This window comes from Caloenas nicobarica, chromosome 2 (assembly GCF_036013445.1).
Source record: "Caloenas nicobarica isolate bCalNic1 chromosome 2, bCalNic1.hap1, whole genome shotgun sequence".
Classification (NCBI taxonomy): domain Eukaryota; kingdom Metazoa; phylum Chordata; class Aves; order Columbiformes; family Columbidae; genus Caloenas; species Caloenas nicobarica.
This window is the reverse complement of record NC_088246.1, coordinates 29270406-29558763: the sequence shown is the minus strand read 5'-3', so window position 1 is coordinate 29558763 and position 288358 is coordinate 29270406. Positions and strand designations below refer to the sequence as shown.

The following is a 288358-nucleotide window of genomic DNA, read 5'->3' as shown; positions in this document are numbered from 1 at the left end:
TTTAATAAAATCTATTCCATTCCATTCCATTCTAATCTAATCTAATCTACATGGACTAAACCTGATTTTAATAATGAAAACCAACAATGTTATTTGCGGCCTACATTAGGTAATTATCATATTATCTTTACCTGTCATAAAGGGCTGAGCTTTCAAATATTTTTAAAATCAATAAACAATAAAAGGTTATATTAAAAAAAAGTTCTTATAAGGCTCTTGAGCACAATTTTAATGCTGTTGTTTACATCCTTAAATATGCTGTCAGAAAATGCATGGGGTGCAATATAGCTATGTTAATACTGCTGCTAGAAAAGCTGATTATAGCCATGATTCCGCCATGATTCTTATTTATGTAGCATGAATACTGATATGACTTCAACTCTGAGCCTTCTCTGGTTGAATGTATTTCTAGACAAGGCAAGAGAGACCCTCTCCACATCAAACGTACACCCAGTTTTAGCTTATCTTCACTTCCCCACCTCCCTCCCCTTATACACTGCCTTGTTTGGGCTTGGTTTTGGTTTTGTTTTGTTTTGTTTTCCTTTAGAAGCCCCTGAAAATACACTGGAAATGGCTGGAAAGCCATCTAAAAAGGAATGAACAGTCATTTTGGTAAAAACATGTAACTTCTTTACACTCTTAAACCACCTGGAGCTCCAAGGACAAAGAAGCCATTCTGATGGCTGGCTTGTCAGCTCCTATCCATCCTGGGAATAAATAGCACTTCAGGAAACTATTCCTTTGGCACCGGCTTAGCCTCTCTCTAAAGAGGAGACATAATAGAATATCGTAAAAACGCCCTCTCCCAATCTCTTCTGAAATATTGTACACTCAAAATCTACTCTCTTTTCCTTTGTAACTCTCACTCTATTTCACAGGACTCACAAAAGCATGCTGATTATGACTTGATTCTTTAGACTCCCTCTTTTCAACAGAGAATATCCTGTCTACAAGCAAGAGAATACAAGGCTTGGCTACACAGAGAAGCTGGTATGCAGGGAGCTGGAGGCTGTGTTTATAGCACATTAACCATTGCAGTAATTCCTCATGGAACCACACTTTGCACTAAAAATCCCCCTAGGACCTTACTTATCCCCTTTGAAAATGGGCTGTACTCCTCCAAGGGTTAGAGTGGACCAAATGTCTAAACTCCTACTCCAACTTACTGAACAGGGCTTACTTGGCAAGAGTGAACTCAGCCTCCTTAAAACTGTCTGTGTGGTTTTAATGATGGGGATGCTTTTACATAACTTACCCTCAAAATCGTTGGTGCTTACAGGGATAAGTACTTGCATTAAGGAGAATTGTTTCCTCAGCAGAGGTAGGAGCAAGAATTTATATCAGGGGAATGAAGTGTTTCTCTCCAGTCGAGCGTTTTGCTGTGTATGTGCTATATCAATGAACTCAAGTAGCCTTTCCCAAAACAAATTGAGTATAAAGTTTGCAGTAGAAATTCTCAGGGTGAGTCAGAAGGGGGAAATTTTGTCTGTAGCCTGTATATTCCCTTAGGATCTTGCTGGATAAAATATGCTGTAAAATAAGTAACGTGTAGGGCACGTTCAGGCACAAATAGATCTATCTGAAGTTTTCCAGGTAAATAAGGTAATAAAATTTCTCTGCCTCTCTGTCCCTCAATTGCAAATAACATTTCTGACCACATCTGACAGAAAGACAATGGCCTCAAATACTTGTAATGAAAATGGATGGCAATGTAGAGTAACTGCTGCGTAAACTGAAACACACATATTCTTAAGCAAGCAGAGAATCTCATCCACATGTCCTCAGGAAACCACGCATCAGAAGTTCTCCTGCTTGTGAAGCTCTTTGCTTCCTAGGGGGTCAGTAAGGAAGGCTCTGTCACTGGGCCACCTCCGTTCTTTGACTGGACAGTGATATATTTTGCAATATTACTCTAAAAATTTTACTTAGCACTCAGTTTCATAATACATGAGAAAAGATTTTAGAATCCATCATTTAGACAACACACCCCTTATACACAAACATCAGGCAGACGAATACCCAAGTTTTCATTCCCTTTTTTAAACCACTTATATTCTTATTGAGACTAATTAAAAGAGTGAACCACAGCAAACTACAGATGTATTTCAATGTCACCTGAAGAGAGGAAAAGGCAATTTTCCAATACAAATAAACATATTTTTTTTGCAAAAGAGCATGAATCTAATTCCAAAAGCAGCACAGACAGCTATGTCAACAATGGATGCTGACTGTCAAAGACAAAAATAGAACGAAGTATGTTAGCAGGAAAGATTGGAATTTATATCGCAGAGTTTGAAAAAAGTGCTACATCATATGCACTAAATCTCCTTTAGTAATATTCAGTGGAACAAAGTAATACCATCAGAAAGTCAAGGACAACTTTAACAAGTGCTGGCAACTACCTTACAAGTTCCACAAGAGAGCAGTATATACTTGGGTTTGAGAAAGAAATTACAGAAACCTGCTCTTTTCTCATCCTTTTCCCTCTGATTATCATTCCACTGTGAAAAGGTAATGAATGCAAACGCGTCCAGGTAGTTGGAAAAACAGTAGTTCCTGAATGCTGGGAGGCTTGCTATGTTGCTCCAAGGTGACAAAGTAGAATGTGATCACATGAAATACATGGTAACTATTAAGATCAGCTATATTAAAAATGATGAAATATATTTCACCATGTAGCTACTTAAGGACATATTCACTTGCAGGAAAGGGATATATTTTTATTAATGTATCACAGATATATTATGGAACACTCAAATCCATGTTTAGGCATATGTATATGTGAAAATATTTTGAGGTGGAATAATTTGGTAATTATTTCAAGAGCACTGGAAAAGCTAAGCATGAGTAGGAAAAATATTTATTTTTATGTTCAGTTCATACAGAAAGATGGTTTTGCCATTTTACTGTGCTACGAGTTTTGCATTAGTAGCACACAAAACCATGAGGATTTCTGTAGGCTTGTATTCCTAAAGGAAAAGGGATTTTAAACCTCTTGGATGTCAGACTTTTTTTCTGAAAATTCTGGGAAAAAAAACCCCAAACAGTTTTATAGATGCCTTTAGCTGTATGCCTTCTACGCTTCCATAGATCCTGTAATTCAAGTGAGAACATTGCTGGCCTGTACAGAAACAGTCATAACTTCTCCAACACCAAGTAGAACTGCAGAAGTTCAGCTGAGCCACTCTTGAAAAAGGGAGAACAAAGTCGTCCATGATAATGCAGACAAAAAAATCCACACCCTAATACTTGCAATAGAATTGAGAAAACAAGCAAACAAACAAAAACACGTGTTTAGGAGGACATCTTTCTTTCTTTAGGTCGAAAGGTCCAATTAAAGCCCCCTCACTGAGAGAAGCTTGTGTCCAACACAGATACTTTGGTTTGGCTGATCCTGTTGAAGAGGCCTTGGTGAGCATTAGGCTGAAATTCTTTCAATTTATAACTGAAGCAGCCGAAATGCCTGACTGCTCCCATTAGCATTTCTTGCTAATGAACTGCTGTGCTGAATGCTGGTTTTCTCCACTATCATGTTGTGTGGAAGACAGGCCCAGTTCAGCAGAGATTTAGAAAGATGCTGGGAGGCCAAAAGAACAGAAAAAGAAAACCCCAGGCAAATATTTAAATACTAGCAATGCTTGGTGAACTAGGAGATTTGTTCCATTTTGAAAGAGATTTGGAAAAGAGTTAGCTATTATGGATGTCAATTAACATCAAATCAGTTGTAAAACATCTGCACATGACACACGGGCTCTTTCTTCACTTCAGCACATTTGGAAATCACAGCATTTATCATTATTTGGGCATGATGCTTGCACTCCCCTCCCTCCTGCCCTGCATCTGTGGAGACAAACCTTCTGTTATATGTGTCTTTCAGATTCTCTCTTTGATATTAATTTCCACAATAATGAAAAGAACTACCAAGGGAGAACCATACAGGAAACAAAACAGGGATTTCTGATCTTTTTTTTTTTTTCCAAAAGCAGCAGAGGAATTATGCTACAAGAGGTGGGTCATCAATAAAGAAGAAGCCATCTGGATGGCTCTAGCTGTTTGACTAGCTTTTTGTCTTTCTGAGGCTGTCTCAGAGCCTCCGAGACAACCCCATCAAAATTTGGGGCAAGATTAATACTCCAGCAGAAAGTCTGTCACATATAATCTTTTTAAAGAAACCAGTGATGCAAACAACTGCAATTTGCATCTTCCAGTCTCAAGATGGCATTTAACTGTGCCAGAGCAGCCTTATAAATGGACAGATAAATACTTTTACATATGGTATTGCTTTCTTGCTATATGCTACACATTTTGTACTCAAGACTCTCCTAAATGTTGAAACTGCATCAGTCCAGAATCACTAAAGTCATCTGGAGGATACATGTTAGTCCTCAGCTCTACGGGTGATTAGGCCACATGGGTCTACCAAAGATAAGCAGTAGAAAAAAACAAAACCAAAAAAACTCCAACACATTTACCAATGGGGCCTTTGTATACAATTTGGTCAGAAACTGAGATTTTTTTTTTTTTTCTGTATAATTGCAGGATATTTAAAACAACAATGATAAGGATATAGCAATTATTCATGTAATGCCTCTTCCCATTCCTTAAATTAATTTAAACATGCAAAATTCAGATGTTTTTCCTGTGCGAAACAATAGGATCCCAGGGATTTTTTTTTCTCTTCAGTTACTCTTTATAAATGTAGTTTTCTAAATATCTGATAAAGAAGTTTCATGTTTTATCAGCATCATTTCAATGTCTCTTTGTGCTAGAATGATTTATCTGTAAAAGTGATCTACTGCTTTTAGAGATTTATGATTGGTGAGGGTCTCTGCTCTTGTAATCCTTCTTTTTTACTGAAAAAAAAAAAGCGCTCCATAACATATCCTAAGGAACTTTATAGTATGAATTATCATGGTTTTGCAGTCATTAGTAGTTTATCTCACTACGCTATTACTTGTTACAGGCTGCAAGCATTTGCAAAAGACATGAGTGCAAGAGAACTTTGTTACTTGGGAGATATATTGAGCTAGTAGGTAGACACTAATTTCAGAGCAATCTATGAGCTGGCCAGAGTATTGTAGGATAGTTGTGTGTGTTTGACACTTAAAAAATTGCATTGTAGGTAATGATACACTTCACACCTGGCTACTATCTATTTTCCAATCAATTCCAATCTGCTTCCCAGGACAGTAAAATGGTTTGTTTCTGTTTAACATATACCTTCTTGGTTAACGACATCTTCCTTCCTTTGTTGCACATAATAGGCTGAATACATATTAGTAGCCATAATTTAACTGTAGCTGTGACCCAGTATATTTTTTTCTTAAAAAAAATCTCCACTACTCACAGATTCTTATCATACTGTATAGAAAAAAAATTTATTGTGACATTATATGGGGAAATAAAAAAGCATCAGAATTAATTATTCTCTGGACCAAACACATATAGGAACATACACTCACAAACAGAAAATTTTTGTGACTGGCTATTACATTTATTAGTTTCATCTTACCATGAGACTCAAGTAATAGCTTTTAAAATAATAGAAATATCACTACTCTATATAACACAGAGATACTGCATCAAACTGTTTCCAAGTGGGTCTCAGCTGAGCCATTTATTTTTGGGGCACTTTTGAAAGATAGGGATTTGATGACACTAATTTTACTTCTTTTATATTTTACACATTTTATCCATTCTTCCAGAGGAGATGAAAGAAATGTGCCAGGCTGTGTAACAAAGCATGGTATATTCCCTCGTTTGGACAGAAATGACATGGCATATTTTACTTTCTGTTCATGCATCATTTGCTTTATTTTGAGAAACTCTGTCCTTTCCCTTGGTATAGCATAGCTATGTTATATGAACTGTAAAAGGAAACTTTAGTTATCATTCAAATACACTTGCTGTCTTACCAAGTGGGGAACGTTCTCTCTCTCAGATATTTTGGCTTCTGAAGGTTAAGGTCCTGGGGATTCTGCCAGAAGGCAGACGCTGTGCTTGCAGACAGCATATACTTTCAGTCATGGGGGTGTTGTCCTTCAGTTCTTCTGAAAGAAAAATCTTTTGAATAGGTGTAAACTAAACTCTTTTAACTTGCCTTTTTCTACTGAACAACATAGATGTCCTGTAAGAGGCCCATGGTTCTTTTGGGATCCATTCGCCTCCTCCCTGCCCCCAAGGATGCTCACAATCTTATGTCCATCAGCTACTTTTATTTTTCTTATTTATGAGGAATAGCAACAGCAATATGCTAGGTTCTTACTTCATTCCTTTGACAAAGCAAAGTATTCTCCCATTTGATCTAATACACTACATGTTTATGTGTTTCCATGTTACATTCCTGACCCATACATCTAATCTCTAATCCTAGCCAAGGGCAAACAAGGGTATCTGTCAGAAACTGGATTAGCAACAGGGCTCAGAACTTAGTTTATGAGGACAGGCTGCCTAGCTGCTCTTTTCAGTTTCCTTGTCCTATTTATTTTTCCAGTGTGAGACACGAGAACAAGAAAAGATGTGTGAAGAATTGGAAGATATAACACAAAAATCATGGTGTTCCCTAAAAAGAAAAATGATATGAAGAGACTGATTTAAAAATATTTCAAAATAGCAGGAAACCACTTTTTTTCCTCTGCCAGTTGAATTTTGATAACTTTTTTTCAATCTTACATGTCTGCTAGGATCCTGGGGACAGAAGACTACTGCAAGGCAGGGCAATACAAGACTCTTACTGAAGTTCCAACTAGTCCATGCTGTTTCCTTTATCAGGGATTTTATTTACCCTCATGGTGTTATATATGACAGAGGGAAAAGAGTTTCCCACCAAAAGACTTTCAACTGGAACTGTTTCTACTTGCAAAAATGTATGTTTTTAAAGTGGGTCTTTGATTTTCCCATTACATCCACTATTTGAGTTCAACAACTCGTGTCCTCTATAACTAGACTTCTTGTTAGTATGGCAAGTAGCCTGAGAACAATTTCTGTCTCTTTCCCAGTATCTGCTCTCACCTCACTGATTTCTGCTTAAGGCCATAGACCTATCTGAGCTGTTAAAAGACAGATGCTCAAATAATCACATACCTAACCAGTTACACAAACTAATTTCAGCTATAAGCAAGCATGATTTCCATCTCCTTTCTCAGAAACAAGAGGAAAAACATATTTTCAAAATGAAAAAGAAATTGCCTAACCATGTGCATTTCATTTTTCAAAAGCAATTATTAAACTGCTTAATTCTGCCAATTTAAAACCTCCTGCTGTGGGAAACAGGTATAGAAAAAAAGCATAATGAGGAAGTCAGCTCTCTTCTCAATACCTATAAGGGCTGTCTGGAATCACGATTTGACTACAAAAGCCTGCTAAGCCTCAAGTCATGGTAGATGTGAGGCTATATCTCCCTGATGCCAATTTGGCTACAGCTGGTACAATTTGTATTCTCCAGAGGTGCCAATGGCGAGGGACTGTGGTTTTGAGAGGAACAGCACATAGAAGAAGCAAAACCCTTTGCTTCCTCGTCACTAGTTGCTTAGAGAGAGGCTGCTGAAGGGTAAAAAAAAAAAAAAAAAAAAAAAAAAAAGGCTTATATCTAGAGTTATATCTAGAATAAGAGTGGTTTCTACATCTTGAAAGAAAAGAAGTCTGGATATCAGAACTTCCCTTTTTACAAGCACATTGTAAAAACAAATTCTTACATATAATACAATTGAAAACTTAGTAGATGGACCATCAATCTCTCTGTGATGATATAATTATCACTTATTAACAACAAGAGAGGACACTGTTCAATTATAATATGTTCCGAGAGTTTGCAGGCACTTCTTTCACAATCCCCCAAAGACAGCAGCATATTATCTTACTTAAGGGTTGGAAGTCCGAGGTAACAAAGACTAAATGTCTTGCCTTGGGAGACAGGAGATTGTCCATAAGAAAAGACTACAGCTTTCCTGCTGTCTCTGAGATTTTTTCATAAGGTAATTTTCACCTCTTCATGTTGTGGTCTTTTTCAGCAAGTCTAATTAGCATCCTTTTGGCAATCATTATATTGAGCCAAATGAAAATGAAATTAGATTGGAACTAATATTTTTTTTTACTTTTTTTTCCACACTAAAAATGAAATTAGTAAGATATAAAAACTGAAAATACAGAACAGAATGAGTAGCATGCATTTCTTTATACTTCAGAAGAGAAAGAACATAAGATATCAAAGAAATGCTTTCTTTTATTTTACAGAATATGTTTTGTAAGTATACTTTTATCAGATTTAACTTTCAAACACAAAGTTTAGTATGTTTGCAATATTCCCTTCTGATTTTCACAGGGCAGTAAGAATTACAGCTCATACATTGGCCACTTCCTGTTCAAAGGTTCTTTGTGAATAATAAATCAGGTGAATAGCTTATAAAAACCAGCCTTCCTTTGGAAGCATTTGTACACTATAATTTCTTTCAGAGAAAAATTATTTTTCCCTTTGTGAACCTGGTAAAATAAATAATAAATCTACCTGGACTTGTACAAAGCATTTGACCCTGGCTCACACAACATCTTTGTCTCTAAATTAGAGATACATGGATTTGACAAATGCATCACTCAGTGAATAAGGAATTGGCTGGATGGTCACACTCAAAGAGTTGCAGTGAACAGCTCAATGTCCAAGTGAAGACCAGTGACAAGCGGTGTTCCTTGGGGAGTCAGTATTGGGACCAGCACTGTTTAACATCTTTATTGGTGACATGGACAGTGGGATGGAATGCACCCTCAGCAAGTTTGTCGACACCAAGCCGTGTGGTGCAGTCAGCATGCTAGAGGGAAGAGATGCCATCTAGAAAGACCTTGACAGGCTTGAGAGATGGGCCCATGCAAACCTCACAAAGTTCAACACAGTCAAGTGCAAGGTCCTGCACATGGTTTGAGGCAATCCCAAGTAGAAACACAGGCTGGGCAGAGAATAGCCCTGAGGAAAAGGACTTGGGGTTGTTGGCAGATGAGAAGGTCAACATGACCCAGCGATGAGTGCTTGCAGACCAGAAAGCCAACCGTACCCTAGGCTGTACCAAAAGAAGCGTGACCAGCAGGTCGAGAGAGGTGATTCTCTTCCTCTACTCTGCTCTCATGACACCCCACCTGGAGTACTGTGTTCAGCTCTGGGGCCTACAGCATAAGGACGACATGGACCTGATGGAGCAAGTCCAGAGGAGGGCCACGAAGATGATCAGAGGGATGGCACAACTCTCCTATGAAAGCAAGCTGAGAGAGTTGGGGTTCTTCAGCCTGGAGAAGGCTCTGGCTAGACCTTATAGCAACCTTACAGTACCTCTAGGGAACCGACAAGAAGGCTGGAGATTGAGTTTTTGTAAGGGCATGTAGTGATACAACAAGGGGTAATGGCTTTAAATTGAAAGAAGCTAGATTTAGATCAGATATAAGGAAGAAATTCTTCACCATGAGGGTGCTGAGCCACTGGAACAGGCTGCCCAGAGAAGTTGTGGATGCCACATCCTTGGAAGTGTTCAAGGCCAGGTTGGATGGGGCTTTGAGCAACCTGGTCTTGTGGACAGTGTCCCTGCCCATGGCAGGGGGCTTGAAACTAAATGATCTTTAAGGTCCCTTCCAACCCAAGCCATTCTATGATTCTGAAAATAGTTAATATTTTTCCCCCTCCCCACATATTTTGAGGTTACTTGTTTTAATATTAATCTTGGATCACTGAAAATACTTTAACGGAAAACAGCTTCTTATTTTACGAGAATCATTTTGAAGATAAGCAAATCAGAACATTCTGCTGTAATCACAATGGTGATAACTATACACAATTGGTTTTAAAATTGTTATTAAAGTGGAATTCAAGGAATAGCAGTGATCTCCCAGGTATTTTCTTGAGAAAACACCACTATATATAGTCAATACAGTATATATTTACTCAATATACAGTGGAGTAGCAGGAAGAAGGTAAAAAGCAATCCAGATGTTACGATCAAAGTTGGAAGGAGGAAGAGCATATATATAGATGAAGACATATATATTCATATTAAAAATGTAGCTATATAATGCGTATTTTTACTGTAATATATTTCTTTTGTATACACTTAAAATTTTATATATATATTTTATATAACAAAATGTTATATTTTAAAATTTATGCATAAACTAAATATTTAGAGTTGAAAATTTCAAAGCAAAAGCTGAAGCTTTTAAATACTAAAAATAAATATGTAAGCCTCATTCAGCATCCAGACAAAACTATTATTTGAATTAAACACAAATTCATAGCCAGATACCTGAGGTGAGAGCTTTAAAACCAAAAATTATTCATCCAGCTTTTGTAACATTCAGAGCCATGCTGAAGAGCTATATGGCATTTATTTTTCTAAATAGGAGCCTTGTTCTAGAGCACTGCATGGAGGGATGTGCACTGCATTGTGCGAAGAACTACAAAAGATGATAAAACAATAGAAACATGGAAAATCTCACCTAAATGCAACTGAAAACCTTGATTGTTTATAACAGAAAATGAAAATTAAGAGGTACTATCACACTGGACTCCAGGAACACCAAGGGCATAAGCTTATGTTATGCCGCCATGGAAGAACAGTTCGTTGCTAAAGTTGCCATCAGTATTAGTGAAGCATCATATATGATTTCTACAGGAAGTTATTAAGAAAGAAATCAAAAATTTCACAAAACTTATTTATAACTGACATTTATAATATTTAAATATTATATATTAAATAAATATATAAATTAAATAAATATTATTATATTTATCATATTTAAAATGAGGGTGCAAGCAGCCCTACAAAAAGGTTGAAAATTCAAATTGTTGGAGAAACAGTTGGCTGTCTATCTGATTAGCTGCATGACAGAGCTGGGAAGTCAACTATAAATACCCAGTTGATCTGGCTCCAAGACTAAGTCACCAAGCACATTCATGTCTTGAAAAGACAGTGTAGATGTGAAATGTAATTCATCAATGTTGCCTGTTTCTTTGAACAAGAAACAGGAATCCAGGCTGGTAGAAAGTAGGGAAAGCAGGCATGAGGACAAGCCCTGGGGACTTTCATGAGAAGCTAAGCAACTGGGCAGCTGGAATTGTTTTCTGTTTGCCTCTTTGGAACCTTCCCTTTCCAAACTTGTAATTTCCAAACTTAGACCTACAAAACTTAGACATACTAAACTAATTTTTGCTTCACAATTAAGTCTGCCTGGTGTTGGAGGCAGTGGAGATAAGTAGGAAACCTGCAAACTTGCAGTGTCTCATACAGACTGGGTGTTTGAAGCCGCTCAAGAAGGAATTTGGACTCTGCAGAATGTTTTCTTTCCAATTGCGAAGAAACAGCTTAGGGACCTGGCATGATGATTAGGAACAAGTGCACTCCAGCAAGCATAAACCAACCCCTCCCTCTGCCATGATCAGAGAGCTGAGACAAATCCCATCACTCACAGGAAACCCTCGACCCTCACAGCAACAGGGACAGCCAAGATGATAATGAGTGGCGTAAAGAATGGAAAATGGCAGATCCTCATTAACAGAAGAGCAGGGGGATAGTCAACAAAAATGAAGTATGACAAAAATGAAATCTGAAAAATATTTTTGTTTTTTTCACATGGCATGTTGTTAGGCAGACCTGTAGTTGTGGAAAACTCATGTGACTGATTTCTGGCATTAAAAGTGGAAAGGATTGACTTAGAGTAATCACGGTAGATCATACTGTAGTCACAGCAATAAGTTAATAGTGGGAAAAAAAATTGAAAACTTATGCAGTGTCCCGTTTCATGGTTTCAACAATTTTTTTCTGGTATGAATGATGATGATATGTTTAGGGAGGGTAGGTTGTCATCTTCTTTCTCTTTCCTCTGAGAATCTGTACCAATTGATTTGTCAATTACTTTCCAGGTTTTCTGCTGTTTCCACTAATGTCAGACTATAACTTAAGCCTTGTATTTTAGAACTTTCTGTCACTCAAGCAAATGATGTACTGTCAATCTACTGAAGGAACTCATCTCAGGATTTGTTCCCTTTAAAATTGTCATAGAGGTGCAATATATGAGTGAGAAAAATAATTAGGATTGCTATATATGTATCCTTCTTTTATTAATTTGCTTTGATCTTTTGCTATGGAATTATACTCATCTATATAAATGAATGTGTAGTTTCGTCCAAAACTCTTCTGACTGTTATTAAATAGATTGCTTTTTGTCTTCCATGTGTTTTTACATTAAGACCATAGTTTTACAAAGACATATGTCTTAAAAATATATTCTATAGGTTGTCATTCATCAATAGACCTACCCTACTAAAATGTAAAGTAAAAGAATAAGCCTTTGCATATCATCCATACTAGCTACAAATAACAAACGAGGTAACATAATCATAAAAATCACATAGATTAATGATCATAGCAGTAAAAAAATGAAAAAAAAAGTATTTTCATTTTTAATACTATTAGCTTAAATAAAAATGAGAGTTCTGATATGGAAGATGGATTTCTTAATAATGAAGTAGAAAAGTAAATACTAAGTCAAAACTGTTAGGTTTCTTAATCCATATTTAAATTCCTGTTAAGAAATAGTTTAACTTTAGTAGTCAGTAGTAGTCATACTTGAATAGTTTGACCAAACTAACTTTTGGTTATGCAAATAACCTGAGAGTTTGGTATTACTACTATTTTTTATTAAAAACGTAAATAAGTGACTTTAATGAAAATGTGTCATAACTCCGTTGTAAGACACTGAACAGGGACAGAAAGGACTGGGCCTCAAAATTTCCACCAGTGTTCCCAACATTACCTGTATTTACAAGAATAACACTATTGAAGAGTATATCTTTCCATCTTTACAAGATTAAATTTTTTGTTAGAAAATGTCTGACAACTTCTGAAGGACTCTTATAAAAAATACAATCATTTTTGTTCAAAAGTAGAATATATTGGATACTTTGTAAATGATATTTAAGATATAGAAATAAGCTTCTCAGTTAGTGACCCTAACCAGTTCTCAGTTATCACAAGACGAAAGCAGGAACATGGAAGCCCCAAGTGTGTAATGGGACCAGAGGCCATTGCCACAGATGCTTAGAAAGATATATAGTAAAAAATCTACAAGATAACAATAAAATTTGGAAGCACATTTTGTTTACCTTCATTTGTGGCTCCTAGGCTCTTGAAAACAGGAGGTGTGATAGAATTTGAGTTGCGTTTTATGTGAAGGTTGACAAATTTTTGGCTCTTTACACTTGTAAGATGATGTTCTGAAATAAAAGAAAATAATTAATACCATGTACATAGAATCAAAATTTGTATTAATAATGATATTTGATTTAACTCATACTGATTACTTGAAATAAGAAAACAGAATTTTGCGAAGAAGAAAGTATTAAAACAAGCTGTGTGAGCACATGTAGTTGTGATTCTTCAGAGAGAAAATATGTTAAAAGGATGAAAGCAGTTAAGTCTACGAAAATACTTAAATACAGAAAGATTTGCTGAATAATGCTTCTATTACACAGGAAAGAAAAAAAAATATAAATACACAGGAAAAAGAATTTCCTTCATGACACATAGCCAGTGAACTAAATTACTTCCAATAAAGGAGTAATACACTTAAACAATACACAGTCCTGGACAATGAGGAACAAAAAGTCCCATGGAATAAATGAAGAAAAGGTACTTGGTGAACTAGAGCATCCTAAATACCAAAAGAGAGAAAGACACTTCTAGACAGACACTTCTACAAGAGTGCCAGGAAAGATGGAAAAAATATAGAATTCAAGTAAAATTATATGAAAATGCCTTAGTTCTCTCAGATTTTGAAAAATCAATTTTAGAATTAAAACTGGAACAACAATCTACAGAAGACTGGAAGATGTTTACAAAAATTAAATATTCCTTGGATATTTGTGAACTTGTAGAACTTCCTGGCAAAAGACTTATAATTGAAAGGAAATCAGAAGCTGTCCCAAGTTTAAAAAGCTTAAGAAACGGAAGCTTTAAAAGATGTGTAGATATGGTGCTTAGGGACATGGTTTAGTGCTGGATTTGGCAGTGCTACGTTAATGGTTAGACTTGATGGTCTTAAGGGTCTTTTCTCACCTAAATTATTCTATGTCATTTCTGCTTTTCACTGTCACTAGCTATCATGATATCAGGCAAAAAAGAACCACCTGGGTTTGATTATAAGAAGTTGAGAGGAACAGTTCCTCTTTTGGATAGATTTTAAATAAAGATTAAAGCCTATTCATTGGTGTTTCCTCTATGTTTGTAGGGGTTTTTTTGTTTGTTAATGTTGTTTGTTTGTGGTTTGTTGTTTTGTTTTTGTTTTAAGAACATGAGGAGGATCCTACCTTATAAAACAACTATACACTGAGGATCTTAAGTGTACAGAAGCACTCTGTGAGCATTCCTAAGTTCAGCTCTGGGTTTCATAGGGATGAGCAGGAATTCAGTCAGATACTCCCTTTCCTCTCCTTGCAACCTCTCTTGTTTGTTCATTTTAGGATGGCAGTTCCCATTTCAACTCCCATTCCCATTCCTAACCCGTCTCAGGCATCCAGCTCAGTCTGGATTCTGCTCTAGGCCATGTACCAACTCATTATGCATCCAAGGTGTAGGCATTGATTTGGTCTACTATATCTAGTGCTTGTTTCTCTGTATGTTATTTCCCTGTTCCTAAAGTAAGAGCTCACAGATACGGAATGAGAAAAGGCTGGTTAAAAGGCATTAATTTGGTAATGAAGTCTAAACATACGTATAGGTGCAGCTGAGGCAAATTTATGGCAAGTTAGTACCCTCCTCATTGCTTTCCTTGATAATGCAAACTTTGACTGTTACACAAAAAGTTTGAAATCTAAAATGAATTGATTTATTGACACTAAAGCTTAATATACAAGGGTAAAGTAACCAGGAGGATTAAAATTGCAGTTATATCCCATGCACATACATGAAACATCTCGTATTATTTTTCTGAAGTTAAAGAGCTATTATTAGAAATGCAGCTCTTTGTGGGTAAGTGTAGCAGATGGTGCATAGGAGTGAGTGGTGAGCAATTTACAGTAAACAAATTCTTTATCTCTGACGGGTCATGGGGAGAACTAACATGGTCCCCAATTCAATCAGGGAGTCGTCTGGAAAACAGTGGCATTCAAATGTACTAATCACAGTGAAACACATTTAAAAGAAAAACAAAACCAACACAAAGCCTTTAGATTATCAAATTGAGAAACACTTTTTCTATAGAAATTTTAAGGACGTGCCTTCTGAGGCACGATGCAATTTGTGAAGGTGCTCCAGTGTGCGTGGCATCTACTATTGAAAACACTGTTACAGGCTAAGCACCACTGAAGCAGTCACATTTAGTCCAGATGTTTACTGACACACCACGGATCTTGTTAGTAGCCTTTATACATGGGCTATTATGTGCAAATAAGCCTTTATAACTATGTTAACCATGTGTCTCACACGACAAAACACAGTGCATATCTGGGAATGTTCAGCAGGTTTTCCTCATCTTTTGAGGAGATTGCAGTCTGTGTAAAACTCAGATTAATCGCTTGGAATAAAGCAACCCTAACTAAACGTATGGGAGGGATTTTTTTCATACACTGTCCAGACACAATATATTCACAAGAAATTTAGTTCTGCTAATGTTAGTAAGGCCTATCTGCAGTAGTACTATGAACTAATAGTGGCAGAAGAATAGTTTCCAAATACATTTTCTCTACTTTTTAAATTCAGATTCAAACAGCAGCCTGTGTCTAGCAGATAACTACCACCAGCAGGTATAGGTGGATTATGTATTTGCTTTCTCATGTGGATGATAGGCTTGCCTGGTTACAGATATTCTGCACTGGTGTCTGTCCCTTTAAATTAGACCTAAATTAACTTTGAAAGGAATTTTTTTTTTTTTTTTTTTTTTAAATCTGGTTAGATGTAATCACTCTGGGAATTGTTTTAGTTTGAAAGAAATTGGTAATTAAGCCAGTTATCTTCTCTATAATTCTATTTATCTATATGAACGTATAAATTCTCACATTGTTTGCACAGAGAGTAACAAACTACCAAGTACTATTTTTCTTATTGTAGCACCATAATCCTACCAGACTGCAGCTTTCATCTGAAGCCTCTATCTCCCTCTTCAGTAACTTCCTTTGTCTCTTTACCACATGCAAATAACCCCAAGATATCATGGGCATGTGGAAAGGAACCTTGACATAGATATTGCTTCCCAAAATATTTTACAGAAGCACAGTGGTCCCTGAATCTCGATATTTTCCATGTTATTGTTTACTTTTCTAAGCTTAACTGACCCATTTTCTCTAACTTATAGCTCATAAACCCTCCAACTTCTGCACATATCATTTTTCCTTCTTTAACAAGGGAATAGATCTCTTCTCTGAACCTTTCATATTCCTTGTGATTTAGACATCATTCCTGAAACCTGCCGTATATATCACATTCGTGCATTACAGCAAAAGCCTCTGCAGACCTACCTAAGAGTACTGTTGCTTATGTCAAGTAACTAGCATTTGCCTATGGAGACAGAAAAATGGAGAGGTTGGAGATGATTTCCTGAGAACAATGACTTGAAAGAATATATAGTAATAAATCAGTTTTTAAAAAAATAAAATAAAGCTCTGAACACATTATTTCTCAGTTTCTTATCTCAGACACTTTCGAAAGCTTCAAATCTTCCTTTGCTTGGCACTAAAAGAACCGTTAAAGCTTTCACAGAACCTAGTTAGTCATTTCACCAGGGAAATTGCAGTGCCTATCACTGACATCAAGACTAATAAAATTACTTCTGTTAGCTCCCCACCACCTTCAACAATGAAAATATGACAAAGGGTTTTAAGTAAATAAATGTTTCTGGCCAGTACTCGAGATCTGAACATGGAAAGAAGTGCTATCATCACTAATTTTCACTATGTACAACAGTATCAGAAAGGAGAATTCAGCAACAGGAATGAATAATCTTTTTTATTTTTATTTTTTTTTAATCCTTTCCTTTTCCAAATAAGATGTTATAAATATATTGATTAAACATTTCTCACTTATAACAGAGATTTTTGAGTTGTGCTTTTGTGTACAATTTCAGCCTGAACAATCATTTGTCTGTGTTGTTTTGTTTTTTGACATAAAGAAATGTAAGTTCTACATTTCTAACATTCCTTACACATTCTGGATAATCCCACTTAAGCCATTTTTGGCAAATTACGATAAACCTATCCATCTGCATCTGTGCTCAAGATGAAGGCAATCACCATCGTGATCCGTATTTGAGAAAGTGGGCAGACACATAGAGATGTTACCCTATGAACGTGAACATCTCCAGTGGTTGTGGAGTGTTACTGTGAGACGTGCTACTGTGAAGCAGAATCTAAAAGCTGTGGCATGTTACTCATTTAACCTGACTGTTTTTTCTTAATGTATGTGTAGTTCAATGAAAATATTGTCTTCAGAGAGGTCTGATATTCCTATCTTCATGAAAGTTTTATGTTTACTTTACAATGTCTGATTAACACTGTAATGTCTGGAAATCATAGTACAAGCTTTTTTGTTCATTTGGTTTGGTTTTTTGTTTGTTTTGTTTTTATTTGTTTGGTTTTTAAGTAATAACTTCTGCTGAAGAGAGGTGTGGAATGTTTAAGACTTAACAAAATATCATCTCTGTTTTAAGTTAACAGAAATAAATCCAGGGCATCAGGAAGGTTTTAGAATAAATCGTTAAACTTTTAAGTCACCTGCATAAGATAACACAATTCTGTATGTTTTTGGGGGTGTTATTCAATAGTTCTTTATGAAAATTGACTTATGCTGTTTTACGTTTTCTTGGTCTTCTGTCAGGTACCTGTTTTGCTCCTTCTTGATGTTGTGAATTACAAAATAAACAATTTAAAAAACAAAATTAACAATACAGCTAATTTTTACAGTAATAACAGATTGACTGTTAATTGGAAATAATTACCTAATTGCATCCCAGAGAGCTGGAATCTTGGCTAGAAAGTACTAAAAAACTTCAGGCAATTAACTAGAAGACATATAAGATCATTGCTTATTGAGGTTAAAGATGAGAAAAAATATTAGGCTGGGAAATAACAGTGAAGGCCAGTTAGACTATTAACCATTACTGATATACCAGATTCAGTCAATCAGCTACTGTTTGAGCTCATGAAAATTTTAGGAAAGAGATGGAACCTCTTCATATGAACTTTGCCTCCAATAAAATCACATTTATTGTTATGACAGAATATTGTCTACACCAATCCACAGAGCAATATTTTTATACAGAAATGATTGTGTATACACACCTTCAAGAAGATATGTGGACAAACATTTTTTTAATCAGCATTGTTTAAATGTAATATACATCCAGGTCTAATAAGGAGGTACTGTTTGTGAAGTACAAAATATATTTGTTCTATATAAATATATTTATTGTAAGAGCTGTAATTACTGAAACATTATTTCAAATGAGATTTCTGTGTACTTTAACTTCTATAATTTGGGAAAAAAAACCCACTGAACTATATTGCAAGAATTAAAGCAGGTTAGTTCTACTTCAGGTAACAGCCCTGAGTCCACAGATGTTACACACTACGAGGCCTTTTACACAATATTCTGTACAACGTCTGTTAGGCACATCTACACCTCCTTTCTTTAACAGCAAACATGATATAATTGCAGGTTCAAGAATATGAAATTCAACCTCTCTTCCTCTGGATCCTTTTTTTTTTTTTTTTTTTTTTTTTTTTTAATAAGTATTAGCAGTTAAAACTGTGTCAGTCAGATTTTTGGGTACAGCAGCCAGGAACCTCTGACTGTCCCCTTAAGGAACGACCAGAACGGCCAAGGTTTTTCAAAATGTTCCAAATTGGCTGCCACAGAAATGGAAGTATCCAAATTGCTTCTTAAAAACCTTGATTATGACACTTTTCTGTTTTTTATTATGGTGAATCAATTAAATTTTTCGAACGGGTTGTTTACTGAACACCAAATAACTTTAATTAGGTTTAGGTCCCTTTTTTATTCTGTTTTGAAGAGGATGGTCATAACATCCCTATAAGTAAATCTCTTAAAATGAATTCCTGATCCAGTCTTTCCAGTTACGTATTGTAGTTTAGTATGCAAATCAATTCTGCTTCTCTCTCTCTCACACATACTCATAGAAAAAATTCTGCCTCTTTCTCAACCACCAGTGCTCCATGTTATAAAAAGAAAAGGAGAATTCTGAATTGACTTGTTATCAAAAGACATCAGATTATCATATTAGTATTATTTATAATTGCTGCATAGTTGCCTAAGGAGCCAGTTGCCAAGGGAATCATTAAAGTCACTGATTTTGACTTTTGTAGAGGATTTGAGAAAATTGCTTTTAAAAGAAACATCTTTCGTTTTATCCACAAAGTAGAAAAAGGGCTAAACGAGGCAGAACAAATAGAACTTCTTTGAGATGTCTGATAGAAAATTCCCCCGAGTAGAAGCTTCAAATGGGTACAATAAATCTTGATTTTTAGAGGTTTTTTGGTACCATATACTTCAAGAGAAGAAGCGTGAGGGGTTTGAGCAACCATCTTGCAACAATACATCTACAACAGAGTATGAACAATAAACAGAGACATTGTAACTGGCTGTTCAGGAAGAATAATTAAAAATAAACCCCACACCTCAGTGTAAATGTGTTAATTCAGTACTGATATACGAGTGGTCAGAAATATAAAAAATAAAGCACACCGCACCGTCATCCTTTAATGTCCTTCTTACATGCTTGCCTATGCATCTTCTAAGCCGCTCTCTACACACTCCATGTGTACTACACATTTTATTCAGTTACTTTCTGAAGTCTCTCCTAAGGCACACGAACACTGGCCTACATCATGATTAATTTATCTCCGTGTACTAAGCAGCAACACAACAGAACACACTGTTCTGTTAAAATGGCAGTCCAATCTGATACTGCTTTCAGTCACGCTTTTGTCTTCATCCTCCTTTGTATTAAACAACACTCCCGAGTCTTTCCTCAGTTCTATTCTCAGTCCCACCATTGACCCTGAAAGGACACTATCAAGTTGAGATTAGGTAGGAAACTCTCTGGGACTGACTGAATGCCAGTTCCCTTCATATAGTGAAGGCACTCAGTTTTGAAATACTTGCCCATTAGTACTAGGCTATATGGCAAAAGAAGCAAACAAATGGTTTCAACACGGTGCAACATTCAGGTTAGTGTGCAGCTAAAGTCTATCAGCTACTGACTCCAAAGCACCAGCTACTTTGGAAACTGTAAAAGATGAAGCAGAAAGAAAAAAAATTGCCAACATAATCAGTAGTTTGCTGAGGAGGCTGAAGCCAATAATCAATGCATTCAACAACAGAAACAAGCAGAGGAAGGTAACCAATTTTTTACCTTGTATCATTTTTCTATTTTCAGCATTCCCGTCTGACTTCCCGCACTCTTTTCCAGTCTCTGGTTGTCCTCCACTTGAGATCACCTCTCCTGCTTCAGAACTGGACATTCTAATATAAAGAGCATTTTCTTATTTTGGGAGGGTGTTTATTCATAAGCAGATTCAAATTTTATTCTAAATTTTAATTTTAACTTTTCAAGTTCTGACCATGTTATGACCAGTAATTGCCCTTCCTGAAAGGATGTTTCACCTGGCATCACCCAGATATCCACATTCTCAAATGTAAGCAGCCTCTGGGTCTCTACATTGAAACATTTGAATTTTTGCCAAAAAAAATTTCCATTTCCTTTATCTCATGGTTAGATGTAATGACTTGAGGCATAGTTCCAACATCAGGTGTAGCAGTGAATCATTTCCATACAATAAAATAGCAAAATTTCTGTCTGGAAGCTCTTCTCTCACTCTTAAATGCAAACATGCAAAATCAGCCACAAACATATTTTCTTTAAATTATGTACACTACTAAGTGACTAGTAGTACTAACAATAACTGTGCATAATTACTTAAATAGTGTTGTAAGAGTGGATTTGCCAACCTGTAAGTACATCATATTTTAATCATACCAGACAATTATATTATACTTTACTACTATTGTGGTTTAGCCGCAAGTGGCAACTAGGACCACGTGGCTGCTCACTCACTCTTCCTCTCCCCTTTGTGAAGGGGAGGAGAATTGGGGGGAAAAAAAGGTAAAACTCATGGGTTGGGATAAAAACAGTTTAACAGAACCACAAAGGAAAAGATAAACAACAACAATAATAACAATAAAAGAACATACAAAGCGAGGGATACACAGTGCAGTCACCCACCATCTGGAAAACTCATGCCCAGCCTGCGCCCAAGCAGTGATCCCCCAAGCAGAGATTCCCTCCCCTAGACAGGTCCCTCACTTACATACTGAGCTTGACCTCATGTGGTATTGAATATGCCTTTGGCTAGTTTGGATCAGCTGTCCTGGCTGTGTCCCCTCCCAGCTTCCTGTGAAAATCAACTCTAACCCAGCAGAACACAGAACGTTTACCATTGAAACAGGCAAAACCTTCTCAGACAGATTTGCAAATGTAACCTCTCTTCATCCAGTTACTTATTTTTAAAAAGGTGTAAAGATATCATTTTTCTACAGCTGCAGCAGTAAGTGGTGGGAACATGTGAAAACATATTACTCAAGCCAACCCAGTCAAATGCCATGTTACTCCACAAATATCCCATGTCTTATTCTATAACAAGTATCAAAGTTCAGAAAATGCCTGCAGAAGAATTTGGAATCATGGTAGGTTACAGAATATTTTGAAATTATAACAAATTTATGAATTTTTATCTGAAGAATTAATTTAACTCTAAATGCTAAAGAGGTTATGAAAGAAAAATGACATTTCGCTTGCACAGAATATGCAGTATCAACATAGGAGAAAAGAGGATGAGAGTATGCTTGACTGAAAACTTTAAATAATTTCATAAAAACTTATTAGTTAGCAAATGTCAGTGAAACAAACATTGATGTCCTTTGTCCTTTTGGAAATTATCATAGTGTTAAGGATGCATTTATTTGGCTTCTTATCCTTTTCCTTATATAAGCATCTCCAAAACACAATATAAAATCTTTGTTCCATATTATGAAGCATTAAGCAATAAAAGGTTATAAAACTTCTTTGTTCTCTATTTTATAATTTACATAAAGAACATTTGTACCAAAGGATAAGTTCATATTAGTCCTAAGATCGATTGTAACAGGCTAACTGTGCTGAAGCATGGATAAAAAATGTCTATAAAGACCATAGGTAAAGTGTTAGTAGAAAATGATTTCTGAAACCTTCAAGAGTCTGCGGACTTCCTGAAATCAATTTTACTATGTCCTAGCTTAGACTCCTACAATGCAAAATCTTTGTTATTGTTCTGAAATGGCCTCAGCACTTTGCAACATTTAGAAGCTTTTGAGCCTTTAGCTGTAAAAGTATCTTTTGCTCATGTTTTAATGGCAAAATTTGTCCTTGATAGCTAAGAACTTCAAAGAATATCCTTCTGTGTGTGTGCTGAACTTCCTTGTCTCTTATCTATTCAAACTTTCTTTTTTTTTCAAATTTTTGAAGCTGAAACATCATTAAGAAAAGACAATTTACATCCTTCGTAAAGACAAATGTTAAATAATTCTCACTGCTCTCAGAATCTTCTCTCAGCACAGTTATGATCTCTGATAGCTCAAAGCCAGATGTTTCCCAGTTGGATGGGGGTGGGCACAAAGCAGAGTTTTATGTGCTTAATTAATCTTAAACAGAAAATTTCTGGATCTTCCAAGATGCTGAGAACTATTTCACATTTATATTAACAATTTCATCTATCATATACAATTTTTCCTCTGCATCTGGTTCCTCAGTAATACTTTACTCTTTTTTTTAATTTTATTTTTTTCCTATTAACTATTCTTTCGGTTTCGGTAGCATCCCAGTACAGGATAAAAAGCATACCACATCAAAGCAGCACATGAGTTACCTAGGTATGATTTAAGCCACCACATGGGATTTTTTTCCCTACACTGGACTAGAGGGAGTTCCTGGAGATGATTATATGTGTTGCCTGGGAAGTTTTTAATTCAGAATTTCTTCATCTAGTAGAAAATGGTCAAGTCACCTAGACAAAAGTTTCAAAAGAAATACACTGGTTTTGCCTAAGGCTGAGTAGGGAATACTCTCAGAGTGAGCAAAGATTGTATAGTGACAAACAGATGGTTAAGCAGGTTTGGGCTGCTCACAAATTCCCTATTTTTTCTCTGAGTTAGCAGAGAAGGTGTTTAAATCTTTCACAATTCTGGCGGTTGTTCAGATTATTTACTTCTGTTGTTAACGGTTCTGAACAGTGGGTGACTTTCTCCTACCACCACCTGAAAAGGCAATAAAAGTTTCACAGTATTGTGGAACAAAATCAAATAATGAAGACCATATTAGTGACTGTTGAGTTTTTTGAGGAGTTGAAAGTCCTGTTTTCAAGTTGTTCCTAGCAATAATTCCTAATATTAAGTATTAGTAATTTCCTTTTGGCCACTGGAGGAGTGTGCTCGGTGTTTGGTCTTTTTTTTCCAGAACCGTGGACAGGACCTTCTTTGTCAGATTTCTAGAAAATAGCCCAGTGACTCTCATTCTGAGGTACATTTTGTGTAGCCAAGGCAAGTTTTTGTTTTCTGCTTCCATCTGTCTAGAAAGCCTCATGAAATATTCATGTGATAGGAGTTTATTTCAAAGGAAGACTACATGCCTTATTTCTGAGTCACTAATTTTAGCAGGAGCTGGAGTGCTATAAATGAAGCCCTATGTGCATAAAAGCTCTGCTTTAAGAGTATGCCATTTAAGAGTGCCATCTTTGTTGCTACAAAAGGAAAAGCAGTGGCACTCCTTCCAGTTATTACTTTATAAATTGGAATTTCCCATATTGTCTACAATTTCCTTTTTTGTTTTTAGTCCGCAAAGCAGAAAAACAGTATTATAGGTTAGCTGAAATGGCTCTTTGTTAGAAAAATGCATAATCTTGAATAAACAAGAACACCCTCTCTCTTTTTTCTGTCGAGCCTTTCACTGTATGCCAGTGTGAAACCCAGAGGAAAAGCTATGATTTCCCTGTATTTACAGCACACATACCCTTAAAAGAGTTTCATCTGTCACAGACGTTTTATAAAAGTTTAATTCCACCAAATTTCCTGTGTTTATTTCCCATAGAGTGTAATCCAGGTTTGGAAAGAGTACAGATGTTACCTCTTCCATCACTTAATCTCAGTGGGTAAAATGCCAAAACCCAAAAAAGAAAACAGATGGGCGGAAAGCCTTTCAAATCTCAGACTGAACAGGCCTGTTTGTTGGAACCAGCTAAGAGAAAACTGTCTTGACCATTTTTTATTTCAGTTCAGATATTTTAGAGAATGAGTAATGAGGAAACGAAAACACTTGTAAATACTTTAAATTATTGATTTAACAAAACATAAGTAAAATTTACAGTATCTGTATCAAAGACAATCTACAGGCACTTAAATTTTCCAACATTTTTACAAATACATTATATTATTTTATTCTGTCAACATTTCTTTGAATTTTTTCGTGCTTCATCTCTACTCTGAAGAAAAGGGTTTTTCCTGATAAGAACCTAGAGAAACATCCATTCAACTAAGTGAACTTATCAGTGTCTTGTATCTTAAACTTCCTCAATCACAATTAAAACAAATCTGAACATACTTATTTCAGCAAAAATGCAAACCCATCTGCCTCTTGAAATGTATTACTTACTATTTTCATCAAATTAGGTCCAGTAGAGGCTGTTAAAGTAGAGGGGATAACTAATTAGTTATGGTTGCTTGCACAAGGCATTCTATAAACACAGAAAAAATATTAAAAAAAAAATTAACTCATTCTGATGTTACAAGCCACACTAAATTGTTTGATCTGAGCAACACAATGAATAATTTAAACCCACATATTCAGACTCCACAATGTCTGTTTTGCACTTCTCATGTTCAAGAGAACGAGATGTTAACAAAACAAGAAGACACCCTGCAAGCACTTCCATCTAAAATGTGTGGTTTAAACTGTGAGCACATCAAGAAACAACCAATGACTTTGTGTGCACATGTTGTCCAGGATACTGGGCTCTCAAGTTGCTTAGACTCTTCTAATGCCTTCTGACAGCATGATGATCTCCCTGGCAAACACCTTCCTGGGCTGCTTATCCTGCCAGCAGCACTGAAGAGGTGACAGGTTTTCTGTTGCTCCCGTCAGCTTCCAGTTAGTTTGTTGAAAAGTGAGAAGTTCGTTGGCTAATTTGTAGAAACACAACACTCAGCAGCGCTCTGGTTGTGGCGGGAATAGCCATCGGCACAGCTTGTGCTGGTAGGTTCCTGTGTTTTCCAAGGTTCAGAGGAAATCTCTGATGACTTGCTGAGGAAGAAAGCCTATAAAATGGTGAAAACCTTTGCAAATCTTCTTAAACACTGAACAACTTTATTTAGCCCCATTCTATATGGCCTCATTTCCTAACAGGAGACTGCCTATGGGGATAATAGCTTCTTTTTCTCCTGGCCATCATGTGAACTTGTAACTTCTCTTCAGCCTGGGCACTGCAAGTCCTTTTAATATGATTGCTCTTATCTCCCCCACATAGCAGCAGCAAGTTTTTTTATAATATGTACACAAAACTGGTCTTACACAGGGACTTCTTTGAACATCTGACTCCTCCTGGAGGGCCATTGCATTCAAACAAAACACACATACGGAAATTCCTGTTGCTCCAGTTTGAAACCATTGTGATCTTTCTGCATCTGCTAATTCTTTGTGAGATCTCTGAAACAGCACAAATAGCATAGTTCATCAAACTATAGCAGGCATGAAAAAAAACCAAACATGAAGAAAAACAAAAACCAAACCCACTCTAGAGCTCAATTACACTGACCTAAAAAGCCTCCTACTATGTAGTTCTTGCATTAAGATCTAACTTCGCAAAAATCATTCCTGCTGGGTTATAATGTGCTTAATTTTTATTATTATTTTTTAAATATCCCACTTGTCAGGCAAAAAGCTATGATGTGGATGTCGGAACATTATGGAAATGAATTCATAAGCCAAGGCTGTCTGCCAGAGTGTTCTTGCTAAATGCTGAAATGAGTGAGAGACTCAGCATGTGGCCAACCAAAACTGCTTCATGAAAGAAAATAAGAAAAAAAGCACGGGAATGAGGGAGAGAAAACATTTCTGACATCTATTTAATGATCATGCAGTTACATACGTGTAAAACGCCCAGGGCTAAGAAAAGGTCTCTTGATTCAACTGAGTAACCAGTCTGGTAAAGAAAAGATGAAAGCATTAACATCAGTGCCGAGGTTCCCCCACCACACATATCAGATGAGAGCAGGCCCGTGAACCATGGAGCACACAAAGCTGTTCATTTAGTGTGCCCACAGCCAGTGCCCCTGACTGCAACAGCCAGTGCAAAGGTAGGAAAGGTGAGATACAGCCACAGATGTGCTCAGCGTGAGCGAGGACGCAGGTGACCTTACACCGACTCTAAAACCTAAAATCAATCTGCACACTTTTTATATTTCATTTATAGATCTTCTGATGGGTCTGTTGAGTCTCACCTCTGAATTCTCTCCTGTCCAACTTGCCTGGTGTCTGGTGGCAGAGCACTACGTGCAGCTCTCCATCTCTCACCACAGTTCTGGTACTTCTCTTGTAGCATTCCTTGGTAATCTGTTCCCTTTCTGAAATTGTCTATCAAAGCAAATAGTCACTTTTCTTACATCTTCTTACAGTAAAGGCTTTGGCATTATTGTATTATCTCATCTCAGGCAAAATCCTGGTCTTATAGTGACCACAAAGAGCACTCCTCTCTCCATTCTGAAACTTTTCAAAGCATCAAATTGAAGTGTTATTAATTTATCATCTCTTTACCCTCAAACAGTTAAATATCTCTGTCAAACATGACAGCACAATGATAAGTAGACTTTTAAATCAATTTTGTAAAATTAACGATACATTCAGGGGTGAAAATGAGACTAGATTAAAAAATGCTCTGGAGATTGAAACTGGACCAATGAGTTGGCAGAAGTCCAGCATAAAAGCCCATAAGATCAATTTAAAGGACACTGGGATGTGCACGGTAAGATTTATAATGCCTGCAATGTACTGTGGCATAATTAATAAAGTATGCCTGGGGTAAAAATCAGAAGAACTAGTTAAAAGAGTCACTCCCTTGCAATTAGGTTGGAAACAAACTGTGTAATATGCTGGGAACTGCCGAGCACACATCCAAGCACAAATGTGACAAAGATAAGGTGAAAACAAACTTTGCACTGTATTTGATCTCTAAACCTCAGTGAAATTTTAATTAGATGAACCCTGTTCTAAATGTTTTCATTCTGTCTCTGAAGAGCTGTTTAGCATGTTAGTACAGGTTCTCTTTTTCCTAATGTATATGCTTCCTTGTTCATAACCCTCCTTTTCCTATAAAAAGAAAACTGATTGCTGATGTTTTGACCCACAATGTCACAGAACTGGCTATTAGCCATCTTCCTCAATGGTGCAGCACTCCTTACAGACATTACAAGTGTTACCAGTTGCAAAATTGGTCCTTTAAATAATGACAGTCTCACTTTCATTTCCTGAAGACTCTTTGGAAGGAAAGCTGAGAGAGAAACCTAACACTATAATTAGCTGGTTTTTTGTGTAAAACTAGTGAAACTAAACTCACAAGCTAACTATGGTGTTAGTGTGCCATTCCCATAGGTGTTCTAAATAAAAGTAAGAAAACTGGGGTCATGGTCACAGAGAGTAGTACTGGAGATCAGTGCTTTGAACCTAATACAATACATTCAAATTTGAGCTGAGAACAAAGGTCCCACTCTGCAATGACCATGGGCTGCTGACCTTGCACTGCCCAGCGTTTGTTTCAGATTAAGGCAAAGCTAGTACATTTTATGGACATTCTTACTCCAGTTTGTTGCCTGTAGAGAAAAAATTTGATTTTTCTTTCCGAGACTCTTGTTTGTCTAGAAGGAACATGCAATACAGACTGCCTCAGCTAAAAGAAGAAAATCCAGTTCTCAGGCCTGTCAACATTTATATACTGAGTTACACCGTTAACCCATTTCACAGTCTTTTTCAGCTACTAATTTGCAGTATGCTGCTGCAGTCTGTACCTTTTCCTACCTCCCCACGTGCAAGTTACAAGCATTACTGCCATCTACCATCCATCAACCCGCTGTGCGTTAAGCAGGAACACTGGGCATCAAGTGGGAAAGAAACTTCTCTTTCACAGGAGACACTGTGTTAAAAGACACTTAAATACAGACTTATGTTTTCTACTTCTTCCCATCGTATTATTCTACCTGACTCAACTACATGAACACTCAATGTGGTCTTTCATAATAGCTGACATTGTATTTCCACTGACTTTCAAAACTCATTTATGCTCTGTACACACTGATACCAAACACTACAAATGTCTTATTAATGTGTCTTCGAACACTTGCGACACTCCTCTGTCAGCAACTTTTAGAGCAAGAAGACACAGCCTGGTGATCTGTCAGAGAAGAGGCACATTGAAGGAGAACCTTCCCCTCTTTCCTTTCATTGCACAAGGTCAGACTCATCTCCCTGTGCCATTATCGAGAGGTGGACAGTTATCCTGGTTCGTTTGCAGTCACACTCCAGCAAGGCACTCCAATTAATTCTTTCACTAATCAGTTCAGTGACAAGTCAGAGCGTACAAGTATCTCCATCCTCCAGATAACCACCACTAGCTTCTACCACCTCTATGCTGGGACTCCACCAAACTCATGTGGATCATGCCTGGACTGCCTGTCCTGGGTCTCGTGAACTTGATTTTGTGCAACTTGGTATTACAAAATGGGCCAGAATGACCACAAATAATTTTCATTCTGCATTAATAATGTTAATGGTCATCTTGGACTAGGCTTTCAGAGTTCTTTTCATATTTGTCTGTTCAATATAATATGCATTTTATCGACTGGACAGACATTTCATCTTCATATTAATTCTCACCATGATTTCACATATTAAATTATTACTTTCTAAGAAGCAAATTGTCCACTTTTAATTTTTGTTAATGCCTGCTGACATCAATTTTAGTATACATTACTTATGATCAAGTATTCAGAGTTCTTTCATGTAGCCTCAAGCTAACGGCCCTGAGCAGAACTACTTATTCAGAGCATTTTGAACCGAAGGCAGAGACGAGGCCATCAAAGCACCATAAACTAAGCCAAGAACTCAAAAGTGAGATGAAAATGCTTGTGATGACCTTTCACTTTGTACAATAATTTATCTAAAACAAATGTTCCTTTAATTTGCTTTATAATGGTAATCACAGGAAATGACTGGGCAGCTCTCAGATTTTTATCTGCAGTAATTAAGCATTTTCTATGCCAGAATTTCTCCTTCCATTGATGAGGCTAGCTGGAAACGCACTTCTAGAAGGTCAAAAAATAAACTTCTGCCATTTCCTCCACCTTCTATTAAAGATGTAGCAAACTGCCCATGAACATTCATACTGTATATCATTGAACATGAATGGGCTCAATGACCTGTACAGAACAAGGGTATTGAGCAACCTATTAGACATGCTGACAAAAATACAATATTTGGGTCATATTATACAACATAAAAATAATTACTTCAAAGTTACACTAGAAGATGAAGCTTACTTAAAACTACAGACAACTTTTACTCTTCACAAGTCATTTTTCTAATAGAGAAGGATAATTTTTTTTTATTGGGTTACCATTATATTTAAATACAGTCTTGAAGTCTGTCTTATAGCATTGTATAATCACAGATGTATTTAAATCTAAAAATAAGAGTGCAGACAACAAGCCTTGGTCTTGTTTTGTTTAATTTTGCCCTTTTTTCTACTCAAGAAAAATGTCCTGACTGTTTAAACCCTCCAATAGAAAATTTTTTTTTCTTTCATAATGCATTTGCAGATTAAGTCAGGAAAAATCTAGTTTTCTTTATGGCAGAACTTCATCATGGAAAAAAATGACAAAAAAGAAGCCAATAATGTTCTTCATTATAATCAGGTTCAGACAAGGCTTGGGATATGAACAGTCACAACTATACAAAAATTTTGCATGTAAGAAACTCTATTATGCCAAAATATCTCAACCTTTACCAATCTGACTGCTAGAGGACATACTTGAATGAATGAAAGCAAAACAGGAAATCTCATTAAATGTTGCCAGCAGCTTCAAATCATTATGAATTTTCCAATACAGCATCTGATAATTATATTAGTTTTCCAATAATGTAGTCAAATGTCTCTCATTACAACCAATTGAGAAAGTACAACAGATTACCCAATCTCAGTGTTTTATGAAAAGAAAATCATGTCTGGTCAGCTCTGCTAACAGCTGAATCCATCGACATGCACAAAATGTCACCAAAATGTCAGCACTTACATTTCTGTGGGTCAGAATTTCCTTACTGGATACTTCTTCCTATGCAAACTTCCAAAACTGACCGAAAAACAGCGTGAGGCTTTAGATCCACAGTAATTCTTTGACTACAGTCATAAATATTTCATGTCCAAACAGGTTGCAAATTTTGTGTGTCACACTCAGAAACTTTCCTTGTACTCCTGAGACTTAGAAACTGTCTCCAGCCTTCAGGGTCACAGTTCTGGGGACAGCTTCATTAGCTTTATGTGACTGTCTCTGAGATATAACCTGCAGGCAACAGGTCAGGGCAGAACTGGAGCTGCACAGTCTTCACTGCTGGCAACGAAAAGCATGCTGGAGGAAATCCAGATGAAACTTATAGAGCTGGCAATCAGGCTGGTTCCTCCCCAACAGAACAATAAAATCCACATTACTATTGTTACCGTAATTACTACAGTTACCCAACTAGGTAGAGCTCTAGCTGGTAGAGCTCTAGCTAGTAGAGCTCTGTACAGCTAAGTGTGTTCGGCACCCAGGTGCTAAAAGACAGAGCACACAGAACTCACAGAGACAGTTGTGGCAGAATTGCCCTTTGGGCCTGCGCAATGGGCAGCTCTTGGTATCTGCACTGTGAAATCACATCAGAACTATGAAGCCTATTTGGAAGCATAAAATCAATGGTTATTGAATTCTGAACTCTGGTATAGTCCCTGGCAGCTCACTTTTAACAAAATTAAAAAAAAAGCAAAACAAAACATAAACAAACAAATCAAAACAAAAACAAAGCAAACCAAACAAACAAAAATCTGAGGGAACAAAAGAATATCAATTTTTAACATGCCCACAATACCCTTTTACTCAGAGGTTCCAAAGTCATAGATGCCTAAAACAGGATGACCGAGGGAAGATGCAGCAGGAGATTCAATTAGCCATGGCAGCATTTGGAGTCACGAGCATGACACTAAAGGACTGCAACCAGAAACAGTGTGCAATTACTGCTCTGGCTCTGTTTTGTCACCATCTCCTGTATTTCACCCATGTGTTTCAGACACTTCAGGGCTGGAGGCCATAAGGAGCATGTTTTCTGTTGCTTTACACACTTGTGCCTACAGGCTAGAAAGCAGTGTGGTCACTGCGCTCAGCTATTTGGTGCTGAATTCTCACCCTTCATGTCCAGGGCAGCAGAAGCTAGCCATGCTTCAATGCCAGAGAAAAGCTCTTTTGCCCCTGCCCAAAGGAGAAAATACAACTGGTGGTTCAAAAAAATTAATGGGATGACACAGGAACATCTCTGTGCAACTAAGTCCAAGTACCTCTCAGTATTTAACATGCTTGGCGAAAAAACCTGTAGAAACTTTGTGATCTCATGAAATGGGCTCCCATGTAATAAGCAACAAGGCTACAATAGCAGGATGCCTACAGTAATATCAATAACAATAATAATTATATTGATAAAGGAGACAGTTCTATAATAAATATTATGGTGATTAATTTTCCGGAACTTTCAAATGGCCATTTCAGACTGCTGTCTTCATATATTATGAACACTGAATATATGTCATCATTGATTTTTTTCTTTAACTTACAGCTTTTGAAATGTTTATGCCTTGAATCAGCAACAGACACAAAATATGCATGGAAAAGATAGCAGAGAGGACACTTGTGACACATTTGAGAAGTGCTGCATGGAAAGTGAACAATTATTAAAAGAGTGGCAAGACATGAAGATACCACAAAAGTGATCACGCTGTAAAATGAAAAAAAGTATTTTGTGAAAGATCTAAAAGGCTTAATCCTAAATATAAATTCAGCTTTCCTTTCTTCTGCACGCCATTCATTTCTGCCTTGAATAGCAATTTTCCTAATTAGTAAATTTAGAAAGATGGGCAATTAGAATGGATAAGAGAGCACTACAACGAGCCAATAAATTATAGCTGTGTCATGTCTGCCTATTCAGGAACTGCTAGCTGCCATGCTGGCCGCTCCCCTACAAACACTACTTGGTTAATATCAAGGCTAAATTTATCACTCAGCAATAACCTGTCCCCTCCGAAACTTAAACCTGGGGATGGCTTTTCACTGACTGACAGGAAGGATTATTCAAAGTCCTTCTTTTATGTCTGCATCCGACACAAAACACTTTCAAAATGCTTGAGAGAAAGTCGTCATTATTTAAAGGTCAGTTTTGGAAAAAACTAATGCATAAAGTTCAGAGTCTTGAAAACCACCTAAACCAAACCTGAACAGAAAAGATGGACTGTTAGAGCCAAGGTGAGAACACAGTTAAGATCCACTGCTGAATATAAAAACTCACTGGGTCCCTCAGTGGCCATTTTAAATAATTGAAGCCATTTGCAGCCCTTCAAATGACAAAAACCCCCATTCAGTATGAATATGTGTGTGCGTGTGCACGCAAGTGCATGTTTGCATTTCTGAGGGAGGAATAAAGCTTAAAATTGAGATTAATCTATTTTGCTCTCATTTAATTTGGCATTTTTTTAAGTGGGGCAGACAGTGTCCCAGGGGTAGAAAGGAACCTGCAACTCATAAAAATTCATCTAATTCAAAAGAAAACCTAAATTTTCCTTATCATGAAAACAGCAGTGATTTAAATGTCGGCAAACAGAATTATTTATCAACAGTTGCATGGCCTCACAGAATGAAAGCCAGTTCAACACTATTCTCGAAGAAACCATATCCCTTTCTTTAGCGCAAAGATGGGAATGAAAATGAGTACTGTAGTGACTGATAAAGGGGAGCTATTGCTTTCCAGTAAGGTAAATGGCACAAGCCTGATCCCAGAGTAATTTGGCACAAAACTGGTTTTCCTGGTAACATGAAAAGGACATTGTGTATGGAGTCTCTTCCCATTGATTCATCCTCTCTTTTCAGGCTCCGGCACTGCTGGAACAGATTGTCTCCTCTAGCGTAAACCCAAGTGACATCTGATTCACCCACTGGCAGCCATTCAAGCCTATCTGGACAAGCAGGCCTCTGTGAACTGGGGACTTCAGGTTTTTTTCCACAGTGTTTATCAGCGGTTTTCATGCTGTTTAAATGATCTTGGCAGGGCTGCTCACAGTAATCCCTCACCTCTTTGTGCCACCGTGATCTGGAAACACAGCTTTCCTTACTTCTAGGTGTGTTATCTCAAAAGACTTCAGCCTAGGAGAAGCTGCGCAAATGATCAGTTAAATTGGACTCCTCAGACAACTCAGATGATGTGCAAAATAAATGTAAAAACTAATATAATTTTTAAATGCAATTAAGTTAACTAGCTGCCTGTTTAACCTTAGCATTTAAATCCCTCAAGGGCTTGGAGCCTGCAAATGGTAAAACGTCACCTAACTACATTTCCTCTGGGTGCTAGTCATGTCCTCAGGCACCAGGAGCCACTTTGGGGGTTTCATTATCAAACAAAACCTAATATGTTAAATTAATGTAAGTAAGATGAGCCACATGCTTAAACACCCATAGTGTCTATGGAAAAATAACCATTTGTTATATATATGAGGGGAGGAATTTAATTTATCTGTACCTACAATCATACCCAGGAGCTGGATAAAAAAGATACCAAGTGAAACAAATGGTGTTAACGGTGTGCCTCAAAATATCCATGAGTGAATGTCTTACAACTTATTCCCTGAAGGAAGAAAAGGAATCAATCTATACCTATAAATAACTGTCAGCATATGGTACAGTGTTTTGTATCGTGAGTTAGATGTTATCCAATGAAGGCTCCTAAGAATAAAGTGAATTAAAACCAAAACCAGGAACTCTGGGGAGTCCTGGAAATAACTGAGGATGAAAGCACAGCCTATTTTAGGCTTTTATTAAAGCATTTATCTATTTGATACATAAGAATCACTTCTTCAAAGCCAGTCTGGAACACTACAACAACCAGGATCTAAGCAAGTTTAAACAGTACCAAACAAACCAATTCAAAATTACAAAGGCTGGATGAAAAAAAATCGCCATGGGTCAGTGCAATGTCAGAAGCAAAGGAGAGATTTGACATGACTACACTGAAAGATGTCCATGTCAACACACATCAAAAAGTAACTTCACAATTCAGCAGTTTATATGCAAGATGGCCAGAGCCCAAGAACAAAGCCTACTTGAAAAATATTTCTATGGTTGTTCCTGAACTGACACATTACCAACTTTCTGACCACATTAGTAGTGAAGACGCCAAAGGAAAAAAGGTACAGTAAGTCCAGCCTTCAAAGTAGAAACTGCTTACTTGTTAAACAACAGAAAGGCAGTACATACAAAAACTCTCCTTGAAAATAACCCTTAAACTCATTAATATCGTGTGTCATTTAAAGATCAGTGAAACATGCAAAAAGGCAATGGCAATGTTCTAGTCACAGGAGGAATTAAGTAGTAAAATTCTATTTACTTTTCAATAAAGAATAATTTATTGCCAAGATTAAATGATGGAGAGAATATTTATTTTTTTACCTACCAGTACAGTTCTCATAATCATTCAAACATGATATATTGTTATTTAATATGGTAGCATTCCAGGTGCAAAACTCATCAGATTTCTCCTACTATCAGTCATTAAGGGCAGATCAAACCGGTCTTTCCAACCTTTGAGAAAATACAGGAAAAAAACTCCAAACATTTATTTTTTATGTAAAACACACATGATAATATAGACAGAATTTTGGAGATGAATCTGAAAGCTGATGTAATAACACTTTTTATTATTTACTGAATATGACAAAATGTATACCTAAAGGTTACATAAAGATGAATAGCCAATGGGACTGTGCAGCGTAGTGCCATGTCAATAGCATTCTTCGGCAATTGTAACGACACACCACTTACATGCAGTATTTCTGTATTGAAAAGAGAGTCCTTAGATGATGGATAGATTAGGAAAGCATGTTTATTAAACCTTTCATTTTATATACAGACTTACTAGTCCATTCAGCATGGAATCAAAAACTTATTTTTGCTGTAATAGGAACATGTACCCTATTTTCCTCTTAGTAAAAAATTACATTCTTAATCAAAGTCCTTTTTACTTACCATAGTAGTAATTTAAACTGTGAATTAAACCACTCATGTCTTGTCTTTACTCTAGACGTGTTGACTTAAAGAGTGCCTCCGGTCTGAAACCAGGACACATTGTTAAACTTCATCTGCTATACTGTATTTTTCTAACATGTCTGGTCTTTTCTTACGTTACGCAATCTCCTGTTATACTTACCACATTAACCAAAACATGAAAAATTCTGTGATTTTTATAGTATCCAGTATAAAGGAACTTGGGCTATAAGGCACAATCGCAGTCCATATATGATATAATTGAATGCAATATCCCCATTATGCAAATAATTTAATATTATATATTAAACACAGGATCTTATGTAGAAGCCTTCAGAAATTAATCATTAGTCATCTTCACAGTTTAAATTTATGAATGTGAGAAACTTGTTTGGATTTGTTATATGTTATTGATATAAAAGTATATTGCCCTGACATGTATTCGAATCCAAACTTATGTTGCCATCATTTCATATTCAAGATCTGGCTACACACTTTGTATATGCCACTAATGTGGCTCTTCATGCTACATCATTAAACAAACATCCAAGCAGTAAGTAAGTAAATGGGCATCACTAAAATGTGTCACTACTATTGCAATTTCAGGTATAATTACAGTCATGTACATATTTACAGTCATGTACGTATTTACAGGATAACAGGCATTATGAGAATGTGGACTATAATTTACCAGTTTTTAGTGGAAAATGTCCCTTATTTGAGCTTTCCTTTACAGTCAAGCTTTCTACCAGAAACTTAGACATTATTGTAGATAAGCTTCAGGGAAGTGGTACAGTAATTAGCAAGTACGAGAGTTAGTTCCATGGAGAATTCAGAAATAAGAGCTTTCCTGCTGGGATAAATAGTGGCAGTATGGAAATCGAAATGTTTTGTTATAACACTTAATGCTATTAAAATCAGTCTCTGCTGAATTCTTCCACATGGGAATGAAAATTCTTTTGTGTAGTGACTGGCACAATTAAGAAATGTCTAATGCCAAAATAGAAGCTTCAAGTAATTTTTTAGATGAGAACTTAAAAAAAAATCAGAAAGGCATTAAGAAACACACACTGTTTTCCCAGCATTGTAAGCAAACAAAATTCTCACATTTTTGTCTCTCATACTGTGAAATAATGTTCTAAATTAACTGGAAATTTGTAATATGAGGCAAACAACTTGATGTAATTTCTCATTACTGTGGTCCTACTATTCTACAGAGTGCCTACAGACAGGTGTAATAAAAACAGGTAAATTTGTCAGAAAGCCAGTATATTCTGCCCTTAGTCATATGCATCTCTCTGCTTACTCTGTATAATTAGCATACAAAATTAAATTTTTGTCCGGTTTCTTATTCACTTGCTTTGCTATAAATATAAGTTGAATCAACAGGTTGAATTAGGTTTTACACAAGAAATAAAAGCACTGGTCTTTAAATGCAGAAAAATCATTCTGCAGCCCTTCAACTCCCATTACACTCTACCTTGCAACAATCTTGAAAAAGTTGATTTCACAATACAAATTTGCTTTGCATACAAACCATTTCCTTCAATTAGCAAAGTTAAGTTGATAACAGTAAGAGTTTGTAATTCTTTTTATGCCAAATGGAAATAATTGTAATTTGATTAAAGTTCTATCATAGTACAACTTCATTTTATGAGCTAAATGTAATTTGACCACATTCTAAAATATTTTTAATGGGAATACTTGTTGGATAGAATGTCATGAAGTATGCTAGTTTTTATTGCTATGAGAAAACTATATTAGCATCTCTACAAAAGCAGAACGGTGAGACTTTTCCTCAAGATCCTATTTCCCTATGATGAAAGCTATCTTAATAAACTGTTTTTAAGATTTTAAGTGGAAATTAAAATTCCAGCTCCTACTATAAATGAAATCACTCTGTAATATACTTTAACACAAACCAGTATTTCTTGTGGCACACAGTCAAGTAAAAATGAAGCAAATGGTCACATACACACATATTTGTGTGTGTTTCTATGTGTGCAGGCCAATGTGCACATACGTTACTGTGAATCAGATGAAATGATTCATTATTCCATCTTAATCCTTTGTAGACACTTGTGAGCAAACCACTTCCAATTTGGCAGAAATGAAAGCAAGGCTTATCTCTGCTTCAGAGGAATCCAACTCAGAAAAGGCTTTGCAGATTTAGGTTCAGAAGCACGAGCAGGACAGTGTCACTAACACTGCACTGAACTAAAGAAAGGGCTGTCATTGAATAAAGAATTTATGACTTTACATGGCTTTTTGACTAGATCTATAGATACAATTGATTTCCTGAAATATGTGAAGTATTTAGGGAAAGAATGCTGCCTCTGCTGAAACAGAACCAATATGGTTCATCTAAATACTTTTACTTAAAAATAATAAATTAACGGGAGCTGAAAAGTGTTGTCCACAACTGTCACCTCACTGTTCTTCAGAGTGATGGTGAAAACAATATTTCCCTTCAGAAGAACCAGCGGGTCCTGTCAGGAACAGACCCACCTGGAGCAGCAAGAAGAGGCAGAGAGGGCTGAGGGGACTCCAGCAGTGCCCTGCCCTCTCCCCACCTGCTTTAGCATGCTTAACGCAACCCTATAGCATAAACATTGTATTGCTAACTGTATAGCAGGAGCCAGCATGTGGTCTCAGTCATGGTTAATGAGACAGGGTTGAAAGCTGTACCATGCAAGATGGTCTTCATGGTTATGCTTGTTAGGGTAGGGAAAACTACCCGTGAACATGATATTTTCATGCTAAGAGAGGTGAACAGGAGGAGCGGCCAGGATGCTTGGGTTTCCTAATGATGATGTTGCCCTGCAGGTTGTGATAAAGCACTGGTTTGGTAGGCAAAGCCTGCAAGAAGACATACGACCCACAGTTCCTTAGAACCCTTCTGCCATGGTGACGTACTTGCAATATCATAGAAAATCAGCCTTTTTCACAAGACGTGGGTGTAGAATAATTAAGTAGGACAAAACAAGACAGCTTGTACAATAATCTGTCATATGAATGGCTCTGCTGCTTGCCATACTAGCACAGGTTAGCTCAAATGAGTTCTTTGTGCCTTTGATTGTTCCCTTCTTTTTTATCACAGCACCTTTCCTGACAACAAAATGTCCATTGTACTTTACTTCACCCATAGATCTCTTTTCCCCAAAATTCACTGCTTCCATTACCTGCGCCCACATAACTTACCTTGCGTTGGCAGACGGGAAGGAATATACAGCTGCCTCCTCATGAGGTAATCAATAGCACTTCAAAGATAAGCCAGCCAGCAAAGGCTTGTAAATAAGCATCGCTTCTGTCTTGAACAGCCCTCCATATGTGACATTTGCAATGCTTTTAGTCTCAATTGACTTGACATACGGGAAAGATGTCAACAAACCTCTGCTGAATTGGAGCTCCCGAGGTTACTGCTTCACTGAAGAATCACCACCTTATACCACACTTCTTTCATAAACACTAAGCCCTTAAGCTTTATTAAGATTTTATATATTTCATGGATGAACTCTCTAATGAATGATCATCAGAAGATGAACACATCTTTGTTTAAAAGGAAACTATGCAAGACATACTCTAAAGCAGCAACACTGTAGATTACACTTTGGGATGACTGTATTCCTAACAGAAACATTTGGCTTACATAGATGTAAGGAAACACTGACCAGGAATTTCTACAGAAACACACAACAGCGACAGCTACTAAACCAGCTCTGTAACTGGCAGTTTCTACTGGGCCGATGCACAGCATTTCTGTCAGCAGGGTGAGTCAGGCAGGTCCTTCCAGAAAAAAAGCTTATATCCATCCTTCTGAAGAAAGAGTAGGCAAGGGAAATGCTACAGTCAATGCTACCTAGCAGATTAAAACATTGACTTAAAAATTATTTTCTACCTGTAACTCTTTTTTTTTCTTGGTATTTATCAGACTTTTCATCTATGGTGAGATATAAAACAAAGATATGCAAAAAATAATTATCTTGATAAAAGTAAAACAAGAAAAGAATAAAAGAAAAATATACTTTTATCAGTGTTCTCTTGCAAACTCGTTATAAACTCTAAAATATTAAACCCTTCCAAGGTATATCTGCCACCATTTTTAGAAATACCATGTACATATCATCTTGCAAGTTTAAGCTTGTGTGGTTTGTGATAAAGTTCAGATGTCAGTCACTTTCCAAAGATACAGAACTGGTGGTCAGTAGAACAGCACTTGTGCACAAAGGAATGGAAAAAGTTCCTGAAGCTCCGTGTCACTGCCACAGCTTAGTGACATTTAATTGTGCCAGCCTGAGCTCCACAAGCATCACCTAAGTATGTATATCTTCGAGTTGTCGAAAATTTAAGGAGAGGAAAAAGAAAACTATTTTAAAAACCTTCCAAACAAACAACTCAGTTCTATTTCCATTATTACATATTTCTGAAGGGATAAACAATAAATCAATATGCTCAAATTGTTGATGCGCTCTGAAAGGGAATACTAAGACCTGCTATTAATTTTTAGAGGCTAAACAGTTGCACTATGATTCTTATTTTACAAGGCAGCACTGGTCTGAGTGCCAGGAGCTCACCTGGACCCCCAGAGCCCAGGGCAATGTCTGGATTCTGCTCCACGTTGGGAAACTTGCTGCAGAGTAAAGCTCAGGGTCATGCACTGGCAAGTGACATTTCCCTCACACTCTCAGAGGGAAAACAGACACACCTGGAGTGTGGTAAAAGTGGTTTATTACCCTTTCTATTTGCACATACAAGCTGGTAAGTATCTAAACATGAAATAATTATGACAGAATCACAGAATTCAGATGGGAAAGCAGGTCGGGAGGTCTCAGTCAAGCCTCCTGCTCAAAGAAGGGCCAGCTTGAAATCAGACCAGGTTGCTCAGGGCTTTATCTTCTAAGGATGGAGACTACAAAACCTATATATCTATATAATTAAAAGAAATATAAACCAGATTTTTATATATGTGTATATACATATAATACTATATTTAAATGATGTCTAGAGTTAGAAAAGCAGCTGATCACGTTCAAAAAGGTTTGTGTGTCAGGTATTAGGGGATATATACAAGACAGGGCTGTAATCTAAAATTAGAATTCATTGTAAAAGAGGCAAGTAAAGGTCAGGTTTGTTTCCTGGTGCCATAGATAAAACAGTGCTCTTAAAAGCAACTGAAATACAATTCATAAGTGAAATATAATTCACAAATGTTATATTAATTTGACTTCCGATGGAACTACACTCCTGATGAGAAAATAAGTTTGCTTAAAAATCAAGATCTTTGAAATGTAATGGTACAAGCTCAAAGGCACTGATACCAAACCTGCTGCTTAATTGCTGCATTTCTCTAACTCTTCACTGCCAGCTTGGTCAAATATGGCAAATTGACTGTTCCATTTTCAGGGGCCGTGATCATGAGGTGCATGGTATTTCTACTGGTATAATGAATGTTTGGTCTTTCTGGTTTGTTCCTGTGAGATTTCAAAAATAACAAAGCTGCAGTGGCGTTAGAGATCCATACTTCTCTGACTACATGTACTTTATGAATGGTACATACTTTAAATTTGAAAAACACTGTTCTTCTGTTCACTGAACTGAATGTATAGAGTGTAACAAATATACTGAAATACTTGTACATGCAACTTGTTAATGGTGTATCTGATTTTCCTGTTGAAACTACAGGCAGAACCTTGATGTATGTCAACCATTATTCTTCTATTTTTGCCATATGTGGTAGAAACAAGAGTCTACTTTTTCTAAATTAACTATAATGGTTAGAAAATTGCTGCATTTTTCCAATTCAAAAACATTATGTCTGAGATACATTTATTTGTTTTCCTTCGTAGTCCCAGATGACTCCAAAGGTAAACATTCAAACTCTACAGATCTGCTCAACACAGAATAAATGACAGGGAGGTAGCAGTTGCAGAAGACTATCTAGGAATGTGCTAAAAAACATGATCCAAACTATACCTCTTCTTCAGTCTGGGTTTCCATTCTGTTGGCATCTGTAATGGAAACGAATCTCTAGGGAATGGTTTTTTTTTTCCTCTGTCCCCCTGTCTGACTGCTGGCAGCAGCCTCACTCTGTTGGGTCCCATCAAGCTGACATCTCTGAAAGGTGACAGTTCTCCTGGATGGTCTAAAAAGTTTTCATCCACAAGGAAGAAAAGGTAGCCTCAGTTTTGTTTTGACTCCAAATCCCGAAGATGTGAATCAACAATGTGACTCCACAGTGAAATAATGTTCTTAAAATACATACCAAGATTTAGATATGCAAGTGTTTAACAATTAAAGACAATTCCATAACACAAACAACTCGGGTTAAAGAGTGGACTTAGTAATGTCATGTATTGTCTGCACTATACCTGGATACGAAATGCAGCAGGAAACTTTAAGGGAACAAATGAGGGCCAAAAGAGGCATTTTCCACCTAAGTGCTTGGCTTGATGTTTGTAATTAAGAAGGAACATTGCACTTCTTTTAGAGAAAAAACATCTCATAATACTGCAGCTAACATTTGAAAGAGTGGTTGATGTCCGAAGGTATAAAGACATTAAAAAATTCAACTAATTATTAAAATATTTAAGAAAAAAGGTTATTTCATAAGAGATCTTTCATAGCAAGACCTTAAAAATAAAATGTTTAAGGTTGAGTAAAAAAAATTCAGATATTGGTGATTGAAAAAAATCATCCTTAAATACAAAAAAAATTGTATTTCAACAATTAAAACAAAAACATTCCAAAGTCTTTCTTGTGGGTTACGCTACTGTTATGTGCTAGCTTTTATAAATCTCATCTCAGCAGCTAGTTAGTCTTTCTTATTCCACAAAGGTTTTAGCATTTAAAAGGTAGCATTTAAAACCTTCAAAACTTACTGATGATGGAAATTGTTTCTGTGTTTTCTTCTTTCCAGATCATTGTAATTGGTTGGTTTTGACTCATGTCACAGCCCCAACTTTCTGACTACCTCTAGCCAGAACCCCTACAGGTATCACCTCTCATATATAGAAAAGGAAGATCTGCCACTGATCTGGGAAAAATGAGGTTGTTTCTCTCAAACTCTATCCACCTGTTCAGTCACATGGCAGAATAAAAACTGATTTCTCTTAGTATCTCCCTCTACAAATTTCATTTGGTACAAATGGTAACATATTCACTGTAAAACCTGTTGGCAACATTATGCTGTAAAGGGATATACTTTATTTTTCCAATAGAAACTGGCAGAAGCGTGTAGCAGAGTAGTGACATTAATTGCGTTCAGCTGTATTTCCTTCTTTGTGGGACTTCTAATTGCTTGCTAGAATGCTACAGCCTGCAGTGCTTTACTTGAATGAACATAGGCAATGAGGTGCTCTCGGCTTGTTCTGATACACTTCTCTTCTACCATAAGATGGCAGCCATAGTACATAAACTTTCAATAATATACTATACAATTATTGGAGCAATATGTATACAATGTTCACTACTGTCCTTACTTGCATGAACCAGAAAAAAATGGTCTCACTGTACCATTATCTGCTACTGCATTCATGGTATGCTATTAGTTCATCATTGCAGCTCTTTCAAAACAACATGACTTGGCAAGAAAAAAAAAATAATAAAAATTTGGTCAGGCATAAAATGACTGTATTTTTGGTTAAAGTGCAGAACAATAGCAAAATATAGGTATGGTATAGCTTTTGTTTTTATTCAGCTGTTTAATATGCTGTAGGTATAAATGAGAGACTTAAACCAAGCATCAAAACTGAACCTTTCAGACGTTAATGTGATGATAGCTGTGTTATTATGAGCCTAATGATATCTAGTGCACACAAGAATACATAGGTGTCATGCTGGGAAACCAATGATCTGGCTCTCATTCTGACTGCAGGCAAAGAATATCTCATCAAAGCTATAAATTTCATGAGTCTGTTCCCAAATTTAAAACCCTTAAGGAAATGGCTTTCATGGTTCAACAGTTTTAAAGGGTTGCTCTTACTTGGCTTTGTAACAAGGAAATTAATAGTTCTTCCAAAACAAATCAGAATTATGCCATAGCTGCATGCATTTTCATGCTGTTGCCTTCAGCATTTTACTTCCTTCTCCAGATAACATCACTGCAGAATCCACATTGAATTCACCGTGGGGAAACATTTATTACCTGCTATGATTTCACACTATAGCCTTAGATAGGTGATAGAAGTCGTTTACTCATTGCTATGTAAAAATTGTTTTCTTTAGGTCATGTGAAATAGAGTCAGTTTCTAATCAACCTTCACTTTCCACAGACTAAAACCTATCCAGTCTAATGTCAGGGAGAGTTAGTTTCTGTTGTGTGATGCAGAGCAACCAACCAAGAGGCAGACGGCTTATGGGACTGCAATAACAAAGAAGCACTGAAGTGATATACTTCTCTACCAGCATTTTTTTCCCTTTAAAAATTCTGACTGTGCAAATATTGAAGCACTTGAGAAGGAACAACCATGTTTAAATAATTTTCTTAAAGGTATACAAATGCTTTCTAATGAGCAGAAAATGAATGTTGTGTTAGGATTAGCTATTGTATGTCACATTTCATGCATATAATGCTCTACAACTAGTGCTGTTCAGGATAAAAACCATAAATGAGCACCAGTGTAGCAATATATTTCAATGTACTAGAATATGTCCAGTGTAGCAATTTATTTCAATGCATCACTAACAAAATACTGTGAATTTTCATTTAACCAGTGAGAAGTTACACATATACTAGGATTAAAATACCAAGATATATTTCCTTTTGTGCAAGATCCTTATGATTGCACATTTTAGATACAACTATTTCAATGTCTGTGGAGCTACAAATGGGAGGTTAACAGCATCTATGTCAAAAGTAGCTTCGCTTTTTTAGCCCATGCCAATCATTTGGAGTCCTAGCTTCAATGTCAGAATGTAGCATTCAGAATAAGAATCCCTGCGTGAAAACAATTAGGTAATATACCAAGGAAATTCATCTAATAGCAAAATATTGCGCATATATTTATGATATACCTATGATACAACATAAACCATACTCTCATAATGAGAACTCTTACTCTGTGGGTGACTGACAAGAACTTCCACACCCCAAATTGCTGACCCCTGTATGAGGGAGTGGTGCAGGGGCCTAAAAGGGAGTGGAAAGGTCAAACATTATTTTCTAAGAACAAAAATCATATTAATAGACAAATTTGCTCTTCTCTGAGGGTGAAGCAATTGTCTGTAATAGAAAACATCATGTTGGAGTCCACAAAATTCTCAATAGCCCGCTGTTCCACAGGGAGAAAGAGCAAACATGGAGGACTGAACAAAAACACATGGTAATCTATCCTAAACTGCACAAAAGCAGTAAATTTGCTTTAATCTGAGGAAAATCACAGTTTTTCCACAAGCATGGAAAACGTAATTAGCCTCTAAGCCACCCTGAAATAGCTATCACTGGTGCAAGACAGAAAACTGCAATTCCCAGCTGGGGAGCACCGCCATTGTCACACATGAAAGGGATGGAGTGGGAAACAAATAGTTTTACATCTAGATTTTCAGAGCAGCACGTGATTTTTATCATTAAATAATGGCACAGAGGGAGAGAGAATAAAACAAAAATGATATTATAACTAGCTGCTTGGGTACATGTTCATGGGAGTGTTCATTTACATTTATTTATATATTACTCCATAAAAACGGCTGTAATAGTTGAATTAAAGCTGTGTAAAATTTTGCTCATCCCATCTCTAAATTAGCCTTTGAAAATATTCAGACAAGCTTTGAGCCTCATCCTACAAGAGCTGGGATGCTTCCAGTATCCAAGCTGGATTGTGTTTGACTGCAGCATGGACATACCTTTAATAAAAGCCACAACATTCTGCATCAGTTTTTTGACTTCGTTCTGATGAAGAGTTAATACTTGGAAGCATCATGTAATGTAATGTAGGACTGTTGCAGCCATATGCTTAACCCAGTGCATTGTATCCAAAAAAACCCTCTAGACACTGAGACAAAAATATATGGTGAAAATGAAATTCATGCTGGTAGTCTGAAAACTCAAGAATATACAAAAAAATCAATTCATCTGCAAATTTTAATTAGATTACAATCAAGATAAAGGAATTAAAGTCATCTATTTTGTATAGTCTTTATTTGACCTTAAACAGTTAAAAACCCTTCTATTTAGTAAAAAATGTCAACATAAGTCATTATATAGGTCTTCTGCATTTTTCTGGAGGGGATTGCATTTTGATTCAGTCACATTTGTCATCTTAAACCCAGCTGATTATGATAACAATGCTGGTTATTATTATTTTGCAGTGAAAATCTCTAAATTCTGGTGTTTGAATTTTTAATTAAATAACCAAGGCACAGGTTTCTAATTATCAACCCTGACTGTAGACTTCTGGTGACCTACGTTGGTTTTCTGAAAAAGAAGTTACCTAAAAGTACGATTTATGATACAGTTTGTATATCAAATGATATGATTATACTTTGTATATAGTATGATTGTACTTTCACATTTAAGAATTTTGGAAAGATACAGAAATATTCCTTTTAAGCTCATCAGCTTTATGCATTAAATGGAGGCTTCTGTATCTTTCAATGTTGGAACCTTTTTTCTCACTCAGGTGTTTGAGAGCCAAGCAATGTATTTTCACAGAAAACCTGAACACCAAATAACCGCTTTTCTCATGTTATGCACCCATAAAGTTCCAGGCTGTCACAGAGCTTAGACTCACAGCAAAAGGACAAATCCGCTGCCATGAACTGAATGGAAACAGATTATTTTGCACAAATGAGACCCTATCTCCTAATTTCAGACCGGATAATTGGGATGGACAGCAAGTGCACTGGGGGTAGGAGTGGGCAGATAGGCCAAGGCATGGCCGTAATCCATCCCAGCCAGTAACTCCCCCTGCCATTGCCCTGCCTTGGTGTAAGCCCCGTGTAAAACCTCATTCTCTCACCTTTTCTCACAAGTCGCTTGTTCTGTCCTTCAAAATTCAGAGGCCCTTCAGCCCTTTCCAATGGCAAACCTGCTTCTTCTTCAGATCTTGACAAGTACTAAGCTCTGAGAACTGACCTTGGCTTTCTGGGTTAGCCTGAAAAAAAGGAAAAACATTCACTTTGTTCTAGTCTATCCTGTGATCCTACACACCACTGCACAGAGAATGGTCCATAAGGTCCTGCATGGTAAATCTGTGCTTCTCTCTTTCCTAAATGTCTCTTCTACTGCAGTAAAGTCAAAATCATATTCCCCCTCCTTTCTGAGGTGGCTACAGTGGTTGATTGGCACCAAATGGACCAATGCTGAATTTATTTTATATGCTAATTTACATGATAGCTGCATTCGTTAAAATGAGATCTAGTGTTATTAAACTCCTGTAGAGTAATTGTGATTGAAATTCGTCCACGAGCTACACACATTTGAACCTCATGAACCAGAAAAGAATTTATAAAAGATATTGCTTAAGCACAGGCATGTTGTTTTTAAAATATCTGAAACTATAACTTATATAGAAAGGATAAAATTGAGGATGAATACTATTTACAATCTGATTTAACACTCAATATATAGAATAACAGTAAAAATATAGAAGAGTGGGGGAAACAAGTGAACTTTTTCAATTGAGGACGATTCATTTCTCCTAGAGCAAGATAAGCTTCACTCATGACACTTCAGTGAGCGTTGCTCTAATCTTAAAACAGAATCAGTAAGATTTTTGGCTTCTTGCAACCTGTGAAACTATCAGGCTATAAACTTACATCTGAGTTTCTGGTACTAACCTTCCCATTTACTGACCTTAACAGGCTAAAAAGCAGAAGTAAATCAGAAATCAAAATGATGAGTACAGGAAGAAGGGCTTTTTATTTTAGATTTTCACTACTCACTTAAAGGTCTAATGACACAGCAAGAAGTTATCTTATTCTGTTAGAATGGAAAGACTGGCATGAAGGAATTTGACCTGTGAAGGATGGCCTAATCAAGACAAAAGCTTGACATTCATTAAAAGACAATCATCACATGAAGATGGAAAAGGTTTACATGGAAGAAAATGATAATGCAACATGAAGCCAATTAAAAATCACATGAGATACAAACATGTAAAAATAATTACTTACGAAAACATATTGTGCACACCAAAAAATCCTTGCCTCCACCCAGTCCTTGGCAACATTTATTTTATCCACTGATCAGAAGAAACTTCAGAACTCATTTAGTAGAATATACTTTTCTAACATTTAAGAATCAAAGCCCTTGCTCAGAAATACCAAAATATGTCTGAGTTATAACTATCCTTTAGGGATAACACTGCTTTGTAGAGTAAAAAAAGAATTGACCTGTTTGCTTAGCAAATGGTATTAGTGATGAATAGTTTTCTATACCCTGTTCAAAAAGCTTTTAGAATTTTATTGGTATGGTGCTCAGTTCTGATAATTCAGCTTTTAATGCAATCACGAATAACACCAGGAGCTACTTAATTAATTCCCCAGGGCAGCATGAATTTAATTTTCAATGACTTTATTGAGAACTTTTTTGTTAATTTTACAATGAGAAACTATAACCACTGTTACACAACTTGCAAATATTTCAAACAAGACAGCAATCTACTATTTTTTTGATTTTTTCTGTTCCAAATTCAGCTCCTGAGATGGATTTTCTGCCTCAACTTCATTTTCATCTTCCTGTAAAAGAAAACAAAAACCTGAGTATTCATCACCTTATTGAAGAAGTACACTTTTCCTGTTTATGCATCGGTATCGAATTCTGTACAGACTTCTGTCATCTTTTGCCTGACCAATAAGCATAAAAATAAGCAAAAAAGTCATTAATTCTAGCATTTGATTTTGCTTAAGAATTAAAAGAAAAATCATAATAGCAGTAAAATTTTAAATAAGTCTAATCACCCACATTTGTAGTAGAAGAATAATTTGATGAGTAAATATTTCACTGACCCATTTACTGGATGGTTACATGAAGAAATTACTAAACCATACACGGACGACGAGATATTCAAACGTCTGCAGCAGAACAGTATTGCACACCTTTCCTTTGTTCTTGACCCGAGGTTTCCACTAAATTACTTTCAAATGCAAGAACTTTCATCATTGTTCTAAAAATTACTTTTGAAAAGCATCTGCCATTGAAAAATGTTTCATTTTTTTGAGACCAGATACGTTTACTTCACCATTTGGTAAAAGACAATAAATTCAACTCCAGAGACACTTTATGTGCTGCAGCATCGTATTTTTGTCCCATCTAGCATATTTTCTTGACAGGTCTGCCAATTTTCCAATTACTTGTACCACCATATGTTATCTGAAGATCAGTCAGGTCTAAAATAGGAAACACGAGCATGTCAGGCAGCAGCATGCTTACAATATTCTACAGCTTCAGCTCCAAGAGTTGGGCTCATAATTCACTACAGGTTCCTCTGGATCTCACTGAAAAAATGAAGTGACATCATAATGCCCTTTTCCATAGGAATGGATGCTATTTTGTGTTCAGTACAAAAACGCGACCTCCAAAGTATAAATTACAGAAGACTGAGAAAACTATTTTATAAAGCAACTTGCAACCCTTCACATCATGTACAGTCCTTATCACACATTCAAAGTATAGCCAGTTTTCCTGCCTGCATTCCAATTCAATATACAGAGAATCTTCCTTGTTCCAAAAACACAAAGGAGAGCAAATTAATAGACATTTGGGAGCGAAGAAATGTCCTGGCTGCTGTAACACATCACAGGGTGACACTTGAGAGAAAGGAAATGTTAGGGACATTAGGTGGGACCCAGGAAACCAGAGTGCAGTTTCATGCTTTAAAACAGCTCCTTTATTTTTCTACAAAAATAACTTTATCTTTTTGTTTCTTAGTCCTCCTTTCACCATCAAAGAGTGTTTTGTAAGGATAACTATAATAAAGATTTAGAGGTACAAAATATACAGCAAGATCATTTGGACAGCACGAAATAGAACAGCAATGGAAAATCTCATTTTAAAAAATCTGGTCTTGTATTACGTTACACAACAGCAAAATAAAATTGAAAAGCTAGTTGTTCTATGAAAGAAACATAAACTCCAAACCATTCTGCTTCTAAATCCTCCCCTCTTCTGGGGATAGGCTAAGACCTGAGATATATTTACATGACTGACCACTAAAGGCTAAATGCATTTCTTCTTCTTATCTTTCTGGAGTGTCATCTCTTCACATGTAGTGAGCCCTGTGCCTCTTTTAGTTCCAGTGAGGAAACATGTCCATGCATGTGTGTGAAACCAAAGATCGTTGACTGGTTGAAATTACAACTGTAGCATATATTCAAGAGAGTGTAATGTATAGTACACATAGAAAGGTCAAGCTTCTAAAGAAATTAAAGGCAAGGCAGAACGAAAAACAACAACGGAGCAGCATGTAACTAAGCTTAGATATACGGCTTACAGGTGACAAGAATATCTTTGAATAAAAAAAAGCCACTCACAGAAGCTTTAGCTGCTATAGAAAAATTTCCAGGTCCCTTCATGAAGGATTTGTTAATAAAAGAATGGCAAATCTGCATGTTCCTGAAAGCCCTTAACTACTGAAGTCGTATCCCTACTGACCTCAATGCCAACTAATCCACCTTCTTCACACACAACCTACCATTATTCCAACGTCTTGAGGTGTGCTCCCTCATACAGGGAATATAAACCCTACACAATCATTCTTTCCTCAGCACACTTGACATACTGCTTAGGGGTCCCTCTTCTAATAGCGGGAGCATCCTGAAATTTCAGATGCTACAAGAAAAAGACGTGGTCGTACCTTCACTGAGCACTGTATGAGGGTGAAGGGATATTAGGCTAAATACTGAACATCTGCTTCCTGAGTATTTTTTTGTGGACAAAAAGGTTTCATTCAATGAAAGAGGTTTTGTAACAGAATCTTCTGGCTTTGTGTAGACTTGAAATGTTTTAGTTCTGTGCTCATAAGGTCACGCTTGCTCTCTGGCATATTTCCTAGGTTACAGCAATGCCTGCAGTATCCGTGTTTTCTAAGATGCAGAAATTATGGCTGAGTAGCTATGGCAAGTCCAGGATTTGCTCTCTGCCAGTAGCCAAGAGGGAAGCATTGCAGTGCCAAACTCTTTCCTTTGTTCATCTGCTGTTGCTTCAACCAGGTAAAACATATTCAAACAGGTAAAATCCACCAGCAGAGTATAATATTATTTATGTGGGCAGGTTCCCACACACAAGTCATCCAGGTCTCTTTTTGCTATTTTGATATTTTTATGCACAAAAGCTTTCTGAATAGTATTGTATTAAACCATGCTCCACATAACACATCTTAATTTTGTAGAGGCACTTTTACCCCATCCCTATTTTCCAAGAACAGAAACTCACATTTTGAAACAGAAATTTGAGTTTAGTATCTGTGAACATGGGTGACTACTGTGCAAAACTCAGAGTAATGATGGTTCGTCTTTCTCATAGTAGGAATTATCAAGGAGATAAAACTTTTACTTTGTCAGATATGTATTCAGCCAGATCAGTTCCAGACCTGTGTGCTACTATGTGAACAACGCTGCTAGTATGAAAGAGATGGCAGAAAGGATTTATGGGGACACTGGAAAATATGAACCACCAGTTCTGGCACCCATGCAGCTTTCTGCCAGAAAAAGAAGTGGCAGCAATGGCCTGAGAATGGCAAACCTACTAATGACTGAAAATTAGCAGAAAATTTTGAGACAGGAACTCCTATATACTATAAGAAGTGCAATATCACTGCCAATATACTTGGGAAAGATTTGAACTAGCAATTTAGAGCACACATTAATTATACTCCAAGATGAGAAGGCTCATGATTATTTCAGTTTGCTGACATTGCAAAATTGCTATGAAATATTTTCTTCTTTTTTTTTTTTTTAATAGCCCAAGAGGCACCCCAATGATTGCACACAGAATACTGAATTGGTTGGAGTTTCTAATGTCATTAATAATGTTTGAATTTTCAACTAAATAGCCTATATAGCCTAATTATCAAGAAATTATGCCAAACAGACTGCAGATTAAACATATTTAATATATTTGTTTTACTAATTACCACCTATCATTATCATCATTATAATGCTTTTAATTCTGATGGATAGCAAAGGAAAACCTTTTATTTTCATGTTATCTGTTAAAAAACAGTCCATGATGGCAGTGTGTAAAGTTGCTACTACCAGTGGCTACACAGCAGAAATTCAGTTCACATTATTTATATTAATGCCTCGCATCTCTATTTTATGTTATTATTTATTTTGCTCTCAGCTCCCTATGACTCTACTGTCTAGTGCTTTCTGACCCAAAAATTCTAAAAGACAGAACAGTCATTTTGATGTTCAAATGTTCAATGATCAAAGTAGTTTTTGTTAGCAGATGTCACAAATCAAACTTCTCTCCATATCTTTTCTGACTACAGACAACTATAGACTTGAATATTATACAGCGAATTTTGAATACTCACCTAAAAGATGCTTCAACACAGATCTGGTGACTTCTAAGAGGAGCAAAGGGAAGTGAATCCCTCAAGACTGTATTACTACTCCTACTGAAAAAGTGCATTTAACAGCCCAAAGATTATTTTCATATTGAAATAAATGATGCTTACTACTCTGAAATAGTCATTCTTTCAGATTTATAATACAAAATCAATAGCGATAAGGAAAAGGACAAAGGGCTTTATAAATTGTTGTTAAACCCATGATCCTGAATTGAAATGTCAGCTCAGAAGCTCCTTAAGCAACTGATTACTGGACATCTCATCAGCATCCTGATGACACTGATGGATCTTCCACATCATCTTTTTTCCTACATCCTTTCCCCAGGTATCCCTCTTTTTCCCTGATGGAAATGAGGTATTGGATTAAATGGTCCACTACATGATCTACAGATGTCTTCAAGTGTCCTATGGATATCTTTTCCTTCAAACTACTTAGTCTACACTTGGTAGCTGAGCATTTATGGGTCAAGTAACAGAACAGGGCCAAGAATTTAAAACTGAGACCCTATAATCTGCCATCAGTGTTGTGAATTATTAATAAAGTATTGAGCATTCAATTACTTTGATAAAATTAATGGGAATATTTTGATATGTAGATGTCTAAGTGCCAAAAACTAAAGGAAAGAAGCTGACTTTTAAGATCCTATTTCTGAAAATTTTGATCTGACAGTTGAGAGAGACTGTCATATAACTTCATCCCCTTTGAAAGCATGTTTAAGGTCAACTATAAATGGCATTCCAAGCAGAGAATAACAGGTCCCATCTGGAAAGTTAATTTTGTAGTAATTATTCCAGAATATTTCCCTGTAGACAAATCCTGGCATTATAAAAAAAAAAGGCCTAGAAATAGGGTTTTTGGTATCCCTTTCACTCTCTTCCCTCTCCAAACAATTTCATTCAAAACGCTGAGAATTTCTTTTTATTCTATTAGTTAATGATATGAAACTGGAAGATGACAGTTAGACAATTCTTAACTCTGCAAGGAATCCAACACTACTCTGTATGTAGGACAGATCACAGCTGTGCTAGAAGATGCACCAGTTCACAGATTTGTGCATCACACCACACCTGCAATTTCTCAAGTTGCATTACAAAAGTACACTTAATAAAATAAACTTTCCGTTGTGTCCTTTGCAAACTGTACCCTCTATTCTAAACTTAATAAAGAGCCATCTATTACAGTATGATGTAAATGAACACCTGAATAATAAAAAGCATGCAAATATCCTACTATAATGAGGAATGACGAGATCTCTATGCTATCACGTAATGTAGAAATACCATCTCAAAAACATGTAACGCCAAATCCTGATATTATACTTTCAATTTTCATAGTATCTTAACCCAAAAGATCTGTAATATGACTAATCTACTAAGCTCCAGTGAGGGTGTCTAGCTGTTATTTCATCTCCTGCCTCACAGATTCTAGCTAGCAACATACCAGTAGGAAGTAGGTAAAAATACTTTTAATAGTCTTCAAAAATGTATCAGGAAAAAGTACTTTAGAAACTACAAGAACTTTACTTTTTGTATGTTAAAGTCTAGCTTTCTAATTTCACAGTCCAAATTTGGAGGAAAAGGAGTTTCAGGGCTAAAAATGGGGAATTCAGTCAGTCTCTCTTACATCGGCAAAAGGTGAGCATCGCACACTAAAATGTAAAGGTTATTTTTCTTCCAAAGCCTATGCTATCTTCTTCAAACGTATTACTCACAACCCTTACAATGAAGAGCAGTGCAAAAATACAGAGTACTACTGGAACAGTTCTGTACCAATGGATATTAGAAGCAAATATAAATTTCTTGCGATAGATGACAGTTTTCTGTCACCACAGCTCTGCACTGATAAGGCAGCTGTTTGTTTCCCAAGAAAAGGAGACCCTTGCTACATGGATCATTTTCATAGTGACAGCCTTGACAAGTTTGACATTTGCTTCATGAAGTATTCTGAAGCAGCCATCAAGAAAATGCCCCCTCTGGGACCATTGGCAGGCTGACAGTCGTACCTTTTAATGTGTATCTCCATCAGTTCTTACTGTCAAAGGCAACCAAATTCCTTCAACAAAAATCTCTGCTGAGCTGGTACATTAAAAAATGGAGACTATGAATGAACTAACCATTACAATGTAAGTAAACATGACATCAACTAACTGGAAGCAGCTCTCCACCCCATTTTGTTCAGTAAAAAGAGCGACGTTTGACTGTTGGAGGTTTCCTCCACCGATGCAGTACGTGGCATCGTGCTCTAGGTGGCAATGCAAGGCCAGGAGAACTGCTACAGTTTTTACACTAAAGCTCCTCTTCAGAAGTAACAAGCAGCTGCATGTTTATCACAAGTTCTTTCCTTCAACTTGCACTCATACAAGAACTTAAAGTCTTTTTGAAACGTTTGTCAGTGTTCTGTATTTTCTATTTCCTGGTTTCTAATTCTGATTATACAGATAAATGTACCATCGCAAGAGCCCTTACAGTCAAATTTCATTTAACGCTTAGTACAGAAGTGGAATATCATGCCAGATTTCTAATCCTCCATCTGTTTCTCTCGTTTTTAGGAGGCAACCATTCCACTGAGTGGCCCTTTTGGCTGACTGCCACTACAGTCGGGATGCTCTTCAGGGCAGGTGGTGATTGAAACCCAATCATTGTTTTACGAGTTCAGCTGATTCTCCTTGAAGAAAGTAGAGGAAAATGTTTCCTTTTTAACAATTTGAGTCTTTAAGGTTTAGGTTTATAAACTTTAGATTGTATCTATAAATGCTTAGATATCACAAAGTTGAAACATCAACTAAGAAAGAGATGAAAAGCAACTTTCATGGGATGTAATACATCTGTAGGGGATGGGCCTCCGTAACTCCACACTGGTCTGAGACTGCACATTGGGTTAATTTTTAAGCCTTCAAGTCTGACACTGTCCTGATTAAGATCACTTAATTATAATACTTACATTTGTGCATACATAAACATATAAATATATCTCTATATATGGACACCACAATAGCATTTTCAACTTATGTAGAAATGTAATAATTATTTTTATGAATTATAAATTAAAACAGAAAGTTCCACTTTATATATACTCATAATACTACTACAGAATAATATTGCATAGACTAGAAATGCATATTGTAATAAAATCAAGACTATTTTAAATATTCATGGTTATACTCCCACCTTATTTACACTATATATTTACTAAATTCTAAGAAGTAAAACTTCTTCATGTTTGTATTCTTGATACTAGGAAATAAATGGCTTCTTCTTAAAATAGCTATGAGAACAAAAGGCGCTCAGACCAACAATAAGGAATTAATGCCTCCTTTAAACAATCTCATTCCTAAGTACTGTTTAATAAAAACCAAACCAACCAAACAAACAAAAAACCACACACACAAAAAACCAACTGGCTAATTTTTAACTGCTCAGTTGTTAGGCTATATATGTATACTGGTAGCTACTAAATGATGGCTGAAGATTTTTTTTCATATTTTAACTGTTTTCTCAAATAAGTTTAGCTATAGATAGCCTTTTATGAGGAGGTCTGAACGTTGTATCCAAAACGATTAACAACATCAAATAGAAAAGTAGGCACAACTGAGTTATACAAAAATGCTTCTGTAAGCTACAATCAAGAAGTGCTGCTTACAGTCGTCGGCAGATGAAAGACATCACTCTAAACATCACTGAAGCACACATTTTTAACAAAAAAAGATAGCACTACCATATGAAAGGAAGGAAGGAATTTATCTCAATAAGAGAGAAAATCTAGAAAATGTTTTAGGAAAAATGAGTGCGTTGCATGCTCCTGACCAAAATTAATTAGAGTTTTAATGTTTTACATTTCCACCATAATTCTCTAAACGGTGCATTTATTTCATAGTAATAAACACTCGGTTCATTAAGTAAAGTTCAAAATCTGTGTTAGTCGCTACATTTAACAACCTTTGGCCCTCTTCTTCAATATTTCTTGATTCACGTTTCCAAAGCATTGAATAAGCAATTGAGGAACACAATTACATTTCATGACTCTGCATATTGAGGATTCTTATTTCATCTAAGACAAAAGGCAATTAATCTACCATTCTGTACTGAATTCCAACTTCAGTGAGCCATGATAGATACTGAAATGAACATACAGGAAATGCTTAATTAAATTACTGTAAAAAGCATAACCAAAGTTTTTTCTTTCCTTATGACAAAAGAAAATGCACATTTAATGAGAAAAGGTTTACTGCAGTATTATAAATTTAATAACTTGGGAATTCATGAAAATATTGGTATAATGTGACAGCTAACAATTCAGAAAGCTTTTTTTCCTGCTTTCTTTTACATTTCATCAGAACATTACACCTGAGTACAGCCACGAAATTCCATTGAGGCTCAAGGCATAAAAGATGGATCTTTCAATGGCATTAATGTGATGACATAGGAGTCTGAAAAACACAGCAAAGGCCTTTATTTTAGTCACCTATTTTCCAAAATGTGATATAGCTAAATGCTGTAAAAATGGCTTTATATCTGTGGTAATACTGAATGCCTATATTTAGTTACAGTGCACGAAGTTGCAGACAAAACTCATAGAAATGGACAAAGCTGTAGAAGTAGATGGAGGACAGGCTATGACAGCAAATAGAACCTGTGCTGCTGATGAAGAAATCAGAGATGGAAGACGTTTTTGCTTAAAAAAAAAAAAAAAAAAAAGTTCCTTTCAGTAGGTCCCCACAAACGCACACTGACATTTAAATTCGGAATCAAACAACAGTAAGTAGACACATGTTTCAATGATTTCAACATCCATTAAATAAAATCCCCAAAAGAGCATTCTAGGCTAGGACCAGATCAACATCTTCACGCTAACAACCCAGGTACAATCCCTCATGGAAGACCTTCCCTGATGTTATCATTTGTTTAATCTAAATTAACACTAGCACCGCAGACCTACCCAGAAGTCAAAGTCATTCCTTTACAAGTTATATAAACATGCTTTTAATTCAACAATATAACCCAAACATTTGGCTATGGACCTGATATCAAACAAGACAAGAAATCTATGGCTTTAGAAGCTGAAATTCAGTTGGTTTGATGGCAAAGGAAAGCTTGTAGATTTGTTTGGGTTTATATTTTGAATTTATTTTTGTGTTTGAAGGTAGAATTTACTGTTCTGATCCTGTAACGATGCCTGAACACTTTAATTTCGTACAGTAGATCAATTCAGCTGTATTTGAAGCATCAAGGGTGTATTGGTAATAAACACATAGTCAATGCTGAGTCAAAATTGTAAAATTTAATATACCAAGGTTTCATTAGTTTCAAGCTGATCAGCTTCAAAATTAAAAAATGAATGTATTAGGTTTAACATTAGAATGAATTCTTTTCAATCCCCACTTGTCTATGCATTTCCAAGTGAGGTTCTATAGCCAAATGTTATTTAATTCAGTGGGTATACTGAGGAATGTTTTAGTAATTCATCATGAGAGCGATTTTGCTTCACTATAATTTTTTGAAGTCAGAATCTGATGAAACTCTTTCAACTGGAAATATTACAATGCCCAACCATTTAAAGTAACACTATCATCAAAATGAACTTTGCAAAAACCTGCCCTGTAAAAGCAGCATCTGCCTCCAAACACACACTGATACTTTTCCAAAATTTCTTCTCTAACAACATTTGTACACTAAAAAAAAAATACATATAAGCTGCCTTTCAGAAATTTAGAATCAAATTAATTGACAAACCTCACCTCAGTGCAGGTAGTCACCACAACCAGGGTTCCTTACAGGTTTGTGGTGCATTTCTTTCCGATAAATCCAGAAGTTACTGTTTCACTATACTACATCAAACCCATCCTGGGGTTTGTCAACAGCTTGCTTCCCATCTCTCCCTACCCTCCAACAACTCACACATAACTTTGTTAGAAGAGTGGGAGAAAAAAAATACTTTGATGTGATTCAATTATTGAAAAGCTATATTCTAAAAGATTCCCAAAGCTAGGGAAATTTGGCTATAACTAATTAGTGGTTTGCATATTTATGGTAGAAAAGCTCATTACAGAGCTCATATTATAAATCATTATTTATCTATTTTTTGCCTTAAAATACTGAAGCCACTTAATATTTATCAAAACTCCTTTTGAAGCTCGCTAAACTCCATTCCTCAGAAGACTACTCACTCAGAAGGTTTTTTTGTCTCCCATTATGTTACATCACAGTGCTTCCAAGACATAATATTCTTCACAACGATTAAGGGCCACGACTTGCAAACACGTATGCATGCATCATTACACTCAACTCATCGGATCACTGAACTGAACAGTACTATTTACTGGGGTTATGTATGAAATATACCGTAGAAAAGGGCTTCTCTGGAGTGGAATACTGAATTTAAACAGTCCCCAGATCAAGCACGGCATTTAAATTATGGGTATTTAAGAGGAAGTTGAGGCTATTTTCAGATGGCTATTTTTTCCTGAAATCCTAGTGCTGCCAGTCAGCTGCCTCCAAAGAGTTCGTGCCCCGAACCTTACTTAGGGTCGCCGATGCCCTGCAGAGACGTTCGGTAGCTGCTGCTCGCTGCTCTCATACTACAGCTGCTCTAACTGCCAGTGTTAACTACCGATATCTATCACATGCTTACATATTCATTCATTTCACTTCGTTATAATCTGGTTTTTGGTTGTCTGGTTTTATCACTGGATTTTCTCTTTCTGCACATACAGACTTGAAGTGGACTGAAGTATTTTCAATCCATTTAAATTCAAGGAAACCTTTCAGGATGTAAGGTCAAAAAAAAAGGAAAACCTGAAGAATTTCGCTAGCTGTTGCTTCTCCTGTCCATTCAAACCTCCCCAATTGATGCCTTTTAAGACCTGGATACAGAAAGGCTTCTAGCTCCTTTCAAGATTTTGCTGTTCAATTTGATAAATGGTTATATATTGATAAAATATTTAACTATAATATTAATTAATTATCCAAATTTTTGCCAAGCTATATCATGCCACATCCTGTATAAACACATATGGAGAGACTGATCTTGTGGAGTCTAAAATCAGTTATGAAAAAAATGAAAGAAGAGAAGGACAAGAATTAAAACATCATAAAAGCTAAGAGGGTCAGCATGCTGGGCATGTATCTCAATCACATTTTTGTGCCAAGTAGGGCTAATAAATGAAGAATGATTAAAAACTGATTAGCATCAAAATGTATATAAAACTATTTCATGTAGAAATAGTCTACATTTCTTTATAAATCAAATATACTGACTGTATAGGACAGACATAAAAAATCAGACAGTTATTGCAGATATTTTATCAAAACAGTACTGAGCCTTGAGGAGTCAGACTCTAGAGCCTGCTTTTGGGTGGGTAATGGAATTGAGTTCAAGGTGAGAACTCCTCGTATGAAGCATGGTTTGTGGAAAAGCTGAGAAAACTTCTGTATAGTGAGCTGGAAAATGTCATTGGAGGAGAGGAAGAAATGGAGGAATGGTATGTAATGGGATTTCTAATCTAGAGGAGGGTCACTAACAGAAACCAGGACAAAGTTAGTGCATAGTAAGTCCATAGTAAAGCAAGGTCTGAGACTCAGATGAGGAATTTCTCAACTAAAATATCCGACGTTTGTCCCCCTACTATAATACGTATTCAGCCTGGAGGGCGTGGAAATCAGACTTACTGCTACATTAAAGAACTTATCCGTAAAATGTGAATAATAATACTTTCAATGTCAGGATGGAGTTCTACGCATGAAAAGACTCCTATAAGTGCTAAATGCTGTCATTGTTATTACATTCAAAAAGCACAGAAGGCTTTAAAAGCATTAACTTTTCTAGTGCAGAACATCACCTGTTCTTTCTGAAATCAGCAAAAAAGACACAAAATGAGTGCACTTATTGCAAGAAACTGTCTGGTTCTAAATTCTGATGCACATTTTTTGTCTCTGGGAAAAGTAAACAACTGTTAATAGCAGGAATTTTATGACACTCAATAAGGTATAATATGCGGCAAGCTATAAAGTATATGAAAAACGGTTCTACTTCATATAAACTTGTTTTTCATCAGGAAATTATTTAATTGGAAAGATGCTTTGAAATCAAACACTTCAAGAACAGCAATAATTCATTTGCCTTTGCAACACCACATTTTCAGGTATAGTGAGTGTTGCCTCTACATATAACCATTTTTTCCTCTTGAAAATCTTTATTTCATGTGGAAAAATAAAAAGCACAATTTTCTTTCACATATATAAAACTTTAATTACAGGAGGACAGCTATTGGTACTGCCTAACAGGTTAAAAGACTTGCTCTAAACAGAGCTGTCACTAATACAGTATTTACATTTATAAAGTGATTTCTGCATGAATGGGATTGTTCCAGGCCGACAACAACATTTTTAATACCATAAACAAACAAGAGATGAATACACAAAATGAACTGTTTAACAGGGGTTTATGTACCCCCTGTGCATTGTATTTGGAAATGAAGTCCTTAAACTCGGAGGCGGAGGGATTCTCCGTGGATTAGAAGAGACACTCGCAGTCCTTTCAGCAGCATCCTTTTATACAAAATTTGGCACTAACACTCTGTTTGCTTCAGCAAATGACTTCACGCTTTGCCCTTTTAATCCAATTTCCACCTTAACATAGACTAAAGTGTAGAGAAAATACTGAAAGAGGATGCTTGGAAATAAATTGCATTAGAAATGTAATCCAGGTAGTAATCCAAACCCACACAGTCAGCTCCTCATTCACTGAGAAATTTAACCCACAGAAAGCTTCATACAAACCAGCATTCAGCATTGGCTATTACTGGATATAATTCTGACACATCAAAATATTACTCAACAAGGCAGGTAAGAGGCTAAGTCTGCCAAAATTAAAGGAACAGGTACTCTATTGAAAGCCCCAATAATTGATTGTAACCCTTATCCCAACTTTAATAGCTGGGATTTGTAGGTTATTTAAGGTACTTTGCTGGTGCAGCCCATAAGTGTACAAGCTACCTTATTCAGCAAGAGCATCCCCATTAGCAGGTCTTATCTCTTTTGTTCTATAGGCCAAAGCACTCATGTGTACCTTGAACACCCAGCCCACAGCAGACAGCAGTCCATTCAGAAAACACTTATTCATATTTTACTGCCACGGAAAACAATAATTTCCTAGTCAATGAACATTGCTACTGTTGCTATTTCTTTCTTAGACTTATTAACCACAGATGACAGGTCGGACAACATCCTGAAAATGACAGACGCTTGTGGATACTGACGGCTTGATATCTATGTGTCCTGGCAGAAAAGGGCCAGAAAACCAGCATCACCGTGCCTCTCTTGCAGAAGCTCTGGATCTATTGATAACTCAAAGGCAACACAACATTGCTGCTCATTGCTTGTGGGTGTGATGTCAGACTTTCTGTCAGCACAGTGAGACTCAGGTATTAAAATCAAACCCAAAAATTCAACAACTTAACATGATGAAAGCATACAACAAAGAGTTTCCCATCACAATATTCAGTGCCACAACCCTTTTTATCCTAGCCAAACTACTATCTATTCATAGAGGTCTCTCTCTTTAATTCATGCCTTGAGCAGAAGCAGCAGAAAACAAGCAGTGCCTACTCAAATTAAAAGCACATTTCAATAAACTAATGGATTACAGTTCTATAACTCAGAATCTGCAGAAAGCACAGTGCAAGGGCATCAGGAGCCAGAGCTCACTGGCAGCTCACTCTGACGACCTTCAGAACCCAACGGTAGGTGTCCCACTTCCCTTCATTCACAGTGGGAAAACACAACAAATACAAGCCAAGGACAGGTAACTCAAGTTAATTCTGTAGCCTGGGCATCCATACTAAGTTCTCAACTGGCTACTGCTGGCAAAAAGGAAATGGTATTTTCTACCCTTTGTGAAGCAAACATTTTCTTAATGTAGTTTCTTTTGCATAGCCAAGCTTGACAGTTTTAGACACTTCTCCACAGAAAGGCAAATTGTTCCTTAATAATTTCTACAATTTCTGACAAGATATAAGGATTTTGTTTACACAGAGTATTTCAAAGTTAAACTGGTAGAAGTACAAAAGTGCGCAGGAAGGAGGCAGAAGACCCAAGAAAATGGAAAATACATTTCCTGTCAATATTCTTTCCAAGGAGATTTGAACTGCACTTTGCCTGCACTGGCTCTCAGCAATAAGCTAGTATTCTTGCTTGACGAAAAGGATTTCCATTCCTGTCCTATGTAAAAACACAGGCTGTATCTGTGATCCTCCTTTTCCTGTTGTTTTTCTGAGTGACTGAGGTGAGAGCTGAGATTTTTATCTTGTCTGAATAATTTCATTAAATGCAACACAGTGCTCTGCTATTCCTTGGATAAAGTCCCAAATACATTTTTTCATTTTCAAGGTCTTATCCATTGATATAAAGAATAAAAGGAAATTTTCTCCATGCCCATTTGGTTGGTTGTTTTTGAGCTGATAGCTTGAGACAAAAGCAGGTGAAAAGAACATATCGCCTTCCTCCCACAAACTATTTCCTTTAGCTGCCTTCTCAACATGTGTAGAACTTCACACTTTAGTGGATGTTTCACCACCTACAGGCTTGTTTCCTTCAAGCTTTCACATCACATTTCTCATCTTTTTTAACCAGGAAAGTTCCTGGAGATCCTTAGGATAACATTTAAGATCTTTTTGGTATCCTTTCCTTTAGACACAAGTTCTTCTTTCATTGTTGCTGTTCTCTGCCTACTTCCTTAAGAGAACATCTTCTGTTGTCACAAGGATAAGGTAGAAATAACAGCTTACCACTTATAGACGTGTTCAAGGTATGGGAACTGAGATTTTCCTAGAAAGAAAATATCTGGCAATTGTTTTGCCTTTTTTAAAAAAAATTCTGAATTATATTTTTTCCTCTAATTTGACATTTATGGGAATCCAAGAAGAAAAATGGAAAAAGGTGCCAGATTATCTCTCTCTAAAAAATTAGAAACACGTTTGTGGACTGTGGTAATATGTTCCAATCAGAAAAACACCACTTATGGTGTCCATTTTGTACTGTTTGACATAGGCACTGAATATTTCACTGATAAATGTAATTTTCAACTCATTCATCTGTCATAAAGACCTTTTGAGCCAGGAGTCCTGCTTTATAATAGGGAACAGATGAGGCAATATTTAACCTCAGGTTTATTCTGTTGAGCAACATACTTTATCCATCTCATCAGGAATGACTGGGAGTCTTAAAAATTAAAGATTTTCAGATTAAAAGATGTAACACAGAAATTAATTTTCCAACTATGTGTTCAGCTTTTTTTGTTTGTTTGTTTTAAATGACAGTCCCCCTGTCTATTCCATAGCCAATAACAGCACTAGCCAGACTTCAGTCCTTATTTCTCCTTTGGGAAGAGAACTAGTCCATGACTAAATCACTGATCCTAGCTTAGCAGCATCCAGTCATTACTCGTTCCAGTATTTTATTTAATTTTCTTCTGTACATGGAAAACTAATCTTCCAATCTTTTCATGCAAAAGGAATTGTCAAAAACCGAAAAAATTTAGTGGGTTTGGGATGGGGTGGAGCGGAGAACTCAGGTTACATTGTACTGGTCTTTTTGATGGTAAACTGCTATACCAGTGGTTGCCCCTAAATCCTTTTTGGGCTTAGTGATAGATTTCTGTCATCACTTTCATAAGCCAAACTTTTTAATATTTTAGAACTCCTATTACATGAATGTTTCATCACTCTGAAAAAAATATTTAGATTCTAACAGTGATTATAGCAGCCTTTGTCTCAAGTGTTACAGATTTTCTGAGGAATGCAGCATGTTGTGATCATATTTAAATGAACTGAGATAATTTTTCTAACTTTTATAGACAACACCATCCTGCTTTCACCATGCCAGATGCATATTCCCCACTAATCCAAAAATGTTAAATGCATAATTGAATTTCATTTCTTTGGGGCATATGATTTCATAACCCATAGCAGGAAAGGATAAGAAGAGTAAATTGACAACAAAATATCATGCCTGTCCAGACAAACGAAACGCAAATCTCCTCAATAGCTTGGCTTGCGCATCGTTCTCCTGCTTTCTACATTAACGTTTATGAAGCAGTGATCCATCAAGGCCTGCAAAATCAAGCAGTAGATACTCAGCAGTCACTAATTTTTTTCATGCTCTCTGAGAGGCACACTCAAACAAATGTGGTCTAAGAAGTCAGCACTTCAGAAAGCCCTAGGGATATTCTGACCGTCTCCACTGAAATACCACTTCCAAACACAAGATAGGCCGACTTGCTGAAATTTTTAGGCCACGCACTTTTCACAGCTAGCTGGAACACTCTTAGGAAAAAAGCAATATGAGTTTACTTCTGACCAACGGTAGGCTTCCTGAATGAAGTTTTTTGGTGCTGGAAGATGTGGAGCAACCTCCTCAGTGAGCATTGGGAAGATGTGAATTCTGATGCTGAAATTCAGAGGTCACCACCGGTCAATTGAAGTCTACCAGACTATAAGATCCTGCAGTTTGCTTGCCTCAGAAGCATCACGTTATGTTTGAAAAGTATGAAGGAAGTAACAGTCAGTGTGCCTGCTCAAATGTCTTGATTTTGAGTAGAACAACATCTAAAGAAAAGCTTTTAACCTAAAAAGAAAGACATTTACAATCTTACTTGCAGTAGTCAGTGCAAAATGGAACAATTCAAATTATTTCCTGCCTTTATTACTATTAATTTACTGAGATTCTTCATAAGGTAAAGACGACCCAGTGAATCTGCAGGACGAGACCAAATATAAATGGCTGTCTGCTGTCCAGAAAATGTCACTCTTTCCAGTATTATGCTCCTTGTGAATCACATGCGCAGAATTTATAGATACAAATACGATCAATGTCATTGCTTCTCTCTAATAAGCAGCGGAACCTACCAGTTAAAGAAGGTTCTCATCCTGTGTGTAGGCAGCTGTTTGTATTGAAGTACTGTGTTATTTCAAGGCCTCTTGAGGTGACTAACCAAAACTCAGCATACATAAAGAGCATAATCTTGAAAAAGATGTCTAAAAACCTGAATGAAATGTGAATAGATCTGTGAATAGAAAAATCAATTCATTTTTATGTGCTTTGATACAGAACCACTGGTAATTTCAACAACCATGACTTAGATTCATCTTTCCTGCATTTGAGCTCTCTGAAAGTTAGACAGTTTGCTTACACAAGATGCACTCGGTAGACAGGAGAAGGAATGCCCAGAACATAACTCATCACCCCTATCTTCACATTGGTTTTAGGATGGGATAGTGCAACAATTCCCTAATACATATGCTAAAAACATTAAGGCAATGACAGATTGCAAGCAAATAGTGTTATCCTTAACACCGTGCTATTACAGAGTGCCCATCCAAGAGTAAATTCCACTCTGTCTGTAAACAATCACAAAAGGTAAAGATTTGGAGTCTGTAGGAACTGGAAATGCTTACAGAAGGAATTAAAATTGAACTTGCAAGTTTCTTTCAAGCTACTGATCATGCAGTTATAAAAAAGTTTTATTGCCTTATCACAGTAATTAATTTTTGTTTCACATTAATGACATTCTTATCATGCCTAAGATGCTAATGCAATTTGACAACAGCGAACACCATAAGATCACCTAGCTTATTCATGTCACTAGCAGGGAGAAATGCATCATTTTACAATAATGACTTTCCTAACATACTAATTGCTTCCAAAATGAAGGACTGCTTCTGTGTTTTTGTTATGGAAAGGAAGAATTTATCCTCACATTGTCTTTTACTATCTGATTTTGTAAAGAAAACAGTTATCAAGTTTCTAGGGAGCAGTTCTAAACTGAAATGTTTGGTATATCCCATAAAATTATATTTTCATAAGTTTCCTATTAAATATATATTAAATATATAAATACAAAATTTACTACTATTAATGAGTGACAAAGCTAACTTTATGTCAGGAAAAAAACCACTGGGAGTTCAAAGTAAAATTCTCATATAGATCAAAACACCAAGACTTTGTTTCAGCTTTCTACTTATTTGCAAAAAGCTGTTCCAGACAGTGGTGGCTGCTTTGGGTCTTTTGTGGATGGGACCAACTTCAGCAAAGCAGTGTCTCTTCTGAGCCAGTGCCTGGGAGAGCACCTCAGAAGAGTCACGCTCTCCAGCTGCAGCTGGAATTCGGGAGCAAGCGGCTGCAAAGGTGGGAGGTGCTGCTGCTGCAGCTGCTGCAGCATCGGGCGGGGGGAAGGAGCTCTCGCAAAGAAAGTGTCAAACTCAACCACTTGCCCTTGACTGGGAAGCAGGTCCATTTCTCCCCTTGTCAGAGAAAGGTGGCATATGACCCTTTAAAGTACTTCGAATCAAACGGTTTTTAAAAATAATAAAGGGACAGCTATGAATTCTGCAAAACAAGTGCAGGGTTTCCTGCATTTTCTTGTTAAAGAAATTGCAAGCATAGATGAAAATGTGTTAAGATACCAAACCATAGTGTTTGTGTATTAGGTGCTTAATTACAAATATGTTTTGAATTCTAATTATATTGTTACTATCCCAATTACTTTGCTAGATACACATATTTAATTATAATTATATACTGTGTTATGCACCTCTCTTCTATTACATTTACTGCTAAGGCTATTTTAACTAATTTAAGAGTTCATTCAAATATACTCATACCAGTATTTTGTGGGTATTTTGCAAACTATATTACTATTGCACAAAATAGCAAAGTGCTACATATATCTAAGCTTCTATAAGAACAAAATGTGTACCTTGAGATTGATACTAAATAAGCATCATAATTTGTTAATGTGTTGTAAAGAAAATATTTGCAGAATTACTATCAAGTTTACTGCAAGCTTGTTTTAACTTTCACCTGACCTTCACTTTTTTTTAGAAAAAGGTCTTCATATACATACATTCCTGTTGAGGATGGGGTTAAACTTGTCAGAAACATTTTAATAAAATACTGAAGACCTCCTTTAATTTATGGCAGATATATTTTCAAGAAGGAAAATGCTGATATTATCTTGGTTATAAGCTTGCTGCTGAAATGATTTAGATATTCTTTTCCTTTCGCACAGTATCAGTATAAAGCATTTCTTTGCAGGCAATGAATTATAGTTGACACTTCAAACCTATTCTATCACTATCTTCTAGTTCAGAAAAATGAGAAAACATAAATATTTATTCTATATATACAGAAGAGACACAGGACTCTGATAAAAATGATCCATTATGGAATGATGAATAATTGTTACATGTGTCACACTTAGAACAGTAAAGGGCAAAAAAATTTGCCACTTTTTAATATGAGGATTTGAGGTTATTGTGTAAATAAAAATGCAGTCATTTTATCATATTGAGCTGATAAGTATTTAAGCCCAGTGATTTCTGATGACATTCCCTTCGTGTCTACATGCATGATGAAGCTGCTTGATACAGACCCTTGGTTTGGTTTGATAAACTCTATTAATGACGTGCTTTAACAGTGGAAAAATATTTATGCAAATAGACTTCCACTTTCCCAGTTTGCATGTGCAATACTTCTCTAGTTTAAGTTTACCAATTAATAAGACTAGGAATCCATTTGTTCCATTAAGTGAACTGTTCGCTAGCTTTAATCTTTTTTCTCTTACTAACTTAAATTTCTATATTATGCAGAGAAGTAGAGGATATTATAAACTGCTGACTAACGCATTCCATAGGAAAAAAAAACCAGTGAAATTTCCAAATATTTGAAACAATATTACATCAATCTTTCCTTTTTTTAAAAAAAGCAAACCCTTCCTATTAAGTACAAACCTTAGCCAAAATGCAATAAACAGAACTAATACAACTTGATTTATTAAGAAAAGAATTATCCACAACATCTGGTTTTACACTAGAAATACAGCTTTTATGAGGTAAGGATATTTTTTGATTCAGTGCTTTTAACCACATAGCCCTGAATGCAAAATTGGAATGTATTCATAATACCAGTTACGGAGTTAAAAATAAACACTCAAAACTACAAGCTCTTGGGGTAAGATTGCCATGAGCAAAGTATAATATATAATTGAACAGAATTATTTGCTAATTTGTGTTAGGGGAGCTTCACAAACTGTAACATAAAGACCCTTTGCTTATTAAATTCAAATTAAAATGCATATTTATTTAAATTAAAATAAAGTAGCATTAATTCAGTAAATAAAAATTGGGAAGTTCTGAAGTTATAATACTCTGGAAAAATTGGCTAAGCCATCTTTTAAATGTGCTGCATTCGTATTAAACAGTGAAATACAAAGTGCAGGGAAAAAAAAAAAAAAAGGACACCATACCATGTATGCAATATTGCATCTGAAAAGTTTTAATTTTTGATACTATTTCTTGGCTTCACCACTCCACCCAGACACTAGCAGCTTAAATTTTGGTGTAAAGAAACAAGGAGATGCACTGGATAACATCAGATGTTTATCTAGCCCGGTTTCTTGTTGCCTTCAATGGCCACAGGCAGATACTCAGGGAAGATTACAAGATGAAGGCAAGAACAAGCCAAATTTATCCTATTAGTTTCCTAAATTAAATGTTATTACTAAATACAATAACCTTTGAAATAAAGAAATTTCACCTGATATTACCATAAGAGGAATTCAGAAAACTTAAGACTTCAGGAATAGTAGTCTGATATTAAAGAACACTATAAATTCTTCCACTTTTCAATCTCAGATAAAATAATTCAAATAAAAGTTTATTTTTAAGTTTTTTCTAAATGTTCTGTGTTTCTACATGAGATCCTGAAGACAGGATGGAGGGATAAAATGTATTTCCCCCCATGGCATATGGAGAGATTTGGCAGGGTGTCACACTTGCAGCAAAGAAAGAAGTTTCCTCTACTCGATCTTTCTTACAGGAACTGGGGTTGGGTTTGTTTTTTCCTATGTTTTTATGTGCTTCCTCTTTTAGAATAACTAGGTGCCTCTGCAGCCACTGAAAGCTTTCTCAAGTTACAACATGACTTCGAAATCAGGTTATTTTTACTCTGCTGCTAATCAGGCTAAAATAGGAACAATGGTGAATTTTGGATTAGCTACAGGCTCTGAATGACACTGCATCATTTCTGCCTCTATCCTCATTTCAAATATCACTCTTGAATCTATAAAGAGGCTGTTAAAACAAGCAACATTTTGCAGAAACAAACATCGAAAATTTTGCACAGCATGCACACACCCAAATTATAGTCTATGAGTGACTCCATTTTTAAATGCTGACTGAGATCTTTTTCCCAGAGATAACTATATAAATAAGACTGTCAGAAAATGAGAATAAAAGCATCTAAAATGCAGAAAAAAATATCTGCTCCTTTATTTATGTTCTCTTTCTTCGTGCTTCCTACTTTTTCATATTGTCTTGCATTCTGAGTATACCTCCCAGATTCAGAGCTACACTAAAATAAATATGCCCTTATTCTTGACTTTGTGTTTAATTTTCCACACTTCTCTAAGAAGGTATTTTCTAAAGGCCTGTCTTTATCCTCCTAACTATGGATATTTATATTCATAACACCCAACCTGTGTGACCAGCGCTGGATTAACTGAATTTACTTATAGTGAGTGCTTACATGCAAAAAGTCTATTCAAAATTTGGAGAAAACTGGAGTCAAGTGAAATCAAAGGTTTGGAAAACATATAGGGAACAATTCTATCGTCATTCAGTTGCACAGATTTAAGGCAACTTTCTACACTGGCTGATCATTTTTGAATTTCAGTTTTAAATCTATCCCAAATTAGAACCTACTACTTAAATTTACTCTGTTTTTGGAGAGAGCATGCTCAGGTTAGAGTCCTAGATTTGAACACACTCCTCTGTATATTGTTGAATCCAAACCAACAGTGACGGTTTTCCGACAAGCGAGGTGTGGATTCACCTCTGTGCACTAATAGTCTGAAAAATTTATTCAATAAAGATTAAAAAAAAAAAAGTCACAACGATATAAGCACACGCATATCACTTTCTGTGCATTCCAACACCTGCGGTTCTTCTTTCCAAATCACTGTCTAAATTTTGTGTAGCTAATCACCTGTGTGAAAATCTTACAAGTAGTAATCGATCCTAATTTGCAGAAAGAAGATGATTTTCATTAGTTACAACATTAAGCAGTAGCTCTTAATTTTAGTCAATCTCCTGAACAACCCAAATATGACAAGCCTACTGTTGTGGGGTAAACTGAGTGGAGTGTAAAATGAGGAAAAAGTGCTCCTTTTGAATGGATAAATACAGAAGAACTGGCCAATACCCTAAAGCCAGAAGCACTACTGGGTATTTTGAGGGTTGTTTTCATTTGATTTTTCTACAGCACCGAAACTGCAATGTGGTCTCACTGTCAGTCCTGGAGCACTAACTGCAGGCTGCCACTCAAGAGGGAAGTTGTGGCCCACAGCTACGCATTCCTTCCACCCGCCGTGGCCCATGGTTGGCCACATCGGCCCACCCACCCAGCTCGGTCATCCTCAGGTCCAACAAGACCAGCAGGCAGCCTGCGGGAGCAGATCGCCCTTTCAGCAGCAGCGTGGGCCTGGACTGGTGCAAGCTCACTGAGGATTTGCTCTGCAGAGCACCTCCAGGCCCCTGTCTTAGCCAGCAGTGAAACACATTCCCCTCGGTTAAAGCCTAATGTGGATGCCCTGAAAAGCCCTTTGGAAGCATCTTCCGCAGTGAACACTGGCACAATCTATGGAGGTTTAGACAAATAATGTTAGCCAGATAAGCTGTGCAGTAGGCATTTCCCCACCTTTTTTGTGTACATGGAAAATACAGAATAATACAAAAGCAGTCCCTTATGAGAGGACACAGAGTGTGCAAATTTCCCCTGCTGACTTCAACCAATTTAAACAACAGTCTTACCAGAATAAAACACATCAGGACTGAATAACGGACAACTAACTTACCCAAAGATACTACTCCTCATCATAGTCCAAGTCTCTCTGAATTTAACTGTATTTTCAGTAACATTTTCGCAGTTTCTAAATAAAACAAAGCCCATAACCAGAGCACAGAATATGTAGTTGTAGGTATCCCAGGTAATCTAGGGGGTTTGGGAGATTAAGATATCTGATTAGCCACTATTAAAAACCAAAAAATTAATTATAGGAAACCTGTTCACTTAAGAAGGATTTAGCAGGTCAGTGAGTGCTATGAAGGATAATGGTGTATGCTAGTCTACTTCATAGTCTTCAGAAAATTTATACATGGCGTTAACATAAATTTAGTTTTAATTTAATGTTATTTAGGGTAGATTAATGTACATATGACTATCACATTAATAGCAAAAAAAGCTGTTCTAAGACATCACTGATCCAACCGTGCTAAAATATTTAGGTAATATGAACCCTTCTATGTCTAAATATTCTGCTTAACAGTGAGAGAACTTTACAGAAAAAATACTTTGATGAAGCAGCATTGCGACACTATTGGGATTGCACTGCAGTTCAGCGATAACCCTGAAACAACTGGGTAGGAAAAAATCTATATAACCTACGTTATTAATGACTACTGACTGACCTCTGCTTACCTTCACTACCTCAAAGATGACATTGAAATTTTCAACTCTGCTCAAGCTTCATTATCAAAAATCTAGACTACAATAACTTAAAAGGGTTCTGATGATATTTTCAACCTGTCATATTAAAATAAAATGGAAAATTTCTGACATTATATACCACCTAGAAAAAGGATCATTGCTTTGTTCACATAGTGCAATGTGAAGTCCAATATTTACACTGCATACAATGACCACAGAACATATTTGCTTAATTTTTCATTCAAATACTACAAATAAGAAAGAAGATAACCAGTCCCTCAGAAAAGAAAGAAAAAAGAACACTGAGAGTGTGTACCTAATGTATTGAAGAAAGGAGTTACATTTACTTTCCTCTAAGAAAGAATTTCCATTGTGTATCACACATGCCATACAGCAAATGACAACAGTAGCTTACACGATATTGTACCATGCCATGAATACCCCAAAATAATCCAGTCATAGCTGACCAGTGCACACAGGTACATGGAAATCCACTGACCCCAGTACAGCTATCAAAATATACAGCAGGTGGGAAACAGCCTTCAACTTGTACCACTTGCTGCTCTTTTCCTACCTAAAGCTTGCTTAATTCTGATTTGTCATTCCATTTTCCACTGTCTTCCTCTAGCCAAAAAAAAAAATATATATATATATACATATATATGATTTAAAGCATGTTGTTTAAGCCGAAATCAAAGTTGTTCTTCTCAGAATATAACAAGTTGCTTAATGCTTCATAACACTTTAAAGTGGCCAAATATAACAACAAGTTCAATTTACAAAAATTAAAACTTTTTTTTTGGGGGGGTAAGGTGTTAAAGAAAACCCATATGTCTTATTAAATATACAGTAGCTGTAATTTAATTGTTTCTTCTGATCCTACCCATTTTAAAAATGTTTCATTTTTACAACAGAAAGAAACCACAAAATCCTAAAATTGCTAAGGATGCCATCCAGAAAAATCTATATTCCTGGGGAAAAAGAAAAAAAAAAGAGTAGTAGAGAACTAGTAATTGTTCACACAAAAAATTTCAAACTAAAGCCATAGTAAAATCAATGAATCTCACAGATTTATAAACTCCTCATTCGGCAGCATTTATTGTGGCACATTTCTTGCATGTTTGGTCATTTTTCTCTTACTTTGTATTAATTATGGCTACTTGGAATTGATGATCTCCAGGGTACAAATCAGTGCGTATCAAGGTTGATGAACGCTCCCCAGATGTTGGAGTCATGTGGAGCATCTGTCCATGCCCAGGATCTGTGCTGTAACCCTGAATGTTTTCCTGCAGCGGACCTGCAGGCACTCCTGACAAAGAAATGCAGCTGATGGAGGAAATTCCAGAACTGTCTCTCCTTTCCCCTCTATCACTACCCAAGAAAGACTTTCTTATGCTGACGTGCCAGTACGTGTTTTAGACGGGGTACTGCTTGCTGCCCTGTGCTTTCAAACCTTCCCCTTTTCCTCTCCCACAAAGGAGAGTGTGATAACAGATTGTAACACTTATCTAACTTCGATAGTGTGCTTTCCTCTGTAGTCCATGTGTAGACAGTGGTGTCCATTTCCAAATTCAATTATTTGGGCACTGGAAAAAAAACCCCACAACAGTTATTTTCTAAATTTCTAGGGCGCTTTTCTATTGCTTTTAGAAATATGGCTGAATGTCAGGCAATAAGAGAGAATACTGCAGGAATTCTCAGCTTCTGACATTTTTAATTGCCTCTGCTTTGGTTATTACACAATAGATATTTTCAACTTCTAAATATAATGTATCTTTGTAAAATACTTTAAAATATGATTTCAAACTGATGAATGCCATTTTCTATTTGCCTTTAATTTCCTCTGAATAGTAAGTTCATCAGAGTGTAACAATTAATTAACTTAATTAAGCTAACTTAATTATGTTCTTTCATAGGTCAATATGTAGAGCTACTCAGATTAATAGCAGAGCTTGTAAAGTTAATCTTCTTGTATAATGCAAATGATGCCAAGTCATGTATTAAATACCTTCCTGAGTAACAGATGATATAGGACTGAATGTACTTTAAAGAAGGGCAGAGACTGTGAAAAGGTTAAATAAAGAAAAATGTCTTGGATTTGTGGAAATTTTAAACAGACCTAATTCATTTTTAAAATTAATAATGTTCTTCTAAGAGAAGCCCTCATTCCATAAGGCCATTTACAGCTTAAATATACATGAATAAATTTTGACTCCAAAAGCAGAACCACATGACAGCGTTTTCCAGCCATCTTGCGACCTTTATGTTTTGTTATTAAGAAGATTACATAAAACAGTCATGTGAAGAGATTAGACGGAAAAAATGAATTCCTAACTTCAGAGCATTTGCATGCTTATGGTATTTCCCAGTTTATTTTACAGAGGAACCACTTCAGTAGTCAAAGGTATTATGTTCTCTTCTCTATTCATTATTAATTCACTTTTAACACAGACTCTAATGCTTTTTAGGCACGTGGCTTAGCACTTTTGTTACAAAATACTAATGGGAACTATGGTATTCATAATAATTACTTGTAGACGCATAAAAAGTAAAATCAAACAAATCTCCTAAGCGACAAATGATCTGAATAAGTGACTCAACTCTTCTGTTTTGATAAATGAGTCTGATAGTTGGAACACACATTCTGACACAAGGAGTTTGATTATGGGCCAAATCACCACATTTCAGCCAAATAACCAAATTCTGTCTTCTCTAGAAAGAATCTGACTTGGGTCCAGAAAATATTCTAAATGCACAGCAATTCCAGATCTGTAATCTGTTGCAACGAAGAGTTGCAAGACAGAAAAAAAACCACACAAAGAGGAGGGACGCAATAAAGGTAAGGTGCTTTGAACAGGAGTGTAAAGGAAAAAGCTCTGAAAGTGTGAAAACTGCCATTGTTCAGAAGTTTTAAAACCAGAAGAAAGTACTAACAAATGCAACTGAGAGATCAATCCTATGCCTTCTGGAGGATGGATGACACAGCTGGTCTAATATGTTTTCTTCTCTTTGTTAAAGTATGACATACAGTATGTGTGATGTTGCACAGAATGAACATCCCAATCTCAGCGGAGTAGCTGGTTCAGAGTACAGACTGGCTTCTGTTCCAAAATCACAGGCCTACAACTTCTGATATAAAGGGGGATTATTTATCCATGATATAGAATAACTGGTAAATTATCACTTATAATTTTACATCAGGAAACAGATTGTTAGGTCCATATAACATAGAAATCTCCATTGACTTTTCTAAGTGGGAAAGTTCTTTAGAAATTGAACCAAAAAAAATTAGTGTTGAAGAGTATATATGCAGTCCAATACACTTTATGTGGGTAACTGCATTTTTTTTTCAATTTACGGTATGTGAGGAATGCTAACATATTTATAGCAACAACAGTCTGACACAATTCTTCTGTTGAGTTCAAGCTAGCAGCTACGCAGAACAGAGGGAAAATCTTATTATGCCTATGAAATTTAGAACAGAATGCACAGTCTTTTCACAAGCACATGCATAAAAGCTTTGCATTTATACATATGGACAGATATACAAATGTACATTTTCTCTAATATTTTCTTGTGTTCTTTAAGAGTGGAAATCATCTTTTTGCTTCTTGCCAATGCTTATTCTACATGAAAGATGTCAGTTATGGAAATCCAGTTATTCAACAGTCTTCTAAGAACAGCAGATGGAGAAAATACCACATGAGCATTATTACAAGCTTGGCCACACAATTACTTTTTATTTAATTGTTTCAGAACATATGACATACTTTGCTTAAAAGACAAAACCCTCAGTGTAATAAGATAGCGTAAGGATGGATTGCAAGCTCTGCAGATGAAGTTATAGCTTCAGGTTTTAAAAAAATCTTTTTTCATACTCTCAACTTGAAGAGGCAATGGGACTTGTTGGGAAAGGTTTTATCCAGAGATCAAGGAAGGAAGCTAATTCAGGAAACAAAAGACAGTATCAGCTGCCAATTGTTTTCATAAAAATTAAGAAACATTCCCTTTGCTCGTAAATGCAAAATGCAGATTGTTCCCCTAAATTTTCCAAGAATAATATAATGATTTTAACCCTGAATTCTATAATCATTTTAAGCTGCTTGTACCATACTTGGGACTAATGGCAGATGACTTAAGTACGGGACAGATCTTCTCCTATAAAACAAGACACTATACCTAGGCTGTGAGGCTGTGCATTACTAATGGAAAAAAGTCTGTCCTCTATCCAGATAAACTGTAAGCATTGAATGTCTAATAGTTCAGAAACAGATTAATTGGTACCTATCTTAATCTTTCTTTAGCTGAGATTCACAACACTGTGCAGCTTTTATGGTTTTAATACAGCATTCAGAAAGCACCACAGATACAGAAGTTATTAATGTTCATATGTTACCATCACATCATTAATTTTACCTTAAAATGCTCCAGAACATATATACTTTTTTTTTTTTTTCCCCTGGGGTTGGGGCGGGGAGGGTTTTGGCTGGTTGTTTAATTCATTTTTTTTTCCAAGAGAGAGAATGGTACAGCATTTCATCTGTTATCTCCACAGTTCTGGCAATGCAGCCATTTACAAATAACAGCTCTGCTACCCTCTAGGCTTACACTACTAAAACATAATTAATTGATTTGCCACAGGATTGGCAAAGGAAATTAATACACATAACTCAGGTATTTCTATTTTACTTCTCATTAAAGAAGAGGATATGCCTCTTATGAGACTCAGGTTCAAGCGAACTGTCAAAGCCAGCCTCTTCTTCCTTAGACAACCAACCACTGACACCACCATTCCCCATGGATTAAAGTGCTGCTTATGAGAAATGGTATCAAGATACAGCCTACTTGTCTTGCTCTTTAGCCACTATATAAAAAAGGGAAAGCAAAATTCCTTTTAAAACTATGCTTCACTTTCTTCAATGTCAATGTATATTCATCTAAAAATCTGTACAAATATATTTACTAAACATACTGCAACTGCTAGATGCACAAAGTGACCACAGAAAACAGAGTAAGGGTGATGAAACCTAATTCAGTCACCTTTCAACTTCATCAAACCATGACAGTGTTATTCAAGCAAGTGTATTCATACATTTAAAACATTTTAAAAGCTCTGATTCTTAAGTAATCAATATGTCCTGAGAATATTTTTCATCAGTTCATGGTACAGAATGTGTGATACCAGAGATATAATTTAATGTAGTGACTCAGGTCATACTAACAATGGTGCAGTTCTGAATTTTGAAATGGTTGTGGGGACAAAATTCCTATTTTAAGCATTACTGTTGGAGGGAAACCACCAAAACTATATGGTTTAGCATGACATTCTAAGAAAAGCAGTGTTATTCTACAGTTTCCTAAGAAACTAAGAACGTCTAATGAAATGAGACTGAAATTAGGATGGCACATATCTGTCCCCTTTCAAATGCATCAAGAATTTCTTTCAATTCCACTTTTCAATTCCAATTCTTAAAAAAGACAATAATATATACGGTATTAACTCATCAATCACATAGGAAACTTCCTTATTATAGTATGGGTACTAATTAAAATCATTCAAGCATTCAAATCCACACAACTGAGTTTTACTGAGGATTGCATAGCTTTTGGAAACACAGAATAAGGTATCTAACTTTAAACAGTTATTTTATAAGCCTAAATATTTCTGCATCTGAAATACACTGATGAATATGCACACTTTCCTGAATCCTTCACAGGTGCAAAAATTTCAGAGGCGTCTAAATCTGAACAGCCAACAGTAATTATCTCTGCAGTGGCTTTTGTCATAATCCACATAGCTGGACACTGTCCCTACCCCACACAGAGTTAAATCTGATTTTAGAGCATGAAAAGAGGCTGGCAAGAAGGGAGGCAGCAAGATGAGTGGATGGCATCCTGCCCTCCTCTTGAGTAGAACTCAAAATTCAACCATCGTTTCTACCAGGAGGAATGACTGGACACGCAAAGCAAAGCCTCATCTGAGTGATCAAATAACATCCCACAAAGTTAAAACTCATGACACAAGTAATTGAGTGGTAGATTCAGACTAGCCTAAGAGGAAAACAAACCGTAAGCAGGAAAATAACTACGCTTTATGCAAATTTATGTGGCAATTCATGGGTATTTCCTCACTTTCTCCTGCTAGAAATTCTCTCTCCTCACATTTGCAAGTCCAAGACTCTTTTTGAACATCACTTTCCACATCCTTCTCAATTCTCCTACCCCTTCCTGAAGTCCTTAGCCAACAGCCGTTTCACTGCCTTTAAATTTTTCTCCTGTTTCTCTTTTCCATGGCTGCATTTGAGCTTTTCCTTAACAACAGCCTTCTCACCAATACTGATGAGTCGAATTCATGAATTCATAAATTATTACACAAATAATGCCAACAGCTAGCAGCTGTAGTTAATTCCAAATATTAACACATTAAGCAGATGCTGAAAGATTATAAGGGAGTGATATACCAGGAGACTTCAAATCAAATGAGAAATAAAAAGGCATTAGTTGAAGTAAAGTTCTGCAAACACTTTTTGGACCTGTTTTTTAGAGTATAATTCACAAATGTTTGTTTACTGTGCTGACTTACCCATGTGTAACTTAGATGGGTTGTTTCATGGTGTGTTCTGAATTTGGAAATTCAGCAAACTGGTGCTCCCCTTTCAAGGTTCCCTGCAAATCCAACCACAAAACTCTTTCTGACTCACCTCTCTCTGTTTTTATATAAATTGCAGTAAATTGGATAAAGTCTCATTCCTTTATAAAACACATAAAATACTTTATGAAACCACATTCAGCAAAACAGCTTCAACATGAACTATTTAGTAAAATTCAAAAAGTATATTTCCATCTCTTGATTTCTCCCCCCCTGCCCTCAGTTTAGCTGGCTTTTATTCTACAAAGGCAAAAACTATATACCCATCTTCCTCTTGGTTGCCTTTTACTAACCATGTTTCATTCCTCTTTCAGCAGCACTTTTCCTCTTTTTATTTTTAAATATCATCTGTGCTCTCAATTGTAATTTCTCCAGTGGACTGAGACACATTGTCAAAGCTGAGACTTAAGAAGCAGAACCCATGGCCCTCCACAGATTAGAGGTCTCTATTACCCAAGAATATATACAAAAGTATTACTAAAAGCTTATATTAATCCATCCTCAGAACTGTTTAGATGTGATAACCTGACTTTCTATCTTAGAATATGTGGTGATACTCCAAAATAAGTGAAGTACCTATTTGGTCTTAATCCAGAAGACACTCTTTAGAATTCTCCTGGCCCTATACTGCAGACTTCCCTCTTCTTCAGACAAAGTGACAGGACTACCAGAGGAAAGGAGAAATTCAAGAAGGTATTTGATAATTATCTAAAGCTGCACTAAAGAACTAATAAATATCACTGTATTTTCTATGGCTAGTATGTCACACTGTCCTTTACTGGGAAGATTATAGTCAAAAGAAACCCGAGAAAAAAGCAGGAAGGACTAGTCTTTATATTACCTGGTACTGGGAATATCAATAATAACAACCACAACTACTAAACTGTTTGTGGAAGCCACAATTAATGAAGGACTTCCTTCTTACAGGAAGGGTTAATTGAAGGACAATAATGGTTCTCTGAAAGGATGATTGCCACCATAAAATGAAGTTGTGAATCTGAATTCTGCAGACAACCTCTCCTCCAGCTCTGGTGTACTGTGACAGGTACGCATTGCAGGGACAGAAAAAATCCCAAGTCATTGGCTACTTTGTGGAACTACCCTACCAGCTGGCACCTTTTCTTTTAACAACAGGGAGTATGGACTTATGATCATAGTACATCATTAGGATGTAGTATCATCTCGTTGAAAACAAGGGCACAAAAAAAGGCACAGTCTTAGTGAGCTTCTTTCTTTTGCACAACCCATTAATTAGTAGCTGTATTTAAATTTAGTGAAGGAAGACAAAAGCTTTACATCTACCTATATACATATGTACAGATTTTACTTCTGACTCTTTAGTGTCATAAAGTTTAATTTGCCAGGATCTAATGGGACTCCTGTTATTGTCATGCCATGAAAGGCAGGAACAAGAAAAAATATTTTCCCAATAACTGATAATAGGAAACAGTATTAAAAAGTAGTAGACAGAATATACTTGGCTTATAGATACTGTTAATCAAGGTCCTAAGATTTACCTTGGCCTTGCATGTAGTTGGTGTGAGAGGATAAGGTTGAGCTTTAGCTTTATAAGTCTCTGCTCTGAGTAAAACAACACTAGTCACAAAAAACAGAGGCAATTGTGCATCCCCCAACAGTTAATCTTGGAAAAGAATAGACACAGAATGTCCTACCTCTTCTGGATGTTTCTGTGCCACCGATACCAGCTCTTCAGAGCTACTTCTTGAGGTAGAGGGTACCACATTACCTGGGGCCTCTGAGACCACCTCATTTGACGGCTCGGAGTCCTGAGGGCAACAGAGACAAATAGACCCCTCAGCAGCGTGTTGACGTGGCACGCCAAGAAAATGAGACTTTTTAGAGGAACTGTGCTGTAAGCACAGACAAAGAAATGAAAAATACTTGAGGTCTAAAACTCTACTCTTTTTACCCTAGGGAACTTCTTTTACTCTGGAAGCAAAAACATCTGTCACGTATTTTCTCTTAAAATGATAATACTTTCTTCACAAGAGCATTATAAGACTTATTAAATAGCTACATAGCATTTCAGAATTGCAAAGTTCTGAATGAGCATGTTTGTTTTGCCCATTATCTACCCCTGCTCCTGAACTGCAAGGAAGGGAATATTACATTGCATCCCCTTATTCGAGATGGAGGTTTCTGCAAAACTGCTGGGCCCATTCTAGCACAATCCCACACAAATGTATTTTATCAACCGCTGCAAATCAGTATACCACACAACCTGGTAAAGTCAGAAAAGTTAGCAGAGTTGACTGTCTATTAGTAACTTTAACACTACAGTAAAATAAATAAAAATTCTTAAGTAGTTTAGATTCTACTTTCCAAATTACTTTGACTTTGCAATGTGACATGACTAGCTTGGTCAAAACAAAAACCATCTTAATACCTTCGATGCTTTACACAGTGGTTTTGATAACCACATAGATTGAGATATTTTACTACCGAGAAAAAAAAAATCCATTAATCCGTAGTATCTCTACTGTGCTTGTTGTAATACTCATTATAGGAGATATTTTAGATGTCATCGCTTAGCAAGCAGAATATGTGCTTTGATATATCAATTTGCCTCTGCAGTCATTAATTGCAAGGAAATCAAGATTATACGTTTAGAAACTGCAAGCTGCAAAGCTCATTATTAAGTTTTCCAACATAACAACCTCTAAAAAGTAAATGAGAATTTCATTAGGATAATATTCAGCATATGCAGTTCAGCTCAATGTATGTTTTACTGTTGGAAGGGAAAAAGTGAACACAGCGGTCCAACAACCATTACTGAATCACGTCAAGAATCACCAGTAAGATCAAGTATTGTTAAAGAACCAATACATGGAAGGGGTTGTTGAATACTAGAAAGTTGGAAAAATCTCTTTGGGCCTGGGGATGGAATACTTTAATATCTCTATCTCATACACCTTTTCAGTTGCATTCCTTTAAAAGAGCTTCTGAGCTCAAATATTTCAAATAAAGCTTTTTATGCCCTTCTCATTGCACCACTTCTCTGTGACTTAGAAAAAGGATATTCTGGCCCATTCCATGGCCTACCACCTTACAGATAAGATTCAGTATGAGCAAGACATTTTACGAAAAATCAGCTTTCAGTGATGACTAAAGAATACGATTGATTAAAATGTTAGCAATAAGTCCAACTGCCATTTCACTGAACTGTTTCATAAAACTCGCATAAGCACTGGGTCTTTGGAACAAAAGTTAAAATGAGATACCCTGGTAGAGCTACCATCCCAAATAATTCCATGACAGGAATAACAACACACTACTTTTCAGCTTTGTCAGTTCCTCAAAAGAATTTCAACAGCATGGTTAAACACGGTGAACTACAAGAAGAAACATCTCTAGCATTGCGATAATAAAAGTCTGATGCTCTATATGCCACCAAAATAAACTTTGCATCATGTTTATCCTGACATCTTGCTGTTTTCCCTAGCAGATCTGGACTGGCACAAGCAAATGTTCTCTTTCCCAAAGGCCACCTCAGTTTGGTCCTGGTGAGCCATGACAATGACACTATCTCTTTTTGCTGACCCAATTAGCCATGAACTGACTCTGAGTACTGAACAGTACTATTTTGTTTTCTCATTGAGAACTGGAAAGTTAAACCATCGCCATGCAAGTTATCAGCTCAATACGGTTCTAGAAGCTCTTCTGTGCTACTTACAAAACCAAAAAATAACAACCACATATGCTGGAAGAAAACGATGTGCTTGTCTAAATTCTTTGGTTCAGTGATTTCTCTCCTTGAATTCTGCCTGTCTTTTGTGTCTGAACAAACTTTTATTATTTTTCTATTACCTGTGGGCAGATAATCTTAGCAACACTTTCTTTTTTTACTTACGATTTCTTAAAAGTAACAAATGATGTTTTTCAAAGCCAGTCTGAACAACTGCCTTTTGGTAAACATACATCCTTTTCCATTCCTCTTGCCTCAACAGGACAAGCACATCATGGATTCTCTTCCCCCATCAAGTCTCAAATATCTTCTTTCCAAGCAGATTGCTCACCCTTCTCAATAGTTTTCTTAAGAACTAGCTAGCTAATGTAATACTTCCATTTTTAAGGAGATGGATGGAAATCAAATTTACTTTATTATTCAGAAACCAAGCCGAGGAAATGTGTCTCCCTTTCCAATTACACTGGTTTTATTATCTCTTTTCACACTGCTGCCACTTCTCAGGAAACCTGTATATAGCCTCAACATACGTAAGAAAGGCGAATCTACATTGCTCTGAACTAGTTCAGCAACATGTGAAGTACAGCTTTCAGAAAGAAACGTATTCAGTAATTGGAATGAGATCCTTTCATGTAACTTACAACAATAAAAATGCTGCAAGGTACAAGTGAGAACTTTCATAAGGCTTTCCTGTGTTTTATGAGTACATGACCAAGTGAGCAACAGTTCTGGTAACAAATCCTGGTACCTTGGCTTGTACTCAGGCAAATAAAACAACCTGAAAAAGTATTAATATTGTTTACTTTTGCAAAAAAAGGCAAAAAATCTGTCTCTCTGACCTAAAACTACATTTTTATTGAAGAAATGTTAAAAAGAAAAATGTCTTTCAGAAATAATTACAATTAGTTTCTTGTCCTTCCTAATTATTATTTATACCATAACATACTGGAGTGACTTTGAAAAAGTCACTTTCTTCTTTTTTTTCAAGGCCTCGTATCCTGAAAGCCATATCAATGGCACTTCTCATTGACTTGTAAGCCTCAACTGTACCAGTGATGGACATGACTGGTCATGGACATCTAACCTACACAATAGCTAATTTGGTACATATCTTTTCTAGTGCCTAAGCTCTTCCCATTTAATTAAAATATTACTATGTTTTCCAACCTGCATATGAAAGCTCACATACCTGCATTTCCAAGTTGGACTGATCAAGATGTAGCTTTCTAATGGATCACAATATTTAATTATATTAATTAATAAATTACAGGGAAAACCACAATTAAATGGTACTTCCAGATTCCTGAAAATACAGAAATCCTTTGTCAAAATATAAATGCATCAAAACCAAATAAATTTAGAATGCTCAGTAATTACATTTCTCCTGCACACTGCTAATTTTGATCAAAGCTCATCAGAACATGATCCTTCTTGGGACTTACGAAACCTTGAAGAAGAAACATGAAATGTGTAGATATTCCACTATGTTTATGCAAGAAAGACAGCTCTGCTTTCAACTGTGCCTTTCTGTACGACCTACATGTTCATGCAGTTTAAGATACCACAACAGAATTGGATTGAATAAATCACAGTTCTGAAAAAAAAAAAAGTATTTGAATTACATGTTGACACAAATACATAACAAATCGGATATTCTAGTCCTACGACAGAACTTGCCTGCTAGTCTTGGCACCAGCTAGAACCTTGTTGGCAGCAGATACAAAACTGTAGCTGGTTAAATTCGGAGTCTTGGACCTTTAGCTTTTTTGCTGTTTTTTGTTTTTGTTTGCTTGTTTGTTTTTTTAATTCAGATCAGCAGAGATCAAAGGTGACAATGACTGGCAGGAGGTAAGAAATCAAAAGTGCAACTATAGCACCTCCCTAAAGCATTCAGTTCTTGTCTCCCCTTCATACCATTAGGCATATTTGCTATTTTCATCTACTATAATAGAAGGAAACATTGTGCTTTTAGTTTTGTCATTTTCTGTGCAGAAGTATCACTGACAAAGTACGTTGAAAAATCAATAGTGCATACAGAACAGATGTGGATTTTATTTGTGAGCTACATAAAAGTTTTTGGTTTTGGGGGAAAATATTTACATTTTATGCTATGCTGATGTTGTGGCTTAATTTAAGGACTTGACTATTTTTACTTTGTTTTTTAAAAAACAGACCATTAAATATAACATCAATACACATATACAGATATGCATTGTCCATGTAAATATGACACAGATATGTATATACAGACATGTATATCCAGAGGGAATGCTATAGTAACAAAATACTGTAATTGTTTACCAGTCCATGTTACTGTCAGCACAGATGTTGACTCATGAAATAGAAACTCTACACAGCTTCTGATTTTGAAGAAAATGGAGAAATGATGTATGTAAAAAAAATGCATTAAATATTTTGCTAGAAAGTAGAAGTTGTTGCATTTGAAAAAAGATGATGGAAAAACAGTGTCTCACACTGGTATTTATACCAGCCAAGCATCCGCTATTTTTTCTGCCATTGCTACTTTAAACCAAAACTAAACTAAAATAGAATCAAAACAAATCAAGCCACAAAACCACAAACCTTTTATACATGATTTCAAGCTGCCAGGTTTGAATATATTATGTTAACTCTGCAACAGTTTTCATATATCATCCTTTACCTTGGTCCAGTTGAAAATTACACAAGTAATAAATTAGCTTTAAACAAGTTTTGAATCAGCCTGGAACTAGTTTTCAAATTAAAGAGCTGTCAGTATATTACATGGTACTGTCATTTTATTACCCCAATCAATTCTGTGTGGCCTGAGGTAGAAAGAAAATGGATGCTGTCTTCATTTGCAAAGGGTTTATCTCTCACACCAGGCTCTGAAAACATGACTGCAGTAATGAATTGAAAGCCAAAGTTACTAACACAGACTTCTAACAGCAACAAAGTAGAAATATTTGTATCCCTTTAGACTTACAAAAGGGGAGAAAAAAGCCTTTTCTGAAACATGAAGTCAGCTTCTTAAGGCTGAAGGACTATGGGAAGAAATTGGCACATTTCTATAGCGGTGCTGAAGTGCTTGAAGCCTCACAGAGCCTCATTTTCAGCGCTGCACAGGAAAAGTGTCCCTGGGTCAGACGGAAGGTGCCTCTCCAGCCTGGACCACAGGACATCCCTCCATCAGCCGGCCGCCTGCTCCCACCCACCCTCAGTCTCTCTTCCACCCCAGGGGCACACTAGGAAAGTATTCACAACATCTTAGCCAGAATTTGGTAAAATCTAGTGAAGACGAGATATCTGCAAGTTCTCCACTGTTCACAGGAGGCCAAATACAATACCCAGGAGAAACACAGAGTTTATCTCAATCTACTTACACCCGTGAGATCAATCAGTTGGCCGTTTCCAGGATTTTACCCTGCGCTAGTCAATGTGGGGAGAATATGGGCTTTAAACTTCGAAGTTGTGCTCTGTAGCTCTAAAATTTCCCTTCCTCTTTCTATTCTGCCTTTGTCACTCTTCACATGCTGATTTTATTTAACTTCTGACAATCTCCTCTCTTCCTCTGCCCTCTCCAAAGACAGGGAATTACAAATGCAGCCTTTAAGGTACATGTGCTGACCTCCTACACTGTCAGTCACAGAGGCAATGCCATTGTTCTGTCCTTGGCTGTTTTTTCTCTCTCTTGAGAAGGGGACGATGACTTCCATGTTTATACACTGTTAACACAACAGGGTCTCATTCTCAGCTGACTCTGAAACTATCTCAGTTCAGGTAATAAACCTTAAGCTAGCTCTAAACCTCTGCCTTCTTTTAAAGACTGACACAAAAGAAAAACCTTTTATAATTCTACCTTGTTTTTCAGTGGCTTTTTCTGACCCCAAGTCTCTGAGGTATATAAAAAAATCAACTCTTAAAACACTGTTATTAATTAAACCTCATTAGAATGCGAATCCTGGAATTAAACTTCAAAATATAGATTCACCACACTAATCTCATCTCATATAATGCAAAGGAATACACTTTTCCTGTTACTATCTTGGATTACAGTATGTCTTAAACTATTGGCAAAAATTTCTGTACAAACACGAACTTCTCTTTTCATCACCAGAAATTTTTAGAATGTCATCAACAAAGTGAAAATGCCAATATCTATCCTTTTGTGCTAAATCTCCTATGTCTTGCGTAATTTGGTAATTATCTGGTGCACCAGAGCAACATATTTTATACGAATATCAGGATATTAATATACTGGCAAGAGTGCTGTACTAAGCCATTACCACTGCACATTAGAGTAATTCAATACTTTTTCCTTTTTTTGTCCACACCACTTTCTTCCTATATACTGTTCTGCTATTTCTTTGTTATTATGAATCAGGCTACAGACATATACTATAGCCTAGAAAGTAATTTTTGTCCTAATTTTATATTTTATGGAGTTCCAAAAGCTCTTTCAGACAATACACACATAATTTATTACTGCTGGATCAGGATATTTCATATTCCCTGTGCCCAGTTTGTACAACAGTTCTGATCTCTCTGATCCTTTTTTTCCCCCCTCTGTAGGAAAAAAGATCAAAAGTTGCAAAACGATTGTCAAACACATCATGCGCATATATGGCCATAGTAAGTGTAGCGCTTACTGTGTTGCTGTACGTACATTGCATATAACTTGCAGTTGTTGCCTTCAATATATTTACACAACAATAGCAGAACTTTATGCCTTAGAGTTTAAAACAAGGTTTGCTAAACCATGAATGTAAAAAGCACCTGTTATCACTTGTAGAAGGCAGTGCTGCAGCTACAATTGCTCCATTAGGAAATCTACATTTGGATTTGCAGTTGTCTGTTTCCTTAAACAACGGGGTTTTTTTCCTTCAGAAATGATCAGGGGCGGACCGCAGCCATCTATTCATATCGTCTCTCAAAAGTACAGTTTTACTCTGTGTTTCTTTTTCAAATCATGTTTAAATTGCCCCAATCATTCCATGCTCTTGGATTGCTGAGGCAGTGACAACTTGGGAGTAAAATACAACAGCAAACTTACTTCCACCTCTCAGGGTCAAGCTGCACATCCACACAATTTATGATCGAAGTAGTTTCCTTTACTCCACTTCAGCAGCTTGGGAGAAAGCATACACAAAATTCGCTCAGAATACTTGGCTGATACTTAACTTGAATTAGAAGACTGAGCACTTGAGAAGATCTCTGCTCCAAAGAGCAGCTGCTTTATTCTGACAAAAATAGAACGTAGCTCGGAAAAAGCTTTCTTTCAAGCACACAATCTTCAGATATTATGCATCAGCATTCAGAGTGTGTCTGTCAGATGTTGGAACAAAGCGTTAAATTGTACCATCTAACTTAATTCTCAAGACAGGGTCAGCACATTCATAGGGCTGGGTTTTTTTCCCCTTTGAGAAGTCCTTTAAGTAATATTTATTTAGCTCCTTACATTTTCATCAGCACTGATTCTTGCTTTTCCACTCCTTGAAGTCCAGATTTTCCCAATAAAATGCAAAACAGAGCGATATTAAAATGTGTGATCAACAAAAGCATCACAAAATTGTCAAAGGCTACTTATTAAATCAAGACTGGTTTTCATCTCTCCCCACTTCCAGAATTTTTTTTCCAGTAAGAAGATGAAATAAAGAAAGGAATTGCACAGCACACCATATTTTGCAGTCTAAGTTTATTATGCAGGTTTTATAGCTCCCTAAACTTTACTTAATATGGCACCCACTTATCTGCCTATGGTTCAGACATTTTCTATAAACGCTCTATCCTGCTTTGGGGGAAGACTCTCAGTGTGCCCTCCACATTCTTCTCTCCACTTTGCCATAGTCCTTTTTCTTAATTCATACCATTCTTCTATGTAAGGGATTCTGTGTATTTCTCCAACTTGGATTTTCTCATTCTTATGAATGTGTGTGTGCTCACATTTTCCCTTCTATGCCAAGGGCGCTTCCTTCAATCCCATTATTTTTTCCCATACTGCTTTTCTCTCTCTCTTTCTCTTCCTTTCCCTCTCTCTCCTTAAAAAGTACCATTGCTTATTTTCAAATGGTAAAGCAGAAAAATAATACATTAATTTGAAGCCGTAAAAATATTTTAAAAGAGTGAATCTATCTATAGAAAAGCTTTCTATAAACATGTTTGTTATCTGCTTCTTTTCAGATCTCAAATATCTGAATATGCCAAATTAAAAAAATCTCTAAGACATCCTTTCAGAAGCTGCAAACAAATGTTAGGAACTCTATTTTGTGGATGGTCCTGACTTACACATTAACGCTAGTCAACAGAGTAACTAAGGAAAATTTCCATTTAACTTTGTACTACTAAATAGGGATACATACTCTTATCATTAATAATATAAAATAGCCAGCTAAAACAAGGATATCTTATGCTGTCAAACTGAGCTAAATTGACAATGGGCTGTTTACTAAAAAGGGAATGAACAGCCCAGTTGACACAGTTTAAGATGTGACATTAATCAGACATCTTTTGCTGAGCCCACAGGAACTGAAAGGTCACGATTAGTGCTGTTGTTTTAAAACGTCCTTAAAAAGGCCTGGAAATTCCTCATTCTTCCCTAATTAACAATGCTGAAAATGATATATGGAATGATTAAATGTTAACATTATTGTATTGTTTTAGAAGGCATGAATATTTTCCCCGTGTTGTTTTTGTTATTTTTTTTTTAAAGATCACATCTACCAGACAAAATTACTTTATATGTTTATCATCTCATAGTACAAAACACACACCAAGTCCCTTACTCTTAAATATAGTTGCTTAATAACATTGTACATCAGATTCTTTCAGTTAAAAGCGTATGCATACAGTTCTTATACAAACTTACAAACGATAAAATTTAATACCCTAACAGTACATATCTGTGTATCAATTTTTAGGCTTTCAAGCTTGAGACTACTGATGCGTGAATTCCACAAATTGTCTGATCAAAACAGGAATGAAATAACCTGTAGTCAGTTAAAGTAAACTACAAATACAGCTTTGATACAGCAAACATAAGAGTGGTTTCAATAGTCACTTCGTACCAGTAACTACAGTGATGTGAACAGCACGGTGGAGCAAAGCAGCTGGTGCTGAGGATCAGCCAGACGTTGCTGTAGGATTCAAAGAGATGAATACGTTGGTCACAGAGACCGACTGCCCACGAGCAGCCAGAATGCAGCCTCAGCTTTAGTGTCCCTTTAGAGGAACCCCGTCTGCGCACTCTTGAGACCTCTCCATAATGCAAATCAAAGGGTAGCAACTGGGCGATTCCTTCCAAAAATGCAATCCCGATCTTACCCAAAATACTGAGGTAAATACACATTAAAATACCTGAGAGTAAGATCCACGAAAATGAGCACACTGGAGTGTAAGAACCATTTAAGGTAATCCATAGGAAATGTTCAAACAAACGGTATTTTAAACATCAGCTTCATTCAGAATTCAGTAGTGTTACCCTGGATTATCAACAGTTCCCTTCCTCCTCCTGAGATTGACTCTCTGCGGGGGGGTCCTAACAATTCCCCCTCCCTCTTCTATTTCCCCCATCCCACCTCCAAATTAAAAAAAAAAAAAAAAAAGACAGACACACTCGGTGCCTTACTTTTAGTTGATGGTTTGACTGCTGCCCTAAATTACTTGGTGAACACATTCAACCATCACAGGGAAGACCAAATTCACTTCCCTCTTCTTAAGAGGGTTCAAAATCGTATTTCCCAAGGGATTGCTTAAGCCATCTTACTATTTTTTAGCTGAAGCAGGTATCTTTGCATGGAAGAATGAGTCACTGGATAAAATAATTCTTTGTATATCACGGGCCTCTGCCTATGCTGTACCCAGAAAGCATATAAACAACAAGGTCTATAGGTCATTCCAGTGAGAGAATTAATAATATATTAATAAATCATAGCACTAAAATCTTGGAATGTTTTGTATTATATCATAGTTACCTTTTAAATGTAAGATTCCTGAAGCTATCCTTACATGAATAGAGACAGCTTATAATAACCTTCAAGAAGTTCCTTAGCAGCACCAATTAAAAACCTCTGCCTTCTGCAATACTTTCAATCGAAACAAGCAGTGGAGATGTCAGGCATTAGAAGAAAATGGTAGGACAAACTGCATATTTCTTTAATACACAACATACTTGCAAATATAAGTACCTGATATGTATCCTTATTTACTGCATGGGATGGGTTACACATTTAATATTCATTATGTCAATGACTGTATCAATCTGCTGACACCCTTCTATTTCCAAAAATAAATACGTGATGTGATTAACCCACTTTAAGTACACTTGTGTGTACCTTCCATAAATACTGAGTTATCTTGCTATTTCCTTTTTGACTTTTTTTTCGTTGGCTATTTATACCACATCTAAAAGGATACCATCTGCCCTTCAGTCTTCATAAGATTAGTAGCTAGAAGAAATCTTGATATCTACAGATTCCAAGGCTTTCCATATGTGTCATTTTTTTGTACTGTTTGACGCAGCTGAAATACACTTAAGACTTTTCGAACATGCCCAAAGGTGTTTCAAACCACTGAAATAGAAAATCATTTTCAACCATTACCAAAGACACATTTACTAAAAATTCTAAGATAGACTTAATTGCTACCAGAATTTAACAATGCACTATACATTTTAAAGGTTTTGTAAAAATCTTTTCAAAAGCCATCTTAAAATTCCACATAATATTTGTGATTTTTTTTTTTTTTTGGTAGAGCTGATTGTAATGCTCTTCCAGTTATATTCCCACACAAACTATTTGCTGAGCCAATTTTAAGAAGAAGGAACTTTTCTGCTACCGAATGCTAAAATCCAAGTGATGAGACACTCCTTTGCACCGAAGTGGCTGACACAGCACAAATCAGCAATGCCCAGCTGTCTTCTGCAAAATGTGATTAAATGTGGCTGGCACCAAGAGAATCTCTATTTGAGAATCGCTACTAAACCTCACTACCACTATCTAACACTACGACAAAAAGCAAATCTATATTCTGCTAAAATTCATTACTTGCTTAGCACTTCATAAAATGGTACTTTTTTTGTTTCCCCCCTCCCTCCTTTCTCGTGGTTCAATATGATCAGATTTTGCCAAGGCAGCATTAGTAATTTATACTGATGAGTGACACACTACTTGAAGTGACATATATGGTTGCATTTCTTTGAAAGCCTTTAAAATAAAATCAACCTTGAGAGTAAACATGAGCAGGTAATTAGGCAACTATGATAATGTGTTCAGATCCCATCCAGAGGCTAACAACTAAAAATCTAATTCTTCCTATGTCAGATGGAGTATGATTACAGGTGATGTGCTAAGATAATCTGCAGGGTAATAAAGCTGGACTAGTGAGGAATTAAGAGATATACTTCTTCTTTAATTACATACCTTCTAGTTCTATATAAAACATAAGGCAAGAAATGTATTTCCAGGTAAAGAAATCTATCTCAGGAATTCAGTAGCAACAGAACACTACCTTGCAAAATTAGAGTGGAATGGGGTGCCACCAGACTCCAGATAGACCTTTGCACCTCTCAGGACTCCCTTTATGTTGTTGCACTGTACACACCTTTTACTAATTTCTGTTGAGACTTCAATTCTTCACGAATATTCAAATTAGAAAAGATTATGCACAATGGATATGTGTTTTGAATACCGCCCTCCTGGAGCTTGCGTCATCTAAATCAAAAAGTTAAGCAAAGCCCAAGAGGTTAAAAAATTCATAAGTCAGTTACAAGCTTTTCATTCACACTCTTTTCAGACGCTTTCAAAATCAATGCGTGTTCTACTAATTAAGTAAATAACAATCCAAATTTCCAATAGGGTTATTAACAGAAAGTAGTAATGGTCAGTTATAATTTATTGGTAAATTTATGACTCCACTGTCAGCATGAAGACCCTAATTATCAATACTCAGAAGGCTCATTATTTTAGGAACTCTAGAAGTAGGAAGACAAGTGGATTGATGAAGTAGATCTGTATGTGTATCAGTGGTGCAAGCTATGATGCTTTGTCAGCTACAATATGGTGACTTTCACATGCATATATCTTCCTTTTGCGACTTCACTTAAAAAGGAATATAACACAGAGAAAACTTGGGTTAAAACTACTATCCCCATATCTTTTACATTTCAATATAGCATCTTCGATGTGTTACATTCACTGTCACAATGCTGCCCAAGATTGTATTAATAAATATCTAGAAATTGTTTTTCAAAAGCAAGAAAGAGAAAACCTCCTGTTCTGTAAGGAGCAGATATTCCCTCTTTCCCTCCCAGACACCAGCCCTCTACCAGCCTTCTCACACCTTGGAGAGTACGCGTAGCTGCCGACCAAGGAGGAGGTATAAAATCTTCCTGTTGCGGGGTGCTGCTCAGGGCTGAAAAAGTGCTCCATTTTTTCATTCTCTCACGCTGCGTTAGCCTAAAACCAGGTTTAGTAGCTTTGCTTCAAACATGATGCTAGCTGCTTTTTGGATTTTTCTCAATTGCAGACAGGTCCCAGCAGAGATTCCTTGCCACTCAGCACAACAATAGCAGGCAATATAGGCTGTAAATTCATTTTGTCACGGCTTAGGAAGTGTAAGTCACAATTCGGCAGAAAAGCTATTTCCCAGATAAATCGTAATTGTAAGCAGATTTTGTTAGAAGCAAAACCTAAGGAAGGTAAGGAGTGGCAGTGTCATTTCTATAATAACAGCTGCCCACAGTGGGATTTTGCTTCCTTAACCATTACCTTAGAGCAGGTAACAGTTATTCTATCTAAATTAAACCACATCTAAACTAGAGGTTTAGTAATTTAAATACTAGATTGCCTATATTCAGATTAAATGCATTAAAAATGTATCATCACTACACTGTGTTTGTGATTTCATTTTTTTAAGTCTAGCACTTTACTAATCAGGTACCTCTTAAATGTTCCAATGGAAATCAGACATGGGTGTGCATTTTAAACAAAGTGATAATTAATGACCAAGCTTGTTTCTAATTTCAGGCATCTTTGTTTTTACTTCAGTAACATATTTTTAGTTGCAAAAAAGCAAAACTGTCAAGATAACTTATGAAAAGCAGGACTACCTCGGTAATAATTAGATTCATGAGACCTTCACAAAGTCCCTTGAAAAAATAATTTGCTTCAATTTAAAGGTAGTATAAGGTGTGCGTGTATAATGCCATCAGAATGAATCACACTTTTCATTAGTATTCAAAACATTTTTTTCCTCCTGCTTTTGTCATAAAATATTCAGCATTATGAAAGGCATTAAATGATACTACTGCTCTCCCATTAAGGAAAGATCTTGTAACAAAGCGCAAAGTTTCAGCTTTGGAAAAAATCCTGTGTTGTTGAGTTGTTTATGAAAAATGGTGAATGAAGTTAAGTAGCAAGAAATTTCTTCAGTCTCCTGGATAAGAAAAAATACGGGGAAGAAGAAAATGAATCTTGGAAACCAAACAATTTTTGGACCAACCACCATTAAAATGCTCCTTTTTTTGACAAAAATACTCACTTAAAACTGCTGTGAATAGTTTAAATCTTAATTTTCTAAGAATATACCACTGACAAAACAGACTCTTATCAGGTTTATTATAACTGCTGGTTTTCGACAAAGTTGAATGCAAGCAAAAATTAGGCATCTCACTTGGCACTAATTGGTAATTCAGTTTTTAATCTTTTTTTATTAATACTCTTTGATCTATCCCAGTGTTATGCTTCAAAGTCAGAAATCTGTTTTTGCATTTGGAACAACAGTTCCTCAAGAGAAAGATCCCTGTATTCCAGTTTCTCTAAAATTCTGGCTGGTATTAGATGTGCTATCATCTGTGTAACCAGTCAGAAAGAGAGTTGTTCAGACAAGGTTATGGGAAAGACAATGCTGTACTATATTGTCCATTTTTAACTATACTTTTTTGATTATAGCTAAGCTGCACTTAAGCAGAAGAACAAGCACTAGAAGTCCAGGATGAAGATCTGGCAGTCAGTAATATGGGGTACTGAAATTGGTAGAATTGATTTTGATGTGAAGAAGAATTAAAATATTTAAAATAAGCATCTGTTCCAGAAATATTTTACAGTGCTTAACCTTTTTTTTCATTAAAACCTTAGCTTCCCGCTTACGCTATGAGAATGTTCTTCTGCCAGCTAAGTGTATCTGATCTTTTGGATTAATTTGAGGATTCAATACCAACTAACTTTATGCTGAGTTTATCTGCTATTCATAAATCAAGTTCAATCTTAAGTTAATTTCAAGGCTGATTATTTTTGGAACATGTTATGGTATAAATTATTCATTACATAGATCTATTATACCTGTTTGCCAGAAAAAAACAGAGGCTGTGCCAACTATTTTTTTAAAATGATACCTGGGGACCAAATATTAAAATGCAATTGGCGATATTTCAGCCAACTGATAAGAATAACTATATACTGCAATTTCACTTTTTTTTTTAAAAAACTATCTTGACAGTAAAATTCATTTCTGTGCCAAGGTTTGGCATTACTGAAGTCCTTAAAATAGAGCATAAGTAGCGTTAGGACTTGTGTTCACACAGCCTTACAGATTTGAATAATTTTCTCTTGTTCAATTTTAAGGCATTCCAGTGCCAACGTTTATCTGCTTCTCATAAACTTAGGAAGAAAACAGTGATTTCAAAACAACCACATATTTTCCAGATGTTTTATATATATAAATCTTCTGTCACATGTCACAGAAGAAAGCAACATCCTAATCTATGTAGCATAACTCAACTCCACTCAACCAACTTTAAAATATATGAACACACACAAAAATGTTTAACTCTATCATTCTTGATGACCATATAATAAAGTAGGTCATAATACTCACACTTAGTAAAGCTGAAGACAGATTCTACCTTTACAAATGCAGTCAGAGAGTTACACGATGCAATTTGTTACTCTGTAAACCACTTTGAAATACTTTTACCTGCTGGCTGAAAAATGTTGCATAAAAATTGAACTTTTTCTATTGCATTATGCTCTGCTTGTACCAGCCAGCAGATTTATTAGCAGTATTCTTTTATCACTTTTCAGCTGTAATGCTGTTTGCCATGGTGGCAGTACATTTGCTTGTATGTTGTGTCCTAAAATGAAGGTGCTCAGATGCAACAGTCTCTCTGATGTAAGCTGATTAAATTAAGGTCATAGTTTCTTTACTGTTGCAGTAACCCTTTGACAGAATATGCAACTGAAACAAGTTTGAGTTAATACAAAAAACCTTTAAGCATTTTTTGAAAGACATATTTTAAATGTAACTACTTAAAATCACATTGTATTGAATGATAAAATATATATGAAATATATTTAAGACATGATTAAGCACGCATATATACTACCACCATGTGCCAACCTCATCTATTATATTTAAATAAGGTTTCCTCGTATACATAAAATGTTAAAGATATTGGCTATATTGAAAATGTTTTGTTCCGAACGTTTAGTAAATGTCCAGATAAAGTCTGTCCATGCAACACTGATTCAATCATCTTCTGTGTGTACTCAGGCAAGGAGAATCCCACCTAAACTATAACCCTCGCTAATCTAAAGTGGCTGGCTTGGCTCCCTCCTATAGCCAGTGGACAGGAAAAGGCAGCTCCAGAGAACAACGCATCCAAATCTAAGAAAAATGTCTAAAGTAAGGGAGCAGTATTGACATTTTGCAAAACCAAAGGAAGAGTAAGAATTACAATTTCTATTAAATTAGTTGCTGAATTTGCAGTAGTCCGGATCACATCATTATGGAGACTTAGTATAATACTTTCAGAACTCAGCTTACACTATCACCTGCTGCAGTTTCGAGAATTCTGCATTTTTGCATGTTGGGCCAAGGTATTCAAGCTGCGCAATGGCAAACAAGGAGAAAAAAATCAGAAAACATTTGAAAATTTTAATTTGTCTAGCTTTCACAGGGTGAGACAAAGGTAAAATTCAAATTTCTGGTCACAAGTCAACTACTTCAAACATAAGGCCAAGCTTCCTTTTCTTTTTTTCTGTTCCCAATATCATCGCTTCAGCTTTAAGGCCTTGCAAAAGCTAAGGACAGTATTTTCTCCTAATACTCAATCCAAATTAATCCCTGTTAGTGACTCCAGACAGCAAAATGAGAGAAGGCAGTGTTCCTATACCAAAAAAAAAAAAAAATCACAGCATGAAATGATTAAAGGCTGCAAATTCGCGCATAGCCATGAAAGGACTTAAAGTGTTGCAGGTCACCTTAATTTTGATGTTGCCTAAATTTTGAGAGCTTGACATCAGGATTTTTTTGTTTCACTCTTTATTTTTTAACACACTTGTGTGAAACTACATGTGTGAGGAAGTGCTTTGAAGAAATGCTTCCTGAGTTTGAAAAAAAGGCATAATGAAAAAAACTAAATTAGAGAAACCATAATGAGATTGCCACCTGCACAAGGCATGAGTAGATCAGGAACTTCTACACTCCTCATAGGCCTTCTTAACCACTTACTTTATTCTTTACTAGAATAAAATTCCATGGACTGCAGGAATTGAATTGCTCAAATTTATCTGACCAAATTAAGAGATGTGAAATAAACTGTACATTAAAAAAAATTAAAATATTATTTCAAACATTATATTAAATATTTTATTATTACAGTGTCCAATTACATTTGCTTATTCACTATGTGAAAGCTAGATCCACCCAAAGAAATACTTCTACTTGGCTAATAAGCAATATCATACATATTTGCCTTCCAACACAAAAGGTGTACAAATACATACTACTTGCCAGGGTTGGTGTGTCATGTATTTGTAGTTCCAGCAAACATTTCCTGAGGGGTTTAGATGAGAATTCTATGCATATATACTGACAATTTATTTCCACTGAAAAAATGCAATACAGTAAAAAAGATGAAATAAAAGCCAACTAAACAGAAGTCTAGAGACAAGGCAGCTGATCTTGCAGCACTCAAATAATGACCTGACACGTATACTCTGCAGTGTTTTGCAAAATAGATTTTACACAAAGATAAGCAGAGAGAAACCTAACTAGCACCGTCATTCTAACCACCATGATAGATGCTTACGCTCTTTGCAGTCTTGGTCCTTTGCAGAATTTTAAAATTGGAGGAAATACTTTAAACAGTACTTTTTAAATAGAAGGCAACAGAAAGGAATCCACATCTAACATTATAACAAGACCTCATAATGAGACCCTTATCGCACATAATGAACAAATAGACAGGCCACATTTATTCCTACTAAATATTACCACATCATAATACTGAATAATTTGATTTATATTTTATTTCGTTTTTCTTAAATTCAACTAAAATAAGGTTTTATTACATACTCATTCTGAATATAACTATTTGAAATTATTAGCAAATTTATGATTTAGAGTGCTGTTTGGCAATCCTGAAAGCGCACTGTAATCCTTTCCAGGGTAGATGGATAATGTTACAGAAATTGAGAGCTTATAGGTTTACTTCAGCTTTCATGTGATGTAACAAAACACACAATGTTTTTGAGATGAGAGAGCTTGTCAGACCTTAGTAGTGAGCATCACCCATTCCATAAAAGTGACAGCGAGTATTACCAGCAGAGAAGCTGTTGCCCTCATGCCCTACAGCAAAGTCACTGTCTGTCTATTATTTGACAGGCAGGGTAATATGGGAATATGTTACGCTGGTGGAAAAACTGACACAATTGCTGGAGAGTCCTGTGACTGGTATGAGCAAAATGGAAGTAACATGTCCAACATTTGTGATAGATAGCAATTTAAAGCATGTTTATTACTGCTAAATTACACCCCTTGTACTGCTGACATCTGCAAGTGCTTAGCAAAATCTGAAAATAAAATCATATTATTCATTGTCAGCAGTATGCAACTTTTCCTGAACATCTAAAATTGAAATTTATAATTAGAATTAAAAACTAACTGAACCATTCTATCCTACGTGCTATTATCTCTCTCCTCAGGTGTAAGGTTACCTACCAATTGTTTTCAAGGCCCAGTACTGCTGTAGATCATATTGTTGGGGAATTTTAAAAAGTATACTGTAACAGCGATTTAAATTGGATCAAAAAAGATGAACAAAATGGAAGGAACGAAAACTAAACAATAGTCTCCTTGGCCAAAGTTGGAAATTCAATCCCATTTTGTTGCTATAATACATACAATAAACTTCACCATGACACATCAAAAATTGGATTTAGACCGAGAGGTTGAAATTGCTGGTAGCTCAGGCTTGCGATTCATCCACAGGTCAGGCAGACTGCAGCAAACAACACAACCTTCTCTAGGGTTTTCCTCTTCCGAGCTCTAAGTACACATTTGAGAGACTATCCCCTCTAGGGAGGGGTAGAAAAAACCGTTATCGTATCAGCTCCTCCTGGCTGTGACATGCTGTGGAAAATCGTGGATATATAATACACATTCCATACGCTACATTCAATCTGAAAATAACCAAGTAGATAAACAAAGTCCTAATCCTTTTAAAAATACATTCACTTTGAGGCTGCAAGGAGTTTAACTCAACCTCATATTGGTGGAATTTGTTTCACAGTATAGAATAAAATAAAGCTACCAAAAAGAGACTTTTTAAAACATAGAGAGCAACAGAGCTTTTTGAGAGAAATTTCTCTGCATAGCTCTGCGGAAAAGCTTTGGGAAAGTGACTAAACAGAACCACAAGGAGTCCCCATAAGACAATTTTTCAGTATCATTCATATTCATTACATATTCACTTAAATACAATTCAAATTGCCTGTTTTTGAAAGTGCAAAAGACTTTATTTGAATTTACTCATTAAAAATCTTCATGAAGGAAAATGAGACAAAATAACAAGCATTTTTAAAATTTATAATAATGACTAAGATAACACAAAATATACCATCATTCTAACAATAAATTGTGTTTACTCTTCAGAACATCATATTTTTCAACATGCACCTCAAAACTAATACACACCTTGCACTAAGTGAAGCCAATCTTACTTCATATACAGAATAAAGTATTTTAAAAATTTTATCTGGTACACAGTGTGTTAATCTCCTGGAAAACACATTTAGAAATTATAAACCCTGTTCTGTTTGTTTACTCAGAAGCAGCCAAGAATACAGGAGATGGAAGATTTTAACTAACGTTATCAAGAACTCCTTTTAGTTTAAGCAGGTGACAGAAATTCAATAACAATTTTAATTCACTCTTGGAACGTCCATTGCATGTAAGCGGTATTCAAGAAAGATTGCTTGATGTCCAAACCGTAGTGGACAGCTAATTTCCGATGTCTGTCTTCACATGTCCTTACAGGAAAACAATTTGATTAACCCCTCAACATGAAACTGAGTATCATATTTTTCCAGTTGGAAAGGGACACTAGCAAGCCAAAACATCATGAAAGAGTTTAAGTGTCCAATATGCCAACACGTAACTTAAGACAGCATCCCTGCAGAGCTGTGTCCCCGTGTATCCAAATACTGAATCACTGCCTTACTAGTTAAAAAACTCTGCGAAATAGAAAGTGGCAGAGTAGCCTGTAAAATATTAAAGACTTTTAGAATACTCTATTATTTTAACACTGAGGTATCAGGTGCATTTATAAATCCAATTTTGAAAATCATTTGAGAGGTGTCTCTTCAGAGGTTATGGTGATGATAGAAAAGAATGCCAGTACTAAAGAAGCTTCTGTGCAAAAAATCAAAATCTTTATTTTGGAAAAGTCAGAACTACAGAAGCATACTACTACTGTCAATATTGTTAAAGAAAGTTTACCCATGTCAAAAAAATTGTTCTAGTTTTAAAATGCTGTATTTGATCAAGGCATACCAATCAATACACAGTATTAACAACCTTCGTACCATTTTCCAGGAAAAAATAAAAAACAAGTTTAGTAATTCAAATTATGTTCATTTCTTTAGAAAAACATGTATTTTTTATTACTGTCCTTAGAGGTTTGTACTCTGTACTACTTCTGACATATTTTCACTTGTCAATAAAGTTGCCAATCCTGATACAGTATCCACACTCCTTTGTCAGAGAGAACATAATGTGAAAAGAAATAATTTAACTGGGATAATAAAAATTTCTTTATTATTTCCATTTTGCATACATTCTTTTTTTAACCTGTTTTACAGAGAATCTGAAATAATTATTTTATGACCTTCTACTTTTTTTCAGAGCAGACCTATGTGTAGCATTTCAACAACAATTTCAGATGCTAAATAAGACAGCTAAAACCAGAATACTTCAGCTATTTCACAGGATGAGTTAACTTACTTTGGAGGATGTAGAGTCACATTCCTGACAAATCCATCCATAGCCAGTCTGCTTAGGAGACTTTTTCAAGGGAGGGTCAAGGCAGCCGAAATGGTAGCAAAGTCTGCATTCGTCACACCTGCAACAGAAAAAAACAAAATACCTATTTAGATATGGATTGTACTTCTATAATATTTTAGATTGAGCTTCACTGACATTCTCAGCGCAAGTTTTCCTGATCCAGTATCATGACACAGAAAATCCATTTTCTATAAGTGGTATTTTCAAACACAAACACTTCAAGTAGGTTCTGCCGAATTCGGAATATCTGATGCAGACACTCATATATCACCTTTGTCATCATCATCTATATATGACATTATTTAAGAGACTTGCAAATTAAAGAAAAAAATGTAAAACAAACCAGCTCAGTTTTTTAGATATGTCAATGCAATTCAAGGTCATTTATTTTCAGATTTTTGTGAGGTTTTTAGATGGTGACTATATTGATTGTTCATAGTTTTAAGACACCATTTTACACACCTTATTTTTTCAAGGCAAACCCTGAAATGTTCCCTCACATATCCAACCATTCAAGTACAATTTACAGCTATGAATTATATTTTTTACGCTAGAACAGCATGGTCGAAAAATAAAGGCACAAAATATTTTCTTATTTGCTTTGAATTTTCTGGAAAGGGGTGTTAATTTAAAAATATTTCACTGTGATCTTTCAGGTTTAAAAGTGCCCTATGTACAAAAACCAATTTTATGTTATTTTTGTTTTAAATAAACCTCTCCTTAGTATTTTGTACCATGTATGGTCAACATAAAAAGCTCAAAACATGTACTAATAGTGTAGCTATTGTTCACCTATTCTCAATTTACCAGCATTGAAGAAATGCTACAGTATAAGAAGTATAACAAGTGCTTCATGAAAGGATTTTTAAGTCAGTACAGCAATATGCTGAAGATGAGAAAGCTATTTCTAAAAGTAAATAAAAGAGATTTTCCTATATCCTGCTGGACTTTATTTGCATATCTCCTGTATTCTTTTGTATGAAAAAGCAAGCTTTTTTCAAATTTACTTTGCAATATTCTCTTAATTTAATGCCATTAAACTCCAAATTAAAGTGATATAAAAATATAAATTATCCAAAAATAGGAAATAGAGTGACTAAAACACAGATTTTCTAAGAAATTCCCTACACTTTCTTTCTCTGCTTCCCTGGCCACTCATTTTCTCCTCTACAAAACATGCAAACACAAAAATATAAAAAAAAATTTGCAATAGCAGCATGGCACAGGCATCATCAGATCAGAGGGATATAATTTATCAACAGAACACACGGCGAGTCACAGAAAGAGGATTCAACTAACAGAACACACTGCTCTATTAACAGAAGAAAATGTTCATGTGACGTTTCTCCAAGGACTAGTCTCCAAATAAAAAGAAGTAACCGTTTTCTGATTATGATCGTTTAACCTAAGTCAATACTTCTGTCCTTGCTCTCCGCGCTGTGCTTTCCAGGGAAGCCGCCTGTTTTTAGCAGTTATATGTAAGACACGATCATTGGTAAAGGTGTTGCATGTACTATTTTCCACTAAGTAGCTATTAAAAGCAATAATCTACCTATCGACAGTATGCAACATTGGACTGACACGGGTTTTGTATTTTTACAAAGTAGGACCTACCAGATCACAATCTAGATCCTTAGGATTGTTTAGTAATAACTCAATCTAATTCCAGGACAAAGAAAACACTTAAAAAAAAGGAAGCCATTCTCAGTTTTTAAAGACGTAAGAAGTCTAATGTAGAAATATATTACTTACAATTAGGAATATATGTGGTTTTATTTCTTGTGAAAGGTGTATTAAAATAATAAAAAGGTTGAGAGCGGGAGATGAGATTCGTTACACTCCTACATCCCAACAGCCTATTTGACCTTCAGCAAAAGATTAAGCCTCTTTTGACTCTCAGTGTTCTCATCTGTAAATGAATATATTTTTACTAACCTATTTATGTATCTAGAACCTTACTTATGTAAATGCTTGCATTTGAGCAGTCCTTATCAGAACTCCCTTCTTGTAAACTGTTTGGGATCCTCCAACACAAAATAAAGCATCACACTAATTCTGACTCACCTTGTGTATTTTTAGCGCTTAATCCTAAAATCTATATCTGACTTCAAACGGTACTAATTTAGACTTTTTTCTGAAGTGATTGTCTATAAACACAAGTGTTCATATGTTCAAGAGAAAATGTTTCTTCTTTAAAATTACACTTTACCATCTCTTCTTACATCTTTTCCATTTTGTATCTAGAATGTGGTATTTCCTGACTGCACCTTTAGCCACGTTTCAGAAGTAAACTGAGGGAGTTTGCAAGGCTGGGTTGAAATAACCAGAACATTATGAAATCAAATACAGTTCTGAAGGCATCATTCTAAAGCTGAATGTCTTTAATATTTATTGTCATTAATTTTTATCACTTCAAAGTTGTTTAGTTTGGCAGAAGAAAAATTGCATTTTCCTAGAATGAGTTAAAAATATCTATATGAAATTTTCGGATACTAATAGCTTCTATCTGCATCTGCACAGCTGAGAAAATGCAAATAACAAAAGCTTGTTTTCATGTATCATGTATCAAAACAAAAAAAGCTGCATGGTGCTAAAAGCTATTTTTAAACACTTCCTTCATACTGCTTTTTATTGGAATACAACTTCTGTATTGTGGCACACAAATCCACTGATTCTGAAGTTCCCAGAGCATGATGTGGGGAAAATGGCTGAATACACACTGTACTGTGGTTAAAGATGATGCCCTAGCTGTCTAGCAACTCTCTTGTCTGCTGAGACTGAACTGGGACCAAATGTGAAGCTTGCACACATCACATTGGCATTCCTAATTCCTAATTCTGATAGAAAACCTTACACCTAGGTTAAAATTGCACTAGTAAAGTGAGATTAAGCCCTCAAGTGCATACTATTACTTGCGTTCTTTTGTCTAGCTACACAGAAAATCCACTGTCAGAATGAGAAAATAAGAAAGCAACACAAAATAAGCAGTACTTCCAACTTAATTAAAGAATGAAATTGTCGGGTCACAAAAGGTGTCATGCTGACAGTCTCATAGCCTTTCAGTAAATGCACTCACAGATCAATCACAATACAGACATTTAGAGAGCAAAGGAGCTGCACGGCGCTTTCATTTACAAATATCATCCACTTCCAACCTGAAGATGGCTTAATAACACAAGTTAAACTATTGGGCTGGGGGGAGAAAGGAAAAGAAACCACTTCGTCCATTTTACAGGTTCAGTTAAAATTTTTACCCTTGTGAATTCGAGGTCACATCTTCAAAAGAGTCTTCAAGCCAGCAAATATTTTACCTTGCTATTATTTGTGGATAACTTTTTTGTGGTTAAGTACGTGATTTACAAATGTAATTTTGTGCACAGCCATCTTCAGTGGCCTGGCTAGCAGTTGTACTGAAAACTTTGTGAAAATAAAACCAGAGCACCACACAAAGACAAGCTAACCCAATCTCCTAAATTACCTCTAACTGACAGGTAATTGCTTACTATCCATGTTTTAACAAGCCTGAAATTACTTTATGCATCAAAATTAGAAATTGCTGTGGTCCTCATCCCAGCAATTAATGAGGATAGATATACGTCCACTATACACTGAGAAAATGGGGTGTGAGGAAGAAAGGTGAATTCTGAAGGAGTTAGGTTAACAAATTAAAAAATAAGAAAACGTTTTTTACTTATAAAAAGTATAAAATGCAGGTCAGCTGCATCTTCACAGCAAGAAAGCTTGATTAAGCATTTTCATACCTAAAATACATCTGATTTGTTCTTTAATAAAGTGATCTCCATCTGCTCATGCCCTTGGATTGTTTTTATTAGTTTTTTTAGCAGTACAGCTGGCTGTGCTCAAGCCCTACATAACTCTGCATTTTCCTGTTCATAATTAACTAATTATGCTCTAATCAATAGTGTAGATACTGATTTTACAATGTAAATGAGATAAATGAGATAATGGCTGGGGTCAATCTCATTTTATTTACAAAGCCCAGCACACACATCCAATTTCATTACATGGCATCTACCTGCACAGGAGGGAGTCTTATCAGTCGGCCTGCAGAAGTCTTCCTGCGAGCACGGGGGAAAAGGACTTGTGCTTTTACTGAGGAGCAGTGAATGCAAAACCTGCCCATCGCTGGCACATTTGTAAGTCACTGGTTAATATCATCGAAAACCACAAAGAGCTGATTCAGCCAGAGTGAAGAAACCTATTTTGCATTCGCAAGACAGCATCACCCATCTCTAGCTGTAAAAGTAATTACCTACATGTCCCTGAAACACAACATTAATAAGCTAATCTTTAAATACAACTTTCCAAATATGCTTCCGAGACTACAGAAAATCTCTCTTATGTACACACCTTTGCCCATCGTCTGCAGTGTCATGTCAAAAGGTACCACGCTGAACAAAATTGCAAAATATATGTGCTATTCCACATTCATCGCAACAGCTTAGAAAGATTTACTATAATGGAAAAAATACATAAAACTTTGATACACTATTGAGAAAGCATCATCACCATTAAAATTAGAGAATTTGTCATATAAGACTTACTCTGGCAAACTGAGAACTAATTAGAACAAAATGAGAAGTAATCACTCCAAAATTTTTAAACTCTCAAGAGAGCTGCATAGGTGTGCACTCACCCATTACCTGGAGGGATACAACATGATGGCTATTCCAGCACCTCTGAGGACTTAACCATTTAAATGCACCTTTCCTTGGCTTATTCTGGACCCCATTTCTGACTACAGGCTCTTAACACCTGAGGAACAGATGCTTCTCCTCAGGCACTGGTCTCTCTCCTCTTTAACCCCTCGGTCTCAAGCGCTGGGCCCCTCTGAAACCGCGAACAGCGGGAAACACGCATGGGGGTTCATTTTAAATTCCAGCACATTTTGGGGTTCGGATAAACAACTTAAAACCCAGCTATGACAGTTTAAGGCACTGTCATCGTTAGTGTCTGTATGATAGATCAAACGGAAAGGAGGATGTAAACATCCCCACAAAAAAAGAGTAAGCTGATGTAGCTCAGGTGAATTCAAACCCCAGAACCAAGGTGACTGACTGGACTGGGGCAGGTGAGGAGAGCTCCTGTCATACCTTAATTGCAGCCAGACCACAGAACTGATAAGTTCTGGGTGACAGGAACGAACACTGTGGCAGGGGTTCTATCAGCAACTCTTACATGTAATGTACACATTCCTGTACCTTTATGTAAAGAATAAAATTAAAGATCTAACGGTGACATAACTGAATAATCTTATATTTAGTGCATTGTTATTAATGCTGTCCAAAAAGTACATTTATTGCACTTACTGAGGGAGAAGCCCAAAACAATAGTGCTATTTCTTTACGGAATATGTGGAAAACATTCTTCTTTTCAGCTTTTTCTTCTGACAACTCTTGAAACAAAACTTCAATTCAGCCCCACGGATTCCAACACAAATGGCTTTTATTTTGCTGTGACATGTCATAGGCCAAGCATAAACCACAAGTGATGCAGTGCTGTATTTAGACTCTAATTTAAAACATAAGGTCTAGATCCTTAGCAGCTCTTTTGTTTTTAGGCAGAATATTGTCAAAAGAGAAAAACATACTAAGTATAAAATGGAAAACGCTGGTTTTCCTCTTCCCGATTTCTACACTTTTTTCCTTGCCTATAAGTAGCATAACAACTCAAAATGGTCAAGTCACCTTGCTGTTTCTGTTCTAGAGAGCAGTTTTAAGAAACCTTTAGCACCAGGATAATTTAATAGTCTTCTCACACAGGCCAGCCAAGCTTTATGTGACTTCAGCACCAGGAGTGTGACAGATTCTAGCACTAAAATTCTTCCATGACTGCACTTGCATGCAATACTGAATATAAACCAGGATATAGCCTAATTATATGGCCTCTTCAAACACAGGCACTGGTTATCCTGAAAGGCTATCTCCAAAGATGCTCAAAATTCAACTGTATGTAATGCTATGGAACTCGATCTAATTTCAAAGTTAGATCTAACTTTGCAGGCAGTCCTGCTTTGAGTGGGTGGCTGGAACAGACGTCCTATCGAGGCTCTTTCCAACCTACATCTTTCTGGATTCTAGTATTTTCATAATTTTGATTTAAGTAAATGAAATACTCTTTCTGGGAAGGATAATGCTTATGGTATTGTACAAGTAACTAAAAGCCACACTGAATTTTCTGTTTTGAACAATGTAAACATACAAAAAGGAAGTGCCTGACTTCCATAGTTTATGATGTTATATGAGACAGTAGATATTACTTCATTCTGTTATGCCTGGAAGAGGGTGGCATGGATATTGCTGGGAGGTGAGAGAACATACCAGACGCAGGATGATTATTACGTTCTGTTTTTCATATCCACCTACTACTGATGAAGACTGTGTATGGGCACGATGGACATATGGCCTGACAGAGCAGGATGACTTTACTGATCTTTAGCTAACAGTAGTTTCACGATGAATTACTTACACGGTTTTGGATGTGGGACACTGTATAATCTCTAACTTACTCAAAGTTCTGTCCAAACTCAAGGACATTAATAAAATTATTGTTTTTTCTCTTTAGTATAAAATGGTCTGGTGGAAAAGCCTTAATTCACTCAGAGGATCTGTGCTACACTTTTCAGCATCTGCTACATCAACTAATTTTTAAAGAAATCCTGTATTTAGCACTAGTTACAATACATAACGGCATGAATTTCTATGGCTTTGACCTCTAAGCAGTTCTATTTTTAAGCAAAAAAGGTAAAGAAAACATTCTACTTGCAAATTCAAAAGAAAAAAACATTTTATCTAGCTTCTACTCCCCAACTCCACAGATGTTTATCATGACATAAACTAAACATCAAATACTTCATTTTAACAGAACTGAGAAATAGTGTCAGTTATACCACAAATGAGCAAAAGAAAATAAACATTAATCTGGCAGACATTTGTGTAGCTAAATTTATTATGCTAAACTCCAAACTGCCACCCCTCCTGCTTAATTCATGCTTTTTACTATTAAAACAAACAAATAATCCCCGAAATCCAAAAACCTAACACTGATTATTTATGGGTAAGGAAGAATCTAAACTGGCTATTGTTATGTGACATTCCTGTGTAATCCAGATTTTTTCTGAATGGTCAACAAGTCATCTGTTTCATGAAACGTACACAATTTGCATGTACATAATGAATCATAACAACACTATAAAGAAACTTTATTTACTATACCCGCAAGTGAAAAGCTTCCTTTCAGCAAGAAATGCTCTCTTCTCTCTCTCTCTCTCATAGTAATTAAAAACTGTAAAACACACAACTTTGATAAATTATCTTGCAAAATTAAGGGCCCACATATACAAGGGGAGTGTTTACATCAACATGTAAACACTATGTCAAGTGTGTTTGCTTTTGTTATTATACAGCTACAGTATAGAACTTATATTTACAGTATTTTCAAGTTTAAATTAAGTACTTCTGTGAAGACAATGCCTCCAAGACATGTATTAAGATATTGCTACACAAATTAAGAGTCCTCAAAAAAGTTCAAAATATTTTCTTTCTTTGGAAAACCAGGAAATTCTGAAAGAACAAGGATAAACTCCCTTACAAACTGAAGAGTATAAAATTTAAGAAATGTATTAGCAAACGGCTGCATTATTTTTTCTGAAGTACATTCTAGTTGTAATACATGACTGCATCTATAGTGCCATTCTCAGGTATTCAGCCTAGTAACTATACTGAATGGTGTACTGTTTGTGAACTACTAGAGAAGTCCATTATAGTTTTGAATATTGCCACAAAACTTATTTGAAAAGGTGAAATATCAAGTGTTAACATCTATCTTTCCAGAAAAAGAGAGGCAAATGACATAGTAATTCATAGGAATGTGAGAGAGATATTCAAAACTAAACTAATACCTAATGTAAAAAGAAAGTGCCAAAGAAGGAACAAAATCCTACAAAGGAGTTGTACTGGGGAACAACCATAGGAAATACAGAAGGAAATCACCTTGGAATATTAAGCATGCTCGGGAGTATCAATACTCATACAGTTTTTAACACACATTAATCTGTCCTTAAAATCCTCCAACAGCAGAGATTGCTCAAGTTCCCTAACAAACTTCTGTAGTGAAATTATTCTTATTGTTAGAAAAAAAAAAATTCTATTGCCTAACCCAAATCATCTTGCTACAATTTAACTTATTTTTGGTTTGACCAGATTTGAAGAACTCCTTTTTTCCCTTCTTTGCCACAACTTCTCTCATCTTTGTATTAATTTAGGCTGTTTGAAGACAGATTCCCCAGTCTTCTCTAAATTAAAGAAATCCAACCATTTTAAGCTTTTCTAGTCATTTATGTCTCCTGTAGTCTTCTTACCACGTAATTCAGTTACCTTTGGACTTTCTCTATGTATTTCTTGCCAAAGTGGACAGCATATGCTGAGGCTTTTCCAGGGGTGAGACAGTAGTCTTCTGAATATTCAGGAGGAGTACTTTCATGTGTTAAATGTAACACCTCTCTTTGCACATCTCAGGTATGATCAGTTTGATTCATGATCGGTTTGTGATTCAGAGTCCCCCATACCTTCTTTTTTGAAGACGTATCTCCTAACTAGTTACTCTTTGTATCTTAATCATGCAGTAAACAGTGATTTGCCTTTTCCTTTACTGTACTACATGCTCTTTCTGGATGCTTTCTTAAAATTTCATTTTTAATTCTAACACTGTAGTGCATCACATCATTCTGGCATCACTTGCAAACATAACCAAACACTTTATTCCAGCACCTAATACACTAAGGGAAAAAATAACAAAAATATAATACTGAATCCAGGAGAGTCCTGAGTGGAACCCAATGAGTGGAATACCATTCCAGTTCGACAGTGAGTCCATGGTAACTAGTCTATTTTTCTAATCAGCTACGTATTTTATTGCAGCTTAATTAACAGACTATTTCTCTAGCTTCTTTAGCAGAATGTCACACACAAAAGTATTTTTAAAGTCTTACTAAAGCCAAGATACGCTACATTTACCATTCTCTCCTACTCACAATACCTAGACTGTGTTACTAATCATAAATCACAGTAACCATTACTTACTTTTTCTGCGCTCACCACCTAAAGTCAGCATGACATGTGGGCTAACACCTTTTCTGGCACAGCATTTGGATATAACTTTCTACTTCCAGAATTCTGGACAAGTGGTCACCAAATTTTGTCTCGTTCCTAAAAACAGATTCATGGATTCTTAAATAATAGAATCCTGCACTAACGTCTATTTCCTAGTGCAAATTGCTTTATTTTTAAGGTGTCTTTGTGTGCCTTGCCAACAGAGTGGTAAGCATTTCTGATGGTTCAGACAAAAATCTTACTCGGTTATCATCCCACCCCCTTTTTAAAACAAAACGACGTGTTAGACATCAGGTTAATTTTATTTAATATAATATCCAAACACGAAATGCCCTGGTAAGATACGACTTGCAGATAAGGATACACAAATTTGTATATTTCTCCTATTACTTATTACAGCATTTAATTTCTTTCTTACGTTTAAAAAATATTTTCAAATGAAAATGTGCCTTGATAGATGACAAAAACCACCATATCTCAGAAAATTCAAATATTATATGTAATAAAGTTACAAGTGTGATTGAATTTAAGCAGAATTTTTCCGAGCAAGTTCAAGATGAAAACGATGAAGATGCCACCACACTGCTACTGTAGATTTAAGAACTGGATCGGTACCATTTTGTAGATCAACATAATATGTCTGCATCTACCGGGATATATATGGACGAAGATGAAGATCTCAGCTGTCATGCTGTGTGATCAGTTCTTCATTCCTTCCCCAACTTATTATACATAACAATTTCATATTTGTATTGTGAGGAGATAAGCTTGTCCTGAACACTGCCAGAGAAGTAAGCCAAATAAAACAAGAGTCTGCATATATTCGAACTTTTCTTTTTCTTAAAAATATTTCAGAAAGCAATATAGGTATAGTTCTATTCACTTGAATGTCTGAAGTCAGAAACAATTAGTTCACACTAATAAGCATAAAATCAATTTTTCCGTGGCAAATCTGTTCCTTCAGAATAGTGTCAAGTGTTTTACATGTCTCATTATTAGCGAACATTTCTTTTTTTTAAGGAAACAATCCTTTTTACAGTAAGGTCTATGTACAACACGGTGTTCTATATAGAAATGTTCTTATTAAACTGCATATAAGTAGAGCAGCAGGCGGATTGCAAACCGTTGCTCATTTCATTCAGTATCACCATAGAGGAACGCACAATATTTAAGTCCCACAGGCTTCTGTCACTCTTCAGTGAATCCAAGCATTGTATAACATCATTTGCCAACGAAGCACAGGGGAAAAAGACATTACTTAATAGGACAATTCTGACAAGACATTTATCCGGGATTTTTCAACAATGCACATACGAAATGTTCCTGATTAGTGCAAAAAATTGCAGGCAAATTAACTACCTTGTCAGTCCAAATAACAAACCAATCAATTACAGTCTATCCAAGCCTGACAAGCAAACTCAACTTTTTGTCATAATAAGCTTATAGTAGAGACAAGGTAGCTGTTCTCCTTTACTTTAGGTACTCTATTGAGAGCTTTATCCACATCTAAAAATCATATTATAAAAGGCTTCCACGATTGCCTCCGAGGATGAGTTGTGGCAGAGTTGTGTCTCATGAAGGGTATCTACACAGTAAAGTGATAAGAAAAAAATATTAACATTGAAAGATCATAGCAGCTCCGCTCTGTCTTATGAAACATTTTAACATCACACTAAATTCAAGCAAAGTGTATGTTGAGATCCAAATACTTTAAGACCCTCATACCAAACTTCCAAGAGTCTCTAAGCGTTAAAACATTAACCTGAGTTAAGTCTAGCATCCTTCAAACTTTTTCTCAATACAGCTCAAAGAACAAAGGCAGTCCACCAGAAGACAGAGAAGACTTTTTTCCTTTTTAAAAAAAAAAATAAAAAATCATATAAGTAACAATTTAATACCAGTAGGCTTGAATGTGAAGCTAGCATTTTCCTCAGATTTGAAACCCACACAAATGCAGCTATGGGATTGACTACATGACAAGCACAAACAACATGGGTATTGTGCTACAACCTTAAAAAATGCGTGTTTCATAGAACAGCATTTGAGAGAAAAATCTGTCTTAGGATCAGCATTAAGTAAGGGAGGGTTTCTTTCATAATGCAATTTAATAATTTAGTACATAGAAAGCTTTAGTCACTTTTGAAACAATGTATTTATGTCTTTGAGGCAGTAATTCAAAAGTCTTCACAGCTTTTTTTTCCTACTTGTACTTCCTGTCTTTTGACACTCTCATGACATATGTACTTTTCAAGGATGCTTAAAAAAAAAAAAAAAAGCACAACAATTTTAAAGTGCTGATTCTCTACATTTAAACTCTTTAAAAAACTACTTGTAATACAGAAAATCAATGGAATTGTTAGCATTGCGAGATCTTAAGTAGAAAAAATCCATGTTGTTGTTAAGCTGTGCTAACATAACAAACACACATCAGTTTCCAAAGACAGACCTATATAAAGTCTCCACTGCATTTGTTTTGTTTTCTACTTTGAAATGTATTAAAGTAGAATTGTAAATAAAAAGGAATTCTAAACTGCTGTCCTATTTTCATATAACAAAAAAATAACAATCTGATGAACAGGAGCGGTAGTGTTGTTCCAACAACTGGTCTTTGCAAACTAATTTTGACTGTAAGGATTTTGAGTCTAAGAATTAGAGGGACAGCAAGGAAGTAGTACATGTAAATCCATTTCAATTCTCACATCATCTCTTACTCAGGACACGATTAGAATTTTAAATCAGGTGTCCTGAACTGCAATACTACAGTCCAATTTCTAACTTTTTAAGAAAACTGAAGAAAAGCTGAGCTGTAAAATAGAAATACTTTTAATAGTCATCTTATTACAATCCTCTTCCCTTAGTGAGTGCAACTGGTTTTGTTCTGATCAGCTCAGAGCGAGTAAAGTTGACATTGGTGCACATTCGAGCACAGAAACATGAAGGGTGGCATCAGCAAACAATCTGAGACAAGCTCAAGGTCTTTGTGCCACCTCTGTCCTCTCAGCAACATTATGAGTAGCTGCAACTGCACCATCAGAGGCAGCTCATCAGAATGTGACAGGCTGTGCCCCATCTGGGCTTGCAAGGTTTGGACATGAATACAGTGATCCATACTTTTAATGCAAGTTTTTATTTGTGATTCTCAAAATGAGTGTGTACATATATTTACACACACATATATGTATGTATATGCACTCACATATGTGTAAATGTACTTATAATTGTACTTTTACATAAATAAGTTTATATTTAGAAATTATTTTTATGTAAAAATTACATTTATGAAAACATGTTTTTATATATGAAACAAACTTCATAGCTGAACTAATACAATACTAATTTAAAATTTAACAATAGGCTCAGAAATTGAAGTAATAAAAGACAAACAAGGCTCATGGAGGAAAATTGTAACTATAGAGCAAAGCTAAGATCCTAATTTTTTGTAGTACTTTAGGTAAGGCTGTAAGAACACTAGCATCAAGTGGGAAGTGAAAGTAACCTACACCTGCACTAGTGATTCCCATAATATTTCTCTGTATTACATTTTTATTAATAACATATAAAGAAATTTTAAAGAATATTATAATATTTACTGATACATTAAAGTGAATATACTTTTTAAATGGTTGGACAATTTTTCCATTTCTGCTGTTTTTAAAATTTGACTTGAGATTCTGGGACCTCCCACACTGATAACATTTCTCCTGTTTTATTCTTTGCTTTTGCTTTTCTCTCACCCTTATGTACCATTTCCAAACCCTCCCTTGTTCAAAGAACTGCTCCCTTTCCTACCCATCCACTCGAATTTCTACTGACTGCAGTACCCCAAGCTGCCTGTGGTGTCTGAACTTGCATTTTTGGCCTTAGTTGGGAAAGGGATTTACTGAACACAAACATCTGAAAGAAGGATAGTGAGCAAAACTGAACAGCTTTCCTTTCTCACCAGTAGATAGAACAAATAGCAGATAGAAAAAGCATCACACATAATGCCATAATGGATGCTTTCAACAGGGATGTTCTCAACTGCATATTTGGTCTTTTAGAAGAGCTCTTCCCTCCCAGCTCTCCTTCATTCCAATACAAATTTAACAACAAAAGCCCTTTCCTTCAAGTTTTGGCACAAAAAGAGAGAAACACATCAACCTTCTCACTTCTCTTCCCTGTAATCTACTCTTCAGTTAAGTACATATTATGTAATGGGGGAGGTGGGTCTACGAATGTGCGCAAATTTCCTTTTCAAAGGAATCTACAGCACAAGAAACCCCATAAATTATTTCAATACTTTCTACTGGAATTGCCAAAGGCCCTCTTCATTTGTGTAACCGTTACTGGAAAGTGTAAATCGCAGACAAGTGTAATGCTTATGTTAGTAGTTTTGATCCTTGTTCTTTTTTAGCCATTTTAATACTTGCTTTCATCAGATAAATACCCATTGTGAGAACAATGTTTTTGGCTGCTACATGGGAACAAGTAAAATACATTTGCAACCATAAGGTAAGCTCAGTTTATCTTCAAAGGTCTGAAGGTAGGAAACTGCTTCAGCATACCTTACCAATTCTGAAACATGAGGAATCTCTCACCCAGTAAGTCTGTCAAGCCTAAAGAGGTATTTGTGAAAAACTTGAATGAAGTAAGATGGTAATGAAAGAGAGGGAAAATAGAGCTATTTAATTATAGAAGTGCTGACAAAGACCAGTTTTATAAAGCAAGGAACCATATCTGCAGTAAATATCAAACCACCTGTAAGTGATATAAGTAATACGCGTTTTTTAAATTCAGGCTGCTCAAGGTACAATCCCTCATCCCAGAAATTAATGTGTACTCATAACTCCATTAAGTGGATGAGAGCTACAGAGCTCTTTAGTGGAAAAAAATAAAAACCCAGACCCCCAAAACATTGACAAGCAATGTGTCTTCTAGACGCTGTTAATTACTTCAATTCTTCTCAGTACTGATCAAGTAAAAAATATTAATAAATGCTTCCTGAGTGGTTACAGATTTCTATTTGCTAATATACACACTGATTAGTCTGTAAGTAAGTTATCTGCAGGACAAAGGATCACAGAACCTGAGGTACCACTGGAACAGAAAAGCTCTGCTTCCTTCTAGTAACTGGCACACTGGAGTATAACTAGTGACATTTAGAGCTGGTCACTGCATAAATGAGGTAAACAAATCAGACTAATCAGTAGTCCTGATTTACAGAATTCTGTTTTCCAAGTACTACTATGCTCACTTCGAAACAAGAACACATTTTCAAGCCATTTCAAAGCCTAGAAGAAATAAAATATCCTATACAAAAGATTAAATAGAATATTGGTATCACATATGTAAAATGGTTTTATTTGGTAATAAAAGTGTCATTTTCCCTCATTCTGCACTGTCTTTATGAATACAAGCTTCTGAGAACCCATGAAAAACATTTCTCTCAATACACTCAATACTCTACATGAAACCCAGCTTTCTCTTTTAAGAGACTGCATTTACAGACCTTGCCACAACAAGGTCCTTGATGTTATCGAAGCAATTTCAAGATACTTTAATCATTGGCAAAAGTCAGTAACCTGACAAGAGAAATTTGGTCCAGGAAGATTTTGGTAACTTAAAAGGAAGATTATTGACTGATGTAATTTCATTTGGATGTGACTGAATCCAATTGATCTGGCTTTTGCAATGCATATCTCCGCTCTGCAGCTGTTCCTATCTGATTCCGCGTGCAAGTGCAAGGAGTGACTATCCCTTTCCACTTAAAGCAAAACTCTTCCTTCCTCCTGCTATTATTTTGAATGAACACACGAGGAGAGCATTTTCAAGTTTAATCTCTGTACTGACTGTAAGGAAAAATATACTCAACTGAATGCCAACCCACGAATTCAATCCAATCTTGTGGTTGTTAGCCTATTCATTACATAGTTAGAAAAACAAACCATAGAACATATTTCATTATTATTATATTATCCTAAATACTGAGTTAGGGCTTGTATAACACATGGTCATATGACAGCACGAAACTAATTCTCTATCCCAACTGCACAATATAATGTAATCTACACTTTAATAGATTGTATGTATTTTCAGTTGAGTACTTAGATGCATTCGAAAGAAAAAAATGAGCATAATAACTTAAAAACGGGCTATGATATGTATGAAATCATATCTTCCCATACAAGTTCGGTTTACAACAGTTTTAACAAAAGTGTACCAGTATGAACGTCACAATTAAAGTTAAAACAGCATAAATATTAAAGAAATTGTGGTATAGATGGGAAGCTAAAAAAGCCTTGAAGGGAAATGAGCAGGCCACTGTCCATAGATCCTGTTCATGTAGGTTGCTGCTCTGCTAAATATCAGACACCTTGTTTACATTGCATCAGAATTAAGGGGAACACAGGCTGGCACTGACCTGCACCTCAGACTACAAGTGATCTACATGCATCAGTGTATTCTTTAACAAAGACATTTTCTCCAAAATTCAGTACAGATATTACAACTTGAGTCATTTTGTCTCTCATACAGGAAGCCATCTTATTCAGATACTTGGATAACTGAATACTGATGAATAATGTAATCATCATTATATGATCATGAACTATAACTGAATCAGGATGTAGCAACAGATGTTGCCACCAACATATATCTGGCATGTCAGCTTTTTTAAGATTACAAAAGAGAATCTCATGGAGGTGTCTCAGTTTAATTACTAACTAACTGAATTACTAGTAACTGGAATATTCTAAATGTTAGGTCTAACTGCTGCCTGTAAAAAGGTGTTGCTTCAAAAATAAGCCTTTTGTGGAGATTTAAAAAGAAATCAGGGCCTCAGCTTTAATATAAAACATAATTTATGTTTACAAAAATATTTTAACATACTAAACTACTTTATACTCTCCTGTTTAAATGACTATGAGTCATCTTTCTCAACACACTGCGATGCAGGGCAAATTTATCAATGGAACATTAGTACAAATAAGCCAACAGTAACTGTGTCATAAAGTCAGTAAGATAAAATGCAACTGAAATTGACCTGAAATAGTGGAGCACAGTAGCTTAATGCACCATCTCCAACATAATGCTTTTGCCACATGCATACTTTTTCTCAGTTTGTATGCTGTCTTGGTTGTGAAAGTGAACAGATGGGAACTCTTATTAAATGCATATCTACCCTGACAGCGAAGTTACATACTATATTCAATTATTTCACCCAACACGACGGATGTAACATGCAAAAATGTCAAAGCAACAAAAGAAAAAGGGAAAGGCAATGCAAGCACAGAAATTTTAAAAGCTGTTTTATCTACAGAAGTACACACCAATTTAAGGACAGAATTTTTTAATTTTGAATTATGTGAAAGCTGGTCATTTAAATCAAAACTTGGTACTTCTTAAACAACTGAAACATAATTTTCAAAATACTTCTGATCCCCTAAATAAGTATATATACAATCTGAAAAGTAAAACTTTGCTTTACAAGAAAGCCATTTGGCATTTCCTCACACAGACAGGGGTTTATTTCCCCCTTGTTTATTTCACGAAAGTAGAATGAATTGAAACAAAAAAAATTAGGAAAAATTTTCACTGCAGAACTAAATTGGCCTTTTCTCACCCAGCACTAGTCTTAGGCTGTCTGCACACATAAAACATGCTTGACCAACAAAACATGACTAGCTGGCCTTAAGACAAAACAGTGAGCTTTCCCCCTGATTAGCTAGTAATTTTTTTTTAAGTTTTAAGACTTTTGAGGGTCTTATAGCTCCAGGAACATTCAGGCTGCTCTGAAGCAGCGTTGTGTCCCAGACATGCCCATAGAATCCAATCCTCAGCATCAACCACCACTTCACCTGCCTGATCCCCAAGCAGGCTGGAAAGGCTTCAGGTTCTGTTGATGATAATAGTCACAGAGTACCTTTCCAGTAAAATTATCTCTTGCACAAACTGTGTGTAATTAAGACTTAATCTATCACTAAAGTAAGTCAACTGCATAAACTCAATAAAAATGTTTATATTTTATATATTACGCAAATTCTTTTTATTATAAGTACTGTCATTTACTGTAAGAACAGTGTATTCTTCCTTAAGGACTACACAAATATACTACCATACCATTAATCTTTCTGATGATAATCATACTTTAGATTTTATTATTTTTTTGTTTCTTTAAAGAAAAGGAGATGAAGGAATTTTCAGTAGGTTGGCTTTTTATCACTGGGGAGAGATGACTTCTGAAAAGATAATCTAAATTTCATTGTAATGTCTAAATTTTAACACTCGACAGTCACCATCAGGTGAGCCAACTGCAAAGCCACTGGACTGCATGGTTTTCATGACGCTGTTAATGAAAATGCAGGGTTAAGTCACTGAGTTAGCCATCAGCTATTGATGGTGTATTGATAACTGTGAAGCATTTAGAATCTCCTCTGTGACTTCAATATGTTAAAATCTAAGCAAGACTATCAGAGCACCACCAAACAAGCCAAAGTAGGAATCCTGGTTTCCCGCTCAGCTGTTCTTTAAAGCACGTGTCTAACAATAAGGTTAAGCTGTCCCACTGCAGGTAACAGGCTTCGTGTAATTATATTAGTCTGCTCAGTCTAAAGCACAGATTCAGGGCTAACAGGTATTTTTTCTACCTTTTTAAAGTAATTTCTTCTTCAATACATTTATAGGGTTTTTTCCTGCCAAAAACTCCCACTCCTAGAAACAAAACTCTAACAGTTCTGTTGTGAGCCACTCAAATCTCTACAGCATCACGTGGAGCCTCTTTACCAAACTGCTGTATATCATAGCCCAGGTTAAAATCTGTGAGGCACTTGCTGCTATGGCTGAGATACGCAGAAATCAATTAAGATCAGGTTTTATTTATAGTTTACATTGAGAAGATTAATGGCACTACTGAAACTTTATTGCTTATTGGGACATTGTGTCTAGAGAACAAAGGGAGGTGTAAGTGCAGCCTCTTATCACTGCTATGGTTTAAAAATTACAGAAGAATTTACTACTTCTTCACCACAAATGCTACAAAAAGCTGTATCACAGCTTTGGAAGAGGAAACCTTGGCTTATCAAAGAAACTGCTAGGCAAAATCCTGCAGGTGGCTGTCACAAAAGGGAAGGTTAACAAGTGAGAAAGGGATGATTTTTAATAGAAAATTTACTCAGAACTCAGAGAAACACATCATCCCATTGTGCAGAAGACAAGGAAATACAGTAGAAGGTCTGTTTGCTTAGGCAAGAGACTTCTTAATCAACTAGATTAGCAAAATGAGTGGTGGTAACACACAGGATATGGAAACACATAGAAGTTACACAGGAGGAGTATTAAAGGTTGCTTGAGCACCTAGGGACAAAATTCAGAAGGCAACGCCCCAGATGGATCCAATAAGAAACAGAAAGGTGTTCCACAAGAACGTTAGCAGTGAAATGAAGTCCAGAGAACACGTAGATCATATTTCAACTGGTAGCACAGAAGGGGCTGATGTACTTGATGCCTTTGTGCTCAATGCCTCAGTCTGCACAGTGAAACTCTGCTCTCAGACTTCCACGCCAGCCAGCATGATCTGGGGAAAAGGAGGACAGCCAACAGCAGGAAAGTAACGAGTCACGGTCTATTCTGTCTGAATATATTCAAATCCACAGGGATTATCCAATGATTCTGAAAGGGATGCTTGTTGCCTCTGCTGGGCTCCTGTGTAAGATCTAAGAAACGTCATGACAACCAAGGCAAGTCTCTGACAACTGAAACTAAGACATGCCCTTTAATAAAAGGTATTAAGTAGGACCTAGAATATCACAGGTTGGTCAGCCTCAACTCTGCCCTAGGAAAGATCAAGGAGCATGTCCTCTTGGGATCCATTTTCAGACATGTGAAGGGATGAAAATAACCCAGAGCACTCAAAAAAGATTTATCCTGGGTAAACGGGTTGCTTATGTTTGACTAACCTTACTGCCCTCAAAGATGAAATGATTGGCTACATGAATGAGGGAAGAGCAGTCGTGCTAACATACCTAAGCATATTCAGTGTAAGGCTTTTCACACAGTCTCTTACGGTATTTCATTACTAAGTACAAGGCTAGATGAATGGGTTGAATGCCAGCTGGACTGCTGGGCTCAAAGAGCAGCATCAACAGTTTGAGATCTCGATGATATTCAATAGCAGACAAAATACCACAAGGGGTGATTTTGGGGCTAATATAGTTCATTAAAAAAATCATCATATGAGACAAAATTCACCCTCTGCAACTTTAAGAACGACACCAAGTTATGAAGGGTGGACTGGCAAATTGAACAGTAAAGCCTCAATCCAAAATTTGCTTGAGAAACTTGAAGACTAGACCAGCAGATAATTGTGAAGCTCATCAAGAAACAGAATGAAATTTTGCATGGAGGGGGGATAACTCCATGCATCAGTGCAGATCAAGAAGCAACCGAGTTGCTCTCGGCCCTGCTAAAAGGACCTGGAGTGTCAGCCTCGGTATGATTAAATGAACGTGGGACCAGAAAATCAAGGAGATCTTCTACTCAGAACTAATGAGACTATGCTTAAAGTGCCATAACCAGTTTCAGGACACTCAATTCAAGAGAGATGAGAAAACATAGTCCACTCAACAGCTACCAAGATGACAGGGCCTGCATGGAGAGGCTGAGGGAGCTGGCCTCATTTAGATGGTGAAAGAGGACATTAAGGGGCAAGGTGGGGGGATCAAGCTGCAACCCACAAACACCTGAAGAGCAGTTACACAGACAGTACAGCCAAATTCTCCTCATTCATGACCAATGACATCATGTGGGTTCACAGCAACAACCTGCAGTTTGGGAGGCTCAGAGCGGATATCAGCAGCAGTTTTTCCATCATGAGGAGCAGTGCAGCAAATTCTGAGGGTACGCAGGGCTCCTGGGTATGGGAACAGTCAAGCAAGAAATCATGAAAATTTGTTCTTGGTATTCTAAAAGCCTTCATTTCAGGTATTAGAAGAGTAATCCCTACATCAGCCATTATTTTTAAGTATTGCTGATTCCTATGATCAGGATGGGAAGTAGCTACATTGAAAAAAAAAACCCTGTGATGCTCAGTGTCTGCGTCAGTGGGGAACTTCTGTCAGTTACAGGGAATAAGAAGAAATTTGCTTACCAGCCCTCTTATAGACAGCATTTGACTGTCCACATACCAACACAAGATCTCTAAGAGGTGTCCAAGACTGATTTATAATCAGTCTAGTTGTATACGAGTAGTAAAATGTTGTGCCCTGATGCCACCCTAAAATTCAATAGTAGTTGTCATAATAAAGGCCCTTTTCTTTGATTAAAAGGTGTTTTTATATTCTGCTGAAACCTAGATAACATAAACTTCTCCCCAAGAAAAAGCTGAGAAAAGTTATGCTGCTTTTTAACTGTGAGCACATCTAAAGCACATCTGTAGCCATCAAAATAAAAACCTCAAGAAAACTAGTATTATTCATGTATATTTACGACTCCAAAATAAAAGACTTTTGACATGAAATGGCCTAAGTAAAAAGTTCCCAGATGCATTTACAAACAAAATATAAAGTAAGTCAGAAAAGTATAGAAAACGTAATGCATTCACTTGCACAGTACATACGCATCCCTGTATTTTAAAATACACATCTTAATAGTGGAGCAATTTTTTGAGAGGCCAGAAAGTTTTTCAAACTGCTTGAAAGATACAGAAGAGCTGGAAAGCTCTGTTTCAAAATGTATTTGCTTAATTTACAAGGCAAACATTTTATATATTCCATTATAATTTCTCAGGTCATGTTTAGTCTTAGTTTTTAAAACTTTCTAAACCAGAAGTGACAGGTCTCAAAGTGGAAAAGGAATAAGAAATACACACGCAAAATCAGGAATTACAGTTTTCTTTCAAACTAGTTCTGGAGCATGCATTATTTAGTAATATTTTTTCAAATGAAGCCAGAAGTTAACCAATATGTATGAACAACAGATATATTTACATTTATATCATAATCAAGCTATATACAAAAACCATCATCTAGTACTCTAAAAATAATTATTTAGACAAAGTATTTAGAAGTACAGTTGTTATAACATGGTTGTTCGATGTCATTGCTGACAGCATGCACGCAAATAAAATTCAGATATCATACATAAATCTTAAAAGCAATGACGACTATTTATATTGTATACAAAAATCTGTTAGTTACATTTATGACAATGCCAGAAGTTTGATAAAAAGTGTATTAGGAAGATGCCCTTTGTGCTACGCAATATATAAATTGTTTCCACAAGAATTAAAAAAAAATATCAGTAAAATGATCAGTAAAATGATTAAGATTTTTCTCAAACAGTATAAAAAGGCTCGAACAAAATAATTTCATTATGACAAAAATGGAACTCAAGAGAGTTTTTGCAGACTTGTTGCAATGTCATTACTACGTAAGTGCATTCTTGAATATTACTTTCAGCAGCAACATCAACACCACACTGTAGATGAAACACAAAGTGGGGTTTGTTTCAATTGAATCAAAAGATGTAGTAACTTTTTTAGATAGGAAAATAATATTTTATTTGTACTACATATTCTCATTATATTACATCTTCGCAATAAAGTCTATATAAAACAAACCTAAAGCAAATCAAACCAGTAGGGTGAATTGATGCCTCTGGGCACATTTGGACAGATCCATTCCACAGTACAGTTCACTTTGCGACATGAGAACAAACTCAGCATTTAGTCCAGGCAGAAATGAAACTGCTTTTAAAAGCAATTAGTAACAGGCTTAAAAGCATTTCAAGTAATGCACCTCTATAAATTTCTGTCCTCAGAACAGGAATTTTGGGAGAAAAATACAAAATAAAAGACGACTGTATGTCATCCTGCATAATTTCAGAACTGCAGAGTACATTTCGCCTTTTGCCTTATTAATAGTCATAGTCATTCTGAAATACTCCTCCACCCCCTCTGTTCCTTTCCACAAATTTTTCCTCTCAAGAAGAAAACACCACCAAATGTCAATGTATCAACCCATAGGAATGATGGACATAGAAAAGGCAAAAATGAAGGATATAAAGAAGTTAAAGAATTTGATTTCAAGAAAATTGTGAAGTGCTTGACTCTGTGACTGTGATTAACTGATTCCTGAAATCTCTCTTTTCACACTTATTTTTGGAGAACAGAGGAAAATTAAAATATTCCAAATGAGGCTAAGACTATTTTATCTATTTTTTTAATTAATTGGTCAAGATAGAGGAAATATAGCAAGTAACATCAAAGGAAATATATAAAAACTTACAACAGAGAATTTCAGCAAAAAAACATGTTTACAGAGGATTACTGATCAATATATATTTGATTAGTTAAGCCATATACTCGACGTCTTTCTGCATTTATAACAAAGTGTTTGTAAGCATGCAAAATAAACACATTGTAACTGTAATTATACAGGCAATGCTATTATGGTTTAGCACTTTTTTCATTAATGCTTGCTGTCATATTTTTTAGAAAAAAATACTTTCTTGTTCAGTTAAGAGCTTTATTAATATTTTGATTAATCAGTAAAAACAATTTAGCAGAATCAGTCTTAGAGATATTTGTGTATCATAGAGTGATGCATATGAACATAAACAAACACCTTAGAGGCCCTTTTGTCTTGCTGGTGTTCTCTGCCTCTCAACTTCTAAGTAATTTCAACAGAAGCTGTTTTGAAGAACAGTTTATATCCTGTGACACTGCACATACTGATGCTCAAATGTACCATCAGGAAGCTCACAGGAAGGGAAAAAAACAAAAAAACCACCTTGCAGAAGGATTGGAGATGACAAAGGTCTTCTATCAGTGTACCTTCAGTATTTTCAAAATAACATACCAGTATCAAAGAGAAATTTCATGATCATAATAAAACAAATACCCTCTGCCACCTATACCAATAAAATGGCTGAAAAATTATTAAGATGTCATTTTCCAGTCATCCACTCGTCATCTTTGCTTCACTGACTTGCCTCGGCCATAGCAACGTCTCCTTTCCACACAGGCTTCCTACTCACGACTCCCTCTCCTGGCTCTTAAAATAGTTTCACTATTTCACCTCCTCTGACTACCATCCATACGGTTTTCTTGTTCCAGTGCTTTTTCTAACCAACCCAACTTCCTTCTTCCAAGTCCTGGGGCTTGATAAGTCTGGATGTTGCTGCCTCTCCACACAAGTTTACCACAGCCTCTCAATTCTATTTCTGCACATCTACACATTTACCATCCAAACTCGAGTCCTTCTGCAGCCCACCAGTCTCAGTCCCACCATGATCTCCGTACTTGGCTGTGACTACCAGCCTTTTTGCCCAGACAACCACAGCTCACGGGTTTGTCTGTCTGCAACCCAAGGCCCTGTTTCATACAGCACATCTGCATGGCTTAGCTCTACTGAGGAAACAAGTTCAGATGTAATATAGTGCAAAAGCCAAACTCTGCTAGATAAGTAAACAATTTCTTTGTGTCTGTTGATTTGAAATGGTATACAGCTGTGACTAAAGAAAAAACCCTCCCAAAACAAACAAACAAACCAGGAACACTAAAAACCCTGAGAATACAGTGGAGAATCTGAAGATGGCAGTTCAGCAAGAGCAAGAGCAGCCTGGTACAAGGAACACTGAGACATCTTCACCTTACCAATGACTGCCTGACCAGCAAAGATTCATCAGACATCTGCACTGAGCGTGATACTTATACCAAAGCTTAGTGTAGCAACATGGTAGTCCTCACCCTAACTGAATAAGTAATTGCTGTGTATTCTTGAGTTATAGATATCCTGCTCGCATCTCTCTGTGAATGACAAAAGATGACAGTGACCAGAAGAAGGAGTTACACACCTGCCCACATTCACTGCTTGTCATGGTTGAACCCCAGCCAGCAACCAAGCACCATGCAGCCGCTCACTTACTCCTCCTCTCTGTGGTAAAACTTGTGGGTTGAGACAGACAGTTTAATAATAATAATATTAATAATAATAATAGAATAATATACAAAACAAGCTATATATATCTCTCAATTGCTCACCAGCCATTTACTGATGCCCAGCCCGGCTCCAGGCAGTGATCCTGCCCCCAGCCAACTGTCTCCAGTTTACATATTAAGCTGATGTAATTTGGTATGGAGTATCGCTTTGGCCAGTTTGGGTCAGCTACCCCACCTGTGCCCCCTCCCAGATTCTTCTGCACCCTCTCGTTGGCAAATCATAGGAAGCTGAAAAGTCCTTGACTTAATATAAGCACTACTTAGCAACAACATCAGTGTGTTATCAAGGTTATTCTCATAATAAATCCAAACCATAGCATTATTGCAGCTACTAGGAAGGAAATTAACTCTACCCGAGCTGAAATCAGGACACTGCTTAATTTTATTTTTCTTGTCCACTGTAGCACTTGTCCACTCTGCATCTGAAGTGATCTTAAATTACGAGTCACAGGCATCATCCTTGAGCTCTTTGCTCTCAGTCTACATTTCTTTTCTTTGCAAGTCCTATGGCAACTTAGTGCTGCAACTGCAAGGATTAAGCATGCTCAGCTGGCCCACAGCACACTCAAAGCACAGATTACAAAATATCTAAAAATTGCTGCATCACAAGTCTGGTAGTTACAAGGAAACTACTCCTCTCACAATATTCTTGAAGGCTTCCCATTTTCCAGATTTCATGAAATTGATATGGATATATTTCTTCCTTGTCCTTGAGAAAGAAAGGGAGGTCTTAGTCAAAATTCAATTTACTGATCAAAGACTTTTCTTCTTACGTGTGTATGTGTTTGGGGAACAGCTGGGCAAGACAATATACTTGCCCAAACCTCAGATTAAGAACTTTGCCTGGAAACATCCAGCCTAATAAAGAGATATGGAGAATTTTGTCTCCAAGTGATTAAAGTTTTACAAGAATCTGAAAATGGGTCTGGTACTGCAACTATTACCACTGCCCAGCATATCTAACTTGCATCTATACCAATGCCAGTTAAAAACCTCCAGAGGTTAAGTTTTGCTAAGTTTCAGTCATGGGTAATTGTGTGATCATTTCGCGATTTCTCATTTCACTGCCTTTAAGTCAGTATTTCATAATACAATCATCGCATAGAATATGCATCATTCATGCTTCTGGATGAAGTGTAGTGGTTAGGTTTCACTATTTCAGAAACAAAAATAATAGTATGAATTTGAAATAAATGAATAGAAACTAACATTCTAAAAGAAGAACCAAACTTTCAAAATAAAATACTTCTGGAAAAAATGTAATCAAATATTAACTAAGTCAGCAATGACTTCTCTAACAAATTCCAGACTTTTTTTTCCCTTGTTGAAAATAACAGAGACACAGAAATACGCAAATGTGATGACCAAGAGATGCTGAAGCACTATTTTTCCCAAAGCTCTGGTGTCCAAGACAGAAGGAATTCTTTTGTCTGTTTGAACAACGAAAACATTACGTACGTCTTACAAAATAGCAAAATGAAAAATAACACTCTAAAAACATTCCCATTTCTGGGGATGGCAGAGAACACTCAAGCTACTGAAAAAGGCAACTGCCACACTGTTTAACCAGAAACATAGTTCTTCCTTTTCTTCAAGTAACTTGCTAAATATATGCATTAAACTCATTGCCAGTTGATAAATTTTGCTTAAGGCGACAAGAGTTACATTTTGAACCTTATCACTTTAACTTATAAAACCCACCAGCTTCACATAAACATTTCTACATAGATTTGTCAGAGAAAATGTACTTCGAAAATTTATAATACGGATTAATCTATACTGAAAATACTATGCTGCTTAATTTCAGAATTTTATCAGTCTTCATTACTAAAAAAAGTTAATTATCACCTCATACACCTGGCTTAATATAAAATTTAAATGCAAACATGAAGGGAGCATGGGAATTTTTCTGAAGCATCTCGTGGAACAGTGAAAGTAGTTCTGAATGAAATATTAAGGTATTTTCATAATTGGAATGAGACAATAAGATATTTAAGTAGAACTAAGAACTATTAACTGAAGTTTCAAAATAAAAGTCCAAGGTCTTTTAAAAATCTAATCTTACATGTTTTCTATGGTAAGCAGGAGCAACTGAAAAAAGAAAAAATATTTAGGTACCAAGTATTATATACTGTAAACTCAATCCTTTTCCTTTCCCACAAGAAGCAAAACACATATAGTTATCAATACTCCTCAGCAACCAAATGGGCCAGCACAGGCTAATGATTTTTTTTTTTAATGTGTTATTTTCTTTCAGAGAAGAATCTGAAGGAAATGGCAGCAAACAGGAACATACGACATGCCAAACACTGTTTGCTATCACTTATGTTGACCACTCCGAATACACACACACACGTGCGCACGCAGATACACTTACCAACAGTCTATACACAGATATGAGCTACTACCTACAAGATAAAAAAAAGCCACAATGGTTTTGGTATAGGTTAGAAATTACTGGCTAATTTGCATGAACTGTTCAGATCAAGTCTTCAAGGAACTAGGATCTGTATCAGAAAAAAGCCTTACCATTAGTACTTTTCTGTCACTCCACAGAAAGCCAGCTCATGTATTGCCACTTCAGTTGGAATGAAGCGGAGGATCTTAACTCTTGCATCTGCAAAAACTGCACCCACTACCCCACTTTTTGGGGTACCCCACTACCAACTAGAGGGGACACAAAGGATAACAATCCTCCTGCCCTCATGTTCTCTGTCCTTCAGGAAAGGGACATTGCACATCTAGTGTAACACCACTAGACCTCTCCTCCGGCACTTCTAACTCCTTCATAGCTAAGGAAAAGTTTGGTATTTTAGCTCTGACATTGTTATTTATTATTTTCTGGGGTTTAATGTAATTAGCAAACAGCTCTTCACAGTTGAGTTATGGGAATTTTCATGTCCTCAGTCCACTACTAGGATAGATGATACAGCTCTTAATGCAATTTTACAGGTGCCTACTGAAAGCTATCATTAGACGGGATGATATTCTAATGCACTGAATTTGGAAATGCATTTGGCAAAGGCACTTTTCAAAGAGAGCAGAGGAAGGGGTTGGAACTGTGGATATCTTAACATAGTAAAGCCCTCCGCTAAGAGATACAACTTCTGAAGGAAAACTGTAAGCATTAGCACTGGTAGGTCTCCAGTATGTTGCTCAATGAAGTAATCTTTTAAACTATAACTATGATTTTGACATGTTTTTCCCAAGACATGATTTAATAAGCAAAATAACTGAAATACTTTCTCATCCTTAAGTAATGTCCTTAATGACTCACTATATTGACTACAGGAAGATGTATCTTTTATAACAAACCAAATTTTGCCTGTTATATAAAAGATTTTTTTTTTTTAATGGTTTACTTTTATGGACAATAAATATGCTTCTTCCCTCCACTCAGCCCTGGTGAAACCACATCTGTAGCACTGCATCCAACTCTGGGCTCCCCAGTACAAAAGCAGAGTTACTGGAGTGAGTCCAGCAAAGGGACAATGAAGGTGATTCAGGGACTGGAGTAGCTGTCATACAGGGGGAGGCTGAGAGGGCTGGGATTATTTGGTCTGGAGAAGAGAAGGCTCAGTGGGAATCTTCTTAATGTGTATAAATACCTGATGGGGAAAGAAAACAGAGCCAGACTTCTTCGTGCTGCCTAGTGAAAGGACTAGAGGCAATAAGCAAAAATTGAAATAAAGGAAATTTTTTTAAAACATAAGAAGAATCTTTTTTACTGCGAAGAGGGACAAACAACAGAACAAGCTACCCAGAGAGGTTGCAGAGATTTCCATCCTTGGAGACAGTCAAAAGCCAACCAGATACTGCTCTGATATATCTGACCTTGTTTTGAGTAAGGGGGGTGGGGACTTGAGCAGCTCTCGAGATCTCTTCCTATCTCAACTATTCTGTGACTCTGCTTTTAATAAAAGCAGAAATGGCTTAGACAAGTCTTTCAGAATTAAAGAAAATTGAAGTCCTGCAGTTTACTTATTGTTCTCTAATGTGAAAAACTAAGATTGCCACTGGAGTTTCAAAAGCCCGCTGGTTTTCTTATCTCTTTTTCACAGCAAGCGTTATTAAAAGAACTGTCAGTAGGTACCAGCAGACGACAGGCTGTTTTTATGTAAATTTAAACAATTTTTACTAAGACTGGTTACGAAGTAACGCTACTTTTTAAATTTTCATCTGCTCTGCATTTTAAGATATTAGTCTGCTGTTTTCCGACTTTTTACATACCAGTACTTGCATGACCTCTCCAGAATTAGAAAAACTTCAATTAAATATTACTGGACTGACTCACATCACACAATTGGACCAAAACTAGCATCATTGATTTTGCTCATGCAAACGTAAAATCCTAACAGATATTATATTTGCCTTCAAAAAAGGACATTTTTTTCCTCAAGTGCTTTTCTTAACATCCCTCCACAGACTCACACATTGACAGTTACAAATAGTCTTCATCAAGCCAGAAAAATCTAAAAGTTGCTCTCTTTTCCTGTCATTTATTACAAAGCCGTCTTCAATACTGAAGCAAACAGCTTTGCAAATAACATTATCCCTGCCACAAATTCTCATGCTGTTACTCAATCCCATTTGTTATTCTTTCTGAACATCTTCCAAATCAACTGTTCCTTTTCTGGGCTGAATTTTTGGTCACGCTTTGTACCATCTGCAAATAGCTTCATCTTTCCTCTTCTCAATTCCTACATAATCAAGTTATGTCCCAAACAGATTCTAGAGTGGACTTCTTCTTGCCTCCATGTATAATTTCAGTTCTTTGTTCACTATAAGGTTTACACAATTTGAAAGCTGATTTCTCCTCTATTCATTACAAATTTACATTCCTTTCTGCCTATTTACCCCTTCTTCTCTCTCATTTCTTAGCTCCCCAGAAGCTCCCTCTTGAGCGGCATTTCCATATTTGCAGATTTTTCTCAAAACACTTTAAAAAATATAATTAATTTAAATAGAAATATAATTTAAATATCCTAAATGTCTCAAAACCAGCTGATGCTATAAAAAAAAATTGCTTTGGACTTGCAGAGATTCTTGTTGGTTAAACTAGTTACACATTCAGCTGCACCGACTTAATGACTAGTTCAATAAGTATTCATAATAAACCACACTTCACTTCCAGAAAATTCTTCCACACACCTCCTCATGTAGCCTGAGTTTCTATACAGAAGTAAAAGGACAGCAAATTCAGATAGACGCCGTTAGCTCAAAAACAGCCCTACAAAGTAAACGACAGTCAAATTCAGTTTCAATGGACTTCAAAACTTCATATAGACAGAGTTTAAAATTATATATATTTTTTTAATTGCCTTTCACCAGGCATAAACCACAAGTTTTTAGCTGTGCTAATCGGCATGCTTTCCCTTCAACGCAAAAATGCAGGCAGCAGCCTCATCCATTCACTTTAATGTTTTATTCAGCTGCATCGCTGAGCAGACGGGAATACTTAAACGAGCAGTCCATATCGCAAAGTCCAAAGGGACTTGTGTTTTGAGGCCTTGGAAGGCTTAATACAGGCATGGTTATAGAATAGGAGATTTTCCTCCTCTCCTCTATTTCCCTAGGTAACAACATCAGCACCGGGCATAATTTGCCTCTGACTTTTAGTAACAAGAACACTTTAAAAAGCTCTTCAAATTTATGAGATTTTTAAACCCAAGGATAAACCTTGGCTGCAGTTTATACTGAAGTGTGCACTTTTATTCATACAATATTTTCTTACCAAATTATAATCAAGTTTCTGCTATGCAATTTTGGTGCTGCTATTGCTAGCTTTTATTGCTGTATTAAATTGTTTGCAAACAGCTAAAGGCTGCCAAAACAATTTCATCACATCTATTTGATTTTTAATAACCTTTTGTAAGAAACAGCTCCGAAAAGACTGTTTACATATTATGGTCAAATAAATGTCAACAAATTGTATCGTTTAGGTTACTGCCATTAGGATTTTTACAATTATTTTTGGCTTTATTTGAACATTATTGTTTAGAATTTACTAAGTTAGCTATCAGTCCACTACTGTCACTGAACTATACTTGTATTTACTTCTATCTACTCAAGCTAAAACTGAGAGATATTTCAACTTTTAAGTATTGGTACCATATTCACCTTTGGCTACCACAACCATTTCACCTTCCTCTCAAAAACATAAACACCTCATCAAAACTGTCTTAGCATATGCGGGATGCTGAAGTTTTCATAAAGTTCTGAAGGTGCTATCAGATGCCACACAATTCCCGTAAGGCACATCCTACACTTAAACCCCATTTTTACACATTAGCTTTCAGGAAAAGTAGGGGATTAGTTGTCTGTGTTCACTTTTAGCTACAAATATTTAAATTACATATGTGATTTTGATTTTAGATTTCAGTCAAACAAACTAAGGTTCTCTGCCCAGAAGATTATTTTGAATCTGTCAGAGCCAGCATGCCTTCTTGGCCAACCAATAAATAATGTGACAGCAAACATGTTCCAACATACATGTATTTTCTCTCAAGTAAGTTACTGTACAACTGAAACTCTATTTTTATTTCTAGTGATTCCAAACTAAAATATTTTACTCAAATTTAGATGCCCCCGAGGTAAACAGAATGACTTCTAAAGACAGTAGCCGTCATCCAACACATTAAAACGGGATGAGAGAATGATAAAATCAATGAAGTGCCAAGAAAACTTCATATATCCTTAAGAAAACAAAAGCAAAAGCTGTGTTTTTCAAACATTAAATTGTACACTGTGCTACAAACATGCAAGTTCTTCTCATCAGTTCTGAAACAGGAAATCAAAAGCTGCCAAAGAAGGCATGAACCACACCTTAGATAAGTAATTTTTCTGTCCAGGGACTCTTATATGTATATTACTTCAGACGCAGACAAGCTCCTGTATGACATCAACAGGTATCAGCTTTCCGTTTTCACACTCCATAAAAATTTATCCTTTTCCAAGTGACAAGTGCTGACCTTTCAGCCTACTATGTCCGCTCATGCTTTGCTCCCTTCTACAATCATTTCTTGTAATAAACATCAAAAATGCCAAGCAGAAATAAGGGTACTGCATGTGCTGTGCTGTATAGCTGATGTGTATGGTCTCTGTGATTGCCAATTAGAAAGGATGCTTTACTGAATTACCATACTTGGTATGCAATTACTGCAAAGCAACAACAAAAATTAACCTTACAGAAAAAGGTTTTCAATATTGATGCTGGAGACTTGTACATTTCCTAAAACCAGCAAAATCCAAAGTCAGAAACAATGTATATCTAGAATGGCTTTTGGTTTTAAAAGAGACTAGAAATTTTTGCACTAGAATTCAAATGCTTGGCCACCCTTCCTCTACTCTCCTAACCTCACTTTTGTTTCTTTTTAATAAGAAAAGGGAAAGTCAGCAAAACAAAATGTCACCATTAAATCATTTCACAGCATTTTCTGTCAGAAATGTAATGGAAAATGTGCACATCATGGGAAAGGTTACTGTTCTTCCAGAACATCTTTTCACTTGGTTCAGGGCTCATCCCTCTACATAACTGTGCAGGCACTACTGATGGTTGTTCTCCCTGGGCTTAATTTGGCAGTTGAAGGATTGTGGCATTTTCAGGAAACCACAGTGCAGTGATTTTAGTGGTTATCCAGCTGAAAGTGATGCTATGATTTAGAATAATTACTCTGTTTATGTGCAATGGTAAAAGTCAGTTACTATGCTATATTCCAATGTCAGCTTATACTTTACTACGTCTTTCCCTAATACGGCACCACATCAGATCTCAAAGTCAGAATTAGAGGAATTTATTTTTCCTGTTCATCAACAGTAAGTACACATGCAATACAAGAGCATTACTATACTTAGTTTAACTGACAATGTGGGGTGGGGGGGAAGGTAAAATCAGTTCTGCCAGTTAATCAAAGAACTGCAAATTAATTTACACTTGACCTTTGCATTGTTACAACCACTGATACGAAAAAGGGAACAGACTCATATTTGTCTCTGCTAAAAGCTTTTAGATATGCTTGAAGAAAATAGGCTTTTTTTTTCTTGCATTTCTTTTCCACAGCCTTTCTTCTCAAAACTAAGCGAAGTTACTAGGCCTTCCTCAAGAATAAGTCAGAGATAGGCTTAAAAATTTAGCTGTAACCTTATTCAAGACAGCACGGCAAAATTCTTAAATGGCATGTTACTCACCTCCACAAGACACACCAAAAAAAAAAAAAAGACAACACAACACTTTAAGGCAAAGAGCAAGTATTTAAAAAAATGCATTCAAGGGTAAGTGTTTAGGAAAAAAATCTGAATAATGAGGTTGTGATAAGGTAATAAAGTGCTACGTGAAACTTTCAGTGATACTGAATTTCTGTCTTAATATGGAATCATGCCTTCGGCATTTTAAATGGCCTGAAGCCAATCGGAGGCAAAAGTTTAATTTTAGTGCAATGAGAATGTAAAAGAATGACACAAAGTATAAGTAATAATAACAGTCTCAACTGTTGTAAAGGAGGACCCAGTTTTATTAATTGTAACGCAAAGCAAAATCCAAAACTAGCCATGGATATGGTACAGATGACAAACATTTAAAAATCAAAATAAAATAACAACAAACAAAAATTAAAAATCATGTAAAAGAAAATATCAAAATTAATAAGGCAGAAAAGTAAATGAAAACCATATCATTCTACTTTACAAATTCCTAAGGTTTGCTGACAGAAAAAAAAAAAATAATTTAGTCTAGATAATTCAATCTGTTATTTCAATGGCCACACCAACAGGGAGCTAAAGAGACAAGTTACACGGACAAAATGAAAAAATCTAGTGGATGTCAATATTACACTGAAGTACAGGAACAACAAATAAAGACTACAACTTTATTCCTTTTCCCAAAAAACCCTGCACATTCTACAAAAAGATTAATATTAAACTTTCACCATTCTCAAATTATCAATTTAGATATTGTTATATGCTAATATTTCAGTGACCTCAAAATAAAGTTTAATAATAAAACTGACTTTCTCCTGTAACATACACCGCGAAAAAAGCAATCTTTCCCCAACGTATGTATCATAATGCTGAAGAGGCATTAAGACAAGAGCTTTTTAATAATTTGTTGGTTTTTATGTTTTTAAAAGCAGGTTCTCCAGTAAGTAGCTCTGAAATATTCTTGGCTATAGAACTATTAAGCTAAATAGAACAATAATATCCCATATACACGTAGATCATCTACAGCCTCTCAGTTACTAATAACATATGTAAAATTATTGATTTAGACCCAAATTAGCAACCAGTCGCATACAACTTTGCTCCATTGATTTACTAACGAAAACTTGTGCTATATGCCATTTCAATCATGTGAAGAATAACTCTCGTCAATGCTGACAAAAGTAACTCCCTCTACCTCTAACTACTTTTCAGGTATGGACTTCTTTGGTAATGTAAAATATACTCTCACATCACTCCAAGATAAAATTTGTTTTGAATAGTGCAGATCAGGGGTGTCAAACTCATTTTTACTGGGGGTCACATCAGCCTCACAGTTGCCTTCAAAGAGCTGAACGTTATTTTAGGACTGTATAAATGTAATTTTAGGACTGTGTAGATAAAGTTTTGCACCCAAACTTCAGGCCTCCTACTATCAAAATCCCACACAGATTAACTAACTATGGATCAAAGACTTGTAAAAATATCGGGCAGCAGTAACAAAAGTGACCAAAATCAAAAGCGTGCAACAGTAAGAATCGCTATTGTGAATATTAAGATTTGTTACTCAAACAGTCCATAATTCACATTATGGTTCTGTGGACAGACATTTAATTCAGAAAACTGACTGCACAGATGCTCACTTGACACTAATCGCGACAAATCAAAACTGATGCTGCAACACAGCATTTAAATGGTTATTGTCTCCTGCTGTGGTCTTCTACCACATTACTTTAACACCTGAAGACAAACCTTCTCAGGTTATAAATTTCCTAAGTATAAATTTCAGTTTCGTGGCTTCTGTAGCAATGGCTCAGCTTAACGATGCAAAACACTGAATTGATAAAGAATTTGACATTTGTTTCCTGAGCACCCTATACTATGAAATCATCTGATGTGATACCATTGCTGCACTGGAAGTGACTGAAGCAGTGTGGCCAGAATGATGGAGTATCTGACGTACTCAACACCAACTGAATTGTATTATTTGATGCAATTTTGATGTTGTAAGAAAAAAATTCTTAAGAATGCCGACAAAAATAAGAATCTACTGACCACATCAAGATAGATATTTTTGCAGCCTTAACCTGTTGCTGGTAACCAGACTGGGAAATTATTTGACACATCATTAGCCTCCCCTCTGCCATCACAGGTAATCTGTTTTCATATTCTCTGGATTCTGTTTCATTAAAGTAATTTTAATTTTCTGAAGAGGTACCCCACTCAATGACCACTCTAAAGAACTTACTCATTACTTATAGGAAAGATAATTAGGACATCCTTGTCATAATGATTTTTATTTTATAAATTCTTCTGAATCCTAGGATTTATAGAAGACTAAAAGGTGTGAAGGTCTCTGATGCACTTCCTAAAGCAACCAGAAAGGTAATATATAAATCCTGAAATACATAGCTGTTTTGGGAACAAATGACAACTGCTGTAATGTACAAATCCACGACTGCAGCACAAACTTGATCGAGCAGCTGTAACTGAAGAAGAGAAAGGAATAACTATATTTTTTAAAATTCACTGATCAAAAGCTAAAATACTACTTGTTAGTTGAAAACAAGTAACCCTGTAGAAATTATTGCCTGAAACACTTAGTTACAAGAGGTTATCTTGTTACAACACTTCTAAAGTTGATGACACTGGTACACAAGCTTCTCAATCAGCAGACTTCAAACTCAGAACTTCTGACAATTAAACACCTGAACCAAGCTTGTATCTGAAGAGCTCATAAACCTCTCCTGTCCACAAACATTCTGCAGATTAAAGCCCAGTATACAAGAACCTGGGAGTCATTGGTCTGCAACTGTAAAAAGATCTAATGATGAACTTCAAGGAGGTTTGACTGACAGATCACTACACAGTCCACGAAAAGAAAAACATTTAAGGGGTGCAAAGGCCTCTTAGCTCCACCCTCCCAATCACCTCATAAGAGGAACAATAATAAACCTTGAAAAATACCATAATAATACTCCAACAGGGTTTCAGAACTTTCATAACATTGAAGACAGACAAACATGCATTTCTTCCTCTATGTTAGATACTTAAATTCCACTTCTTCACAACGTTTTAACAGCTAATGCCATTAAATAAATAAATAAATAAAATAAATAAATAAATAAATAAAAGTAAATTCACAGAAATCCCACCTTTTTCTCTGGGGGACCAAAAAAAAGCCATAATCGTCCTTATATCTGCATTTCATCAGAAAGCACCGGTAGGCAGAATAACCTTTGATGCAGTTTTGCTCTTTTTTTCAAATTGAAGACTCAACGCTAAGCTTTACACAAAAATAACATTAGATGGTCCTGTGCTTATTTTCCAGCCTGGATCCCTCAAGTCTGATAATGCAGAATTGAATGGAAACAAGCGTCGTTTAATCATTGTAATATCTCCATAATTTCAGGTTTGGGTCACTCCTACACAGACTACCTCTAAGACAGCTCCTTCAAGATCACACAGTATCAAGAACCAAACCAGAGCTGGAACACAAAATCAGTACCCAAAGACCTGAGCTTCTATTCTTCAGATGGCTTAAATTTCCATAAGAGTTTACCTGCAAAACAATTGGGGGGAAAATATTCTAGTCTTCAATTCAGATTCTGCTGTCTCATTTCAGGAAAATAACAGACAAAAGTACTAAAGAAATCCTTTAGGTAGCAGGTGAATAAACTCATGCCTAACTAAAAGAAAATTCAAGAGTCTGCCATGGACTTTTCGCAGTACAACTTCAAATGTTCAGGCAGCAGGGTAGCCCAAATGCAAATGTGACTTGCACTCTGCTTCCAGTTAAGCCCCAAATGCCAGCAGTGTGAGTCTTGCCACCAGCCCTATGCCTGACTTTTAGGTACTTTGCAAGAGCTAAACAATGCCTACAGCTTTTTTTAATGTCTGCCCTAGCACATGAGTTTACTGAAAATGAAAACTCGGTGGTATTTTACAGTAAAATGCAATGCAGAATAGGTAATTCAGTTTGAATGAAGTCCTCGGTGAATAAAAACGTGCATTTGTCATTGTATGCATATCCTGCTATCTCCCATGAAAAGAAACACTTTTTGGAAGGCAATAAAATGAGGTAAATGACAGAAAAAATGATCTCACGGGTAACTTAAGCAATTAGAAAAATTCATATGCAGAATTAATGCCTGTAAATTATATAGCAGAAATAACCTACATAACTGAATGTTAAGTTTCCTTTCATTCAAGTAGTTCATTAAAATAAAATAATGCATTTGTAATCCTCTGTAAAACATAGGACTGTTGCAAATTGTGGCTGAATCAACTAACATTTTCCTTGTGATTAATCTCTACATTAGCACCCTAAAACTTCTAAAAGTACTGTAAATCACAGCCTTTCAATTACTATCATGGATTGTTAATTTTGTTACAGTGCATTTAAAGTAATTCATAATCAACATGCTTGTTCTGGAATAAACTTCAGCTCAGTTCCTGCAGAGCTTCAAAACTAGCGGCCAAGGAAGAAATCCTTAACTTGAAGGCTGGCATGCCCTTCTGCATGGAAATGTGAGAAATAAAAATACAAAGATGAACCTATCCAAGACAAATGCAATAAAGAATATAAAGTGAGCAACAGTTTCAGAGCAAAAATTTCCAGAGGGTTCAGAAAAGCCTGTTTAGAGCAAAAGTTCTGTCAAAACCAGAATTAAAGTAGATCACTTTGTGCAGCTAAGGGCTCAATCATTTATGCAGTATAAATTATCTTAAATTTGATAAATACATTTGTAGCACCAGAATTACAGGTGTTGCATACATTATAAAGATTTTCAGTTATAGTATGATTTGACGACTCAAGGTTATGACAAACCTTATAGTCAATTTTACTCAAGAGTTTTTTTTATTTAGTAAATATGACATTGCATATGTTTTCTTCTTTCTCCCTTCCTGCTCTCAACCTTGCCCTTTCAGGCCTGTCTTCATACAGCGAATGCAGAACATCACACTTGCTTGAAATGTGAGACTTAGTATATTCGGAAAAATAAATACTTTCACAGTTGCTTATTTCCTAGTAAGCATCTGCATTAAAAAAAATACTACTTACATACATGCTTGATAACTTGTTTTGTGGGTTTATGCTTTCTGAATACTTCATAATCAGCATTCAAACCTATGTTTTCAAAAAATTCTATTCTCTATTCTTTCAAATACATGACCTTACTCTATTTTACCTTCTCTGTAATGCTGAAGTAATAATTTTGCCTCAGTTGCTGCAAATCAAACAAAATGGAAAATTCTAACTTAACTGACAAGAAAGCATAAAAATCCAATACACAAAACTATAAAATAATATATTAATATATGCTTGCTCTAAATTGTGGAATGAAGAAATATAATGCTTTTTCAGAGATTTCTTTAACCTGGACAAATATTATTTTGCCCCATGCATAAACGATATTCTAATTTTACTCTGTTTATCTCCAATTTAGCATTGAGATATCTATTTTATCTAATGCACTATATTCCTAAATATTACCCAAGCACATATTGAAACCCAGAACTGAAGTCTTTTTTTTTTTTTTTTTTTTTTTTTTTAATAGCAGCAATTGAGAACTGGATTTTTTTGGGCAGAGGCCACTTCTTTAGAAGTGAAGTCATTTAGAAGCTTTCCCTTGGAAGATTTTAACCTAGATTAGCTTGTGGATTCTTCTTTAAAAACTGTTGTACATACTAAAATGAAGTACACAATTAATCTTTTTTATTTCTTTTACCAAAACAGAATAGACGTTCATACTGTGTTAGAAGCACTTCTGTGTGAGGGCAAGCTTTGCTCATTGCATATTGAGCCACCTGAAACACACTTGCTTATCCATGCTTCCACTACCTATGGTTAAGTTCTAAAGGTTGCTATTAGGGAGCTATTTTAAAGATTTGCATACTAACGAGTTTTAGCCTGACACACACACACAAAAAAAAAAGATACTTATGAATCAAGCAAAACCTTTGAAAGATCTATTCATTCTAAGTGATTCATGCAAGACTGTAATAAAGCTCTGAGGAAACCTATTAAATATACAAACTACCTACAACTTTAAAAGATTCACAAAGTGAAACAAATGCAAAGCATCATTACACAAATCTTTTCTAAACCAAACAGTAGTGGTCACCTCTAAAAACAAATATATTTTAAAATTATTTTCTGATTTTGTTAAAAAATATAACTTTCACTTCAGTCTTGAAGAGCACCCATATTTCAAAAGATGTTTTCAATTTCAAGCAAATATTTTCAATATTTGATTACTCCTTGAGTAGGATACTGTTCTATAGGTACCCCCTGGTTTTGCTACACTTTAGTTTCAAGTGCGCATTTTAACTCCTTTCACTGAACTCTTACCTCTTCAAAAAAGCGTTGTGTCTCCATGGCTTACAACAAACATAAATATTAAAACCCCTCCATATTTACTATTATTCCTCTCAAAATTCAAATTACAGTTCAAGTAAAAAGACATTTAAAATCCACACTTTGCTCTAATTATAGATATAGCTTCCTTATTGTCATTTATCAAGGTTATAGATCAGACTTCACCTCACTTGAGTAAATGTTTTCAATTAACTTTTCACTGTTCAACTAATCTTGTAAATCTTGACTTTGTCACTCACTGACATTGTAAAAAGTTAAAATTGCAGAAGTATTTCAGTCAATAAAACTTACACAGATGTATATAAAGGAATTTAAAAAATAAATTAATTGTAAATTCTAAAAAAAAAAGTATACCACAAAAGGATCACAAGACTGATTCTTTTTTATAGATGTAACCTCAAAATCTAAACTTTCAGTTCTGGTGTATAGTAGTATAGCTACTGTACTGAAACAGTCTATCTATAGAATCTGACATCAGTGGTTAAAAAAAGTACTGACTTGGCAGGTCTGTAATACATACATATGGCAAGTATTAGCACATATAAAAGTACGGAACATGTCAATATCTTTTAGACAAAAGTGAATAATTAGATATTCTAACTTGAATCACTTTTTTTGGTAAAAAACTATAGTCACTAAGGTAAAGTTCAGCCAATTAATGAAGCATTATAATTTATCAGAATTAAATGTGCTTTTTTAGAAACAATTTTAAATCCTTCACAGGCAATTATTATATTTAAAGGTTTTAAACCATATGAACGACAGGTTAAGTAAAGACACTGCATATATTGCAAATAATCCCTGAGTGATCCAGTGCTGCACACAAGTAACTAATACGGAGATTAAAAAGCCTGAATCTCCATTAGTCGAACAGTAATAACTAGTTAAATTATGTAATGTTTTTGTTCCAGATTCATTATTAAATACTCTGCTGCATTCTTTGAAGTAAGAAGTAGTTGCTTATCTTCCTCTAACTCTTACTCAGTTAGCAATTCCAAAGTGAGAGACATAAATTTTTAGAAAAACCTACATTTTTTAAAAGCAGATTGTTCAAGAGTCATGTAACCAGCCCTGTTTGAGGTAACAAACAGCAGGAAAAGTTAGAAGGCTTATCAAGATTATTCCTTAAATTTGCAGTTTCAACAGTTGCATATTTCCATTTTACTTGGTGATCAACTTTCACATTCAGAAAAATCTCTTCTATAAGCTCTCCACGAACCTCCCTTTTCTTAGTTGCAGATGGGTAGGGAAGGGTGAAAATAAAATCCAGTAATTACAAAACATTTGGTGAGTGAAGAGCAAAGATGATGAACAAGATCACTAGTTTTCTGATGAAGTTTTGTCTTTAACAACAGACAGTGCCAAGCAAAATGGATATTGAGAAAAAACACTTTTGTTTTCCCTCTGCTACCACAAAGGAGTCCTGCCTGATGGTACAGGCAAGAGAAAAAAAGCAGTACAGGCAGAAGGCTGCTTCTCTTTGTGATAATGTAAGAGAAAAAAGGATCCTGAAAACTTTCTCTGACATAGCAATGCTCTGTGGATTACATCCCTACACAGCTTTGACTATCCGGTAGCTAGCATCTTATTACAGTCCCTGAATTTACTCTAATCAAAAGAAATACAGCTTTAAGAAAAACAAACAAACAAACCTAAAAAAATATCAAATTTACTAACTACTTTACCATTATTTGGTAATTATAAAAAATAAGCCACCATAGAACTTTAGAAGCAGTGGTCACCTAACTTGGATAAAATTGCAGCTATTTATAGGAATTATCTGAAGAAAAGCAAGTTTTAAATACATAATAAGGCAGAATATTTAAGAAAATATTTTTCGGAGAACTATGAACAAAGGATTAGAACATGAGAATCTCTTTTTTCTCCTATGCGGGTTTACTATTCTGTTTCCAAGCCTAATTAAGAGGATGGTTTATGAGAGAATCTGTTGAGTTTTGGCATGTAGTACGCTTATTTTTGGCCCATCTAAATTACTAGTAAAATCTTTTCATGTAGTAAACAAGACATACCACTAATTTTCTACCATATTTTTAACTGCAACTTAAATATACAGATCTTAAGGGCATTTCCTCACCTTATCTTTAATGTCCTCAAATGTGGTATTTAACACTTCTAGAAAAACTCTGAAGAAGAAAACTAATTCACTGCCTTTTTTCGCAGTAAAACACGGTACATGTTATTCCCAGGATTCCTCCCCATAACAAAATGGTCTTCCTGCATCTTTTATTTCTTGCAAACGACAGGGCTGAAGAAAGCCCTTTATCTTGTTGAGGGCAGTTAAAACCTCTTGCCATTAGCTCTCAGCAATTTGGGTGTATCAACAATCACTGCAACCTCCCACCGCTATTTCGCAGTCTGGAACGGAGCAGGATCCAGGAGCACCCAGCGGCAGTGGCTTGTCTATGCAACGGAGTCACACAGTTACTGATGAGCTTGTACAGGCACTCTGCCTCCAATTTGGAAATAAAAATACAAACTGGCACAACTTCTGTATCAACTTCTACAGTAAAACATACACTGTAATTGATAGTGAAATCAGCTACTCTGAATACAAGACATCTGTACCTGGGACATACTCTGATTCTAAAGCTGTGTTGCTTCTGTATCACTGATTCTGACTTTTCTCATAACTCTGATTCCTTGAAATAAATTAAAGGATGTATTTTGGAATAATCCTTCTAGTTAAAAACAATAACTATATCTAAGCTAAAGATGAGATCTTGTCCAGAAAAAAATCTAGTCAAAGCATAGAGGACCTAAATACACCACCGTTTTTTATCTGAACTTACTACAGGATCATTTTAATGAAAGCTCAGTAGATTCAATTAAAATCTGCTTTCTGGTAACTAAGCTCCATTATTCTTCTTACAAGAATTGTGAGCAGTTTCTATAGCTTCACAAATAGGCCACAATGCCAGCTATAAAATCAAAATCAGCAAAAGCTGTAGTCAACAGTGGCTATTTAATGGCAGCTATTCTACACTTTAATTAGATTTCTGCACCTACTAAAAAAAACATTCAAAAGAATTTTTTTTCCCCTCTTCTATTTCAGGTAAGAAACATGATTATCAAACCCCTTCATGATCTCCATTACTGGATGCAGCATTAATGCATTTTTAAAAACAAAAATTCCTCATAATCCAGATTTCAGCTCATAAAATTGTTAATGATGCTATTTTAATTATGTTTAGGATGCTCCTGTAGCTTTAATATCATTAAATTGCTTGTTTATCTTTCTGACCTGCTCTAAAACATTGATAATTCACCCTGACGAGAAAATTAAGTCTCTTGTGTTAGAAAAACAGATTGTCTTAGTTATTTACATCTTAATCCACAGTGTAAATGTGTTTGACAGATCAATAAACGAATCGAGTCAATATTTCTGATGTATTGTTTCCCCTAAATAAGTTTTTCTGTTTTGTTTGGTTTGGTGTTTTGTTTTGTTTTTTCCAAAAGCACGTTTTCTTCACTATAAGCATGATAACAAACTGATGAAGATGAAACCTGTAAGGTTATTTCTTGTAAGGTCAGAGCATCAAACCTACCTGACTAGATTTTCGTTGTCTCCAGTCCCTTTGCAGGTAGCACATTCAGTCCTTAAATCCTCCGACTTGGGCTTCTTTTGTAGAACAGACTGCCGTTGTCTTCTTTCTCTGGGAATCCGTTCCTGTCATAGCAGAAGGCAAAAGAAAGGAATGGCGGGGAAAGAAGGGAAGGAAAGCAAATATTTTCAATTATAGCACTGAAAGTAACACTTCAGACTAAAGTTTATTTTTTTGTGAAACTGTTTAAAAAAACAAACAAACAAAACACTATATTCCAACCTCAGGTTTCTCTTCTTCAGGCACAAAGCTTCGTTTTCGTCCTCTAGTTCTCTAAAAGAAAATATGTTCAAAATTCAATATTAGGTAAGAAAATGGCTTTGCTATTTATCTATTATTCATAACAACGAAAACATAACACAGGATATAATTTAAAGCATTAAGTACAGAACCACTGCAAGACAACTACAATAACAAATGCCAGAACAGCAGCTTCCGATCCTGAATATAATTTTACAGAACTAGCCAAAACGTAAATATAAACATATTTGTTGACCTGAGTATGCGAAGCCTGATTCTAAAAAAGACCGCTGCCAGAATTAGAAATGTCTTGCAGACTTTGCAGAAACTTCCCAATAGTAAAATGCGTAATTTGATAATTGATATGAACAGTATATTACAGTAAATTCCTTAAGCACATAGAAGTGCTTTATTTATAAACCAAGTGATCAGATTAAAAAAAATCAAAATTAAGAAACTTAATCAAAACAGAAACAGAAAATAATTCTTATAGGTTTTGAGGATGTCGTGGTTTAACCCAGCAGGCAGTTGAACACCACGCAGCCGTGTGCTCACTCTCCTCTGCCCAGTGGGATGGGGGAGACAATAAAGGAAAAACAGGTAAAACTCATGGATTGAGATAGACAGTTTAATAGGGCAGAAAAGAAAGGGAAAATAATAGTAATAATGGTAAAAGAATATACAAAATGGATGATGCACAATCCAACTGCTCACCACCCACTGACCCATGCCGAGCTTGCAGCTGTCCCCTGGACAGTTTTCCCTCTAGTTGATATACTGAGCATGATGTCATATGGTATGGAGCATTCCTTTGGTCAGCTGGGGTCAGCTGTCCCAGCTGTGTCCCCTCCCAACTTCTTGGGCACCCCCAGCCCTCTCACTGGTGGGGCAGTGTGAGGAGCAGAAAAGAGTTCGACTCAGTGTAAGCACTGCTCAGCAGTAACTGAAACATCCCAATGTTGTCGATGTTATTGTCATCCTAAATCCAAAACACAGCACTACACCAGCCACTAGGAGGTGAATTAACTCTATCCCAGCCGAAACCAGGACAGGGGAGTAAGAAAAACATAAAGCTTTCAAACTGAAGCTTAATATAACGGGTATATGGCAGATGCTCATAAAGCTGTAGCATATACCAGCGTATGACTGGTACAGAGATGGAATGGGTAATACAAAAATGGAAATTATTTCAGTGCTGTTGGCTAACAAAATCTAAATACCAACAGTGTCACGGAAAAGAGGTTTCTATGAACTGTAATGACAAACACCAAAGGTTTACAAGCAGCTCTAAGTAACTACATGCAAGACACACGAGTCCGGTTTCAGTCACCACGTTTTTATTTCTGAAATGGCAGCTTTATTACCTGAATGTGTTAAATAACTGCCACAAGATGACAATATCACACTCTCTCCTTCTTGTTTAACATGGAAAGAAAATTAGAAGGGATGCAGAAGGAAATTAAAAACATCAGAGAGTATTCCACTAACTCACAATGTCTCATACTTTGACACCAATAAAATAAATAAACAAACTTTTAAATGTTTCTTTTTCTGGGAGGAAATCATCATCTTAGGAAGTCATTTGTCATATGATAAGAAAATAATGCCTACTTCATGATTTCTTAAAACTTTTTTTGAAGAGGCTAGCGTTCATCCCAGACAAAGTGAAAAACAGCTGATCAAAATCTTAAGCCAATTGAGAATCACAAGCAGCCATAAATCCAATTCCAAAGAAGTTAGTAATATGTTTCTCCTGTTCAGGGTTCTCTTTGAAGGGGATTTATACTAGTTTCAAATTAAGACTGTTCACTATTTTAAACTATTTTACACATTTAAATATAGTAATACCGTAAATAAACCTGCCACTTCAACACATCTATACCTTTCTACCTGTGCAGAGTTAACTCTGTAGTAGAAAGGAAGGCAGTAGATTGGAGAACACTGGTCTATTATGTGCCTCTTTCGAATACTTTAATTACAGCTGAGATTCTCTTCCACATTTCCTATTTACTATACATTTAATAATACAGTCAACTGTGGTGTTCTACCTTCCACAAGCCATGCAGTAGATACCTAAGGGTCCATATCTGGAAGAAACTATTTATTACAAGTAATTGAATTTTATAATATTAGAAATATTAATATAACATGGGCTACATGTCACCTACATGTTACACAACCCAAGGTCACTGTACATTAACTCTAGATGAAAAAAGTCTGATCAGACATCAGCACATTAACAGCCAATTTTACTACTTTCAACCTCTGGTATTAGTCCTAGGAACATTTATAAACTTTGACAATTTTCAGTCATGTAGACCCTGTTGAATGCAGCTGTGTAAAGGTTAAAAAGAAGTAGGTGTAAAAGTGCATGCCAATATATGCAGTGTTTGGTTCTCATTCTCCATTTTCAAGCAGCAAGAGACAACAATGCATGCTCTGTACAGTCACGGTAATGCCCTTGTGAAAACTGATAATGTGGAAATATAGATAACAATGAAATTATTTTTTACCCTAAGTGGAAAAGATCACAAGTTAATATCTACATTCTAAGAAGTTAAGAATAATATTTAAACTTCAGTAAAATGGGCAGACAAGATTATAAATAATTTAGTCACCTTTGTCAAGAAAATATTGGTTTTCATCTGTCTGCTATATAATGTGTGTTGTATATGACAAAGATTGTCACATTAAATTACACTCATGTTATGGTTCTATTACATTTCTAAACCTTCAAGCACACTTGAATCTGTTTGACAATCACTAGAAAACAGACATTAAAATCAACACCTTCGACATACACACTTGTAGGACATTTTATATGCTTTTAAAGTAACATAATTTTACATGAATGTTTTTCCAAACTGATTTCCTCACTAAAACATATTTGCAATGATAATTTCTGCTCAGAAATATCATGCTATTGCCAGCATTCACAATGGAAAATAACATCAGTTTCACAACTGAAATCAGAATATTCTGTGATTTTCAACAATAATCTTCCATTAAGCAGGCATTTGTAATTTTACATATGCCTGCACTACAGTTACCTTATAGGTTCACAGAAAAGAATCAGATAAACCTGGACTACTTTTTCCAGTATTTTTTGTTGCTGTTTGCCTCAAAGTACTCTATTTGCATTTTAAAATGCTTTGAATAATTTCTGTCATTAGTGGGCTCAAAATCAGAACATCAGAGATTATAAGCATCAAATATTAGAGCTGCATGTACTTGCCATAAACAATTGGAAATTTAAGATTTCTTTACACAGAAAAGCTTAAAGGAACAGCATTATTATATATGTCAAATAATAAGTACTAGAACAGAGAAAAATTTGTTCATATTCAGAAGTCATTTGGAAACAAAGATGTTAAGTCAGTATAAGATGCGTACAAAGGCAGTGATTTTTAATCAAAACACTTAGCAATTCAATACTATAGAGATACCTTCAGTTTAGGATGACTTTATATCACAAAACAGAGCAATCGAGTTTTGTGAAATTTGCCCCTGCATTTCCAAAGTGCTCAAACAGTAAATCAAGAAAGCAGAACATCGTGTTATCAGCGCCCAAGCAAAATCCCCATTAATGCCAGTGCTATCCCAGTGTTTTTTTGTTTCACTGCAAAAAGTAGATATCCTCTAAAATATCTACCATTTGAACAGACAACTCAACCCAGAACAAAACGCAGTCAGATGTGGATTAGACAGATGCAACCCAAAAATGGCAACTGCCACAGGATGACACTTTAGGACAGGAATAAAAAAAAAAAAAAGTACTTAACAAAGGAATGTGGCTCAAAATAGGTAACTATATAATTTTCTAAGCGTAGAAGTAAAAAGTTTCTGTAAAAAATATTTCAAATGTTGATATTTAATGACAGCTGATTGGCAAGTCTTTGGTTGTGTCTCATCCTAAGTTCTATATGCACACAACTCCAGAACGTGCATTCAAATAACAGAAAATTGTGCTACGTACTCAGATACTTCCCTGCTACTAACAGGAGGATTCCAGCCACTGAGCTTTACATCTCACAGCTTCAATGGAATCACCAAGCAGGAACCTACATTCTGGTTACTACAAAGGCAACTTTGCTGTTGGCAAATAAATTATACGCCTATAGCTAAGGACTAATTAAGTACTGATCCTATATAACCTTAATTACCTTATCATCTGTGGAAAGTGGAGAACCATGCGACATTCTTCTGAGTTATTTCATTAACTTGTGACTTCATATTCAAAATATGGAAAAAAATACCCTCCTCTTGCCTCTCCAACATTTTAAAAACTCACACAAAACATTACAAGACTCTACAGAGAAACAGTGATGGACACAACATGCAAACAGCTATCAAACCTGAAAAGATAGAGAAGTAGAAAAAACCTCAACATTTGTTTGCCTCTGTCTAACCTAGTTTGTAATTATGTAGGAAGGGTAGGTGCTGATCTCCTCTCTGGTGACCAACAATAGAACCTGAGGGAACGGCAGGAAGATGTGCCAGGGGAGGTTTAGGTTGGACATTAGGAAAAGGTTCTTCACCAGAGGGTGGTGGAGCACTGGAACAGGCTCCCGAGGGAGGTGTCACGGCCCCAAGCCTGACGGTGTTCAAGAGACTGGACAACGCCCTCAGACACATGGTGTGAACTGTGGGGTTGTCATATGCAGGGACAGGAGTTGGACTCGATCTGTATGGGTCCCTTCCAACTCAGGACATTCTATGATTCTATGAAACTGACAGTGACTAAAATATTCCATAAAATATACAGTATTTTATAATATACAATGCAAGTAATATAACTCAGTTAAGAACAAATGAGAGAATGCCTCAAAAATGCCTCAAAAAAAAAAATAGCAGAACTACGGCATACATGCATACACTTCTATAGCCAGCAGAAAGATAAATAAAAAATGGGTCTCTTTCAGCCATCTTGTTTTGTGTCACAAAAGCATCCATCTGTGCTGTGCGGCATTCTACTGTTATGGTGTGGAAACCTGCGTATCAGCTTAGGGAATTAAAAGAATCAGGACATGAATGGCTGAAAACCAGAATATTGACATAAGAAATTAATAATGAAAGATGAAGCAATAAATGATACAAAGTGATGAGGATCAAATGCATGAGTGATTTGAGATGACACTTTTAAAAGCTACATAGATAAGAAATCAGTAGAAGTGTGGGGATTATATGACTCCAACTCACAGAAGGAAGGATTGTACCCACGAGGACACTTGGGGAAAAAAAAAAAAAAATCAGACAGTTAAAAAAAATGTCCAAAATGGAACGAAAAATGTTGAGGGAAAATGTGACCAACAATAGGATCTAACTGTCAAGCCAAAAGAAGATGAAGAAAGACCGAAGTGGGAGTCTCCATTATGGACTTGGAAAAGCTAAAAGTGAATGCTTACATTTCATATTCAAGTTGTTTATAAGTAACTCAGTAACAACTGGACAACAATATGAAACATACGTAAAATGTAAAATAGATAACACATTGACTGTAAGATTTTGAATATTCTCAGAAAAATAAATTCCATACGTGAAACAAATGAAAGAAGCGCAAGGGATAAATAAAGACTAGGATGAATCCGACACTCTCTGAAAGGAAACAGACTGTTTGCAAAAGGGCAAAGGAAACAATCTGTTCGCCATCACTCACAGATGCAACAAGTTGATATGTGAGTTTCCAAGTGTGAAAGCAGCACCCTGAGTGCTCACGTAACCCCAAACCACCACGGCTGCCACCAAGCCACACTGCTATGCCTCTGGAAGACATGTGCTTTAAACCACTCATCCAAAGACAGCAATGGAAGGCTGAACATTCTCTTGGATAAGTTTTGTTTTGTCAGCTGGAAGAAAAGGAAAAGCAACACGATCCAGAACTCATCAACAGACCAAAAGGGGAGAGGCAATTCCCAAGAGTCTTAAGAACATTATCCTGTCAAATATTAAGCATTTACTGAAGTGCTCCTGGAGGATAAAAATTTATACTGTCGCCTATTTCATTGCTTCTATACAAGATGATATACAGGGCTTATCATTATTACGAAGAAATGGAAAAGAATATGAAATACTGCAAGCATCTGTCATCAGTGGCAACGGTTCAATTCCACTCCACATAAGGTGAACTGGTGTGGTTCTGGATTTGATCTGCTAGTCACTGTTTCTCAGAAAAACTACGGTGATTTCTGCACGGCAATTTCAAAAAGTTATTTGAGAAAATTAATTTAAACCCAAGAGGTGTCAAAGCACAATGCTATTTAACAGAACTTAAGAGAGTCCCAATCATTTGAAAAAGCCATATTAATTTTGCCAACTATTTCAAACATCACAGTAGAAAGCACTTCTCCCAATTTCTCCTTTGCTTAATATGTTAACTGGTTAGAATTTAATTGTTTGCCAATGCACACAAAGGCAGCAGAAGCCCAGCACACCTGCTTATGCCATTGTATCTATGTAAATTCAGGGATTTCACTATGTTAATTTGTCCTGCTTCTGCTAACAGGAAAGATAATCCTTATGCTGGTGCTTCTATATCTCTTGGATGTCATGGAAACAATACTGGCATATAAACAGGGCTCCTCTTTTCGGCACTGATCTTCTGATACCGCTAGAAGTGTTGACACTGTGAAGTAAGTATTACTCCTCTTTGTAAAGGTAAGCATAGGAAATTCAGTCAGTAATCCAAGTGCTCCTAGAATTTGGGGGCACATTATATCATTAGGAAGGTGTGCATTTTCATTTGAGAATAAATGGTTTGTGTTATGATTATCAGAAGGACAAATGTGAAGAACTTAAGATGCTTTGATTTTTGTAGATCTGTAAATCTCACATTTCTTCTCTGAGATAGTACATATTTTGGTTTTGTTTCCCTGACAGACCTGCAGCTACAGTGACTGCTCTGGAAAGACACGCAGATACATGAAATACACAGCGAAGAAGGCCACTATAAGATTGCAACCACGTTTTAATTCTGTTTCCTGTCTAAATTCTTAAGGAATTTTCGTTTTTATCTTATGTCACCTTAGAGTTGACACACTAAAATTGATGATAAACTTCCACAATCTTACCTTTTATCAAACTATGGTTCATTGATACATGCCACACATATCAAAAACTATCTAACCCTAACCCTCTCACTCACACAGCCTTTAACATATGCTTGTTAATGAGAATCTAAAGACAAAAGACCAACAAAAAAACCACCACACCAAAACTGGTAAATATTAGGATGCTATAGAATTAGAATGCTATGGAACTCCAAACTAAGAGGTCATGGCAAGGAGCAATTTAATTACTACAAAACAGAAGATGATGCTGATAGGAAACATCAGCAGAGTAGAACACTCGGAGAAAACAGAATTAGGAAAATTTCCACTACTACCAAAGAAGTAACCTAATGAAAACACTGAGCTAACTAGCAAAAGCATGCATAAATGCAAATCACAGATTTTCAAAAGCCTGAGAAAAATAAAAGCCACACAGGTTGAAACTGCACAGACAATGTGATCTTTCTCGTGTTAAATACAAACCATTACCGTTTTGCTAAGACAGCAATTTCCAATCCATGATGTCATCCAATCCTTCATAAGAGTTCAATGTTATAATCATCCTTTACCCATCAAAAAGTTACAATCAAACCAGTTGCAGGAAAAGTGGCTTTGACTTCCGTTGCTTGTTGAAAGGCAAAAAATATTCTATTAATGGCACCACAGAGGCACAAAATTATTTTAAATAAAGGTAAGGACAGTTCTATAGACACCAGATGGCACACTCGCTCAATACAGATCGAAGTGAATACCTGAAATAGTACATATCACCCACTGTTCAAAATATCTCTCTGAAATAATCATTTATTTTTCTGGAAGGCTGGCAGTAATAAAAAGGGAACTGCCAGACAAAAAGAAACAGTAGTAAATCAAAATATGATTATAAAGAGAAACAAGTCAACCATGAAGCTTAATTACACAGAATAATAATATTACCACTTTTTTATAGTTTCCATTTTCTTGAGAAGTTCTATTTTCTAAAAAAGCAAAAATTTTGCAACGTTCTTGCTGTCAAGCTATAATATCACTGAATCTGTTAATTAACTTGAAACTACTGTTTCTATGACTTAAAACACGTAAAAGAATTTGAGAACTAGCAGGATTGCATTCTATCCGTTTTCACACTTTTTCTCCAAAGCACACACATTTAGAGAACTGAAACAGAAGCAGGAGGGAGGGAAAAAGGCCAGAAAAAGTCAGTTTGCAGTTCTTGCTAAAACAAGTGATTGTCTTCTGGAAAACTGAACTTCAATGCACTTACTTGCAGAAGTGATAGACATGCTAGCTACCTTTACTTACAAAGATATCAATATTTATACCACTGGAATATGCCCATCTCTTCATGCCTTTGCCACATCAAAAAGAAGTGATCTTTCATCTATGTGTTTGTTTGGCTTTTTTCCCCCCCATTTTCTTAAAAAACAAGCTAACCAAACAAAATAATCCTCAAACCTCAAACAACAAAACTAAAATGCAAAACTCTTGATATAGCCCATTTGTTTCAAGCATTGTGGAAGAGCTGCATCAATTTATCTTACTTCCCTCCTTTCTAGGGAAAAGAAAGATACTATCATGTATCCATGTATTTGGCAATATGATTGATCTAGTTTTTATGTTTTCTGAAGTTTCAGAAAGTCAAGTAACTCTTTACAGCTCTACAAAAAAATAATAATGTTCAGTTGACAACAACTTATTTTAAGTTGAACATGTCAAGAACACTACTATTAGATAGTTCCTTTAAAAGGTCTTCCAGGTATTTATTTAGAAGTCTTGCTTAAGTGAGTTGATCAATCATTTACAATGATAATTAAAATGATTATTTATAAGTATAGATAAGTGGCTTAAAATTATCTGCTCATTTTAGGAAGCACTAATACACTCAAATTGAAATTGATGTTCTGGTTTCCTCTTGTAGCCATCTTTTAAACAAAACTTATATCTATGACATCACATAATTAAGTTACACAATAGCTGTTCGGAAACCACTTCAGTGGAAATGCTTCAATCAAATACAAGATAACAGTCTTATCTTTTAATATACTCCGTAAGAAAAAAAATAATCACTCCTCTGCTATCTTTTCCTATTTGAAACAAAAGCAAGAAATAATAACCTACTCTAAATAACAGTATTTATTCGTAAAACAAAAGCAGTATACAGGACAACTTCCTGTGCTAAAAACTGTCAGTATTCTTTTTTGTTCTTATTTTATTTTTTAAAACTAACCTACTTAAACTATAGCCCCTCACGCACAGATTTGTTTTCTTTCACATTCGGAAAAATGAGTAGCATGGTGTTGGTTAATAATTCTTTCCCCAAAACATAGGCTTTTTACTGCTAAACGGAAAAATCACTGTCTGTTCATTTGGATTTTATACAATGTAATTGTAGGAAAAAAGCTATCAGATGTTCAGGTTTTAGATAACGAAAATAAGTTCGGTGTCAGACTGTTTTATTTAAATCCCTCAACAAACTATTCAGTTCCAAAATGCCTTTACAAAAAGTCTTTTCCACCTTTATAACACTGGGTAGATATGTGCTTTTCAGTAAAAAGGAACCAAAAATTGAATTTCCACACATAAAAATATACCACACTCTTATATACTCATTAGGAGTACCAGGATCTGACAGCATTTGTTGGAGAATGGAATACTGAACACCGCAGACACTACTTAACTTCAAAGGATACACCAGAATTACAGGAAAAAGCATCTCCTACCACTTCTCAGAGCACACAGCCAGCCCCAGCTGTATAATATTGCTTTAGAAGATGTGCATGTATGTGACATTTCTTACAGAAACTCCATTACACTTCCAGATGACAGCACATACAGAAGGTATACTTCATGAAATTTTAAAGTAAAGAAATTCACTGAAATATACTTAAGGGAATTTTTTTCAAGGGACAGAAGAAGAACACTTACTGTGCAAAAATATGACACCAGACTAACAAAATTATCTTAGCAATGACATTTTAGATAAACAATAACTTGTGTTTTCTTTTTCATCTGTGCATAGCAAATGAAGTTGGCAATTTGTTAAAAGCTGTTTTTTGTAAATCTGGATCATCTCATAAAGGCTCTGAAAAGCTGAATAAATATAGTCGAGTAGACAAAAAGCATTTAACTCTCAACTTTCTGATGTAAAGCACTATCCATATCTCCTTAAAGACTTTTTCCAAATACACAAATGTACACTTCTAATCTTCATAATAAAAATTATCCAATACGAAAAAATTGTACAATTCTGAAAAACAGATGTTAAAAACCACCTTCAGGTTTTTAACACATATTAAAAAAAATATCTATAGACGTCTGGTTTACACAGATTAGCTATTGATCTCTGTTAACTATTAGCTAATCATAAGCTATTAGTTTATCTGAAATTAACTAGCAGTGGAAATAATGATTTGTGAAGCTTATACAAGTATGAAATTTGACTTATAAAGATTATAGATTTTTTAAAAAGTCAGTTAAGAAGTTATGCACTGAAATACAGAAAATTGTTTAAAAGATCACTAAATATGGCTTGAAATGTATAAGCATAAGCAATGAATTAAATTCTGTCCACAAATACAGCCCTTATACAACAGATTAAAGTATAAAGGCCTAATGTCTTGTCTATTTACATTCACTTATAATTTTTATAGATGCTGACTCAGAGTAGAATTCTCATATGTTTAGATTTACCCTTGTGCATTTAGGTATATTCTCTCTTTCCTAGCACGTTTAAAATTAGAAAGGTCTTCTTGTAAAATTTAGTTACATTTCAACTTACAATATGATAGGCACACTCTCCAAAACAATGCAGTCTGAATGGCCAGACCTCCTTTCTGTCCTCCCATTTTCTTTGAAACAGCTGCTCTTCTTGATAGAAATATCTTCTGAAGTATTTGAATGCTAAGGGATGTAAACACCAGAGAGCACTCGCAGGGTTGTTTTAAAAAGCTTATACATCATTAGGATGCAAAATACTGACCTGACACACAACTGAAGTACAGACCTGAAGAGCACTGTCCTGACTCTGAATAACCTGCTTCAGTTTTCCCTCACACTTTCAAATTATAGAAGAAACTGAGTCTCCGGTACCACACAGAAGCTGCGAACACAAGTCTACTCGCATTGACACAGGTCTCTGGCCATCACTCTTCTCATGTAAGATTAGATTGAATTAAGATTTGAACAATGTAGATCGTAGAAGAAAACCTGAGTTTTCATAAAACACTTTCACCTTCCTCTCAATGAGTTGGAAAATAAATATTCCTCACAGCTCTTCCCAGCCAGTAATCAGTTATGAGCCAACTCTTTGCACAAGCAGACTGAAGATATGAAAAGGCACCTCATTCAAAATAATGCAGAGCACACCACACTAAACCTCTGCTAAGAGTATCCTGACAGATGTAAGGCTGAGGACTTCAGAGACTTAAGATGAGAAAAACCTGAATAGAACTGTTAAGTTCATAAAGGAAAAGGAAGAGAAATAGTATGGGTTACAGAAGTTAAAATTAGATGTCCTTATTATTTCTTGCAATAATGCAAAACAAAAGAAGCTGTAAGGTTACATTTAAAGCAGGAAAAAACCCACTAATATTTTCTTTAAAAAACAATTTACTCCTGGAAAAGAAAATCCACAACATCAATGAATTCAGATGCTTTGAAGGATAACAGAAGAAATAAAAACCATTTGCATGACCTAAGTACACTTCCATAATTAGATTGGATGACAAACAATGGTAAAATTATTAATACTTCTAAAAGGGTCTTTTACTTTCCATAGTACACCCCAAGCAGACAGAAATTAGGAAAAAAAATACTATGAACAAGGAAAAAAGCAATTTTTCATGAAAGGAGGTATCCTTTATCATCTCTGAAATCAGTCTCACCAAACTGGAGCTGCAGGATATGCTGATGGCAAAATATCAATTCTGAAAGTACAACTCAACATGAAATATTTTTTTCATATAGTTAGCATATAGGTTTAGTTAATCATATGCATTTTTATGAAATGTCTTACAGATAACAGCTATTGCTGTCATCAGTAACACCTAATGCAACTTTGTCAAAACAAAATATTAGGGCTTACCTGCAATTCCTGTCAACAAAGTAATGAAGCGTTAACCATGATAAACCACTACAATGAAATCCAAACATGTAAGATGCATTCTGTTCTCTTAGATATGTGGCAAAAACCTCCTTTCAATTACATCAATTCAGGCTAAATAGATGCAAAACAAATGGAAATTCCCTTAAAAGCAACAGATACACAATTCAATGATCTTATAATTGCACTTGTTGATTATAACTGTAAGCAAGGCTGATTACACATGGTCAGCTGAGCAGACTTGACAATTCCTTTCAAAATAAAACTAGATTGTCCAGAGACAAAGTACACTGAGAAGAGAAGCCTGTGAAGTAAGTATATTTTCAAACTTAATTTTTTTCTTTATTTTCTTTTATTTCTTTAAACTATTTTGAAGGATTTGATTAAAGGACAGAACAAGTATCTGGTCATCCTTGTTGAAATGCAGCACACTGATCTTCTCTTTGTAGTCAGACTCAACTTGATAGCAGTGGTTGTTCACAAGTCAGGTTTTTTTTCCCTCAAGCATACAGACAGCCCCAGATCTAATGAATTTAGAAGTATACTCTTCCTAAAGAAGAGTATTTTCATTTTGATATACAGCCTAAGTGCGCCACGATCATGAAAGAGTTGAAACGAAGGAATTCAGCCTAGTTCAGAGAAAGAAATCCAACAGGTGTCAAGGGTATGAACTTTCTCTTCCATAGTTAAGTAGAAGATAGTAGGAAATAGAAACAAACAAACAAAAACCCAATAACCTGTCAGCTATGGCAAAGCTGTAAGTGTGCAGATAGCTTTGACAGAGAAGCCCTGCCCACGGGGCAGCAAAGATGTTATCTTGCAAATCTCTATGTTGTAGAAAAGTAATGAACTGGAGAGCACTGAAAGATGCCCCAAAAATTCCATCAGAGGAACAAAGTCTTCCTTGGACTGGTAGCAGTAATTTTCCACAACGCAATGCTGTACCATGCCAACATAATTGTCGCCTCAATGTAAATTTAATCTCATTATCACATACTGCAATATGTGTAGATATACCCCTCTAACACGTGAGGTGCCAAATCCCTAGTGCTGCCCATCACAGTTTCACAACATGAGGGAACACTTCAGAGCAATCAGACTTCTCTACACATATCACAGAAAAAGCTTGGCAGTTATTAGCACAAACCAATCTTGTCTTCCTATGGATTTCTGTACAATACCTTATATCACTCCACAGTCTATTACTACTATTAATGTCTTTCCTGCAATATTTCAGTTTTCTTTAGTCCCATAATCATGAACCCCCACCCCCCATTACCACCACATTAGCTATAAAAAGAGGGGAGAGAGAGAAAGAAGAAAAAGGGGAGAGGAGATGCAAAGAGTTCAGTTAGCAGGAACACTAAATAATTCCTTTTAGTGTGCACAACAGCATGACAACAGTCAGTTCAACCTACACAGACAGCTGTAAGAACCTATGTGTTTTTAAATACAGGGAAGAAAGGAACTTCTCCTCAATGAGAAAAAGAAAGAAAAAAGTTTCTCCACTACAGAGAAGTTCCCAATTATTCACAAAATTTAATTCTTGCTTACTCACACTCCTAATACTTTGAGCTAAATTAATCAGTTTGGCTTAAGTCATTCTTAAAATTCTTCTTAATCACAGACCAGGAAAAGGAAGCCATTGGTAAATCAAAGCAGTGGCCCAGACAGGCCAAATATATTGAAATGTAATTAAAGCAAACATTTAGGGTAGGTCAGGAAAACACTTGCTTAATCCTATCAGTGTATACTCCAAAGAGTTAAGTATGGTATCTGCTAGTACAAGCATTAAAAGTCTGGAAAGGGCTGTGAGGAAAATAAAGTTGTGCTGCATGAGAGATGAAGTGTGTTTAACCCTAACATGAGAGGCTTTAAGTATTTCCCAATACTAAGTAGTACACTGGAAGATGAACCACTGGTTTCATATATAATTACTACTCATGTCATGGGAAGACGACACACTGCTTAAAATGGACCTAAAAACCCTTTGATTAATATTATGTACATTTTGTAGGTGATGTGACACATCACACATGAAAAACTTTGCTTTATGAGCAAGTAGGAGAGCAAAATTTTAAGGATTAGAGCACAGTGACTAATATAAAAGTTCTACTTTCAAATGAAAGAAAGATGCTAAACATTTCATCAGTACAGGAAGCAAGAGCATTTGCTTCTCTTCTCTAAAAACTTTCCACCAGGAAGGTCTGCGAAAACATAGAATGACTTCTAAGACTAGGAAGCTAAACAAACTGAAATAACAGAGTCTTGTGATAGTCATAAAATGTGCAGTCATTCAGTAGGTTGCCTGTACATAAGGAAATGACTAATTATTTTACAGCTGCAATTAGCAATTCTATATATTTAACTCTTAGCATACAAAGTGACCTTACTACTAAAGTGAAGAACAGCTGTAAAGGCTGAGTCTAACTGCAAACTGCATTTTCCCTTTTTCTGCAATTAACAGAGAACTTTGTGACCCAGGTAAAAGGAAAAGCTCGTACAGTTCTCCAGTTCAGTATTGTGTTTCCCAGGTTTTTACTTTAGCAAAACTAGATATTTAACAAAAATAATAAAGCATTAAACAGAAGGGAATTTGTAACAAAAATAGAATATCAATCAAATTGAAATTGAACAATTCAAAATGTCCAATACATAAGTAATCTCAAACAAAATTATTATGAATATGAGCTGCATAATGACTCAACCATCATTTACCGTATTTCTGATTGGAATTTTTTTCGGTTCTGGTGGCACATCCTGGGGAACAAATTTCACTGGTTCCTTAATCTGCCTCCGTGATCTTTTGGTCCCATCTGGTAAGGTTTCCATGGCGATATCAGCCTCCATGTCACTGCTACCTGCCTGGTCACACTCTGAACATTGCCTGCAAAGCAGAAGATTTTCTATTTAAAATTGGTCACAAAAGCAGAAGAAGAAACATATTGAAGTGTTTGGGTTTAAAATACAATCAAAAGTCAAGAAAGTGAATGGACACTCGAATGATATTTTAAGCAACTACACAAAAAACAAGCAGGGCTTTCTTATTCTTGTTTTTTGATTGGGTTTTGTTTGGTTGGTTGCTGATTTTGTTTGTTTGGGGTTGGTTTGTTTGTTTTTCTTCTGACAGTATTTAAACTTTGAAAACCAAGATTATGAAAGTAGGATCTAATCTTCAAGAACAATGCACCGTATTCTACCATATCCCCATTTTTAATGGTGCCCACTGATCTGTAATCTATTCATTATTGTTGCTGCTGCACTTTAATCTTTACAATGACACACTGCTGAATTCATTCTGATGAGAACACTAGTGGCAGGGATTTAGAAGAAACGTCTGTTACAAAAACCAATTTTAATATGTATTTTCTAAGGGAGTGGGTTTTAAATCTGAAAAAAAATAGTTAGGAGACAATTAAAAAAACAGAAGCTGGAGATGTTTACTAATAAACTTTGAGCACTGAGTTGAAAAAAAAGCCTATTGTGTTTTGGAAGAAATACAAAACCACAATCAGAACTTCAAAAGTGAACAGATGCTAAGGTAATGCTATTAACAAGCTCCACGACAGAATTAACAAGATGAGAAGTCATCAAGATGCGTTCTCATTTGCAGAAAATACTTATCTTCTGCAAAGTCATAAATGTGGATATTAGCTAAAAATATGTTAAAGCTAAAAATTATACCCACTGACCAGAGTCATTTTTAAATTCCTTCTCACATTACACTTCCAATTTAAAAAATTATTAATCCTTTCAAACAAATTCCAATTCATCACTGTTCTCATATTAAAATGTTCTTTTTCTATTACAAGCGACAAAAACAAAACCAAAAATACCCCATTATGTTCTGCTATTAGTTGGCATTATCAGGGACATGCACATTAAAATTATCTAAATGAAGAAGCAAATTTGCTTTGGAAGGAAACAACCAAAAAACATGTATTTCATTATTTGAAGTTAAATGTTAATACACACTTGTGACAAGAAGGCATACTCATCCCATATCTAAACAAAAAGACAAAGTCAGGTATGTATGTTGTGTCTGAGATGACTTCTTTGTGTGTACATGTTCAACGAGAACAGCTTTACTCCTATGAACTTCAGTAAGGGCCAACACAATAGACTCCATCAACTTTCCATGTTTTCTAATTCTTTCAAACTAACACAAGCAGTATAATCTCACATCTCCTGTGGCTACACCAGAAGACAACAGCAGTCATCATGGTCCGCTAGACAGATCAGTGGCTACCAAGTCAAAATAGAGAGAATCTAATCCTGGATTGGGTAACTGTTACCAGTGTAACCTTGGCTAAGTCAACACCTTTCTCTTTCATCTTTTCCATATGTAAAATTAAGATAATTGTAGCTACATTAAAATGTTATAAAGATTAATCACTTCTTATTTCTGAAGCACTTGAGACCACTGGAAATAGGCTGCATGCCAGTGCTAGAAGTATTTGCTGGTCTAGAAGAGCAGAAGTGCTACAGGGTGGATAGTGGGAAAGATAAGAGCCCCACAATCACTCATGTAAGTAAGGAGACTTTATTAGTAGCCAAAACACAAGAAGTCAGTTTACGCCATTTCTATACTTTGCAAACAGGCTTCGACCAGTGTACAAGTGTGTAACACTGTATTCTTCCTCCTTTTTAAGAACCTCAGTTCACTACAGACAGTACCTGTTAACACTTTTAGGCCTCTTCAGGATGCTAAAATATACAACCAATGAAAAAATATAAAGTATAAGAACCTTCACAAAATGCTACTTTTTACATTTATGTATATACATAAATTTGTGTGCATCAACAGACACAAATACACATACATATGCGCAGACCAAACTACTATTATTGTAAGATTTTATGGAGAAAGGCTCTCCAATGATGTAACGAGAGAGAAGCTTTATAGGTAACAGCATTCCCTTAGAATTGTGTGTCTGCTTAGCTAAAGGTTATTTTGTGTTCTTTACTTTTATATGATACATTGTCTTCAAGCTGTCCAACTCAAAACTCCAAGATTTTCTGTTTGGTAACCATCAGAGAGCACAGTCTTGCATAATACTGCAGCATCAGTCATGTCATTAATTTATGTAATGGAAAGCACAACTGAAAGTACTTACTATGATCTGCTTATGCAGATGTAAGCAACAGCTATGAAAGTGTTTCTAAAATACCGTGATGAGTAATTCTCACAAAAAATTTTCCCTATTAATATGGTAAAAATATGTGCTACATATAAATTTAACAATAAGCATTCTAAAACTAAAGAGCTGCATAAAAAATCTGAAATTTTATAATACAAAATAATAGTGGTATGATTTTACAGCAAATATTTGGGGTTGGGAACACAGCCTCTTGAACCTACCGCCCTGCATCTATAATTTAAGCATTCCTGTTCTTTAGTTCTGTGCTATTAAAAGGGAAAGACAGTTTTTCTGCTACGAAAGCTCAGGCAGTAGTACAGAAAATATAACTACGCAGACCAGTAAAGTAATTCAGTTTCATTACAGCCCCATTTAAAAACAAATAAATAAGGTATTGTAATTTTGATGTTAGCAAGGAAGACAATAAACGTCTCTGAAATAGACGAGGGACTGAATACAAGTTTCTGAAATTCTTTTTTTATGATTGAGCTTGCTCTGAAACAGGTGGTACAAGTGTGACAGCAATCAAAATTAGAAAAAAAGCTAGACCTAGAAAAAAAAAGCTGCAAAATGATAGTACGATGAGGGGGTTGGGTGAATCACAAACCAAAATTTCACAAATACTTTGAAGGTGAGGAAAAAAAGGAAAGTTATAAACAAGAACTTACAACCAACCTCTGGATTTATTGGAATAGCCTCTACAATCACAGGCAACCACATCTTATCAACCCTATTATAAAACAGTCAAGCTTCAACTATAGTTTGGTTGTTAGCTCCCATAGGGCCCACAGAAAAGCTATTACAGACACACACTCCTCTGACTTGGAAACAATCTCCCAACTTTCAGATTCTATTATGGTTTATTGCAACATGTTCTTGAATTTAAAGAACTCTTTTCACATTCTGCTGTTTAATCTCAATATACTCATAGAAAGCAGCCATACAACTCCCCTTCATCTTGGCTATGCTGGAGTCACGCTTATTTAATTTCACCTCTTCAAGGACAACCGGTGAATAGAGAACCTACCACAACAGGCCACCTTCCCAACTGTTCCAACAATCTTTGACTACTTCTAAATTAGTAAGCATTGCCATGCAGCACAACTAAATGAACAGGAGAAACGGTGCCAAAGATTCAACGTCTGTACACAGGGGTTTTTTTGCTTTTAGTCTGGACCTGCCTAATCTAGACTCACAATCAGTAGTAGGAAATAATATGCCTACTACTAAAATTTCTGCAAATGTTTGATCCATCAAGAAATCTTAGTGACGATCTGAAACCTTTTTTATCATACAGAACGTCTTTGATTAAGGTTTAAATAAAAAGCTGCAGTTTTGTTGTGTTTTTAATCTGACTTGGTACAAGAACCAACAGGACCAGAGATACCTTCCCAACTCACAAGGCAAATGGATCTTCTCAACTCACTAACAAAAAGACAAGAACAGCAAGTGAAGAGCAACACATCATTCATTTTCAAAAATTATTAAAGGTCTGAGCTGATGCTGAAACACTGCTTTTGTGTAACTGCATGATGCAAATGTTTCTCAGCTGTCTGGTGGTGAACATATTTTTGAGCATAGGCAGTTTCAAGGAAAGTGTGAACGTGTAACGGGGATTTACTTCAGGGCTTTAGTAAGCACACAAAGACAAAAGAGTGCTTTCTGCATTATGTAGAAAATGAGAGTATGAGGCCATTAACCAAGAAATTTTTACTATAAAGTGAAAAAATGAACATCTACATCATGGAGAAAACAAGGAGGGAAGGGATAGTTTGGAGATGGATTGGTGGTTTGTTTTTTGTTTTGGTGAAGTAGAAATTCAAGCCATAAAGAAAAAAACCCTGTTACTTTCCCCAAAAAATTAGGGCAAACAATGGCTTTATGATGCTTCCTTATGCTGCAGCTTTACACATAAAAAAAACCCTAAAAGCACTTCAACTTGATGGGCCTGACACATGGAAATTGAACACCATTCCTGTATAAATGAAAGGTCACGAAGCCGAAGATTTTTCAAAGCCAACATACCGGCAAACTTAACATCAAAAAATTTGGTTTTATTTTTGAAATTTTAATAACAAAGCAAACAACATCTTTGCTATATGAGACACAAAACCAGGTAAAAACGTATGAAAATATTTTATTGAAACAGTAACACTACAAAAACTAGGGGGGCGGGAAAAAAAAAGAGGTTTTGTTCAATTATCATGTTTTAGATGAATTAGACTGGCTTAACGGTGTTACGGTTCATGGTTCCACATGGCTTGCATGATGAAAATTCGAAAGACTCAGTCTGAAAATTTCCCATTTGCAATGACGCAAATATCCTTCAATAAGCACAACTGACAAATACAGAAAAATTTATATTACATGTAATATTATATTGTACTCACACTTACATAACTTAATAATTTTATATGATTATCCAATGACTCAGGACGAAAAAACTAACAAGACGTACTGGATCAGTACTGAATGAATGGGGTCAGGAACATGAATCAAAGTCCAGACACTGCAGGAGTGTTCATGGGAGGCTGGTCAAGGACTCCACAGTCATTCTGTCCTGTGGCAAATACTCTCCACACCAGAGTTACCACCAAAATAACTTGGCCTTCCAGAACAAAAATAAAACCCATGAAGCCTAATATGATCATTAGTCCTTGTTTGGTTAATCTCAGTCCCAAGCACCTCATATGCTACCAAAAGTTATCACTGTTTTTCAGCCATCTCATTTCAATAGAAAGCGCTAGTCCCTGTTGGTAGCTGCCAAGTATTTTCTTAATGGAAATGTCAATATTTTACAATCAGATTTTGATTCATTGTGTTGTCTGTCAACACTTGTGCATTGCTTTTGTATCAGTTCAAATTATTCTCTACCAGAAAAACACACAGTTCCCAGTCCATTCAGAACAGGCAGGAACATAAAAGCACACAAGTTGTCAGAGAGAATGACAAGATTTAATTTTATGATAACGTGAATCAAAAGAATATTCTAGCATTTAATCAACAGGATTTCTAGAAGGTAAAATTTTCCAAATTTTTACATAAAAGTAGGACACAGCATTTTACTCTATGATTAGAACTGCTGGTCTACTTTGAAAGCAGCATATCAAAACAAATAGAAATTAATGCTTTCATGTTTTATTACTTAAAATAGTTATGCTTTTCCCCTCAAATCCATTTGAAACGGGGACAGGCTTTGAAGTTACTACGTTAGCAACAATTTCTTTCTAAGATATTCAAGCTGTATAAATGTTACCCTGGAGAAAACTGTCAGGCATCTGAACAGGGGAAATTCTTAATTCTAAGTGCTTGAAACCAGTTTCTAATAAGCTGTGAGACACTGGTGCTCACCAGGTCTAAACTCTTACTACAATTTCAGTAAGACTAAAATAATTTCCTCCTTTTAGAAAAATTAAGATAACTAATTATAATTTAGGCTTTCTTTAACAAATTAGCTTTTAAATATAGAAATATTTTTCTTACCATTACACACAAAAGTGGATGTACTTAAACAATTCCAAAATAATTTCAGTATACTGTAATTTAAATTTCTATTGAATGCTGACCATGAAATGGACAAAAAGAATAACAATTAACTAATCTATGTAACATCACAAATATAAGCTGAATCACTTGGCATCCTGAAACTCAGCATAAAATATGAAGCCTATGGAATAAACTCATGCTGAACTACCCAATGTTTAAATAAAGATGTATTGATGAAGTATATGGGTCTAATCATAAAATCTTTTGCAAAGACTCGAGCTAGCAATGACGAGCAAATCATTAGTAGTGATAATGGAACAGAAAGTAAAAACTAAGAAACAGTTATTCTTAACTGTTTCCTGCTTAGTATTTTAAAAGACAACTCAACATTTTAACCACTTTAAATACAGTCTTTCAATCTGCCTAATGTTTCAAGGAATTTCCTGCTATACTCACTTCCTTACTTTATCTTTTTGCATAAGTACCCATTATATCCTATACAAGTATCTGAAAAGCACATGGCCCTCATAGAAAAAAATTGCACTTTTATTCATAGCTTAATCAAAAGATTTAAATTGTATTTAAAACAGCAGGAGGGAAAAAAACTACTGAACTCAAACTTAGATTAAGTGTCCGTTCTATATGCTCTCTACTGATCCTGAAAAGAATACATGAAAGCATGTCCAATGATGAAGAGAGTGCAATCAATACAGCTCAATTTGTCTGCTATAATCTCACACTCCAGAATACGCCTCAGCTAATTAGAAGTAAAAGCTAAGTTTGTGATGTGAGGTGTAACTGAAGCATGAAATTCACAGCAAAGATAAGCTATAACTTTGAAATAAAAGCGTTTTACTACCTATTCTGCCTTTAACACCTACTGAGAATTGTAGTCTTACATCTTTTGGACTGATGGCTTTTAGAAAGCCTTTTCAACTTACTTAAAAAGCAGAACAAAAATCAAGAACCTCCTGTGCAAATGCAGAAGCTATCAAAAATTTTTAAAAATGCTTCCACATAACATAACTACTTGGTAAATTTGACCAAAGAGCTCAGAATACCCTTGAAATAATGAAAACTCCAAAATCACAGACTATATCAAATAATGAAAGGAAAATTAAGTTCAGAAAAATATTAGTGATGGTGAAAATCCTTCTGAAATGTTCAGCTTTTAAAGGAAATCTCTATTAATTTACTAACTAAATTTACTGCGGTAAATCCAGATTTTGTCATGTTAAGATATTAAAAAAAAAAGAGACTTCCTATTTCATTTACCGACCATCTTGCTCTGCACACAATCTCCAAAACTACCCAAAAAGATGATTTAAGTGAGTGTTTTATGGAAGTTTATAAATAATTTAAAAAATAAAACTAAGAGACATATGAAGAAAAATAGAAACCAAGTTTTCTCAAGTATAATAGTTTTATTGTATTTTTAGAAGGAGTTCTCATACTATCCTGATTTGGTACTTCAACGTTCAGACAAGGTGATGATGATTCCTGGAGATGTTGTACATTACCTTCTTGCCAGATAAAAACTGCTTCTGAGTAACTGCTTCTAACACATTTCAGAGCAGTTTCGAAACATGCAGAACACTAACACAATGTAGCAGCACACTAGTTTTATGAAAGTTTGGAAATCAGCACCTTTACCACGTTATCAGTTCTCCATTGTACCACTTACCTTCTGGTCTGCTCTACGGGCACAAAAATAATTTTAATTCATGGAAATCTAGCTGCATTAAGTACAGTTATGCACATGCTTCTGCCATTGCGGATTTGAGTTGTAAGACAGAAACAAATCCAGCAAACTTGCCATATTGCAAAACCAACCTACTACTTACAAGTTTATTTTGAAGTATTTACAAGTATTTTCCTAAAGATCTGCACAGAGAGTTGCATATCTGGGTCCTAAGGTAAGCAGAAGACCAGGTCTTTCATTTCCTGAAGGCAGCCTTCAATTTCCTGCCACTATTATATAGCAACATTAATAATCATAAATTATCTCAAATACTAAGAAAATTAAAGCTATAATCTATTTCTATGTGGTGGTGAATAATGAGAGGAGCTTTATGACTTTTTCTTTTTACCTTGAAACATCATTGCTAATAACCTGAAAATAAATAACTCAGTTCAGACTGTATTTTGCCAATATCTAAACCACTAAGAATTTGCAAGTCTATTCACATTTATGACCTTCTTCGAGTACAGAGACAGCACAAGACGACACATCAACTGCATTCTTACCAGTAACTGTTCTTGGTCTTCCTTGGCATCCTTGTAAGAGGTGGATCCAGGCAACCAAGATGATAATGGAGTTTACAAGTATCACACAGTAGCAGTAGGTGTTGATCATGGTTCTTCTTGCAAATTCCACAACTTTTAATGTAGGTAGCAGAAAAGCATTATAATTACATTTGAGCTCGTAAAGAGTAAGTGATACATCAGAGCACATCCCCCAGTTTCAATACAAACATGTGGCAACTTCAATTTCAATGCATCATTTAAGTGCATAATTACTTTTTAAAGCGCTTTACATATACACAGTAAACTATAAAAGGCACCTCATTTAGTTAACAATAAAATGGCTTTCAATCTAACTTTTGAGGACTTATAACAAGTAAGTAATCACTCGATATTTCAACAAAATGTACCAGTGGCAAATGGAAAAAATACTACCTGTGCCATCCAAAGGCTTTAATAGAAAATTATGCTATTATCAGTCTTAACAATCATATCCTTATTTTAATAACACGAGCACTCTGAAATACATCTGTGCTGTGCTATTATACTGGGTAATATATCAACTCATAAGAAATCACATTTCCTTTTTATTTTTGTTTTTTTACTGAAACTGAAATTTTAGTTATTTCAAAAAGATCAGATGTTCATTGATTCCATTATAAAATGGGAGGAACTAAAGGACCAGGTTTGAATGAACCAGAACTAGTAAAGCATGACTCCTGTTATATAACATATAACAGTTCGTGTATATGTCTAAATTGCCAAATTGTCTAAATTGCCACGTTCTCAAGATGACCACGTCTCGCAGCATTAGAATTAACTTTTGCTGATGTAACCCACCATCTCTTAGCCTGCCAGCGGGGCAAGGCCTGGCTGCTGCCCTCTAGATAAGTGACAGACTATGCCACTTCTCAGCTGGTGGCAAGAGAAGGAGATCTAAGATGATACGTATATTCTGCACAGTTGTGCTCCGGGATACTAGTATGTGTTCCACTGTTAGGCTTAGCTAAAATCCGGTTGGTAGCTTTGCAACTTACAGAAGCAGGGAAAAAGTGGAACAATGACAGAGAAATTGAATAAATTTTACTTTCTTGGGAACGAGTAGAAATAGAAGTATGGAAATTGAAAACACAAGATATCCCAAAGCATTTGACAACCCATGAGCAAGAAGTAAAAATTCTTATACGGCAAGTGTTCTAACACACCCAGCCACCGTGACTAAATGGCAACAGCACCGTTTGCAAAATCGTCAACACAGATGACTGCATTCAAAAGACAAGACGACAAGTTAAAAGTTTTCACATCATGGAGACAAAGGACTCTTCTATTTCAGCTGTAAAGAGTTACCTTTGTCCTTAAAGCGCTGCTGTCAAAGTAGCAAAAAAATTCAAACCTTACTGATGTGTGCTAAGGTGAAGAATTGACTACTGTTCGGCTTAGCCTTCAGAAGTAAGTAAAACGTATAGACAACTCTGAAGCATTTTGTTTCTTAAAATTTAAGCAAACAATTTTCTCTTAACACTTGTAAAACTGTAACTTATTAGATATTGTATCTATTCCGTTAAGACTTCATTACTTGCCTGTAAAGCACGGCCGGAAGCATAGATGTCTTTTGTGTTCCTCCTTCCTTTTTACTTGGTTTCCTTTCCTTAGGAGCACGTAAAATTGCTGGTATGTTCAACTTCTATTGGATTTGAACAAATGCAGTACACATGAGTGTTGAGACTTTTAGAGAATACCACTCCAGCCTCAGTGCATGAAGAACAAGACTCAAATTATGAGTAGGAAATTGGTTAGCTAACTATCTTACAGACAAGAGCAACTACAGATGCTTAGCCCAGTATGATTTGTAACATAAAGTAATTTTATACTCTTTTTTTCGATTCAATAAATAAAAACCATATTGAAATACTAGCTTTTAAAATTTTTCTTCAAGCTTCAAATAGAGGGATGGACAAAGAGGGATGGACAAAGATGCATTTGTATAGGCAGCTAAAAAAGCAAAGGCAAATGAAACAAAATTCACAGAATACTGAGGCAGTTTATTTTCCCCAACGTCCCTGCTACACTGGTGCTCGATAGGTTAATTAGAAAAATTATCTTATTGGACCAAGCCCTCCACAAAGCAGATGAGATTCTCTCCGGGTTTCTACTAATCTGCAGTATGCTAGCTTCTCAGACAGCAACCATCTATCAAAGTCATTTCTCAGCAGCCCCATGGGTCTGCATCTGTTCAACCAACTGGAAAAAAAATGTCATGCAAGCTGTGTAAATGAATTCTACTCAACTTTTTTTTTTTTTTAATTTTTTTTAGCTAGTAACATTTGCACTGGGAAATGTATTTGTGAATACTTAAAGCCATGTTAAAAAGGAGGGAAAAATAATCTTGATTCAAGAGATATGGTATGTGAGAATCCTTCTTTACAAGTAGAAAAGACAGGCAGACAAACAGAACTACAAAAAGCTAGCATACCTTAAGAACTACTACTGCATAAAGAAAGGGTAAGCTTCACTTTCTAAACAGCAGCCCAAACTAAGGAGTACCAAAGGGCATAACAAAATTGTGACCTAATAGTACGCCTGCATCTTCACAATGAACAGTTTATTCAATCTTCTTCAAAATCATAATTGGAAATCATTTCATTCTCTCTATGACATCTAAAATATCCATTGCCATTTAAGAACTTTGACATAAAACATCTATCAAAAAACTGCAAAAATCTACACTTCTCTCCTTTCCCTGTGTGTACCAATGAGAACAAAGATAACTTCTCGCAACAATAAGTAATCCAAATCTTCTCCTCAATATTTATATTCATTTGACCAAAATATTCTGCTCTGTCCAGTTAAAAACCATCACATACATACTGCACTTTTACAGATTTATATCCTATAAAAGCCATAAAGAGTTATCATTTGAAGCCAACAATAACTAAAGACAATGTGGAGACAAAAATGGTAGGATTAACTCATGCTTCACGTTAAGGTTCATCACAAATGACAGGTCTATCAGTTACACCAAATGAAAGAATTTTGCAAACAAGATCACTATTACAACAACAAAATTAAGCTACAGGTTCCCAATAGGTGGTTTCTAGAAGTCTAGGTATTTCAATCAGGAAACATTATCCCCAGAGTAAAGCTCGGGTCTGATCGAATCAATGTATTTGGCTACAGAAGTGACAGACAGAAAACAAAAAGGACTATTCTTGGAAAAGCAGGTCTGTCTATGAACTATAAGGTGTGTGTGTGGGGGTGATGTGACCAACCAACCTGTCCAATGATTCTACCCAGCAGAGCCCAAATGCCTTGCCCTTCATTTCGCAGTTTTCCATTCATATTTTGTAGCTCTTCCAAGGATTCACACAGCTGAAAATGTAAAGAAAAAAAAAAAAAGAGGAATGAAAAAAACATCAAGAGTTATTTAACAAAATTTATTCAACCTCTTACCTATCTAGGATGCATTACTTTACTGTGGGATTAAAAAAACAATGGAACTCATGTCAAAATAGCTGAGACCAGTGCAATCAGTCAGCAATTTAACAGAACTAAGATGAAAACCTGGGCAGCCACCTGTTTTGTAAAGAAGATCTAGAGCATTTCAGCATGACAATAAGGTTTCATAAAGTCAATTAGAAAGCAAAACTAAAATACAGCAACATCTTTTATATGCTGTCCATACTACTTAAGCAGCAAGATTATGACAAGTAACCATATAAATGAATTAAAGCTCTATATTACCACACCAAACAACACTCACTCTCATAGAAAGAAATATGATTTATTAAAAGATGCATGCAGAATTTCTTTTGTTTTCCTTCTGGAAGGAACTGTTAGTTACCACCCAGCATATATCAGCTATTAATTTTGTTAAAAGCCCTGTAACACAATCTCCTTCCCCTTTATCATCTTTGGGCACTTCACAAGGACCTGCTGCTTCATTTGCATATGTTCTCATTTAAAACACACATCCAACAGTTTAACAATAGCAACGCTATTTTTTGTCATCACTAATGATAGTTTGCTGAATTCAGCAAGAATTATAGCATGTCATTTGTCACAAAAGATACAGTATTTCCATGTTCCATTTCAAAATATTTTAAGATTGAAATAAAGAAATAATTATTTACTAAAAATGCAATTAAAAAACAAAATACTTTTTTAACCATGATGATGAGTTAATAAAAAATTATATTAGCAATATTTTGGAGGAGCAATGCCATCATGTATAGGCCCCAAATTTCCTTTACTCAAACAAAACACTACAGATGTGTGAACACTGATTATTTCAGCCTGAAAATTAGTCAAGTCATTAAATCTAGGATGAGCGCAACTGGAGTTGGAGTCACTATAAATAAATGGCGCTCAGACGCTCCTAGGTTTCCACTTATCAGGTAGGGTTCCAAGCAGAGAACCAAGCAGGTTCAAGAAGAACCTAGAACTACATACAAGCAAAACAAAACAAAAAAACAGAGAGAGAAGAGTAGTGAAACTCACATTTTAGAAGTTGATTCTACCTTTATTGGGGGGTGGACCACAGATTATTTGAAATACATTTTTAAATATTACTTTCAAAGAAAGAATAGTTTATATCTTTCTTTCTGAGCCATTTTGTTTGGAAAGCAAAATGCTATCAAAGTTAACATCAGCAATACTACAACAGTACAAGAGTTTAGTATCCCTTTTTCTTCACCTTATTATACTCCACATGAAGCTTTTCTTGCTCATTTTCTAATTTATCCTTGATATTCTTCTGTTCAGCCATATTCTCCTGGATCTGAATCATGCGCATATTTCTCTCTATTTAAAAGATAATGGCATTATTGCCCATTCTTGAATATACTTTAAAGTTTTATGCATTGAAAAAAGTGAAGCAATGAAAAGCATAAAACCATAAGAACACAAAACTATAGCCTATAGGTTTATTACATGTACTGAGTACAATGAAGTCATAACATTTATGTTTTGCTGCATAAATAGTATAGTTATTTAAACAGTGAGCATTGATCAACCATCTAGTGAACAGTCCCAAGTCACGCTATTCCACACAGAAATGGAGAAAAACGTAAGAAAGAAAAATGATACTAAAAGGTACCTAAGCTTCCACTCCCCTCTTAGCAAAGACAGTTTAGCCTCCTGTTTATATTTGAAAGATCTTCTTTTCTGAAATGTCTTTTTAAGAAAAATAACTTTCTGTGTAAACAGACATACTAAGCAATAATATACCTGACCTAATATGATGTCCTAATATTTGTCTATTAACATCAATGAAATACAAGTGAAATAAAAAAGCTAATGAATTAGCACAATATAAATACAGCACAGTGATAACTTTTCATTGAGGGAAATACGCAATTTTCATCCTTACCAAGGTAATAATTCACAAAATCAGCCGTGAGAGCTGGTTGTTTATGTTTTCTTCTTCCATCAACACTGGAACTAGTATCTGAAGTGTCCACTGGAAAAATGTCTGTACTAATTCCCATTAATTCAGCTTTGCGCATAAGCTTGCGTATGGCTGAAGCGCTGCTAGTAAGTGGCCGTGGCAGCTTCTCCCTGGGAACCCAGGCCTGAGGCCTGGTGGTGCGGGCCAGCTCTGCCTTGGCACGATATTGCTGCAGCCTGGCGTTGATTCGAGCCTGAAATAAAGAATTCCATAAATTAAAGCCATACGGGAACAATGCGAAATTGGGTTTGAGTTATATCCTTTTGTAACACATTCTCATTTTATTTTCATTTTAAAAGCTGCACGATCTAATCAACGTCATTTTCATTCCAGAACTCTACAACAGAAGAAACAGCCACTGATACAGACATTTGACTTTACTTCAAAACACATACACAAATAACATTATCCTTTCACTAGGTTTTGGAGCTATGTACAGGTTTCTTGATGACATTTCCCCACCAATGAAAGTAACACAAACGGTCGCTGGCTTTCAGACAATCCCTTCTAATAATGATAATTTGCTGGCACTGTGAAAACTCACTACTGGGAAAAGTCTCAGCTGAACTATCAACAATACATTTAGATCCTTTAAACTGGTATCTATATGAGCAATAAAAGTTGATGAAGAACATTTTTGCCATATTTGATATCGTTTCACAGGAACTCCTTTCTCAATGCCACATCTCTTTATAAACGTTAAACTAGCTGATTATAGTGTGCCATGACCTCAACCCAAGCAGAAGTGAAGTAGGCAAGAGAAGCTCACAACATATATTGTTGATGACATATGTATATTTGCAACCATCTGGGAGATGAAACCCAGAAGACCAAGTTGCTACCGAAAGCTGGAAAACACTGTCTTGTGGGAACTCTGCATAGTGGTAATTCTGGCAGAGAATGACATCAGCATATAAACCTTCAAAGGCAAAACTCCAGCTGACTATCAGAAGTTGTTTACTTGCCTGCAGGAAGAACTACCTCACCATATGGCATGAGATACTCCTGAGACAAAAGCAAAAGAGTGTGCATATGTATATATACATATATATATATATACACACACACATGCTACGGTTAAGGAACATCTCTGATTACAAATACAATTGTTGAAGGTAGTATTACAGACAGTTTAACACACGTTACCTTACTAGGTCTTGAACATTAATAACCAAGAAAGTGCAGGCTAGCTCTCACCCCAAGGGGCTTTTTTCCTGGACCCCCGACAGCACCAGATCCACCTATAGCCACGACCCCATTTTATTCCCCACTGGAAGGACTAAAGATGGTTTATAGCTTCCTCAGCTAAGATGCTTCATTACATGCTCAGTTCTGAAACCCTTGGGGTCATTGAAGATGTCATAGAACTGTATACCTAAAGCCTTATTCCAGAAACAGATCACAGATTAAAATGACTAATGTCTAAATGGAATCTCAAACTCAAGTTGCTTGGATTTAAGCAATTTTCAAGTATACACTCTACTCAAGGAATGTGCATTTTCTTTATTGACATAAAAAAAAGTACTCCAATGTAGAACATCTTCGAACAATCAATAACTGTTCTAGACAGCTTTGGATATTACACTTTTTAGAGGGATTCACTTTCTTCGGCCACATGACTTGCCAGATCATCAGCTCAGTTATTTCTGCCTGGGCTACAAAGCACCAAATAGCAGTTTCTTTCCTCCTTCAAAAGTGTGCCTCAAAAATCCACCTTCACAATACCAGATAAATTATTTGTACAACTGCATACTTATTTATGTTAGCTCAATGTTTGTAAATCTTACTTAAGCCTACAAACTCCCCTGGAAGTATATATTTACTTCTTATTTTCTTTTTTTTCAGACTAAGCTGTCTCAAGATTCATAATTCTCAGACAAACTTTAACAAAGATGGTTGATTTTGCTGGTGGGATTTTAACTTCCTCGTGCAGACAACACATGGTAAGATAAGGGGTGAATTCAAACGTACTTTGTGCCAGCTCCCCAGTCAGACATTTCTAGTATGTATTAAGTACCCCTTACAGTTCTGCATTTCTAAAAAGGCACAGAAACCACTCAAAGACAAACAATTACTACATGTAATATCAGTATATACAACTGGACATGGAAATATATTTTTCAAGCATCCAATCTGTTTCCATCTGCGTAAACTCAGGCACACGCACAATGCTAATGCAAAGTCGTACAACACCAGAGCCATCAATAGTGAAATCAAGTGGTTTTACAAAATGTATGCAAGTTATCACATTTGTATCAAGTAAGTCCAAATGTAGTTTTCAGCATTCATTCTTTCTTTTTCCGAACACTTAACCCAAATAATTTAGATTAAAAAATCTGCAGGGTGTTGGTTTGGGGGAAAGAGGAGGAGAAGAGGGAGATGCTGGGAACTTACCAGCGTTACCACAACTGCTTAACAAACACCTGAAAACAGAGCTAATAAGCCCTGTTGGACCCAAACTGATTCTGCACAACCAGCACTTACCATTATGCTGGGTGGTACTCATATTATGGTGATTTCTCCACTACACAGGTGCATCTCACATAATTGAGAGCTGAGCGTTTTCCCGTAAGAATTATGTAAACAGTTTCAAATCAAGCAATATGAAGAAATAGAAATATTTTATTCAAAATTATATTATTGAGTTTGCTCATATTCATTCTCAACTGCACAGGTCATATTAAATTAATATTCTCTTCTCTTGTTCAAAGATCTTTGAAGAACTAGAAATGTATGATTTTTTTAAAATAAGAAGTTTGATGATATGAAGATTTATTTTCTGATCATTAGACTACAGTTCTGCCTTCAGAAGAAAACAAACAAACAAAAAACCCCAGTTATTTCTCTCCCATAACTGCCCTCTAATATTTACAGCATTTGCTACTTTCTGCAACAAATTAGGCAGGATTCATTCAGATACCAAACTGCTTTCCTACACAGATGTGATTTTGCCACAGAATGCAGGTTCAGTCTAAGCAGTGAAAGTATGCCATAAATTGCTCAGAATAAGAAAAACTGATAAAGTACACACACTAAAACATATCGAAGTACACAGATTCCCTCAGAAGGACAGAAACCTTTACATCAACAGGACATTTGTCAACTGAGCTTATGCAGTAACTAACAGTTTTAGACAGATCCACCAACAGACAGAGATAAAGATGTTGCCTAAGATTTTCAGACAACTCCCACTCAGCAGAACAGATTTTTTTTTTCTAGGAAATCTTTACTATGAAAAAACCCACCAGATAGAATTCTACTTAGGCCTACAAAAAGTTAAAAAAGGATCTAACAAGAAAAAGTTTTAGGCAAGCTAAACTCTTCTGCCAAGTTCAAGATATTACTAAGGGAAAAAAGTAGATTTTTACTGAACTTGAGTATAGAAATATGCCTAATTTCTTGTCTGGCTGTCTTTTTTTGTTAAGAATATTGAAGAAAATGTTAAGCAAAATCTGTGAATTACAATGTAAATGTAATTACCAACTTTTTGCCTCAAAGGTGAACAAAAGAAGATTTTTGAATTCAGACAAGCAAGGACATCCCTCTTTCATAACTAATTTTTTGAGAATCGTTCTTAGAGACCAAAACCTACAAATAATTCACTGCTTTGTCAAATGACCATGCACTATCAATATATTTTACCTTTCATTTCCTACTATAATCACAATTTCCCAGCCTCTTCATTTCTTTCTTGTTTAACATGGATGATTAATACAGAAACATTTGTGTCATGAATACAATACCTGAGCTTCTGGTGAGAGCTGTTTTTCTCTTTCCTGCAAGGACATTTTACAGTAAGATTGTAATGCCAAGTAATTCTTCCGCTTCCATTTTCTGTCTAACCTGTCCGCATGCTGTTTACAATAAGCAAAAAAAGGGTCAGCTATATCCTGTTTCAGAGAAAACAAAGGGGAAGGGAACAAAAATAAAGTAAGACATATAAGGCCAAAAGCCTCTGAACAGCACAAACATTCTGGCAATCGGTTCAAACAGACATGCTTTTAACAACTAATATGTATGTTTCTAAATCAATTTTGTCATGTTTATGTAATTTACCATATAAAGTGTTTTTCCACTGTTTTCATTGCATGACCCTAAATGTTTTTAAATGTATTAACTGCTTAACTCTCTACTGTTCAATCACTGTACTATTTCCTCATTCCCAGAAAAAACAGCAGAAAAAAATCCTAAGTACAACTCCCTTTAACATATAACATGCATTGTTAACTTCCTGTTGCATCACTGTGTCTTTTCCATTATACAAGGAATTTACAATTCTGAATAATACCAAAGGCAATATATTCGGTCTTCTCAAATTATTTTCCTAATGCTTTTGGTGGTTATACCCTCACATGATTTATCATGTCTCAGATGATTTTTTTTCTCCATTTGTCATTCTTTGCTCCATCAGATCTGCACATGATGATGGCTGTAAGTTTATAGCAACTTTAAGCACTTGCAAACCTTGAAAGCAGACTACAAATATCTGAGTCATGAGGAGAAACTGTTTGAGAAGTATATTACATTGCCAGTATATTTGCAAGTAGAAAAATCATCATAAATGTAAAGACTAAGAAGAAAAACTTAAAACAGTCTTCCTTCATAAGGTAATAAAAATATTAATAAGTAATTTGCCTATCCAATTTTCCTTTATTCCACCTATAAAACACAGACATATAAAATCTACACAGGCGTTCTTCAGCAACATATTTATGATTTAGATTTTTAGAGTGTGTGACAACTTACTTCTAAAGCTTAGCAGCACCTTAAAATAAGATTAAGTGAGGAATTGATAAAAAATATTTTGGTTACAGAAAACATGCAACAAAATCTTAAGGCACAAAGGCAAGTAAATGTGTATGCCTAGAAGAAATTCACATAGAGTATTTGAAGAATCAACATTACCCATAATTTATTAAGGACAACAACAATGAGGTAATTGTGCTATTTATCAGTTTCACAGAAGAAAGTATTTCCTGATTAATTTAAGAAACACTTAGTGGTCTGCTGTTTTCAGAAACAACAGTGTCAGTGTTACAGTGCAAGTAATGCTTGTTTGTGTGTTACCTGTGGTACTTCCTAAGGCAATAAGAATTTAAATTGTGCAGCTATGAACACGAGAGGCTTAATTCAACTGATATATATCAGGATGAAATTTCGCAACCTAAAAGTACTCATACCATAAAAATGAATTTGGAAGTAGGAGCTTCAAATCTATATTGCTTTAATCATAGTACAGGGGGAAAGCTGCTAAGAACAGATATTAAAAAAGTTATTAGTAGGTTATAAATGTTTGATTTCCATTCAGATTCCTACGATCAATGTTACCATAACACAAGTCATATACCTGTACTGCAGTTTGAAGAAAATACTGGAAAACATGCATAAAAAAATGACATTACAAATGCAGTTAATTTCTCAAGACACTCCTATTTGGTATGAAACAGAGATTACTATACTACATAAACTACGTAAGTAGTTTTAGTAGGCAAAGTTCAAGAATTAGAGTTAGAATTCATGTCTGTATTGACTGACAGTCTATTAAGCTTACTTCTGCGTTAACCTTCTCCGGCCCTTTTTCCAGGCCATTTTAAAAAATGTCCAGAGTTGGACAAGAGCCCTCCCTGGACAGCCTCTTTACTTGGCCTAAGACTGGCTACTGATTTACAAAAACCTTGCTCAGGGTTAGCGAGCAAAAAAGGCACAATTTCAGGTTGTCTTCACAAGCTTTCGACACAATTGTCTCCTTCTATCCTTTCCATAGCTACCTCTTCTGCTGCTGCTTCTGAGAGGAGGCCTTCCTTCTGAGCACAAGTCACATGGAAATAGGCTCTGCACATCCCAGCATCACAGCTAATGCATACACCAGTTCTGGCAAAACGGGGATCTTCGCAAAAACTGCACTCCTTTATAGAGAAGAGTGGAAAATGCCACAGTAAATATTTCAGATGTGTTTTGCCTAATACGTGTTAATTTACTTTTTACATATAAAAACTAAACAGGTAGATTTACTCCTGTGTAGTACAGAAACTAAGTATGCTGCTGATAGGTGACACCACTTAAAACTTTACCCCTTCCCAACCACCACGATTGATTTCATTTTCACCAAGAAATGGAAAAGTGTTTAAACAACCTAAACAGCATGTTGGATGAATTTTAATATGAGCTTCCATGTCTTGTATTTCAGAGCAAAAGCTAAATATCACCAGAGCAATTAATGCACAATTAATCAGATAAGTATGGTATCATAAAACAACATTACTGGTCAGCAAATATTCAACTGTTCAACAAGTTCAGAGGACAAACAACAAAAAAAAGATCTCGATCACTGAAAACCATAGATAATTACATAGACATCCTCTGATAAGCAACGACTGATGAGTGAATGTGTGACAACGCAGAAAAAAAAATACTCAAGAATTGTAAATATCAGTAAAGAAGGTTGTGATTCACTTTATTAGGGCACTATGGCTTCAGCTACATGCATTCTAGGCACAGGCACCTGCAACACAGCAAATTGGCATCCCCTAACGTGACCCGGAATTAAAAAAACCCTTATTTTTCAACCAGATTAATTCCTCAGTCTGTTTCACCACAAATTCATACCAAGCACCTGTGCCAGCAAACTAGAGTGATGAGCACACAGGCAGGAACAAGTAAATGGGAACATGGGCTGCTTAAGGAGTGCTGCTACCCAGTGCATAAACATGATCTGTAAGTACACTGGGGTGTGCATTTCTTAATTTCTCACATGCTCAATACAGAGCAAAGCTGTGTATCACCTACAGAAAATATCTCCATGCAGAATGTTAAACAGCAGAAAGGAATGGCAAAGAAAACTCAGTGATCGAAGAATCTCAGAACACCACATACACTACACTAGACGGGCACTCTTTAGCTGTGTAACAGCAACATGTAACAGGTAAGAAATGAAGTGAAAAAGAAAATTAAATTAAGCTGGTTTTGCAGGGGGCGATTTAGCTAAGTAAGCTGTAACTTCCACACTTGATCCAGCAAACAGGGTTTGTTTACAGCTCTGTGAGAGTAATGAGTCCTCATCTGAGCAGGTCACTTTCACCTTACTCACAGTAAGAAAATACACCCAAATTCTTAGCCCTACTCCTATACATCATCATAATAATAAAAAAAAAATTAAATGCGCAATTCATTGCAACAACAGTTTGGGAGTTTTGGGAGCTTGCTTGGACTTTTTTTTATACAAACATTTCTAAACAATCCTGAATGTCTCAGGGGGTCCATGCTGAACATGCTCCTGATACAAGTATGTTGTACATGGGCAATCCAAAATGTTTTCATTTATTTAATATATTATATATATTTTTAAAAACGTACTATTTTCATTTAGCATTCAACTTGACAAATTGACATTCCAGAAAATGAAACTGCCTGTGTGCAAATGAAGCATTAGAGCAGCAGGCGAACGACGACCTTTCCTCACATTAACCTGATAGATACGGTTTCTCCACACTGTCCCCATATGCTACAGAAACAGTATTTAGCAAATTACTGACTGCTATCCTCTGACCATTGCTATGGTTTTCTGTATGGTTTGTGCATGATCCCTTTTGATACGGATCAAAAACATTTACAAGTAAAACCATTTTAATTTTAGAGCCACTTTTCTGTTCCAAGTTGAGAGCCACATGGAGCTGTGATTTTTTTTTTAATACTGCTTTGCAGTAATGTTTTTGTATGCATTCTAGCTTAGAATTATATAGACCTTACAGTAATTCTTTACTGAATCTGTCGCTTTCTTAATCAACCCAACCTTCCATTTCTCTATTTCACATCCCATAAATCCTCTTCATTTTCCATTCACACTCTGGCAATCTGCCACTAACTGACTTTAAAAGAAAGTAATTAGCACTTGCATAAAAAATAAGGAAAATTAGGAGGAAAACAGTGATGGAAATTATGGAGAAGAGTGGTAAGGAAAATAGAAAGAAAAAAGGGAGGGAAAAGCAATGATAAAGCAAATGTGAAAATACTTCATCTCAGTTTTAGTCCTGAACCTCACCCCAACTGCTATAGACAAGAAAAATAAAGCTGGGAAGATGTATATGCTTCTATTATATGTAAAAATGTAAAATAAAGCTACACGTTGGCAGTACGTTTCTTCTAAACTTACCTTGGCACCATACTTTGAATAATTCATTTCTGTAAGTGTTACTGGACGCAGTTTGTCAATATCTCCAAATGCCACTCCTGGAACATAGAGGGCACAAACAATATGTACCCACCTAAAACAGCAGATAAAACTAGGTTACTGTTATCAACATTTTGTTCCTGTATTATACTCACCATCTGCAGATTTCAAAGTGCCTTGTAAATGTTACAGATGCTAGAAGAAATGTGCTTGAAGGAAAGCACACTAGAAGCAGGGAGAGAATGCACATTTGGAATTCAGCAGCTCACACACTGAACCACAGAGCACAGCTTTTCAAAGCCCCTGGGATTGCTCTGCCTGTCTGGATCAAAGGCTGGGCTACCATCACCTTTTGGGTCTGATGGCTCTCACGTGGGGCTCCGCACCTCTTTTTATGCAACATGAAACGCATATGAAGATTTTGATACTACTTCTAAGGCTAAGGCAGATAAATATTTTCATGATGGGGCAGAAGGTGGGAAGGGAGGAACAAAATTGTATAGGTAGTCACAGCAGCCCTGAGCTCTGAGCATGTAACTATGAAGTACCTACAACACCGCATCTGTCGGACTTTGCATTGTTCCAGTTACACCTGTTAGTACCACCAAAACTAACTAGTTTTAAGCAACACAGATAGGAGCTGCATTCAGTTATAAGCATACCTGTGCTGTATTACAGAAATGTCTATCAAAACTCACATGAACAGACTATTGCTTCATTACTCTTTTCTTCACTGGCCATAAACAAACTGGAGAGGGTACTAGGTCTAGGTCTTCAGCCCTGAGGGGCATAAAATTAGACAGCCTGAATTTGGACCTCGGTGTCTAGTAATTAAATACAACACAATGGTAAACGCATCAGCCTCAAGTCTGCCTTTGACAGACATCATAATCTACTGAGACTCTCAGTTACCAAAAGACAGCCTTGCAGCAGAAGAAACATTTTCTTCTCCCATAATGAACACTTCTTAAAAGATCCAACTCTCTGTCACAAACCATCAGTTACCGGCTAACTCAAAATCTGTTCTACACAGCATGCATGACTCAAATCAACTGAGACAAACTACTACAGAAAGTGTTCCTCCCCAAAATAATCTTTCTGCTTCATCAAAATTCCAGAAACTATTTGCTACCCCTTGCTAAGTCACTAGGTGGGAGCAAACTGTCATAGACAGAAGGTCAATAATGCCACTTTCTGTTATCTTAAAATATTCAACAAAACAGCCTCACAATTGCAAAGGTGCATAGCTACCGCTTTGAACTACAAGCTCCCAGATGACACACAACACAACCAGCGACTTCAGATGTAACTGAGCTGAAATATCCTGTGTTTAACCCTTAGCAAGTATGTTAATTCAGCACTTCATGATCTTTCCAGTCATCAATGTTTGACAGCAAATATATCACTAGTGAAGACCAAAACTTCTAATAGAATAATAGAATCTACACCTTGTATTCAAGACCTGACGATGCCAGAAACACTTCTTCCCTTGGCTCTTTCATTACCCACAAACTGCAATTTTCCAATCTCCTTAAATGTGCTCTTCTTTTCCAGTGTTCTAACACTGTGTAGCCTATCTTTTCTCCCTCCTCTTTGTTTTGTGTATCAATTAAAAACATTCAACCGGCACCAGAGCAGTAAGATCCTGGGTTTAGCTGCACTTAAACAGCACGTTTATTAACCTGTTATTAACTGACTGTCTACAGATGAGAGAAATACTGAAGCTGATGGTTATACTAATCAGGAGCTACACATAACCCCGAGTTCCCATGTTTCCCAAATCAGCATGTTTCTCATCAGTGGTCTTTAGACTTACAATGCTCGAATTTAACACAGTCAGAATTATTAAGTTCCATGTTAATTATATATGACTCATATGTCCAAACAGAAATTCCAAAAAAGCAAGAAATTAAAGGTTCAGTAGCAAGCTCAGAAATACATACACATTTAAGTCTTTACAAAAGAAAATAATGAACTTGCAATGTACAAAATTAGTGGACAGAGTGTTTATTTAGCATTTCCCCCAAACATAGTCCATGATAACTGGATAACAGAAAAATCCCAGTAACAGTAAGAAACTACTTAGAAGCCATTAACTCACTTCACTTTGTAAGAAATTTCTCAGTAAATCTAATATAAGTCACAGCACTGACTGATCCAGAGCGTTATATCTGACAAGACTCTTTACAACTTTTTATCTAAAACCAAGTTTTTGCCCTATTGCTAAACCACTCAAGTTTGAGATGCTAAGTGGTCAATTCCCTTTAAAACATGAAAAATTCAAACAGTGAGAATAATGTGTACCCCAAATATGCATTTACATTCAACAACTGCATTGCTTTGGTTTTACACATTTTACCAGGGTTCTCCACAATGGTTTGGTCACAGCACTGTAACTACTGGAAGATTCAAAGAAAATTTAAAGATGAGTTATAACCTTGTATTTAAATAACATGGTACAAATATGAAACCATGCTGGCTGCCAGAGAAAAAGCTGAAATACTCAAGTGTTCTGCCAAACTTCTTGCTGCTCAGACAGGGAACAAAACTCATCCCTGGTTTTATTACAGTATAAACACTCCAGCATGCCAGTACAACCCTCTTAGTGCAATATTATATGCAAAAAATAAGATTCTTCTCGTTAGTATACGAAAGTGCATCTTCTGTCTGCCTCCCCACAAACACAATGGAGGCACAAGACATTCCTGCGGGGAAGCAATGGAGCACCTGGAACCACCTCTGCCCTTCCACACTGTATCCAACACTGGCAATAGTTTGGCCTAAATCACTACCATAACTTTATGACATATTCTACAAAAAAAGCATACGTGTGTGCATAAATGCGTATTTTGGTAAATATTATGCATTTACTAAAATAAATATCTCATTTAAATGAGCATATTCTACTCATTTTCAGAAGAAATCAAACCACTTTTTTTGAAAAAAAGTAAAATACCACATGCGGAATGAGACCTGCAACCTTGAAATAAAGAGACTGCTTGTTTGTAAATAAAAACCATCTGAATTCTGTAGGCCTTCTTTTCTATACTCTTCCATTTATTTAAGATGTGTTATATAGTACAAGTTCATATAAACTGACATTATGTATCTCCACAATTACTATTCTTAACAAAAATCCAAGGTTCAGGTTGGAGTTTTTTGATAGTAAGTTTTAATACAGCCTCCTAAATGTACCCTCCAAAGTTCAATATAAAGATACGCATCTTCTACAAGCAGCTGCTTCTCAATTTAATTTGCACAGTTTTTTCATGCTCCACTGGTGTATTAAATGCCGCTGCACTCCGTAGGAGTTTATCTATGATAAACCCAACAGCTGGCTGCTTGCTTCATACTGACCTTCTCAAAATGGTTTAGTACATGTCACCCAAGTATTACAGTATTACAGATTTAAATTGCCATTCCAGTGTGACTGGCACACAAGTGCCTCATTTCTTTAACCACCTATAGGCAAACTCGGACCTGAATCTTTATTAAAAAATATACACAAGTCAGTCAAGTTCACAGCTGAAGCAATTTCAGCTGCTTCTGATACCAGTTCTAAATATTTTCCTGCTCATTTGTTTAGCTGCAAATGTTTTAGAAGCTTGTAATTAAGACAAATTGGGTAATCAAAGAAGAATAATCTTCCTTGTTACTCTACCATCCATTTAGCTTGGAGCAATGATGACAGATGTTGATTACGGAAGAAGAAAAACTCCATACTGAAACAAGGACAGAATTCATATTCTTGGATTAATAGCATTTTGAGAAATAAAATTTCATAAATTCACATTTATGCTTGTGAAACTGAGAGGTTAATGGGAAAAGGCTTCTGCTGAGAAATTAAGCACCTCATTATTCTAATGATTCACCTTTCACGTAGGAACAGAGAAATTATTCCAACTTGATTATGAAGAGAAACTGAAAAGATTTCTTCTCACCTCTGTGCAATTTCCAGCACCGATGTATATGAAGAATTTATTTTAAAAAGGCGGTAAGGGGATGGAGAGCAATGGCGAGTTAAAAGACTCTGTAATTCAGTAGTCTCTCTCTGCTAGCATTTCAAGAAAAGGGCTGAATTGGGTTGCAGTTTACTGAGTATAATGAAATCATAATGAACATTGCCTGTCCCAAGACCCTACCCTTAGCCTGTAGTGCCCCATTACCCTTAAAAATTCAAATTTGTAATTAAATGATAGAAAGAAAGAGAGCACAGGAATTTTCACATGGTAGTTAGTTTTTTCTAGTACGTAGGCTCTATTCATCTATGAGAATAAAACTATACTTATTCATGACAGCCATATCACATTATCTAGCAGGTAAAAATACAGTAATAATGATAACATATTATTGCCTTAATGCCCACAATCACCCAAGTAGGCATATGATCCTTCACGGAGAACCAGTGTCACAGAGAAAACACTTCCATGTTAACCAAAAGCATGCTACCATTTTACAAGAAGAAATTTAAGCAACTTTTAAAATGTTGACTGTAGTCTCTATTACAGTTATGTGGAAAATTACATATATGATGCTTAAACTGCCTTACAGAACACAGGAATAAAAAGGCTGACATAAAATTTGCAAGGTGATATTGATTCTCACATTTCATAACTGTTATACAATTGACTTTAGTCTTTAAAAGCATTTTTTCCATATAGCAACATTATTATTAAAATAGAAAACAGAACTGAGAAGTACCATTTGTTTAATTGTGTAACAGCTTTATAAGGGAGATGCACAGACACTGTTGAACCTGACTGAGGATCTGAACACCAAAAATATTTAAGCAGCAGCACAACTGCTTCTATGGAGTCAAAATTATTCACTACAAATCCTGACTCACATATCATTTTTGTTTAAATAATATAATATTTTATTCTACTTTCATTGTTTTCACTTTATAAGATGCATGTAGAAGACATGAAGGGAAAAAAGATTTCTTTTACATGCTGTATGTATATCTTTAAAACACATCTCGGCTACAAACGGAGAAGTGGAGCTCAGTGGGTTTCAGTGGAGAAAGGCAGATGCCTCTAAAGGGTACTGCTAGCACCTGTGTCCAATGGTCAAAGTTCAGTGTTATTAATAACCTCGTTATCTCTTTACTCCCAACACAAACTCAAATTGTTTTTCCTATCAGGAAAAAATACAAACTAAGGGAGAAATACAAGGGCATGTACTATTTCATTCACAAAACCTGATTCAGCTTATGACATTCCAATACCATATTTACTTTTCTGAAGACAGACAACACAGTATGTTTAAAAAAAAAAAAAAAAAAGCTTTACAAAGCATCATCCTGAGCTTTGCTGAGCTTTTAATGATGGCAGGACCAGATCATTAGAGTACGAACAACAGTAAAGTCTGTGGAAGACCAGAAATGAATAAACAATATATTTTTTTAAGAAGATAAATAAATAAACAGCAAAGAACTGGGTTGGGGCGGGGGAGGAAGGAAAATACGACAGACATGGATATGCTTATGCACACATTACTTAGGTGATAGCATATACAAAAGCTTACTAACACAGATGATAAGATTAAACTTTGACTTAATTTTAACTCAAATCCTAGCATTTGTGCATGTGTGACTAGGGAACAATATATATCTAAGTGTAAATATTAATGTGACTATCAATTCATACTAAAAAACACAAAAGATTTTACAGTAACACATGCTGACATTTTTGAATTTTAGAGTACTTAAAGTACTTGTACTAATACTCAATATTTGAATGGATTAGTTCCAACTCATCCATCACATCAGTAAGATATGCCTGCAGACTTTTATATTCCTGTATCTCAGATACATTCAAACAGAATTAGGGAAGTTTCTCCTTCCTCTGAACAGCCTACCAGCTAATTATTGCCTACCCATGTTAACACGATCAATGAAAAGCTTATGACAGGTCCAGCATTTGAAAGGTTTCTATGTTACCACACACCTGCAATGTACAGGGTATTTCAAAAAGATGGATGCAATTTGAAATCACTATATCTTTGAACTTGGTTTCATCTTTTTGAAACATCCTGTATATAACTGCAAAATGTATGGAAAAATAATTGTCGTGTCACCACCACCACAAAACATCCAACCACTCACCAAAAAACAGTAATGCTAGCCATAAATCAGACGTCACTGTTAATCCTGCTCTCTCCTTTATTATAGAAAATTTGTTACTGTTAATATATGTATCTTAATTTATTTTCCAAATGTGACAGGAATGGAAAACATCACTTGATAATTATAATTATTCTCCTTATTCTCAAATCAGACCTGAACTTCCTCCTAAAATGCCCATCTCTGGCTGGAAATTATCAAAAATATAATTTTCAGCATTCAAAATAATCATAATATACTCTCAATACCTTTAGCACAACTTCAATATAATTTTGTTACTTTCTTCCTTTGCCTGACACCAGCAACACACAGTCCTTAGCACTGCTAGAAAGAAACACGGAGCTTCTTCCCACTTCTGTCATACTTGAAAGACAACAGACTTGAACACATCTGCAGAAGGTTGCAGTGGCGTTACCTTCCATGAAGCAGAACACTACAGAAAGGATAAAGTCTACTTTTCCTTCCTTCGAATGGAGCGTATGCTTTGATTTTCCCCGTGGTCACATACTTCTCCCAATCAAATATGACAAGAAGTCTGGAAGGTGTTTTCCCCCTCCCCTGCAGACTTCATCATTCTTTTTTGTGGCATTATTTACTACAGAAGAGCATTTTGGTCTTTTGCTACTCTTCAGGATTAACCATGAAAGAAACACAATAGTAGCAACACATAAATGCAGCTTTCTGGCAGCTGATTAAATTGAACTAGCAGAACACATGCTCAAATTCTACAGAGATTGACAGCAGATACCAATCACCACGAGCTCACTCACCATAAGAGAACCACTGTGACCAGCCCCACCAGCTGTCCTTGCCCGAACATAATACTGCTATTCAGCAGTGAGGCTCAAGGGACTGAAACCCTGCTTTTCTCACTGCAACCTCCAAGCTTGAGCAAACTTAAAACAGCTACACAATTTTTATTAGATTTCTGATCCCCAGACCCTGCTGTCAATAGTTCGAGCCATTGGTTAAGTGAGAGAAGTCTTTCATGCCACTATCCTTGCAGATGTCTGAATACCGAGTAAGAGTTTACAGGACATCAACTTCCTCTACACAGGAAACCTTTTTTGTTTAAATGTAAAATGAATTCCTGATGCAAACAAACAAACGAGTTTCTTTTTCAAGACTCCCATCACCTTCAGTAGTATGTTTTTTGGTTAAAAAAATCAATCACATAAGTGGTTCAAGGGAACAAAGAAAGGTCTTCTAGTATATCCAGTAAGACATCTACATACATATAACAATACATGGTGACTTCATACTGCATAACAGGATTTATCAGTCCAGGAAGAGTGATCTTTATTTCACAGGAGGAGTGATCTTTATTTCACCTAGATACACCTTTTGCCCATAAGTCCATAAATCTTCACCCTAAGACAACATCTTTCTAATATTGCAATGGGCATGAAGAATATTAGGAGCACACAAAAAATGATGTGATTGACTATCCAGAAAACACCCGACTAAAACGTGAGGTAAGAGAGAGAGGATATCAACAACAGTTTAATTTATGACACTCTCTCCTATAGGAACGGACCAGGGCAAAACCCAACCTTTGAAATCTAGAATGACATCAAATTCAAAACATCACATCTTCAGTCTTACCTGCCTGCATCAGTCTCCTTGAAGATGCCATCCTGGTTAGGACACAGTTCACAACTAGGTGTGACACCACACTTGCATGCATCACAAAACCAAGGCTCCGTGGAATTTTCTGAAGCTGAGCTCATGATTGAGTCACTCTCTCCATCAACACCATAGCAACCTACACACACAAAAAATGGAAGACCAGTATAAGAAAAGACAACTGTAAAAGTAGACAGTTGTCAATTCTGATTTCAGCACACACAAATACTTTCAGAGAAATGACACTGAAAGGCCCAAGAAAACTTACAATATTTTTGCAAATATTACCTTTAGTGCAAAATTTACATTTTAAAGAGACCCTAATTCTAAGAAGTGATCTATTTTATGCGACTGTCTTAGATTACAACTGAAAAACAAGAATAAAAAGACTGTTTTACTTTGTTCTTTTAGCAATGCTTTGTGTTCTTCCAGACTACACATTAAGAAGTAAGAAAATAAGACTTAAAGCAACCAACAAAGACTGAGAAAAACTCAAAGCAAAGATTAAATTCAGCTGTTTGTCAAATACAGTGATCAAGCCAACATTTGTACTTGCAGAGCAGTTAAATTATTGAATTCTGCAATTAAATAGCAACATGATTTGTTACTTTGGTTCATTACCCACTGACTGTAAGAAAATAGCAACAGTGCTCTAACTCCCCTTGTGACAGAAATAGAGGTTTGCATTATAGACTAAAACTACATTCAGGAAACAAGCCATAACACTGTAGGAACCATTTAGAAACACAGTCTTCCATTACAAAATGAGGTCCATCAATAAGAATTAAAATAAGAAGCCAGAATGCTGCTTCTCATTAAAAAAGTATTCCAGAATCAAAAGACAAGTAATGTGCAGAAGTGCATTCACAGACAAGTTTCATTAGGTATATAAAATATCATATAGGTTCCAAAGAAGGTAACTCCATTTTCTTTATAACGTGGTACAAGCTTTAAGTAGCATTCCAGAAAGCCATTTTCTAAGTTCTAATAATACAATCTTGAACACATGCCAGTAAAGCTACTTTTAAACAATTACATTAACGTATAAACACACAGCCCATTGATATCACAGGGGTGATGCATAATTAAGCTTTTTATAATTCCTACAGACTTCTTAACATATTAGCATTTTCCTAAATGTACTTATTAAAAATTACCTAACACTATAGGAACAGTAATACTGTCATCAATCCATATGGCAAAATAAAATCAGTTTATTCAAACACTGATGCTCCTCCACCAACTGAACATAATTAGATTTGCTTTTCTAACCTGAGTGTCATCAGTCTGCTAAAATTGAAATGGTGACTTCCCCAAACTGTCTTACCTTCATTTTGAAATATTTGCTTAATTATACTTATCTGTCATTTAAACCTGATTATTTTTTTCTTTCTTCCTAAAAAATGACACACATGTGCGATATATATTTCCATCCTTATCATATGTGTTGACATCAAGTATTGTTTCTATAACAATACAAATCTAGGTCCTTTTTTCAAGCAGGTAAAAAAAGTCTGGATTTTTAACGCAAATGCATGGTCCCAATTTGTAGCTTTGAAGAGTTTAAGATCTCTAACCGACAAGGAGGCATTTGCTCTTTTTCTTAACTACCATTTAGGAAAAGCTTAACACCATACCGTTACAACTAGCAAAAGCAGTGGTCATTGGCTAGAGAAAATAGATTACATTACCATTAATCATTGCTGATAAATACATCGAAACAATCTTGTCTGCAATAGCGGTGAAGAAAAGCAAATCCAGCCCATCACCCTGCTGTCAACTTGATGTATACTGCCAAATAAAGTTACAGAACCAAAGCTGCAATACAAAACCTTGATCTCCATGAAGCCACATAAGAATCAAAGAGGTTGCTCTCAGGGGTAGCTTTTATATCCCTATACATCGGATGGTTACCTTTAACCATGAGGAAAAAAAACTTCAGCGCAAGGTTTCAGGGAGAGTACTTTGTAGTTGTTCTTGACTGAGTAGTAGCATGGACCAATGTCACTATGCTCCAAAATAAGTCTGAACTCTACATAGTATGTCTGGAGAGTTTACTTGCTATGAGGAGTTAGGACTGATGTAAGTAGTGAAACAAAACTCAGCTTTATGAATGATACTTTTGAACAGGTAATTATGTAATGCATCGTAAAGAATTTCTGTTGAAGCCTTGGGACCCAACAGATGAAGTTTAAATTTGATCTACTAAGACTTAACAAAACGAAAAGCTGAGTCCCCGAATTAATTAGAAACCACTTATTAAGCTGTATTTTTTGCTAAGGATATGCAACTATTTTAACCCAGAATTTTTGTTATGTTTGCTACAAAAAGTCATTTGCTGCTTTGTTAAGTGGTTGTTAAGTGATAACAGAAATCAAAGGAGGGGTCAAATTTTGTCAATGGAATATCCATATGGATAATACAAATCTGTTGAATAGCTGTATTCATGAAATGCCGGTAAAGCTACAATCTGTAAGAAAGATGACAAATCTTGCATGTGGTTTTGGCACCAAAAATCAGTATGTATATGAAGAGAATTAAATTACTTTAAAAACTAGCAGTGAAAGTTCCTTGAAGGCCAAAATTATATAGTGAATCAAAAAATCACAAGTATCTCAGGTTTTAAGTAATATAACTTTCATGATTCAAAACCAGCAAAATATCTCAGAACAAAAAAATAACCAATGACATAATATATTTAGCCTGATTTAAAGAATAAAAGACAATACGATGATGTCATTTGACATTAAGATGCCAGATGTATTCAGGAGCAGATGTAATATTTGGTTTTGAAATGTACAAGGAACAAAAAACCCCACTTTATTTCTCTTCAACTGAGATATGAAGGCAGAAATCAGCTTCAGAACAAAACCCCATTGTAGAAATACATTAATTTTGCTAAATCTTTAAATTTCAGTCCAAATAAGTGTACTTGGAACAATGAAAAGCTAAGATCATTATAGCATTCACCTGGGACATGAAAGTCTGAAGACTCTGCCAGTCCAAACCAGAGCAAGGATATTAATCTTTTCTCCCATAACCAGCACTCTGATCACACATGGAAGTTATTCTGGAATAAATACTCAGACTCTTCTGTGAGTTTCTCTGCTTCTATATGTAAACATTACAGTATTTATTGTACTAGATGTTTACTAATTCTTCAGCCTAACAGTATCAAGTCAAAATCGTTCCAACATACTGTAAAATGAAAAAACTTCCAAAACCTATGGTTTTTCAAGCAATGGAAATCTACTCTCTGGGTATTAACAAGAAACCATAATGAGAACCCCGGCAAAGCTGAGTAATGCCGCTCACTTGGTGTCTGTAGTCTCAAAATTAAAAATTAATTTTTCAAAATTTCTCAACATACTGACTTCATTTTTTCTCTTGTTATAACAAGTTGCAATATCAGCTGTCAACAGAAAAACTCATTTGATTAGATTAACATCACATTTTTAAACAACTGAATGCTATATACACTTTGTCAAAATTTAGGATTGCGGATAAACAGATTACCAAATACATTAAAGCAAGCAGACGCAATAAATTAACTCTAATGACAAAGATGAATTTGCAGTTATAGACCACACTTTCAGCAGCTTCCACTTTCCAATTTCAAGTAACTTTATGATAGACATGCTAAGTTGAAACTGGGGGAAAAAGTGTTTCTGCTGCATGGCTGTAATTGAATTTTTGCGTATTACATTAGACCTACAGTACAAAAGGCACTTGATAAAAATCCTAAATACGCTTTTGTTCAAATTTGTCTGACAAGTTACAATATACAGATCAAGAGTTCAGAGTTTTTAAAAACGCCTATATTTTTACGACAGTAATCTTCTTTTATCTGTAACAGACAATTATCTCTTTAAATATACCATTTTAGGATCCTTAAAACTTCTGACTACAGCAAAGGTTCAACTTATTACTGTCTGCCTTCTTTTCCTATGCTGAAAAAATATTTTGGTCCTATTAACAAAAATTTTTAAAAGCATTATTTTTGTGACTCTTTAAAATGCATAGCTATGCAGATACAAAGCTGCTGCTGCTCGATAAATCATTTCATTCATTTTTGTTTTCAGTTATTACAACTGCACCTGTGACCTATTCAGTATTAAGTCTACCACCAGGCCCTTTGCCTGGAAAATATGTTGAATGAAACAAAACAACTTTTAAACACTTTGCTTAAACTGCATGCTGCCTGTCCTCAATGTTCACAAGAATTCTGAATTTTGATCTTTAGAACGCATGTGAGAGCCCCTTTTCAACTAAAGTTCATTACATCTTCATGCCTGTATATTCTCAGATTACTGCATCACAACTCCATGGCTGCCACCTCCTTGAATACTTCTTACATTAAGTGATAAAACTGCTTTAATGCAATACTAACCTATGAATTTAAACACATGAAAGGCAAGAAGTTAAAACACTCACAACATGTACTGTTCCACAAACTGCATCTATATATTGTGATTACAGCCAAATTGTCTATCAAATGTATGTAATTTTATACAAAAAATGAACTTCTTAATTCCCTGATTTTAAAGTCACCATACTCTGTCAGTAGCTTATTTTTTATGTGATTGTCATTAAAATGAATTTGCAAACACTTTAAAATGATAACATTAAAACAATTGGTCTGAAATTTATACCACTGAAGGAAATGGGAAGAGAAACCTAATGCTTGCCTTGGCTGCAACTGTTCCTCTGTCTCTCTGGGGGGGTCATTTTTTGCCAAACAGAACATCCGCATACGTTAACTACATCTACAGATTCTCTGGAACACGATCTTCTCATAGAGATCAAGAAAACATGAACTTTAAGGTAAACTGTAGGTTTGCAAAAATAAATGCTGTGAGATCACAGCATTTAAAATATGTTACATCCAGTCCTTAATCGGACCAACAGTTCAGAATAAAGACATTAATCAATTCACACATCATAAATTCAGAACAGTATTTTATTTAGTAAACGGAGAGTACTAAAGTATACGATCTCGGAAAATGAATTTTTATACCAGACAGCAGCAAACCAGCGTAAGCTGCAAAATTATAATACAAAATTATTTTACTACACTGTAAATCATATCGCGACTACACTATTGCCTTTAGCAAGAAAAATTTTATTCCCTGCCATACACATCACAATAAAGCAAGAAACAAATAGAAGGGATGGAAAAGAAACAGCAGGAAAAATGTAGAACTTCCAGCACTTAATTCACAGCAACTAACCCAAGGGCAGTATCTGGCAAGTGCAGTACCTGCAGTTATGGAACATGCTGTGATATGCACCAGGCATTTTCTTCAGACACACTGCAATTCATATGTCAAAAACACTGACACCACAGTGGGAGGTGTCCTGCCATTACAAGATCTTACCACAAAAGCGTTTATCCAAAATGACAGATTAGTGCCTAAAGAAGATTTTTATAAAAAGAAATGAGAATTATCTCCACACAGAAGTAAACACTCTGAAAAGCAACAGTGCTACTGCAAATTCAATACGAAAGATTTTTTCCCTAGCAATGTAAACATTTTTCCTTTTTTTTTTTTTTTTAAAAAAAAGGTTGATATGTGAAATGAGAGCAAATTTTCTATTGATGGACTTATTAATTAATTACAGGCTGTTTAGACATAAAAGATGAATGCAAAGTATAAGAGTGGGTACTAAATTAGTGGGTACTAAATTAGCATTACCGTATGCTACTTCTGCAGTTTCAGAGGCAGTTACAGATTTCTGTCATTTTGAACCACTTTTCTGCTCCACAAAGTTTATAGATCTTTGGACATGTGTCTGCAGAGCAAAGACAGCTTTTGGACAAGTGATGCAGGCCATGCAGGTGACATGAACATCACCCAGCACATAGTTGCACTGGAAAGGAAACTGAATTTCTAGCAAGCCCAAAACTTGTTAGTAAGGCAAATAAAAGAGTTTACTAAGGGTTGATGACTTTACTAAGGGTTGTCAGGCATTGGAAGAGGCTGCCCAGGGAAGTGGTGGAGTCACTGTCCCTGGAGGTGTTTAAAAGGCATTTAGACAAGGTTCTTAGGGACCTGGTTTAGTGCTAGAGTTAGGTTAGGTTCTGGTTGGACTCAATGATCCTGAAAGTCTCTTCCAACTGAAATTATTCTATGACTCCTGGTCTTAACAGAATCCCTCTCTAATTCTTGGCCATGCTGCTCTGTTCCACATAAGCACTGGCAGAGTTGCTCCCAAATGATTTATCATCCCTCTTTTCCAATGGAAGACCTCAGGTAATAGTTGATCAACACAAACAAACCAAAAGGGACACAAATCATGACAGAATAGGCAGCTGCTGCACTAGGTACTGAAAAAGGAAAAGCCACTAGTACCAAGTGCCCAGGTGCACAAGGATTGAAGCATTATGTGCAGTGATAGGAAAGCCAAAACTTACCAGAGCAAGGGAGAATGGAGATCTAGACGCTGCCTGATTTAAAACAGAAAGCAGCATTAGTTTTCCCTCTGAAAGAGAGTAACAGATTCTTGCCAACGATGCTGGCATGCAGCCACTGAGGGGTCACAACTGGAAGGCTCAGCTTCATGTGATGGGGACACACTATCACATGCAACCTGCCCTTTGACCAGTAGCTACAAGTAGAGCAAAATCCTCCCTCAGGGAGGAAGGGAGCCCTGGCTTGCAGAAGAAGTAGGCTTGACTCAAGGGCAGCATTTTCATGGCTAGTGAATAACTTCATATTAAATACAGAGGTGGACACCATAGAAAAATCTTTTCAGTCACCTAAAAGGTTCTGTGGGAGACAGAAACTTCGACTTCAGCAGAGCACAAAGGCACAAGACAAGGGTATAAGACCCTTCCCTGTGAAGTAAAAGTTTCTATAACAATTAACAAGGAGAGAGAAATCAAGGTCTTCAGGGAAAGAATCAAATCACCAATACCATCATCAGGTGGGTCCCTGGATGGGACACCAGCTGGGTGTGAAAGGAATGCACTTCCTTCCAAATAAATAACTACAGTGTTATAGAAAAGCAGAGAAAACATAGACATTTGTAATACAATTTGAAATTGCATATAAAAACTATGAAGAAAAACCCTGGGACATTCCAGCAGCTTTGTTTGGGCATTTCGGGATAGCAGGCATCTAGGGTTTGAGATTCCGGGAAAAGACTAAGTATCAAAATCAGTTCAAAGGAAATGGGCATATTATTCTTCACAACTGCAGGCAAACATGGGTAAACATCACTGCATCGATTTCTATCCAATTCATAAATAGGAGACTCTTCATTCAATACTGTGCTAGAAACTGCATTTTCTGAAAAACTCAAAAGCTCAAACATCAGAACAAATTTCAGGACACAGCATGGTGTCTGCCACCACAGCAATCTACCTACTAAAGAAAATCTGCAAAAGTAAGAACAATGTCTTTACAAAATGGACTCACTCATTAATGGAATGCATTTTTCAAACTACAACACAGCTGTGCACAGGAGTACAAAGGACTTCTTACAATACAGACTATGTGCATGAACTGGGCACACAGTTAAGAGGTACAGATTAAAGCCAATGTTATTAAGAGTAAAGTTTGCCTCTATTAACATTTATAAAATAATTCTCAAGGTTGCAAGCAATGTTTATGATTAGGTAGTAATTATGTCGTCAACTATTTATGAATTTATATTTGGAAATCAGCGGAGATGAATGATTAAGCCAACAGGAACAAAAAGTAATTGCTGCTTTGCATTTTGGTTTTGACTGCAACTTCTTTATGAAAGCCTGTGTCTTCGTTACTTCTGAATTCATGAGTAATAAATACAATGAGCCAATGATCACCGGGCAGGAGTGCAGAAATCTCCAAGTTATTGAACAGATGTATATATATGATCACTGTAACAAACTAAAGCTTCAGAGGTTCCAAATTTTTTAATAAAATTTTGATTTGCTGCAAGCAATTACTTAAGCAAATTACTGAAAAAAAGCTCTGATTTGTAATAGTACCTGCTCTTATCATTATAAAATATTGAAGTACAGAAAAAATACATCAAAATTAATGTTCATTTATACTTACAACTATATTACTATATTTACAACTTGATATACATATCTAGCAATCAAACATACACATAAAATGTCAAGTAAACTTCCAAATGGCATTTACCATAGACTTGAAGTTCAGCTTGTTGCTGGGGAAATTTACACATTTATCACAGTCAACAATTACTTTCACCTACTCAGCTTGCCTTGTGTTTTGTTTTGGTTTTTCCCCCCAAGAACTCACTTGTTAAAATAAATTGTGAAAAGCTAAACTTCCAACCATAAGTGTGAAAAATTAACCAACATCCTTAGTCAATTAGCTTGTACAGACTGCAGGACTTCTCAGAATAAACTACCAATTTAAATCTTCTGAATTAATCTACTTTGTTGCAATAACAAAAGAAACATTTACGTTGTACTCTTTGTCTCAGTGGGACTACAGAAAATCTTTGCCTATAACACTTTAAAAAGAAGAATGGCAGCAATTACTTTTAGACAGATTTTGAACTAATAAAATTCAAGTGACTTTTCAACTATAGAACTATTTTCACGTGGAGGAAATCCAGCTACAATCTTCCCTTTTGTAGGGACAAAGGTTTAGTAAACTAAACAACATGAGGAAGTGATCTTTTGGGGATTTTTAAGGCACTCCTCTGGAACAAAAAACAAATTTGCCATCATTTTATTCTATAACAGCAGAAGATCATTTTTCTATTCTAATCATTCTGCACTTTAACATGACTAACTGTACAATCACTGAATAAATCTTACAGAAGAATTTTCTGGGAGCTGCAAGGCTTTGGCATTTAGAAGTATTGACTGTATATATATAATGTTTGGGGGATTCTCAAATAGGTATTCATAACTATCATCAAAAGACACTTTCATTTTTTCTTTTCTCATGAGTTAATATAAGACTGCGCTCGGGGGGTGGGAGGGGGGCAGTCTATCGAGATTCTATAAAACTAACTTCTAGTAGCTTACTGCTTCTCTAATGGAATATTTTCTGCACATTACATTCCTAAAAACTTCACGGACAGAGGAAGGAACTCTGTAAGCATACCAAGACACCTAAATTTAGGAGTCTTAACACTTGTTATAGTCAATGAAATCCTGACTAATGCCCTCTAAGGCACCTAGAGCGTGATTCAGCTCATCATAAATTAGGTCAACTAAATTGCCCTCTACGCTCCATTGACAGCACTGATCAGCTCTTCAAAGGACTGTAACAGGAGTTCAGGAGCTGAAGTACATGTTGACACTTAAAACAAGGCACCTGAACCTGAGGACAAAAATTCCATCCTCAGTTTCCTAACTGTAGTTAAGCAAATAATTGAACTACAGCTCAATGCATGAAAAATACTGTTGCAAAACAACTTTCAATCCAGTATGAGAAAAAGAGGAGCAGGGGCTTAAGAAAACCCCTTCTTACCTGAGACGGCATGCTAAAAAGCTCAAAAGAATTTTAAAATTGTGGGAGTTACATAACTTACACAAATGCCTTTTACGCTTTTCAAGAATTAACATCTACCTTCTTTTACTTTCAAGGATTAAAGTAGCCTATCGCATTTTCCTCGGAAACATTTAAAAGGAACAGGATACCAGAAATGCTTAAGAAAAAAAAAAGCAACACACACCTATTAATGAAGAAAAAAAACAGGTTTTGTTTTTCAACAAAACAGATATGCCTCTCTCCATTAGTATCTACCCTACCTTCCGCCTCAATAGAAAAAGGAACACCACATAATACAGCCTCACCTTCCATGTAAGCCTGTTAAAATTCCATACACTCACCTCAGAATTATTCTCAAGCGTTTCTTTAAAACCAAACCTCATACATTTGTAACGTATACATAGACCAGATTTCAAAGCAATTACCTACATGGCAATTTCAGTATGTTTTAACTTTAAAATCTCCCCACTTTAAAGTGTGAGTGAAAATTATGAGAAATTTCAAAGCTAGCTGTTCTCACTTATAACTAAATCCCATGGACAATTCCTTCCTCTCCTCCTCCCTATCTCTCCACCTTTTTTGTACAGCAAAAACATGTGTACAAAACTCTTTCCCGTTCTCATGACCTTATATTGCAGCTATGCAATAAAATTCGTATACTGGCATAGATAAGACAAAAATACATTTAATATAATGTCCTAAGGCCCTGATAATAAAATCTATGGCTCCAGTATTTGCACACTTTGATTGATTAAATAGGTATCTATAGACCACGTCCTGTCCTGTAGTTGCTTACATGCACTTCACTAAAGTAGAAAGAAGATAGTTGTTCCACCACTACAAAGGATCCATATTACAAAAAATTACCTGACAGAGTTCAAAAGCCTCATTTTTTTTGAAGAAAGCAAGTCAACATTTTATTGAAAGCAAAGCATGTGCTTTCCTCCCACCATGAGAATGAAGAGTTGCATTACCTTCATGAACTGTTATTCCACAGTTGTCACACTGGATTATTTCATCAGCATCTTCACTGTTATCTCCAAGACAAACGCAACAAATCAAAATATGGTCCATTTTCTGGGAACTCCAATTTTGAGACTTCTCAAGGATCAAAGAGTCCTAATATTGAAAAATGAAGACACATGGATTATGCTAGGAACTTCCATTTTATTTAAAACAAAGAAAAGATCTGTTATTTGCTCAATTTTGAACAACAAACAAAAAAATATGGAAAACTATTTTCACAAGAATAAAAGCTTCTCTGTTGTCAAAACATTTGAACACTTCATCCACAAATACAATAGCTGGGAGAAAGGATGGATACAATCTGATCTCAATAAGCCTACAGATCTGTTAAGATCCAAAGGTCAGAGTAGGGGCTTATTTCCTCAGACAGAAACATATGTCTTTAAATCATTTATGTTCCACAAAAAGGAACAAATACATACACCTAAGAAATGAATTAAAAGCAAAAATAATTTTTAAAAAAACACACCAAGGCCAAAGGTGAACTTCAAATATGCCAGAAAAGTTGCTTCATTTTGTTAAAATTTGCACCTTGCAAAAAAAAAAAAAAAAAAAAAAAAAAAAGAAAGGGACACTGATCCAAAACCAATCTGAAAATAGCCTGCCAAGCCTTCATGTACGTAAAATATAACAAACTATATAAATAAAATATAAAATATATCGAGTCAGTTCTATTTTGTTGCAATGCAAATTTATATGCCTCTATGCAAAACCATATGATTTATTAAAGCTATCACAACTTATTTTCTTCTGATTCCATACAGGAGTAAGGATTTGCAGAACAAGTACATGGCTCTGTTTTGGCAACTTTCAACATGAACTACACCACTTTAAAAGAATGTAGCTTTTAATAAGGAATCTCTCTAAGGACACATAGAGAAGTGTTTCACACACCAAATAAAGCTGTACATAAACTTCAATTTTTTCATAAACATCATCCAGGCTTCTTCTTATTTTCATTGTGAGGTAAAGCCACTGTGTCCTCTGCAAAATTTCACTGCTTCCAGAGATTTTATTTTTATATTCAAAGTAAATGTCGAGCTTGAACTGCCTTCAATAGTGATATGAAAGCATATAGGGAAGTATGAAATTAGGCACATTAGTAAAAAATAATCATTGCAAGCTAAAGAAACAGTAATAGTTTCAGAGCAGAGGAGGCTGCTAGTTCAAGCCTAAACGGCATCCATTTAAAATATTAGAGATCTGAGAATATTCCAAAACTGCTACACTATCCTAGAGAAAGAAAAAAAAAAAATCCAGGTGGAAGATGCCCTCTCAAACTTCTTTTTCTCATTCCAATCCCTAATTTCTGACATAAAATGTAGCACCAATATTGCATCTGTGTAGCCTAAGCACATACAATTACCTTGAATGCTACCTGAAGTAGGTATTCTTCCTCAGGATTCTTAAATTCTCACACTAATCTATGCAATTACTTCATCATAGCCTCTCAGTCTGATACAGTAAATCTCCAGACAAAAACTTCAATGAATCTCTAATGAAGTCTCTTTGTAATTTAAGTTTATTAGGGTAGTTATGTGGGTGGGTAAGACTGGGAAACTTTCCTTGATTTTAAAGCAAGATAAAGGGGTAAAATGACCTCACCACCCAAAGCCGAGCACAAATAGTTTACCTCAAGCAACAGAGGTGGCTTGTTATAATGTTTTTGACCCAGGAAAGGTCAAACACATACTTCTAGCAATTAGGAAAGGCTTCTGGATCTCCCATCCATTTTCTCTAAACAACGTTAGGAAACATGACCTAATAAAAAAAAAAGCTCATCTAGAGGTAAAAATAAAAGATTATACAACCAGTCACACGATCATGCTTGCTTACAGGAAGGCCACTAACAGTGAAAAACACAAGATTCTCCGCTACGGGATTCAGACTTACGGGGTATTTCTTCCGACATCCTCCTTTTAGGACAAAGTTGCAAAGCATTTTGAGGAAAGCAAGAAAACTTGCACTTTTTTTTCCAAAAATTCTGTGGCCCATCATTACTCAAAATACCTGCATTTAGCTTACCATTCACATTACAGATAAGAAAATGGCAGCAGACACTCCCTAACTCTGGCAGATTAATCATGCAATGGCACAAGCTTCTTAGATGCATCTTTCAACTTTACAGAAATCAGCTTTTTCTGACAGTACCTTTGACTTAAACTGTTATTTGGCTTCAAGAATAGAAGTTTAAAAGCAACTTGTGATCTCTACTGTTATAGAAGCCCAAGGTCTGGTAATTAAAAGGAAAAAAAAAAAGAAAAAAGCTATTACTTTAATTTAAATAAACACAATTGCACTGTAAAAACAACACTGAAATAACTGTAGCTGTTTAGGCAGTGAGAACATATGGGAAAAAAAATAAAAAGCAATGATGGAATTGGATTCAATGTCAGGATGCCCATCCGTTGTGGTTTACCCTACATGAAGACAGCCAAGAGGCCAAACAGAGAAGCAGAATAACTTAATTTTCTCTGCAGACACAGAGAGGGAGCAATGTGGAACGTATGCTGCTCTCCTCTGCTTTGTCCACGTAGGTACCTGAAAGACCCTGTCCCAGAAGTTGACCCTACGTGTCTAAAGCGTGGGAACTTGTACGTACAGACCGGAACTGCTGCCAACTCCTCAACAAGTCCTGTTCCCACTCAAGTGAGAGAAAGCATTTCAGTTAACTCACTATATAATTCCCATTTCTGTAGTGTTAACGAAGAATGTGAGCATTTCAAGCTATATGCCTATATACTTCTAACTGTAAAGGAATAATAATAATAATAATAATAAAATAACCATTTCACTGAGAATAGAAGAATCCCACAAAGTGGTAAAAACTATAAAAAACAGAAGAGCCCCATTTATCTACAAATGATGCTTGATCCTAGAAAAGAAAGCTAAGCTTGTTTTCTGTGCTTAACACAGTAGAAAAGTACACAGTATTTCATTATAGTACAGGTTAAAATACTGTATGTGCAGACCTCAACATATTTTTGTAAAATGTAGAAAAATAAAATAAAAATCACACAGAAACAAAAACAAAACAACTCACCCTAACAAGTACGTAAAGGAAGAATGCATACTAAGGACAATACTACATGTTCAGAGTTAATTACCTGAACATTCTTCATAAATTATGCATTCAGACATCTGTTTTTCTAAGAAATTAGCTTTTGCAGTGTAATGAGATTTTGCTAGACTTGTCTGCTAGACAGGGGTGGGTTTTTTACTATTTTAAAATATTGTAGTACTGGACACTATACTGTTATAATACAGTTGAGTATCAAACTAAAAATTACAGTCTATAATATAGTGTAAAGATACTCACTGTTGCAAGACTTCTTGTTAAAGTCCTATTCATAAACAGTACTCTGCTCTACATGCAGTAAACTATCAGTTACAAAATTATAATTTGAACTTCAAATTTTTCAAATTTTGATTTTATCTTTTGATCAGTGTTCTAAATCCATGGCAAGAACAGACTCTGAGCTCCATGTATATCAAGCTTTGCAAAAGGTATATTAGAGACAGCTCTCTTGATTTTCCAGTCAACAGAAATTATGGACATATTCAAGAATATATCCCTAAGAAAGTAGACCATTCCGGTAGGGGAAACAACTCTGACAGAAAATTGCCTATTTCTATTTGATGTTCTGATCATCAGTATTGGTAGAGCGCTTTCAGCTCCTGAACAAAGATAATATGGGTAACAATATCAGAATTAGAGAGCTAGACAATGAAAGAAGATGCCTATACAAGAAGTAAAAATAATCCAGAATTATGCTTTTTTGTTTTCCAATCACAACTGTTACTAGCAATAAAACCAGCACAGCTCATTCACAATCATATATATATAAAATATACATAACAAAGTATCTGAAACGGAGACAACTGATTCTTCCAAATACTCTGTTTAGGTTCCTGTCACTCTACACATTAAAATAAATATTAAACGAAACAGCAGAACTTCAGTGTCATACCTCTATTGTCTATCAAATCTCACATTGACTTTGCAATTATTTCCTGAAAACTGAATGCAGACTTATAAACAACTCTTTTTTACTTTGTTCAAATGTTACTGCAGGATATGAAGTCAACCATCCTGACAACCTAGCATCTTAATTTTTCCACAGGCACAATATTTAAGGAAACAGTAATTGTGCATAGGAAAAAAGAGAGTTGCATTTTTAAACAACATGGAATTATCACATTCCGCAATCATAAGATATTTAATATCATAGTTCCCAAATGCTTTTTAGTACTGTAAGAAACTACTTCACTCATGTTGTGAGCATTATAAGCAAACGCAACATAAACTATCATGATTATCCTACTTGATTTTAAACCCTGTGTGCGTATTTCTTTATTTAGAATTCTTCTATTGATGAACTTAGTGTTCAGACTTTGATGTTTGTCACAAAGAAGACCTAGGATCAAGAATAACCTATCAATTAGCTATTTTATGAATGTGTCACAGATGCCTTTTTATCTTTTAGAACATTACAGATATGTAACATTAATGCTAGAACAGAACTAAACTAAAAGTCTCACTAATACATGTTGATTTGCGTACTGGACCTCCGATTTGCTTTAGAATTAATCTGACCCCTGCTAAAGCCAAGAGAAGTCACTTTAGTGGCATTAGATTGGCCAAATGGTGCAAACAAGGTTATTTAATTTGCTGTGCCCAATTAGCACAATTTTGCTGTAAACACAATTTCCCGTAAACACAATTCCAGCCAATCAGTTTAACTTTTCAAATTAACAGAATAGCTACTGGGGAGTAGTTTCCATTTGTCAACAGATATATTATAGAAAGTTGGTTGCACTACCTCATTACTCTTGCTTTGTGAAAGAGCCAGGCTATCATTTGTCAATTCCTCATCATCTGCATTATTCCTGTTAAGAACTTTACTCTTCTTCTTCTTGGATCCTCCATCACTAGCTGTGCTGCTATTATCTTCTTCATTACCTTCCTCATCATTGTCATCCTCATCACTTCCGCTCCCATCATCTTCATCATCCTCGTTATCTCCATCACTCCCCTCTTTTCGCAATGCATTTTTTCCTTTTTTTTTCTCAGCAGTGGGCCGCCAGTCATTGTCATCTTCACTATCATAGTCATCCATATCATTTAGTTCTTCCATCGATACAAAATCCAGCAAAGGTCGGTTCCTGCGCAAATTCCATTTTTTTGGTTCATTTGTTTGCTCATCAGCCACGGCATCAATTTCAGCTGCCTTCTCTTTCTCTTTCTTCTTTTTTGGCTTTTCTTCTTCATCTTCTTGCTCTTTCTTTTCAGTTTTTATTACCTCTTTGTCTGCTGTTGGCACCTCTTCTTCAGTGGAGCTTTTTGGCTGTTGCTCTTCTACTTTCTCTTCTGCCGCTTCCTCCTCCAAGATATTTTCTTCTGATTCAGTACAGGAACCTTCACCACTGTCCTTTGATGCATCTTCACTCCCATGACCACTTCCTTCAGAATCTGTTGAGCACATGAAAATTTAAAAAAGGTTCCGAAACAAATGTACCCCCAAAAAATAAAATCTGTTGAAGCAAGCTGTTAAACAAAAGAATGATGTATGTTCCTCCCTCATAAGGTATTCCACCTATTTTTTCAGCTGGTGTCCAAATACTGCTATTTCGAGTGGTATGTTGAGAATCTGTTAAACATGAGTGCATTTCAAGATGGCAAAAAAAAGATGGCAGAATTGATTAAATGAATGTTAAATGCTCCTTTGAACTGTAGCTCATCTTAACAATAAGCAGTAGCAGAGAATAATCTCAGTGTGAAGTCATATCTTAAAGAAAGAGCATTTCAGTTTTTTATTTCTGGAAGTGTTTTCTAAATCTTCAAAATAAAATAACTATCCAATAGAAGAGATTTAAAATTAGAAAATAAAGAGTTTATGTAACAAGTAGTAACAATAGTATGGATAATCCCACACACACATCCATTTTTAGTACAGGTTTGGTTTTTTGGATTTGGGGACTCTTCAAAGATTTCCTTTCGCTTAATAATCCCACTTAAGATACATCTCATTCAGTGCTGCAGCTGGACAACAATTAATAAATCCTAATCTTATACCACTGATATGGTATTGTTCTGTGTGTACTATTTCCATTAATTAACACAAGCTAAACTGTGCAATAGAAAAGGATTTGTATGAAAAAAAAAAAATCACAAAAATGTACTATCAAGTTCATGTAAAAAATATTGAAAAAGATGACAAGTTGTTAAATTTTATAAACATCATGCACCTTGACTGTCTCTTATATTCACTTAATACTTTTCATTTACAGTATTCAGTTTTAATGAAGAAAATCTCAGAAAATATTTATTTAAATTATCAAGAAAATATAAAGTTGCTTGATCCAACACAGGGATTAATTAGGCAATGGCTACAGTTTTCAGTTTGTTCACAGTCATCACCAAGTTCTTGATGCACTGTCACATAGATGCAAAGGAGAAAAATGTTGATGCTTACAAATTAGAAAAAAAAATCCTTAATCACTTTAGTTACAAAAAAAAAAAAAAAAAGGAAAAAAAACCACCACACCACCAAACAAACCTCAATATCACCTTACACAGAGAATTTTTGTGCACATCCATCTCTGCATCAAGACAAATAACAAACAGTGGGGTCAGTGTGCCACCACATGGCATTTATTTCCACCCCACAGGACACTGTCTATGACTCAGTAACTCAGCTGTTACTTCAAGGTCTGCTGTCTTCTGCTTATGTGAAAGCATTTGATGCAGAGAATATGTAACTATCAAGAACAAAATCCACCACTGCTACTACTAGTGATGTGGACATTAGTGTTATCAGCCCCCTTAGAAGCTAATAGAAAGTAAAACTTTCCTGCAAATGTTCTACCCTTCAGAGAACCAGAAAAAAAAAAAAAAAGAGACTGTAGCAACAAAGTTATTGTACGGTCTTTCAAGAAAATTCAGTCATTTCCCTATGCCCACCAGCATTAATGATAGTAATGAAAGTACAACATAATTAACTGAAGTATTGAAATTGCAGAACACTTTTCAGGCATGCCCAAGAAATAAAAAACAGTATGAACTAATATGCAATCTAAAAAATTATTTTTAAATTATAGTAGCTTTGTTCGGATACCTGTTCATGGCACTATTAGAGTGGGTCCAGAGAAGGGCCACAAAAATGGCCAGGAAGCTGCAATACTTCCTTGTGAAGACAGGCTGAGAGAGTTAAGGTTGTTCAGCCTGGAGAAAAGGAGGCTCTGGGGAGACCTTGTAACCTTATTGTGGCCTTTTGATATACAAAGGCGGTTTATAAGAAAGAGAGACTTTTTACCAAGGCCTGAAATGACAGGAAAAGGGGGACTGGTCTTAACTGCAAGGGGGTAAGGTTTACATTGGACATAAGGAAGACATTTTTTATAGTGAGGGTGGTGAGGCACTGGAACAGGTTGCCTGGAGAAGTTGTAGATGCCCCATCCCTGCAAGTGTTCAAGGTCAAGTTGGATGGGACTCTGAGCAACCTGCTCTAGTGAAAGATGTCCCTGCCTATGGGAGACAGGTTGACCTAAACGATCTTTAAAGGTCCCTTCCAATCCAAACCATTCTGCGATATTTGCCAGCTCTCACAAACACTTTACAAGTAACTCTTAAAGCTAGACTCTCACACTATACATTTATAGTATAGATTAAATGCCACATGTGTTAAAATGAGTGCAAATATGCACCACTTGTATCACTGTAAATAAGGCAGCACAGGGTTTTGCCATATTAAAATTCATTTAAGTGGATTTTTAAGGTAATTTATATTATTTTCTTTTGTTTTACTTCCTCACCATAACTCCATGACAGTCGTTTCTTTGGATGCTTTCATTGTGCTGTTCCATTTGTAAATATGCTTACACTTCTTGTGAATTTAAGTTTCTATTCCATTTTTGGGGAGACCTTAGTCTGTGTATAGTTTGATCTTCAACAGCACTCTAACAACAAGGATTCTTGTACATCAATACTACAACACTGTGGATACTCTCTGGTTCAGGGGTGTCAAACTCATTTTCACCGGGGGCCACAACAGCCTCGTGGTTGCCTTGAAAGGGCCGAATGTCATTTTAGGTGTACATTTAGGTGCATTTACAGTGTAACTGCTCCTACATGTATACAGTCCTAAAATTACATCTGGCCCTTTCAAGGCAACCACGAGGCTGTTGTGGCCCCCGGTGAAAATGAGTTTGACACCCCTGAACTAGTTGCTTTATGTCATGTGAACAATATAAAGCAGAGAGCAAACACACATTAGTTTTATTCACATCTCTCCTTCAAATTCTCTTTGCCTTCTGCCTGCACATGATGCTTTGTGCTCTCCTTTCTGCATGCACGTACACACCAGAGAAACCTATAGTAAGGAATATCCGTCTTCTGTTTGAATGCATCCACTGTGATAGGCACTTTTCTAAAAAGAGCTGTCCTGTGATAACAGCTATTTTTGCAGGTGTTCTTCTGTCAGATGCACTTTCAGCTAGGAAGAGGCTGTAGTATGCTATTTTCTCCTTGAAAGAAATTCTTAAAGAATGGCTCTTTCAAATTGGCAACCATATCATGTCATTCCCTATGGGAGAAAAGTCAAGTTACTTTCAGTGAAAGACGCAGCCAGATACACTGTCAAATAGTGAAGAATATAGAGTTCCACTGAGAACAAATATGAGAGATAACAGTTGTGAGAAAAGCATCATTTATTTCTGTACACCTTGTATTTTTAGCTCTACTGAGCACAACAGCAGGTGGCAGTCAAATCTAAAGAGGGTAATTCTTAGAGGAATTCTTGGGGACAGACATTATGATCCAAGATTAACATACGAAAAAGAGTAATAAAGATAAACAAAAGTGACTACTAATATCCACTTCAGCTTTGGAGTCTTTTATAATATGTACTATGCACAAGCCTCCAGGGGAAAGTTGCTGAAATCAGGATAGCAGTTTAAAAAAATCCTCCCACGGTTTTGCAGGACCATTTTACAGGCAAAGTTAAACATGGCTCTCCATGATTTTTTTTTCTTTCAATATCCTGTAAAAATCCATGTATACAGAGAGTAACTGCTCACACAAGACAGGCTGATTCTTCAATGCAGTATTTAGCTTAACAAGCAGCTCTGTAAAAAGCAGCTTTATTGTTTGGTTTTAAGTGAAGTCTGAAGGATGAGCTAGTTAAAGGAAATCACAGACTCAATTTTGGGCTTGCCTCTTCCACTAACAAAGCCTAACCAACTCCAGATAGCAAAAGTGAAGCACCTGACATCATTTTGGAAAGTTTTTTGGTTGGTTGCTGTTTTGGGGGTTTTTGTTTTGTTTTGTTCTTGTTTTAAAACTGAGTCCTGTCTGGTTGAGTCTTACCCAGGTGCTCAAAGCTACACACCATGAATACAATCTAGGATCCTGGAACATTGAAAAGGAGTGAAAAACCTGAAAAACTGAGCATGCAACACAGAAAACAACCACCATGTCTGAAGTTATTCCTACGAAATAATATTGTTTAATAATAATCTACAGTCATCCAGCCCAAAGTGTGCTTCAGAACACCATGTTTTCAAGGGCAGTAACAAAAAACAGGCTACAGGTGAGGTTAATTCTTTTGGGGGTTAAAGCCACTAGATCACCATCACCCTGCCCAGTGGTCCCTTAGCCTCTTTCTCCCAGTCACAAGACAGACGACAAATCGTTGACATGATGATGTCAAATTACCCAGGTATGTCTGCTAAAACACCATAATTTTAAAGACTCAAAAATACCTTAAGAAAATGCTTGAACTAACTAGAAAGTTCTGACATTAATAACTGATGTAAAAGTAAGGCAGGAAAACCTAGATCGCATAACGAAGATACGAACTTCTAAATTCCCAAAGGCAGAGCTGTGTAACTGGTAAGTTCCTGATCACATGTGTCAATTACACTAAAGCCACAGTGGTCCATTATGCTAAGACTGATACAACTACACTGAAAGTAAGAACTGAAAAGGCTTAATACTTCACTTTCAACATAACTTCAAAAAAGAGAACCTAGCATCAGGTGGATAGACACCACTGGCTTTCTACACTGTTTCCCTGAGTATGACAAACATTGGTAGGCTACTGACAATTCAACATTGATAAAGCTGGCAGATAAAAAAATGGAACTGCCCAAAGTAACAAAATTAAGAATACACAAAACAAAACCAGTATAGATTAACATATTACTGCTCTAAGGAGAGAAACTCACTTCTCAAGTAATGTTTTGGAAAAAATGTATCTAAATTCTGTATTAACTGCATATGTAGATTGGGCAGAGTAGGAAATAAAACTGATCACTGATCAGTGATTACACTTGTTTCAGAAGACAAGTGTTAAGTTAAATAGAAAAAAGGATGGAAGAGGAACATAAATGAAAGTTGCTTAGTAGGCAGTTTCCTCACTTCTACACTGGCAGTAATTCTATCACACAGCATTTAGTAGATGTGTATTCAAGTCATAAAAGCACTCAAAACTAAAAGTTTCCAACTTTGACTTGAGTCACTGAGAACTGCCTTATTTACAATATTATAATACAGATGGAATTGATTACCCTACCTCCTGAATTTGCTTGACATTCCCAGCTTCAGACACTGTCCTCAACTGTTTTTAATGTTATCATACTTCACTTGCTTGGCATGAAGGATTGCATGCCCCATGACTTCCCTCAGCAAACCTGCAGTCCTAAATAATCCTTAAAATTGGATTCCAATACAAGTTATTGAACAGTGAGCTAGAATAGATATTTTTCCCACAAATACCCAAGAATTTCACATCTTGTACAAGGGAAATGACATCTGGGAGACAGTTGAACATGTGTCTGGGACATGCTAAGTCCAAGTCTCTCAGGCACTACAAGAAGTATATGCTTAAGAAACACTTGAAACATCCCATCCTCACTGAGCATATCTAAGAGCCTCAGAGGTGGCCAGGCTGCAAACAGACCATCCCACAAAGATGGAGTTAATAAAGCACAGAACCTTCTCCATGTGGCAGGAAAAACACAAGAGATGGATATATGCACAAAAAAGAGGAGATGTAAAACAAGTGAAGTAGGAGCAGCAAAGTAGGAGACCATGAAAATCCTGTTCAAGACCAACTGAACAAGCAGAATGACAATGAACTGGTGAGCAAGGGTTCTGTAAGGGACAGACCGACTGGAAAGACGAGGCACAAAGACTCACAGTAGAGGGAAAAATGAAAAATAATGTCACTCCATCACTACATCCACTCTGCCCAGACATTGGAGTGAAAGCCTAGATTTCTGTTATGTTATTGCTCTGTTGCCAGTAAACACATGGAAGAACAGAAATGTCAGTGTTTTCAAAGAAAATGCAAGTTCAAAATGCCTGTCAGTCACTCCAAAGCGTTACTTCAAGTGACAGACATCTGCATGGATAAAAGAGCTCACTTGAGATGAGGTAACCCAAGAGAACATAATGCCTGTATTTTCTATTTTCTCAATGGGAAAAAGCCCTTGGGAATTCCACTCTGAGGGACTACATGTTACAGTTGCAAAGTCAAGCCTTCAAATGATTATAACAATTAAGCTTGTGCAATTATGTGATAATTTGCTAATGATTAGCTATTCAATATTTTCTCTTACCTTCACTCTCTACTGAAACACCCTGCAACTCTTCTGCTGCATATCATTAAAGGTTTATTCTCAAAAACAAATGTGTTAAGTTTCTTCATCAATATTTGAGTAGTGTTTATCACTACAGTATTTTGGTGCTTCACAAACATGTCTTTATATTACAATATCCTGTACAGCACAGCAAAAGTGGAATCTTCATTGTGCTAAGAGGAAACAAATTACAAAAAGATGAAGATATTTGCAACTTTTTATTTCTAAATCAGGTCACAGGTTTTTCAGAGTACCTAATATACCCATTTCTATAGATCGGTACACATTTATAAATACAGCTCTTACTGACCTCAACTGCAATAATAGTACATAATATATATGCAAGTCAGGCTTCACACTCAAGACCAAAAAATTTAAAATAAAAATAAATGTTTACAAATGTCTCTAAAAATTTGAGTCTAGGAGACTTGTAGCAGAAGTAGTGACAGAATCCAGTTCTTCAAGGAAGCATTCAGCTACACTCTTCTTAGCTACAATGAGACAGAGAGCCAGTCCTTAAGTTCACACATCATTCTTGTTCAGGGACCACACTACATTTGTCTGCATCATTTCTGTTTCAGTACATAAGCTGCCAGAACTGACCAACTTCACCAATGAGAAAGAAGAAAAGTGGTAATTCCTTGCTTTGGAATTCTGCTGGGAATTACTCTACAACTACACACTGATTTCTGACATCAATATATCTCTGGTTGCTCTCATTGAACTGAAAAAAATAAAGAAAAAAAACCACCCACAACCAAAGTATGTTCTAGTTAACTTAAAAGCAAAACTTCAAATAAGTGATCTCTAATGTGAAACATATTATTAAAAAACTTCAGTTGAGTATATTACAGTACCATCATTTCAAGTTACATATTTGTACACTCTGAAGGGACAGTTTTTTTGATTGATCCCACATTAAGATTACATGACATTTTTATTTAAGGAACAAATTTTTCAAGATGTTTATAAAAACCAGAAAAATACAGTACTTTAAAATGTGGCATTCCTACTTCATATTAAGTAGAAACAGAAAAGCCATTAAAAATTACTTCATTCAATATTAACATAATGAAAAGCCCACAGGCCTGAAAACTGTTTACATTAAGTAAATTTATAAGAACAGTTCTAAAATCAGTTCCCCTGAAGAGATGTCAGAATGATGACATCTTTACAATGGAAAAGGCAGTAATTGCCTGTTGTTGTGACCTAAATCCAAAGGAAAAGAAATAAACTACACTGTAAGTAAAGGCCATATCGTCTATGGATTTTTTTTTTTTGGTGGAAATGGAAATTAGGTGATTAGAAATAATTTAGGTAATGAAAAAAATTACCCAGGCATCAGGACTCTGAATACAAAAATTCAGAAAAGCCAATTCCTTCCTAAAAGTGCTTAATACCAACTTCTCAAATCCTTACTGCGTCTCATATTCCCAGAAATCTGACAGAACAATGAGAATGTGTAAAAGCTTAAATGCTCAGAGCTCAGTCCTCCTAGGCTTGCACAAGATCATCTACTAGCACATATCACTTAACATTCTAAAGCTCACACATATGGATGCAACATAATCGACAGGGAGTAAATAACTTCTTTTAATTCAATATTTAAATAGTCCTTTAACTTTTAACTTTTTTTTTTTTTAAACACTTATGTGCATTTGTGACTCAAATAAATATACATTGCAGACCTGTAGAATTACCATACTTACGGGATTTTTCCGACTGCATGAGTAGAATTTATGGTCATTTTCAATGTAGAAAGACTGCTTCTTCCTTCTGTCACATTTATTTCCCTTTGTAAGCAAACTATGCAATGAAATTATGAATTCAAATAGGTACTAAATACTGATTTGCAACAGGCTACACATGGAGAGACTTCTATGGTCATTGAAAAAAAGAAAAAGAGCAACAGCCCTGACTGTACAGGAAAAATACACATTATGCTTTGAAGGCTGAATTCGCAGTGGAAAAAAAAGGAAAATTTGTTTTCTATTAGCAACAATCCAGAATTCGGTAGGGCTGCTGGTGTGTGTACACACATTATATATATATACATATAACCTTGAAGTTATCAACTTTATTTATAGATTTGTGCACTTTTTCCATCCAAATCTAAATGGACTAGGCAGAACCAAATTTAAGGCTATGTTATACCAGCTTCATTTTAAATCAACACATGTTCTGTTTCAAATATCCTGCAACTATTCATTTAACTTGTATTACACATAAGAAATGTTTCTTTTTAATTCCAACTCGACAGACTACATGTATAATAACTTTCTGTTCCTCCGCTTCTCCAAATTGTCACACCTTTCTCCTTCACATTGAAAATATTTGAATAAAGCGTAAAATGTCAAACACTGCTGCTGTTTCAAAGTGTTTTCCTTAAATTTTAAATGTTATTAAACAAAATGTTAATTTCTACTACAGGTGATACACACAGGTTCTGAGATGTTAAAGCTATATGAAATATATGAACACAAAGACGTAATTAGAAAAACATAAGTAAAACTTGGGTTTTTCTCATATGCTTGTTCTAATTCAGTGTTGCTTTTTTAAGGGAAAACCCATCCAACCTCCTCAAAACGAAAGTGAGATTGAAATATTACTCTCAAGGCTAGACACTGACTGTCCACCCCCATGTTTACATGCAATATCCTAAAAGTCAAACAGGGTATCTATTACAAGTGAATCCTCTGCATTTAGACATAGTTGAGTCAGGAAGCTTTATTCATTTTTTAAAATTAATTAATGATTGTCTTTTAATCAAACACTATATTACTCTGATTTGTGTGTCCATCTCCCATACTCCACTTCCAATTCTCCTTTTCCCTTAAATCCTGCCCACATTTTTCCAAAATAGGGAGATTTTCTTTGGGAACTAATCATCATTTCCTTTTATGGCAAACGGTCTTTACAAAAGGCAATGCCCTTAGTCAAAAAGATCAAAAAAATCCCCAAAACAATATTAAAAAAGCAAATGGAACAAGCCCCCAAAAATCTTTGCATGAAATTGGTAACATGACATCAGTTTTACTCTCTTAAGTCACTGCAGCCTGTTTCTGCCAGACCAACCAAGGGAAATATGTCTAAGCTTGGGGAAAAAAAAACAAAAACAAAAAAACAAAAACCAAAAAACCACACACAAACACGGAACATTAGAGCGTATCTTAAAACTGGCACTAGAGAAATTATTATTGAAAATATTTAAGTTACTTTAATAAGGAGAAGTTTGCCAGATGTTAAAAAATAAGCCTTTAAATGGAGATGGGGAATATTTTTGCAAGATACACTCACATAGAAACAGATCAGCATCCCCACTGCAGAAATAACAAAGTGAAGTCCCACTGTCTCTTTGTTTATTTCCCTGAGGACATGCCACAGAACATCCAATGCGCAATTTATTCACAAACATGGTCCTGCCCCTTCTTTCCCTTCCCTCTAATATACCCGAATTTATTCATTTTATTTTGGCACCTTGTTTACTTTCAACGCCTGTAGACATTCCCTGCAGATACAGGAATCTGCACACATTGAAAAGGCTGCAGAGCAAAAATGCTCTGAGGCAAGGACTTCCTTGTGGTATGAAATGTGTACACCTTTCTGCATAGCTATCTGAATGGACACCTTAGGTTTGTCTACTGTAAAAAACAATAAAAATATGAACAGATTATCCTTCTGCTTAAGGTTTTCACTCACAGAATAGGATCAACCTTGAGAAACAGGCAAGTTCTTAAGTCCAAAACAAACTATTATTGAGACTAATTCAAAACAAAATGACTTTAGAACATTCTTATTTCAATACTACATGCAGTGAATATTTCAAAAATTATCTCTACATTGAAGAAATAAAAAGCAATAGATATAGCTGAAGCAGACAGCACAGAAGCTCCTCAAATGCTTCTGCCAAAATTTGGTTTATAATCATGAGTTTTCTGTTGGGAAAAAATTGCAATTGAACTGTTGTATGGATGCTTTGTTTAATCAGTTGTTTCTTATCCACAGCATAAGAATTTACAGTTATCCAATCAAGTCACTGAACTTCTAGTGGCTCCAAGTCCCAACAGTTCACTAATACCATTCTGTCTCCCATATGATATCAAATGAGCAACCATAGAACAAAAATGAGGTCATTCTGAACAGAGGAGATGAGGAAGCATATTTACCTGAAGCATCTCCAACTTTAAAATCACTGTCATCAGAGCTATCATAATCTAAAGCTTCCAGCAGCGAAGCTGCCAAAGGCTTCACTTGTCTCCTCTTCGAACTGCGGTCCACTGCAGGAAAAAAAAAAAAAAATTGTACCGTTACTAGGCGGCATAATGAGAACTCGGTATCGGTAAAGATACTTAAATTAAAGGAACGGCTGAACGGCCGTGACAGGCGGGGCAGTCCCCGCCACACCGCCCGCAGAGCAGCCGGCACACGCGGGCGGCACGGGGCCCCGGGGCCGCTGGTTCCCACAGGTGAGGCGGGCGGCGGCGGCACCGCGCCGGGAGGGCTCACCCGCAGCCGGCCCGCCCGGCCAGCCCGCCCGGCACCACCGCGACCCGCAGCCCCGGGCACCAGCAGGAACCCCGAGCAGGGCTGGGCGGATACTGGGGTCGCCTGGGGCCCCCGCAGCCACCCGCAGCCCCGGACGCAGCGCCTTGGCGTGACCCATCAGCGCCAGCGCGGGGAGGGCAGCCGGGGCCGGCGGGGGGCCGGCGATGCGTCCGCCCGGGGAAGTGGGCGGGAGCGCTCAGCGGGCACTCCGGCACCTCCGCGGGGCAGGGGCGAGGGCGGGCGGAGCCGCTGCGGATCACTTACTAAAGCCTGCGCAGGGGAGCAGCGGGCGGGCAGAGGCCCCGGGATGCGGTGCCGCGGAGCCGCCGGGCCCCTTCCCCAGACAATGGGCACGGCGGCGACCCGGATGCAGACCCGCGCCCGCCCGCCCGCGGCGGCCGCTCCCGCTGCTGCGCCTGCGCACCTGCCTGTCGCCGGCCCCGCGGCGCATGCGCCTTGCGAGCGCGCCTGCGCGGAGGCAGGTGAAGGCGAGGCGGGGACGGTGCCCGCCCAGTGCCCGGCGCTGCCCCTCGGCGCGGGTGGTGCAGGGACCCGGGAGCGCCCAGCACAAAGTGTTAGTACAGACCCGTTCATGTTCAAGGGGGTGCCTGTTCAGGCTTTCATTTATTAGTAAAACCGGCTCAAAAACCAGCCTGGTACTTCCTCAGTTCCCCCGTGTGGATAGGAAGCTCTGTAAAACTGCTTTTATTTTGCCCCTCTTCTAAGAGCTGAGTGCCTGGTGGGCTTCGTTGCATTGCCAAATTTGTTCTTGCACTCCTGAGAAATAAAAACTGTTGCATTTGGGAAAAAAAAAAAGTACAAAGAAAAAAATGCAAAGAAAAATCTGAGTCCTAAGTTCACTTCGTGCTTGAATTTCCTGGGTTTTTATAGCACATTACCACACCAGCAGTTGATGTGTTTACTGATGCACCCCCCCGTTTCCTCCAGCAATTCTTTGGCTACCTAGGTAGCCTGACTGCACAATGAGCTCCCGTCCTGAGCCTGGATTTGCCACCCCTACCCAAATATGCTGTGGGCCCAGGCAGTCTGGTCTTTTGTTCAGAACTCTGATCAGCTTCCCAGTTCCAGTAGAAGTTGCACATGTCTTAGCTTTTCACTCCTTAAGGGGTTTTTTTCCCCTTAACTGGCACCCCCATCCTACTTTCTCTTCACACGCAACTGAAGCCTTAACAGGACCAGTAGCAGGGCTCAGATCCTGTTGTTTAGACTCTGCAGATCCATGCTGTCCTGTGCAGCAACGACTTCTGCAGAACCTCCTGCCTGTCAAGGGGCAAGTCCCTGATCCTGTCCCGTATACAGTGATTGGCAGGACAACTCAAATTGCATGTAAGTGGAAGGAAAATTAAACAGAATTGATCCCAAAGTCGGCTTTGTGTAGAAGAGCAGACTGAGGGGGACAGGCAGCTTTGACAAGGAGAGGGGACTGCACTGTAGAGCAGTGGTGGAATTTAGGATTCCTTTAAACATGAAAGTCAAAGCAGGTGTGTGGAGTGTCTGTCTTTCAGTTCAGCTTTCTGGGGCAGCCTGCGATGCTAGGATTATCCCAGTTTCTACCTACACAGTTCCGGCAAGAACAGGTGATCAAGCAGAAGGTAATTAATGGCTGCCTGCCCGCCCCTGCTCCTCATCAGCACCTCACATTGCCCAAACATTCCTTCCTCCTTTGCTCCTTGTACTCTGTCCCTCTTAGCCCTTCCGTCTGTCTTCTCTCAAATCTTTCTTTTTTATTCTCCCTCTCGTTTTTCCCTCTCTGAGGGAATGTTCACACTTTTATTTCTGAAAATAGCATGCACACATTCTTTGTTATCTTCTGTAGTCAGCTGGTATACTTTGCCCTCATACCTCAACAGAAAAAAATATCAATAAAATGAAAATAACTTTGAAGTACCTAAAATGTATTCACTGTTTCCCTAAACTTCAGGGCACTACAAACATAGGGATTACCAACAAATCTTCCAGATTTAGTAATTAGTAGTAAATAAAACATACAGCATAGAAATTAACTAGAACTACCAGTGCATGTTTTGATCATCATTCTTTCAAAGTTTCTGGCTATTAAAACACTAATTAAAAGATAAGTCCCCCTTAGTAGATATTAACCTCCTTTAGTAGAGTCAGACTATTTCAAATAAGGGGAAAAGAAGGAAGAATTTGTGCTCAAAATGAAAGAAGCCCTCAGAGAGAATGTCTGATCCCCTTATCTCTGCAAGGCCTTTTCCAATCTCAGCAGATAATCAAGGATGTTGAAAAGTTTAGTTGCCTTTTTAGTTGAAGAAATTAGGTATTACTGGCACACTGCTGGGAGCTGGGCACAGTAGTGACATTGTTATACCCATTAAATAGATTGTAAGTGTTGTCAGTTTAGCACCTTTAAGTACTACCCTCATACACATACAAAAAAATATCTTAACAGGTCGTTTTTAGAGCAAAATTGTGTAAAGCTGAAATAGTATCATATATCTAGTATGAAAATGTCATGGTAGCTCCAGCACTAACATAATAGCTAAAAAAATGCCTAGAAATATTTTGGTATGTCGGGTCATGTCAAGCATGTCAGGTCTTTCAATCATCTCAGCATTCCAGCAGTTCTCTTCAGGACGAGCCTTCAGTGCACGGCCTGTTGCAAGAGTAGGTGCCTGAATCTCCATTTCAGTGCTGCTCTTCAACTGCTGGAGAAAGAGACAAAATAATATCTTCTGACTGTACTTTTGCCCTAAGCAAAAAAATAATCTTTGTTGTGGTTCTGTAAAGACCATTTTAGAAAGAATTACACAATAGCAAGTCAGCAGAGAATACAGTCACACTCACATAAATTACTGTAAAAGATCATTCTTATTTTAATGAAAGTGTTGACTTTACAAAGAAAGAAATACAATAATACAACATTTCCTTAGCTAGTGAATAAACTCAAAAGTATATTTTTAACTCATCCATCAACTGTGAATGAAGAAGTAATAGTATGAAATCCTGGATCTATTTTTTGTTCCTGTCAGTGAGCAAACAGTTAAAGCCATGACCTACCTGTCTGAATCCAAACAGCAAACTCTTTTTCTGTCCATCAAAACATCACCATCTGTAGTAGGCAGACCGACCTCTTCAAATATCTTTCTAAAGAGGATTGTTCCAGCTTTCACTCTTTAACTGTGCCATTACAGCAAGCACCTCTCTCAGTGATCTCTGCTCTTTTGTCTAGTATTATATGGTGAAACAGAAAGAGAAAAAGACTAAATCAGATGTCCTTGCTGTTTTAAATTACGAAAGGAGGAAATTCATTATCAATAGTCTCTGAACAATAAGGCTTTGAAATAATAAACTGCAGACTGCTACAAGGTCTGCTGCAGTCAAATGCTGCCAAGGAGTGTTAAGATTGCAAAGGTTATGAAATATTAGAATTAGGGCTACCTATTTCTTTAGTTCTGTGTGAATTGTCATGCTAAGTAAGGTGGGTCTTTTTTTTGCATTAAGTAGAGATGGGCCCCACTCCCGCTTCTTCTTGTTGCTACAGCATGCAGTTGTTAAACCCAAGGATTAGGAAAGATAGATTTATGTATTTCTGTTGCAGTCTGGTCCCATGTAAGATACCTGTGCTTATACAGATTCCCACAGGTGGCAGACTCCTGCCTTCCATGCCCTCTCTTCCCCATTCTGTGTCAAGTTCCAGTCCTGCAACCCCTTAATCAAACAGCTATTTTAACTTCAGAAAAAAATGTCATTTTGCAGATTTTTGTCAGCTCAAGCTTCACAGAGCTAAAACAGGGATCTTCCCACCTTTACCCTGGCTCTATATACCTACCTCCTTTTCAGCCACTGAGACTACCCCCTGTCACTCATGTCCATATAAAGAACATCATCCTCACTCAGACCTTGCTGCAGATCCTACCACTGAAGTTATGTCTGAAAGAGTCAATGCAAAACATACCTCACGTGCAGCTTTCCTATCTGGCCATTCAGCTAAAATACTTGTCTAGGCTCATCTCCTTCCTGTGTCACATCAATATTCCTTTCTCTGGTTTTCAAAAATGCAGTTCTGATGTTGTCATATCTACTGTAATGATTCTTCTCAGCTTCTACAATGTTCCTTTTCCTTTTTTAACACTCCAATGAAATCTCCTCTGCTGCATCAGTCATAAATTTTTTGGGTTTGATTTCAGTTCACTTCACAGATTACTCTATTTCACCTGCCATTTCTTTACAGCAGGTGGCATTTGCCTTACAAATTTGTTTAACACAATGTGTTGGCCTCCTATTCTCTGTTAAATTTTCAGACAAGTTTGTGTGTGTGTCGTTTGTTCTTTATTTTTTTTCCCCAGGGATACTTCATACCTAAAATGTGTTCCATGTATTAATAAATACCTGAAAAATCAGTTAATTTTTCCTCTCAAAATACCCCTCTACCACCATGCTCCCAAAAAATGCTGTAAGTTCCAACAGATACTGTCTCACAGGTTACTTCTGCTTCCCTGCTATAGCTTTCTGTTTCTCATTCTGTGCTTGTATTTTTAATCCATTTGGGGCAGATTTAGGATTTCCATTTTTGTATTGTTTTTCTGTCTATGATTAATTTCAGGTGTAGCAGAATTCTGAGTCATGATTAAAGCTCCTAAACACAAAAGCTATAGAAGAGAAGGAATATTAATAGTGTTTATCATGTGACTTTCAGATAGTGAGGTCATCAAGTAAGCCATGTTCTTTTTGTTTGTAAAGTACATATAATTTGGGCCACTGTATAAAGAAATAAGAATAATTAATAATAACAACTATGAAAGTATTAGACTACAGAGGTGTTGTACTGGTTCAGATTAAGGGTTTTATCTAGCCTAAGTGGACAATCAGAGAAAAGCAGGAACAGAGCAAGTATATATGATACTATCTGCTGACTTCCCCAGCTTCCAATTATATTCAACTTTAGGAATGCCTTGGTCCTGATGCGGTTTGTCCATTTAGTGGCCTGTAATGAGTCTTTCTTCTAAGAATTTTTCTTCTAAGAGCTTGTACATTCTCCCTTGTAACCCTTGTAGAGTTATGTATTAACGCAACATTATTGGGCACAGAATTCCACAGATCTACTACAGTACATATGAAAACAACCTTCTTTTGTTTGTTTTGAACTTGGCTTCTCTCATCTTCTGCAATACCTCTCAAGTCAGCTCTTTTCCGGGCTGAAGAATGCCAGCTGACATGATCACTTCTGATAGTGTGACTGAGATAGACTTCCATTTCTCCAATGACCCTTTCTTTTTCTTCCATTAATCTTTTCCAATCTTTATATGTAGCCTTTCTGTAATGGGAGGACAGTACTGAAGTGCAGGCAAATAGTGCATATATTCAGTTGAATAATAATGTTTTCTGTTTTTTCTCTATACCTTTCCTAGTAATTTTTAAGATTTTTTTTTTCTTGGGACATGCAGTGAGCATTGACTGCACTGAACTGACACTTCCATAAAACTATCAGAATCCCAAGGTCTTGTTCCTAAGTGGAAACAGTCAATTCAGAGTCCATCATTTTATGAGTGAAGCTAGGATTGTTTTTCCTCAGAAGCATCCATTTCTTTACATTTATCTACACTATATTTCACTTCCTTTGCATTTATCTATATTGAATTTCATCTGCAATTTCATTTTTTGCCCAGTTGAATAAGAGGTTACACCATTAGTAGTTGAACTGTTTCATACTTGAGTTCTTCAAGAGTTTTTGTGACAGTGGTGGTTTCCTAGTACATTATCAGAGCATTTTAATTTTTTTTCTTATTATTTTATCAGTAGCTGCTTCCACAATAACTTCAAATTCAGACAGATTGTCTGCTGAGCCCGCTTCCCTCCAAGAACAGCACTCTAGCTTGGGATTATCTTCATTTCTTCTCCACAGAAAATACTGATGGAAAGAATTAATCCTCCTCAGTACACATTTCATACAAATCATCTGCTGGCCCAATGGACGCTGGCATGTTTTTTGCTGTGTTTGAAATATGACTTAGTAGAATTTTGATTCTTTTGTTGATTCTCAAATTCTTTTTCCATTCTGCCTAATTGATCATCTTTTTATACTTAAAAAGTATCATAAGCTCTAACAGATTATTTTCTTGTTTTAAATACAATTTGAAGGATCCCTTCCTGTTTGCAGTAGTCTCCTTGGCTTCGTTGGAAAGTGATTTTGGTTTCCTTTTCTCTGCCATTTCCATAGGTGATAAGCACTAATGTTGCGATTCCAGTATAGTGTTCTCCAGTAGCTCACATGCCTACAAGAATTTAATTCCTTGGGCTATGCCTTTCAGATACCTTGTTAAGAAGCTTCCTCATTTTCTATATGTCCCTTTTGAAGTAGGGCACTAGAAGTGTGGATTTTTTCAGATTTGTTGCCTTTGTAGGAATGCTGAATAAGTACATGGTCACTGTTAGAGAAGAGCAATCAAGCAGTAAAGTTTTTATTAGATCCTGCTAGTTATTCAGTACAAAGTCAAGGTTTGTATTTCTGGATGTGGACTCACTAACCACTAATTCCCTGAAAGAGTCATTCATGATGTCTTAACATTTTCATCTCTGCTTATATCTCAGTGTCATGTTCATCCCATCTGAGGGGAGGTAACAGAAGTCCCTCAGTACAACTGCTGTCTTCCTGATTTTTCTCAGAATATTGCAGTCCGTGTTGCCATCCTTTCTGGGTGGTTACTAGGAGAGACCCAATATTATTATCTCCATCCAATTCAGGCCTGCAATTTCAATCCATACAAATTCAGTGAGGTGATTAATTTGTTGATTTTATTTGATTCTGATTTCTTGAATGTATACTACATCTTTCCCCTGGGCACAGTTTGTTTTGTCATCTCATGTATATTTTCTGTTCTGATATTACAGTGTGCCACTGATTGTCCTCTTCCCACCAAGTATCCAATGTCGGCCATGTCATTTTTTTTTTAAGTAAGGCAGGACATTCTTGTTCCTCCGTCTTATTTCTTAAACTGCTAGCGTTTGTCTATAAGCATCTGTACCTCTGTTTTGATCCCATCTTGGGAACTCATTTAAATAACACTCAGTTTCCTGTTTCCTTCCTGAGTATTTACATCCTTTGGCCAGTCCTTTACCGGAGGATACAGAACTTCCAAGCTTTTCTTTTCAGCAGCGTCACCATTTCATAGCCACGTGTTCTTGTGCATTTGTGAGCTCTTTCACAGTCTCCAGTTTAAAAGCTCAGTTATGACTTCCTAGACTTTAACTGTCAGATTTAAAATGCCATAGGGTCACTCTTTGTTAGAGACCTGCACCAACAGGCTCTTCGCCCCCCGAGGGCAGTGTGGCTGTCAGTGCTCAAGACCAGCAGTGATGTGATGCAGCCCTGCAACCTTGGACCAGACTCCGGAGAAAGAGCGGTGTGAGAAAGAGCCAGGAGAGGCCTTGCTGGGGGGCGCTCTGCAGCTCTGGAGCTGCATTTAGACTCGGGTCTTACCTGTGGTCCCTGCCTGAACAACACTGTATTATTGCCTTGCCTGATCTTACCAGGATCTTGCCCGATCCTGGCTTGAGCACAGACTTGCCTCATCACTTTGTACCTGGCTGGTTACCAACACCAGACCTCTGCTCTGGTCTTGTTCTTTGGGCCTTGGCACGTGCCCTCCCTGCCCTGCTGCCAGCACCAGCTCCTCCACCCTCCCTTAGGCAGCAGCTCCCTCTCGCAGCTCCCTGACACCTCGTTCAGATGAATTTCAGATAGAGTACTCCCTTTATTCTGAAACTGCATTCTTACGCTATCCAATCAAGGTACTACAAATCTGTCTTTCCACCTCTTCCCATGCTCCCAAGGGGAGCAGGAAGCATTTCACAGAATACTATCATAGAAACCTTAGTCTTAAGTTTCCTTCTTGTGTGCTTCAATGTTTTTGACTTTGTCAATAGCACTGGTGCACCACAACCAGTTACACCCACCAGGGCTCCTTAGGAGTCTATCCAGGCTCCCCAAGGGGGTTCACCACCTGGTAGTTGCTGTGCAAGCCTGCAAGCATCTCGGGGTCACAAACCCAGCCATCTATCAGTGCAACAGCAGATTCTTCCACCAGTGCAGCCTTTCTCTTCCTTGCTGTTGGATAAAGAAGTGATGTGCAATACACGCAAAGAATCTCATTCCATTCTTTTTTAATAATCAAGCCTCATTCCCTCTTAACAAGGTATGAAAAATGTGAACATAAGCCAGTGATTCCCACTGATTTCAGTGGGCTCTGGCTCAGGCTATTAATGACACTGACTCATACACTTTTTCCAGATGCAGCCTTTCATCCATCAAGCCATTCTGTTGTTCTGAAAAAATCTGGGATGTAAAGAACATCTGCCACAATGAACATAAAAAGCACAGACCTGCTGTTACTACTGGGAAGTATTCTAAGGGCTTGGATTAAAAAAAAAAAAAAAAAGTTAATTAATTTTACAAGAATAATTACTTTGAATGTGAGTGTCAATGATCCTTCTCACATAAAGCTTTTCCAATAAAATCTTGTTTTGGTCTCACAGAGGACAAAATATGCTTCAGCTGTACTGACAAAAATCTTTGTGAATTGCTATAAAATAAATTCTGCTGAAGGGGTTTCTATAGCTTACATTTAAATTCTATTTTGTTATTATCTGTAAACAAAAGAAGCCGAGCTGGCCTGGTTTGGATTTGTATGGAAAACGATAATGAAAAAAACAAACCAAACAAACAAACCCCCAGTAAGCAATAAAGAAAGGAAATAACTGCTCTTAATGTTCTTTGTTAAAGGTAATTGTGACACTTAGGAATCAATTTTATTTTTCTAATATTCATTATGTCACTGATTAGCACAATGTGTAGCAAAGACACAGAAGACATTTTATTATCATAGACTTTATAGAAACTAATCTGTTTTTAATCTGGTTTTGCCAAATTATGCAGTTTTTTCCTTGAAAAATTGCATTTTAAGAATTTGATCCAATTTAAGATCCAATTTATTGCCCAAGACATATCAAGACATATATACATAGTTTTCATTGTTTTTTAAAAAAGAAAAACAATCACTAAGACATGTCTCTGTTCAGGTACCCTGCTGGCAGCATATGGCAAAAATACTGGCACCTTGTCTGGAAAATGCACCGAGAATTGATAGATCTGATCTCACTCTACGGCTGGAGAGAAAACAGAGCACAGCAGAGGCCAGTCTCATGGCCCGTGGCCATCAATTGCTTGGCAAGAAGCATGAGTTCCTGAAAACAGATACGGGATGGTGAACTGATTTTGCAAGTCAGGGAAAGAGATTTTACCTTCCTAAGTGACGGTAGAGCCCCCAGAAGAGTCCCTGTTAGAGCTGGACCTTCAGAAGTCTCTGTGTAATTGTGTTTTATATGCTACTGTGAAATAAAAATTTCAAGGTATAAATGTTTATGAAATTATAGTGCTAATTTAATATTTTACAGGTCAATCTCAAGTATTGCTTGAGAACTGGGATGAAATCCTGCAGCTGCAGGAATGCTGAAAAAGCAGCAGATTTTCTTCCATGCTGTCCTATTGCTGAGCCAGACATTCAGAGTGATGACCTGTTCCATGGGAAAAAGAGAAACACTGACTTTTTAAAATTATTTTTTTTATTTCTACATTACTTGAAACCTGTCTTGGCAGTACTCAGTTGTGGAGGGTTTAGTGATAGTGAGTGGACAGGGAATCTACTGTAATTCTGATGGTTCACAAACCAGAGATCCTCAAGAAACTTGAACACCTCTAGTCCCAAAAATGGGCAAGACTTCTGGCTAGAAGATTCTACTCCATCTTCCATGAAGATATTTTGTATGCTAAATATCATCCTATAGTGGTGAGCATTTTTATGCTTACACAGATTATGTATGCATATTACACTGGGACAATTATAGGGGGAAATAGCAGAAACCCTGTATTTAAATCATTTAACAGAAAATACACTAATTTTAGAAAATAATAGAGGAGCTTTGAGAAGCTCATTTGTTACAGTCTCTGAAATTCAACAGGTACAACATTCTGATGTTGAAGATACAGCTTTCTTTGTCCTCTTAAATGTTTCATAATTTTTATCTTAATTGTAAAAGGATTGCTATCCTCTTCCCCTTCCTCATTCTCCTCCTCTTTCCATTCCCAGATGAGGAGATGGGGAGAAATTAGAGACCCTGGATTAAACTCTCTCCCTTCAATGGTTCTACTAGAAAGGAAAACACAAATAGAATAATGAGTCTCTTGGTATTTTTCTCATCATATACAGAATGGGATAAATTTCCAGATTGCTTTAAATATTTATCAAACTCAGGAAATGCTCTAAAAATTAAAATATACAAGTTTTTTTCAAGTGCACTGACATGATAATAACTTTTTCCTTTAGTTTTACTTCATGAGAATGTCCAACCACAACGACGTCTCCCTAGTCACAATGATGGCAGGGTGCAGTTGCATATGAAATCTGCCATCTTCCAGCCTCTATACCTATACCAAATGTTGCAATTATTCAACCATACAGTGAGCCAAATTAGCTTTTTGATCTGACAGAAAGCTACCCTATGAGGAAGCCTGGTGGCTCCAAGACCAAGCGCAAGCCAGGGGCAGGGTCACAGGGAGAGGAACACGTGCGGAGAGGGGAAAGCAGACACGACTGCCTGGCCCACCAGCAGCCCACGTTAGATCAGGTGGGACACACGCAGCTGGCGGTGGCTGCACGATCCGATCAGTCAGGCCCGTAGTAAGAAGGCACAATCCCATTGCCCCTCTCCCATTTGCTTCTCCTGGATGCTTTTTTGCAATCACATCCTTTATACATTAGCAACGAGCTGGAATTGATCCAGAGAGATTAAAACTTTTTGTTTTGTCTCTTCTGCACAGCCTTATGCAAACTGGTGCTGGCACATGAGTAGCCAAGGGCAAAGGATGGATGAAACTGTCTCTCTGAGTAGCACTTTGGACTTTCTGTGAATTAAAATGACTGGATAACCTTGGCCTTAGTGATTCACTACATCCTTTACTGTTCCATGTAATAAAACCATACCTGTCTGTGTTCTCAGTACTGTTTATTTGTATTCTGTGATTCAAGGTGGCTCTCAAGGAAAGATTTATGGAATCCACAGTAGAGAGTCTTTTCTGTTGCCCCTCACATGACTCTTCTCTCTCTTCCAGATTCCACGGTCATGAAACAGTATACCAGCAAGTTGATTTAAAAGAACTATGACCTTGAAAATTATACTTCTTCCCCTCCCAGATCAAATGGAAGAGTGGAGAGGGAGAGACGGGGAACAAAAATTCCCACTGTCCTGATTTGTTTCTTTAGAAGATGCTGTGTGGATTATTTCTTTTAAAACTCATTGCACTGAAATTTTCTGATTTTAAATCACATGAATCTTTTCAGTTTGACCAAATTTCAATCAAAGCTCATTTTACCCTACAAACAAATATACTGAATCCAAGTTTAATAAGACATATTGTTCTTTTGAAGACATTTATTTTACTCAGAAAAATAATTAGTTCATGTCTAGACTGGCCTCCTTACATTATTTTTTTTTTAATTAGCAATGATTCTGCTATGGAGAGGTTGTGTAAAATTTATCTCCTATGAGACATATTTTTGTCAATGGGTATTGCTTTTCAGAGCTCCAGCATTTTACATTATGCTTGCAGAAGATATCAATTTTAAAACTTATTCATTTCATCCACATCTGTTCTACATTCCACAGAGAAAAGACAAGAGTATTGGGTGCCTGAACACTTTAGGATTACTACGTGTGTTTGTTAAGACAGCTCTTTCACACAAGTGTTAGTGTTCTGCTTATGTGTTCGTAAACAGGGATGGCAGCCTGAAGGAGCTGTTTCTTAAGGGCAAGTCCCAAAGAGGAAAAACAGATGGGCAAAGACAGCATCGATGGAGTAACAGCTCAAAGTGCACAAGCTTCTAAGTTAGTCAGGCAAAGAGGTTAGTGAAAGACAGGAATCAGCTTTTTTGAACCAAGGATGTTCTGGAACAAGCAAGTAAACAAACAGAACATTCTGTTGTCTTTAATCTGATTTCTTGTGTGATGTAAGATGAAAACAGCGTTTCACAGAAAAAAAAATGAAAGTACTTTATGAAACTCCTTTTTAATTAAATTTCCTAACTCTTATGTTCTGTCTGTTCTCAAAGAAAATTTTTGATGGCTTAGTATATATAAGAAAAAAAAAATCAAGATATGTTGTAGTCTTTCCTTTCATGTCATTTTCACTTCAGTCTAGACTCTGCTCTTCAAATAAAATAAGTAATTCCTGCTCATAAGTCTTATTACAGATATATATATTTCATACAATCACACAATGTGAATCTGACAGATATACTATATATATTGTTCAAAGGAGAAAGATGGGCTCAGTCACACATCAAAACATGTTATCATCCCTCTCCCATAAATAAAATAACACAATTCCCTACATTTAAGTGAAAATGTATTTAAAGAAAAGATAATATGGGAATACTACTTCTTTATACATAGTACACCACACAATTTTTAACGGACCAGAAGTTTTCAAAAAAACATAAGTAAAAGTCAAGAGCAGCCAAAACAATTACTTTCATGCACCTTTGATAAAGCTTTTGTGATTTATTAAAGAGAGATCGTGGGATACTTCGTATTCTTAGAAAAAGAACCCCAAGTTTGGTACTGATTTAGATAAATGCCTATAAAGACAAAAAATATCATTTCTCAAAATTTGTGGCAGATGAGTTAGAGTACAGTGCAGCACTTCGATCTGCATACAGGATGAAACATGGTCTATCTCCTTTCTCCTAAGAAGAGTACTGTATATTTATTTAGTGGCTAATACCCAGAAATGAGGCAAACTGGGACTGGATTTCATATTCTCCTCCACTAGAAATTATCTGCATAAAGTACTAATGATTCACGCGAACATGATAGTTTGAGATATTGTAATTGTAAAAGGGCTTGGAGATCCACTACTTGCTTCCTTACCAGAACCTGGCACTATGCCCTTTTGTGCAGATTTTGTTGATGTCTAAATTGCACTTCAGTTGGCTGTTGCGGGGGAGTGATTTAGGATTCTGGAGGGGGTTGAGTGCATCCGCCACAGTGGCAAAGCCAGGAAAAGGTTTCAACAACTGCCAAGATATTGAGAGTTTATCCTCAGTTATAAATGCCACTGTCTGCAAAATCAGGCTGCTTACAAAACTGATCAGCCCTCACAGTGTCTGACATCACAGCCCTCGTAGAAGGAACCCCAAGACTAATGTTTTTTCACAGAGTGAACTATGGGAGAATACCAAGAAACGGATATTGTAGATGTTCAGCACAGTGTCCAGGTCTCACCGGGTTCATACCAGGATACTGCAGCTATCTTGGTTTTGCTCTGCAGTGTGATGAAAGCATGAGGTTTATCCAGTAACATCTTCTGAAATGCAACTGAAATCCACTCCTGTGCACCAGCCTGTATCTCCAGTGATTTTGGCAAGGGCCAAGGATGACATCCTGAGTGATTTTTTCTAGCTCTACTTTAGATTGCCCCTGGGAGCCACCTGTATCTTCCTACTGATTTCAGAAGGTAGACTTGCTCAAACTAATCCCCCAACTTTTGCATTTCTCAAGGTTTGTGAAATGTATCACCCGCGCCCCAGCACTGTCATTCACTGAAGTACAAGCAAAACACATTCCACATTCATGCTTTTCAGATGGCTCTGTGTTACCCAACAGTGTCAGGATCTGCAACATAATTCAAAGACTCCTAAAGTAATCAATAATAGTTCCGTCACCTGGTATTAGCAGCTGGATTGACGTGTCTCTTCTTGCTGCAATGCATAAAACATTGTGGATTTCTAAACCTCCTGAAAAACATTCTTTTGCAATTTCTATTCAGTAAACCTTTCTACTTTGCAAACATTAACCTTCCTCTAAAAACTACAGCAGAGAGGCAAATGTTGTTCTCTCTGGAAACTACATGAATAACATTCTTACTTCCAAAACAGCAGTATCAGTCCTCCTGTTCATAAATTGCAAGAATCCCTCTTTACCCTTTCCATAAAGAAACCAAAAGCATATGACTCATGTTAGTGGAAGACAAATGAGATTTTCTCGAGCCTAGGTTTGTGGAAAATAGCTTGATCAGAATTATGTCTAATCCTGTCCTCTAAAGGCTCTATCACTGTCTTAAATGAGAACAAGTTTTGGCTTATTGAAACTGTTAGATTTGGAAGCCTTATTCTTTCCATAGATTGTTTCCATTAAAATATTGACATTCTCCATTAAAGAAAAAAATACAGAAAAATAAATTAGAACACAAAATCTATTTATGTTTTTTTAACTGTGTAATCCTTTGTTGACACAGCTTGTGCAGATAATGCCACAGCACTAAGACTATCCTTTGTAAACACATGCTGTTTTCATGTTTCTTTGTTAACATTATATTGTTCTCTTTAATGTCTAGAATACATAGTGAACACGAGGCCTCATATATTATTCCCTACAGCTGTTGCACAGTCAATTGTACTTTTTTTTTTTTTTTTTACATTTCAGAAGCTGCTTATATGCAGCTTGCTCTGTTCCCAGATTGTCTGCTCAAGTCACTCCTGTGGCAGCTGCATCAGTCTCTGCTAAGCAGCAATATGTCCTGGAAAGTGCTGTCAATACCAAATTATTATTTTCTGGTAAAGGAGAACAGCTTTGTTCAGAGGGCAAACTTTTATCAGATTTTTTATAAATAATTAGCCAAGAGCTGGTGAAATATAATAGGTTTTGGTAGCACGAACCTGTCTGTCGTGCCAGCCCTGGAAATCCATTACTGGTCTCAGTCAGCATAGATTCCAGGAATTAAAAAAATGCAGCTGAGATTTCAGTAAACTTGCAATCAGCAAATAAAAGATTAATCAAAGGCTAAGTTAAATTTTGTACATCAGAGCAGAAAACTTGTAAGGATTTCTATTTCTTTACCAGCATATGTTAAAGAAACACAATAGAATGGTCCTGCAAGCATTATTCAAGCGTGCTTCTCCCTTCTCCATAGCTGAAACTCAAAAGCATCCTTTAACCTCCTGTCTCAAGATGAAAGATCAAAACCTTAAGACAATTACAGGTATCAGAAACAGGAGCATTTTTGTCTCTCACAAGTTGTTATATAGTTGAAGCAGGACCTAGTTAAAAACAGTTCCAGGTACCAGTCCTGTTTATATTTTTAGTGAAATTTTGACTTTCTATCAAGCCATTAAACTTATATTTTAGAGTCTAGATAGTTTTTCAAATTAAACACAAGAGCATCTTACAGGGAAATAGCATCTATATATGCAACCACAGGAAAGATATTACCTGTAAAAGGGCTCTGAATCAGCATAGTTTTCAGGGGAATCGTTCCAATAACTTCTTGTGGTCCTTCTGGTCAAGTTCAAGCCTTCCAGGTGTGTGCAAGCTGTGTGGGGCCTGTACTTCTGCATCCTAACATTTGGCAGATTATATAATTTAAAACAAAATATATTTTAAACACAAAGACCAGCTGTTTCATTTGCTCTCTTGAACCTACAGAGTAGGCAGGGACCACAACTGAGTTCCTTTTACGTATTTGATTCTCAGCTCTCCTACCTTTGCCGTGTCATTCTCTTTCTTGCTTTCTGTTCCTAATAGTTATGGAATGATATTACATTTAAAAAAAAAACCTATGCATTTTATAAATGTTGGTATTTAAAACCTGAATATTTTCATGTATTCTGGAATGTCTTATTACTCTTACACATCTCTATTTCTGTTTTCCTGCCATAACTACTGAAGTCTTTCAGCTGAAATGTTTTATTTTCAGCAGGCTAAGAACAACTCTTTCTGGTGACAGATGCTACAGCCTGTTTGCTCCTGCAGGATGTGTTACCTGAGGTGCTTCCCACTGTCTCAGCCCATGCTGCTCCAAAATCTCTAAAGAAATTGAATTGAGCCAGATTTCAGACTGTTAACTGAGAGGTAAAAGCAGTCAATATTCCATTATGAACAACCCCTGTAGCCACCTGGTTCTCCACGAAATATACACTTTAGTAGGTCTTCTATGGAAGGAATGGACAAGAGCATTTTTATGCTAAGAAATAGAATCATAGAATGGTTTGGGTTGGAAGGGACTTTCAAAGGTCATCTACTCCAACGCCCCTGCAATGAGCAGGGACATCTTCACCCAGATCAGGTTGCTCAGAGTCTCATCCAGCCTAGATTTGAATGTTTCCAATGTCCTGCCCAGTTATTCTTTTTGTACTCTGTGTGGACAAAGAAAGATCTTCCCTCTAGATTTTTTAAGCAGTTTCACTAATAACAATTTATGACAGCTGAGGAACTAGGATTTTATAAAAATTGTGTTCAAGGACAACATTTTAAATACTTGTAAATACATTCACATTTTGCCAGAAGGTGCTGAAATTCAGAAAAGAAAGATTAAGGAAATCCTTGCTTCATTTTATTACTGGTAATCTCACCTTTGCTAAATTGCACATATTCACTTTCTTTGTATAAAGAGTGTATTTATTTTCATTTTAAAATAAAAGCCTTTATTTTAAAGCAAGTTCTTAAAGTAAGGATTTACTTGCTTTAAAGTAATTATAATTACTACAGCAGTCTATATAGCTCTACACTTAATAAAAGTATAACACAACAGGAGTTCTGTACATTTGGGCTAATATCTTTAGGTTTACAAACTGCACTGTAAAAATCCAGGACACAATTTGTAATATAAACGAATAATCATAAGTTATGTCCATAAATCCAAGTCAACTAAAAAAGGTTTTCTTTCTTAATATGAATAGAGTATTATCCTTTGACTTGCCGAGCAGATTACAAACTCTAGAAAACTATTCTTCCCTTAGTAATAGAATATACAAACACGGTCACCAAGTTTTTTCTTTTCCAGATCTCTAGCACCCCTACTTAACAGAAATTTTGCTTATATGGTTGCTGTCAGGTTATGCTGCATAACATGTCTTCATATAAACTTGTTCAAACTGAAATTGGGTATTTTAAAAAATAAAATAATTATTTATAATGCTAAGATTATTGTGCATTTTTAGTTAGATGTATGGAGACAAGCTTTCTCAAACTGTACTTCTGATGGACAGAAGTGAGAGACGTAGAATATTTCTGTACCATATATTTCAATACCAATTGTTACTCACTTCTTCTGCTATTGCCCTTGTGTTATTTTGTTAGTATCCAAGATTTCCAGTAGCTGTTTTCCTTTCATCATAGTTCTCTTAAATGCTACACATATTTTTGTTGCAGGTTAAAAAAAAAATCTGCTCTATATCTGTAATTTTTTCTTTCAAATTTTTTTGTTTGTAAATATAACATTTGACTTAACTAACTGTAACACACTGAAATTCTTAGACTTTTTTTTCAGATCTGTTATATTTATGATGTTTACTCTTAAAGGAAGATTTTATCACAAGGTGCTATATTGCAATGTTACTGCCCCTACACATCTACCTGAGTCCCCTGAGTTCCCTTACTGCCCTTAGACCAGGGATGCAAGAACAGAATATGCTGCCACTCCATTCCACAGTGTTAAAACCAAATGTAAGTCAGATTTTCAGAAAGATGTAAACAGACTCCTCCAAATGGGTTTGGCTGAGGTGTGCGAACATATACCCTGTTCTGCTGTTGCTCTCCATTAAGTGCAGAGAAAGGAACAGAAGGACTTAAACTAGAGGAAACGGACACACAAATGGAAAAAGACAACATAAAAAAATCACAAACAATACCAAACACCAAAACCAAACCAAACAAACAGACAAAAAAAACACACAAAAAAAATCATCACAAAGGTCCCTGTGTATTTGTTGCATGTAAGTCAGGGTGTACATTTAAATTTTTACCTTTTAAATACATTTTTGCCCTCCTAGAATTCCTTTTCTCTGCTAAGAATTACTTTTAAAAGTCTATGCCTTTTTACCAAAACCAGTATGTCCTACAGAAAATCCTCTGTTTATACATTGTCCTGATTAATAGAGAAACGTCCTTGATGAAATAGGACAATTCACAATGAGTTTAGTTTCTTGGTCTGTGACCACTTGGAACATCTCAAGAATCTAGAGTCTTTCCTTCCTATTTTCCTCCAATTAAAACATGTAACTTCAAAGTGACTATAATTATGTCTCTGTTGATTTTTTAAAAAACAACTGATTCTGTCAAACCTTAGGAGTGCAATTCTTCAAATAACCTCTGATTTTATTATGCCTCCATATTCCTGTTCTTCTGGAGATGAGACATGATTATATCTGTGGCTAAAATCAATTGCTTTTAATATTAAAAAAAAATGAAGCACATCATAACTGTTAAAAAGAGTAGAAATATGTGGCTTTGTGATTAATAATAACAGGGACGGTTTAGGGAAGGAAGGCTTTACAAACAGGAAGGCCACCAAATATGAAACAATGCATTTGGAATAAAAGAAAGTTTCTGAAACCAAAAGCTCAAATAAGCCTAAGGATAGGAACAGGATATTATAGCAATCAAAGAAGGACAAGTAAGAGACAGAAGGCATGAGGTGAGGCTGTACAGGAGAACAAAAGAAAAGAGGAAAAAATAAATGATAAAGCACCAGAATAACCCGAGGACTTGATTTTCAGCAGTGCTGAGCACTGCTGCAAATCTAGCCCCTTAGTTCTTAATGGACCAGTTTATCACAAAACCTTGCCAAAATAACTGAAGGATTTATGGATTCACTTATTTAAAAAGCAGAAACCTGCACAAAAATAACTTTATCAGAATAAAATAAGTGACTAGTCTAACTAGAGCATCATAAATTGTCAGGTGTGAACACAAAGACACCAAATTTTAAGAGGAAATAAATGTGTTTACTTTCAGCTTGAGTAGCTAAGCGACAGGTAGAATAGTGATAAAATTCTCTACCTTTATCTGGTGTTCACCCTTTTCAATGGAATGCAGGGATTCTTGATGAGTAATAGAAAATTGTTAGTCTTGAAATATGGCAAATACATTGAAAGCATTACTATAAATTAACACATACAATTTAAATAACGATAGTGTAGTTCAAGCACACACACACGGCAGCCAAGTAGGTATTTCTAGGACACACAGATCCACCACCAAAACACCATGAGGTGCCTTGAGTTTACTCAGAATTTCACCAAGACAAGCAACCGAGAGATTGCATTTTTAGTGATGCTTGCACTAGGTGTACTTTAAGAACATTAACTTACAATGTCTAAAACTATAACAAAAAAAATGTTTTCTGTTTGTTTTCACACTTTAATTTTTTTGTCTGTGAAATTCATAACATACACGAAAGTCCAAGTAACATAAATAATAAGATGTGTATATGAACAATGAACCAGCTGAGCCATACAGGCCCAGGCAATAAAACCTGATGTTAAATTTATGAAAGCTGATGTTAAATTTATGAAAAATTTATTTTTATAAAAATTTATGAAAGCTCATAAAATGCAGGAAAAATTTTGCAAATCAGGTACTATACCTCTGTTTAAATTCATAAAAGCCCAAGAAACCAACAAAAGTATAAATCACTGGAAACAAATACATAACTGAAAAGCGTAAAAAAACCCCATGATGTATTTCTTAAAAATAGGTGCCCAGAACTTGCCTAGTAGAAACAATGTATCCTGATGGTCTTCCCTTGGTAGTGTAGAAATAGGCTACTCAAAGTCTCTGAAATTCAGCCACTCACGTCAGCTGTGCAGAAGCAAGCAGAGTGTTCCAATCTGAGGTGAATTGTGCTGAACAGCCCCACCTGGTTACTGTTTATCCATCCACCCTGTGGCCTCCCCCTGGTCATCCTGCAGCTGCTACGGCAACTGGTGTTTCCTGTGATCCAAATATACAGTGAAAAGTTCAACTGCTGTACTAGAGGGTGAGCAGTGTAACCTTCCAAGTTATTCTTGGAGGTTTCAGGTGTTTCCCTCTTATAAAGGAAAAAGGAATGATACCATTATTTTCCGTACTTTTAACTGCATGGACAAATTGTTCTCTTCATTTGGAAAAAATGGAAATATGCTGTCCCTACGACACAATGTATAATGAAACAATTAACAGGATCTTGGAGTACACTCAACTATGCTCCTTTCTGTTCATCAACTCTGAAACAAATGAGGAAGATGAGAAGCCAGTCTACGGAACTAGAAAGTGAAATAAAAGACGTCAGTTTGCTTAAAACATATATTCTCTGCCGTTTCATTATTTTTTACTTCAAAAATTTACTTTGATATGTACCCACACAAACTATGAGCATTCATGTAAAGTTACTCTGCTTGTAACCTGGGAACAGGGTTCTTTTTGTCTTAGGTTTGCAGCATGCTGATATTCCCTCTACCTAAAGATGAGTTTCTTAATGACTGGGTGCAAATAAAATTACCTTCTGCACCGCTTTTTGTAGAAGAAATCACACATCCAAGTAGCTGGTGATTCTACTCAAAAAAAGGCACTAGGTTCCCAGTTCTGTATGAAGTAAGATATATGGCAATGGGGACTGCACTAGGAAAGGACTTAGCATTGTACAGGAAGTAGCTCCACTGCTCATTTAGAATTACCTAACAGAGAAAACTATGAAATCCAACCCAACCTTGGCAAAAATATGTAACATTTCACACCCCGGGCCAAAGATAATTTTTCATTGTGAATCGTGTATGTTACACACAAAAGCCGAAGGTCTCTCCTAACACTGCGTATACACTTTCGCCACCTTGACTCCAGCAGAACAATTAGCTTGGCAGTTTCATGGTGAGTTCCATTCGTTATTTTTTCAAGACCACGAAACCCTCGTTGAAACTCGTCGAACGTTCAACCCGCGTGATGTGAGGTTTGCCTCGCAGAGAACAAGGTGAGCGCGGGTGTCCGTCCGTGCAGCCGCACGCCGCCGCGCACATCCAGGGCAGCCCCGGTACCAAGCAGGTGCCCACTGCGGGAGCTGCGGCGGCTCCCGGCCCCGTCTGCGCGGGAGCGGCTCCGAGGCGCTGACAGGAGAGCCCCCGCCAGCGGCTGCCGGGCCCCGCGGCCCCGCTGCCCTGAGCGCAGGCGCTGCCCGCTCCGCTCCAGCGCCAGGCGGGGCGGGGCCAAGCGGCGTTGGCGCCTGCTCGGCGCGCCCCTGCGGAGCGGGCTCGGGGTGCCCGGGCAGGTGCCTGCTCCCCGAGCGGCGCTCCCGGCCCGGCCGGCCGGGGGCCGCGCTAACGCTGGAGCTGCGAGGGCTGGGGCGCTCGGCGGTGTCTGCGCGGGGCGCTGGGCAGGGGCGGGGCGCGGCGGAGAGTGAACAGGCAAACGCCGGAGCTGCTATATCCGGGCTGCGGCGTTGGGCACCTGCCGCGCCGGGGGCCTCGGGTGACATTGGGCCTCGGCCGCTGCGGAGGGAGGACGGGACCGGAGCCTGAGACGTTCGCCTGCGCCCGCTGCCGTCATGTTCCGCGTTATCGTCACCCACGCCAAGAAGCACCCCAGCGTGAGTACCCGCCGGCGCGGGGGCTGCGGAGCCTGGGCCCGGTGGGCCCCCGCTCTGCGCCCTCCGTTGCTGGCGGTTGGTGCCCCCGGCCCCGCCGGCCGCCCCCGCCTCGCTCTTCCATGGCCTTTCCCTGTCGGGGGGGCCGGGGCTGGCGGCCTGTGAGCAGCTCAGGGCAGATCGGTGAGGCACGGCCAGGTCCGCTTTTCCTCTGGGATGCGCGGACCTTTTGTGCTGCAGCAGCAAGGCTGGAGGTGGCTCTTCCCATCGCCTTGCTCATCTCCTTCCCTGCACCGCCCACCCCCGTTTTCCTGCTTTATTATGGGGATACAGATAGTAGGGGCTGTTTTGGGCATTAGAGGGACTGATGTTTGTTTCTCAGAAACATGCTGTTGTGGGACGCTGGGTTGTTTTGCTTGTGGCAGTATTTTTTTTTTCATGTCTGCATTTTCATAGCTGCTAGTTCATTTCTGACCCCAAGGATGTCAGCACAGGGAGCTGATGTCAGGGTTTTAGAGGGCCATGCACCATTGCTCAAAGTGTGTGAGCTTGTGCTTTGGTTTGTTGTTACTGTAGTTAGGAATGCTATGTAATAATACTATTTTGTTATATTATGGTGTGACATTTAATTTCATTACTTTTGTTCTAGTTGATCCCTCTGTTTTTGATCATTGGATCTGGAGGCGTTGGCGCAGGCCTGTATCTCCTGCGTTTGGCAACACTTAACCCTGATGTCTGGTATGTATAGAATAATTTACAGCACGTAGCTGTCTTGCTACGTATCTTGAAGTAAACCTCACTGCCTTGGTTTTTATGCTTCTGGAGACCTTAATGCTTTGTTGCAATATCCCTGTCACTGAATGCGTGAAGATTTCCTTGATTTGGACATTTATTTGTTTACCATTTGATACTTACAGACTGCTGAGAAAGGACTGTGTCTTTTTCTGTGGAAACTTGTCTGGATGGATGACTCTCCATGGCCTAATAACCACAGTACACATATGAATTTTATTTGTTTTGAAGGTAGTGTGATTCTCTTAATATGTTCTTATATCTTGCATTTCTCTCAATAGCTGGGACAAGAAAAATAATCCAGAACCTTGGAACAAACTGTCTCCCACTGACCAGTACAAGGTAAAATAAAAATTACAGATGTTTAGGAATCATAGTGTCAAAGGTATTGCCTGCTGCTTTAGAATGTTTAAGATATTGGAAAGTAGCTGAATGAGTGGTATGTTTTCTCTGCCATGCGATATTTGTCTCTTGAACTCAGAGTAGAGAGAGCTGAGTTTGATATTTCAGACTTTCCTGAGTTGGTTGATAACGAGCTGAAACGAATGTATACAGAAGCAGTCATATATATTGCACAGTAGGAAAAAGAGGAATTATATGTGAGAGGAAGAATATACTAGCTCATGATATTTGGAAATAGACTACAGGGAGAAGGACATAACCCTGTAAGTTCTCAACTAAAGCTTTCTAACCTCTGAACTATTGGAGTTAGGAGAAGCAAAGCAGGAAAATGTTAGTGTTTAACATAAACACTAATTCAGTTTTACTGGTGGTTGTTTGAAAACAAAAGAATTGTCCGTAAGTAACTGGATGCAATAGAAATATTCTTTAAGTAGTATTCAAGTTATTTTATTGAACTAATGAGGAAGCATGCAAAACTGTGTAAAACATTTGGTAGTTTACACAAATATCAAGTTTTATTAAAATAGTATTTCAGTAGATTCCAGTTAAGAATATTTTAAGATTATCCTCAAACTACTAAAAAAGCAAACCTACTATGTTTTTCAAAGCTAGTGTCTGTTTAGTGCCATATCTTACTATTCTAATAATTGAAATAAGCAAAAAAACCAACTCCAAAAATAAAATATGTTGTAGTTCCCTTAAAGGTCCAGGAAGAACATAATACTTTGTTTTCATTGCTGTTTCTGGAATGTTGCCCTTTCTTAAATATCTAAAAGAGGAAAATTCAACACACTGCACAGCACAAATTCTTTTAAATAGTGCATGCCCTGTGTAGCATTCCCCTTCTGTCTTAGCATGCAAACATAACCTCAGGCTTTACCATATTTGGGTGTGTGTATCACTGGGGCTGTTTTTCCAAATCTGCACTGTGGGAAATGGAAAGGCAGATACTCTACATTGAGAATGTCTGTTTAGTAAAAAGCTCGGATATAAAAAATTTTACCTTTTGATGAAATTTTTTCTTTTGTAAACTGCTCTTTGTCATGTCAGTTTCCTCAGTCTTCCCAAAGAAAAAAGTCGAAGACCTGGTCATTACTGTAGGAGTTGCAGTTTGTTGTAATTGGAATGTGCTGTAGGCTGTTTTCTTTTCTCTGAGGAAGTTAAAAAAAATGGGCATAACTAAAAATAATCAAGCTAATAGATAAATATTTCTTACCTTTTTTTTTTTTTAAAGAAAAACTATAGCATCACGTGCTTTATGTCAAGTCAGGCTGGGATGCCAAAATATGCGTTTAGTCTAAATTCATTGTCCTCAGTGACTATTTAGGCTGTTTTGAATTGCTTCTAATACAATCCAACTTTATTAATGTAAACTGAGAGTGTGAAAGGATCTGTTCTTGCTCTCCTTCCTCTTTGTCATACCTTGCACTTCTAGACGTAACTACTTAAACAAAACTTAGCTTTTGCAGCACTGTTCTGAATGTTCCTTTGTGACACTCTTCACATACACCATGCCTTTGTGCCACTTGGTAAGCTAGATGTTGCCCTCTGTGTACAAGAGCACATGGATTTTGGGCAAAAAGGATAAACTCAGCAGTACTGTAAGAACTTCATGTGAATGGACTCTAAATTTTATGGATTAAAGAAGAGATACTGTGGGTTTTCTCTGGTTGTAGACATGAGCACTGCCTCATTTTACATGCAGAGGTTCTAATAGTTTATGCAGAATGAAGATAACATAAAGTTATTGCTCTGCAGTGTCTTTATTTATTATTGTCTAGTGTACAGGCTCAAACTGTGATTTCAGTTTCCTGAGTTTAAGTGATGTGTGTGTTTTAGTAAATACCATAGAAAATGGATAGTCAAGCTTCTTACTCATTTTTTTCTCCCCTAGTTCTACTCGGTTAACGTGGACTACAGTAAACTGAAAAAGGACCGTCCTGACTTCTAAACAACATGCTCATCTCCGTAAGCTGCACAGAAAGGTCTTCCGGAAGCCGTCCGCACAGTTGTCACACATAAGCATCCAGGAAATAATCAAACTTGCCTCATGCTGCACTCGGTCATGTTCTGAGTGTTCTGAAGAGGCTTAATAAATGCCTGAAACTTGAAGTGTCTACTCTTTACTCTAATTTTGCAAAATGAGAATATCCTCCTATTAACAGTTTGTACGATCAGTCAAACAGTAAGCGAAAGCCAATTCATGTTTCCTCAACAAGAAATAAAAGTTGTCTCGATGGGTTTTATACTCTAGCCTCTTGACTGTAGAGAAATAATTGCATGTTCATGCAGTATTTCAAACTACAAGAACTTGAAAGCACGTATTTACGTTTATGTATTTGTGGTGGTTTTTTTTTAATTGCACCTGAATATTTCTACTTGGCCACTTTAAGAAGTTTTGGTAACAGACAAGTCAATGCTAACAAATCATTGTCCAACAAGGAAGCAACAGATGTTGCCATATGTTGCTGGAGGGAAGGAAAAAAAAAAAGGACCAAGCTCTCTGCAAAAGGTTTCTGTATTTTTTTTAAAGTCATAAACAGTTTGTTAGTAAACAAGAGGACAATCTTAAATATTTAAAAAATAAAATTCTAGGAACATATTCAAGTTTTCCTGTGGATCACACTTTTAAGGAAGGGAAGCACACAGCAGAACAGGGTACAGGTACAAAAAATAAGTAGATTTTCATGTAAAAACAAAAAATACCTCTCACCAAGGGCAAATTCTCATACTTTAGTACTTGGCTGAGTCTTGCTATGGGAAGACGAAAACCAAAATATTTTTGCAAGTCTGTAAATTATGGTGGGTTCTTTGTGCTTTTCTGTGAACATCTGGTATTTCCCTAGATAAGGCATGTAATTCTGGACTATCTGACTGAGCACAGCTGTTGCCATCTTTATACATTTCACTTGACTTAAAGTGGACTCTCAGAATGTACAGAATCAGAGCTGTTACAAATAATAAGTATAGATTCGAAGAACCTGAGTGGCAAGAACTTTTACTAGAGAAGAAAAAGTATGCTGTGGTAATTGACTTAAAAAAACCAAATATTTGCAAAGATTTCAAATTTTACATAGAATAATCTTACAGGTCAATTGGGTTTGGTAGCAGTTCAGATTATCTTCATTACATACCAAAATGGTGGATTTACTTGCAGTTTTTGCTTGTGTGTTTGAGAGGCTCTTAAGGAGCCTGAAGAAGAAAACTAATGTTATGAGAGAGATGTTTACAGTGGGGAGCAAAGTCTATAAGCATCCTTAGGGACTCTGGTTGCTATCAGAATCCAAATATTTTTAGGAAGTAGAACGTTCTATTGCAACACTTTTTGTTCTTCAGTTTTAGAAGTATGTTGTGTAAAAAGCAGAAGCGTTCCTATAACTTACTAGTTGGTAGTACTTTTGGATTTTACTGATGTTACTATGGTCTCCAAATGCAGATCACTTTTTCTGGACATAAAGAAAGACCAATACCCAGGAAGTAAACCTGATTCTTAGTAAGGTGAGACAAGGGTGTTCCCTTTTGTCACAGCTGAAGAGGGTATAGACTCATGTTTTTCTTAATAAAGGCACTTAAGGTAAAATAAATAGTCTGTCCTTGAAATATTTTAAAGTATATTTAACAAGTACTTAAGCTATTTGAAGCTTTAAATATGGATTGACTAGAAAATGAAAAGGCAATTCATTCAATGCTACTTTCTCTTTGTCCGTAGCAGCACACTTGCTACTAAAAATACAGAGAGCTGTAAGTCTTTTGAGATGGTAACATTTTGTTCCAGAGACCATTGTCCTAAGGGGCACGCACTTCTTTTTCTTTTTGGGGGTATGCTTCTGTGCTGTTTTAAATGGTAACAGACAATAAGTCACCATTACCTGCTAAACACGGTAAGAATTTTGTATCTTCATTAATCTTTGATGCTCAAAATAGTCAGTAATTGAAAAATATTAATTATGTCCAAAAAGAAACGGAGTCAAATGAAGAATGCTGTGTATTTTCTGTGGAGTACCTCCTCAACCAATAACACATTCTCTTCATACAAGCATAATATGCTATTTTCTGGCTCTGTACAGTTTTTCTTATGGTTGAAACCTCACATCTAGAGAGTCTTAAAGCCATACTACCTACTGTAAGTCTGTCTTAAATTATTCAGTGGGTAGAAATTAAGCACTTGCTTAAATCTTCAGCTTTGGGACATAAAAGCATTAAAATTTACCAACTTTATTGGTGATATGACAATGTGTATTCCTCAAATCCCTGAAAGAAAAGTTCCACAATTTTTGATATTTTATAACTTACTTATTGGTTGATAGATCTGTCCCAGTAATTCAGTTCTTTGATCTGTTACTATTTCCTCAGTAGTCTGGGGTTTTTCATGTGTCCTTTTGTGTGTGTGTGGTTTTGTTGTTGGAATTGTGTGTTTTTAAACATACAAGTGCATTTAGTCCCTGGTTCCTTTTTTTTTGTTATTTCATATATTGTTTTTATTCTTAAAATTCCAGTCCTGCAAGACCTAAAATTCCTTCTTACCTTTTTCTACTGTGCGTTTTCCTCAGGGGACAGAGGAACCATTTATTCCATGTAAAACCAAAGCACATGCTTGGCCCTAGTTTATAACTGGTTAGTAGTGTTATATCAGTACCCAGTACATTTCTTAGCATTTTTGTAGTGTTCTGTTTCTGAAAGAGAACCATTTTCCAGCTTGGCAGTTAAATATGTATTAAAATATTCAACAATCTTCTTTAAAGCTGCTTCTTTAAAGCCATCTTCTGCCTTTTTCTTCTTCATGAAGGCAAAAGATTGTATTCTCTGAAGACAACATGAAGAAACGATTGCAGTTTGGATTTTTAGGATTCTGGCTTCTAATGTTCATCTTTGGCTATTAACTTTTATGAAACGACTAAATCTCGTCATTAACCAGAAAACTGATTTCCTTCGTTAACACTGTAGCATGTAATTTTGCTTCAGCAGGTGCCATGTTATTGGAAAGAGACTGACATTCTGCTATCTTACGTTTTGACTAAGATGGATACAGCTGCTACGTTCCAGTTTGTGCCAGATTTTTCTGGAACGATTGGTGTAGGCCTGGCCTGCGTGTCTTGTTAATGAGCCACGTAGAGAAGATTTGTCTGTAATTTTTACGATACAGCATTGTGCTTGCCACTGTCAGATTTCTGTTAATGCAGTTATTCTGCACCTCCTTATCAGTGATCCTGATACGCAGCAGGGTGATCAAATCTGAAATTAATTCTTCCCACCTAGGGTGGAAGGAATTACTGGTTTCTCTAGTTTTTGCACATGAACACAAACTCCATGCAGCATGTTGTAATGTATTTCATTTGGTTGTATTTTTAGTATAGATAGTAAGTAGGATTTATGTTATTTGCCTGCAGTAAGGAAAGCTTCTCATGAGTATAGGATATCTAACTGCCTCTAAGAAATTAGAAGGATGTGTCTGATACTAAAAGAATGATTTAAATTTTGCATAGAATTTCTAGCCAAGTGTCATCTGAGGAAATATGAGATCTATTTTCAAGCTCTGCTTTACCTTTAAGGATATTTTGGTTTGTGACTCTTGAATGACCTTTAAAACTAAGGAAATGTATGTTTAATGCTGACTGGACTGTAATACTTTGTTAGAAAGAAAGGTTGAAAAGTCATTACAGGAATTTAAAAAAAAGGTACTTAGAACAGAAAATGAGTTATTGAAAAAAATTAGATGTGTGCAAGTGCACACTAAGTTATTATTTCTACTCATTGGCCAGCCTTACTGTGAAAGCGACTGTATGAGCTAGAAAACCCTTTCTGCAGGACAAAGGAAGCATGGCAGGTCTATGAGAACTCAAAAAATAAGGTGTTCACTTGTGTCATTGCCACAGTAGTTTTTTTATATTACTTCATGGAAAAATCTAACTCTTCAGTCCTTTCTTTTGAAATCCAGAAGTTGGTTGACTTCATGCTTTCATGATTTCATGATCCATCCGCTTTTCCTTAGAAGTGGTCTCGGCATCAGTGTTAAGTCGTGAGAAGCTCCTATGAAGCTCAAATCTTTTCATCTCCTCCTCTGATCTCTAAGCTTCTTAAGAGTGTCTCTGGATGCCACTATGATGGCAGGTTTCCCAAATGTCTGTTAATTCTGGTGCCAGCCGGCTTGGATGAACTTTATTTTTTTTTTCAATAATTTCAAAATATGGTTAAGTCTTAACACGTTCTTATAACAGTAAGAATGGCATGAGCAAGTACAATGCAAGAAAATAGACACTTCTGTCATTCTTGAGAAGCACATGGATTTTTAGCATCCAGAGTAACATTTATCTGAACCAGAAAAATATTTTACATTTTTTCTTCTTTTTTAAAGTTTTCTGTAAATGAAACTAAAAAGTCATTTTTAGACTTTCTAAGCTAATGTTATTCTCACAGTTACCAGCTGAAAAGCCAGTAAGATCAGCACACTTTGACTTGCTCAATTTTTTTTCTATTTTCTTTTCAGTCAGGATCAGTATCACTTTAGGTAATGTGAAGTGAGAGCTTAAGTATGCAGGTCAAGGCAAGAACAATGCATTCAATCTTTCAATAGTTTGCTATCAGCATTTACCTGACATTCATTTGCTACTAGAACTGATACAAGACTGGCATGTGGAACTCCTTCAAGAAAGCAAGTTCTGAAGATGATCAGAAAATAGTTTATTAACACATGGCAGTGCATACATTATAAAGGAGAATAGAAATTTTGGTGGTAATATTTATGACTATTGGCAATGCTTTATAACTTAGACACCTCGAACAGTATTTCTAGGGTCATAAGTTTGAATTACTTTGGACAAAGTAATGCACTACACCATTTACAGTTCATCACTAAAATGTAAAGGCGACTTTTTTAGTAGAACTGCGTAAGGCATAACCCGATAGACAAATTTATGGACTTGTTTTTTCACATTGGAAGCAAACTAACTATGAACACGAAATGTTTTCTAATTTTAGTTTCCTTACTGCAGGCAAATGAAACAAACTGCTGAGAAGGTAATGAAAACAGATTACTTAATGGTGAAAAATCTGAGTGCCATTCTTTCTCTACCAGTGGTGCCACTGCTGGAATTTAATGGGGTGGCACAAGTGCGTCTGAATGAAGATTTTGGTCCTAGCTGTTTAAAAATGGGGCTGAATCTAATAAGATTCCCTCAGTACTGATAACTTATTTTCTTTTTCGTCTGGATTTTTTTTTTCCTAAACTGAGAGCAGGAAAATAGCAGAACTCGTTATCATCAGGAAGAAAATGGAATTTCATCCCAATTTCAAACTTCCTACTCTATTACCACTTGCATCTCATGACAGTCTATGGGATTTTGATAGAGTATTAAGGGGATAATTTGCTTCAGATGTTGTTCTTCATGATGTGGCAAACGGATTTAACTTCCTAGCATTTTGGAAGCTTAGGGGAGGAAAATTCGACCCTGCATTACAATGTGCTTAAAATGGCCAGGGATCACTGAAGCAGTTTTATGCATACGAAAATCATGTCTTTCCCCTCCCTTTATAAAACCCAAGTAAGTTCAGGAATTATTCCAAAAAAAAAAAGAGTAATATACATGTGACAGAATAGGGAGATGGAGCCGAACCTGGTTTTATGTCAATTACAGACAGTTCTTGGTTTTAGTGCAGGAGTTTTCTCTGTTTATGTCCATCAATTTCTACATGTATTTGACAAATGCGGAAGTTGTTCATTACATACGCAGTGAATGCTTGGCCCATTACAATACAGTGAGAATTAGGTTGAGAGTGAAAACAAACCATGATATTCCAGTGGTTTAAATTATTATTCAAAATAAAAAAGCAATAGCAGAATAACTGCAGAAGAAGGTCTAGTGCATCCTGTTCTGAATGTAGACTACTAATGGCGAGTTTTTATTAGTGCAATACTGTGAAATAAAATTAAAAACAAGCTTATGATCAATTTTGAAAATAGCATTCTTTCTACATAGCTGCATAATAGCCTTCTCTAAAGATTAACTTATTTCTAAAACATTCAAATAATGTAAAATGTATATATGAATCATGTCTGAACTGTATACATTTTAATTTTATATGCTTTCTCTTAATGGTTTCAGTGTCAGTAACTGTTTATATTAGTTTAAGATCATAGTATTTTATACCTCACCCTTTATTACTGTACCCGCACAAAACTTGTCTAATACCTTCAAATAGGAAAAGAGTTTCAGAAGAACTTCCATCTTAAATCTAATTTTATTTTTATGTATGTAAATGAAACTCCTGCATCACTGGGCAGAGTTGTTCAGCAAATTGTTATTCGGCACCAGAGAAGGGACCTCGTCCCTTTTTCTGTAATGCAGAGTAACAAAGGACGCGGTTGAATATATCTCTCCTCAAAATAAGGAGAAACAAAATTTCCAGGAGCTGTTTTATGCTGGTGGCACAACATCTAAATATGAAAGAACTCTTTTGCATGGATGGACGGACAGGCAGTGAAGAACCACCACCTGACCTGCTCTTTATCCAGGGCCCTGGCAATGTCTTGCTTTTATCAATCCCCAGCAGAGGAGAATAAGGTCAGGAGTTGACTAATGGCCCAAGCTACAACAGCTACGTGTTTAAAGGCGATCCAGACTGCCACGCAATATTTATATGGTGAGGATAAAAAAGATGACTCAAACCTTACCTGTTTCCCATATCAAACAAAAACTTTCACAGCTGACCTGGTAGCTGGAGTAAAGATTAGTCGAGTTTTTACAAATTCTACAATTTAATAACCTCTGCTTTAACTAATAATGACCAGAGGACAATGGGCAAAGTTAGAACGGGATCCTCGAATTTAGAGTATCTTGCTAAAGAAAGGTTTCCACCACGGAGCACAGCATGCAGTGGTCAGGCAGGTAGATATGATTTATATTGTACATATAATAACAATAAACCTCCTAATCCTGAAACCTGGGTGCTTACCCCAGCAGTCAAATGAGTCACGCAGCTGCATTCATCGGCTCACATGGAGCACAAACAGTATGCTTCAGGAACAGCACAGCTCTTCAGGATGAAGCTTAATTTTCCATTATCTACCTGTGTGCACATCAAACGCAAAATAAACAGCCCAGTAGTGTATTTGAAATTCTACTTGGATGTATTTTGCTGTGTTTCCCAGACATTACAGAGAGCTTTTATGGGAAAGAAGAATGAGCTTTTTGTGACGACAGGAAAAGAGATATGTTACATCCAAAGCAAGGAGAATGGAGAGACAGAAACAAGTGGCCTACTCATTCAGGCATAGGAAAGCAGGGGATGTAAAATGTGCAGTGGAAGCGTAATGAATTCCTCCATTACAAATTATTGTCACAGGGAAATGTTTTTGTACATGAATTTTGACATAGAAAATTGGATGGATTTTTTGTTTGTTTGTATGTTGCATTTACTGAAAATGAAAAAAAGCTCGGTGACAGCAACATGTGTATAGATATGTTGCTTATGGTCTCCATTTTTCTTGTCTTCAGTCTTTATTCTCTCATCCTTTCTTTCCTCAGCTAGTCAGGCTTTCTGCTTACTAGCCTGAGAAATCCTCTTCACTCATATATCTTCTGCTTGTCAGGAGCTTTCCTTCTGTTAGGCTATGCTGTTTCATGACATGCCAGAATCACTGGCTACTTCTGTGTTAAAAAGAAATCACACTTTTTCCCATCACCACCTCATTACAGCTGTGACACCTGCTTTCTGAGTAAGCAGGAAAGTTAAGTGCTTCGAGTAAAACTTTGTAGAATTTGCAATAGAAAACTGCCTTGATACAAAAATATCTAACAACAACCAGAGGATCATTGATGGAAGGGGTATCGTCTTTGCAGATTTGTGAGGCATACAATGTTACTTGCTTCTAATCAGTTCTGTGTAATATTGTACAAGGACTGATACAAAATCTGTTGAAGTTAAAAGAGAGTTCCCCATGATCTACAGCGGGCTTTGCATTAAGAGACTATTGACTATTTTTGGGTCAGGGAGGAAGGAAGAAGCACAGAAACTTCTGCGGTGAAATTTTCATGTCACCGTATTCAAATGGAGTTTTGCGATTGCTTTGCACGAGATCAACATTGCCCTTCAGAACTGAATTTTCAGGTGGGTAGAGATGGTTCACAAAAACCACTTTACCACTCCAAAGTGTCCAAGATGACTTTTAGAGCTGCTCTATATATTTACTATTTTTACCTGCGTACAAATGGATTTATCAAGGTGGTTTTTGCATAATCTTTTAGTTCGACTCCATTAATTCTGTCGAATGCATACTATTTTGGATTTTATAGCTATTTCCTAAGCCAAATAACCTTTGCTCTTTTTAAGCAATCTTGAATATATTAATTTTCTTTGGACTAATTAGCTCATGCAACTTCCAACAGAGAAAAAAAATTAACTTCTGATTTCTGGTGAGAGGTGTGCTTGGCTGTTCTGGCTAATGCCATCAGTTAAAGGACCATACGATTCACTTTCAAGTATGCCCTAAGCCTTAAGGAAGCCTATTCAACAAAATGCTGTACTGTGCAGTAGTATGACTTTGGGCAAACAAGCCTATTTTTCACACTAGTAACCGTCTAGCCTCATGAGCACAGCACATTGCATCTGCTCCGGCCAGCAGAGGTACCTAACGCTGCCAGGAGGACATGGCTGCTGGTCTCCAGGGCAGCTTGTTAAGAGCTACCTCAATTATTGCTGTGCAGCACTGCCCTCTGCCTTGTGAATGCATGCAGACTAGAACATACTTGATGATTTTAAAGGGCAAGACTAAAGGATTTAGGCTGTTTCTAAGATTTTTTTTGAGTGGGAAAAAAAAGCCATGGTGATTTGTGTGTGTGCACTAAAAAATACCAACAGGATGAAGAACATACAGTATAAAGAAGTGATTTTTGTACAGCTGTGAGTATAAAATATTTCTACTAAAGTATTTACACATATGTATGCATAATACAAGTCTTATATACAGATACAGTATACACACATGAAATGTTTTTTTAATATTTGCAGTTCAGGTGCTACATTACATATTAATCTGGTGACATGCATGTAACCACTACAGAGAGCTTATCTCCTGTAGCCTTTAAATGGCATATGCTCTTCTCTCCCTCATGAGCATCATGTGTCCTTTTGCAGCTGAATCTATATGGGGATGCCAGTTCTTAAAAGGGAGGCAGGCATGCTGGGCAAGCAGCAGGCAGGATTTCTAGGGCTGAGCTCAGTGTCACCGGGGCTGGAAGCGGGCCACCGAATGGTGCCCTGTGCCAGCCCTCCATCCCTTCCAGCTGTGCTTACATCTGTGCAGCAACAGAGCAGCAGAGGCTTCTGCAGTCACCCAGGAGCTGTTTGTGAAATGCTCTCTTACCATTGTACTGCCTGGAAAGGAAAATTTCTCATTATCTTCTCTCCACTGGGTTCCCAGGTGTGTGAGGTGCTACAACAGTGATTACGCTCGTAATGCGCATCAGGCAATAAGCCTACTTCTTAGCATGTTTTAATATTCCATGTTGGTATCCCAGCATGCTGAAAAGCAAACCTTGCTGGTGTTTACATTTATTTCTCCAACTCTGTTGATGATTTTCTAAGTAAAGGAAGACTCTATATCAACACTCTTTTAGATACAGCATTGTTATTTTGTTGAAATATCTTCTTGCTTTAAAAGGAGAGAACTGATCTATTTCACATAAAACTGTAGTGTGTGGCGATGTTATAAATAGCAGAGGTTTATAACAAAATCTTGGCTTTTTCAGTTAATATTTACTACAAACACAATGCAGATATACACTTAGTTTAATCTACCAAAATTTTAAGGAGATTTTACTTAATAGTAAAAAGGCATCTATTTGTGTATTTAGAACTTTAACAAGTGTAATAAAATAGGTATCATCATATTCAGTGGACTTGTATGACTTATTGCTACCCTCATTTAAAACCAAAAGCGTTTGTATTGTGGCTAAAAATTAGAGGTAAATTCTTGGACACACTGAATGCAGTGAGAATTTACCGTTGATTTAAACACAGCCAAGATTTCTTTTGGAGTTATTTAAAAATCATTAGTGGAAGCTTTTGGAAACTGAACTAGTATTTGCTTAATCCTTGTGTTTTCAGTAGAGAAACATATTTATGAAACATGCATGAGATATCTGGTTCTTGGCAGGAAGCATCCTGGCTGCTTTGTGCTGCAAAGCTTCTCAGTCTTGGCAGAACAGGAGTAACAAGCTTTAAACAGATTAATAGTTTATCTGATTCAGTGATCATCTTGCTTTAGGATAGAGTTAAAACCATCAGAATCCTTTTCTTGATCTTACTCAGAAAGCATTCACTGAGAACTGAGAAACCCGCATTTAATGCAGATGTGCTATCACTGAAATTTTTGCTTTTGGGTATTACTGTAATTTACTTTTTGAGTGCTATTCTAGGCGAGGTAAGTAGCCCTATTTTAGCTAGTAAGTATATATAGAATATATATAGGTTATTTGTGTTTTGACAGCTTTTGAATATAATTACGAAGGGGGATTTTGAAATCTTGCTTATAATTATTGCCTTTGTGTGTGTGTGTGTGGTGGTTTGGTTTTTTTTTTGGCTCATTGGTCGGGTTTTGTTTTTATATTGAGGGATATGGCCCGTTTACGAACTAGTAACATATGCAGTCTAGAGGGAAATGACCAGTTATAAGAATCTCTATTTTTTATGTAAGTTTTTTATTTGGTAAGTATTCTCTAAATACTCTTGTGGTCCTTGAGACCAAAGAGCTAGAGGATACAACTCTTTTGTCAACTGCTAAATTCTCCTGAATTTCCCTCCTTATTATGTAGTGTACTATGCGGTTTTAAATTTCACACTCCACCAGCAGCTATAAATCTTTATCCCTGTGTTTATTCTAATCTGATTATTCAAAGACTCAATTTTAAACATTTGCACTATGATAGCTCCAGGACCCAGTGCATGCTCCTAATACTAGATTGGCCTTTCCCAAAGAATATGCAGTCTGAATAAGTAAGATAGAAAGGAGGCGGAGAAAGGTTACCTGTTAACCTATAAATAAAAAAATAAAAGTGACGATTGCATACAACAGTATGTAACCATACTTTTATTGAATGGATTGCTTCACTTTCATTTACTTTCATTTATTGGGCCTGCCATATGGCCACACTTTTTCTTCACAGCCAGTGATAGTATCTGCTTTTCTGTGCCAGTGTCCTAGCCCTTGAGGTTGTTTATCCCTGAAAAAAGAGAAGATCAAATTTGTAATCCACTGCAGCAATAGTCTTCCAGACTCAATCAGATTTCTCATTAATCTCCTTGACAAGCATGAGTGTAGCTTCCTTCGCCTGAAGAAAAGCTTAGAGTTCACTGAATCTCTGGTTCTCAGCATAGTTTGTTATAATTCTCACTTTTGAACTCTGAGAGCTGAAAACACCAAGTTGGTCCAATTTATTTTTACACTGGAACTGATAAACATTTGTAAAATTACCTCAAACCCAAACGCAGCAATGTGGTCACACTGGAGATAAAAAGAGTAGAAAAGATACATTCAGTCAATTTTTATATAGACCAGTGTGGAGAAGGGGAAAAAAAAAAGGAAGAAACTAGTAAATATTTTATTATTTAGTAGTTGATTTTAAGCAGTTTCAGAATTACCAAATGATCAAAATCCAGCAGACAGCATAGATGTTGAGTACGGTTTCTAGAACAGCGGAAGAATAAAAAGCGATGCTGTTTAAGAAACTGGGACTGTGTAGAGCACTTTCCATGAAGGGAAGGCTCACCACAAACCCTACCCAGTGCTAAGTCCTGTCTGATGCATGTCATTCATACCTTGTAGACGCAAATCTCCATAAGACCCATGTGTCCTGATGAAAAGTAAGTGCAGATGTGCTTAGAATTATCCAGACACGACCCTATTCCTGGTTTTTTGATTCTGTGGACCAGAATAAATTTGAGGCAAGGACTGCTCATTTCATTTCTTTATGAATCCACTAACACTCAGAATGGCCATTCCTCTGAAAATACTGAAGAGAAGGGAAGAAAATGTGGACATTGTCGTGAAGATGTCACTTTCTCTCAAACTGAAGCCCAACCACATAATTCAAGAGAAAGGTTTGCATGTAGCTAAAGTTCTTGTCTCCCTGTCTCATTAAGTGGAATTAACTACTAGCAGTGGTATTAATGAGGGAATCCAAGAAAATAGACCTAATAAAATGGAAGGTCAAATGAGAGCAAACGTTTTGCTAGCCAGAGATAGCTGACCATACATCCCATATCAAGGACTACATGAATATGTACCCCCCAAATGCTTATAGACTCACTTCTCCTATGTTGTATTATTTCCTACCCTGAGGAAGTCCTTCTGTGAGTAAACTGAAAACTATTATGTGTAGTTCAGCACAAAATGTTCAAGCAGTAACAGGAACTTTTTCTCCTTCTGAGCTGTGCAATACAGTTACTATTGCAGAAAAAATAAAGAACGAGTCTTCTGGCTAAGAAAAAGATTTAAAACATTTCTTGTAGCGTCTGCTAGGTATAAACTGGAGTAGCTAATAAATTGCAGGAAAAGCTGAAAGTCATTTGTCAAGGGTCCAACAGAAATAGGAAGTCGATTATCTTTGCATTAACCTTATGTACCTTAGCTAAGGTGCATAAAACCAAAGTCATTGTAAGAAATCCCCAAATTTGGTAATTGCATGCAGATAGTCTTTGCCCTTATCTGCTGCTAGAAGGGGGACTAAGAAAAAAACTGCAGGATAAGAAGTACTGTTGGATACCTGACCAGGCTCAAGGGCTTGCTTTCCATCTCCTGTGGCTGCCAAGGTGGGGAAGTAAAAACTGTGGGTTTTTTGTTTGGCGGGTTTTTTTTTGGTTGTTGTTTTCTTTTTTTTTTTTTTTTAAATGACTCTTTGTGAGGGAAATGCAAAAACTGAAAGCTGCTTGGTGATTTTTCACTCCTTTAAGTGAAACCCCAAGGAATCATATTATGAATTTTAATTAAGCAATGGTTTTAGTTATGCTTCTTCCTGATAAACTTAAAAACATGAATTTAAATAAATATAAAACTTAAACTTTTCAAAATTTCTTTTGGTATTTTGAAGCACTCCTTTTTATACCATGCATAAGACAAACCAAGAACTATATCCCTAAGATCATTGTAGCACACAAGCTTACCAAATTGTCTGAAGTGCGTTGTTTTAAATACGATTGAACACAAACCAGTTATATACTAAAATAATTGGGGCTTTTTTTAATAGTAGTTGCATCATAATTGAAGATTATAAGTAAAATTATTAAGAAATTAGGTGATTTTGGTTCTGTTCAGTTTCCAGGACTTATTGATATTTATTACTTGACTATATGAGTATTCTGTGATCAGTATCTGGCTGGGTCAGTTTTTATTGATATACATTAGCACAGTTCAGTTCACTATGTGCTTATGAAGCTCTGTGTGGCTCAATAAAATATTACCTGACTTAAACCAGTAAAACTTGTTGATCTACTAAAGACCTCCAGGGTCAGTGGAATCAGTGAAAGGAGTTATCTTTATTAATTTCCATTCTGATATTAGGAACAGCATTTTTGAAAACGGCAAATGTATTCTGTTAACTTTCAATTTAGAACTCTATCATGATAAAAATGTATATGGATATATTGTTATTAATGAGTATAGTGTATACACAACACTTGGGATCCTGGATAAGTACAGGTAGCTGAGGTTCAGGTGAGCCTCTGTTCTAGAAATGGGTACAGCTAGTAGTGTGTTCTCTAAAAGGAGAGTGCATCCTTAAATTAAACACGTTAGTACCTGTTTAATATGAAATGTTGTTTTCCTTTTGTAACACAGATACATGGATTAACACAAGTCTTCATGCTTCTGCGTCTTGGTTCTGTCTCAGTAGAGCTGCTTTTCTCTGCCAATGGCAGCAAATGCTTACGCTGCCCAGACGCACTCAGAGCTTCCTTTGGTGAGCCTAACCCAGACCCAGAGGAATCAGTGTGCTGCTAAGGGTCAGCGTAAAAGGTTGAGAGATGCCATAAAGCCCTAAAAGGCTCCTGCATTGCATTTTATAACCAGGCAGGAGCAGGCACATCCTTCTGGCATGAAGCACAGTAGAGGAGGACTGAGAATGAGCAGCCTAAAAGTGGGGTGGTGAGTGACCTAAGGAGCCCAGTGGTGTCCAGCAACTTTGGTCCACTTATACTATTGAAAGGACTGTAATTTTTATTCATTTAAAATGTATTTGATTCACTCAACTTAGCTACCTTGCACTGAAACTCTGGGAATTTTTATAATGCTTAGAGATCAGAGCTTGCATTAAAATCTAGAGTGAAGCTACTGTTTCCACGTATGTTTTTGACCAAATAAAAGCATAGTTGCTTTGTCTTCAGTACAATTTCACAAGTGCTATTAGTGTAGGTTTGACTTCTTCTCAGAATATTTTGAATAACTGCCTAATTAGGACAAGATGACCTACTTTGAACTTTAAAATATAAACTTATTTTCCATAAAATAAAGCATTTATCTTACTGTGAGCTAAATGCTTAGAAATTACCTTAAGAACTGACCAGGGCAGACTAGAAATAGAGCAAATTTAGCTGCCTAGCAAGAAAAAAAATGAAACATTTCACAGATTTTGAATGCACTTTAACACAGAAAATTATATGTTTTCAGGTTGTCACATTCTGAGGCACATAATTCTTCTGTGGTAACACGTTCTACTGCATTTAATATGTAAATTGAGCAAAAGCAATTTGGTAGTAGTGCTTAACTATAAGGAACGATGACAAGGTTATTTGGGGCATAATATAGTCAGTGAGAAACAAAACGAGTACAAATGTAAATAAATGTCAAAATAAAACTAACTCAGGAGGAAACACTATAGGTTATATATAAATTCCTTTGTTTAGTGACTGCTGTGGAGCTAACCTGACAGTTTTGTAGCTATTCATCTGCACCAATTAGAGCATCCTCCTACCAAAGCTCTTACCTGACTACATCAGCACTTTTGCTAGAAGACCTTTGAGGAGCTTTTAACTCATTTGTAAAAATTTGTCTCAAGATGAAAAATGACAGAAAATTTAAGTCCAGAAGCAATACTTTCTGTTAGTTAGTTTGTTTATTTATTTAAATGACAAATCCAGAAGAGGAGGAGGGAAGTCAGCTACTTTAAAATTAGGTGAATTACAAAAATATATGTGGAGGGCTTTATTGTCTAAAGTGACTTTTTTTTCTGCTTGTATAACCAGGAGGATTATTTAAGAATTATAAATACATTGCATGAAGAGAGAGATAACTGAGGTAACAATGTGAATCAACTTAATATATGTAAAAAGGCATGCACAATTTTGCTTATATGACTAACCTCTCTGAAACCAAAACATGCACCCTTATATCAATAGGCAAGTTGTTTGCTTTGCTATGTTTTCACAGGATAAAAACCTTTAAGTCTATCTAATGTGCAGCTAGTTCCAGCTACAAATTTAATGTGACTATTTGACAAAACATGTTTTTTACCATGAAGCACAATGTAACCCATGAATCCCACCAGTCACTCTATAAATCTCAGTGGCAAATAATCAACACCTCAAGTATTTGTAGAGGTTTGTGGTGAATTACAGGGTAGGGAACATGATTGTTGAATACAGAAACTCTGAAATAGTGCGAAATTCATCCTTGCTACTCACCCAAAACTGTCTTCTCCAACTGCCTGTTATTGTGCCCTCCAGACTTTAAGCACTTTATTTGTATCATGTGCTACAGGTATTTTAAAAACTGGTGTTAATAAGGTACCTTCCTAGAAAAGCTCAGAAAACAAAGGATATAGAATATATTTGGATGATAACACAATGTGCAGTTTCCTTCTGCTTCCAGGTGTCTGGGCAGTTGACCAAGGACATTTACTTAGATTGCACTCTCTCCCAGCTGCTTCACACATGAAATTCACAGCCCCATCGTTCAGCGGCACATGAAGCTGTGCTTGCTTGGATTCATCTGATGTCCCAGACAAGTCAGTCCTGTTCCGTGCAAAGCTTTCTGAAGGAGCAACACTTTGGAGCCTGTGGTACTTTCAGCAGAGAGTGGATACCTGAGCAAACACCAGCACGGCAGTCATGGTCTCCTTCCATGGTTGGGGTTTCCTCAATTAAATATACATCCCTCTTCCACTGAGAAATCACAGCAGCCTTCCAGTTTTCCACTTCTGATGGCTTCTAGCAGTTAGCTACAGGTTTCTAGGGAAGTATCTGCAGATGGGCTATTAGAGAGAGATGTTCAGGACAAGAGCAGACAGAGATGAGCAGAACAGAAGATGGACACTTGTGCTGCTTTTATGCTTCCCTTGCTAGCTCTGTGTGTTGGGGTCCACATTACCCTCTCCCATGATACAGTGGATGTGTGCACCTCACTGCAGAATTCACATTCCCCCGCGTACAAAATCTCTGATTCCACACTTCTTGTGGCTGTGGTCCTTTCTTCCCTCAGTTATCATGGCTGCTGTTTATTTGTTAATTTTTGTACACTGTGACTTTTCACCTCTGATTTATACTTTAAAAAAAATTATTTCTTTTTTTGAAGCCACACTGACAATTAGTACTCTTTCTCAACGAATTTTCCCATTTCCATCACTAAAATGCATTGTAACATTAAGGCAAATATAGTATTTTCAGAACCAGCTCACCAATTTTCATTTTTCCTTCATTATTTTTTTATCTGTCTCCTCAAAATTCAAGAAGTATGTGTGTGTGTGTCTTTATATAAAAGTGTATATATTCTGGAACTCACTATAATACCACAATGGCAAATACCTAAACAATAGCTTATAAGACCTCTAAAATGCTTGTAATTATCTATAAACTACAGAAAACAAAAAAGAGCTTACCGTGTTCTACAGTACCAATACAGTAAACAGTACTACTGTGGGAATTATTTGTCATGCTTGACAGGAGACATCACAAAAGAATATTTGAAGGAAGGACAAAATAAAATTTCTTGATGAATTATTCTTTATTTTATGACAAACTATAATAAAATTCTGGTGAGGCACTATGGTAATATTTGTTCAATTGTTTTTATTTATTTGAGTCTAACTATTGTAGTCATTAATGCTTAACAGTTCCACCTAAATTTTCAAAGCTTTGCATGCAGTGGAGACTCACTAATCTTGTTAAAGTCAATTAGAGAATTGTTTCTTTACCCCAAGCAACATCTTAGAAGTTTAGCAATTATGTCAGAAATCCTCAGGTTTTTTTTGAAATGAGGATGATTGCACTGGAACAACATTAGGGAGATGGTGGTAGCTTCATAGAAAATCTCAGCATTTTGGAAGGAAGAAAGGCAATAAATCAGAATTGCAACATACAGATGAATTCCAGGATTCTATATAAGTAGATAGAAGTTCCATATATATTGAAGTTATAGTCACTTAAGAAGTGGTATAATAATTTGAAAAAAAAATCTAATATACAATGCTGAATATTTTCAGTCCTCCTCCAGCTATTCCATCTCCTTAGAAATTACGTTACTATTTGTTTAGCTCTTAAATAACATGCAGCAACTATAAGAGCAATAATAATAATAACCAAACAAACTTGCTACATAAAAGACTTATTTTTCTCTCAAATGTAGTGTTTCTCTCAAAAGATTTACACGTCAAACAATAGGATCACTCAGACTCTCTGTTAAGATTGTTGCAAGGATCTAGGGAGAAGGAGGTGTGGGAAAGGTTACAGTCAGACGCTCTGCAGTGAGGCAAGGAGAAGGAGAATTAGTTTCCGGGAAAATAACATCTTTCTTTCTCTAATACAATTCCCTACTTACTGCTAAAAATGACTTTTTCTGTGGTTCTGAATGTACCCCATTAAAGTCCACTTATTCTAGGAGCAATTTGTTTGTTTACTATACATTAGTAATAAACATTCACATTTAAATAGAAAACTCCCTAACATTTTTGAACTATGAAGTACATGAATAAACACAATAAAAGCAAGTTATTTTGTGAGCAGTAGAATTATTAAAGCCTCACTTCCTGCAGATTTTGATGTTTTCCCCTGTCTTTTCCAAAAAAAGTAAGCTGAAGTTTTCCATCGTCTCATGGCATCCACCAGAAGCATGTGCTGTGGTTTGCCAGGGTGCAGATACCTGCTGTGTGGCCAGTTGGCTGATTCCAGCCACAGTCCATAACTTCTGAGTTTTTGTCTCCCTTCACATCAGGGATGCATATTTGGGTGTCCTCCTTCCAGTTTTCAATTTTCATGAAGCTTCTAGTAACATAATCATTGTAGAAACTTAAACCATTGTCTTCTGTTTTGTAAAAGTGGGCCAACATTTACATGTCGGTAGGGAAACAGAGATGGGCAGATATAGAAACGAAGTCTTAATTTGTTTTGCGTAAGAAACTTTAATTTCCTTTTAAAAGCTGATTAGAAAAGAAAGCACAATCAATTACCAAATATATTTTATTTATTTTGGCACAGTGTAAGTTTAATCAATCATGGTGGTACTCCTTAAGCATTGTAAATATATCAAAATGTTTCTCAGCATCGGCAAGATCCTAGTATATTTGGATTATAAGGTGGGAATAGTATTAAGAGCCTATTGCTGTGTCAAATTGGCTTTACTGGAGGATAACTCAATGTTTCAGAGTTCTCTGCCCCAATGAACTTTTACCTGGAACTGTTCATGTCACTCATTCAGCTTTCAGGATTAGGTGTAGCATTATGTTGCTCCTAATCTATTAGCTATTTTCCTGGTGACCCCTGATTTTAATTGCTACCATATATGAGGCATCAAGCCAATAAATTTGGAAGAGCTATGTCAGAGAAAAATAGTTCCTACATGAGCAAATTCCTTTTACTTGTTTCTCATGCCTCATTAGTACCGAGTGCTCTATTCCATGTCAAAGTAGTACTGAGATTGTTATTCTTTCAATTGTTTTAATTCCTTTACCAAAATATCAACGTTTAGCCTGTGCCCAAACTAAGAATAGAGATTCTTATTGTTGTTCAGTGAATTTATTTATTGATTTTTTGTATTAAGTTCTCCTCCTTTAGTACAGTGTTAAAAATATCCATTGTAGAATCCTGCAGGAGGAAGAACGGCAAAATCTCATGACAGATCAGCACAGAACTCTTAATCTTACTAACCTTCTCTTTCTTTCAAGAAATACCGAAAAACATCATGAAAAATTTAATTTAGATCTGTAGTATTTTGGATTTATTACACGTGTCATGGGAATCTTTCTTCCTAGCCACTAAATTAGCATAAAATAAACCAAGAATGCCTCTACCAGTATGTCTGCTACAGCTAAGCTTCCAGATAGAGCAGTGGAAATTCAGTACACAGAGTAAGAAGGAAATACTGTAGACAGAGGAAGCTTGGCAAAATCAGGTCAAAGTACTTGACAGGTTTATGATCTGAATGGATTTATTTATCTAGATTACTTGATTAGCACTCACCGTCTTTAGTTCTCTAGACTGCAGTTTTATTTTTTGCTAGTTTTCCACCAGCGCATCGCAGACTTCGCTGTCTTTGGTCTCCATATCCTTAGAACAACTCATCTTATTCTTCTCCTCCATAAAATAATATTGACAAAAACTGTCCAAAGACAAACTAAAAAAAGAATGAAGACCTTCTTTTCAGTGTTATTGTTATCTGGACAAACTCTTGCACTGAGAGTAAGGACTCCATATGGAAGTTTTAAGGAAATAGTCTGAAAAGAAACAGCTTTTGCTGGCTGAGTTACTGTGAGTTGCAAATTATAAGCCTCAAGTATTGCAGTTTGTCGGTCAAATCAGACCCTATTTATATGCTTTTTCTCTAGCAATTGTTGTTGAGTATGAAAGTAATAAGACACATGGAAATTACAGGAACAAAAGCATTACGTGTTAAAATAAATAAACGTTTTGCATCAAGCCTGAGAATCTCTGTATAAAGGTCTGACAGGCTTCTGGTAAGTCCATTTTCAGAGATAGGAGCTCTCAGCTAAAGAAGGAGTTGAACTCAGCCAAGGAATGCTAAAAATTTTTGAAGAAATCAACACCACATGTCATCCATACCAAGTAAAGCTTTCTGCTGTTCTTTAGGAAAATGGTAAAAAGTGTAAGAGGTATTCCTTATTGAAACTTGAGGATTTTAAAAAGCACAGCCAAATGCATAATCTAACTTTACAGTTGGACTTGATCATCTTTATTTTCCAATCTAAATGATTCTATGATTCTAATAGATCTAATAGATCTAATAGATCACAACTTACAGTTGTGATATCCTCAGGGTATAGTACCTATTCTTTGTATTATCTTGTATTTCTGTGTTTTGTTAAAGTTCTCATAAGCCATTTTAATCTACGTTATTCTTTTTGGAAGGCACTTAGAAAGGTTTCTGAAAGCTATATCTAGGATTCATGTTTGTACTGAAGGAGAAAGATGAGAAGATGGACTCATACAGGGTATAGCATACACAGGCCCAGATGAAGAAAGGCAGTTCCACAGTATTAACCTCAGGGCCTTTTGGAGAGTGATGAATGAACTCACTAATGAGTTTTTTTGTTTACTTCTGTGAAGGCTTTTAGTGGATTGATTGTGGTCAACAGTACAGCTTGCATAGATTTTCATAGATCTCTCTTATTTATGACTAATAAGAAATTATTTGTAATAACTATCTATAATCATTAGAGTCTTTTATGAGGTTACAAAATTAGATTAAGAAAAAGAACATAAACACGTGTAATAAAAATATAGCTGATGGCTGACCTTATGACTGCCTTTGTATGGTCCTGCCAAGTTCAAGAAGAAATAACAGCTGGTGAGATTGTTAATATGTGAGGCAGACTTATTTAGGAAAAAATTCTGCTTGTTTATCTGGGACTGGCAGCTTATCTTGTTGAGAAACATTAGTATCAATCTCATCAATAAGGAGCTCATTTTTCTCCACTAGTTTTACTCAGTCATGAAAGACAGAGTTTCACAAACATGTGTCGTGATACCATAATCAGATTGTTTTTAACTCCCTAAGCACACTCATAACTGATATCAGATGAAATCCAAAGCCAAATTGAAATCCCAGTGGTGTATTTCTTACCTTCTGCTCTAACATTGTAAACCAAAACCTCATCTACAATTAATGATCATAGATCGGATAAATTCACCAGGTGAAAATATTCCTTTTATTTTTCCTTAACCTGGAACACAGTTCATATATTTCTTTGCACTTCATTCTCTGGAGATTGTATTAATTGTACTAACGGTAAAATTTTATTAATGATAACTCAAACCAGAATCATTGTACTCTCTTACACTTTTGATCAAGCGTAGAGGTACGGCCTGTGCAGTATAAATGTAAGGTCTACTTAACAAAAATAAGTAATATAGAAACACTTGTTTGGATTGAACCTTATATGAAGTAACAGTATTTTTTATTAGACCGTAGTAAGTTGGAAAGAAACAGATATTTTCAAGCAAGTGCAAAATTCAACAGCAGCTAAATGTGTTGAAGTAACTGAAGACCATCATCTTTCCATATACAATGTTCAGCACAGAAACTGGAAACCTACATTGGCGACCCAGTGTGTCCATGAGTCCTCCAGACTAACCCAAATCCATCACAAAACCAGCACCCATCAAGTTATACTCAAAAACTGTGGTGTGCAGGCCACATCCACACCACCATCCTCACTGTTATCCTTGCCCTACTTTTATCCAAACCATGTAGCCACAGCAGTAGTATAAGACTATTCTTCCTTTTTCAGACAGAGAAGGGTTCCAGAAGACTTATGATCTATTCAAAATACATATGGGTAGTAGGAAAGGGCATTTAACAAGGACAGCAACTCATCGCGTTGCTATTATGATTATTGATAGCTAATATGAATGTCAAAACTGTTTTTTGGTACTCAGATGATACATAGGCTGGTGGTTTTTGGTCTTCTAGAAGAAATAAGACTATATATGGTGGCAAGCAAGGTATTTCAAGACTTAGAGAAACGTGGCAGCTGTGAGAAAAATTACCTTGGGAAACACATAAGCATTAAAGGCAGGAAAACTTAATACAGAATAAAAACAAAGATGAAAGTAAGACTGCAAAGTTTTACACAAAGACTCTCACAGATCTTGTAAGTGTTAATTAGTGTGAAAAGATGTATGAATAGTTTCCCTTATTCTGAGTTCTTATTCATGTAGTATTTAATATTTGGGCTTTAGTAGAAAATTGTGGGTGGAATCATAATTATAAAAAATAGCTCTGGCAGGTGCAAATCTTGGGTTGCATCAAGACCTTGTTTGGAGTATCAAAGGAGCAAATGTCTGCAATTCATTTTTATGGTCCTTTCACCAAACTTTCATGCTCAACCACTAGCCAGTGACTTGATGCGGTATAAACTCCTTTCTTTGGCAGGCTGTGTGCAATATCTTTACATTTACTTAAACCTCCAAAGATCCTCCATGCTGACTCAAAAGAACCAGCAGATTTAAGTCTTAAATATGCCAGTGAATCCATGCTAAATTACTGTAGCACAGTCAAAATTTTCTGTTTGTAATGTTTACTTTTCTTTTTCTCCGAGGTTATTATAGTGGGCAAATACTGGAAGCCTTAAGGGTATATAAGATAAGCCATATGGGCCAACAAAGGCAAGACTTGTCCTTGCCTTTGACAGAAGTTGTAAATTTGACAACATTGACCCAGACACATGGGCACAGCTATTATTGAATTCAAGTACATCTCCTGAAAGCTCTACAGGGGACCACTGTCTAAAGCTGTTCTTTTCTGGCAGTCTTTGAAGCAGGGCAGCACTGCAATTATTCTTTTAAAGGTAGTATAAGGTGCAGCCAGCCTGAAAGTCACACTGAAGCTTGCAGTTGTGCAGAAACAAACCTAGAGACTTCATTTTAACATTATGATTGATTTTATTCTGCACCAGTGAATACCATTACCCTAAGTATGCTTCCAAAATCCTGTTTATAGGCAAAACCATGGGGTGTTTTCAGCTGAAAAGCTCTAGCAGAGGAAAAGGAACTGCAGCAGTCAAATAAGGAAAAACCCAAATAGATATCTTGTTTATTCTTGTTATAATTGGTCCCCTACAGTGTTGCTAATAAAATAAATGACAGCCAGAAAGCAAGTGAAAAAACAGAACATCCACTCTTTTCTTTGTAGCTGCTTTCAGGAGGCCCTAGGCTTGGATGATGAATTGCTGCTAAGTGAGAAAAGAGTTTTCCTTTAAAACATCAAGCCTTCCTTTAAGCTTTTATCTGATGTTCAGGCAGAAACATTATGTTCCAGTTGTAAAGTAAGAAATTCATGTAAAGCACTAGTATGTTTGTAGATCAGTGGAAAAATTGGACAAATATGTAAATATCCTACCACTTATAACACAGAGCAATTTACTTCCCTGTCATGTTTCAGGGCTGCTACTATGTGACTAGACTTATTAATTAATAAAATGAATCAAATAGTGGGGATACTAGTAGAATTTCCTTCTACTTGAGAAATACAGCATGTCCTTTTATCAAGGCTGCTTCAATATATCTTTATATAAAGCTATTGAATAAAGAAATAAATAGAAATAAAACTGAATAAGTCACAAATTTTTCGCCTTGTAGCCCTGGAAGCAACATAAGAATGGTTAGAAGTCTTGGATTAATTTTGATATCTTAGAAATCTGATGGTTACCTTGTTACTATCTTTAAAAAGTTACCAAAATAAGGCTTCATACAAAGAAGGCTGTTTTTTGGAAAATTTGTTATGAGCTTAAAGAATTGTTTGGCAAAATGAAAAATGAGTTGCTCAGACCATACATCCAGCAGACATTGACAAGTCTAATCTTTCTGATTATTTCTTCAATAAATCTTAATTTTAGAAGAAAACTGCCATTTCAAAGTCTTCTTTTTATCTAGCAGAACCATAAAGAGGATGATGGAATTCCTATTTCATAAATCACGTTGCACAACATGTATCCAGCTCAAAAAGAATGTCTTCAGCAATATTTTCCAATCCTGTTTCAGATGGATGAATCCTCCAAAGACACTTTTGTATCTTGTAATGATCTAATGGTTTGCCTATCTGTTCAATAATTCCTATCAATAGTGATACCTTTCAGGCCAAGCATTTTTCACTTGAACCTTTATGAAATTTTGTTTTTCCTATTCCTAAAAAAACCCCAGTGCTCTTAACAGTCTGGTACATACTGTAAGTCATGCCTGAAAACTTGAGACTATTGCTATGCCTTAAACACCTTTATTACTGCTTTCCTGAAACTTTCAGCCTAAGATCCAAGTTTAGCGTAACCACACTGCTAGAGTGATACCACCCTTGTTTGCCTCATTGTGAGGGCAACTGCCAATGTAATTTCTTCAGCTTCTCACATACCACAGTAATGGGACAGCCTCTTATTTTCTTTCTGTGTTAAAAACCACTGAAAACAAACAAACAAAACCCATGAAAAATTCATGGAATAGTTTACACAGAAACACAAGCCTTGCATTACTAGGAATTTTTTCAGTGTGAATAGGTTCTGATTGCTTCCCTCATCTGAGTCCTTATCTTATTTTGACATTAGCAAGTACGAATGTATGATTTGAATATCTTTGAAGGAGCTGTATCTTGTGAGCGTTAGATGAATAAAAAATGAAGAGAATCAAGGCACCTTCATGGCACTTAAACTGGCACCGTTGCCAGACCTGGTTACCAAAATTTCAGCCAATGACTTGGTCAAAATTGTGCATTTTCTTTCTTCTGTTCCCTGCAACTATTTTAATGCTAATATTCTGCAATACTTTAAACTAGCTTGTTTATTGTCTGTTGTCTTGATATCAAGGTTGCTTATGTTCTCCCCTTGTTTTCCTAATATCTAATCGACATTAAGCTTACAAGGGATTTTATGAATATTCTGGGTGAACGGACCCTTTGGAATGGCATTGACAATGTAAAAAGTATGGTTGTAGCTGAACTGTGCTTTTAAATTACTCTTATTGTTGTCTGAAACTGGTCTTTATGAGCTATTCCATTACAAGGTTTAAGACTAGAAAAGAAAATTTCTTAAGCATTAGTAAAAATATGGAAATCAGCTTTGGCTTGCATTCAAGTTGACAGGTTAATAAATATTAAAAGCTAAAGAGAAAAATAAGAATTCTTGACTCAGTTAATTCTAAATGATATAACACCTTTTACACCCTAGTTTTATACTGTGCCTTGGGAAATATGCATATGAAATATTATGCAGGGTTATTTTGTACTGTCACCTTAAAATACACTGGTTTATGACATATTATGTCAATGGAAAACTGTAATAGCCATGAGTCAGAGAATTATTTAAGTATGTAGTTCACTTCTGATGGCACACTTATTTTCAATGTTACTATTTTGGATGTAAAATTATTTCTTGAATTAAAATTAGGCGTATGCATTTTGTAACAAATAAATGCAATAAACATTTATATTTACATTTAATTGTAAACTGAAGAGTCCAAGCTAATCTTTTTTTATAAGCAATAGAATACTGCATTAATCCCAGTGGCTGATGCATACTGTAAGAAACAATAATGGAATGAAAATAAATAAATGTCCAGCTTGCATGCTTAGGAGAGGAGGTTGATAAATCTCAGAGCAAATGCATTGAACTTTGTACAGATTTATACCTTAGAGACCGTATCATCGAAAAGGTATATGCAACACTTCATAGTGTTCATATTGCAGTTCTTCAAGAATGCAAATGAGAAAGAAATTTTTAAGTCTTCTGATAGTTTGGAAGTTATTTTAAAATTTCTTTTAAATGAGCTTATCTCATTTTCACATTAGGTTTCCTGAATATTTTTTTCTCTCTAACATTTTTTACATGCTACTTGATCTATTTATTTGCTTTATAAACGTAAGAAAAGAAAACATCCTCCTCATTTCCTTTTTTTATCTTCTCTAATACCCAGCTCTCTATTTCTCTGCAGTATGTTACCTATGCATACAATTTGCAATGGGCTTTTTTCTAGATAAACAACTCATGATTAATATAAATGAGCTCAGATTGATTCAGATACATTAGGGGCTGAAGAGTGATGTCTGATGCAAACAGGAAGGGTGATTAGTATTGTTCTTGCTGCGTGATGAATTACACTACATCATGCATTAAAACAATGAATTGTCCTTCACAATATCAAAGACATTAGCCAATAACATGATGGCAAATATATAGTCTTTTATCTGATGGGGACAGTATACTTCATGGAGGATGGCAAGACTGGAGAAGCATCAGCAGGATTGTCAATGAGATTTTTGGAAGCTGTGTGGAGAGAAGCAGCTGCTTGGTCTGTGAAACATACTGTCCAAAGTAAACTTTTTACAGTGAGTTCTCTTACTGCCTCTCTTTGAACAGTTGCATTTTAATTATCATCATCATCACCATCATCACCTTCCTTAGATGACTGAAGATCAAATTAAGTCAATCAAGGGTGGAGGCTGGAAAAAAAGCTGTATTTGTCTGCTGCCAGTCTCACAGATGAAGCAGCGGAGATCTTTCTGAGCAGTGACTCACACTTCAAAGCCTCTGAAAAGCCAGCATCTCCCCTGTTTGACAGTCCTGATGCTCTTGTTCTCCATTCTCCAAGCCTGATGTGCTTCTGTGGTAAATGCACCGCAAACCTCTCACAGTGATACTTATGGGAGAATTTACTTTGGAGGTCACTGTGCCACTAACCATTGAATTTTTCATGATAGATAGCAAAACGGTAATACATTCATGATAGATAGCAAAGCATGCCTGTAAATGAAACCACACCTCTCTGACTTCAGGCCAGCTATCAGGTTATGGATCATATCCTTACAGCTAAACCAACACTTCAGAATAGGCTGGCTGCATCTACACTAGCTGGTGGGACTGTTCCCTGGCCTGAGTTAAATCCAGTACCAAATCTAGACATGGCCTGGGAGGGAGCTGAACCAAAGCTGCTCCTTGGATCCCACGGCAATGTGACAGTGCTGACATGTGCTAGTCCATAAGCTCTGGCCCTGTTTGATTTGTAGAAGTAGTTTTCTACTATGTCTGTTGTCTTATCTTAAATAATAATTTCTTCATATGCCAGACTGTTTTGTTTGGGGTTTTTAAAAAATATTTAAATTTTTTTTTTATTCCCCAATATTTAGAAAGATGGGCTGCAGCTAATAATTATTTTTATATTAGCTGACAACAGAAATATTTCTTTGGCATTATTTTAGCAAATTTCCTTTATATGAATATGACACACTGCTTGAATATTGCAAATTACATTTGTATTTATGAATAGCTTGTGGGCCAGTTTAAATGGCAAACACCACCTCCAGCACAAATACAATAAAATAATAGAATAAACAAAGTCTTTCACCTTTAATTACAATCGTCAGTGATCTGGTGGGCTGATGACAGGAAAAATACTTGTGTTCTTACCTCACAGCCAGTTAGACACCTCCGGGTGTTAATCAGCAGTTCTAATTATATCTTTCTTAGCTTTATGAAGAGTTCAAGTACCTTCACTTTTATTTATACGTTATGATGGACCTGTTCACTGGTAGGTGTTCAGAACTATGGCAGAAATTTAAGTTCGCTTGCAAATGTAGGGAAGCAAGACTTCAGATAATGAGGAACATAAACCATAGTTATAAGTGAGCAATTTTCACTTTGCACGGAAATAATACCCAACACCCAACACCAATTTTAAAGCTCCCTCCATTATTCCATCTGAACAGATAATTTACTTTGCTGTTAGGCTATTTTTTGCCCAATCAAAACTAATCATCCCAATCAACTCTAATGACATAATGTTTGAAATAGGATTATTTTGCTTGATCTGCTGTAGGGCATTAAAACTATGCTTCCTTCCAGGCTAGACCACATTAGTTCTTGTTCACTTGCTTAATTTCAAGGGAAACTTTAAGGAAAGAGGCACTAATTCTCATTTAATTAGAATGTCAATACTTTCAACTCTGAAGTACTTTAACATTTCGGCTTTCAGCAGTAATTTTAAACTTTTCATAAGGACATTTTGTGTTTAAGACAGATAATGATTTTTTTTTTTTTTTAAATATCAGTGTTGTGTCTTTAACAGAGGGGTTTTTTTGTGGAAAAAAAAACTTCCAGAAATTTTTGAAATGTTACGGAGTGATGCTTTCAAAAATTTCTAAATCATCTCTAGAAAGTCTGATTTGTCGTATGTATACCAAGAACACAAAGAATGACACAGATTACCATACCGATTCCAGCAATGCGCCATCTACTCCAAGACTTGTCTAACAGTTGCCAGATGTGGGGAAATTTTTAAAATCTTACATTTAGTATTCAAGCCCTTTTCTTCATTACAGACTTCCCTTAAGACTGAGGAATCCAGGGTTGGTCCTGACTTTCCTCCTCTGCTTCGAAGTCATTTACTTTTTATCTGTCTTGCCTGAGACAGCTGTTTCATTTCACTGATAGATGATATGTCACCTTACAGCTATCTTGGGTTTCTTTCACTTTATGAGAGCTCTTTTTCTCTACACAGTTTCATTTCAACTCTTGTCTTCTTATATAAATAATGAGCTCTTTAAAAACATACTACTGTAATCTATTGGCGCAGATCAAGGAGTGTCTGCAATCCACAAATGAAACTGGTGTGTGGGTTGTGGTTATCTCAACTCTATTCTATTCTAGACATCAGATTCATAAACTTTGACATTTCACAGAGGAAATGAAATGGTCTTATATTTTATCTGGCATAACTATACCTTCATTTGTTTCAATTTCCTCAAATTACACTGGCAATATATACTGTTAGTAACAAGACCAGTTATATCAAAGATAATAATAAAAATATGTTTTTTTCAGACTGAACTGAATTTTCAATTTGGTTGCTTTCCAAAACAGAGCAGCACTAGAGGAAGTATATTAATCTGCACAATTTAAGCTTTAATGGGCTAGGAAACATGCTTTTACATTAATATGATTTAAACCCAAAGTACTGAAGTTCTATTAAAAATAAATCAGCTTCTGCACGCACGTCTGAATAACCAGGGTTTTTATAATTTGTATTGCCTTTTCTGTAAAAGGAGGAGACAGTCCTGATGGGATTGACATGGGGACTGCAAGATGCAGTACATAATGAAAAACATACCTAACAGCTGATGTGTGAAGGAGGAGATCGGAGTATCTTTGACATGCGTCTGCTCTCAAAAATATGCAAGCAAACTACATTAATTTGTGAGATTTGTAATTTTTTTTCCCACCCATTGTGTTGTTGTTTAATGCCTGATTCAAGCACAGCATCCAGGATCAGGGCGGGAGGCCGTGCTCAGCCTATGTACAGGTTTCTGGGCTGTTTCTGTGTGAGTACTTTGCTACACAGCCTTACTCTTCTTGTGCGTTGCTCTCTCCTTGCCCAGGATCCAGTATGAGCCAGCTGGTTTGCTCTGTCTGTTGTGGTCAGAGGCTCTTTCCTTTATGCAGGAGGATGGAAGCTTTTCCAAGGGCTGTGGCAGAAAAACAGAGAGGGGAGATCCCATCGGCCAGGTTGCCAAAGTCTCTGGTGACAGGGAAGAGTGTAAAGGAGAACGGCAGCAGGGAGGAAAGCAAATATGAACTTGGACACCGGAATCTCATTTTGGAAACATTATACATTTCCATTACCTTTATGTTATTTTTTTAATATGATTTTTGTGAAGACACCATTGGCAAAATTTCTAGTATCGTGAATATTGCAAAGCAGTAAAATAAAACAGTAAGACTTGGCTTCCAGGAATCAATGGAGAAAAATTGTTAGAAGCTTATCTTCATTTGGCACTGATTGTTAACTGCATGCATCAGAGAAACTAAAGGAATTATGAATTTCACTGTATGAACACAAATCTAATCTTTCTTAACTTCACTATGTGGGAAATTGGACCCACAATTTTTACAGCAGTAAAATACCGATGCTCATGGTATAGTAACATATTTTTTGCTTCTTATTGGAGGATTATTTTTCTATGTCAGTATTAAATAATTTTATGATATTATTTATGTATTAATATGAAGGTCATAAATACAGATACATATTTTATTAAAACAGCTTTTATTAAGTTATACATTATATATATTTTTTATAGAATAGTAGAATGTCCTGAGTTGGAGGGGACCTACAAGGATCATCACGTCCAACTCCTGTCCCCGCATATGACAACCCCACCGTTCACACCATGTGTCTGAGGGCGTTGTCCAGTCTCTTCTTGAACGCCGTCAGGCTTGGGGCCGTGACACCTCCCTGGGGAGCCTGTTCCAGTGCTCCACCACCCTCTGGGTGAAGAACCTTTTCCTAATGTCCAACCTAAACCTCCCCTGGCACATCTTCCTGCCATTCCCTCGAGTTCTGTCATTGGTCACTAAAGAGAAAGGTTCAGTGCCTGCCCTTCAACCTCCTCTTGTGAGGAAACTGCAGACCACGATGAGGTCTATGATCAGTCTCCTCCAAGCTGAACAAACCCAGTGACTTTAGCCACTCCTCATACGGCTTCCCCTCCAAACCCTTCACCAACTTTGTGGCTCTCCTCTGATCACTCTCTAGCAGCTTAATATCCTTTTTATCCTGTGGCGCCCAGAACTGCACACAGAGCTCCAGGTGAGGCCGCACCAGTGCAGAGCAGAGCGGGACAATCACCTCCCTGCCCGGCTGGCCGTGGACATGGGTGGCCTCCTTGGCTGCCAGGGCACACTGTTGGCTCACGTTCAGCTTACCGTCAACCTGTTGCTTGAGCAGTCTCTGGAAATAAAAATAATTAGTAATGAAATCAGCACAATTCAGCCATGTCTACTGTTAATATTCATTCCTGAAGTTTAGCTGATCCTTCAGCTAACATGACAGTGTTTTTGTGCCTGAATAAAGTACCATTTTAAACAGGAGAAGAAAGAAAACAAGTTCAGGTAATGAGTATTCAGTAATTAAGACACTATCCTAGTTCACAAATGACATTTGAATGTAGATCTGAGGCTTTGTACCAAGAACAGGTAAACACTCTGGGAGATGAAATTGTTCACGAAGTGTTCACCACTAGTGACTAATGAAAGATAAATGTTATGTTCAGGACATTTTAAAACTTCAAAAATTATTATGAATACTGGTTTTGTAATATTTAGTCTCTAAGTCTGACTGTAGATAACCTTTTCATCTTCAGAAACACTAAACCAGTAGGAGCTCCTTTGCCCAGGACCTGGCACTAAAATTATTCAGAAACAGTAAATGCTGCAGTAATTGTAACTATAACTACATGAATAAAACACCCCAAGTACACAAGAAGATAGGATTTCTGAGTTACCTTCTGGCCACTCAAATACTCTGACCATCTTGAAGAGATAAAAGCACACAGAAATACAGTTGTTTGGTCTCCAGCACAGTTGGGCTAAGCACCAGGGAAGGAGTCTGGCTGGGACATATTTCTGATTAGGTCATTTAATAGGAAATGCTTGAAGTGGCCTAAATTTGTGTTTATCATCCTTCAAATCCTGTTTCTTCACTCATTGCATGGAATACAGCTTGACCATACTGGAAGGACTGAGACTTTTTCTTTCTGTTACTTTGCCAATATGTTTATCATGTTTTATATGACTTATGTCCCTACCCTGGAAACTCTTGCTTCTAAGACAAAGATGGTGTGGTCTAGTAACCAGTTTCTTTTAAATGACTTTGTGTGGTAAATTTCAACTATTTTACGTATTACATGTAAGCTAATGTGGAGAAATAAGTGAGTGGATTTAGGGCTTTTGTAAGTAAAAACACGGAAAGGGCTTACTTAGAAAACCAAACAAACCTGCATTTTATTTTGTAATAAATGTGAATATAGAAATCATTTAGACTGAGAGGGTGCTCTCTAATGAAGCCTCATTAGCAGTGTATTATATGGCCATATTGAGGATCCAGTCCTACAAGAGACTGAGCATTTTGACAGTGATAATTATTCTGCATTTTCTCTGCGTTGGGCCAATTGTTTTCTTAGGCAGTAATTAATGAAAGGTCTATTTAGGAATCATGAGCTTTTAATATAACAATGAGCAGGCATTCCACCTTAGGGTATAGCACAGATGCCTAAAAGTAATTTGCTTTAACAGACAGCACCTAGTCTCAATTAAGAACATTTCAAACAGAGTTGCGGTTTAGCCTATGCTTCTAAAATTCTAGTTACACTTTAACAGACTGACAAACAAGAACAGTGTCACCTACTGACATCAATGAGTCTTGGATTAAGACTATTTGATTAGCAGTTATTCACTTTGTCTGAGTTTGGAGTATGAAATGATGGTTCAACATGGCACAGCAACTTAATTTCTTAAAAGCTCAGCACATACTTAGCATTAGTCATGTAAAATTTACATGGAATTATTTTTGTTTGTTTGTTTGTGGCAGGATAATTTCCTGCAGCCTGGATTTCATTGTCTCTTGGAATATACTAATGCTATCCTGTTAATTTTTGTCATTAAACCCTGAAGCATTTACTGAAAGGAAAAATTATAATTCTATCCCTTACACAGAATTGAACATTTGCTAAACTAAGATTAGGTAGAACACATTAGCATGTGCACAAGTACTTAATTACATTAGCGATGCAAATGTTTTGCAAGATTATGGTTTTGTAAACAAAATGATCTTGTTATTATAGAGAATTGGTGACAACTGCCATGTGAAGGAGACTCAGAGGCTAAGAGAAATGAGCCACACTATCATGTTTAGTGCCTAAAACAAAGGTTTCTTTAAAATCCATTGAATCCCCAAAACAGTATTAAAAAATCACTGTTTAAATTTACATGGTAGATTCTGGAAAAAATCTATTCTGATTTTATTCTTGTTCAGTATGGATTACTTTAACTTTAGTATAATATAACAGGAAAAATTTTCTCCTGGCTAATCTTCTGGATGTTCTAAATCCCCAACAATCCAAAACACGTGTGAGTAGAGAACTAATTTCATACTTCCATCACTAAAACTTCTAATACCTATTCATACGTTTAACTCACAAAATATTAGGAAATATATTATGTGGCATGAAATATGTTGCAATGAATAGATAGGATTCTTCAGAAATAGGGGATCATTTCACATTTACACCTGGCAGATGATGGTCTGTATCTTGAAAATTGGTGCTTACATGTCTAAAATATTAATATTATTTTCTATCCATCTGAAGATGTTTACTAAGTGTCTTACATGTGTATTTTACCATTAAAATGTTGATTATAATTTGCTACTAATAACTTTTTTTTTTTTGGCTATATTTCTCAAACATATCCATATTTTTTTCTGAAGTCTTTGGGAATCTCACGTGAACAAAGAAAATAAATTTGACTGTAAAATGCTTTTATTGCTTAAATACAAAGCATTCTTGCTTGATTAGCAAATAAGAGAATCTGTACATAATTCTTCTTTGATGACCTTCATAACTCAGCATGGTTTTTGCCAGAGGCAGCCATCCCAGACTTAGAGCTATCAATACCCTCTGTCAGGGCACAGCGAGGGCCGGCTGCTCCCTAAGGGACAGGGAGCCAGGAGCAAGTCATGATGGGAGAGGCATTTATGTTGCGGAACATGTAAGAGTACGCTAAAGAAAAAAAAAATGAAAAGAAAGGAAAAAAATAATATTATTTAGGTTGCAAAATCGTATTGGTAGATATTAGGACGAACTAAGATGGATGCATAGTTGCTTGTGCAAGCTTCATTCCCCTTCCCTGTGTGAGCAGGTTGTGTGCTGAAGAAAGCCAATATGTTATGTAAAAATAGTGTAGAATCAGTTAAGCCGCCGTAAGATTTTTAAGTAAAGGAGCAGAAAGCACATATTTAGCACTTCTTAAACATGAAACTGCAATTTTGAAAACAAACCTCCAATTGTTTACAGCAGAACTTACAGTGGTATTTCTTAGTTTTCTTAAAGGAAAGATTTCATAGAACTCCAAAATCCTATTTTTTTCTCATTTGGCCATGAGCTTTAAACCTGTGACCCCTTTGTGCTCAGTTTCAGCATTTTAACCACGTGCCAAGAGAAAATTGGTATTTCACTCTTTTTTGTAACAAATATGTTAGGATAGCCAGAACCTTAATAAGTGTTTTTATTACTTTAAATATAAATAAAATTATTTTTTTTCTTAAGGGATAACAAGCCCAGGTTTGTGTCCAGAAACACTGTATGACCTCCAACAGTTTGTGGCATTTCTGGTATACCATATCATGTTGTTGTTCCAATTCTGGAACATTTTTTGGGAAGAGAGATAAAACTTTTTTGAGGAATCCAGATGCTGCAGGACAAACCATGATTTTAACTATGCTTAATAAACAAATAAATAAAAATTCAACAAAACATGAATGTAATTTCAAAGCCATTTCTTTTTTTTTTTCCATTAGTTTTCTCTCTGCTTTCTTGATTTTTGCCTGTTATCTCAAAGAAGGCAGATGACATAAAAAAGACAAAGAATATTTCATAATCAAAAAAGAAACCCTTAAACTGCTCTCACTCCAAGTTTCCTTGTGATATATGTTGACACATGTATATGTAGATGCATATATTTATATTCATACGTATGTACACACACACATGCAGTGCCAGTTCCTTATCTGGAAACAGCAGCTATACCAACCTGATTTGTCACAGGATATGTGACTGATAAGGACATACACAGTGTCACAAGTATAAATAATAAAAGTTAAACAATACTGTCCTTCTTCTGTATTAAAATCCATATATAAATGCATACATATATATATATATAAATACATGTATACCTATATAAATATATATATATATCTACACAAATATGCAAGACACTGGTTTGCAGCTATCTGTCCATTTATCTATGCAATTTCAAACAATTTCTGTAATACCATGATGCTTTACTGCCATGAAAGTCATTTCATATTCCATCAGTCCCTTTGAAAATGATGAAGTGAGATCATTTACCCTGTTCCTGTTAATGGGCTGGGCTTTTTATTCTTACTACAACAAAATGAGAGAATAGCTTGGCAAATTCATATCCATTACTACAACAGATGTACCATGGTGATACTAGTCAGATCATGTTTAATATTTGTGCTAATAAAGAAAAATATTCTGTCATTTGACAAGTTGGCGTATTTTCTTTCTGTTCTGCAAAGTTCTGACTGAAAGTACACATGACCTCCAAATTTCACGTCTTTTTGTGAAAACTCCTTCAAAGTTCAAGAAAGCTTAGGCACATATGACTTGGTTTGGGACTTGCGTAAGTCTAAAGATATCTACTTTTAGCATGAGGTTGTAATTAATAATGCTTTGCGGGCATCCAAATGTCTCTAAGCCTGCTGCAAAATTTAATTAATACTTACAACAATATGGAGAAGTAGTCATGGGAGATAAAGGAATTCTTTCACATGAACTGAAGTGCAGCTGTCCTTGGACTGGCGTGTAGCAGCTGTTTAACAGGAGGTAGAAGCACAGCTTAAGGCTGGAGATGATCTAAAAACAAGAGGAAATTGTGGTAGTAAAGGTATAGCTTCCAAGGCTGGTTGAAGGGTGGACATTATGGCAAATGCTCTGTTGACTATATCATGATTCCATATGCCTGACTTATGATAACTACAGTTTATTGTAGACTGATTAGAGAAATAGATACTTTACTAAAGGGTACGTTCTATGTACTTAGATGGACAGATAACTAATTAAATTAATCAGATGCAAACAAAATTTTATTCTGATAAAAATGATGGGCTAAATGGTACTTCTGATTTCCCCAATGTGAGCAAAATATCACAAAGCAAAGCTACTCTATTAGTTTTGGAACAGTCTCTTGAGGATGCATGGAGGAGCAGAAGTAATATTTATTTCAAATAAACCTGTCATTTTAGTTCTTAAATAATAAGATGTCAATATAAAATCAAAATAAGGTAATTTCCTATTAGAAGATTGCTATTGGTAAAGGTATCTTAAGCATTTTGGAGGCCTTGTTTGCAGTGGTGACTGGAGGTCTTTGGGCAGGTAAATGTGTCGATAGAGCAATTCTCCACCATATGCACTTTGGAAGTGTTGAGTCTGTATGCTGGAGTTATGAAAGTCATTTCTGTATATAGAGTAGTCCCTTTCCAGAGCTCCTGGCAGTTTCTTCAGGAAAAGTGGCTTGTCACTATGAAAAGACAGTGAACAGCCACACAGTTTAATTGGGATTAGAAAATTTGCCTGTATGATATCGGGGACTCTCTTCCTGGAGTGCTTGCTGGGGAACCTTTGGAGATTTCCAACAGGCCCAGGCCCATAATTCGCACCTTTAGATGACTTTGGCTGTTGATATGGCTTTATTAAAGCATCCGTTGTAGTTCGGTATCGTTAGTGTCATATTAAAGGCTTAGAAGTTAATACAACTCTCAATTTTCTGCTGTTGTAGTTCATACAATATTAATACATTAAATATCATTACTTTAAAATGACTGGTGATAAAGAGAGTCAGCAATATTCCCCTGGATTGGTTCATTCCTTTAAAGAGACATGCTTCTACTGCAGAGCAGTAGTGGCAACAGTACTTTGACAAACAGATATAAAACAAGAAGAAGTCCTACTTTCCAGTATTAATCCATCAGGAAGCTTTTAGGGATTCATCTTGTCTGAAATATTCATAGGCAGCAAAATGTCCTGAATGCCCTACAGAATTTGTGCAGAGTCAGGCAGGTGATTGATAGTGAAGTTCTGTTCTGAGTCACTCACAGTATGTAATTCTATTTGTCTTGCCAGACACTAAAGAGCAAGCAACTCATAAAATGTAAAGGTAACTGGGCTCGTATTTTCCCCCATTTAAGAAAGAACCTGGTGTCTCCACTTCACTGTACACTGAATATAACAAATTTCCATTAAATCAAAGGAGAAAGGCACAGTGTTCCTAGCGGAGCACTTAAAAGCTGTATTAGGCAGGTGTCATTTATTGAATCACACATATTTGTGTATATGATTTCAAAAAACTTCTCCACAATTTTACATTGTAAACATCTGAGATAAATCAATAGATAGCTCTCCCACTTAGTTTATAATGACATTGAAAATATATTAAAGATCCTACCATTCAGTCCTTAAGTAAAAAAGTCCAGCAATCCCAACATTTCACTAAGACACCTTTAAGTCAGTAAACACTGTCTTAATTTACCTGGTTATACTTTGACAAAGGAGGTAATAAAATACACACATCAGGTTTGGTTACCTACTTTTGTTAAAATGTAGGTTTTTGGTTGGTTGGTTGGTTGGTTAGTTGGTTTTTTTTCTCTCAAGAAAATGCTGTTCTATTTGCATTCCCAATCATTAGTTTATTTCCATTCCTCTACTGTTGTAGCGGGGAACTTCTAGGGAAAGACACCCAGACTGGTATGGAAACATCAACTGAAGATGCAGTGGCAGCTTAAACTCTGCTTTTCATTGTTTTTCTCATTTGAAGCTAGTCTATCAAAATGGTTGGACATTTTATATAGTGTTTATTTTTTGCCTTGGCCTGCGTGCCTGTAGCTGCTTTCCCAGTGGGCCTCAACTGATAACATGCAACCATCTTTCTTTCTGCTGAGTCCCACTGCATCTCTGTGAAAATATGTTTCAACAGAACTTGTACAATATCCTGCTGCCAGGACACTGCTTGGAATAAAACCTGGCCATACCCGAAGGTGAGGTAGATGTTCTGCAGTTTCAGAGCTGGACATGCTCAGCATCACACTGACTGGGAAGAAAGCTATTCGTGCAACAATGTAAGTGTCCAAAATAGAATCCTTCGCAGCCATCAGAAGTATTACAGCTGAATTGTCTGTCTTTTGCCACATTTCACCAGATTGGGAAATTAATGAAATACTGGTAGAGATGCTCACTGGCTTTCTCAAGAATTCATGGGATTTCCCAAGAGAGTGGACTAGGCATGCTGTTGCTTTCCCTACCAGTTTAACACTAACAAGGTGCCCAGCGACAAATAGCTGTTTTGCGCTGGATATTAATATGTGCCACTTGAACACAAGCTGAGGAAGACTGAAAACTCCACTCCAGTCTTCAGTAGGGGAAAAATATTTGCTGATCCTGGTTGGCAGTCCACATGTCATGGACTCAGTCTGGGAGACCCAGAGCTCAAACTGGTGGAAACTTGTTGGCTGTGTTAGTGGGAACAATACATATTAGTGCATTAAAAATGTGTCCCATGTTTTCTAAGCATGTGTGCTGTAGGATGCAGGAAGAGAAATCTGCATGCTCAGAGGCCTTGTTTTCAGATTGACTCAGTAAATTCAGCTATTTCACTTTTGAGTGTGGCTGACTGTGAAAGACTGCAGGGTTTCTGAACTTGCTCTTAGGACTTTCCATGTTTAGTTTCCTTCTACTTCATGCTATGGCCATGTAGTGCAACTGGAACCACATTCCTTTGAGACTGAAACAGCCTCTATACTGAAAACAAAGTAGGCTTTTAAAAATGTGCTAACAGTTGAAAACTGATAATGAAATAAAGATAAATCCAATTGCAGTTGGACGAAGGGAAAAGAAAAAAGAGAAGGGAAAGGAAGCATTAATGAGAGGCTTATGCACCCCATGCAGAGGGAAAGTTAGATTAGAGGCAGGAAGGAAAAAGGGGGGGAAATTAAGAACAGAGAAGTGTAGAATAACACAGATAACAAACTCACTCTGTAAAACAATTATTTCTTATTCAGCAGCGTCTTTCTATTGCCATACAATATTTATGCTTGGACAATATTCATCTGTTAGCTTGTTTATTGAATAATACCCTGTTTTTTCAAAAAACATTAACTAACTTGCATTTTTTTCACTGTTTGTCTGTTTTGCCTGTTAAATCAGACGAGTAGAGGAGAGTGTGAGGCTTTCTACTTCTATACAGAACAATTTTATCTGCTGGTAAAATTATGTATGACACAAAAGGCTCATAGAATTGCCACAAATTACGCACCAATTCACCCTCCCAAATGTAGTCTAGATGAACCAACAAATAAACAATAAATTCAGAAGTGCCTCCACATGCAAGCCTGTGGGTTTTTTTTTACATTCTTGTTCCTCTAAGCCTCATTGAAATCATTAATGCAAGCATCCTCTTTCAATCAGCAGCAAAGACAATTGAAAAAATTACAAAAAACAATAAGCTGTAAAAGTAGGATTAGTGCCTTCTGGCAAGATATTAATGGTACTGATTATATTCATGTCTCAGTAAAGAATCAATGGGCCAGATCCTCAGCTGAAAGAAAGTGATGTCAGTGGAACTGTGCTGCTTTAAAATCTCAGGTGAAGATCATACTCTGTTTAGACAAAGCCACATTGCGTCTTTGATTCCAGAGTCTAATTACCTGGAAGTGCTGCAGAAGAACAGAAAATGTGTTACTTAATAGGTGTCTATCTGAGCAGATGAAGGGCTTATTGTCTGCAATTAGTACTCTAGAGTGCAATGTAGTTAAACAGAGGGATACCTGTGAAAGGTACAGTTGGCCAAAAATAAGCCAGGTAATTCTCTGCTTAAAATGTGGAAATAGAGGGATAAAATTCACACTCGGTATTCCCTGGATTCTGGGTCCCGTCATTAAGCCCTTGTAACTTCTACTTTGTGATCAAGCTGACAGATGAAACTCCGGTTAATTCCTGTGTGGTTGGTACCACTGTGCCATAAGGTCAACAGAGAGACTCTGGCTGTGATTTCTGTGCTCTGGGCAAGTGTAAAGGAAGGTAAATGCCTCTTGAAGCTGTTTTTGTTGGCAAAACTGAATGGTAAAAAGGTTAATTATTTACACTGTCTGCCAGCAGTGTAAGAACAGCATGTGTTCAGAACGGGAGTCGGACTCCTGCTGAGGAATATGATCAAAATAAAACAAATGCCAAGAGACTGATAAAACAATGCAAATGACAATACTTGCCTAGCTTAGTAAAGCAGATGGAACAGAATAGAAATACTAATAAGGTGAGGTCATTCTATGAGGATGTCACTGTAAGGAGGCAAGAATATTAACAACAACAAAGCTTGATAAAGCACAAAAATGGAAATTCCACATGAATCAAATACGCCTTTACATAGAATGCAATTATAGATAGATGGTGAGATATTTTGATGAGTGCTTTAATGAAGAGCTCAGTAAAGGTAACCAACCATTGGTTGAGCTCATTGTTGAGTAACCAAATTTTGACAAGTTCCAGGAGGCATGAGGAATATTCAGTCAACAAAGCTTCTGGTAGCAATGCGCTGAATTTCACCAAAGTATTAAACACACAAAGGGAGAAGTTAAACTCTATGTGTTCATTTCATTTTTTTAGAGGTTTGAAAATAAACCAGAGGACTTTTCGAAAAGAGGTGGCTATATACCCAGTTTTGAAAAAGGAAGATAAAATGGAAAAAGTGTAAAGGTATTCTGTTCCTGTTTATGCCCAATAACAGCCTATTTCTGAGGTCCTTTTTCATTGACTGACTCATCCTAAAAAGGCAATGTAAGTCAGATAATTGGAGAATCAATGTGAATTCCAGCAGAAGATATTCAAATTTAGCTACTATAAGCAGGGTAAGAAATATAACTAGAATATACACATTTTTATATCATTTTCAGAAATAGACTTGTGAAATAATAAAAAAGTAATTTAGAAGCTCTTAATAAAGTGATTACACTGCCTTGGTTGTGTATTTTTGGCTCAAAAAGCTGCAAAAGCAAGGAAAAGCATTTCTGTTTCATTTGACAGCTGGTTGTCTGATTGTGGACAAGCCTAAATAGACATAACATCAATTTCAGTTATGAGACCATTCGCTGGCTAGGACCATTAATTACTAATAAAAATTGGTGAGAGTGGAAGTCTAGGCATAGACAAAGAGCTCGAATTCCCTCTCCTCTCCTCTCCTCTCCTCTCCTCTCCTCTCCCAAGAAAGCCTCTCTTTCAGTTGTACCAGGCCAGGTGTTTTAGATGAACACAAACTTGCTAACTTTGCTAAGGAAGAAAGGTACAGACAAGTGCATGAAAAAAAGGAACTTGTTTTTTGTGTCCACTAAAGCAATATGGGGAGGCAAAGTTTCTAGTAAGGAGTGATAGACAGTCTCTGCAAATCTGCACATAGCCAAAAAACCAGAACTCAGCTCAGCTGGCAGAGATAAGTGCCTTCAGGAAGGCTCTTATGTTGATATTTGATTCTGTGTCCATTGAAGAGAAGGATGGAGGGTAGGGCAATATCTAAAAGCGGCAAATATTAATGGCCACCACCAAGAAAAATGTCCCAGTATATTCCAGAAGAAGATAGATTCAGTCTGTAAGACAGGTCATGCACGACCTAAAGATCCAGGTCCCCAGTGAGATGTGAATTTCGGCATGCCTCAGGAATGGTAAATATTCTCCCTGCGTGCCTCCAACACCAGGAACTGAAGGTCAGGCTGATGAGGGGGCTGCACCAAACACCCTGACTTGTGTGGGAAGTAATCTCTGGTAAGGGAAATTTCTTGGGACAGTAAATAAATGTAAATGTAGCAGCCAAACACAAAAGAGATGATCTTAACAAAAATCAAGCCATTGACTGAAATTTTCCTAGCTGCATAGTGGAATACTCCTGATTTTTGTCCTCAGATGTTGTTTGAAAGTATTTTTGGTACTGCCTAATCAGCTGACGCTCCTGTGTGCCCTTGCGCAATATTTCCACCTTTGTTCTATTACCATAACCATCCTCGCCCTTATCCCCTACCTCTGTTACAATACTTTTTCAGTGAAGATCTACATATCACACATATATTTTGTAGAACTTATTATCCCTTATATTTAAAAAGAAAACATAGGGTCTCATTTCTCTTTTCTGAACACCTACTTTTCTGACAATGGTTGATACAGAACAAAGATTCCCTTCTCACAGAGCTCTTTTTTTTTTCTTTCTTTCTTTTGCTTACCACATTATCCACAGCTTCCCTATTTTTCACCTTTGGTGTTTTAAAAGGCAGAAGCTGAACAGGTTTGATGCATTTCATTTCATCTGAGTAATAAAAGAAGTACAGGGTTGAAAGCTTAGAGATGGACAAAGGGTTATTGGAATCTATGACTCCTCTTGGAGCTTTGTCTTCTGTAAGGCTTTCCTCTTAATATTAAAAGCTGATCATTCTGTAAAAAGTGTAGCAGAGAAAAAAACACTCAAAAGTCACTTTTGCTATATTCAATAAACATTATAACTCTATGATGTGCTGTCATTTTATAAACCTATGTGGAGGACTATTTTGACTGCTTCAATATATACAATTGGACGAATAGGTATGTTTATGTCTCTGTGTATACAAATGGATTACAAAGTATAATTTATAAAAAAGAAATCCACTTACTTGCCAGATAAATAGGCTTCTTCTCCCACTTAAAAGTTACTGCTTTTTTTTAACCCTGTGGAGCTATTTACTTTGAAATTGTAACAAATAGAAATACAACTTTTTCTGATACTGATAACTTGCACTTTGTGTTTGGTATCTGACAAGTCTCTTTCTGGTAGTTTTTCTTGACGTTATTCTGCCTCCAAATACGGAGAATGTTATAATTTTGGTCTGACTGATGAGAGTTTAGGAATATGTTTTTATTTCCTTCCCAGGGGGCATTGTTATCCTTTAGCAACTCTGTTGTCTGGTGTAGCAGAAGGAAGCTTACCACTTTGGTGTGGATTCCTTTTAAAGCAGAGCAGAGTATTAAACCAGTGATGCAGAGTTACAGAGAGTCCAAAACAAACAGTGCAGTTTAAGAGAGCATTCATGAATTCAGCTTCAGGAAAAAAAATAATACTCAGAGGCAAAGGATAGAACAGCAACAGTAAATTTTATCTTTTGATGGGTCATTTAAAAATTAGTGATATGAATGGCAACATAACTGAGAGCATATTATCCTTATAATTAAACCATGATTTACCTGGTAAAAAAATATTATTTTATTAAAATTCACACAAATTATCTACTTCAGTTGAACTTTGAAAGAGAAAGATGACAAATTAATGAGCTCTACAGTAACATTTTGGCTGAGATTTAATTAGTGGGAGCCATCAGACCTTTCATTTTGCATGTTATTAATCTTTTTCTACTGAAATTGTTTTAGCAAATCACATTTCACAATTTTCTGCTTGTGTTTGGCAGCTGAATCCAAATTAAATGGGATGAATTTGGTTGCTCTGGTTTACTCTCATGTGTGGATAAAAAGTTAAATCACACCCAGTTACCACCGACTTTGGCACGATTGTATATGAACAGAAAGATCAGAATTAGCATAACTACCAACTAAAGATGCAATGAATTCTTTCTAGAAAGATGCACCTTGGCATCATCGTGTTGTTGTGCATTGCTTGGACTCGGTAGTAAAGCTTAACTGCTAGGGATGCATACACTGCAGCCAGAAAAAATGAAATATGCAAATTTCCAGGTATTGTATAGAAACCTGCTTCTGAAGAACTTAATTGGAAATACACAAGTGTCAGACAAGAAACTTGGTCAGGCCCAGAGAGGCCAGTCACTAGTGGTGCACCACAGGGATTGTTACAGGGACCAATGCTGTTTGACATCTTCATAAATGATCTGGAGGATGGGATGGAGTGCACCCTCAGCAAGTTAGCAGATGATACAAAATGGAGAAGAGTGGCTGATACAGAAGAGGGTTGTGCTGCCATCCGGAGGGATCCAAGCAGGCTGGAGAACTGGGCTGACAGGAACCTCTTCAACAAAGAGAAATGCAAATTCCTGCATCTGGAGGGGAATGTGTACCACTGTGTGCTGGGGCCACCCAGCTGAAAAGCAGCTCAGCCGAGAAGGACCTTGGGATTATGGCCGACAACAAGCTGCCCATGAGCCAGCAGTGTACGCTCATGGCAAAGAAGATCAACAGTGTCCTGGGCTCCATTAGCAGGAGTGTTGCCAGCAGGTGAAGGGAAGGAATCCCTCCCCTCTGCTTAGCTGGTGAGGACAGACCTGGAATTCTGGTTCCTCCTCTGGCCTCCCCAGAAGAGAGACATGGACATGCTGGAGAGAATACAGCAAAGGACCACAAAGATAATGAAAGGACTGGAGCATCTCTTCTGTGAGGAAAGGCTGAGACATCTGGGACTGTTTAGCCTAGAGAAGAGAAGGCTCAAGAGGGATCTTATCAATGTGCAAAATAACTTCTGTGAGACAATGAAGAAGAGGGAGACAGACTCTTCTCAGTAGTGCTCAGTGACAGGACAAGAAGCAGTGGACACAAATGAAGAAATATGAAATGCCAGCTAAACACATGAAAACTTTTTACTGTGAGAGTGGTCAAACACTGGAACAGCTTTCCCAGACAGGTCATGGATAATCCATCTGTGGAGACAGTCAGAAGCTGTCTGGACACAGTCCTGGGCTACTTTCTTTAGCTGACTCTGCTTAAGCAGAGGGCTTGGACTAGATATCTCGAGAGGATTTTACATTGCACCATTCCTTCAGTGCTATGGGTCAGTAATAACAGTTGCTTCAAAACTTAATTTTATCTTGTTAATATTTCCAGACACATTCCTTATCCTCTCAGTTGACATACTGTGGGTTTTACCAGCCAATTCAATAGAAACTATTGGTAGAGAGTCAAAGGGACACCTCTGCAGACAGCTAATCCTAAATCTCTGAAGCCATGTCTCATGCCAGGGAAAACAGACATCAGTTTTCTAAATTAATATACCTCGGAGCTGAAGTAGTGATGTTGTATTCCCCTAGCCATAGGCGTAAGCACTGAGAATGAGCTGCAGATGTGACATTCCTGGCTGGGAATGCAACAACTGAAATGCACATTAGATATCATATTCTGTCTCTTGGCTGCTTGAATTCATGCCCATCTGTCAGTATGGCAGTATGCCGGTTAGCAGTGCTATATGCCAGTTTTTCAGGTCTTGGGATAAACTGGAAATACGCTTAGGTGGGCAGCTTGAATATGACACTCAATATAATCTCTTCTGCAGGAGTCACTGCTTGGATGATGCTACGAGGATGACAATGCCTGCCTCTTCTTGTGATTTTTTTACTTACTGACATAAATGCAAAAAACGTGATAGACAAGGAGGGAAAACTAAGAAAGACTTTGGGAGGAGCGGCTGCCAGAAGGACAGTTTGCATTATGTGGACAGTGTGAAAGATTCTTTTAGACTGCAAGCAATGTAAAACCCAAGCTTTGAGGTCCAGGAGTATACAGAATATTTTCTTCAGAAGCTGAATGCAGTGGATATACTTTCGTGAAAGGAATTTGGGACATGATTTCATCTACAAATATTCTAGACTAGCTCTCAAAGCCATTTTGTGCAGCTGAGAATTTAAGCTGCAGTGCAATGAGTGGCATCAAGCTGCAATTGTTAAAAAAATATTTTGCTAGTCAGCTTTTTTGTTATCTCTTTATACAGGTAAATTTCAACATACTCATGAACTACTGGCTTGCTATGGATAGTCATTCAGCAGTGTGAAGTGTCCTTTGACAGAGAGAGTTTTCTTTTTCTTCTTGGTCTTTTACTAGAGGTGAATTTAGAGTTTGGCATGAGCTTAAGAGCTTTGTTGAACAGAGCACTGTGAGTGTAACCTTCATAAATTGCTTGCATTAATTGAAAAGTGCTAATTAGTAAATAAGCTTCATTTTGGGAGAGGTTGCATTCATCTATTACGTTAAATAAGAAAACTTCTTCCCTCTGTGTGGCCCATGTAAGGAGGATGACAGATCACAGCCCAAATATTGGGGGGAGTTGAGAGCTCCTTATCAAATGTTTCCAACAGGTAGACCTCACTGGGAGGAGATGGAGCTACCTAACGCTCCATGATGTGTTGGGTGTTGGATATCTGTGGAGAAGCATGGTAAATCAGGCTTTCAACCAGTGGCATAATCATTGAACTTCGTGGAACATTGTTTCTTCTGTAGTATTTCACGCTACAGCTGTAGCTGAGAGCCTCAGAGCTTGTTGATCATGATTAAATGGATCGTGTCCATTTGAGTCCACAGCCAAAACCTGTTCTTTGGGACAACTGAAAAGAATAGACTTTATTTCTCTTGAGTCTAGGGGCATGTGAGCTCTGTGGAAGCAGGCATTGTTATATTCTTCAAGGCTGGGACAATAGTGTATGTGTCCACTGCTCTTCCATGCATAAACTAGCCCTGCTTATGTGGAGTCGGAGGAAAAGTAAGGAGAAAGCATCAGAGGTGCTTCCAGTGTTTGAATGGCTTTGCATCAAAAGGCTGAAGGTAGAAGACTGACAGTGAACTCTAACCGTGGAGGTGCTTACCATTCTAAAATTAAAAAAAGAAAAAGAAGAAAAAAATAATAAAAAAAGGATTTCTCTAGGAAAATTGCTGCAGTGACAATACCAGTCTGCTGGAGCTGATCCACCTTTCAACCCTGTGCATGTGTGCATCCTCCATACAGGGTGCAGGAGCAGGTTTCATATACAGTCTGTGAGCCCTTGTATAGTTGAGCCACTGTCAGCGTAGACAACTTCCATGTGCAGTCATGAAGTCCAGGAGCAGAGACAGCTACATATGTAAATGATGACATGATATAGTTGTGCCAGCAACATGAGATTTCAGCTGGGGAGTGGGTTTAGTCCTACTTCGTTAATCTCAACCTCCCCATCTGATTACAGAGATCCAACTGGTTGCAGCTTCAATCTGATTAGATTTGGCAGGTGGGTTCTGGGAATAGGAGAGGAGCTGCAGCACAGTAGTAAGGATTTAGGTATTGTCAAGACTGCAGCAGGAGAGACAGAGAGGAGCTACTGAGCAGGACAGACACCTTCAGCCCACCCCAGGAAAACTGTCTCTGAAGAAGAATGAAATATTATTTTTCATTGCAATAGGAAGTGTCTGTCTGCTTGTCCATCTGTCTACACATTGCTCTTATATTGCTCCGGTGAATGGTAAGAGGAATGCTTCCTGTATTCAATACACAAATTCTTGCATCTACCCTCCCTACACCCCAGTGCAGAAATACTTGTGTTCCCATTTTATAGGTATGAAACCTGTGCTCTACAGTGAAAAATGAGATACTTGCAACATTTTCAGCAAGAAATTTATTTTTGAACAAATTAAGCTCTGCAGGGAGTCCAGCATTTATGATCTAAGCTGAGCAGTCCATTCAAATAAGTACTGATTTCCCAGAAATATTTGTAATGAAATGAGTGGAGAGAGAAATAGAATTTTCTGTCTGAAATGTTCATGATAGTGCCACTCAAACTATTATTGAACTGTTCAACTTGAGACTAACCAACAGATTTGGCAGGAAGTACTCTCCAGGAAATTTTATGAGATTTTCATTCTTCCTGACAGAATGTGAATATCGAGTACATAAAAGTAAGCTTCAGCCTGTAGTTTTAAATAACTTTCACATTTATTTTTTGTCTTTTCTAACTCCTTGAGATGCAAATTTACTTCCTATGATCAAACTTCTATTGTCTTTGATAACAGTTTTCACCAAATAAATCAAACTGATGACCTTGAGCAACACACATTTTCATTACAAACAGTTGAGCATTTTTTTAAATATAAAAAAAAATAAGCAAGATTTGTCCTGCAGGGTTTGATTGTATGACATCTGAAACTGCTTTATAAATAGTAAACACATAAATAAATCACATAAAAAGAAAAAAAAAGGTATTTCAAAAATGACAATAATGGAGATACAGTTTTAATAATGAGATTAGTAGTTTTTTTATTTATTTATGCTCTTTTAAGATCATACAGTTCAGTTAAAACATTCTAAACAGTGATATAGCAATAATTTAACAATACGAATGTGTTAATTTTTCTTTTTATTTTGTTTATGTTGGAAAGTAAAGGCTGATTTTTCTTTTACAGCAGTGGCTCTGCTTAGTGTTTTTAGAAGCTGGGTTTAAAAATACTGCAATATGAGTGAGATGAGGTGAGCCTTCAACTGCTGTATATGGTAACCCTCCCCCCCCAAAAAAAAAAAAAAAAAAGAAACCAAAAATAAGAAAAAATAAAATCCAACCATGTTTCCAAAGGAACACCAGAGAGCTTTCTGTGGCAATTGGCAGATACATAAAGGCATTATTTTGCAGATATTATTGTTGATAGGTTTGATATACAGCACGGTTTGTCTGAGCCAATGGGATATTGTCCTTTTAACAAATCTCATCATGCCAGCAGTGTTGCTTCTATTGGATGGCTTATCAGCTCCAAACAGAGTCTGCTACACTTGCACTTGCCTTCATAGCCTGAGAGGAAAATAAATTGTTCCCAAGCAGTTAATAAGAAAGAATTATTGTGAGTGAGATGCATGACATTATGAGGAAGCATGGTGTTTTACTGACTAAATGTTTCTTTGCAACTGTCCCCATCTTTGCTCACTTGGCAACATTCCCTCTTCTCTCCTCCCCCCTCCTGCAAAAAAAACCACTCCTCAGGTTCAGTGTAAATGAAATGAACATTTCATTTCTGGAACAGAGTCTCTTTAAAGAGTTACTGATGGACTATTCTATTTCAAGAAGTGTGCTTATGACATTTCTACTCTGCATCTTAATACAGACATTGGAGACAGCTGGAGGAGCGTTCCAATACTGTCTGTGTTATGACAACATGCATCTTCATTTTTGCTATCTATGCAGTTATAAATGAGCATATACAAATATATTACATAGTATCTGAATATTAGATCTGAATACAGCTCTCCTTTTTCTGTGCGTTCGCGGAGCCACTCCTGGAAAATCAGTGAGTTACAGTATGGAGGGTATGCAGTTTATGGACCAAATTCTTCTCACCTTACACGTGTAAGTGGATCCATTCAAAGTAATGTCTGGGAATCAAAAACAATGGGGTCTTTGATAAACTGTAAGCTTGTATGACGGCTAATAAATACAAAGAGAAATGTAGGCACGTTGTCATACTGTTTTACTGTCTTTTATGGTGATATGTACATAAAGTCTTGACTAGCCAAGCAATCAAGCATATCTTTAGCTTTACAACCCTGGTCAAATCACATTTTGGGTAACCAGAAATGCAAACTGTTTGCTTAACTATGATTTTATCTAAAGAAAATAAGGAATTTAGCTGTCATACTTTTAATCGTATTAACACAATTCTGATTCTTTGTAATTCAGCCATGTGCCCATTTGTTATCCTAGTGCTGTTATGCAGAGTGTCTCATAGAGAACTGAGGATTCTTATGCTCAAATCACATCTGAGGGAATTGTTCAGTATTTTATTGCTTTGAAATGGAAAGTGACTGTGAAGATCAAAGTACAAGGGAAAAATACTGATAAATACAACACTATTACAACTTCTAAATGTTCTGGACTTCCTTGGTATCTGTAACCTGTGGATCTCGAAACATTTTCAAATAGTACTGAAATCTGTTAACATGGTTGCAAAGATAGTTATTCAGGTTATTAGGCAGATAATATTACAAGCAGAAACGATCACCTAGTCTGTGAGAGGCACTAAATGACACAGCTGACTGGGTTAGCAGGGGACTGACTGAGGAAGTACCATATAGTTCTGCATATTTTTGAGACCTCACAGTCAATTTCAAACATAGCTGGAAAATGAACTTGAACCCTTCTTGTCAGTATTCCACTTCCTTCATCCTGACTTTTTTCATGGTTGGAAGTAGAGCTTGATTGAAATTTCCAAGATAGTGAATTTAAGCTGATTTCTTTGTTTTAATGGAAATCTCTATAGATTTTCTTATTTCCAATCAATATTGTGCTTGTTAAGCCTGTATAAAAAATTGCAATCTAGTTAGTAGGTGCAGTCATTTCACTACAATATTTTGATAACTCATAGGCAAGTTTTGACATCTGTCTCAAACTCAGCTCAACCAAAACTTTCCCTGATGTCAATTTAACAGTACAAGAATTTTCAGACCACTTTTCCAGTGAAGAAGCTCACTATATGTATATGGATGTGTATGTATTATATAATAATTGAAGCATTGCAACAAATGTGTGCAAGTTCATATACTTTTCTTGCGAGTCTAGTTGAATCTTATCTGTTCTCACTATATTTAAGAAAATAAATGATTATGTGTCTGAGATTTGCAGAAATAGTAATCACACAGTGCATCAAATCTGCATGTGTTTGCTAAAATAGTCACAAC

At 36.4% G+C, this 288358-nt stretch overlaps 2 protein-coding genes across 6 annotated transcripts; one reads left to right on the top strand and one right to left on the bottom strand.

The window, feature by feature from the left end:
• Nucleotides 1-47935: 47935 nt before the first annotated feature.
• On the bottom strand, nucleotides 47936-214211 carry PHF14 (PHD finger protein 14). Of its 5 annotated transcripts, XM_065629505.1 has the most exons (20): nucleotides 214025-214211; nucleotides 213382-213492; nucleotides 202396-203045; nucleotides 197521-197665; nucleotides 187062-187221; nucleotides 179315-179426; nucleotides 176934-177071; nucleotides 174909-175055; nucleotides 171088-171358; nucleotides 170413-170519; nucleotides 168993-169088; nucleotides 167300-167403; nucleotides 165723-165854; nucleotides 157567-157735; nucleotides 142687-142737; nucleotides 142408-142529; nucleotides 100102-100219; nucleotides 79811-79924; nucleotides 78072-78154; nucleotides 47936-48116 (listed from the first exon to the last, which is right to left on the bottom strand). In XM_065629505.1, the coding sequence occupies exons 1-19, from the start codon at nucleotides 214209-214211 to the stop codon at nucleotides 78083-78085; spliced, it is 3006 nt and encodes a 1001-aa protein (XP_065485577.1). In that variant the 3' UTR covers nucleotides 47936-48116; nucleotides 78072-78082. The 5 variants fall into 5 exon arrangements, with proteins under 5 accessions (XP_065485577.1, XP_065485576.1, XP_065485578.1 ...); XM_065629504.1 differs by lacking the exon at nucleotides 78072-78154; XM_065629506.1 differs by lacking the exons at nucleotides 78072-78154; nucleotides 79811-79924 and having other exon boundaries at nucleotides 214025-214110.
• A 20831-nt stretch (nucleotides 214212-235042) lies between these two features.
• Nucleotides 235043-238493, top strand: NDUFA4 (NDUFA4 mitochondrial complex associated). Its single transcript, XM_065628950.1, has 4 exons — nucleotides 235043-235190; nucleotides 235837-235925; nucleotides 236261-236321; nucleotides 238276-238493. Exons 1-4 carry the CDS (start codon nucleotides 235149-235151, stop codon nucleotides 238330-238332), a joined length of 249 nt encoding a protein of 82 aa, XP_065485022.1. The 5' UTR covers nucleotides 235043-235148; the 3' UTR covers nucleotides 238333-238493.
• Nucleotides 238494-288358: the final 49865 nt, after the last annotated feature.

Coding starts and splice junctions, on each gene's coding strand:
- PHF14 (XM_065629504.1), bottom strand. CDS start 214,211: ATGCGCCGCGGGGCCGGCGACAGGCAGGTGCGCAGGCGCAGCAGCGGG. Junction 197,666..202,395: donor CACAAAGCAAGAGTAATGAG/GTAGTGCAACCA, acceptor TTTCAATATTAG/GACTCTTTGATCCTTGAGAA. Junction 79,925..100,101: donor GTGACTCTACATCCTCCAAA/GTAAGTTAACTC, acceptor TGTTGCCCTCAG/GACTCCGAGCCGTCAAATGA.
- NDUFA4 (XM_065628950.1), top strand. CDS start 235,149: ATGTTCCGCGTTATCGTCACCCACGCCAAGAAGCACCCCAGC. Junction 235,191..235,836: donor ACGCCAAGAAGCACCCCAGC/GTGAGTACCCGC, acceptor CTTTTGTTCTAG/TTGATCCCTCTGTTTTTGAT. Junction 235,926..236,260: donor ACACTTAACCCTGATGTCTG/GTATGTATAGAA, acceptor TTCTCTCAATAG/CTGGGACAAGAAAAATAATC.